Here is a 288,358-nt window from a genome sequence, read left to right as displayed (position 1 = left end):
ATTTGTTTTTTTCAAGTTTTGTTTATGACATGCTGATGGTTTTTTTTCAAGTTTTGTAGTTGAAATGTCATTTACCAATCATTTAACAAGCATGGATGAGGAGGTGCATGTAAGTATGGTTGCTACTTCGGCAAAAAATGTGAAAGTGGTGTGGTCTAAAGAGATGGAACACAAGTTGATAGATTTGCTCCTTGAACAAATTTAGTTAGGAAGAAAAGGTGAAGGGGGCTTCAAAAAAGAAGCATGGACGGCAATACAAAGGAAGTTCAATGAAGAAATGAAAATGAATCTTGGAAAGGATAACTTTAAGAATAAGTACAAAACATGGAAACAAGGTTATAGAATGATGAAAGAGTTACGAAACATAAGTGGTTTCACATGGAATGAGAGTACTCAATGTGTGGATGTAGATGATAGTGTATGGGAAGAGCTGTTGAAGGTAATGTTCTCTAAACTATATCTTTATCTAAGTATATCTTAATCAATTGAAATGAAAGTCCTCAACTTCTAAATTTTTTCATCTTGCAGAGAAAAGATTTCAAAAATGCTAGATTCTACAAGAGGCAACCCTTTACCTATTTCAATGACTTAGCGGTCATTTTTGGAAATGACATAGCTGATGGAAATAGAGCAGCAATAGGTCCAAAAGCTGAAGATAGACATCTCTTTGAAGATGCTACTGATCTTGATGATGATGCAGACTTTAATACACACATGGGAGATACTCCTCAATTTGATGATGAAATCCATCATTCAAACAATTCCAATGCATCTGTTAGACAAGATCCATCTCCGCCATCAGCAAGAAGGCCAAAGAGGAGGAAGCCAAGCATGGCTTCTTCTTTGGAGGTTATATGCAAAAGTATTCAAAATATAGACCAGGGCATGACTAAAGCTCATAATGTCAATGTGGATAACAGGGAAGTCAAGCATGATATATCAAGTGCATTTACTACCCTCAAGGCCATGCTTGAAGTTAATAGGGAGACATTGATTGTTGCATATGACTCTTTTAGTTTAGAACCTACAAAAGCCTGGATGTTTGTAGAGGTGACTGCAGAGGAGAGGGAAGAATACGTTAGATATAAGTTTGGCAGATTTTTATGAACTTATAATCCTTTTTTAGACTATGTTTGAACTTACAGTCTTTTTGAAGCAATGGACAACCCATTCATGCTTGTCACACTTGGTTGGATTTAAAACATTCTTAGCTCCATTGGTTCCATTTTTTCTTGAAATGGATAAACAATACATGTTTTTTGAAGTTCATTTTGTTCAACATAATGATTTATAGTTCTAATGGATTTTTTGGATTACTTGCAATAGCTGTTTGTAGTTCAATATATGATCACTAGCTATTTGTATTTCAATTATTTGTAGTTCAATATATGATGACTAGCTATTTGTAGTTCGATATATGAAATAGTTGTTTGTAGTTCAATATATAATCACTAGCTGTTTGTAGTTCAAATAGAAGTTAACTATTTTTTTAAGCGCTCATACCTTGGATATTTCAAAATGCCTATTTATCTTTATGCTAGGCTTAAGTAGAAACTATATAACTTAACTTTGAAGTTGTAGTTGTATTCTCTGCATAAAGAATGGCTATGATTGATCATGCTGATTGTATTTGATAACAACCTACACATTTTAAGTATGCCAAGCCATACCTGAAGTGCTTTAGAAAGGATCGATAAGCAGTCAAAATGACTTCAGCCACTGCTAGTCTCAAGGACTCTATGATGTTTAAATATAATTTTTTTTTTCCTTAACTGCATGGTTTACCTAGAATTTGATGCTGAATTCACAGACTCAGCCTCATGTTACTAAACGTGCCCTTATAAACTACCTCGATTTCAAGTTTTTACGCAGATTAATATTTTAAGAGGAGGTGTTATTGCAATTGCTAATGCAATCATTAATGCATCAACGGGCCTACATTGAGCAACTGGAAAATGCAGACTGTTGACATTAATGCATCAATTTTATGGCTTTATCATTGATGTCTTCTACTGCGTGCCTGTGACAACTGACAATCTATGATGTCTGGATGCCCATCTAGATTCCATGGTCGTTGCTTTTATTAATAAATTAATAGTGAAGGTATTCCTTCAAATCATAAGTTGTCCTTTTTGGGTAAGGATCTGCATGAATGAGTGCATTGTTCTTCTCATAAGAGGACCTCTAATGGTGCAGGTTTCAATTCTTCAAGTGCAACTTTAGATCCTCTATTATCTTCTTTTGTTTATAGTATGCCAATTTGTGAGGCATAATTTAGTAGGTCAAACATATTGCCTAATTTGAGTAAAGAATTATCATCAGGATTGCCTAAACATATAGATAGATAAGTGTTCTTAAAGAGAAATATAGAGTCACCCATACGTATAGCATGTTTTTAAGCAATAATATTTATGCTTCACACATAAAACTCAAATTATTGGATTTTGGCTAAATTGTAATAACAGCAGTGATATTTTGAGTTGCTTGTAATTTGATCTGTTATAGAGAAATTGCTTCCCTTGGTGCTTCGCAGAAAATAGGCAAGAATGTGAATTTTTCCTTTCTTGTAGAATATGTCATACTGTGATGTATTTTGTCATTTAATAGTCCAATTGCAGGAAGCAATAGTTAGGGAAAGCTTACTACCTAGAATAGAACAGGACATGAGAATAAACTTTTAAGACATGAAGACAGAGTAGGGAACGTGAAGCATTTACAAACATGCTTATAATTAGTTTTTTTTTGTTGCATGCTTTTAACATGATTTTTAGAGTTATGTTTACATTGATCAGTAGGAATATTTTGTTTATAATTAGTTCATTATTTATTTTTTCTCATTATATTTGTTCATTATTTGTATAGGGTTGATGGCTTCGAATGTTATGTCATTGTGTGACTGCGGCACTGGCACTGCAATAATGAGGATGTCATGCACAGACCGTAACCCTGGGCGTAAATTTTTTTGTTGTCCAAATAGTCGAAAGGTTGTCACTATTTTTTTGAATGTTTATTTTTTATGTTTATTGTGGAGAGGACTTATGTAGTTTTGGAATGCAAGGGGATAATGGTTGCAATTTCTTTCAGTGGGTGAATGATGAGCCATCTACGTCAACTGCGTCTAACTATATAGAAGATGATAGGAATGATTGCAAATTGTGCAACGTTCGAGACTCTGCTGCTAAGGAGATTGCTTCTATGGCAAAAGTTGAAATCATGTTTCAACAATGTATTATTTGTGTTCTAATTGCTATAATTGTAGTATTGGTTATTGGTGGTTTTAGACCAAATGCGTAAATGTGGTTCAAAGACAGATATTGGAAATGTAATTGGACATGTAAACTATATTATGACTATGTATACTTGATGGTGGACAAATTAAAGAATGATGTATCCATTTTGTTGTTTCCAACTTAATTATGATCGTGGCTACTATTTTATTTATTATTTTGTATATAAATGACCAATATATGGGTGACATTATATATTTATTAGTTCTTGGCCAAGCATGACACTAGTATTCATGTGAATGCTCATTTGTTTTGTCTTCTAACCAAAGAACTTTTGAAATATCTTTGCATCTATAATATTTTCTAGTTTTTAATTTTAAATTATTTTTTTAATAATTTTCATGTCCAAATCCAACCATCTCAACTTTTTTTGGTTTACTCTTTTTATTTAAAAATTAAAATGGTAATGTGTATTACAAACAAAATATTACAAATCATTAATAAATTCAAACATTATTGCATTCGGGGTGTCCTTTTTTTAAAAAGTTGAAATAATTGAAATTCATCATTAACTTCAACAATTCGACCGAAAATAAATATACATTATTTGAAAAAAGTAATCAAAACAATATTAAACTAAAATAAACTTCAACAATTCAACCAAAAATAAATATACATTATTTGAAAAAATTAATCAAAACAATATTAAACTAAAATAAATAAGGGAAAAAAAATATAAACTTAACCTCATTCCAATTCTGATTTTGTACAACCAAACAAGGCATTCACATATTCTCAAACAAATTCCAGGTGAACCAAACGAGACAGGAATACATATTTTCCATTCCCATTCCTCATTTCTATACCCATTCAAATTTTCTATTCTAATTCTCAATTTCTACGCTTGCAACCAAATAGGCCCTAATATATAATACTTTTTAGTATGTAATTGTAGTAAAGGTATTTTTTCATTTGTATTTGGTTTTGTCATTTCTATTGTTTGTTAATTTTTTTATAATAATCTCTATATGGTAAACAATATATCGTGTATATGCATGATTAGGGATTTATAGGGATTAATCTAGACTTTATTTTAAAAGTATTTGTGACTAGAATATAAATATTTGTTAAATATGTATAAAACATAGAAACTTTTTAATATATATACAAATATAGAAACATCTTATTAAAATCTAGATTTTTTCCTAACTCAATCTATTTTCTTAAACAAGCTACATCACGATTATTATTATTTAGACATGCGTAAAACTATTAATATTTCTATTTTCTATTTAGTAATTGTAATTTTCAAATATATAAAAACATATTTAAAAAATCTACTACAATCAAGATTTTACTTTAAAAGTCACTAAAAATGAAAAAGAAAAGTTCATAAACTTTAAATTGATTTGAATGCAACCAAAATATTGTTTAAATATGTTTAAAAAAATAAAGATCATAGTAACATATAAAAGTTAGTATTAAAGTTGGTAACAATATAATAAGTGCTTCATTAACTTCTAATATATTAGGGTTGTTTAGTAGATCTTAAGTAAATCTTAATCCTATTTTTTTTATCCTACATAAAAAAGGGTCACTTATAAATTAAATCCTAAATATAACCCTAAAATTGAGCCGAACTATAACCTTTGCATTAAAACCCTATTTCAAAACCTAATTGAAGCTTAATTTACATAAAATTAAAATAATTTGGCCTTAATCCTACATTATAATATTAAATTTTAGATACATGCATATATAAACACATGCACATACTTGAAACATGACCCTACTTTTAAATGATATGTAACCCAACTTGAAACCTAAACCTCAACTTAAACCTAAAAGTAATATAATTAATTTATTACCCTAATTGAACTCTAATTTTCTCCCTAAATATAATAAAACCCTAATAATAAATTAAATCTAACCATAAAAAAACACTTACTTTAAATTAATCTTCAACCCTAACTATAAATCAAATATTTTCCCTCTAATTTGCACCTAACCTTAAGCTAACCTTAACTCTAGCCTTAATTTTCCTTAGATCATAACATTAACTAGACTAATATATTTGTATTTTAACCCTAACTATAATTTAATATAAAGCATAACCATAGGCTTTAACCCAAACCTAACATTCATGATAACCAGACCCTAATTTGAATCCTAACAAAATTTCCATTTGAATCATAACCAAAGCACAGTTAGAATAATACCCTTAGTCCTAACCTTCATCATAATTCTTACACTAACCATAATTATAACCCTCATCCTAACTCTAACCCTATTTCAAAAACTAACATGAAACCCTTTACCTAACCATAATCCTACAATTGATAAATCTTAATCCTAACCATATTTATAAACTCAAATCCCTAATATTAATCCTAATCATAATTGCAATTATAATACTAACCATTCATTGTAAACACATATACAAACCTTAACCTTGACCATAAGCATGGATCCTAAAGATAAACTTTGATCTTAAAATTTAATTCCTAAACTCTTATTATAAATGATAAACCCTAAATCATAATCTTCAACCAAATCATAAACTTATAAGCTAAACCCTTATCCTAAATTCTAAATGATGGACCTTAATATTAAGCCTTAAATAATGCTAAATTATACTCGTATAAACCCTAACAATGTCATAACCCTAAATCTTACCCTAAATTGAGCCTAATTATAACCCTTACACTAAAACCCTATTTCAAAACCTAATTGAGGCCTAACTTACATAAAATTAAAACAAGTTGACCCTAATCTTAAATTATAATATTACATTTGAGATACATGCATACATAAACACATGTACATACATGAAGCATGACCCAAGTTTTAAATGATATGTAACCCAACTTGAAACCTAAACCTTAACATTATCCTAAGAGTAATATAAATAATTTATTACCCTAATTGAACTCTATTAATACCCCCTAAATTATAATAAAATCCTAACAATAAATCAACTCTAACCATAACCAAACTCTCAACTTTAAAGTTATCTTCAACCCTAACTATAAATCATAGATTTTCCCTCTTATTTGCACCTTATCCTAAGCTAACCTTAACTCTAACCTTAATTTTCCTTAAATCATAACATTAATTAAACCAATATATCCCTATTTCAACCCTAACTATAATTTAATCTAAACTATAACCATATCCTTTAACCCAACCCTAACATTCATGATAACCATACCCTAATTTGAATCCTAACAAAAGCTCAATTTGAATCATAACCAAAGCATAGTTAGAAACTACCCTTACTCCTAACACTCATCATAATTCTTATACTAACCATAATTATAACCTTCAACCTAATAATACCACTAACCCTAACCCTTATGATAACCCTATCCCTGTCCCTAACCATGATGTATACACTAACTCTAAACTTATTTCAAAAACTAACCCTAAAACCATTTACCTAACTATAATTCTAAAATTGATAAATTCAAATCCTAACTATATTTATAAATTTTAATCCCTAATATTAACTACAACCATAATACTAAAACATTATTATAAATGCATACACAAACCTTAACCCTAACCATAACCATGGATCCTAAAGATAAAACTTGATCTTAAAATTTATTTATAAGTCCTGATTATAAATTTTAAACCCTAAACCCTAATCTTGAGCTAAATCATAAACCTATATGATAAACCCTCATCCTAAATCCTTAACTATTGACCTAACTATTAACCCTTAAATTATACTAAATTATAATCCTTAATACAACATTGACGCTAACAATTCCATAAACTTAAAACCTTTATCCTAATTCTAACACTAATACTAAAAATAGTGTAAACCCTAACCCTAATGAAAATCCTTTAATTCTAAGCCCTAATCTTACTCTAATTGAAACCTAAATCTTAACCATAATACCAACCATGATGTAAATCCTAACCTTTAAGATAATCCTAATCCTAAGCTATAATCTCAAACCTAATCAAGATTTCAATCCTAACCATGATACAAACCATGATCTAAACAGACACTAGCCATAATCCCAAGCCTAACTCTAGGCCTAAATGTTAAACTTTAATCGTAACACCAACTCTAGATATAGTCATAACATTAACCATTCTATTAACATAATCTTTTATCCTAAACCTAGCTGCTAATATTGATCATGACATTAACTATAGCCGTAATGATAATATAAGTTCAGTCCCTGACCCTAATACTATCCCTAACTTTAATATTAACACTAAGCACATTTCCACTCATAAATACATTAACACTAAAACTTATTCCTAATTATTATAATAATAAATATATAGTACTAGTAATCCTAATACTAAACCTAACAATGATATAAATTTTAAAGTTATATTTTAAACATAATCAAATTAATTATTCGATGTGTTATGCACACCGCAACTGCTACTAGCTAATATATACTCTATATGTAAAATACGGTGAGATGCATCGAGGCATTGAATTTTTTTAATGCATATTAAAAGTGAATAATGAAAAAATTCAATGCCTCAATGCATGTCAGCGTATTTTACATATAGAGTATATATTAGCTAGTTTAAAATTGAAAAAATTTCTTTGGCTTGCCAAATCCAATTTTTAATGATATATAAATTACTAAATTGTCATCATTAAATGGAAACATTTAGCATCTCCAAGGCTTTATTTACCTTTTTTTTCCAATTTTTGGTCTAACAGGCAATTTAATAATGCAAATTTCATTGTGGCAAAATTAATTTTTAACTAAACATTTAATTGGGGCCAGATTTGTGTTCTAATTAATGTCTTTTGCTCCTAGGGTGGAAGTCAGCCAGCTAACGAGAGCAAGCAAATTAGGTATAAGAGGAAGCTCTCTCCACTTATCTCCTCATTCCTCATTCTTCCTCTTCATGGTGTTTGGCGATTTAGACTAAGGAGCAGATTTCTTCTTCCTTAGATGATTTTTGCAAGGGCGGATTGGTATTTTCCTTGGATATTTTTTTTTGCAAGAGCAGATCTGCACTCTTCTTGCTTGGCAAATTTTGTAGGAGCTGAATTTTGAGGGAGTTGAATTTTGTGGCAGCCAAAATTTGTGGAAGACAAAATTATGATTTTCAAAAGGGGCTGCAATTTTCTCCTAGAGATAGGACGATTTTGTATGTGAAGAAAACAAGTGATAAAGTCTAATTATTTGGCACATGCATGGGCAATTTCAAGTGGATGGAATTCTGATTTCTTCAGGTAGGGCATCAATATTTGCGAGGGGTTTGAAATTCTTAGGTCTGATCCAAAATTCAACAAAAGACCCAGCCATTGGTAAACATAAGATCAATTCATTTAGAGTTGAAAGGGCTCCTTAAGCGAATTTCATTCTTTTGTTCTTATCTAGATTTGTTTCCCCTGGTTCTTCTTGCATTCATCATCCACCACTTCATCATCCCATCCTAGGTTGAAGATTGAAGATTGAAGATTGATAAGCATAGAATCCATAATAGGACATTTGGAGAGGTAGAAATAAGCTAGACCACCCTAGATTGACGTTGGGAGATATAAGTGTAGTCCATCCTAAGGCAATGGCAAGGCAAAAATAAGTGTAGAATCCAGTGATAGAAAGAAGGTTGGAGATTGATAAGGGTAGTCCATATCACTTAGAATGAAGGGGAAGAAATAAGTGTTTAGGATGGTAGATGTTAGTGCAAGCAAGAACCCTAAGGGAACAAATACTAAGAAAGACAAAGAGGATATGATGCCCAAAACAACTTTCTTCTCGAAAATGAGGTGAATAATCGATAATAATGTCGGTACAGTAAATATGATACAGGTAAAGGACAAACTAAAGGAAGGACGATTTTCCATGGCAAAGATCTATAAAAGCAGAATTGGTTTCACGAGGGAAAAAAAGGAGTAACCAAATCATCAAGGCTCGCAGTGGCAAATTTCAAATCAGAATATGGCGATCTCATTGTGCTCCATAGCTAGATCATGGGCCTAGCTCCAGGTATGCAATTTGAAAACTGGATGTACTTCTTTATTCATGAAACTAAAAAAGGAAAAAGAAGATTTGATTGTGCTAGGGTCATAAGTGAAAATCTAGAATTGTAACTTAGAACTGTACAAAACCAAAAGCAATTCTACATGGAATCCTATTTATTTTACCTAATTTCTAGATTGTATAAAAGTCTGGGACTTAGGGCCTTAGGAGAATTTGGCAATGGGTCGGGGCAATATTTGGTGCATGAATGCTATCCACAACTTCATTTTGCACAACAACAAGGATTACAAGATATTTTGTGATGCCTTTGCCATGAAGATAGTAAGGGTATTACAAGGGACACCTACTAGGAGACTCTCATCAAAAGTAGAAGCAAAGATAAAGAAGTATGGGAGTTGGTTTATTCAATTTATGCAATTCACCTACATTAGAGTAGTAGAAAACATAGTTTGTCCCAAGAGGCTTCCAAGATACCCACCCGACAAGGTAGTTTTTATGGAATTGGCTAGGAAACTTGAGTATTATGACAGAACAATGAGACTCGAAGGTAAGACAAGGATTACCTTCCCATTTAGAATTGGCAATGATAGTTGCCCCAATCATGTCATCTTTGCAACTGCAGAGAAGGAATTGGAATGGTATCATCTAGGATGGTACAAAGCAAGGCAAGGATTCAATCCTAATCATCTTATCAAGGTATCTCATGAAAATACGTTTAAACATGTTCCCACTATAGAGGACTTTTGGGCCAATTCCAAGGATGACTTTCATGTGAGAAAGCTAGCTTTCTCAAGATTGTCAGTGAACATGATGAGAGATATCAAATGGAGGCCTTGATATTCTTGATCAACTGGAAGATGATAGAAATGTGTTGAGAGAAGATTATGATATAGTAGAAGGAACAGAGTTGAATCCAGTAGATTGGGATGATCATCAGGATCCTTCCTTTGGAGGCAATTACAAGAGCAGTTGATTTGCATACCAAGTCGTGGTATAATGAAAAGTTAAGGAAGGTGCAAAATCAAAGGATTCCCCTTACTTATGAGAAGATGAAACCAAAAGAAGGTCCAGCAGAATCAGTCAGATAGAAGGCTGAAGGAAGTAGCCAGCAACAGGAAATAGTTAGAAGCAAGAAAAGGGCTTTGGAGGTCAAGAAGAGCAAAGAACATCTAGAACCTCCACCCAAGAGACAGCATGTGGTACCATCAAGGAAAAGCATAATTGAGGCTAGAAGCTAAGAGGTTAATTCAAGTGATAAAGGGGCTATAGTAGAGGTGAGATCTGATTTAGAATCAAGTGGTTATAGTGAGAGCATTGAGTACTTTCCTCTCTCAAAAAACCAACAAGGAGATGATATGGCAGTAACTAGTGAAGAAGAAGATGGGCCTATTGATATTGAGGCAACAAGTCAAGCACCCAAAGTTTTTGGTGATGATTTGTTAGTCGAACCAAATCTAGATTTGGTGAGATGCACCGCACCACTGTGGTTAAGGCAAATGCTTATGCCAAGAGGTGAGGTAGTAACTGCCTGAACAGTTGAAGACATCCAAGGACTAATAGAAAAGGTTGATAGCAAGAACCAAAAGCAAATGGAAAAAATGGTGGCAAAGGTAATTAGGAATGACAGTGATGGTCACCGAAAGGTTTAGATTGCTATACCAATAGTCAACAAGGCAATGGATGAGATTGCGGCCCAGGAATACAAGATAGTGGAACACAACTTGGGAAGGAACACAGATGATATGGAATGTGAAGAAATTTAGGAAGGTATAGCTTCAATCAGAGAAAGGTTGAGGAAGGAAAATGAAAGGATCACAAAGTTGGAGGCCAAGAACAAATATTGGAGAGCTTGCCAGCCTATCTAATAGTTGCACCAGGCAACCCTTCCTCAAGACAACGGGAGCAACCTAGAAGAAATATTAGCTCAACTACATGAAGTAAGGGATTGGATCCATGATAAAATCCAAGATGGGAAAAAAATCTTGCCTTCCTTCATCTCGACATTTTGATCATTAATAACCATTAGAAACAAATTCATAATATTTGAAGAGGAGCGAAAGGATTTCCTTCCAGTCAAGGATTTAGCTATTCCCAGGCTATAGGCGTTCATTGGGCTACCAAAGGCATATTTGGAAAGGGCCAAGTCACTTGATGAAAGAGGATTGAGTATGGTTGAGTCTTGGTTTTTTGTCTTGACTACCAGATTGAGAACACTCAAGGAGATATAGAAGATAGTTGCACATCACAACCCAAGCGTCAACACTTCCATTTCAACCATGATGAGCAACTTTGGGGCGGCACTTGATTTTGAGGACATCAGAGAAGAAGAAATCGATGAGACAAGACTTGGATCAAGATTAGATGAGTTAGGAAAGCTTGTTATCAAGAAGAAACATTTGGGCACCCTTTCCTCCCTCAATGCCTTTATTGGATATTGAAAAGAGTATGAGGACCATGAGAAGACACTACAAGCAGCAAGCGGCATGATGAAATCAGCTGAGCTCAAGATAAAGCATACACCTTGCCCTCCCATGGAGGAATTCAACAAAAGGCTAGCTAGGTTCATTGCCTTAGCTAAAAGAATGAAAGAAAAAGGGAGGTTTATATTAGAGCATCATTTGATGTAAGCCCAAGTGGCCATTTCTCTTCTTTCTAGGGTAGGACAAGTGTCTAATTTTGATTGGCCACCATTTTGGTGTCTTCTCATTGGTCCATTGGTGAGGTGGCATCTTCTCATTGGCCGATGGGGTGGCAACCCTAATTAGGGTTTTTAGGATTCAATCTAGATCATTAGTTTTGCCTCTTTATCTCTACTATCAATTGTACATGTTGGCCTCTATGTAAGACCATTTGCTCTCATTTGTAATGGTCGGAGAAAATTGTTGCAAAGGTAATGCCAAATTTTGCTATTTCTTTCTCATTTTTGTGACTTGCATGGTGATTAATTATTGCATGGTTTCTACTTCCAAATAGTTAGAGTAAATTTCTTTTAAAGTTGTTAAAGTGGATTGCATTTGAACTTGTTAAGTAAAGAGTAAAGTAGATGGATAGTTGCATGGTAGCATTAGTAGATGTTTGATAGGGATCAATACTAGGCCACTATCATCCTAGTAGCTTGTTGGGAAGCCTTGTGTGGTAAACTAGTTTATTTTCCTTTGAATCATTGCATTGAATAAAGAGAGATGAAAAAAAGATGCATGGATGGATGGAGTACTCAAGACCTCCAAAAAATTACATACATCATGTATATACAAAGAATGATCCCCCAATAGGAAGGAAATAAGGAGACATGATATCCCCCCAATAATGAAGAAGCTCTAATGTAGATGAAGAGTGCCTACAAGAAAAATATAATCCAATGCCTACAAGAAACATGTCTCTCCTTAGGAAGAGATATATACATCAAAAGATGAAGAAGCCACTCCATGTAAAAAGTGAGGAAGGAGGAAGAAGTTCTCCATGTATGCATCTCTGAAGACTAAATAGGTGTCTCCAAGCTCAAAGATTTTGTGACACCATCAAGTTGACCTATCAGATGTGAAAAACCAAGAGAACATGAAGAGTCAATAAATTCAATCTTCAAAGAAGGTGAAGAAGTATCTTAAAGAGAAACCCCCTCAAATGTATTAACCAAATCTGCATTATGAGACTCATCCGAAAGAACATCCAGGAATTCATCCCACACTACAAGATTTGAAGCATAAATATCATCCTATTGAATTATAGAGCTCATGTCTAAAGAAGCAGGAGGTAGAGGAGTAGGAAGTTCAACACTTGTCTCAAGAAAAAAATAATTCAAGTGTCCCATGTTCTCCTCACATGAATTATTCACCCTTGATAAAGGGTTAGGTACATCATGAATATCATCATCATTATCAACAAAATGTGCAAAAGAATACAAGCATGATGTATGATCAACAACTCCCATAGCTATGACATCTCTAGTCTCCATGTCCCTAATATATACATTATCAGGAGTGAACTCAACAATTTTACCTTGTGCCCCATGAGTAATTTGGTAAATCAAAAGGATATTAGTGGTCAAGGATGGTATACAAAGAACATCATTAAATGTACCATGTCCCATAGGAATAGAACCTTTCCCACAAATCTTCATGTATGTATTATTACCCATCAATATAGGTGGAGAAGTACAAGGCTCAATAGAAGAAAACATATCCATAAAAGATACCATATGATGTGATGCACCTGAATCAAGAAGCCATTTACCTTGCTCAAAATCTGTGGAAGCAATAAGTGCTTGTCCTTTACCTCTAGATGATGATGTAGATGTAGAAGCTAGCTAATATTAAGAAGAAGGAGAATACATTGATGAGGGCAACTGGACATTGTTCTTTTGAAGAATGTGAGTGAGCTCATCAATCTTCTTATGGGAACATTTATGCTCATCACGTCCTAGCTTTTTGCAATAAGCACATTTACCTCTCTTTCTTCTAGATGTTTCCTCTCTTGAAGAGGACTTGGATTCAATATTATTTTGTGAAGGAGAGTCATCACCTTTTTCATGTTGCTTAGGATCCTTGTGTCATTTTTTTCCCTTTTCTTTGGGAGCCTTTGGAGAGGAGTCATTTGCAGCCAACGCTTGATACTTGGAAGCCTTTAATTGACCCATGTGTGCTAACTTTTCTTGTTCCCTTGTGAGTTGAGCTGAAAATTCATCAAGAGAAGGCATTTTGTATGCACTACCAAGAGCATCCATAGTAGCATAGAATGTGGAAACAAATATTGAATATTCAGGACCTAGCTTGGAAAGAATAGATAATATCAATTGCTCATCATCTTTAATAATGCTACAATTAGAAAGCTCCAATATAATGGAATTGAACTTAGAGTAAAATTATTGAATGTTGTCAAAATCACATGGACTTAGACCTATAAGCTCATTCTCCAATTTGAATTTTCTTATTCTATCAAGTTTACCAAAGATTCCTTCCAATGTAGTCCAAGCATCATGAGGATGTATGCAGGATGCAATATGATATAACAAATCATTGGAGATGGTATATCTAAGAGAGCCAAGTGCTTTATCCCTTCTATCAAACCATTTTCTTCTTTCTGCAACACTTGTAGGTGGTTCTAGATCCTATCCAAGAATCATTCTAAGCAATCCAATACTCATCAACTGATTAGAAATTGCTTGTTTCCATTCATGATAGTTATATGGAGTGAGTAATGGATCTTTTGAAAAATCCATAGTGAACCAAATAATGATTGAAATCAACTGATAACTGTTGAGCTGTCATTATGTACGATGCTAAATGGAAAGAATTCTTTCGAACTACTCTCTTGAAAAGTCAATCTTGTAAATCAACTCCAAGGTTCTGGGTGACCTTGTGACCTACTGGAATCCACTCAGTTGAAGATAAATATTTTTATTCATGAGGAGGCATTTTTTAGTTCAAATGATCTCAGATAAGATATAGAATCTACTCACTACTTCAAAATAAACATGCAAAAGAACTATGTTTTTTGTATTTATTTATTTTTTGTTTTTTATATGAATGCAATCTAACAATGCAGCTAGTATGAATTCCTATTTTAACAAGGGGTTAGTAAAGAAAATAATAAGAAATTTAAAGCAAATAGCATGAAAATAAAATCCTAATGGACATAAGCTACAGAAACAACACATCTGTCAGTTAAGCTTTCAAAGAAATTAGTGGGTAACCAATGAAAGTAGGAGCAGCGCTTCCTTGATTCCATTGATGCAATCGTTGATGGGAAATGTAGTAATCGTATGATATTTCACTCTTCAACAAATCACAAGGCCATGGAAAGTGCACTCACATGAGACAAAAAGTTATGCAGGCACAATTTGGTGATTTCTTCTCGACCTAGATATGTCAGTGAAAGTTGTCAAACCCTAGCAAACACCAAAATTAAAAGATCACACAACCAAAAATAATGCAATAAACTTTTGGCTCAATCATAATTCCATGAACATACATTCACAAAAATATGACACATTTAGGCAAGAAATACTATACTCGAAATATGAACACCAAAAGCATATATTATTACAAAATAATGGTAGGCTTGATTACATATTACAATCCTGTATTTATAAGAAATCATCTCCTCAATTTGTGTTGAGAGTGAGAGATATCTTCATGCAATCATATGCTTCTAATTTAATAAAATAAACTAATTATACACAAACTCACTATCTAATTGGTGCTTAGCAGGACTCCATCCATTTTTATTTTATTAATTGGATGCATGAGCCTTTACATGTCATAAAAAAAAATTTTAAAAAAAAAAAAAGAAGAAGAGAGCCTTCAGTCCATGTGGAAGTGTCTCGAAGTGTCAAAAATAGAAGCCAGTCCTTCACTAGGAGTCTATCAGAGTTAAACTACTGTCAGAATGCATTTTTGATGCATGGAAAGCTCTAATTTTGGAACTACCAGTTAACTGTTGGTGCATATCTGAAAAAGTGCACCTCGGAAGAAGCACATCAATGCACCTGTGAACCTCTGACTTCTTCAAAATTCTTCCAACACTTTGTGAGAAAAAGTGCACTAATGCACCTAGCACACCAACGCACCTCAAAGGCCTAAAATTGCAAAATTTTACTGAGTGTCAAAAAATGAAATTCTAGCTTCTGGGTTTTGTCCCCCTTCATACTAGAGCTATGTCTAGATGCTTGCCCTTGAATTTCTCAATAATCTCGGTGATTTTTGCCACATCTTTTAAATCTAAAGCATTATACTTATCCTTTACCTTCTACCTGTAGTTGTCTACCTCAATATGAGTCTTAGCAAAATCCTTGAGTTTAGTATCCAACTCTAGCAAGGCATCTTCTATCCTGAATGTCTGCCAGATATCTTCATTGCTAGAAACCTCATCAAAAATATTTATAAATTTCTACACTACTACCTCAATCAATATAAATTTCTCTCATTCATTGTCTTCAAAAATGTCCAGACATGCATCGCTATAACATTTCTCTACTTCCAAAATTTGCTCTCGAGCTTGGTCCTTGAGCTAGTGAATCTTTGCATGTAACAAGTCCATTAATTTATTGCTATTCACTATCTTTCTATCCAATCATCAATTAAATCTAATTCTTCTATAGTATATACATCCATGAGCATTCTATATCTTTGGCCTTTTATCGCTTGTAGCACCTATAAATCCTTTCCCCATGCATGTACCTCATCCATAATACTAAAATCTTGTATCAAAATTGCTATCATTTTATCCACATTTTCCTGCATAGCATGAAGTAGCTTCAAATTTCCTTGGATGATCAAAAAACCTTTTCCTCCAAACTTTCCCACCATTGCTGACAGGCATTCAAAAATGGATCTAATTGTACAGCCCCCCTATCTCTTCTTTCAAGTGTAGCATTCAATGTCTCCTCGAGGTGTTCAGGATCCAAGGGACCAACAACTTCAGCTAAATATCCCTTTAGGATTTCATTTTGCCTTTGAAGTGTTATTAATCTGCCCCTTCTTGTTCCAAACTCCTAAATACCTCCTTCATCCACATTGTGACCATTAATTTTGCAGTGTCTAATGTGTGCTTCCCAAGCATAACTTCTCTGATTTGGTAATCTTATGGATCCAAATCTTCTATTTTTGAATCAAGGGGAGGGATAGCCACTTGTGCAAATAAATCCTAGTTCCAATCACTATTAATAGACATTAATTATCTTGCCTCTTTTGATGGGGACTTAGATTTCCTTAAAACCTCAATCAATTCTATCATATCTTCGTCATCAGCATTAAATTGTTGCTTTTTACTCCTTATCATTTCTTTTTGCAACCATCTTGGAATGTGTTCTATTAAAGGCCTGACTTTTGATGATGAAGGAGTTATCTCAACTATCCCTTTTCCCTTATCACTCCTCTATGGGGTTTTCTCTCTCTATGATGGCTCTCCCTCTATAGCCTCAATTTTAATAGAGCCTGTAGTTTTGACCTCTGTGTCCTGGGAGGCTTGCTAAGGATATTTGACCATTTTTCCTTCTCCAAACACTTCATCGATGGATACTTGTTGTGGCTCTTCCTCTTGTTCCTTTTGGACTTGTTCTTCTCTAGTACCTAGTGGCAGAGGAGTAGCAGAGCCTTTATCAATTGTGACTTGTACTGGGGAAGAAGGAGTAACCTCTGAACCTTGTGACTATGGTGGCATTTGGGTCCAATCCTCTTGTTGGGGTTCATTAGTTCATGTATCGCATATCTTGTCCCCAACTAATTCAATTCCCATGAGCATGAAATCAAAATCTGACATCTTAAAGGCATTAGTTCCCTCTACATCTTGGTCATCAATCCATTTTTGCATTTCATCCTCTGATGTAGTTGTTTGCAGAGGTTCTTCTAAGATGGGTGGTGGTGCAGTAGTAGAACTTCTTCTCCTTTCCTGTTTTGTGGCTCTTGATAGCTAGGTTCTTCTATTCAAAGGTACATCGTCCTCATCATCCTCTTCTTCATCTTCCTCATGAATAGGTTCTGGGATTGATGGGACATGGAATACTTTTTGGGTCACCCTTTTCCTCTTCTTGATCGGAGTCTTGATCCTTCTTCCCTTTTTAGGCATAGAAGGGGATGCTTGTTCTGTTTGCTAAGGTGGAGAGACCTCTTCAATCCCAAATTTTGTCTTTGTTTGGATAGGTGAAGCAACTAGTGGCAATTGCTGGTCACCCTGAACTTGTGATGCCCTCGTATCCTCTAACCCTTGTACATTTACTTCTCCTTGTTGTGGAGGTGTCAGGATTTCACCCTCTTCTGGCTCGACTCTCTGGGGAGAATTCTTCTTTCTTTTGTCCTTTCCTCTTCTCCCCTAAGGGTGATAGTATCCAACTGGTCTGTCAAGTTGGTACACTATTTCAAGTCTTATTGGTGACTGAGCTATAAAGGTAGGGATGTTGACTTTCTTCCCTCTCCCTTTGGTCGAACAGGCTTGTGCATGAAAAATTATTGTTTCAGGTATTGGATCAAGCTTAAAGGGTTTCCTGATCTAATGTTGTGTTATTTAAATGATGTGCCTCACCCTATGGTTAATGTTAAAATTCTCTTCTTTGTCAACCTCAACATTCACTATGGGTCGTTCCCCAATTTTATCTGCGTTGAACAAAGGATCAAGTAGCTCCCCTGAGTCTTGTTGCAATATCTTCAATGGAATCTTTATTTTTAAGGCCTTTTCCATCAAGTACAAAGTCATTCTACAATAATCCCTTATTCGAATATCATAGTCATTTGTAGCATTCATCTAGTGATCCTCGATGGCTTCTTCATGCTGGAATGTCTTGCCTACTAGATATTGTACTCTCTCAATATTATCAAAACATGGTCGTGGAGAAATGCACTCTTTTAAGGGATATTGATCCCATTCACATTCAAAAGATGAAATATCTTATTTCTGAAGCACCCAAAAAGGTCCTATGGTCAAAGGCCACGTCCAACAATGTTTATGTTGTTTTCTAACTTTGCCATAGGTAGACACAATTTGTCGAGAAATATCCAAGAGGAAAATTCTATCACAAGGGTACCTCGAAAGCTTCTTCAGGTTGACAGTGATACTAGCTACCCTTAGATATGTAAATGTTTTGAATTAAATATAGTATGTTCCAAGTACTATTATATGTGCCACTACATCATCCGATAATCTCTTCACATAATCTCCTTCTATGAATCTAATTATGATGAATATGAAAGCATCATTAACAATTCTATACTCCTTGCTTTGCTCCAAGAGTCTCTTCTTTACCAATTGAGGGTAGATGATATATGGCCATGCATTAGGATCTTGCATGCTACCCCTCTTGTACAACCCTTAATAGTTTGTTGCCCTTGTGGTTAACAAGTACACCAAACATGATGTCATATAGAACTTCCTTTTGTTCTTTACTAGCTCCAACTATTAGCATAAATTTTCACTCAAAGTAGAGGCCCAATCAAGTGGCATCTTTGTTGTCTTGATGGTCTCAATAAAATGCACCATAAAGATGTTCAAATGTATGGCTGCTAGCATAATTGAGTATCCAATGTCTTCTTTCATAAATCCTCTGGTCATGTCAACTTTACCAATCTTCTTTCCCAAAGGAGTCTTCTCCATAAGGTAGGATGATTGAATGATCTCAGAGGTTTCCTCAATATGCTTCCGGTACCACCTTTCTACTTTTTCATAGGTAAGCTTGATAAATTGATCTACACGTGGGAGATGGAATACCTTCTCAATGTTGTCAAGTTAGAGATCAAGGAGAATTATTGCAATTATGCTCTTCACAACCCTCTCCTTAGGGAAAAAGTGTTCCACAAGTGTTATTATAAGCTCTAAAGATATAATTTCATTCCAACATTTTATGAATAGTCATATCAAAGATATTCAAGAATCAAATTCAAATATGTTTCCTACAATGTAACCACCTCGAGAGGTATGTTGTCAGTTAGTTGCTTCCTTCTACAAGCTACAAACTACGGGCTGTTGTTTGTGGCATTTAAAAAACCAATGACTAGATGATAGTTCACAAGATTAAACCAAAGTAAAAGTCTAAATAATATAAATAAATTTAAATGTTTTAATAAAATCTAACAACCTAACATTGGTGATTCAAAAAATACTTTCAAGGATTTTATAATGCAGAGGCATCTCAGGTTTACAACAATCCTACTTGGTAGATGTGCTCGCCTATCATTGTGGTTATGCTTGATAGCTATTTGAAAATTCTCTTGGTGGAGAGTTCCTATCTTTGTTTACCAAGTTGGGTTAGTTTAAAAGTGATGTGTTGTGTTCACCAAGTGACTTCAATGGTTTTTGTTGTACTTGTTCACTGATGCCTTGTTCTTGTATTACTCTATTCTCAGTGTTAACTATTTCTTGGTTTCACTGGGGATTTTATCTGTATGACTGGCTTGTGCATTTAATTCATGATCATGCATTTAACAATGGGATAAGTCATTAGGAAGTGTGTGGACCTAAAGTTGGGTCATTATATTCTCCTATGTTAGATCTAGAAGGTTCCTTGAGGCAAGTTGTTTAGTATAAATAGGAAGATATATTCTAGTTTTTGTGTGATATTATTGGTAGGAGTTAGAACATTAAAGATCAAGTATCTCACATACATGTATGAGCACTGCTCTATTGTGATATAGATTCTTTATATTCATCACAACCAGGAAGGTCTCACAACCTAGCATGTACAAATTTTTGCTAAATAAAATATAGATATGATGTTCTTTCTCCTTCTCTCTGGTGTAGCTATCTTATGTATTATTCTGCAACATGGTCTAATGATTATGTGATCCACTGGCCTTAATTATTTGACCTACTCCTTATTGTAAACCCTAGTTGGTTGATTTATTGTGGGATAGTAGATTGTGATATGACCTACAATTATAAAAGATTTTGTTGGCTATTTTTTCCTTCATTCAACCCATCATAAATAAATATTCTAAGAAATTTTTAATAGGTCTAAATATATCATAGGTGGATTAATATACCAAATGTGCGGTTAACATTTGATGTTAACCCTTCTCGCATTATTGCCACACATCATCGTTTCAGTGAAGCAATGGTAATTCAGCATTCTTTTATGCTCAAATGTCTATGTTGTTTCCATGTGTCCTAATTTTCATGTCCTACATCTTTTTGGTGGTTAAAAGAGTTGGGCCCACATGGCAGGATTTAACTTTTTATGCTCCCACATTTTTCCTGTCATGTGTCTCCATTCTGTTCATGTGACGGTGTTGCACTGTATTCCCTAGATTGTGTTAGAATATATAGTCCACTAATATAACTAAGAGGGGGGGGGTATGAATAAGTTATCCAACTATTATCACAATTATCAACTTTAAACAAACTTAACCATATGAGTAATATAATTTGAAACCACAACAAGATACTCACACACAATAACACCAGATATGTTAACTATGGAAACCCTTGATCAGAGGGAAAACCCTGGTGGGGATGGTACCCACAAGATAATGTACTAATATAAATATTCCTTGTTAGGATGGACCCTATTAGGAGTCTATGAATACATTCAATACATATGAGTCCCTATTAGGAGATTCCAACCCTATTAGGAGTTGTGCCAACCTTGTTAGGAGTTGTGGAAGATAGTTGAACCCACTACCTAAACAGCTTCAAGGGAAAGACCAATGAACCCACTATCCAAATGATCTTTGTATTATTCCTTGCCGAACAATAGAATTGTATTATATTGTTCCTTCATCTTTGATTGTCCTATCAACTGGACCTCCACTCCTTGTGATCTTGTAACCAAATCACAAATCTCACATCCAATAATCCCTTGGATTTCTAAAATGCATTCCTTAAGCACTCTGCTCCTTTTTTGTACTTTTCACTTCATACAACAATGGATACTCTTTACAATCAAGGAAAACATCTTTCCTTTATACCATATCTTCATAATAATTACTAAAGTCAGCCTTGAGGCTTTCTCAATTAATTATAATAAGATAATTAATTAATTATAATTATAATAGCATTGTCGGCTCACAGTCTATACAAAACTTCACAAGTGTGATACTAAGGCTTGTGCACTCACTAACATTTTCTGACTACGCATCTCTTCATTACATCTCGAATGTAAGATAACGAACAACCATCGAGAACTTCTTTCCGAATACCATGTCTCTAAACTGCTCTCTATAAATTAGGTACAACTTCTATACATCTTTGACTCAGACTCTACACACTCAACCATGTCATCAAGATACAATGTCAAACATGTCCATGACTGAGCATCACCAAACAATCAAACCATTGTTCATACTATCAAGATCTATGTCTCCTACTCAACCAATCTTTACAAAAAAATGTTATGTTTGTTGGAAATGATTGAAAAGATCATGAGGAAAATTGTTGGAATGATCATATGGAACTGGTAAAGAATGTTCTCAATTATTATTTTGTCATTGATGTCAAACTTGGTACTTGCAGGAATGACAATTGCTTTAGTGATCCAAATACTATCAAGTGGTTGATTGACAAGGAGGAGGCAATCAATAAGATGTAACTAGAACACCTAGAGAAAGGTTGAAGTTATGATGTTGGAATGAAGTAGAAGGATCAGCTAAGCCATTGATGAAAAAGTGTATTGATGACATACTCTGAGACATAGAGAATAGGCACACTGAAACATATCAAAGATGTAAGGTTTTAGCTAAGACATCTGTAAAGCCTAACTAAAGTTCATTAGAGAGAGGGAGTCGAGCAAGCTAGTAGGTGTCGAACAGATTCCTAGTTGAAGCCGAGCAAGTTCAACTTCAAGCGCTGAGTGAACTTCAAGTGCCAAGTGAACTTCAGATGCCGAGTGAACTTCAAGTGCCAAGTGAACTTTAAGTGCCGAGTGAACTTCAAATGTCGAGGAAAATCAAGTGCTGAGAAAATACAAGTGCCAAGTAGAAATAGATGCCAAGCATCTGAAAACCAATAGTGTTGAGTAACACAGAGATGTCGAGCATTAGTAAATCAATAATGTCGAGTTGCTGCATTATTTTGAAAATCGAAGATTCACCAGATGTAAGCCAACAAGGTTGTTATCTAGAAATTTATGAATTAAATGGAAGATAAGAATGATGAGCTGGTGGCACAGAACACCATGTAGAACATTTTTGGAGATTACAACTAGAGTCTAGACGAAGTTTCTAGATAAGAGCAAGATATAGGGTAGATACATTGTATCCTACCTAATCCATTTGAAACCCTAAAGTTGGAAAGGGAGAATCGAATGGCAAAGGCAAACCAAATTTCTATTTAAGGAGTCATAAGGTCATGATGCAAATAAAAGAAAAAGGTGGTCGAGCATAAAAGCATGAAGTGTTGAAGAAGGTGCTAAGGAGAAGAAAGCACAGAAACTCTATTTGGATAGATGACCACAAGGAGATGAAGCTTGAGAGGAAGTCAAGCTGTCAAAGCTGAAGTGATTAAAGCCAAGCAAAAGGATAGAACTGAAGTGAGATCTAAAATCTACAAAGTATGTTGTAAGTTGTATCAGATCAACAATCCATTATTGTTACTCTCTAGCAATTGTAACTATTAGTTTGAATCCTATGGACTTAGGTTGGTTTAATAGTCATGTTGTAAATCCATTAACAGGGTGACATTCCAAGTGAATGTTCTAAAGTCCTTTGATCAGGCCCATTCCTAACAGTTTGGTGAAATCCTCTAACAAGGTCACATTTAACAGTGTGTTGTAAGCCTTTAATAGGGCAGGCTTTTAACAGGGCATCACTTTAGAAGAGTGAAAATCAAGTAGCATGTTACTGGTGGTTTTTCCCAAATTGGGTTTCCACATAAATCATTGTGTCATGTGTTAATCTTGCATGTTTTATCTCTACATGTTGATTTACTGTAACTTGCTAAGATGGTTGATTTAAGTTTGGATGGATGAAAAGTGTATGGATTCATTATAAGTTGTGAAAAAGTATTATTAGGGCATTTGGACCTCGAATAACTAATTCACCCCCCCCCCCCCCCCCCCCTCAATTATTCTAAAGAGTTCTAACAATTGGTATCAGAGCCAAACTGTTGTTTCAGTTTAAAGGGACTATAAGCAGGAAAGATCAAAATGTCTAAGAGAGAAGTCCCCAAGCTCAACAAAGACAACTTTGTTGCATGGAAAATTTTGATGAAGCTACATCTTGGATCCATAGGAGATTATGCCCAAAATTCAATTGTTACTGAACATGTTGATCCAATTGGTACTCTTACTGCAGAAGATATGAAAAAAAAATAGGAACACAATTAGACAATGCTGGAGATTGCTTCTGCACTCAACTATGTTGAATTTGATGATATCAAAAGATGTGACACTGCATTCAAAATGTGGAAAGCCCTATCAGACATCTATGGAGGAGATCAAAATGTCCAAAGAGCAAAAAGAGAAAGCCTCAAAGGAAAGTTTGATGATATGAAAATGGAGGAAAATAAGAATGTTGCTCAGTATGGCGCAAGAATAAAGGAAGTGGTAAGTGCAATAAGATGTTTGAGTGGTCAATTGGATGAAGATACTGTTAATGGTAAGTTCTTAAGAACCTTGCTCCCTATCTATGCTATTAGAGTATCTGCAATACAAGAACTAAGATGTGTACCAAGAAATAATCTAAGTTTTGAAGGTATAGTGGGTAGACTCACTGCATTTGAGTTATCTAACTTTGACAACTACAGACATGAGAATATTGAATCTGCTTTCAAGGCCAAGCTATCATTGAAAGATGCTAAATAGGTAAAATCAAAAAAGGGAAGAAAGATGAAATATGTATCAAGTGACAGTAGCACTGATGAGGAAGATGTGGAACAATTGGAAGCTTTGCTAGCTAGAAGATTTCACAAGGGCAAAGGAAAATTTAAAGGTAAGATGCCTATCATTTGTTTCAATTGTAATGAAGTAGGACATATTGCTGCAAGGTGTACACAGAAAAAGGATTACAAGGAAGGCAACAAATACAAATTCAGAAGAGATGATGAAAAGAGAGATTACAAAGACAAAGGCAAGAAGTGTTATATTGTTGAAGAAAATTTTGATGATAATGATGATGAAGTTGTTTATGTAGCCATGAAGGACCAATCCGATGAAGAAGAGCCTACAGCACTAGTAACTGTATGAACAAGAATGACAGGTGGATCATAGACAATGGATGCTCACATCACATGACAGGAGACAAAAGTAAGTTCGTTAACTTTACTCAGTATGATGGAAATAGTGTTAGATTTGGTAATGATGCTCCATGTCAAATAAAAGGAAAAGGTTCCATTAAGCTTACAGAACAAATTTCATGTGATAATGCATACTATGTTGAAGGATTAAACTACAACTTGCTAAGTGTCTCACAGTTAGGCAATATAGGATGCAAAGTAGAATTTGGAAACAAAACTGCAAAAATCTATGATACTGATGGTAAACTGATAGGAAAAGGAGATCAAACAAGTAGTAATCTATTTTACCTTGATATTGATGATGTCTCTTATTTTGTTGCAAAATTTGATGATGAATGGTTATGGCACAAAATGCTATGTCATGTCAACTTTGACAATCTGGTCAATATTAGTAAAATGAATAAAGTCGGAGGTTTACCAAAATTGAAGAAGCCTGATAATACCATGTGCAAACAATGTCAGCTAGGAAAGATGACAAAGTCAAGTTTCAAAAGCAAAAACTATACATCTAAAGAAGTACTTGAGTTAGTTCATACTGACTTATGTGGTCCAATGGAAGTACAAAGCTATAGAGGAGATAAGTACATAACGTTGTTTGTTTATGATTATTCTAGGATGATGATTGTTATGTTCTTAAGACAAAAATCTGATGCCTTTCAAATGTTTAAGTGGTATGTGGCTAGAGTTGAAAAGGAAACAAGAAAGAGCTTGAAATGCCTGAGATCAGACAGAGGTGGTGAATTCACATCAAAAAATTTGAGATATTCTGTAATGAAAAAGGAATCAAAAGACAAACATCAGCTCCCAGAACTCCCCCACAGAACGAAATTGCTGAAAGAAGAAATAGATCTGTGATTGATTGTGCTAGAACATTAATGATGGAAAAGACTGTTGCTCTAAAATAATGGAGAGAAGCTATAAGTGTAGTTGTTCATACACTGAACCGAGTACAAGTCAAGAAAGGTACAAATACAACACCTTTTGAATTATGGTATGATCACTCACCCAATGTAAAACATTTCAAAGTGTTTGGTTGCAAGTGCTTTATCCTTAAAGATGCTAGAAATGGAAAATTTGATACAAAAAGTGATGAAGGCATATTCCTTGGTTACTCCACTAGAAGTAAAGCATATAAGTGTTTGAATACTAACACTAACAAAATTGTGGAAAGTGAAAATGTAAACTTTGATGAGCATACAGAAGTTCAAGATGAAGAACCAAAGAGAATGGATGAATACAGAACCTTTGTGTATTCTCATGAAGGAATGACTGTTGATGAGGATGTTGTCAATCAAATTGAAACTCAACAACAAATTTTAGTTTCAGCCGAGTCACAACTAGTGAATGTCGAGTTACATTCAAAAGCTGAGTTACAGAATGAAGGAAATGCACAATCTGATTTTGAAGTCAGTACACATGAAATAGATGAAGAACAACCTGACAACTTAGTACATAATGACCCTGAATCAAAAAGATCAAACATGGAAACAAGGACGGAACCAAGATTATCCAAATATGTAAAAAGACATCACCCTGCTGAACAGATAATTGGTGACAAAGATGCAAGACTAATGACAAGGAATAGACTGAGACATGAATTGTGTCTGATCAGCAAATCTGAACCTAAGACAGTATATGGTGCATTACAATATGATGATTGGTATAAAGCTATGGAAGAAGAGATTGATCAAGTAAAGAAGAACAAAACCTAGAGTTTAGTTCCCAGACCAGTTGACAAAAATGTGATTGGCACCAAGTGGGTATTCAGGAACAAGCTAGATGAGAATGGTGAGATTACTAGAAACAAAGCTAGACTAGTATGCAAGGGTTATGCTCAAGAAGAAGGACTAGACTATGGAGAAACATTTGCCCCTGTTGCTAGAATGGAAGGAGTAAGAACCTTACTTGCATATGCTGCATATAAAGATTTCAAAGTCTATCAGATGGATGTAAAGTCTGCCTTTTTAAATGGTATACTAGAAGAAGAAGTCTGCATTGAACAACCAAAGGGATTTGTTGATGATAACAATAGGGACATGGTTTGTAAACTACATAAAGCACTCTATGGTCTGAAACAAGCACCCAGAGCATGGTATGAGAGACTTCACAAGTATCTAGTGCAAATAGGATTTGAAAGAAAAGATGATAGCAGCAACATGTACATCAAAGCAGAAGAAGGTAAGGATATTATTGTATCTAAAATATTTATGGATAATATGATGATTGGTATAAAGCTATGGAAGAAGAGATTGATCAAGTAAAGAAGAACAAAACCTGGAGTTTAGTTCCCAGACCAGTTGACAAAAATGTGATTGGCACCAAGTGGGTATTCAGGAACAAGCTAGATGAGAATGGTGAGATTACTAGAAACAAAGCTAGACTAGTATGCAAGGGTTATGCTCAAGAAGAAGGACTAGACTATGGAGAAACATTTGCCCCTGTTGCTAGAATGGAAGGAGTAAGAACCTTACTTGCATATGCTGCATATAAAGATTTCAAAGTCTATCAGATGGATGTAAAGTCTGCCTTTTTAAATGGTATACTGGAAGAAGAAGTCTGCATTGAACAACCAAAGGGATTTGTTGATGATAACAATAGGGACATGGTTTGTAAACTACATAAAGCACTCTATGGTCTGAAACAAGCACCCAGAGCATGGTATGAGAGACTTCACAAGTATCTAGTGCAAATAGGATTTGAAAGAAAAGATGATAGCAGCAACATGTACATCAAAGCAGAAGAAGGTAAGGATATTATTGTATCTAAAATATTTATGGATGACATAGTGTTTGGAGGAAAGGAAGTGCTTTGCAAAGGCTTTGCTAACAAAATGAAACATGAGTTTGAAATGTCTATGTTTGGAGAGATCAAATTTTTTGTTGGATTGCAAGTACATCAACTAAAACATGGTATATTTGTGACACAATCAAAGTATATCAAAGAAATACTCAAAACATTTGGATTGGAGGAGTCCAAACCAATCAGCACACCAATGGCGATAGGAAATAAGCTATCCAAAAATGATGAATCAGCTGAAGTCAATCAAACAATGTGCAGATCCATGATTAGAAAATTGCAATATTTTGTACATAGCAGACCAGACATAGCATTGACAGTTGGAATAGTGGTTAGATTCTCTGCTAATCCCAAAGAAAATCATCTCATAGCAGTAAAAAGAATAATGAGATATCTTAAAGGAACTGATAACTTTGGTCTATACTACAAAAAGAATGAAAAGTTTGAACTCAATGCATATATAGATGCAGATTGGGGAGGCAACATTGATGATAGAAAAAGCACAAGTGGAGGTGCATTATTTTTAGGTAAAAGGCTAGGTACTTGGACTAGCAAGAAACAAACATGCACATCCCAGTCCACTGCAGAATCAGAGTATGTGGCAGCTGCAGTCAATTGCATAAACATTGTGTGGCTCACACATCTATTGAAAGGAATGAAAGAAGAGGTAACAAAACCTGTGATATTGTATTGCAATAATACAAGTGCTATAAACATATCCAAAAATCCAGTAATGCATGCAAAAAACAAGCATATTGCAATCAAGTATCATTATGTCAAAGAATTGGTAGAAGACAAGCAAGTGAAGGTGGAATACATTCACACAAAGGAACAAACTGCAGATATCTTCACTAAACCATTTCCCAAGGATAGTTATGAATATCTTAGAGACAAGTTGGGGGTAATACCCCTAACTCAAGCAGTTTAAAGCAACAAGGATGCTACCCTGCATCAACAGGAACAAATCATTGAAATATCAAAAGAATGATGCAAAAGATGATAGCAGGAGCAAAAACTCCAAATCAATCACAAGCATGGTGACAAAGGGAGAAGACGTCAAGAAGCCAAAGCTTATATTTTGCATGATAAAGATGCTACATCTTTGGCATTTATGTCAGAGAAGGAGAAATATGTAGAAACCTGATCAATACAAAGCAAGAGGGAGATATATATGAAAGAGTGAGATATATGAGATCAGTAGTAAGGATGCAGTAGCCAAGAAAAGTAGCAGACAACATATACAATCCTGGTGGTAACTAAGTTGATCAATTGATCAGTTTGGTTTTGCCATCAATGCCAAAGAGGGAGATTGTTGGAATGATCATATGGAACTAGTAAAGAATGTTCTCAATCATTGTTTTGTCATTGATGTCAAACTTGCTACTTGTAGGAATGACAATTGCTTTAGTGAGCCAAATACTATCAAGTGGTTGATTGACAAGGAGGAGGCAATCAATAAGATGTAACTAGAACACCTAGAGAAAGGTTGAAGTTATGATGTTGGAATGAAGTAGAAGGATCAGCTAAGCCATTGATGAAAAAGTGTATTGATGACATACTCTAAGACATAGAGAATGGGCACACTAAAACATATCAAAGATGTAAGGTTTTAGCTAAGACATTTGTAAAGCCTAACTAAAGTTCATTAGAGAGAGGGAGTCGAGCAAGCTAGTAGGCGTCGAATAGATTCCTAGTTGAAGTTGAGCAAGTTCAACTTCAAGTGCCGAGTGAACTTCAAATGCCAAGTGAACTTCAAGTGCCGAGTGAACTTTAAGTGCCGAGTGAACTTCAGATGCTGAGTAAAATCAAGTGCCGAACAGATACAAGTGCTGAGCAAAAATAGATGTCGAGCATCTGAAAACCAATAGTGCCGAGTAACACAGAGATGTTGAGCATCAGTAAATTAATAATGCCAAGTTGCTACATTATTTTGAAAATCAAAGATTCACTAGATCTAAGCCGACAAGGTTGTTATCTAGAAATCTATGAATTAAATGGAAGATAAGAATGATGAGCTGGTGGCATAGAACACCATGTAGAACATTTTTGGAGATTACAACTGGAGTCTAGATGAAGTTTCTAGATAAGAGCAAGATATAGGGTAGATATATTGTATCCTACCTAATCCATTTGAATCCCTAAAGTTGGAAAGGGAGAATTGAGCGACAAAGGAAAACCAGATTTCTATTTAAGGAGTCATAAGGTCATGATGCAATAAAAGAAAAAGGTGGTCAAGCATAAAAGCATGAAGTGTTGAAGAAGGTGCTAAGGAGAAGAAAGCATAGAAACTCTATTTGGATAGACGACCACAAGGATGATTGCATTGGCATAGTGAGTAAGAAGACTCAAGGAGACAAAGCTTGAGAGGAAGACGAGTTGTTAGAGCTGAAGTGATTAAAGCCAAGCAAAAGGATAGAACTGAAGTGAGATCTAAAATCTACAAAGATGTTGTAAGTTGTATCAGATCAACAATCCATTATTGTTACTCTCTAGCAATTGTAACAGTTAGTTTAAATCCTATGGACTTAGGTTGGTTTAATAGCCATGTTGTAAATCCTTTAACAGGGTGACATTCCAAGTGAATGTTCTAAAGTCCTTTGATCAGGCACATTCCTAACAGTTTGGTGAAATCCTCTAACAAGGTCACATTTAACAGTGTGTTGTAAGCCTTTAATAGGGCATCACTTTAGAAGAGTGAAAATCAAGTAGCATGTTACTGGTGGTTTTTCCAAATTGGGTTTCCATGTAAATCATTGTGTCATGTGTTAATCTTGCGTGTTTTATCTCTGCATGTTGATTTACTGTAACTTGCTAAGATGGTTGATTTAATTTTGGATGGATGAAAAGTGTATGGATTCATTATAAGTTGTGAAAAAGTATTATTAGGGCATTTGGACCTCGAATAACTGATTCACCCCCCCCCCCCCCCAGTTACTCTAAAGAATTCTAACAATGTTGACATCAATGACAAACATAGTCATGAATGCACCATGTCAGTACTCTCCAATGCTCAGGATAGTCACCCAATGTAGTATCATCAACATTCATACTAACAATCTCCCCCATTAGCATTGATGGCAACATATGAAAAATATCTAAGTTTCAAGAATACCAAGTAATACTCTGTTGTTGTTGCTATTATCATCTTCTCAAATCTTCTTCATCAAACAAGTATGAAATCCTATGGACTTTAGGATTAGCACCAACTTCCCACACACTAAATAAATCTCAAGACAATAGGTGCACAATAGGTACATAATCTTGCTTCCTAGACATAAATTGTCTACTTCACACTAAACAATTCTCAATACATCAAGTGCACATTCTTGCTTCTTCTCATGAATCTTTCTAAATCTCTCTAAAGAGATATCTTTCCATTGCTTAAGATTTATTCTCATGCATACTCTCCCCCATGCCTTAGGAGATGTTTTTCATGCATATTCTTCCCCATTAACATCAATGTCAAAGGTCTCAATCTCAATGTTACAACGTACCAACAAGTCTTCAATCAGCTTCAGTGTCCAAAGACATTGTTCATTACTAGATACCACAAGTCCTCAATGACTTAGTTCATCACAGGTACTCCCCCATATGGGAAACAGTCAAAAAATAGTGCTATGTACCACCAGATTGATGCATTCTCTGCATCACCTACTCAGAAGTAGGCAGGTGCATAACTCCAAACATACCTCTCAAATACTCGAAAGTATCTTAAGCAAAGGCTTTGTATAGATATTTGCAATTTGATATTTAGTGCTTACATACTTCAATTTGATCTCATTTTTTATTACTTTCTCTATCAGCACATGACACTTAATAGATATATGCTTAGCCTTAGAATGTAATACAGGATTCTTAGACATACTCATCATACTTGTTTTATCACAATAAATAATAACAGGTTCTTCAAACTCAATTCTAATATCCTTTAGCATTTGCTTTATCCACATAACTTGATTACAGTTATTTGTTGCTATAACATACTCTGCCTTAGTTGTACTCTATGAGACACAATCTTGATTCTTTCTTAACCAAGAAACTAATCTTTTGCCAAGAAAGAATGCTCCACCACCGGTGCTCTTTCTATCATCCATGTTGCCTCCCCAATTTTCATCAGTATATGCACATAGAGTGAAATCACTCGATCTATCATACTAAATTCCATAGCCAAATGTCCCTTTCAAATATCTAAATATTCTCTTCACTACTACAAAAGGATACTCCTTAGGATCAGCTTGAAATATAGTTACAATCCCAACTACATTTTCTATATCTGGTCTAGTATGAATCAGATACTACAAACCCCTAATCATAGATCTGTACTTCTTCTACTCTACTATAGGTGTCTCATCTTTACTGGATAACTTTTGACCATTTATCATAGGTATACCAACATGTTTACAACTTTCTAAACCAAACCTTTTCAACAAATCTTTCAACTACTTAGGTTGTGAAATGAATGTACCATCACTACTCTACACAATTTGCAATCCTAGGAAAAACTTAATTTCCTCCTATCATGCCCATTTCAAATTCATTCTTCAGCAAATTTATCATTTTTTTCATCATTATCTCCAAAAATGATGTCATCAACAAATATCACAATAATCAGCAAGCCATTTTCAACTTCTTTTAAATAGAAGTTACTACCTATCATGCCTTTAGCAAATCCAAGCTTTGCCAAGTAGTTGTCTAAACTTGCATACCAGGTTCTTGGTGCTTGCTTCAAACCATAAAGATCTTTCTTTAGTTCACATACCATTTCTTTGTCTTTTGAAAAAGGAAAACCTTCGGGTTGCTCAATATATACCTCTTCTTCAACTTCTCCATTCAAAAAGGTTGATTTAACATCTATCTAATAAACCTTGAACTTCTTTTTTGTTGCATAAGCCAAGAAGATCCTTACTATTTTCATTCTGGCTATTGGTGCATATGTTTCCTCATAATCTATGCTTCTTTGTTGTGAATATCTCTTGCATACAAGTCTAGCTTTATTCCTCACAACTTCATCTTGTTTCTAAATACCCATTTGGTTCTATCACATTCTTGTATTTATGTATAGGAACTAACTCTCGTGTATCATTTTTCACTATCAGATTCAATTATTCCTTCATTTCTTGAATCCAATGATTATCTTTGCATGCTTCATTTGCACTTTTAGGCTCAACTTGAGATATTAAGCATATCTCCTCATTTACTGTTTTCCTTGTCATCACTCCTTTGTTTTTACTTCCAATTATCTACTCTAGAGGGTGATTCTTTGTCAGATTCGTGTTAGGGGTAGGAGTTGATATCTCAACTCTTATCTCATTTCTAGGTTTAGAACTATGTTTTCCTCTTTTCTTAATAGTTATCACATCATTCTGCAAATCTTCATTAGTCTCAAACAAAACTTCAACATTTTATCTAACAATTCTAGAATTGTCTTCTTCTTCATCTGAATTATAATTTGCCATCTTTTCCTTAGTTCCAAACTTTTCATCGATCCTTACATTTTTGCATTCAACTATTGTCTTAGTTCTATAGTTAAAATATCTATAAGCCTAGCTTTTCAATGAATAGCCAAGAAACATAACTTCGTGACTTCTTGGATCAAACTTATCAATGTCATCATCCCTCTCAATGTAACATTTTCTCCCAAATATTATGAAATACTTGTATCATCTTAAAATGGAAGCACTTCCATCTTGGTAGGTTTAGCACCCTCTTTTAGTACATTTACCATGATATACTTACATTTAGGATGCATTATGCACTTGATTCCTTCATTCTAGGTGAAATTAGGGTTAGGATCTCAAAGATTCTCCTTAATTTCCCTCCTTTATGGCTCTATGGCTCTATTTTATGGGTAGGAATTAAGAATAGGTGATCCTAGCCTTCATCATATTCATTATAGGATTTTGTGCCTATTCTTGGCATTCATTTCTATTTTGACATCATTTCTAGGTTTCTGAGTATGCTCGAGACTTTCTATTTTTTGCTCTAGTTGGATTTTGACCCCTAGGTCGACCCTGACTTAGGGCAAGGTCAATCAAGTCAACCCTAACCTAGGGTAGGGTCGAGGTCATCCTTGACCTAGGTCAAGGTTGAGGTCATCCTTAACCCTCTTTGGGATTTGATCCCCCTTCAGATTTTGGTCTTGGAGGGTCCTGAAATCAATGTAAAGCTTTCAAATTTGAATGCAAAAGGGGTTTAATTTGAGATTCATTTAATTATTTTCCCTCCTTAGTTGTTTATTGTGATTTGACCATAACTCAAGATTAAATTTGAATTATGGGTCCTCACATTACTCTAGGGGCCTCACCTTGAAGCCTCTATATAAAGACTCTCATTTGCATCTATCTACAACTACGAGACAACTAGGAGACAACTAGAAGAGAACTAGAAGAGAACTAGAAGGACAACTAGAATCAAGAGGCCATGTTATGAAGATGCAAGATTGTAAGAGAATGATATAGAAGATCAAGCTATTGTGGATATCAAGCATTCTTATGACCATGCCATTGTGAACATCTATTTGGAGCAAGACAAATCCAATCTTCCTTGATCCGCCATTATCAATATGCAAGCATTCAAAGATACAATCATGAGTTAGCAATTATAAACTATGATTTTGGTAGTACTTTAGCCTTGGCAGGCTTTCTTATCTTATTCAAGTGTATGTATTGCTTTCTCATATATATATATATATATATATATATATATATATGTATGTATGTATGTATGTATGTATGTATGTATGTATGTATGTATGTATGTATGCTAGGGTTTCAATCTAGTAGATTATATCTTGGCATTACACATTCAATACAAACACACATTTTATTATATCCGGCTATTTGTAGAAATGGAAATCACCAAAATGGGGGTTTGACTAAGGAAAAGCCCTATATAGCCACTCCAAAATCCCCATTTTTAGATATATGCAATAGTGTTATGAAGATTGGAGTATAGATTTGGATACCTTTTTCAGCAAACTTTTGAGATCCACGAACAAAATTTTCATCAAAGTAGTATAGGTCAAGGTCAACTTTTTAGGGCATAATTGTGCCCCGGGGTAAGATTGTGTCTTGCCAACCAACTCAAGGTTGACCTACCCTCAGAAGGATTAAAAAAATTAGGTTTTCTTTGCCTCAACATTTCCAGTGCGGAATAGGTTTTATATTTTCCAAAAACTAAGCAAAAACATCAAAAAATAGGTATTTCCATATTGATGCTATTTTGAGGTATGTATCTTGTCTTGTTTAATTTCAAGCATTTCCATTACTTATTCCATATCAACTCTAAAACAATAAAATTAGTAGTGGTGAATGTTATAAGCATTGTTTAAGAGATCCATTTTTACCTTATTAAATACTTGACTGATGGTGAATGTCCAAACCATAGTTCATAAGGTGTCTTATTCATACCTTTTCTAATCTACACCCTATTCGAAGTATAGACTATTGTATTAACTACTTCTCTCCAAAATGTCTTAGAAACATCATTCTCAAATAACATTGCTCAAGTTTCTTCTACTATAGACTTATTTCTTCTCTCAACAATCCCATTCTACTCTGGTGTTCTAGGAGTAGATAGTTGCCTTTTGATTCCATTATCTTTAGAAAATATGTTAAACTCTCTAAAGGTGAATTATCCTCCTTTATTAGATCTTAAACACTTTATCTTAACACCAGATTCATTATCAACTCTATTCTTAAATACCTTAAACTTATCAAAAGCTTCAGATTTCTCTTTAAGAAATGCCACCCATATCATTCTAGTGAAATCATCATCAAAAATCATAAATTACCTTTCATTCACCATCGAATCCTCTTGTTCTAAAGGGACCACTCAGATCTGTGTGAAAAATCTCCAACTTCTTTGTGGTAGTGAACTTCTTGCCAGGGAATGATACTTGCTTCTACTTAGCCAAAATGCATTCTTTACACACAACATTAGTAGGCTTTGTAATCTTAGGCAAGTCTCTGACTGCAAAATTGCTACTACCTTTACAATATTATCAAAGTTTATGTGGTAGAATCTTCTATGCCATAACCAATTGTTATCCACTTTAGATACCAAACATGTCATTTCATTAGAATTCAACTAAAATACATTACCTATAGATTTGTACCAATTCCAATAAGCTTACCATCTTTGTCTTTGATAATGTAGGTCTTCTCAATGAACTGAAACTGATAACCTGTTAGTGAACGATTTTTCCCATGAAAGTTTATATATATAAATAGAGAAAGAATGTAAACTAACAAATAAATTCCTACTCAAAGAACTTAGGAATTCTTTGCTTAAAATTTCTTCAAATGAAACAGGTGCAGCTACCTTTATTGCATTGAAAGTTTTAACTAAATAAACTCAACAGAATAACTTTCTAAGAATGTAATCTGCTGGAGATGTTGAAACAACTTATTTTATCTCATCAATATGAAACAAACCTTAATGCAGAAGAACCGCTCGACTTTAATTATCAAAATGATCCACATAGCTAAATAATTAAATTATCAAGCAAGCAAATTTCATGAACTAATTACCCACAGAATTTCCAAATTTAGAGTTCACAGTTTCAAAATCGATAATAGGTGCAGCTAAAAGCTTAAATAGTATCTATAGAAATACGAAAAATAAGTAGACAATAGTACCCACTTACAAAGCTTTCAACCCAAAATCAAACTATAAAGTTTCAAGTATCTGTTGAAGTTCTGAAATGTTACTTCTAAACTGGAAATAAACTATAAACAAAAGTAGTTCTGTCTACCAGTCTACTGGAGAAATTCAAAACCCTTAAAACAATACTAATTATTACATTTATAGGCATGGGGCTGGACTTAAGCCAAAATTACCCTGCCAGGAGTTAATTGTCTTTTGGAATAACTGATAACTAAAAATGCAAGAAAACCAAACGGTAAAGAAACTACAGCTAAGCAGTTCTTGATCAGTTTGGACTATTGCCACCAACTGCTCCTCTTGCCAACTTCCACATTTCATAGGCAGCTGAAAAGGTGAAAATAATGGATTGATGTGGAAGACCAATGTAGGCGAGCCGTTGTTTCCAAATTTCCTTCATCTTCTTCAATTTAGCAACCTTTTCCTCGTGCATCTCCAAGTGCTTCAGGTTGATAATCAACATAGCTTCAGTGTGAGCCACATTGGGGAAATCCTGCTTGGCTGGTGTCCTCTTGTCCTACCATTCCTAAAATTTCTTTTGGAATTCTTTGATTATTCCTTCTGATTGGGCAATGAAGTCATCTTCTCTTTTCATGAACTGTTTTACAAACCACTTAAGGTCATTCTAAATAATCTAATGTATAACCTTAAGTTCTTGCAATGCTTCTTTGATTTTAGATACCCCTTGTGCCAGTGCTTCATTTTTCCATTCGATGCAATCTTTTATAACATACAGAGTTTTTTCATCAAGACCCGCTACAAGACATTCAGCTTGAAATTTCTGCAACCCGAATTCTTGCACATCTTCTAGCGATATTACCACTTTTGCCCAGTTATTCTTCTCTTTTTCATATCCATCATTACTCACCTCCACCTTTTTAGTAATATTTGATATCTCCTTTGAGGCATGATCTAAATGTCCAATGTGTTTTACAGTATTAAGCAGAACATCTTGTACCCATTCACCTGCTACTTTGGCTACTGCTTTGCACTTGTGTAGATTCTCCAGCGATTGTTGATTGGTTGCAGAGGATATGTCAACAATAGTTGACATCTCATGGATCGACTTTGCTTCAAGATGCAAGATAGCATTAATATACTGATCCATTTTCTTTATTGTCTCCTTCATTTCTTGTTTGTCTTGCCCATCTTTCCACACTCTCTTCGCGATCTTCTTATTAGATACCTCAAAGAATCTCATATCAACCTCATGGTTTCCTTTTCCCAAATCAACTTTTGTTATTTGGAAATCTTGAGGCACTACAGAATCATGAGAACTCCCATCAGGTGGTGTAGCTATCTTTGCTGCCCATCGACCTGAACTTTTGTCAAAATTGATTCTTGCTTCGATCCTTGCTTTTTTTACTTTGGGTGCTTTACCAAGGCATTTGCTAACCAGGTCGTCAATAGGCATGGATATTGGGACCATACTTCTCTTCTTCTCCATTGAATTCTCAAGCCATTTAGGAATAATTTGATCCTTTGTAGCAGCAGGGGAACATTTAACTAAGGGGAGATTACTTTCTTGATTTCCTGTATCCATTGGAGAATTTTGGGATTCAGGTATATTATCCGCCATAGGTAGGTCTTCTGCTATCTCCAAATCCACTGTTATGGTGCTTTTACTTTTGACGGCTAATGCCTTCTTCGTGCTTGAGCGGGTTACTCTCCTTCCTTTTGGAGTTTCTTCTTGAACTAGAAGTTAAAGTGTTTCTAGAACGGCTTCAAGTTCAACTTCAAGTGGACAGTTTGACAATGACACAGCTCAAAATTTGCCTTTCTTACCCAAAAACACCGAGATTTTTCTGGAGAAAATGAGATAAGTGGGAAAGGGTAATTACATGCATTTAAGGAATGACATGGATAGAGGATCGCAGGACGGATTTAGCAAGTAAAAATCATGATTGCTCATTCGTGTGACATTCATCCGAAAAGGTGCCGCGGGTGTTCTTGTTTTAAATACCCTGTCAAATCCACACGCGTCTTCCCATAACAAGTAATCATGAAATGACACCATTAATACTCCATTAAGTATTGCTCAAACTGAATACATGTTGCTTTAAATTTCTTTGCATATGACTTCAGGTGCTTTGGGAAAATATTATGCTGGGACCCACCTTGGAATGGCTCGGCAATCTTTAATCTGCATACAAAAATCGTTAGCGGACAAAATCAACATTGAAATTGAAGTTGAAGTTTTGAGTGATCGGCTTCAACATCAACTTGGACTTCAAGCTTACAAAGGTCGACTCGATAAAACTAGTGTGCTTATCACATGGCAGACCAACAAGACTTTGAACCTGAAGTTGAAGTAAATTACGACTTCAAGTTCAACTTCAGAGGGATGAGTTGGGACCAAAATTTGTTAGGTGACCACCAAGATTACAAGCTCTAACATAACCCTTGTCCACCAATTTTCCAACACTCAACAAGTTATGCTTCAATCCATCAACAAAATAAACATCATCAGTGTTAGTTTTACCATCAAGAGTAATGGATCTAATTCTTGTTATATGACAGGTTTCACTGTTACCAACTCTAACAATACCTCCATTATGATTCTGTAGCTTAACAAACTTAATCATATCACCAGTCATGTGATGTGAACAACCACTATCAATTATCCAATCAAAATTCTTTTCCACTTAGAAAAATAGAGCTCTTTCTTCTATAATCTCTCTATCAAGATCATCTTCATTGATAGCCAAAAATCCTAATTCATCATCACTTTCACTTTGACCTTTTTCATCAAATTCTTCATCTTCATTTGCATACAAATAATTTCTATCTCTATCTCTTCTAGGCTTAAACTTTCACTTATATTTTTTTCTCTCTTTTAGGATATTTAGATGCATAATGACCAAATTCATCACAAGTCCAACATTTAAATATCTTCTTACCATCATTTTCTCTTCTCACAAGAAGTGTTATACCTTCCTCAATCTCCTTGTCTTCATCAGATCTGTTGCTGCCAACAAAATCTCCACGTGTGCCTGTACTCCTTATTAGATTAGGTCAAATGTTCAGGGCATTGAAAGTTGTCTCAACTCTTGCTAGTTCTTCAGACTATCTCAGATCTACTTTTATTGATTTCAATCTTCCAAGCAATGTTTCCTTTGTGAAAACCTTAGTGCAGGAGATTATTAGCTGAATCATCTGAGCTACTTGCTTAAATCATGGTGTCAGACTTTTCAAGATCTTCCATATAAATTCATCATCTTCTTTGGTTCCACCATGAGATTGAATTCCTACAACAATTTATGATATTCTACCAATATAACTTCTAATAGATTCATCTTCCATCATTCTGGCATCTTGAAATGCATATATCCAATTTTGTAATCACATTCTCTTTGCATGATCATCATCTTCAAAAGTAGATTCTAATAGTTTCCAAATTTCATAAGAAGTTTCAAGTGACTTTACCTAATTGTATTCATTCTTTGGAAGAGTTGTTAGTAGAGCTTCTCTTGCTCTCATGTTACACATGAATAGATCTCTCTCTCTTCTTCACTGCAACCTTCTAGCTTTTCTTCTTCGATGATTGTCTTCTTACTCTTTGTCAAGATCCAATACCCTTGACCCATGCACCATAGATGAGTCTTCATCTTCTCCTTCCAACTATCATAGTTGGCCCCATCAAATCTAGGACTATGCTTTATGAAAAGATTTTTCATCGATCTCCCAAAGTTGTTAAGCTTATCCTTTAAGGACCTAATGCTCTAATACCAATTGTTAGATTATATAGTTCACTGATATAACTAAGAGGGTGGGTGAATCAGTTATCCAACTATTATCACAATTATCAACCTTAAAAAAAACTTAACCATATGAGTAATAAAAACCAAAACCACTATAAGATACTCATACACAATAATACTAGATATGTTAACTAGGGAAACCCTTGATTAGAGGGAAAACCCCAATGAGGATGGTACCCACAAGATGATGTACTAATATAAATATTCCTTGTTAAAGGATGGACCCCATTAGGAGTCTATAAATACATTCAATACATATGAGTCCCTATTAGGAGACTTTGAATTCCTATTAGGATATTCCAACCCTGTTAGGAGTTGTGCCAACCCTGTTAGGAGTTGTGGAAGGCAGCTGGATACTCTTTACAATCTAGGAAAACATCTTTCCTTTACACCATATCTTCACAATAATTACTTCGGCTGGCCTTGAGGCTTTCCCAATTAATTATAATAAGATAATTAGTTAATTACAATTATAATAGCACTATCAACTCATAGTCTATACAAAACTTCACACCTGTGATACTAAAGCTTGCACACTCGTTGATGTCATCAGCTAATTATCCTCTATCACTGCATGAGTACACATCTCTTCATTACATCTTAGATGTAAGATAGTGAACAACCATTAGGAACTACTTTCCCAATACTTTGTCTCTGAACTGCTCTTTGTAAATTAGGTACAACTTTTGTACATCTTTGACTCAGACACTGCACACTTGACCACATCATCAAGATACAATATTGAACATGTCCATGACTATGCATCACCAAACAATCAAACCATTGTTCATACTATTAAGATCTCTATCTACTACTCAGCCAGTCTTAATAGAAAAATGCTATGTTGACATCAATGACAAACATATAGTCACGAATGCAACATATTAGTACTCTGCAGTGCTCGGGATACTCCCCCTATGTAGTATTATCAACATTCATGCTTACATATTGAAGTCCCAAAATTGCCCCACATGGTGGGGGGGGGGGGGGGGGGGGGGGGGGGACTTTTCATCTTATCCCTTTTTGTGCTCTATTTTTCTACTTTTTCATGGGTAGTCCTATCGTATCAATTTTGTTGAGGCTTATTTATGCCGACAAGTGTATGCCAATGTCACATTTCTCAAGGTTTTATGGTGTGCATATTTTTAATGATCAATGGCCACTTTTCTTTCCTATTTCACAAATTGATTTTTTCTTGTGAATTCATGAAGGTCAATGGGTCAACTCTATAGGTGTGTGTGAGTGAGTTAAACTTTGTGTTATCCTATTGTGATATTTTGATAGTGACTTGATTTGATTTGTTACGGCCATGAAATGTTTTAAAGGCCAATTCTTTAATGTTGGATGACTTTTTGGGCCTTTTTTTCATGATGTCAATACATCTCCATGCCTATTTATTACTTGTAGGGATCAAATCTTCTGTCAGATTTATCCTTCCAATTGCCAGGTTCATTCGTTTTGGATTCTTTCCTGAAACTTCCAATATCAGATTGCTTCAAAGATCAAATTTTGTTCTGTTATTTTTCTCTCTACAACTTTAACTCCATCATAGTTGGGGTTTGAATTTCAAGATGTATCTAGGTTAAATCTTAACCCTATAAAGGTAAAGTTTGTAAATATTTGTTGGGTTCTTCTCTATTTCATTGTAGTAGTATTATACTCTACAACTATAACTCCCTTTTGCCTTACATAAATAAAAATTTCAGTTTTGCCTTTTCTCACATTTAGCTGTAGGTGCATATTTCTCACCCTCTAGTTGAATGCTTTCTTTTGTCTTCCTAGTTTATATGCTATGTCAAATTTTCTCGTGAATGCTACATTACGAAAGTTATTTTCGTTACATCATCTCATTAGTTCTAACTTTTATATGATTTGTAGGTTGATTAAATAGAGTTGAGATGTGTGTATTTATTTTATTTATTTATGGCATGTGTATTATATACAGAGATTGTAACTATGTTTCAATTTGGTGCATCACCCCCTCTCCCTTTCAACATTTTAATTTTATTGAATCTCTCTCTCTTTTCCCTTGAAGTTTTAGTGTTGGTGCATATTTATTGTAAGTAAGTTGGCCTTCTATGGAGACACTTGGAGGTTACTTCCATGTTACACAAGGTCTCTTGAGGGTCATACCTTAAGCAAGAGTGCAGACTTTTCTATCAACAATTTTTGGCATGTTGGGTGGGACTCGTAGTTTCAACTACATAAGTTCACTAGTAACTATTTTAATTTTTATGTATTGAGAATTTAGGTTTTATTCATAATGTCATCAGCCTTTAGAGGTCTTTCAAATACCATTGTGACTCTAAGGGAAAATCTACTAGTTTCAAATAGAAACAATGCTAGTATGTAAGATTATTCTTGATCTTTTGTGATATCCAATTTTTTCTATGATTTTACAATTTTTATGAATTTCAAACCATGAACCCATTTCATAGAAATGACTACTACTTTCCTCCATATCATGAAAATGTTATTCCTTAGCCCTATACTATCAATCCCAATCTCACCCTAAAGCTAGTTATAGCCAGCATGGTCAAGTTATTACTCTCCTCCTACCCCTACTCCACCAGCCCCAAGATCCCCATATTAAAAGATTGAAGATATGATGTTTGAGTTCCAAAGGTAGGTTGATTGGAAGTTCCAAGAAAAAATTGAGAAGTTGTTAGCCTGGGATAGCTAGATTGATAGATTGAGAAGTGACAAGAATTGAACCTCATCCTTCACTTGAAATGCCTTCACATGTTGATGATTGTGAGTCCCCAAATGATTATTGTCCCTTCTTTATTGTTGATGAAGTGGATATATCTTTTCCCACATTAGAGAAAGAAAAAGAGTAGCCACCAATTAAAGAACATGTACAACAACAAGAGGCTGAGGAGGAGTGTTGCAAGGGTACCCCTATCCTTGAAGACGAACACATTGATGTTCGTGAGGTTGCTCCTCAACCCATGTGCAATATCTAAGAAGAAGAGTGTCTTTCTTCTTTAAACCATCATTGGGGCCGTTTTGACATAGGGACATCATAGTGGATGGGGGAGATTGATTTATATGAGATTGAGGCCTCATGTTTATCTAACAAGTCATCTTCCCCATATGAAGAACATGAGTAGCTACAAGAAGAAGAAAGAGCATCACTAGCCATACCATCAGAGCCAACTTCTATTGGCCATAAGGATTTAGAGGTTGCAGAGCACAACATCATAGTCAAGGATGATTCCTTGGACCCAATACCATCAAGAGGATGCCCAATAAGGCATCTAGCTCTATGCAAAAAATCAACAAGTTGCCCCTAGCCATGATTAATGTTGAGCATGAGGGTGAGTTCCTCAAGAATGAGCAAGTTGATCTTGCTCAAAGTGACAATCTCCCAATGTTGGAGAGCTTCATTTTTTTAAGCATTGGGAAGATGATCCAAAGTGCAACAATATTCTTGTCATACTTGCTGATCCATTTGACTACCCATGTGCGTGGAAGAAAAAATTATCTTGTAAGAAAGGGTTGCTATTTTAACGAGCTAGTCAATGGATTTATTTGATTCATTTTGTTTGTAAATACTTGTACATAGTAGAATAGGTTATGTTAACATCCCCTCTGAGTCACCAAAAATGTTGCCTATTTTTGTCCCCATTCAGCCCATCACAGATAACCAATCTAAGAAATTTTCAATGGGCGTAAACATACCATAGGTGAGTTAACACGCCAAAAATTTGGTTAACATTTTGTTTTAACCCTTCTCGCATTGTTGCCAAGCAACATCATTTTGGTGAAGTGGTGGTAATTTCTCATTCCTTCATGCTCAAATGTTTGCGGTGTTGCCACATTTCCCAATTTTCATATCATGTAGCTTTTTGGTGGTTAACAAAGTTCAACCCACATGGCTGGATTTAACTTTTCATACTCCCACATTTTTCGTGCCATGTGTCTCCATTCTATTCATGCAATGGTGTTGCAATATTTTTCCTAGGTTGAAGTTCCAAAATTGTGTCAGGTGGTGGGCGGTAGAAGTTTTGTGTTATCCCTTCTTGTGCTCTATTTTTCTACTTTTTCATAGGTAAGTCATGTGACATCATCTTTTTGGGGGCTTTTGTATGCCGAAAGGTGTTGTGGGACCATGTCAATGTCACATTTCTCAAGGTTTTATGGTGTGCATCTTTTTAATGATCAATGCTCATTTTTCTTTCTCATTTCACAAATAATTTTTTTCTTGTGGAATAGTGAAGGTCAATGGGTCAACACTACAAGTGTGCGTGGGTGGGTTAAACTTTGTGTTATCCCATCTTGATATCTTGGTAGCGGCTTGATTTGATTGGTTGCAACCATGACACATTTTGAAGGCCAATTATTTTATGTTGCGCAGCTTTTGGACCTTGTTTGCATGACGCCAATGCATCTCCATGCCTATTTATTACTTGTAGGGATCAAATCTTTTTGTCAGATTTATCGTTCCAATTGTTGGGTGCATTAATTTTGGGCTCTTTTCTATCACTTCCAACATGAAATTTCTTCAGAGATTAGAATTTATTATGATATTTTTCTCTTTGCAACTTTAACTCCTTCACAACTAGGGTTTGAATTTCAAGATGTATTTGGGTTATGCCTAAACCATATAAATATAAAGCTTGTAAATGTTTTTTTCTCTGGTTCATTGCAACAAAGTTACTTTAAAACTATAACTCCCTTTTTCCTTACATTAATATCAATTTTAGTTTTACCTTTCCTCACGTTTAGTTGTAGGTGCATATTCCTTGCATTGTGTTTGAATGCTTTCTTTTATTTTCCTAGTTTATAAGCTGTGTCAAATTTGCTCGTGAATGCTACTTTGTGAAAGTTATTTTCCTTGTAGCATCTCATTAGTTCTAACCTGTATGTGAGTATTATTTTGATTAAATAGAGTTGATATCTATGTATTTGGTTTTTATGTATTTATATCATGCATATTTTAGATAGAGATTGTAACTATGTTTCAATATGGTGCATCACCCCCTCTCCCTTTCAACATTTTAATTTTGCACAATCTCTCTCTCTTTTCCCTCAAAGTTTTAGTTTAGGTGCATCTTGATTGTAAGTAAGTCATCCTTCTCTGAATATTTAACCTTAAAGCACAAGTCACACTCTTGCAAGTTGTTTCCATGTTACACGAGGTTGCTTGAGCTTCGTACCTCAAGCAAGGGTGTAAACTTTTGTGTCAATAGATTTCAAGATGGTTCCTAGAAGGAGAGATGGAGAACCATGTTTAGAAGACATGTTAAGGCAAATTATTCCTTGCTTTGAAGTTTTTGAGACAACCCAACATCATAGAAGAAATCTTGATAATGTTAGTGATGATAAAGTTGATGGAGCGTAGGCTATTGTTGCACCTAAACCTATAATAGATACAGGAGAAGAGAGATTCCTAATGGCATTGAGAAGTTTGAAGTCTACCATAGTTTAACCCTCTTGAGTATAATGGAATGTTGTACTTGGATGAGTTGATGTACTGGACAACCATGATGGAGAAGTACTTTGATTATTTGAGCATAGTAGAATAAAATATGGTAAAAATTGCAAGCACAAAGTTGAAAGGACATACATCCCTATGGAGGGAGTATTTCCAATTAGATTTTTAATAAGAGAGGTAAAACTAAAATCAAGGTATGAGATAATATGGTAAACAAGTTAAAGGGAAAGTTTCTACCTTGGGATTATCATATTAACCTAGTAAGAAAGATGCAAAGTTTGAAGCAAAAAGATAACTCAGAGAAGGATTATACCAAGGAATTTTACAGAATAGACATCATATTTGTACATCTTGAAGATGAGTTAGAAAGGATTGCAAGTTACCTGAATGGATTGAGAGCTTATATCCAATAGGAGATTAGTTTGGTTAAAATGGAGAGTATTGAGTAGGCTTATTAATTTTACCTAAAACCATAGGAGAAGCTAAATAAAAGACATGAACAAAGACAAAGAGGAAAAGGTGGTAGATTTTTGAGAGGAAGAGGTATATCTTATGGTGAAAACACTAGATCTAATTAGGACAAGAAAAATCAAGACAAAGGTAAGATCGAGTGGAAAGCTAACGGTTCATCCCTAGGAAGAGGTAGTTATCACCATGGTGGTTATGGTAGATGAGGATTATGAGGAACTTGTTATAATTATGGTGAAGAAGGACATAGATCATTTGAATTTAGAATTTTGATAAGAAGTGTTAGAATATTTAGAATAACTAAGAGGGGGGCGAATCAATTACCCAAGGTCTAGATGTACCAATTGAACAAACAAAGACTTGGTCAACTTTAGATCTTATCACTTGGTCTCTATAGTTAAGTTTTAGTAACATCAACTAGTTGTCCACTATCCTAAAATAACAAACTTTCATAATGTAAACATTAATTAGTAAAATACCATAAATAACATCCACACAAGTTTGACACTAGGATTTAACATGGAAACCTAATTTGGGGAAAACCACCAACAATATGTCACCAATTTCACTCTTCTGAAGTGAGCTTTGTTAGGAGCCCACCCTATTAAAGCTTTACAAAATACATTGTTAAATGTGACCTTGTTAAAGGATTTAATCACCCTGTTAGGAGTGGGCTTATTAGAGGATTTTAAAACAATCCCTTAGAATGTCCCCCTGTTAAAGGATTTACATATAATTGTTAGGTCAATGTGACTATTAGGTCAACCTTGATTAAAGGATTTCAAATATCATTTACAGTGGTTAGAAAGTAATAGTAGGTTTTGATCTATCAAGTACAACTCACTTTGCATGTATAGATCTCAGTTTAGTTCTTAAGTTGATTCTCTATCTGGCCTCCATTGTCATTTCTATCTCTAATTTTCTTGGCAACCCTTCAAGAAATCACTCTCCTTCTCAACTCTTCTCAGCCTTCTACATAGATTCTCTTGTCAACAAAAACAGCAACTGTTCTAACCTTTATACTTTTTAGAACATCTCTCACACACCATAAGTTCTCCCTTGCACCTCCTTAAATAGGTAACTCTAATCTTTTTTTGCTTAAACATTACTGTATATCTTAAGGTTTATAATTAGATTCACTATATATAATGAATTTGATCATCATTTCATTTATCCTCTTCTTTTCTAGAGACTTCTCTTGGAATCCATTCCTTAGGTCATTTACCTAATCCTCTCATGGTATTAAATGATCAAACTCATTGATCCTTAACTTCAACATGCTTTCCATATCCCAAGAAATCAACTTAGTTAGATGGAAATTACAATTTATCATAAACTGTTAAAATGTTGTTCCTCGACCAACACTAAGTTTTGACACTCGATCATCACTAAGTTATTTGGTCACTACTAAATTTCTTGCTTGATATATATATATATATATATATTGTCACTCAATTGATATTGATGCTTGATCAACACTAATTCTTCTTGATTCGTTCTAACACTGGGTCAACACTAGCATCATTCAGCATATACTTCAAATTCTTAATCTTTTGCTCTGTTACTCGGTCAAGCTTATAAATTTGATCTATATTTGATCACTATGTGTACAAAAAGTGTCACACTTTTATAAACCATTATTCTTGAGAGAACCCATGGAAGAGGGAGTCCCAAGAGCTACCTTATAGCTTTCTATCTATGATGTGCAAGATCTATGAGATGACATCTCTCAGGTGAACCTAGCTATGAAAACCCTTGCAAGGTACACCATAGAATGGAAGATTCAAAGAGTAGAGGCAAGAGTGCCAATATCTAAGAATCTAGAATGAATGTAATGCAAATGTAAGCCATTCTAAATGAAATGCAAGTTAACAAGTAGAACTAAGCTAAATCATAAAGGAAACTAAGGTAAAAACTATGTCATTACGTACGTAGAATGAGCTAAGCTAAAATACAAAAATGCAAGAATGCTCCAAGTCTCTAAAATTACCAAGAAAACTTGCAGCATAACAATAGCATTAGAGACTAAGATTCTAGAATGAGGAGAGAGCCCTCCTTTTTAAAGAAAACTGGATGGTAGAGATTAAGAACCAAAAGAGGCATAATCAAGGGAGAAGAATGCATCTTGAGTGATCCATGTGCACAAGCATCTCAACCAATCACAATTAATGGTTGAGTTTTGAGAGGGTTTTAAATGTGTGGAGGAGAATTAAAGTTATTTTAAAATAGAAGATTCCTCTCACACAAAAAATTGTGCATTCATGTGTAGACAAAAATGTCTTTTCTTTTATATTTAAAATAGGAACAATGCTTTATGTGTGCATACTTAGGATAAGATATGAGTGGGGAATATTGTTTAATTAAGAGGGGGACATGTTCTTTTAATTTAATACGAAATTAGGATAAAGTGGTCAAACTATAGGATAAAATCAAATAAATGGAATCTTGGAGATTGATCAAGGATAAGCATTAGATAAATTATACAAAAATGCTAGAAAGGGGATCATAGTCTAGATGACCATTTTTAAGTGATTACAATCATATCTTCATAGGTTTAGCAGTAATGCCTTTTCTTCTTGTAACATGATTTAGATAATTAATGTATCTTGTCAAATTCCAACTAATCAAGTATCCATTTATAATTTCCTCTTCATAACTCAACCGTTCTTCTAGATACTTTTGTTATAAACAACTTCTCAAATCTTCTTCATCAATAAAATAGATATGACACTTAGATCATATTGAAAAATGTCTCACCAATAGGTTTGACATCAATGGCAACATAAAAATTATTTTGATTGTAGTTTTTGTTACGTTCTCATTTTTCATGATGCTAAACGACATGAATCCTTTCAAACTACTCTTGAAAAGCTAATCAAGGATCAATTCCAAGGTTCTGGGTGATATTGTGACCTACTAGACTTTGCTCAATCGAAGATAAATGTGTATGTTCATGAGAAGGCCTTTGTTGGTTCTCAAATATTTTGGATAATTTTTTTGATCTATTGTTGTTTGAAAAAGTAACCATAAAAGAAATCTATTTTTGGTATTTTCTATTTTTATGATGAATGCAAGTTATTGATGCGACTATATGAATTCCTATTTTAACCAAGTATTAGCAAAGAAAATAAGAAAGATAAGGTAAGGTAATGAAAGATTAAAGAAAATAACTTGAAAGATAAATTCCCAATGGACATAAACCATGGTAACAATATGTCTATGAATTAAATCGTCAAAAAGATCAGGTAGAGAACCAATGAAAATAGGAACAACGCTTACTCAATTCCATTAATGTAATTGTTGATGGGAACTCAATAATAACCAAAATATGTTTCACATTTCATCAAATCATAAGGCCATGGAAAGTGCACTCATGTGAGACAAGACGTTATGCAAGAACAACAGGTGATCATTTCTACAATTCGTTACGTTAGTAGAATTTGTTAACACGAGGCAAATACCAGAACTAAAAGATCATACAATCATAACAACAAAATAAAACCATTGGTTTTATTATTATTCGTGAACATGCATTCACAAAAATAACACACTCTGGTAAGAATAACTACCCTCAAAATGAGAGCACCAATAGCATATGTTATTATGTCAAAATAATGGCTTGGAGTACATATTACATCCATGTATTTATATGAAATCATCTCCTCCCTTTGTATTAGGAGTGAGACTTCTTAAAATGTAAACACATGCTAAAAACTAATTTAAAAAATCTAATTATATACAAATTTACTCTCTAAATGGTGCTAAGTAGGTCTCCACCCCTTTTATATTCATTAATGGGTGCATGAGCCTTTACAGGACACAAAAGAATAAAATAATGAGAAGATAAGAAGAATGCATCTGCAAGATGATATAGGAGTCCCTCAAAGCTCTGAAAATGGAAGCTTGACCTTCTCTATGCATTTTTGAAAGTTAAATTGCCGTCAAAATACATCTCTAGTGCATGGAATGTTGTAAATTAGGAACTGGCAATTAATTGTTAGCACACCGCTTCTTATTCAAAACTATTGGCACACCTTTGTGAAAAGCACACCTACACACCTATGCACCTTGATGACAAGTTCCAAAAATCCAAAATTCTTCTAAGTGTCAGAACTAAATTTCTAGCATCTAGGTTTTCTTCCCCTTTATACCAACATGATCTCTAGATGTTTGGTCTTAAAGTTTTCTATTATTTTTGCCACTTGGGTAGCCTTTGGAAAATCTAAAGCTCCATATTTATCCTCTACTAATTATTAGTAATTACTACCTTCAATCTAAGTCGTCACAAAATCTTCAAGCTTTCTATCCAGCTCCAATAATACCTCTTTAGTCTTGAATTCTTATCTTATGTCTTCATCTGACAAAGCATCCTCAAATGTTACTTGGAATTATTGGACCATTGATTGTGTTGCAATAAGCTTGGTCTTAGCCTCATCTTCAAAAATCTCAAGGAAAGTGGCATTGTAGTATCTTTTTGCTTCCAAAAATTGCTCGAGTCTTATCCTTAAGCCTCTAGATATTTGTGTGTAATCCTTCCATTACTTTATTGTCAATTGATGTCTTCTTAATCCAATCATTGAGCTTGTCTAGCTCCTCAACAGTATATACTTCTATCTACATTCAAGACCTTTGACCTTTAATTGATTTTAGAGCATGTACATCATTTGCCCAAGTATGAACTTCATCCATTAGCCCAAAATCTTGGTTCAATATGGAAACCAACTTGTCGACACTAGACTAGATGTGGTGCAACAGGTTCAAATTACCCTGTATTATCTGTACACCTTTCTCCTCAAAAATTTCATGCCATTGTTGACATGCTTCCAAAAATGGATCTACTATGTTGCCCTTGTTCCTCTTTTCTCTAATATCACTACAAGAGTAATCTCTAGATTTTCCAAGCCCACAACTTCATGCAAATAGCCTCTTAATAACTCATTTTGCTTTTGCAATGCTATCAACTTGGACTCGTCCCAATCTATATGCCTGAACACCTCTTTCATACCCATAGTGATCATCACTTTGGTTGTGTCTATTGTGGGTCTTCCCAATATGACCTCCTTGATTTTCTAGTCTTTAGGAGTTAGTTGTTTGGTGTTAGCATATAGAGGAAGAATGGTTATATGTGCACGCAAGTTCTCATCTTGGGTCTTCATTATGAAGGCCACTATTTGTGCATCACCTATAGGTGGCTTAGGCTTCTTGATTTCCTTTAATAATTGCTTCCTTCCCTCCTTGGCTATTAGGTGCAACTATCTCTTTTGGTGAAACATAACCTCCCTCTTCAACCATGTTAGTGTGGTTCCCATCGGAGGCATGTACTTGGCTAAAGATGATTTTTCTATTGTAGGCTCCTTTCCCTTATTAGTCCTCTTTGGAGTCGTCTCCTATCGAGAAATATCTTTAGTTTGAGTCTCTATATTTGGTTGGGCTAAGGTCCTAGCCTATGTATCCTAAGGAGTTTGTTGAGGCTCTTCAAATATTTTTTCTTCCTCATATACTTCATCAACATGCAGTTGTTGAGGCTTCAATTGCTTGTTCTTCTTCTTGTGTAGCCTAAGGAACTTGAGACACTGAACCTTTATCCAAAACTACAAAATCTTAAGATGGTAGTTGTGGAATACCCAGAGGTCCTTGAGGTAGAGGCAACAATTGATTCCAATCCTCTCCTAAGGGTTCTCTCATGGGAGTATCTCTTATTTTCCCTCCCACCATCTCAGTGCCTACTAGCATAAAGTCTAAATTGGAGAGGTCAAAGATATCAATTTTTTTACCCTCCATATTGTCTATCCATTTTTGTTCTTCATCTTTTGATGTTGATACATGGATAGGCTCCCTTAGAGGATATGGAGGTGTCACTATCTCCTCTCTTCCTCTATTACTTTAGCCTAGCATGTTCTTTGGCCCAAGGGGAAAAGTTCAATTTTCTCCCCTTGTTCTTCATCCTATGGTTTTGGGATGGTCTTAGGCACTTGTGGTGATGGCGTGTTTTTCTTCTTTAGTCTCATTCTCTATGTTCTCACCACAATTGGTTCAACTCTTGCCCTTTTTGGAGCAAAGGGGGAGACTTCTTCCTCTCTAGTTACTACTGGTGGCACCCTCTACTCCTCTACCTATTCTTCCTCTAGTTATTTTAGTTGTTCTTACTCTTATGCTTCAGACTCGGCTTAAGGATTTGCTTGTTCTAGTTATACCTATCCTTGTGGAGGCGCATGTGCTCGATCTATTTTCTTCTTGGGTCTAGAAGATGTTCTTTTCCTCTTTGTATCCCTATTAGCTCCAAAGTACTCAACCTCCCACTCATGTTGATAAATCATTTCTGCCCTTAGTGGGGACTGAGCGGGGAAGGTTGGTATAGTGACTTTTGTACCTTTTCCTTTGATTGGCCTCATTGTGGCTTGGAGGGGGATAGCATGAGGAACTAGATCCATTCTAAATGGATTCTTGATCCATTCCTTTATCAACTCAACTATGTGCCTAGATCGATGATTTATATCTCATCCCTCCCAATCTAAGCATTCATTATAGGTCGGTCATAGATTTTATCCCTATTGTATAATGGATCCATGACAACTTCAGTATCCTTTGCCATAGCCTTAAGATGGATCTTTATCTTTAGACATCCTATAATAGTCCCTTATATAGACATTGTAGTCATCTACAATATTCATCTAATGGTCCTCCAACACATCTTCATGTACAAACTCTTTCCCTACAAGGTGTTGTACCATACCAATATTTTCAAAGTATGGGAGAGGGGAGTTGTATTCTTCCAAGGGATATTGGTCCCACTCTGAATCGAATGTGATAATATATTTCTTTTGTTTCACCTTGAAAGCACCAATTGTGATGGGCCAGACCCATGTCTTCTTATGTTGTCTTCTTACTTTGTCATATGCAAAAGTGAGTTGGTGTGCAATCTCTAGCAGGATGAGCTTATCAAATGGGTATCTTGGTAGTTTCTTTAGGCACAATAGAGTACCAACTACACTAAGATAGGTGAATTTTTTGAACTAAATGTAGTGGGTATCAATTTATGTGATCTTGGATGTTGCCTCTACTAACATTCTTTTGACATATAACCTTCGATAAGCCTGATGATTGTGAAGATGAAATCATCATTCACCACTGTATATTCCACACTTTTTAGTGGGAGCTTCTTCTTCACCAATTGTGGATATACCACATAGGGCCAAGCATTTTCATCTTACATGCTTCCCTTTCTATAGAGGCCTAGCTAGTCTGTGGTTCTTATCGCCAACAAATACACCATGTATGATGCCATACAAAAAAGCACAGGTTGACTTCGACTGCTACAAGTTGTCACTTAGGATGGTATCCCAACAATTGACATCCTTGTCATTCTGATGGTCTCATAGAAGTGGACCATGTTGGTCTCAGTTTGGTTTTGACATTTGAGTGTCAACACACTTAACCACTTTCTACATAGAAGATGAGTACACTACATATGCTAAGCTACAGTATGTAGTGAGCCAGAATTTCAACAGGTGCTGAGTGATCTTCAAGTGTCGAGCAATCTTCAAGTGCCAAGTGAAGATCAAGTGTCGAGTGAACAATAGATGTTAAGTGATATATAGGTGCCGAGTCATAGTTGATGCTGAGCAAGTTAGAACACTTCATGTGCCAAGTGAGCCAAAGTCATACATGTGTTGAGCAAGACAAAGTGCAATAGGTGCCGAGAAAACTAGGATAGTATATGTGCCAAGCACTAGTAATTCAGTATGTGCTTAGTAACACAAAATCAACATATGAGTTTGTGCCTTCAAAAAAATCAGATGTAAACCATTTTTTTGAGCCAACATAGAAGGATCTCAAAGGATAATAAGGATAAGAATGAATCTTTTATATTTCCTATACAATTAGCATGCAACGAATAAGAAAAATGGAGAAGGCATGCAACCAATAAGAAAAGTGCAAGGAATGAACGAGAATTAAAGATTCAATATGGATCATAGATCCATACCTAACCCTAATTCTTCATAATCTTTAAAAGGAGGACTAAAACCCATTGTATGTGTGGATGAGAACAGTGTATGGATAAACTATAGCAAAATTTAGTGGGAAGTGTGAAAGACTTAGAGGAACAAAGCAGCAATTGCATATCCAGTTGATCTGAACAAAGCAAGGGATACAAACAGATATCAGATCTTAGAGGATCAAGATCAGAATGAGTAGAACCAATGCTTGAAATCAGCAATTTAAGATTGTTGTTAGGAATAAGGTGTCTCAACCTTGGATAATTCCTATTCTTATTATTTGTTTTGTAAAATGTATTTCTTGCAAATAATGTTGATGTGTCGGCATCTTGAATTGTGTATAAGGAGATCATAGCTAAAACAGTTATGACAGATTCCTATGACATGTAAGAGTTATGTTAGGAAGATTCAATGACAGGTGAAGACATGCGACAACTGATAAATTTGAGTACTGTACACTCTACCCAATACGGTTACCTTTGGGAGTAACTCTAAAAGTGAAGCGCATGTTATACGCATTTTTAGGGTTGCAAAGAGGTGAATGCGAGAAAGTGTATTGTTGGTACTATGAGTTGCTACTGGAGTCTTCTATTGTTGTTGTTAAACTTGCATTGCAAGTGTATTGTAACCTTGTGTTGAAGATAATACATTGTGCAAGTTCTGGAGGGGTGGGTTTGTTTTATCGAAAGGTTTTTCCCCACCGACAAATCTTTGTGTTATGTGTTTCCTTCTCTATCTATTTTTTTATGCTTGGTTGGTTGTAATATTGTTATTTACATGATATTGAATCTATAAGTGTAAAATATTTTAATAAGATTTGCACCATACTTCTCTTAAGAGATTAGTGTAGGAAGCTATTTCGCATCTAAGTTTCCTTACAATTGTAAGCAATCAGGTTTATGAATCTAATACTCTCTAGCAATTGTATTAGAAAAGGGAAAATCCTATGTTGATAGGTTAGCTTAATAGTTAGGTTGTAGATTCTTTGAAGAGATGATAAAATCCTTTAATAGAGTGACACTTCATTTAAAGTGTTTATAAATCCTTTAACCAGGTCACTATTGACATAGTGTAAAGCGTTTAACAGGGCAAGCCTTTCACAGGGCAGACCATCAGAAGTGGTCAAACAATTATTGTTGCAGTGATTTTGTGGGTATCATCCCCACTCCATTTTTACCTTCTTATTCCTAGAGGGTTTTTGGGTTACCAAAATTTGGTGTTAGGTGTGTTGATGCATGTATTTACTTTATGTTTATTTAATATGTTTACATGCATGCAGTTTACTTTCAGTTATTTGTTTTAAAGGATTTAAAAAGGTTAAAGTGTGTTACTTCTTATTCACACCCCCCCCCCCCTTAGAAGTACTCTTCCCATTTGAATATTCCAACAATTGGTATCAGACCTGAGTTCTCACAAGGAGAAGCCTAATAGCTAAGAGAAAAGATCTAAAGATGGAAGTCTTCAAACTTGGGAAGATTATAGACAATCAGGTGATTGATGTACAACTTTTTCTACACACCTTGGAGGAAGCCAAAGAAGAATTGAGAAAATATTTGAAAAAAAGGAAGGATATAGCCATAGCTGAAAATGACATACACTATAAGGAGATTGATACCACAAAAGTGTTTGCCAATGGAGATTCCAAAGAGTTTGATGCAATAATAGTAGAATTGATGGAGAAGAACAAAACTTAAGTAGAAGAAATCAGAATACTTAAGCTTGAACAAGAATCACAAGCTATAATGCTTTGCGAAGTAACTGAATAGAAGAAGAGAGCCATTGAAGACAAGGTTATGCTAGAAGATGACAACAGAAATCTTACCAATAGACTAGAGGAAAAGACAGTTGAGTTTGAAATAATCTCAAACATGTAGCTAGACACCTTAAGTCAAATGATGAATGCACATCATGAGCTAAATATGAAGGACATTGAGATCTCTACACTAAAGATGCAAAATGATTGATTGCAAAATGACCTAAAAAGAGAGAAAGAGATTGCAAATAGCTTTAACAAACCCAATGAAGCTATCAAGTACTTTGAGCAGCTACTAAAATCACCAAGGGCTGGTAACGATACTTTAGGACTTGGTTACACTAGCACTGAACAATGAGAATCATCCAAGACTACGGAAGATAAGAGTGGTAAAAGTAAGAATTCTAAACCTGCTTGTCATTTTTGTGGTAAAAAGGGACACACTGCTAATGTATGTAGGAGTAAGAAGAATAATTAGTATGATAAGTCTAAGAATGCAAGCTAATGTCATAAGTGCAAGAAGCAAGGACATCAAACACATGAATGCAGGACCAGAACTATCAGAACACCAAGATTTGATGGTCACTACTACAATTGCAAGAAGTATGGACATAGAAAATTTGAATGCAAATCAAAGCCTATGTGGACACTAAATCAAGCAAAAAGAGAAGGTAACCATGGTCATCACTACAATTGGGACTATAACACCAGGTATAGTTGTCACTACTGTCAAGAATATGGACACATTCCTGAAAATTTCATAAGAACACATTTTAGAGGGAACTACAACAGATGGTTAAGTCAAACCACATGTTTTAGTTGCTCAAAGACTGGTCATATTAGCAGGAATTGCCCAACAAAGTCAAAGGCACCCAAGTCAGAAGTCAACAAAGGAAAAGAGAAGGTAGATGTTGAACACATCAGAGGGAAAATGAACAAGACTTGGAAAAAGAAAGATGAGTGCAACACATCAAATGAAGGGATCACTTCACTTCACCCAAGAGGTCAAGTGATCACACCTCATCCAACTAAGGTGTATGGGACTAATATACAAAGCTATATCATACATTAGTCCCAAGACAAAGAAGTACTACAAAGAAGAAATCAGCATGAGCAAAGATGCCAAGTCAAAATTTGAAGTTTTTGCAAATACTGTCAAGTTGTCCTTAAATGTCGAGTAAAGCTCTAGTGCATGCCAAGTTGCTAGTAGTGACCAAGTCGATGGTTGATGTTGAGTTTAGAAATGTCAATGGAAGTTGAGTGAAGTGGAAACCTAGTGGAAGCCAAGTAAATGAAATACAATGGAAGCCAAGTCATGTTGAAACCTTCAAGAGCCGAGTGCACAGTTGTATGCACTAAGCATTTAATGTTAGGTTTTGAAGGGTATAAGGTCAATTTTTGATCATTTTTACACCATTCAAACTTAGAGCAAAGATGAGAAGAGTGCAAAAATGATCATACAACAACCTTGAAGCCTTTTGCATCGATTTCAACAGTGATTCAACATAAATTTTGTCAATCTAAAGGTATTTATCAAGTGTCAAGCTATGCAGTGTTAAAGTTTTAATATATTGAAACCCTAAATCAGTATAATGGCTTCTAGTTCTAAGAACCCCAAGGGAAAGGAAAGTGATGAGGTCCAGCTGGTTAGTAATGAAGTAAAACAACTTGAGTTTAGACCCATTCCCAAGGTAGCCTACAAGAACGACCCTATCGGCGTGTTGTCCATAATTCCACCCAAGGTTGTTATGGTGCAAGATGTAAGGAAGTGTTACAACTACAAGGTAGGGTCTATAGGTGACCTTGAGATATTCCAAGCCTATGACAAACTATGTGATAACAAAATTTTGAAGGATGAGTTTTAGATAGTTGAGAAGAAGGGTTTAACAAATGCCCTAGTTTTTCCCACGGTATTCAAAATAGAATGGATCTACATTATACTAAGCCGAATTCATGATGGCTATCTGTGGCTAGAAACAAGATCGGTTAAGATTACCAAGAGGATAGTACATAGGGCTACGAGTTTCCAAACCCTAGACTAGCCTAAGACCTTGAGAAGTGATTCAAAAGAGGCCATTGAAATGAATACAGGGGCTAAGTGGAATAAGAGGGGTATGACAATTGATACTATAATAGATCCTCTTCTAGATTTTGTAGTGAGAATCATTTCTCACAAGGTCTATCAATCTAGCAGATTGAACAATGTACCATGTATTGTTGTTGATGTAGCCTATAAGCTTGTAAAGAAAGATCATACATATGATCTAGTAGAACTGATGCTTTAGCAGATAAATGAGAACCTAGGAGAAATAAGAAGGTCAAAAGATGCTCAATGAAAGTTTGGTTCAGTTCTTGTGTGCATATTCTTTTATGTCTTGGAAGAGTTTCCATCAATTGGAAAGGTAAACTGGAGTTCAAACAAATATGCAATCACACAAATCAATGAGTACATAGATCATATAGGTGATAATTTTGAGGCCCAAATGACAAGCTATTTTGAGGATTTTAAGAAATCTATGAAACAAAGAACGAGGATATTAGTTTCCTTGGTAGAACAACATGTCAATGATATATGTTTCTTAGTGGATATTGACTACACCTGCATACAAGCAGTTGTTCCAAGGGTGAGATGGCTAAGGCCATTAGGTTATGAGTTGGATATTGATTATTGATCATGCATCAACAACAATAACTACATTACTTGTAGAGGACATTGACAAAGCTGCCAAACCTTTTGGCACATATGATGTGGTGAAATCTAAAGTTGAAATAGAATTGAAGACAACCTCTATAATTAAGAGGAAAGATAAACCACTGAAGAAAATAAAGAAGAAATTTGGTGCAGGAATCGAGGGTGTAGGTGATGAAGAAGAAGAAGAAGAAGATGATGAGAGTGAAGAAGAAGAACAAGTGCAAGGCCTAATGGAATTGACACAAGGCTTAGGTGAAGACAAGGAGGAAGGTACCAAGGAAGAAGAAGCTGAGGAAGCACCAACACAAGTTGAGAAAAAGAAGAGAAGGGCTAAAACTTAGTCTCCAGCTCAGCCCAAACCCAAGAAGGTAACCAAGCCTGCACAAGCCAAATCAAAGACACCTACAACAAGGGCTACCACAAGGGCATCTTCACAAAAGGCCAAGGAGGAAACAAAAGAAAAGAAGAAGGCCACTGAACAGATTGGTGAAGTGCAGAAGAAAAGAAGAAGGCCATTGAACAGATTGGTGAAGTGCAGAAGGAAAGAAGAAAATTTGTAGCACAACTAGATACTAATGATGAGGAGAGAATAGAGTCAGAGGATAATAGCCAATTCAGAGTGGTAAGCCATCCTCCCAAATCTGCCATAGATAAAATTTGTGAAAATATTAAAAATGCAGATTTGATTGATTTGAAAAGCCTTGAATTTAACAAGTTAAGTAGAGAAGAACATAACAAAATAGAGGACTCTGTATATGCCATGATGGCTGAATTTAAGAACACACCTCTAGAGCTAGACAATACCATGCCTAGGGAATTATATGAGATAGTTGAAAACAAATGACATTATTGTCTCAAAATGGAGAAGGAGATCAGAGAATCAACACTGGCACAAGTGATGCCTGACCTGACAAGAGGTCAAATAACAAATGCTAATAAGAAACATGGTGGCAAATTTGCACTTAAATATAGAGCCTTTAGCATCCTACAAAATAAGATTGAGGATGTAGTAAATAAGTCCACAAAATTGTGGAAGACAATCTACAAGTTGACTAATGACAAGGATGAAGAAAAAAATATGGTAGAAGCCAGTGCCAAGGAGAAGATAGAGGAAAACAAAGTGGAAGAGAAGCAAGAAGAAGAGAAGGATGAAGAAAAAGGAGAAGAGGAGAAGAAAGAGGAAGAGGATAAGGAAAAAGGAGAGGAGGAAACACAAAAGGGAGATGTAATGGCAACAGTTGAGCAGCAACAGCAAGAAGAACAAAGTGTGCAAGACACACAAATGCCACGCCCTAGCCCTCCTCATGTAACCATCACACTTGCAGACACGATAATTGTCAAGGATGTTACTGACAAATCATGTTAGAACATCAATCCCCTAATTGCAGAGGATCTCTCCAAGATCCTTCACCAATCAACTCTACAGGCACAATTATGCATAGATCCTGTATTGGTGAGTGTAGATGAGCTATTGAAGGTAATACTTGACTCATCAAGAGACAAGGTGCATCCACAAGAACCACCTTCTATCTCTATAGCTACTAGTACTCTAATTTTAATGCTTCCACCACCATCTCCAACAATTGACACATCAGGAGCAGGTGACACCATTCAGAAGCCGAGTGTAGAAGAAGGGAAAGATACAACAACACGGCTAACAAGATAGATTGATACATCTAATCCTATAGTACAACTCCAAGGTACACCCCAAGTAATTTTCATTGATCAAGGGAAGCCTGATGAGGAAAAGGAGGATGAATCAAAAGAAGAGGAGTAGGCTGCAATACAAACACTGGTAGAGTTACCAAAAATAGGCACTCCTAGAAAAACTCTTCAGAAGTCGAGCACTGAGATGAGACCTTTGCAAATCTCCAAACCAGGCTCAAGTTCTAAAAAGGTTATTAGGGTACTTCACTATGGAGACCCTGAGTTAGATGAAGAGATAAGCATACCTGCCTATGACTCAAAGACTATCACCATTGAGCAGATTACAGATATGTAGGATGCATTAAATAGAAGGAGAAGATAAGAAATACTCAGAAAGGAGTATGAGCACAAGCAAGCACTACTTGAGATAAAGGACATCTTTATGGATGCCTTCAGCTTGCAGTCACCAGATGAGTCAAAGCCTATAATGGAACAATTATCAGATATAGTTGACCAGGTGACAAGCAAAGACCAAGACACAAACGTCAAACTTATGGAGCGATCTGAAAGGAAATTTTAGGGAAACGTAAATGAGAAAATATCAAGTGATATAGCACTTGCATAGGTAGAATTGGCCAAGACAATTGAAAAGGTCAAAACTGTACTTGAGAACATTTTCTCACTATACAAAAAGTTGTGTGATTTTTTCCAATTTCACATAAGAGATAGGCTAGAGGATATTGAGCTTGGAGAGAAATCTTAAGATTTATAGCATGCAATTACCAAGAGATCCAACTCAAAGTGAGAAGCATTTTGCTCAAACGCTTCACACTAAAAAAGAACTAGCTATGTTGACAGCTGAAGAGGTCAACATTAAGGCCAGATTGATGCAAATATAGTCTTCCATAACCCCACATGTGGGAGTACTCCATAAAGAGCAAGTCTATGCTAAAACTATTTAAAAGAAAGATCCTAATCTTTCTACATTAGATGGACTTGTACATCTTGCTGCAGAGACTTCCATCTAGCATAAGTCACTAAAAATTGCTTTGAAAAATTGGGATGTAGCTCTAAAAATGATAATAGAGGTAAACAATACACTTTTGGCTAAATATGGTATTACTCCTTAGAACCCTTTGACATAAGTATCAAAAAGGGGGAGAAATAGCAATGAGGGAGATTTTATATATATATATATATATAATGTTTTGGGGGAGAAATAATAAGAAAGATATAATTAAGGGGGAGAATACTAATCATTTTGAAGAATAAAGGGGGAAAGATTGTAGATAGCCAAAAGACAGAACAACTCAGCACACAGGTACAGATTACAAAAATAGGGCAAAGGAAAAGAGTATAAGGTACATTTAGCACAAAATTTTGGTTACAAGAATAGACAAGGTGCAATCAACTCAGGGGGAGTTATAAGGTATTTTGATTTTTTTTTGAAATTTTGTACATATGCAGAGTAGAATGATTAATGTACTCATAAGGTCAGATCAATAATGTTTAGTTAAGTGTTTTTGACACTCATGTCAATGGGGGAGATTGTTGGTCTCAGTTTGGTTTTGACATTTGAGTGTCAACACACTTAAGCACTTTCTACATAGAAGTTGAGTACACTACATATGTCAAGCTACAGTATGTGCCAAGCTAGAATTCCAACAGGTGCCGAGTGAAGATCAAGTATCGAGAGAACAATAGATACCGAGTGATATATAGGTTTTGAGTCACAATTGATGCCGAGCAAGTTAGAACACTTCATGTGGCGAGTGAGCCAGAGTCATACATGTGCCGAGCAAGACAGAGTGCAATAGGTGCCGAGCAAAGCAGGATAGTATATGTGTCAAGCACCAGTAATCCAGTATGTGCTGAGTAACACAAAATCAACATATGAGTTTGTGCCTTCAGAAGCTCAGATGTAAACCATTTTTTTGAGCCAACATAGAAGGATCTCGAAGGATAATAAGGATAAGAATGAATCTTCTATATTTCCTATGCAATTAGCATGCAACCAATAAGAAAAATGGAGAAGACATGCAACCAATAAGAAAAGTGCAAGGAATGAGTGGGAATTAAAGATTCAATATGGATTGTAGATCCATACCTAACCCTAAGTCTTCGTAACTTTAAAAGGAGGATGAAAACCCATTGTATGTGTGGATGAGAACAATGTATGGATAAACTATAGCAAAATTCAGTGGGAAGCGTGAAAGACTTAGAGAAATAGAGCAACAATTGCATATCTAGTTGATCAGAACAAAGCAAGGGATACGAACAGATATCAGATCTCAGAGGATCAAGATTAGAATGAGTAGAACCAGTGCCTAAAATCAGCAATTTGAGATTGTAAACAATCAGGTTTATGAATCTAATACTCTCTAACAATTGTATTAGAAAAGGGAAAATCTTATGTTGATAGGTTAGCTTAACAACTAGGTTATAGATCCTTTGAAGAGGTGATAAAATCCTTTAATAGGGTGACACTTTATGTAAAGTGTTTGTAAATCCTTTAACTAGGTCACTATTGACATAGTGTAAAGCATTTAACAGGGTAGGCCTTTCACAGGGCAGACCATCAGAAGTGGTCAAACAATTATTGCTACAGTGATTTTGTGAGTATCATCCCCACCCCAGTTTTACCTTCTTATTCCTGGAGGGTTTATGGGTTACCAAAATTTGGTGTTATGTGTGTTGATGCATGTGTTTACTTTATGTTTATTTAATATATTTACATGCATGCAACTTACTTTCAGTTATTTGTTTTAAAAGATTTAAAAAGGTTAAAGTGTGTTACTTCTTATTCACCCCCCCCCCTCCCCCTCTGATTGTAGAACAAGATTTAGTATGCAAAGAACATTAAAAAATAAAGTAAACATTCACAAACCAAAACTAAATTCACATATATGTTTAGACAAAGAAAAGAAAACAAAAAGTGAAAACCTCACAAGAGAAAACACTCCATGCTTTCTTGATTTTTTAGATGTGTCCTTTGATGTAGATGTATGCTCAAGATGCTTCAATGGAGGTGGGTAATGGAAAATTGGTAGCTTTGTGAGCTCTCAATTTGGCATTATAAGGGTAAGATTGATGGCTTTGGTTCTCAAAATAGCATGGTAACTTTAGCTCAAAGATTGTTGTTGAAATGGCTTGGGACGGGATTCAATTTATAGGCCAAGGGGTAGAGGGATGGAGGGCTTAGATGCAAGGATGGGGAGATGGTTAAGGAGGGCTAAGATGCACTCAAAGGGGAGCACATGGATTGTGCTTTTTTAGCACCGATGGGAAGTTGACACTTGTCACAAGGAGGATGAGTGTGAGAGGGTAGGGTAAAGGGTTGGTTAAAGGCATGATGAGTGGGGTTGAGTATGTAAGAGAAATGTAAGAGGAATGAGTGTGGAAGAGGGAAGAGTGTGGAAGATGGATGTAAGAGTCATGAGTGGGCTTGTAAGAGTCTTTTATGGTTTGTAAGAGCACTCATGACTTGGTGGTTGGGATTTTTGAGGGGAGACTTTGGTTTGGTTTAGGAAAGTCTTAAACTTGTTTAGGGAATGTGACAACATTAGGGGGTGGATTAGGCTTGGGTTTAGGATTAGATTAGGGATGTTAGAGATGTGCAAGTGGATGGCATTAATGAGAGTGGGTGAGTTAGTGGCTAAGCTTGGTTAGTATGGGTGGATGGGGTGGATTAGGCTAAATGGAGGATTAGGGATAGGTTAGGGGTTTTTGGATTTGAGGATTTTATTTATCAAATAGATTTATTTAATAAATGAGGATTTTTGGAATTAGATAGAAGAATAGGATTTAATTGATAAATAATAGGTTTATTTGATTTATCAATTAGGACTATAGATGATTAATTAAATTAATCAGCTAGGGATGGCAAAGGATTAATTAAATAAGAATTTAATTAATGATGACTTTAGAGATGGCTAAATTAGATTACCAAAGCGGTGTAATCAAATTTAGGTGTCTACATTTTGCCCCTCTTTGACATAGTGTTGAGACAACACTATTTCAAAGAAGTTCGAATGAAGATGACACGAAGAAGATGTTTTAGCAACAAGGTTGCCCCAGTCTTGAATAAGAAGAGGAGAGACTAGACTTAGATGATGCCCCCTCAAGAAGGCGGCGAAGAGATAAAAGAGGCTCAACAGCTTCTTGAAAAGTACAAGAATCCGAGATGAGCAAGGAGACTCAGATTGGCTTAAGAGAAGAGGTTTAGTTAGCTCAAACTCTCACTATGGGAGAATGATAAAGGGAAAATTAGAGGCACAAGAGTAAAGCAAGCTTAAGACTTTCCAGGATTTTGGGGGGGGGGGGATGGAGAAGCGGAGTGCTATAAAAGGAATCCATGGATAGGGGGATGAATGATGGAATGATAAAGCTGATGCAACAGGATTTCAAAGAGTTAGATTGGCAGAAGATGGGTTTTCGAAGATCCCTAGGACTAGGATTGTGGATCTCGAAAGATGAGGCTTGGTGGATTGATTTGATTGGTGGATCCCTAAGACTAGGATTGTGGATCCCTAAAGCTAAGCGTGAGGAGTGATCCAAAGAGATACTGATGCATAAGCTGGGATAGGTGCTGGACATGGATGGGGGATAATGGAGATGAAGGGAATCCATTGAAGCTTTTTTTAGCAGGGGGATACTTCAAAGAGAAGTACCACCATGTAGTTGAGCACTAGATTTGCTATAGGACTGTTGGTTAATTGCCAAGGTTACCAAGAACATCAAGTCTTTTTCACCAACCGTCCAAAGGACTGATGAACTGACTCGAAACAAACACGCAAGGTATCACGCATGAATCCCAGAGGAAGCAGCATGGAAACGACACTAGGTAACCCACAAGCAGAAAAAGAAAACAAGCAAAAGACTTGATCAAGACTTTACGCTCTAATTGCCCCATTCGCAGCATACCATGATATGGAAGATCATGGCAACCTTGAGGAGGGAACAAGGAGATTGCTTGGAAAAGATATTTTCAAGACCCAAAAGGGAAGATCCCAAATCAAAAAGAAAGAAAAAATCCAAAAGAGAACCATTTGCCAACGAGATGGGTAGGAAGAGGTACTAACAGACCAAGATCAGACATGAGGAAAGCTATATCCTGCAAGGACCTATCGGAGAGCACCTAAGCTGGTGGATTTGGATGAGGGATGCATCTGGCAAGTTGAACTAAGAAGGATAACACTTTGGTGATAGGAAATCTGGCTAAAGGATACATTGGAATAGCTAACCAAGATGTGTGATGTGTGCAAGATGCTGATCAAGGACGAACTGACACAAAAGCTGGATAGATACAATGGTACTAAGCTAAAGAGGATGTACAAGCTGACAGACCAAGATATGTTACAAATGTACAAATTTGTTCATGTTTTGTTTTTTTGTGAGATGGAAATGTTTGTGAAGGATGGGATGTCTATAATAGTTGATAGGTGGATAGGTAGATGGTTTGCGAAAAGCTTAAGTGGAAATGGAGTTTTGTGTGTGCATGTGATAGGATACAAGCTAAGATACAAGCTTATTTACAAGCTGGAATATGGTACAAGCTTTGGACAAGATTCGGATATACAAGGTATGGTACAAGATTTACAAGGTATAATACAAGCTTTGGTACAAGATTTTACAAGCTGAGGTACAAGATTTTACAAGCTGTACAGGAGGTATTTACAAGCTCCATTAGATTTTGGATATTTGGTTGGAACACCAAGGGAACAAGCAGGTGTTTTATGGCGATGGTGGGAGGATGGATGAGGGTTAGGATAGTGATAGATAATGGATTAGTCTTTAGTACACAAGGTGCCTAAATTACCAAGTTTTCACCAAAGTACCTATCCAAGGTGCTTGAATTGCCAAGTTTTCACCATTGGACGCTTATTTCTCTTTACTATTTTTTTTTTTTGTATTTTTCAAAAGCTGGGTATACCAAGAATCTTCAAGCTTAGAACTTCTTGAGATAAATGATGTTAGTAGGATTATTCAAGAGTTCTCCTTCTGGTGTAGATAGTTGATAGGCTCCAGAGCCAAAGGATGCAGTGACAACATAAGGACCAAGCCAGGTAGGTTCAAACTTGCCTTTCTTTTCTCGATCTGCTTGGACTTTCATGTTTTCTTTGAGGACCATGTCACCTGGCTGAAAGTGTCATGGGAGCACCTTCTTGTTGAAATTTTTTTTGAGACGAGTTTGGTAGACTGTGAGATGGTCATAGGCTTGTTGTCTCTTCTCGTCTAAGAGATCTAGCTGGGTGAGCCGAGCTACTCTGTATTCTTCATCTGAGATTTGCCCTCGCAAAGATATGCGTAGTGAGGGAAGTTCAACTTCTATAGGTAATACCGCTTCGGCACCATAGACTAAGGAATATGAAGTTGTGCCTGTGGATGTACAAAAGGAAGTTCGATAGGCCCATAGAGCTGAATTTATTTGTAGGTTCCAATCGTGGCCGGAATCATTGACAACTTTCTTTAGGATTTTGAGGAGGGTTTTGTTAGTTGCCTCTACCTGGTCGTTACCTTGTGGGAAATATGGGCTAGAGAAGTGGCGATGGATGCAAAGGGAAGTGCATAATTCTTCCATGTTGAGATTTTCAAAGTTACCTCTGTGGTCAATGAAGATGGTGGATGGGATGCCGAAGCGGCAAACAATGTGGTACAAGATGAACTTGGAGACCTGAACTCCTGTAGCTGAGACTAGGGGGACTGCTTCCACCCACTTAATGAAATAGTTTGTAGCTGTTATTATCCATTTATGTCCATCAGATGAGAGAGGTGTGATAGTTCCAACTAGATCAAGGCCCCAACAAGCGAAAGGCCAAGGTGGTGCAATAGGTTGTAGATCTTGTGCTGGAGCGTGCACAAGATTTGCGTGCTGCTGACATGGGAGACACTTTCTGACAAAGTCACAGGAGTCTTCTTCAATGGTAGGCCAATAGTAACCTACTCTAAGGATTTGTCGTGCTAGGACAATACCACTCATGTGGGCACCGCAAAGTCTAGAGTGTACTTCTTTTAACGCCATCGCAGCCTCATTTTTATCTAAACATTGAGAGAGAGTATCATGATAACAATGACGATATAGGGTATTGGCTATGATAACATAGTGGGATGATTTTTGAATAAGGTTTTGGCATTGGGTGCGTGTGAGGTGAGGGGATATGATACCATCTTGTAAGTAAGCGTGAATTTCATGGTACCAAGGGGATTGGGGACCAACCAAGATACAAACACGGTTTGAATCCTCATTCGCATAAGCGGGTGTGAGGAGTTGCTCGACTAAAAACTCATACTGTGTAGCTTCTTGGGGAATTTCCAAGAGCGAGTCGATAGTGGCCATGGCATCTGCTGCCTTATTTTACATTTGTGGCACTTGTGTAAATTGAAGCTTTGTAAAATGTTGGGTCAGCTGATCAACTAGCTCTTTGTAGGGTAATAGCTTTTCATTTTTGGTTTGATATTCATTTAGGACTTGCTTGATGATGAGCTGAGAATCGCCAAAGATTTCTAACTCAGTGATATTCCATTCTATAGCTATCTTTAATCCTGATACAAGAGCTTCATATTCTGCTATATTGTTAGTGCTAGGGAATTGTAGCTTGAAGGCTTTTGGAATATAATCTCCCTGAGGTGTAACTAATAATATTCTTGCCCCTGATCCATGAGATGTGTATGAGCCATCAAAATAAAGCTTCCATGGGGGTTGTTCTTCAATTAGGCAGATATGCTCGTTTGGGAATTCTGTGAGCAAAGGATATGCATCTACTAGAGGTGCATCAGCTAGGTGATCTGCTATAGCTTGCCCTTTGATTTGCTTTCTGTCCACATACTGGATGTCAAACTCACTTAGTAGCATAACCCATTTTGCTAGCCGACTTGTGAGTGCTGTTCTAGAGAGCATATACTTGAGAGGATCAATTTTGGATAGTAGTTGGATGGTATGACTTAGCATGTAGTGGCGAAGCTTTTGAGTTGAGAAAACAACTGCCAAACAAGCTTTTTCCATAGGAGTGTAATTGAGTTCATAACCAACTAGGGTTCTACTAATATATTAGATGGCTCTTTCTCTGCTGTAGTCATCAAGCTATGCTAGAAGTGCCCCTAGAGCAGTAGGTGTTGCTGATATGTATAAGATCAAGGGATGACCAAGAACTAGTGGGACCAAGATAGGGGGATTGGTGAGATACTGCTTGAGCTAATCGAAGCTGCACTGACGTAAAGGATCCCACTTGAAGTTCTCATCCTTCTTTAGTAAATGTGAAAATGGTGTACACTTATCTGCAAGCTAGGAGATGAAGCACCGAACGGATTGAAGCTTTCCCTGAAGAGAGCGAAGTTGTCATAGTGTTTGGGGAGGAGGCATGTCTAAGATAGCCTTGACCTTTTTGGGGTCAATCTCTATACCTTGTTTAGAATCTATGAAGCCTAGAAGCTTGCCAGATGTGACCCCAAAGACACACTTCTTGGGATTTAGCATGAGATGATATTGGGCTAACCTATCAAAGACTTTCTCTAGGTCAGCGAGATGATCCATGAAGGTGTGAGATTTGACTAGGATATCGTCCACATAATCTTCCAAAATGTTATGGATAAGATCATGGAAAATGGTTGTCATAGCTCTTTGATAGGTAGCCCCAGCATTCTTTAGGCCAAAAGGCATCATGGTGTAGCAAAAGGTTCCCCAGGGGGTAGTGAATGTTGTCTTATGCTGATCCTCTTCTATAATCTTGATCTGATTATACCCGAAAAATCCATCCATACGGGACAGAATTTCATGTCCAGCTGTAAGATCTACAATCATATCTATGTTGGGTAAGGGAAAATCATCTTTTGGGCAAGCTTTGTTTAGATCTCTAAAATCAGTGCAGATTCTGATGTCACCGGAAGGCTTAGTGACAGGGACCATGTTGGAGATCCACTCTGAGTAGTCGATAGGTCGGATAACCTTAGCAGCTAACATTCTTTCTAATTCAGCTTTGACCAGTAATGCCACCTTGGGGTGCATTTTTCTAAGCTTTTGTCTGATGGGCTTGATCTTTGGATCGACTGCAAGATGATGAACTACAAGCTTTGGATCCAACCATGGCATGTCCTGATATGACCATGCAAATCGGCCAATGTTCTCTCTTAAGACCTCAAAGAGGAGATTAGCTTGGTCTTGTGATAGGGATGCAGCAACGTGAACAAGTCTGGGGATCTTTGAAGAACCAATGTTGACTTCTCTAGTATCTTCTATTAGAATAGATGACACCTCTAGTCGATTATCTTGAGGAGGCAATACTAAATCCTCATGTTCTGCTTGTGGTTTTGGATGTTCTGGCTGAGGGGTTCTCTTTGCTGCCTTAGCTAGTCCTAGATTCACCTTAGTTCCAGTTTTGGGTGTATCGAAACTAGGTTGGGGATTTTCTCCAAAATACCCCTTAGGATCTAGCTTATAGATATAGGCAGAATCTGGCTTTGTCTGCTTGTGAGCTGTTTCAGCTCCCATGAATCTTAGAAGCACTTCCTCTAATACCAACTCATCAATGTGTATGACGCTTGGTTGGTCCCAATCTATGAGTTGTGGATGGGCGAGTGGTAGGTCAATGAGATGGATGGATATTTCTCGGAGAATAGAATCTCCTAGGAAGATTTGGTCTGGGATATCGTCGTAGGCTCTCTTTTCAACTTTCTCAGGAATGTCTTCAATTTCGATAAGGTCGCGGTGGATGTTCAAAAAAGCGTGATCGTTCTCGTTGGTGCCCCCAGTTGTGGGTATGCCAAAGCCAAGACCTGACTTCATTTCCCACTTATGTGCTTCAATGGGACATTGCATGCCCCTTTCTTCTGGTCCTAGTCCACCACCTTGATAGTTCCATTTTTCAGTGATGAGCCTATGTTCTTGGGGATACTTTTGGCTGAAGTGATCAAGGCGTGCTTGATTTCTTGGAGGTGCATCCTTATGTAACCAATTGTTGATATCTGGAGTGAGCTCTTCATGAAGAGGGGTTTTTGAGGACACAAAGGTGGTTGGGCCAAACTGTTTGTATCGAGGAGGTGGAATCTCCCTAGCTTTGTGATATGTCGGTCGTCCATGGGTATGTGGATCAAGTGGGATTGCTCCAACAGCAAATGCATCTGATAGACTATATTCTCCATAGCCTTTGTTGTTGATCTTTACGGTAGATAGGGTGGAGGCGAGGATGGTTTCTGCGTCATTACAAGTGTGGGATGAGCTGGCGATGGCTGTGCTGATGTCTATTCCAGGGCAATGGTTTGTATATGAAGCTTCAACTGCATTGTAGTAAGCAAAGGGTTCTGGATCGGCATGGATGGTTACCTCAGTGCCCTGATGTGGAAATTTGATGCACTGATGGTAGGTGGATGGAATGGCCTTCATAGTGTGAATCCATGGGCGACCGAGGAGGATGTTAAATGTTAGGTTTAGATCAACAACATGGCAAACTGTCTCTTGGATGACCGGCCCAACCTTGATTGGTAGCAAAATAGTTCCTTCTGTGGTTCTTTCTAAGTTGTCATAAGCTTTGATGGTGATAACTTCACTGATCATATCTGCCTCAGTATACCCAGCTTGTTTTATGAATTTTAGGGTGCAAATGTTCAAGGCTGATCCATTATCTATCATTACTCTTTTCACGGCAAAATTGGATACCGTGATGGCTATGCGAAGCAGAAGGGTGTGATCTGGCTCGATCGCGAGTATGTCGGTGGGTTTGAATGATATGGCACATGAGGAGGATAGGTGTCCAACAAGATTACGAAAATTAGTAGCATTGATATCAGAACGGACATGAGATTCTATGAGAGCACTGTCAAGGATGTCTTTGTACATAGGACTAGTGCGGAGAAGGTCTAAAATTGAGATTTGAGCTGGCACGTTCCCAAGGTGTTCCAAGATATTGTACTGCCTTTTTGATGGAGCTGATGGTGCTGATGAAACTAGTGGGCCTGCGATGTTAAATCGCGCTCTTCAAGTGGTGACTACACACTCATTGTCTGGTCCTCGGATATTGATAACATTGATAGAAGGCTCTTTCTCAGTTATACAACCTATAAGGCTACCATAGTCTATATAGGATGAAGTGTGGTCATTATTCTTCCCATGTTGTTGGTTTGGTTGGCGGTTGTTGGTATTGTTTTGGATAGGTGCTTTTCCAGGATTTTGGTTGTTGTGTGGAGGAAAAGCATTTTGATAAATCTGTAAGCCTGCATTGGGAGAGGTTTGGGCACCAACGGTGATTTCTTTCTGATCAATGAGGTCTTGCACATAATCCTTTAGTTTCATGCATCTGAGGGTGGTGTGACCATTTACCCTATGGAACTTGCAATACTCATTGTCCTTGTACCATGCAGCTTTGGATTGGCTTGGATCAATTTGCTGGGTAGGAGGAAATTTGATGAGGTTTTCCTTAGCCAATTTCTCAAAAATGACATCCAATGGCTCACCAAGGGGCGTATAGTTTCTAAGTTTAGGTTGGAATCTGGGTTTTTGCCCTGCAGCTACATTGATGGCATTAGCTTGATTGTTAGACCATTGAAAGTTGGGTCTTGTGTTGTGGTTTTGATAGCTTTGGTTATTCCGTTGTTGGTAATTGATAGCTTGTTGATTGTTTGTTTGATATGGTGGGTTAGACTAATTTTGAGAAGGACCAACAATATTCACATGTCTGGTGTCAATAAACCCATCTATTGGAACATGCTTGTTTTTGTTCCAATACCTAGACTTGTCATTGGAATGTGATTAATTTTGGTAGGCATCTTTGTAAATCTTGACCACACCATCTTTGATGAGTCCTTGCTCAAGGATCATTCCCTTCTCTTTGATATCCTTATAGGTCTGCAAACAGTTCATGGTCATGTGGTGAGCCAAGCTAGGATGGGCATTATCAATAAACATTTTCACCACATGGCGCTCTGGCAAGGTGCAGGATATGCGGGTGGTAAGGTTTTGCCATCTTTGCAGGTATTCAACAAGGCTTTCTCCACCTTTTTGCTTAGTGTGGACAAGGTCAACTATTGATAGCTCTGTTTCAACAAGATGGGCATATTGGGCTACGAATGCCTCAGATAATTCAGCAAAGTTTTTAATTGTGCCATAGGGGATTCTGTAAAACCATTCAAGAGCTGGTCTAGCCAAGCTTTTAGGAAAAATGCGCAAGAGGAAGACATCATTGTATGCCACGTCTTGGCAGTGCATGTAAAATTCTTTGATATGTGTGACAGGGTCTCCTTTTCCTCTGAATTTGTCAAATTTGGGTACCTCAAAGTGTTTGGGAAATGGTGTCATGGTAATGGCTCTGTCAAATGGGTAAGGACACACATTCTCAAACTTGAATATCTTTGGATCATTCCCTTCTTGGATGGCTTTCAGAGCTGTCTTCATTTGCTCCCATTTTGAATTGATAGGTGATGGTTGGGGTGCCCCCAATGTAGGAGTGCCTTGAGGTAGGTATGCACTAGATGGGGCCACTGAATATGGATGGCTGTGAGGGATTTGCTAATAGGGATTGTATATTGTTTGGGCAGCTACATGGTGGATGACGGGTTGTTGAGGGGGAGGTGGCGCATATTGCTACATGTGCTGTGAGGCTTGCTGTTGATATGGGATTTGAGGTTGGGATTGAGGAACATAAGCTGGCTGTGGGATAAATGAATTGCTTTGTGGAGGTAAGGTATAAGATGGTTGTGAAGCTTGGGGAAAGGGTTGAGGGGCTTGTGGGGTTTGACCAATATATGTGGGTTGTGCCCCCATTTGGGATGGTACCTGCAAATAATTGGTGGTTGGCTGGATTGGTGGATTACCTCCTAGAAGTGGCATTGAAAAGTAGTTGGTAATAGGAGGTAATGGATTAGTTGGTGGTGGAGGTGGTGGGAATTGAAAGCTTGGGAATGGAACTGATGGGGTTTGATAGCTTTGTGGCTAGATTTGGAAGCTTGGTAGAGTGGTGGCAGGAGCTTGGGTCACTTGGGAGCTTGGCAAAAAATTGGTAGTAGCTTGTGGGATTTGATAGCTTTGTGGAGTGAAGGTAGTAGCTTGTGGATTTGTGGCTAATGGTATTGAGCTCCCAAGACCTAATGGAAATGATGGGATTGTGCTTTGGGTTGTGGTGAACAAGCTGAGGGTGATGAAAGGTTTATTACTTGGCCCCATGGGTGGAATCCCTGTTGTATATTGCTGAGGTTGGCCAAAGATGCTAGCACTGATTTGGGAGATGGGTGGATTTGGAAGGCTGGGTTGGGGAGCAGTAGCAACAATAGTGAAGGGAGTGAATGGCAAGGTGTTTTGGGCAAAGGTAGTTTGGAGTGGAGAGGTATGAACCAAGGATGGAGTGGTGGTGACTGGGTTGGCTTGCGGCATGGAGATTTCAACTTGGGTGGATGATGGTATGTTTGGGTATGTTGGATCATATGGATTGGCTGGAGGCTCCTCTTTTGGCATATATTGAGGATAATTTGGATCATAAGAGCCTATGGGTGGTGGCAGCTGCCCAAACAATGGGTGAGATAGATCTGATAATGGAGGGGGTCTTCCAAAGTCAAAGGTTCCTACATTGTCCCTTCGAAAATTAGCCATGTTTGTCTCTTTGTTCTTGTCTATAATGGCGTTTACCAATACTGCATTTCCTGGTTGGTTCATGAAAGCTTCAATGTTAGTAGGTGATGGCATAGCTTTCTCTGGGCTAAAGGATGGTTGAGTGCTCAAGGGGAGTGAGGTTGTTCGATCCAAATGATAGGGCTCCATTGTTTCTTTCTTCTTGGCTAAGCGAGTGACGGGTGGCATGAAAAATGCTCCTAGGGATGAGATGCAACAAATGCTAGTGGATGCAAAAGGGGGGAGGCTTTTCTATGCAAATGATTTCCTAGGTTGAGGCAAAGCTATATGAAAAAACCTAAGGAGGATTGGGTTGGGGATTCTAACTTCAAAGATATGTTGCCAAAGCGCAAAAGATCTGCTTTCTTATGTGCAAGCTTGGTGGTGATTGTGTCAACTTAAGGATAGACTGATGATCCTTTAGGAAGAACACGAGATTGACCACTTGTGGATCCCAACCTTTAGCTCAAGGTGATGAGGGATAACAAGTGACAAAGCTAGATTACCCTAGACAAAGCTCTGTCAAAGGGATAACTTTGGTGAGATTGGTGGATTTGAAAGATTTTAGGAATGGCAAACTTTTGGCAAGGTGACAACAAATTTTGAAGGCTTGGATGTGAAGATTTTGGATTGTTGGCTAAATGAGATGGATGAGCTAATAATGCTTAAGGGGATAACCTAAGATGGATGGCTTTTCTACAAAGATGACTCTAAAGTGAAGCTTATCCAAGAAGATGTGGAGAAACAAGGGTGTTTAATCATAGAAATCATGCCTAGTTGGTAAGGCATAGGCAGGATTAACTCCTGGATGTTGGCTGAATTTGATGGTGCGCTCTAACCAGGCCTCTTGAAGTGCTTCATCGGTAGCTTTGTCCTCTACTTTGTGGAGTTTGGCAATTCGCAGGTTTGGTGTTATTTCTTTTCTCTTGGCTGAAAGTTCTTGGTATGCCAGAGATGGCTTGATTTTGACTTTGTGAAACTTCTGTTTGGGTTTGGGTTGTTTCGACATAAATTCCTGAATTTTCTTGGCTTTGAGAGATCTCAGTTGTTTTGCTTCAACTTGTTCAACTTCTAAAATAAGTAGTGACTATGCTAAGTGTGCCCTAAGCTAGGATTGACCAAGTTTGGCAAACATTCATTCAACAAGTAAAATAAAATCAAGCAATAGATAGGAACACCAAGATAGAAGTTTGCGGTTCTTAGAATGTGATGCTTGCGCCGAAGAGTGTGTATGTTCTACAAATGTTTTGATCAGTCACTTCAAACACATTAACACCCTAAATAGTTTTCTGCAACGCTGACAGTTGGTTTCACTAGGGAGTCCTCGATATACACAAGGTACGTGAGGCCCAAATTCGTAGATGAGACCAAAAAGATGTCACACAGCCGAGAGGAGCGGTAACCCACTTCTCCTCTTTCACTTGTCAAGGATATAAAGTTCCTTGAGGCTTAGCCCGAGTGACAAAATCTTGATCCCAAGAGAGGTGTCTTTCGATTCACCTCCCGATTCTTATACTCCGTCGGAACGCTGGAGTTGAGGTCATCCAAGGGATGATGAAATCCCTAAGCAAGCCTCCTAAAAAGAAACAAGGTTTTGGATCCTAATCTTATGCACCCAAGATGGCCTCGAAAGACGACAAGGGGAGAGAAGACTTGGATGACCTTGGGCTAAAAAATACACTTGTTCTTTTACCGACTAACTCTTATGTGTGCTAATCTAGACTTTGCAAGCACTCATGTTTAAGAGACAATGTTCAATTCCAACTTGAAGCGCCAACAAAAGTAAATCGATCGAAGAATGCAAACAATAAGAAGAGTTAGGGTCAACAAAAGCAAACTCGCTCACCCAGAGGCCCTCCACGTCAAGTATCGATTAATTTTCTTTAAGGCATTCAAGATTGAGTGTGAGTTTGTTTTAAGCCCAAAACAAAAGTGTGTGAGATTCGATTTCAAGCATGCGCTCGGAGGCTCTCCATGTCAGTTGTTGTTCAATTTTAGTGCCCAAACTTGAAGTGTGATCGATTTAATCTAGAGTTTTGGTCATTTAAAATTTTTGATAAAGTTAAAGCAAACGTTCAAAGACCAAGTGAGTTAGTTAGATTGCGGAACATTTAACACATTTTTAAAGTAGACCCATCCCCATAAATGGTGTTGAGATTGCAACCAATGGTTGAATTGATGGGTGATTAGAAAAGAGGTGAGTCCAAGGAACTACTCAAATTGATTTTTGCAAATTTGTATTTAACTTAACAAAGTTTCTTAATTGTCCAAAAATCAAACTTTACCTAAGTTGCATGTGAAAAAGAGATTTGTTTTGTTCAATTTTAGAAGATCCAAATGAAGTGTTTGATATTGCAATGGTTAATTGATCCTTGGCATTCAAGATTGGATTTGTTGTTTTAAGCATGCATTCCAAGGAAAATTGATTTTAATCCATGGCATTCAAGAGTGTGTTTTGAGCAACATTCATTCAATGGAAAATGTGTTTAACCATTCAAGTTCATTTTAGCAACATGCATTCAAAAACAAATGGTTAAACATTCAAGTTCATTTTTTAGCAACATGAGAACCTGCAAGAAACATGGTTAGTGGTTCCATATGTGCTCCAACCTACAATGAGACAAAAAAAAGCAATTTAGTTAGTTATCCAAAATCTTCAAAAATGAGAGCTTAATTATGGAAAAAAAAAATTTAACTTTTTTTGCTGTTTTTCCTACGCGTAAAAATGCTTAAAATGGTCTAAATCCTACGGAACCACTAAAAGTCAAATTTTGATTTATACTCTTTCTTTTTAAAAAAAAAAAATTTATAACTACAAAGTGCAGAAATAAAGATTTTAAAACAGAAGTGCAACAGAGACAGGCGAAGACGACAGTTCATTAGGTGTAGACGCCAAACTGCAGAGATGCTGATCTGCAGAGATGATAATCTGCAGAGATGACAAAGGGAGAGGCAGAGATGATAGATTAAGTTGGTGGCGGCGGAGACGACAGTCTAGGTTGCGGAGACGACAGTTTGATGGCTGGCGGCAGCAGAGACGACAGTTTGACTGATGGCGGCAGCGGAGACGACAGTTCAGGTTGCGGAGACGACAGAGTAGCCGACGGAGACGACAGTTTGCAGGCGCAGACGCCAAACTACAGAGACGACACTGCACGAAAAAAAGCTAAAAAACGCAAATTTTTTTCAAAAAATTTTTTATTTTTTTTATTTTCAATTTTTTGAGGGTATGTCTTCTTCCCAAGCGTGTTCTTTAACCTGCAAAAACAAGCAAAACACCCTCACAACACACTCAAACAACAACAAACATTAGATGGTTAGTTTAAAACAACATATAGATAGAAATTGATGATTAAATGACCCATAGTGGGGTCCCACCGGGCGTGCCAAAATGTAGAACAAGATTTAGTATGCAAAGAACATTAACAAATAAAGTAAACATTCACAAACCAAAACTAAATTCACATATATGTTTAGACAAAGAAAAACAAACAAAAAGTGCAAACCTCACAAGAGAAAACACTCCATGCTTTCTTGATTTTGTAGATGTGTCCTTTGATGTAGATGTATGCTCAAGATGCTCAAAGCTGCTTCAATGGAGGTGGGTAATGGAAAATTGGTAGCTTTGTGAGCTCTCAATTTTGCATTATAAGGGTAAGATTGATGGCTTTGGTTCTCAAAATAGCATGGTAACTTTAGCTCAAAAATTGTTGTTGAAATGGCTTGGGATGGGATTCAATTTATAGGCCAAGGGGTAGAGGGATGGAGGGCTTAGATGCAAGGATGGGGAGATGGTTAAGGAGGGCTAAGATGAACTCAAAGAGGAGCACATGGATTGTGCTTGTTTAGCACCAATGGGAAGGTGACACTTGTCATAAGGAGGATGAGTGTGAGAGGGTAGGGTAAAGGGTTGGTTAAAGACATGATGAGTGGGGTTGAGTATGTAAGAGAGATGTAAGAGGAATGAGTGTGGAAGAGGGAAGAGTGTGGAAGATGGATGTAAGAGTCATGAGTGGGCTTGTAAGAGTCTTTTATGGTTTGTAAGAGCACTCATGACTTGGTGGTTGGGATTTTTGAGGGGAGACTTTGGTTTGGTTTAGGAAAGTCTTAAACTTGTTTAGGGAATGTGACAACATTAGTGGGTGGATTAGGCTTGGGTTTAGGATTAGATTAGGGATGTTAGAGATGCGCAAGTGGATGGCATTAATGAGAGTGGGTGAGTTAGTGGCTAAGCTTGGTTAGTATGGGTGGATGGGGTGGATTAGGCTAAATGGAGGATTAGGGATAGGTTAGGGGTTTTTGGATTTGAGGATTTTATTTATCAAATAGATTTATTTAATAAATGAGGATTTTTGGAATTAGATAGAAGAATAGGATTTAATTGATAAATAATAGGTTTATTTGATTTATCAATTAGGACTATAGATGATTAATTAAATTAATTAGCTAGGGATGGCAAAGGATTAATTAAATAAGAATTTAATTAATGATGCCTTTAGAGATGGCTAAATTAGATTACCAAAGTAGTGTAATCAAATTGTGTTGTCTACACTGATAAGTACTCTTCCCATTTGAATATTCCAATGACCATCTAGGTCTGAAGGTGACCTACCACTGGGAGTTCCATAACTCTACTCAATAGCAGAATTGCATACTTGATATCATCCTTCATATAGCCCCTTGTCATGTCAACTTTGCCTTCTTGATGACCCACTAGTGTTCTATCAATGTGGAAGGAGGATTGCACTATTTCCTGTGCTTCTTTCAGATTATCCTTGTACCATCGTTCAGCTCTATCATATGTTATTTGTAGATATAGGTCTGCTCTGGGAAGATGAAATACCTTCTCAATGTTCTTAGGTCGTAGATACAAGACTATCTTCGCCATGATGCTCTTAATGACCTTCTCTTCAGTCACATAGTGTTCTGCAAGGGTCATTATCAGTTCAAGAGATTAAATTAATGTTGGATGTGATGTCTTATTGACAAGACCTAACCAGATGAGTGCTAACACCATTGCAGACCTCTCTTTAGGTTTGTTCCAGATTACAAGGAACACATTCTAGTTTATATGTCTGAGTTATATATCTTTGATCTTGGCATGCCCATCTTGAAACCTTGATTTTATTGGTGCCCCTCATTACTTAAATGCAATAAGTTTTGGAGCCATCTTTTCCACCATTGAAGAGGATGATGATGCCATCTTATTTACACAAGAGAAGAAAACATTAGTCAGAAGGTTAAATCTTGAACTAAATTAGTTTCTACTTGACTCTAAAACTAATCAAAACAAGACAAAAAGTAGTCAAATCCCCCCAAAATACCCTTCTATGCACTTCAACGTACCTTGCACACCCTTACAAGTGTGCAGGTGTGCTATTTTAAGCCTTGAATGGCCTTTTATGTGTAGATGTGCACATGCGTATATGCACACCTTGGGGAGGTGTATACCTATGCAATTACACATGGCAATTTGAGGGGGACTTAAGTTATGTCTTTCTATGAGCACAAAAGTGTGCACTCAGTGGAGGTGCACATGTGCACATTTCCATTGTGCCATAGAAGGTTTTTTTTTGCATTATTCTGATGTTTATGTTAGGAAGGTGCACACATGCACACCTTGCGGAGGTGCATCTTCGTAGTGTCTTAGGTTTTAGTTCTTTATGATGTTTTAGTCTTATGGAGGTGTACACATATGCACCTTCAATGAAGGTTTCCAAACCCTGATGTCCTTGTTGATGCAGGAGGAAGCAAGTGGAACTAGGAGAGCACAATTAATGTGGTGATTTGGAAGAGTAAAAGAAAGTGGGGAGGGGAGAAGGCTCAAGGTCTTATATAGACCTCAATGAAGGTGCACCCGAGAGGGTGCATAAACTCTAGGTGCATGCACCCGTGCACTTATGGGATGTGCACAAGTGCGCACCTCCAAGAGTGCACAGTTGCGCATTTTTGGAGTTGAGTATTTGCACACTTCATGTGCGCACCTACTCTAGAGCACTAAAATATCCTCCAAAAGGATTCTTCCATGTTTTTTATTCTTTTGGGTCTCTCCAGCCAGATACTGGGGCTTGACCTAGACTCCTAGGGGAGTCCAAAAGTGTATTGGGCTCCAAGCTAAGAGCCTAGTTGGAAAAAATTTACTAGGGGGTCCCCATTTCTAAGAGAAATGGGGTGTGTGTTGTGAGACCACAACAATTTCCAAAAAGAAGGTTGGTAGCAGTATAAATGCTTTGATACAAAAAGATTCACTGAATGAACCTAAGAAGGAAGGAAACTTGATGGTTAGAAGAGCATTACAGAGTGATAGGCATAAGGAGAACTTAATAAGAAAGATTTTTTCCAGGACCAAATGTACAGTTTCAAACAAAGTTTCGAAGGTGATCATTGATAGTGGAAGTTCAAAGAATTTGTCATCTAAGGCAATGTTTACCAAGTTGTAGCTATAAAGGTTGAAGCACCCAAAACCATACCAAATTTCATAAATCAAGAATGAACATACAGTGCTAGTAAGTGAACAATGTTTTGTGAATCTAAAAAATTGAAATGTATTATGATAAGGTGTTGTGTGATATTATGCCTATGGATTGTTGTCATTTCTTGCTGGCTAGACCTTAGCGGTATGATAGACATGCTCTATATGATGAGAGATTACACAAATATACCATTTGGGCTAAAAGGAGGAGACAAACCTTGTTACCTTTGCTTGAAGAATCTATAGGTGAGATATGTACTATTGGAAGTCTTAAGTGGGAAACTGAGATACTGAAAGGTGGGGGGTGAATCATGATCTACAACACTTATATATTTTCACACAACTTTAGTGCATTCACTACATTTACCATCTCATATATAATGCATGGATAACATAACTTGTAAAATTGTTGTAACATGTAATTCTAATCTATTAATCACATGCATAAAATGTAAGCACATAACACACATATTTGGTTACCTAGAAACCCTTCAAGGTGAAGGTAAAACTAAGGTGGGGATGAAACCCAAAAATATTCACTACTATAGTAATAAAGTTAACCTGTTAAGGTTACAATGTTGATCACTTGTGATGATCTACCCTGTAAGGGGTTTTCCCTGTTAAAGGCTGTTAAGATTGTTAGGTCTTACCTTGTGAGAGAATTTTATACTTAGAATAAAGTAAGGACTTATTTAAGAGGTTTACAATGATCTATTAAGACCACTCAGTTAAGAGATTATCCCTAATTGAATCTGTTAAAATTGATTCAATACCCAATCCTCAATCTACTCTAAAGAGCCAGTTTTGGATCTCCTCTCTTCAATCTGATCTGATCTTTGATCTTGTATAGCTTTACTATCCTTCACTACTTAATAAGGTCACTTCCTCTATTCTATAATAACTAAACTATTTTTCCTCCTCTGCAATGTTAACTATCACACTTGATCTACTCTGTGATCTCACGAATAACTTGCTCACTTCTTTTCACCATATCATATATCAGATAGGGTTTGGTTTTCTCTATTTAAATATTTATTAAAGAGTTTTCTAGATGCTTCCCTTTTCTTCCTCTCCATCTAATTGGTTGAACATTTCTCATAGGGATCTATGATCCACGTCATAAAACTTGTAATAGCCTCTATAACAACCTCTACAAATACTTAATATCTTATCCATATCAGCCTGAAATATTCTACCTCAAATTTTGTGCCATTCCTAACTTGAATGTCAATTCTACATTGCTCAATACTTATTATCTCTAATACTCGACATTCAGTATTCTCTCTGTTGTTGCTCAGTCTTTATTGTGCTCAACACCTTCTGTGTAACTCAACTTCAATGTATTCAAATTGCTCGACAATCATTAGACTTGACTTATACTAAAAATACTCAGTGACCAAATACTTGCTTGGCTCCTATAGAGCTTGGAAATACATGTTTATTTATAAGTTTGTCACATGACTTGGCCCGTATAGAGTAGTTCAATAGTAGTGATGACCGTCTGATTCTACCTAGTATTTGACTAAGTGCTTGACACTAATAGACAACAACAGTTAGGGATATCAACATATCCCTCTTTGACATTAGTGGAAAAAACACTTTGTTATGATTACATCATTATAATGATAATATGAGTACTCCCCCTAAGCCTATGACTTAGTCCATATAGAACTACAAAACTTTTGTCGAATGAATAAACAATGAATAGTGAATCAATACGACAATACATATATGTACATGACTCTAAGTAGTCTGACTATTTCAATGTCATACCCTGTTTGTCTTCTAAACTCTTATCTCTGAATTCAAATTTGGACTCTTATGATCTTACATTTCCTTTCGTAGTCATTTTCCATTCAAAATATGTAATCACCATCAACCATTTACCCCTTGTTTTTGTCACTCATGGTTGTTGTTGGGGTTTAATGGGTGAAATCAAACTATATTTTTCAATGAATGGTTTCTGAACCTGTTGAATCATAGCAAGTGCATGATCCCAAGTGGTTATGGTTTATTCCAAAAATCCAATCTAGTTGCCAAACCAATCAAACTATTAGCAACTAAAATATTATGATCTTCTTGAATAAGATCTTGTGATGACTTCAATTCTTATTGCATAACCTCCAAATGAGGTATCAAGATATATTGGATGGAGATCAATTTTGACCTCATGCTACTATCAATTGTGTGAAGCTCGGCCAATTTTCCTTGAGGAAATAATAACTTATTGTAATTTCTCAAGTTGGATTCAGATGACTATGAAATGTTGTTTCTTGTTCGTTGCATGTCAACTTGAATCCTCTGGATATTTTCCTGAAGATCACTTGTGAATCTTGGAACATCACACAAAATGTTGTCCAAATGATCTACTTTTTGTATAAGTTCCTTTGTATTTTGTATTCATCCCTGTAATTCAACTTTTTTTTTAAGTAATGATTGTTGAGACTTTCTCCACAACCTTATCCTCAAAGTTTTCGGCTGACCAAGCCGTCAAATTTTCATTTATTTTTATGTCTCCAACATTTATTTGTTCAAATATAGGTACAAGATGGGAAATGATTGGGGCTTGCCCATAAAAATTTTGTATATAAAATGTGTCAACAAAAATGTCCTTTATATCATGCAATACCTGCCTTACCTGATGCTTCCTTCTCATCTATTCCAATTTCTTCTTTTTTGCCAAAAGTTCCTCCAACAAAATTGTTTGTGGCATCTCAATAACTTCATCCAAACTAACTTAAATATCTAGAGAGCTATCCTTTGTTACTCTCCCTTTACTTGGTGAGGGAGTGTTGTTGCTCAACACTTCTTTTGGAGTCAGTGAGGGGGTGTCACCACTTGGTCTAGCTTGAATATCAGTACTTGAGATAACAATAGTAGCACTTGGTACAACTTTATTTTCCTCCTTCTTTTCCTTAATTTGAGGTTTTGACACATTCAGTCCTTCTTGACCTTTGGTAGAAATGTTTACACTTGTGTCTCTATTTAATTCCTCTGCCTCTTGCATCTCTTTTTTGCATCTAAGGGCTTCTATTTCTTGGAAACTAGAGTGTCAGGGGTGGCGACATGAATAGGTAAAATTCTTCCTTGTGGGCTCAGCACACCTGAACTCACTTCATCACTTTGGTCATCTTGAATGCTCACTGTCTCAATTTATTTCTCTAATTCCACTCCTTTAGTGGATAGACAAAAATGTTCTTCCATAGTAACTCATTTTGTTGAACTACAACTTCAACCTTATTTTGTAAAAATTAAATTAAATTAAATTTAGGAACAAATCAGTTCCTATACTTCTCCAAAAATGTTGCCTGCTCCTTTAATAAATCAAGCATAACCTTGGCTTATGTGCCTTCTCTAATGTCTTTCTGTACTATCGATGCCTATTTCCATCTTTTATCTAATTAATTGTACAAATCAATAGGAATCTTCTTCTCTACTTCATTAGGAGCCAATTTATTATTTTTCATGATATTTATCATGGTCTCCTCAACTTTTATTCTATCAACAGTATCCAATGTATCATATTTTACAAATCTAAAACTAGATGAGCCTACAAAGCTTCATATGTCAACACATACCTCATCAATGTTCATTTCTCTTCTAGGTACTATGGCCAGTTCAACTGATTCTATTCTCTTTCCATCATTTTTTTCACTCACTTTCTTCTTTACCAACCTTCTCCTCTTTGGTTGGCTCACAGGGGCTTGTGATTTCTTCTCCTTTGCACTGAAGCTGCTTGGTTTAGTAATCTTTACTACTCATTTCTTTAAAATGGCTCAGCACATGGTACTATTGCCCTGGTCCTTGGTTTGGTTTGTGGTGGAGGATAGAGGGGCACCACTGTTGTTTTCTTTACAACTTCCTTTGCTTTAAGCTTATCAAATTTAAACTTCTTGGTGGATGGTGTAACAACAATTAGGGATTTACCCTAATCTCCTTCTACTTCCTCCTCTTCCTCATCACCACTTTCTTTCTCTACACCTTCTCCAAGGCCTTGTGTGAGCTATAAAGGTTCTTTGCCTTTGTCTTGTGTGCTTATTTTTTCCTCTAGGTCTTCAATCATGTTCTTTCTTTTCTTCTCCTTAGAATCTATTTTGATATCAATAGTAATTCTTGCCTTAGCTTCTTCATATTTTCCAAAAGGTTTCACTTTAGTATCAATCTCCTCTTTGAGTAGTGCAACAATATTTGCACTCACAATTTCACTATCAATTTCATAATCAAATGCTTTTAGCCATGCCTTCCTTGGCTCCATTGCCTACACAAATATGTTATTTGTTTCCACTAAAAAGTATGCATCACTATAGTATTTCTTTACCAATTCTTCTGATCTTCTCATTCTCATCCTCATCTTCATTCTCAGTTTGAAGTCTTCAAAATATATGTCCATGACATTTTCAAAGTTTTATCCTAATTGAGTTATGTATTTAGTGATTTGCCTTGGTCCCAAATAATATTGCCAATACTAGGAAAATATTTCTGAACATAAAAGAAAATTCACATAATAAGTGATCCCAACTTACACATTGAATTCTTTGCCTTTCTGATGGATATCAAGTTTTCTCGTAATTGAGATTTATGCAACTCGATGAGATTATACTCATGATCTTTCACAACAATTTTTAATGCCTGATCGACTGCCATACATGGCACACTATTTAGCCTACTTGATTGATAGAATTTGTGAGAAATTATTCGCATTGTAAATTCAATCAATAGATTAGTGATGTTAGAGTTGGACAACCCTCATCATCTCTCATTTACTTCACGACTTAGACATCACATAATCTTGTTCTTGTCTAAGGTTAGATACCCTATGACCTTGTGAATTATCTTCTTTGTAATCTCTATAGGTCCATTGTCTAGTCATAATTTCATGTCATGAATCATCCTTAGCATTTCCTTGATTTGTTCTATCCTGAAGTTCCTTGGAAAATGTAGGGCACGAGTTAACCCTTTCCTCTCAAAAAATTTGAATTCGTCCTTCAAAACTCTTTTCTCACACAATTTTTCATATGCCTTTTGAATCTCATAGTCACCAACTTCTCCAATCTTACACAAGTAACAACTTCATACATCATGGATCATGATTACTCTAGGTGGTATCAAGGATAACACAACCATTGAGTTACCCTTCATTATGATCTTAGGAATAACACAAAATTTAGGTGGAGGACAAGTGTCATTCTTCACTAGTTGAATCTTGCTTATGTTTATTCCTTGGCTCTTTCCTATTGATGATAAAGCTTCCATATTTCTTTTCCAGGGTTTAAAAAGTTCTTTCTTCTAAACAAATTGGCATTACTCAAATCTACGCTCGATTAAACTTTTGTTTCAAATTCGCTCTAGATCTCCTTGAAATCTCTTAATTGCTCAAATTGCTTAGTGCTCTCAAATTTTGTATGCAAGGTACAGTAGATGTTTTCAATTTTCTACTATATACTCTCTTTTGTTCAAATTAGGGTCTCCATTAATACTATGTACTCTGGTTGGTGGAAGCCAGTTGTCTTGGTCAATATTAACCCTTTTCAACTCAATTTACACTATATGTCTCAATCTATTCCTTCTAACTTGGTTTGTACACTAGTTGGGCATCTAAGGTACTTGGTCCATATTACAATGCTTGGTCAATATAGATAATTTTAATGATCTTTGACACTTGTCATATAGAGCTTCTTATGTACCTACACTATTCAAAGATTTTTTCTATTACATCTTTTCTTATGTAGATATGAACTTTAGCATATTTTATGTTAGGAACTAATGTAAGATATATCATTTAAATATGTAGTTCCTTGCATACATTTCTTGATCAGTTTGAGATGGTGTGATCATCTTCTCCATTGGATTGGGTGATCTCAATTCCATTCATTCCGTTGTATCCATCTTCTACCTTCTTGTTCTAGGTTTGATTCATCTCCTTCTTTGTTTCTTCAATGTCTACTTTTCCTTTACCCTTTGTGTGATTATGATTTGATGCTAGTACTTAGGTCCTGCAGTTTTTGCTTGAATGTCAAAACTTGTGACATTTGGAATATACATTGTTAGGTGCATAATTCTACCTTTTATTGGTCCAATAGGGCCTTGTCTAAGATCTACATTCATATGCTCCATGTCCAAACTTTTGACAATTGTAACAATAGCCTTCAAATCTAGGTGTAGTAGATGCATTCTTCATTCTTGATCTACACTCATGTATTTGATGTCCTTGCTTCTTGCAGTAAAAATAATAACCTATAAACTTAGGTTTAGGGTTTTGCATACCAATTTTGCTTCTATAGAAGTTTGTAGTAAATGTTTCTTTGTATGACTTGATTTAGAAATGTTGCCAGATGATCTCATTAGTTCTTCAAAGTATTTCATTGCTACATTAGGCTTGCTAAATTTTTCCACAAGTTCTTTCTCAGTTTTTAGTTCATTCCTTAATAAGTCATTCTGTGATCTTAGATGTTCTATTTCCATGTCCTTTTTGTTCAACTCTTGATTTTCAAGCATCAATTGATTCATCATGTCTATTTGAGTATTTGTAAGATTTTGCACATCATATGTCCTTTCTTCAAGTTGAATTTTCATTTACCTTTTTTCTTCCTTAGTGACAACCTTGTCTTCTTCAACTTTATTCTTTTGTTTAGTCATTTCACATAGCCTTACTGACTGGATATCATGTTCCCTTTTTAGTCCTTTGAATTCTTCATTCAAGATGTTTTTCTTTTCTAGTAGATCTACAAATTTTGCATCACTCTCACTTGAATTTCTAGTTTCAAATAGTCCTTGAGTATCACATTCTTCATAATTCAACTCATTTAGCTAAATGACCATCTCCTTTCTCATTTTTAGGGATTTCCTGAGTTCCTATCTTGCTACCTTAAGTTGTTGCAATATGAGCTAGATGTCAATCACTTGATTGTCAATAACTTCTCCCAATTTACAAGCCTACATCTCCAAGATATGAACTCCCAAGCTGCTAGACTTTTTCAAGAAAACTATGCTCTGATACCAATTGTTGGAAGTCTTTATTCAAAAACTAAGATAGTGAGAGGGGGTGAATCAAGATCTATAACACTTATATATTTTCACACAACTTTAGTGCATTCACTACATTTACCATCTCATATCTAATGCATGCATAACATAACTTGTAAAATTGTTGTAACATGTAGATCTAATCTATCAATCACATGCATAAAATGTAAGCACATAACACAAATATTTGGTTACACAAAAACCCTTCAAGGTAAAGGTAAAAATGGGGTGGGGATGACACCCATAAATCTTCACTACTATAATAATAAAGTTAACCTGTTAGGGTTACAATGTTGATCACTTTTGATGATCTACCCTATGAGGGGTCTACCTTGTTAAAGGTTATTAAGATTGTTAGGTCTTACTTTGTGATAGGATTTTAAACTTACAATAAAGTAAGGACTTGGTTAAGAGATTTACAAAGATCTATTAAGACCACTATGTTACAAGATTGTCCCTAACTCAATCTGTTAAAACTAATCTAGTACCTGACCCTTGGTCTACTCTAAAAATTTGGTTTTGTATCTCCTCTCTTCAATTTGATCTAATCTCTAATTTGATATAGCTTTATTGTCCTATATAGTTTGATAAGGATGCTTCCTCTATTCTATAATAACTAAACTCTTTTGCCTTCTTTGCAATGTTCACACTATCACACTTTATCTACTTTGTGATCGTATGAATAGCTTGCTAACTTCTTTTCACCACATCATATATCAAATAGGGTTTGGTCTGCTCTATTTAAATATTTCCTAGAGTTTTCTAGATGCTTCCCTTTTTCACCTCTTCATCTACTTGGTTGAACATTGCTCATAGGGATTTGTGATTCACATCATAAAATGTGCAATAGCCTCTATAACAACCTCTAAAAATATTAAATGTCTTGTCCATGTCAACCTAAAATGTTTTACCTCAAAGTTTGTGTCATTCCTGAATTGAATGTCAATTCTACGTTGCTCAACACTTACTATCTTTGATACTTAGCATTCACTATTCTCTTTGTTGTTTCACAGTCTCTACTATGCTCAACACCTTCTATGTAACTCAACTTCAATGTGTTTAAACTACTCGACAATCATTAGACTCATCTTATACTGAAAATACCCGATGACCAAAGACTTGCTTAGATCCTATAGAGCTTCGCATATACATGTTTATTTACAAGTTTATCACATGACTCGACCTATATAGAGTATCTTGGTCGTAGTGATGACCATCTAAATCTGCCTAATATATGATTAAGTGTTTGACACTAATAAACAACAATGGTTTGGGATACCAACAATGTACGTATGTGAAAGTTTGTTTGATGGAAGGTAGGAAATTTTTTAAGGATCTAAAGTTTGTTTTGCTACAACTCCTAACAAATCAAGAAAGAAAACATAGAAATGAGTTCCTAAGGAAGTTGAGAAGTTTCTCACTAAGTGTAAAGAGATCATTTTAGATAATGTACTTGATGGTTTACCACTGATGAGAAGTATTAGTCATTGTATGGATTTGATTCTTGGAGCTCATATGCCAAATAAAGCACCTTACCAAATGACACTTACCAAGAATGAGGATCTTAATTGACAAGTACATGAGTTGGTATGGAAAGGTTTGATCAGAGAAAGTTTGAGTCTATGTGCAATACCTATTGTATTAGCACCAAAGAAGAATGAGGAATGTTGAATGCATATTGATTCAAGAGCTATCAACAAGATAAAAGTGAAGTATAGGTTTTTGATGCCGAGGATGGATGATATAATGAATTGTTTGAGTGGAGCAAGATATTTTACCAAGATTGATTTAAAGAGTGGATATCACCATATTAGAATTGGAGAAGATGATAAATGGAATATTGTTTTGAAGACAAAATAAGGTTTATATGAGCGATTGGTTATGCCTTTTGGTTTAACTAATGTGTTCATGAATGAGGTTTTGAAGAGATTCTTGGGAAAAATTGTATTATTGTACTTGGATAATATTTTTATAGTCACTAAGCCCAAATAAGAACATTTATTGTACATTAGATATCTATTACAAAGATCAAAAGAGGAAAACACTGATCAATTTGAAAAAGTGTTCCTTCGTGAAAGAGGAGATTGTATATATTTGGGATTTATGTTTTTAGCTGATGGTTTGAAGATCGATCTTGAGAAGGTTAAATCAATTCTTGAATAACATACACCTGAGAATGTTGGCAGGGTAAGATAATTCCATGGTTTAGCAAGTTGTTCCCAAAACATCATCATGAATTCCAGTTCAATTTGTAATTCTATGATTGAGGCAATAAGATGAGATAGAAGAGAATTCAAGCGGTCACATGGAGCTAATAAGAGTTTTGAGACTTTGAAGTAGAAGGTTGTTTAATTTCCTGTATTAGCCTTACTTGATTTCAATAAGGTATTCCAAGTTGAATGTGATGCAAGTGGTAATACAATAGGAGTTGTGTTGACTCAAGAAGGTAAACATGTTGCTTTCTTTAGTGAGAAGTTGAATGATGCTAAACTGAAATATTATATGTATGATCAAGAATTTTATAATATATTACAAGTCTTGAAGAATTGGAGACATTATTTGATGCCAACTGAATTTGTGTTGTATGCTAATCATAAGGCTTTACAATATTTGGGTAGTCAGAGACATATGAAATGGGTTGAGTATTTGGAGAATTTCAAATTTTTGATAAAACATCAAAGTGGAGTATCTAATAGATTTGTTGATGCATTGAGTAGAAGATCTTTGATGACTCAAATAAGAATTGAGGTTCTTAGTTTTGATGATATGAAGAATTTGTATGAGATTGATCCTGATTTTTTGAGTTGTGGAGAATGTGCAAAGCACTTGTTCTAGATCAACTGAGTAAGTAGGAAGACTATTTCATTCAAGAAGGTGTGTTGTTCAAGGTAATTCAATTATGTGTACCAAGAGGATCAATGAGAACTAATCTGGTAAAGGAAAAACATAATCGTGGGTTGGTTGGACATTTTGGCATTGATAAGATATTGAGTTTTTTTTTCCTTAGTTGTATAAGGATGTTCAAGAATTTCTGAAGAGTTGTGGAGTTTGTCAAGTTTGAAAAGGAGTAAGAATGTTGGACTGTATACATTGATTTATGTTCTTGAGAAACCTTGGTGTTATATCATCATGGATTTTGATCTTGGGTTAGCCATGACAACAAGAGGTAATTATTCCATATTTGTGGTTGTGGATAGATTTTTTAGGATGACACATTTCATACCAAGTAGGAAAACATAAGATGTAGTGCATGTAGTAGATCTTTTCTTTAAGAAGATTGTTATATTGCATGGATTACTGAGGAGTATTATCTCTAACCAAGATAATAAGTTTGTTGGTTATTTCTGGAAGATTGTGTGGAAGAAGTTGAATACCAATTTGAAGTATAGTTCTACATTTCACCCAAATATTGATGGAAACTAGAGGTTGTAAATAAGAGTGTGGGTAATTTGTTAAGATGCCTAGTTGGTGATGAACCAAGTAATTGGGATTCTATGTTAGCACAAATAGAGTTTGCATACAATAATTCAGTGAATAGGAGTATTGGCAAGATACCTTTTTATATTGTTACTAACATGCAACTGAGAGGTATATTAGATTTGAAAGACATTTCTAGAGAAGAGAAGAGGAGTACTAAAGGGGAAGCATTTTTTGAATATATGAAGTCATTGCATGAGAAAGTAAAACAAAAGTTTGAATAGAGTAATACAAAAATACAAGGATATTGCAGATAAGTCAAGAAGGCATAAGGTTTTTGAGGTTGGTGATGAAGTGATAGTTCATGTGAAGAAAGGTATATTTCGCATTGGTACATATAATAAATTGAAGATGAAGAAATTTTGGCCCTTGTGAGATACTGAAGAAACTTGACAGTGGAAATGCTTATGAAGTGGAGTTACTTGATAACATGGACATATCACCCATATTCAACATTGAAGACTTGTACGGGTATCATGAACCTGATAAATAAGTGACAGTACCAAGTGATTATCCTAAGAAGTGGACAGAAGAAACTTTGAACATATTCTAGAACAAAGAATTGGGAAAAACATAAGGGGAAGACACTACGTGGAGTATTTGGTGAAGTGGAAGAACAAACTAGTTGAAGAATCTACATGTATTTCTCAATTTGAGTTGGATTCATCTTGGGTTATGACATACTCATGATTCAGAGTGACATTTCTTTCAATCCTAAGTGTCTGATGCATGAGAATCTTGAATTTACAACAATCTTGCTTGGTAGATTTGCTCACTTATCATTGTGGTTTTGCTTGGTAGTTGTTTGGTAGTTGGCTTAGTGGAGAGTTCCTGTGCTCATTCATTGTTCATTGAGTTGACATGGTTTATATGTGATGTTTTGTGTTCACCGAGTGACTTCAGTGATTGTTGATGTATTTATTCAGTAATGTCCTATTCTTGTGTCACCGAGTTGTTCTCTTTCTTAGTCTTAACTATTTATTGGTTTCACCAAGGAGTTTATTTGTATGATTGACCTATGCATTTAATTCATGGTTTCACATTAAATAATATGATCGATCATTGCCTGAAGTATGTGGAACCAAAATTGGGTCATTATGTTATCCTATATTGGATCTAGAAGGTTCTTAGAGTTGTTTTGTTTAGTATAAATAAGCACATCTATTCTAGGTTTTATGGGAGATCATTGGTAGGAGTTAGAAGATTGGAGATCAAGTATCTTGCATGAATGTATGAGGATTGCTCTAATCTCATGTAGATTCTTTGTATTGGCTGCAATTGGGAAGGCCTCACAACCTAGCATGTACAAAGTTTTGATGAATAAAATATAGAACTATTGTTCTTTCTCCTTCTTTCTAGTGTAGTTTTCTTGCGTATTATTTTGCAAGGTAGTATAAGGATTGGGTGAGTCATTGGTCATGATTCTTTGACCTACTCATTGCATCATTTTAACTAGGGTGGAAGGTTTTGAAATTTTGCATTAGAGGTAAGAACATTTTAGGGGTAAAAACAATTTCTAAAGGGGGAGAAGGATTGAAAGTATAAAGATAACTCCATATCTCTTGGCAAATAATAGTGTCTGATCAATTGGGTGTAGAGTCAAACGTACGAGCACAAGTAGCTTCTTGTAGCTTGTAGAGGGTAGAGGGGAATAGGGCATTCTGAAACTAAAATTGAAAGCCACAACTACACCTAAAACATACATAAATTTTTATTCACAAATATGTACAAGGGTGGTACTCCATACCTTAGGAAAACTCTAGGCCAATCACACAAATGAATTAACCTAGTGTGAAAAATATGAGCCTCTTTTCAACAATGTATTGTAATTGTATGATGTAATTGCAAACCATTGCCATCCAACAACTGCCTCATTGTTGAATTTCAAATTGATAAAAAGTAGAAATATATAGAACAAGCATTCATGCCCAAAAATCCACTTTTCTTCATAAATTCATGAATTGGTTTCATTCATAGCCTCTATAAAATGACATGTCTCACCATCAATTACCACTCTATTAAATTTATCTAGGTACAAAAAAGAGAGTCAAAGACCAAGCCTTCTTCCTTAGAAAAGCACGTTGAATCTTGTTTTGCACAAACAATTACAAGTTGTGATTCCAGAATATGACTTTCAACAATCGTGGGATCAAACCTAGTTTCTAGAAAATCCTCTCATTTTATTTAAATGAAATCATCACTAGGAATACTAGCCAGTATAGAAGACATTTCATTTACACCCCCTTTAAGCTCACCCACCAAATATCACATTCTCCAATTTTACTTTTATCATCAACATAAGAAGAAATAAAATGAGTTGGAGCTTCTTGAGTTTGCATGACACCCTTTTTATGAAAAACATTTTCATATTGGGAAAGATATGTTACCTTCTTTTCTCCATTTGCTTGATTCAGAAAATTATAAAATGACTACTTAGATTTCACTGCATGAGAATCTAATTGATTGATTCTTCAATATAATCAATTTTTCAACTCTCATCTTTCCTTCATTATTAAAAACAAAGGATTTTGATTTAAAAATTCTCTTGCAACCCTATGCAAGATATTATCTTTTCCTTGATCTTTTTCATCGATATCAAAAATAAAAGTTTCTACTTCATAAATAAAAGATGATTTCGGTACAACACAATTACTCCCTTTATACGTTTCACCAAATTTATAAACAAATACACCCATCCCAACTTGAGTGATATTACCACTTGCATCTACAACTCCACGCCAAAACTCAACACCTGAATTCTTCAAGAAATAGTTAGGAACATGGACCCTCTTATATTCATCTTGGTAATACTCTATATTCAAGAGAGGCAATTGAGTGTTCACTCTTTTCCACTTGCATGTACACCAAATAAGATTCAAACCTTTTGCTTTCAACTTGCTAAAAAGTCACGACACAATATCTCCTTCATTCATAGGGTAAAGATTACAAGACCGACGAGAGTATTGATGAGATTCTTGCTTGAGATTTTGAAGAAAATAATATATTTGATACTTGTCCTTCAACAAAAATGTAGATTTATGGTCCTCAGAAGGATGTATCTCTTTTTTTCTAGCCCACAAACGCTTTTCTTAAAAGTTCTTTTAAAAATACATGGAACATTTTATCATTTTTAGCTAATATTTCTTTGAAATATGAAGGAGACTTTCTCCTTTCAAATTTATTTCTTTTCTTGGCTTGGTCTTGAACCATGAAATTTCTAAACACAAAAAAATTGCCAACCTTATTTATGAGAAGACACTATTATAAACAAGAAAACATCAACCTTTTTGCCAATCACCAGTAGAGTTTCCAAAAATCTATTGACGAATATATTTGACCATAAAAAATAAATACAAACCCATCCCAAAATTCCCAAAAATAAAAACAAATGACAACAATTGTCAGAGAAATTTGCATAGGACTGATAACTTTCCTTTTAATTGAGAGGCACAACTCCCTCTTAAAAGGTATATAATGAATAAAAACATAGGGTGTGCTTTTCACTAGAAACCATAGAAGGAAAATTAACATCTACCCATAACCTTGAAAGTAGATGAAAAAAAGAAGAATTGAAATGATTGCAAAGAATGGAATAGAAAGATAAAGTACCAAAACCAAAGTAATCCATGCCTTGCATTAATGTGAATAAGAAAAAAAAGAATATATCTACCCAAATATAATTTGAAAAAAGGGAGAGTATAAAATGAATAATTTCTATAACCTATGGTTTTGATTCTGGGGATGAGCTTGTAGTGAAATCAGAGAAAATTGACACCTCGAGCAAAGCTATCCCTATTACCCGTGATCCCCACATCCCTAGCAGGAAGAGCCCTAGATGTCTTCCCCCTATTCCCCCCTCTCCTCATCCTAAGGAGGTGAAAGAGGCTAGTAATGATGATGTGGAGTCTGATATGGAGTCTAAGGAGGAGGACTTGGAGATGGGGAAGGAAAGTGAGATGGAAGAAGATAAGGGGAGAGAAAATGACAAGGAGGTGGTGACCCCTATGGACCCCAAGGTTAACCCCAAGAAAAGAAAAGTGAACTAGGCCCTGCCCCAAGATCATCCCAGCGACCCTGTTGATGTGCTCCCTAGCCCCACCCTGCCCAATTCGCCTCAGGAGGTTCCCATTTTTCCCCCGGAGGAGATGATTGAGATCATGGTTGAAAAAGGGGGGGAGGTAATAACAAAGAACAAGAGGAGGGCCTGGAGGAACTTCTATGGGGACAAGGTCAGTTTGGGTATTGTTAGAGAACCTGCTAAAATCCAGGTGTTGGAGGACCTTGACAAAAGTACCCACTACGTTGAGCTCATTGACCCGACTCTTTTGGTTATGTCTGACAATGTGCGTAAAACTGGCTTCAGCTTCTTGAACAATGCAAAGAACAACCTGATTGACAACTTTCGTTCCATCAAGTGGCTTTTTTAAGAAATTGAGGCTTTGAAGGATAGGAGCAACCAACCCAACAACCGGGATTCTGACAAGGACCAAGAAGCCAGAGGAAGCAAGGACCAGGTAGGTAGCCAGGAGAAAGACAGAGGCCAGGTCTCCAGAGACCATCAGGATGACAGACTCACCCAGCTTGAGCAGAAGGTCCAAAGGCTGGATTTTGTCCACCAGATAATCACCAAATAGATAGTGGACACTCTTTACACCTTGAATGAGAATATTGTCAATCTGTGGGACTATCTGACTACAACTAGCCTTGAAAGGGATGCGAAGCAGAACACAGATCAAGGATTCAACCGAGATGAATTTCAGAAAGAGGCCAGTGACCAGGTGAATCAGGGGAACCAGATGAACACTCCTACCAGGATTCAGGAGGGCGCGGCCAGTCAGAAGGACAATGATGTTGTAGAAACCCTACAGGCCATGGACACGGATGGCCACTAGCCTGTTCGCCTGACTTTTCTTTTCTGTCTCTGGCCTTTGTACTTTGGCTTCGGGCCTTCTTTTGTCTCCGACCTTTTGCGGCAGTTTTTTGTTTGTTTAGTCTGTTTCATCTCGCTCTTTTTGCTGTAAAACTTTGGGTTTCAGGATCCTTGTAAAACCTGTTTTACCTAATCAAAAACATACATTAAGACATAACTACAGAGCTTAAAGTCCATATGTAAATTGAGAACAAACTTAAACACACATATGATATGAACTATCCTTATTTTATTAATGTCTACATATAAGTTTAAAGATTGTACATTCATATTATGTGATTTTCATGGGCCTCTTTCTCCATGTAGAACTCCGTCCCTTTACAAACCCAAAATTTCCTTATATAATCAACTCCTACACACAATAATTGTTCATCTTTTTATAACAAAAATTACAAGAATAAAATAGACTTTTGAAATGACAACCAAAGTTAACCCAAAAAGACACTTACATAATTAAGATTAATTTTTAAAATACACGATCATTACCTATATGCATCATATTGAGAAATGCCCCATGTCTTCAAGGAATAAGGTATTCTTTATGATCCTTGTGTATCTCACAAAGTTCTTCTATGTCTCTTTCTCCTTGGAGTTCAAAAATGTCACTCTCAAAACACAAAAAACTAGTTTTTAATTTCCACACAGTTACAAAAAGGCTAGAGATGATATCAAATTATTCAAACTCTTGCTTTGTCAAGTTCAGTTGCCATAATGGTTGAGGGTCTTCATTCCAAAAGTTGACATTTCCAAGTAATCTCATTCTGAAAGCCAAAATAAACACTAAGGGTGACACATACAAAGTGTTTTGGACAAGGAGGTGACACAGAGTTAATCTAAACTATCAATTAACATAACTCCTTATGAGCATAAGTGTGACAATCTAGAAATGGAACTTCAATGACTTCACATTTAAATGCACACGCGCCACCTTTTTATTGGGATAATACAGTTTCATTCGAACATTCAACCAGTAGCCACATCAAAGATCTCTAGGAATCAAATTCAAATTAACTCTTACATAATTTGATTTCCTATAACTAAACCACCTTGATAAATCCAATGCCAATTAATCACTTCCTTTCACAAGCTACGAACTTAGGGTCATGGGTTGTGGCATTTTAGAAACTAATGACTAAATGATAGGTCATGGGATTGGACTAAAGTGAAAGCCCAAAGTAGACAAATAGCTTCAAAGGTTTAATAAAGGCTAACAATATGACATTGTTAACTCAAAAAATACTTTCAAGGATTCCAATGAGGATGTGAGGTTTCAAAGTTCACATTAGGGGTCAAATTTTTTTAGGGGTAACGACTTGACATGGATCTCTACTTTCCCTATTGTTTGTATTCATTTATTGACAATACCCTCCACGAAGTGTTAATGTATGACATAACACCCCCTAATGCATGATTATTAATCCACTCTAATAATATGCATGTCATATAACCTTGCTTTGATCAAGCAATATGGTGTGGTTTACTATCAGATATCTTAAAGAGTTGATAATTTACAGATCACCTAACACATTGTGAGTTTCTAGATAGTGACGTCCATATTGATACAATATTTTAAATCTAATAACAACCATTTGAAATCCATGAATCTATTTGTTGTCTTTATCAACAACTTCTTGACAGCTACAACAATATAAAAAGTTGACCAGTTTCAAATTGTACATACAAAGATTTTATTTAATAACCTAATTAAAATTAATGTTGAAAAACAAAAAAAACATCAAACTAGAAATTTCAATTGAACCCTTCTAAAACCTTTAGTAAAATAAAATTTATACACTAGCAGTCGCATGCTTTTGTACATGCAACGAGTGCGTTGATAGGAGATGAGATTTAAGAGAAAAATGTAGAATGAACATTAAGTAATGTAAATATAAGTTTTTTAAAAATGAAAATACAAAAATAAAAAAGTTAAAGATTAAAACATAGATATAAAATTTATAATATTTAAGAAATTTGAATATTGCTTAAGAAACATGTTCAATAATTTCATTATTTTACAATTAAATTGAATTTATCAAATATGAAAAAAAAATCATTTAAAAAAAAAACCCATCAAAAAATTTATTATGAAAAATTACTAAGAGAAATACAAAAAAAGAAAAATAGGGACATCTCTAACAAATATTCTATTGACTAAATAAATTATCTAAACTGAAAAAACAATATTTAAAGAAAAAACTAAACTAATATAAAAATAATAATTTAAAGTAATTTAAAAACTAAAACCTAAATCAATTTAAAAAATCAAAAGTTTAATAAATAGAGATCACTCACAAGTAATTATTTTTTAAATAAATAAGAAAAAAAACAATAGTTAAAAGTGGATATTTAAATTATAATCTAATGTGAACAAATTAGATTATCAATAATTTTTAATTTAAATAACATAATATTTACTAAAATCTTTTAAATAAATTAATAAATATTATTTATTTAAATTAAATTTATCACATATGAAAAAAAAATCATTTAAAAATACTCATAAAAAAATTAATAAGAGAAATACAAAAAAATAATATGTCTAATAAAAATTCTATTGACTAAATAAATTATACAAACTAAAAAACAATATTTAAAGAAAAAATTAAACTAATATAAAAAAAAATTAAAATAATTTGAAAACTTAAAAATCTAAATCAATATTGAGGTAATGTGAAGATCACAACTAATAAATAGACAAACAAAAACAATAGTTAAAAGTGGAGATAAAAAGTAATAAATATCAAAACAAGAGTTAAAAGTGGAGGGAGATAAAAACTGACCGGTAAATAATTAACAGGAAGGTTTTCCAAAATTTTAGCCAAATTCTTACAAATTTTCCGTCGAAAATTTAATTTGCGGAAACTATCGACTAAAATATAATAATATTAAACTTTTTAATAATATTTTTCCCACACCTTTTCATTCACACAAACCTTTCTACGAACCTCCATATATAGTTGAGATTCTAGATAAACACTAGTTAAATCCACAAAAAGCTTAGATCTCAACTCCACATTATCCCCATATAAGGTGAGCATAGCTCCGAGTCCCACGAATAAAAATTCTTTTTAAAGCCAAACATCTACAGAAAGCTGAAGCCTCCCTCCCGATTCCTTGCCTTAAAGCCACATTATAAGCTTCTATAAATATAAGCCTTTTCCTCGGGTCCCTTCAACCTAAATACCGTTTCTACAATAAAGTCAAAGGGAAGAAAATAGACAAAGTATTAATATCATTTAGCCCAAAACCCACAAGAAAATTTCAATCCACGGAGGATGTAATGGCTATGGTGGATCTCCCGCACTCCTAAAAAGAATGAATTCAATAGTGAAGGACGTTAATGGCAATGGATCTCATCGCCACTAGAGTTTACTGAAGAGTTCGTCGGAGTCTGTGAAACGGAAATAGTTATCAAGGGTTTCTTCAGTAGACTCAAGTTTTCTCAAGTGAGCAGTAATAGGTCTTCTCCTCCTCTCGCTGAATGCCCCATTGCACGTCACGAGTGACGCACTCGGAACATACAGAAGATGTTGCCCCGCTTAAACCCTGCAAGAATCTAGTTTAATTTCTGTTACCGCGAAGATCGCAAACGACTTGAAGATCATCAGGTCTTCCAATCCCCTTCAGCTCAAATTTTCTATTGCATAGTATGCTTTTATTTTGCTTCTCTCAATTTTTATAATTGGATTACGCGTTCTACTCTAATTTTGTTTATGCATGCTACTGAAAGCCTTAAGGCTGATGCTTGTTTTGGATTCGTAACTGGTTTAAAATAGTTTAAAGTGGAACCCTAAGCAGAATTTGTGGTTAGGAACATTGCTTAGTAGGGCGTATTCAAGTATGAAAGAAGATCGGTGGGTCGTGTGAGGATTAAATTATAATGCCTAAGCATTATAAAAAATTATTATTTAACCTCACTGGATTCAACAACAGGTCAAAGATTCAACCATTTCAAATGTTTTGATCAATTGAGGTAAAATCTAGCTGTAGTCTGAGCTTTTGGCACAAAACGAGTTGCGACACGTTCAAAGGGACAGGAAAATATAAGGAAATTGGTTTTATAGATTCAGGGTGTAGGGGTTTGCCAAATTAATTTGATTGCAACTAAGAAACTTTAATGCAGGACTAGGAAACACACACTAAGAAACTAAACCCTCTGAAAACCTAAACAAATTAATCAGAAAAATCCTCAGTTGTTTCCAAGGGTGAGATTCTAGCTATACTTTGTTGCATAGAAAGGGACATTATTGTGGTCCCAGGCTTCTTCATTCTGATTGGGCATCGTTAGTCGTCTACTGATTTGGCAAACCAATTTTTGTTGGGCATTTCTTTGATAATTCGGATATAGTCTGCTACCAGTGAACATTGACTATACTTTTATAACCATCCCGTTGATATGGAAGAAAAATAACTTGCTTTTTAAAATCACAGTTTAACTTTTTAAATCTTCTCGTGCTGCTTATGTCACTTTTGGGAGTTTGTTGATGGAACTGAAGTCCTCTGAGATTATGGGACCGTGATATTTTAGCTGTTAGATGGCCAATTTCATGAGATTTAGTATTTTGACATGATTTTGCAATTACAGTAGAGCAAGCTTTCAATATTTGTATCAGAATTAATCAGCACAGACTGCTACAGTACTCCAAATTTTATAGAGATGCACGATTAGAAGGTTTCTTGAAATTGAATTCTCCTTACCATCATGGCAAAATCTAAAGCATACAGCTATTGTATAGTTGGATGATAAACAATCATGGAGCACAAAAGCTTGTCTTATGTTGTGCATCAGTAACCCGATGTGTTTTCACATAAATTTATGTTATTTGTTAACATTCCAGTAACTTCTAGGCCTTTTGGACCAAGATAGAATTCAGTCTTTGTTTGGGGAAGTTCAATTCTACAGAGAAATCAGAAACAATAAAATTTACTTCCAGGTGAAATGTCTAGAATCATTTAGATGTCTGTTGGCAGTTGGAAAGATTGTGTGTATTTATCTTGCATGTTATTATTGACATAAATTAAGGAAGTTGACCAACTAAGATCTACAAATATTGCATGGTACCTATTAACTTGTCTGGAACATCCAGGGTTTATAATATATCTAAATGATTGTTCAACCTGACCTTTTTCTGGATATCCAAAGCTTTGAGTTACATTCTTGAGAAGTGTTAGTTCATAAAACAAATAAGAGAAAAGTGATAATATGGCGATGGATTCATATTTTAAGCAATGAGGCCATGGGTATACATTTAATTTGACCATCACCGAATGCATAGTAGCCTTCACAATTTGTAGCGGCAACATATTCTAGTGAATACCTAGACGATACGACCTTTAACTTTTTGGAGAACTAAATGAATAAGTTGAATTGAGAGTCAATATTAAGGGTGAGTGGCACTTATGTAGCTTATGCAGAGTGACACTTATGCAGCTTTCTTATTATCATTTCTCAGATTTCCATGAGTGGGAAAGATGGCATTTATCAAGGACTTGCTTGGCACTATTGCTTTAGAACAAGAATATTCTTTATTTAAAGGTGGAGATTTTGTGAAATTTGAATTGAAAGTGGAAAAAAAAGATATGAAATCGTCATGGCTGCTTAGCAGTCCTGTGTAACATATCCCCAACATTGAACTGAGATAAAATTGCAGGCTTTTCAGAAAACAGAAGTAGCCCATAAAGGGACATTACTTGTCAGTATGAAGCATGAGCTGCAAAAGAGATTGTAAAGAATATTATCGACTAAAGTTTGAAGAGTCCCCCAACTGTAACTATACAAAGGAATAGACAACAAAAAACAGATTTTCCAAGTTTTTATATTGGAGAAACATTGAATTCCAGGGGGTATTGTGTTGGTCTCAGCAACTGGCCATCATTAACATAAAACAGAAACAGGAAGACCTGCAATATTCTATCTGGACTCTGGAGGGCGCACTGTGAATGTTTCTACCTTGTTGCTTCATATTAGTCTTGAGATTTTTTATCAGCTCCTATCACAAACCAAGGAATTTTGTACCACACTTAGCTTCTATAAAAGGGTTGCTGACCAATGTGGTGTGCAGATTGTACATTCCTGAGCAAGAGGGCTTTTGCTTCTAACATCATACAAAATCTTGAATAGTTGCTCAATAGTTATAGCCACATATTGTTTAGTATCTTCATTGTCTAGAATCTCTTTTAGAGAAGTAGGTCTTGAGAAACAGTATCAGTTGTTTCGTTTTCAGGCTGACCATTATCGCTCAGCATGGCCTGTTGATTCACTATCAATTGTTTCATATCCAATTCCTACCTTTTAAGAATAATAAACAGTGGGCCAGGGCTTGGGCATTCGGTATTTAATTGTGAGGAAAGTCAATAGAAGGGGATCCAACTCGAGAAGATTAATGTTTGAACATAGGAGAGGTGAGGTGGTTTTTAATGGTGATTAAGCCATCAACCCAATGTATGATTTCATTCCTAATGAACTCCTGAACATCAAATCAATTTCCATTGAGAGAGATGGTGATACATTCTTGATTAAATAATGTGATAGCCATGCTTTTTCTAACCATAATGCGTGTAACAAGTATCTTGAGGATTATAAGGAAAGAGATTTGGAGCCGATGGGCATTCAAAATTGTATAGCTTTCAAAACCATTTTCTATGCTAAAAGTATTGAGATTTTTCAAAACTGCACTCACGGTGAGAAAAATCAAGTGATGGCATTTTGCTTACCATTAAATGAGTAGACGGCCGGGCTCACTATGAGTCATCTTGGGAGGTTTAAGGTTCTCAAAAACTAACTGTCAAGGGGTTTGTTGGGGGCTAAGATCCACCTTTCTCTTGGAGGCTTTAGGATAGAGGCTAGGATTTGTACCAGCCATTAATAACTGCAGGAAGAACAAGACAAAATGATTGACACAAGCCAACAAAACAGAAACTATCAAGGATCCCTGAGGATGCGAAATATCTACCATGGATCTGCAAGAACCAACTTGATGCAAAAGGCTAGGGGCAAGGTAGGCCTTAATTTGTGGTCTGTAAAGAAAATAAGTGGCAGTAGTTAATGTTTAACCATTGACGAGTGTAAGAGTGCAGCCAGGCCACTTAAGAAACTGAAAACATTGGGGTGGATGGAATCTCAAAGCTTATTCATACGTGAGTCAAAGGCAGACGGAGGAATTGAGCTTGCAGACAAACTAAAGGCAAACTAAAACCAAGGAAAAGAGTGTGTAATGAAGGTAAAGGAAGTGCCACTTCCACTCATAATTTCCAACATGCAGATATACCTCACACTCAAGATACTATACCGGATTATAAATGATATGGCATAGGTAATTTCAATTCCCACGGCCATAAAAAGAGGTACCAATAAACTCATTTACATCTTACTATTTTATTGTTGTTGTTTGCTTATTTTTGTACAACCCTGAACTATATTAAAGGTTTATTTTAATCTCTGTTAGCAATAAAACTGGTCATTTGTGTTCCTTTGCGGTTGCCAAAATATGGCATATTGTTGTTGGAAAAGTTGAAATATTTGCCACCCAAGATTATGTTATTATGCATGTGGATTTGTGGGGGAAAGGGGCCACCCTTAAGATGCTTTATTTCTTTAGGCTTTGAACTCCCTTTCATTATCAGTAATTGATGAAAGATCTGCACTACGCTCAACATGAGGAAGGTCAATGGGTTTTGCTATCCAATCTTGATATAGCTCAAGAAAGGAAGCCTATTATCACTTCCTTTGCTGTAGCTTTTAGGAGTAGGGAAGATGTGCTAATCTTCAACTTCACTAAATAGCTCAAGAAAGAAAACCTATTCGGTAAGATTGTCATTTGCATTGTTGGCACTTTTATGAGTAGAGCACTTGTGCTAATCTTCAACTAGAATAAGGAGATTGCAGATGTCCACACATGCCCGCTTTGATTTTGAACTCTACAGAGTCACACTTGATAAGGACCAAGACAAGGATTTGGGAGTTAGTTATAGCTATCACCTTGGATGTTTTATAGGAGATGGTAAATATCAATTCATACAATATAGAAAGATTTTGTAAGATTGTTTGTGGTGATACCAAGGCCACAACAAGAGCTGAAGGTTGGCATGTTTTTTTTTTTCATAACAAATTCTTCTTGTTTATCTTGGATAAACTTCGGAAGTGCCATTGTTACTAAGTTTCGCCCAAGAAATGCTCATTGGTTGCCATATTTCTGGGAACAAATTAATCTTAGCAGTTTGTAACTGGGGAGGAGCTAGGTTATATTTGAAGCTTTTGTCTTGTTTAAGTTCTCCATTTAGTGGTGAGGTACAAGAGATGTGTATTATTAAGAAATTGAGTTGGATGTGAAAATGTACAATTCTTCTGTGGTACCAAAAGAGTTAGGCATGCTTAACATGTAGCCTTTTTGTTTCCAATATCTGAGTTAAATACAAAGAGCCAACAGTCAGAATTGGCTTGAAATCAGCAAGGCCTACTTGACGTGTGAATTGGGTCGAAATCAGGTATGAATTGGCTAGGAATCGACAAAGTGAAAAAACCCTCGAAGTTTACAGATTTTAACAATTTAAAACATATTTAATGCAGCCTTTATTGAATTTAACTAAAACACACTATAAGATCATCAAATAGGAGCTAACATACATAAACAAGGATCATAAATGATAAATCTACCACATACGTAAAATGTAAATTGTGGTTGAAGGAAATACAAAACATAATCATATGACATAGATATATAGAAATATAAATGTTGTCAAATCATAAATGTATGTAAAACCCATGAAACAATGACATAAAAATGTTCCATGGAACACGTATCTGTAACAGTAAAGTGTAAAGTGTAAATAGTAACACTGTAACTTTGAATACAAATACCTTGATATCTTTACTTTTAATCGTTGGAAAGTTTTAATTCTTTGGATTTTGCTAGTGCATTGAATTATCTTTCCATTGGTTTTGATCTAATGTTAAGTGGCTTTGTATTTGAGGAGAATGGTGGTGATCCCTAGAGCAATTCATTGAAAATTAAGGAATGTAATTTTTATTGCTTTGATAATGTGATATATGATATATCTGATCCAATGAAAGGTTTTAAATGTTGCATATGATTGAAAGAGGTTACGGAGGATCCAATTAAATTTCTAAGAATGTTGTCGTTCATGGTATGTTCGGCCAAGGAAGGTATTCTCAAAGTTATTTGTAACTATATATCTGATGTGTTTCCAAAACATCAATATCTGCTGATCGAACAATAAAAAATTTAAATAATCATAACTCATAATTGAGATGCAACCAAAAAATAGAAACCAACAAAAATAAAATGTTTTTTTTTTTGCCAGTCATGAGGCATAGAACTCGAGGATTTAGGCAAAAATCAACCAAAATTGCCTAAACCGGTGATTCCAACGATTTATACCTCAAAAATCACGGAGGTGAAACGAGTTAGGAAAAATCGGGAAGGTCAAGTTGAATCATTGAATCGTGGCGATTCTCATTACTCTAGTTAAATATGAATGGAGGACTTGATTAAGACTCAAAATATTGACAGGAATAATTTTTTATATATCAAATTATTGTTTCAGCTTTTGATTCCTTGGTTGTTTCTATATATTAGTTCTTTTTTGGATAATAAAATTAACCATATACTGGTGTAACATGGGCATTGGGGGATGTCAGGATGAGTTTCCGGGATGGGGAGAAAAGGGCTTCAATTTGGGGATGGCCAGAGGGTGTTGGCGGGGGTGGGGCGGGGGTGCTGTAATATACTATACATACAGTACTTGAAATGTTAGTCATGAAATGATGTATAATAGTATAAGAATTAATAAATTATAATGTCAAATACTTGGACATAGCAAAGTTACAACATGAATATCAAAAATATCATGAAAATGATTACAATGAGTAGCATGACATTAAAACAAGTACAAGATCATGTACATGCATTCATAAATATGCATATGTAGTGTCTGTGTGTAACAGTTACCTTTACAGTAGCCAGTAAACCCCCTTTATATCACAAGTGCTGTAGCTGCAACTTTTGCTTGCAGAAACCCCTGATGGTGAGATGTTGATACAAAGGTGGTGGTGTGGGGATTTGCAAATGCCATGTCTCCGTGCGTGGGAGTTTGGGGGAGGGACGAGTCCCCTTGTTACACTGCCATTTGGTTTTTTTTTACACTTACCAATTTGATTTGTACTTGGCATTGTTTGGTGTGTCTGAAGGGCTTTAGCATGCTGCTCTTACTCCTATAACGCTTTAAATCATCTATCGGAATATAAAAGTCCAGAAAACATATTTTTTATTTTCTACAAAACATAGTTCAAAGACATCAAACGTGCATAGAATAATATAATAAATAGGCAGTTCAAAGACATCAAACGTGCATAGAATAATATAATAAATAGGCAAATGATAACATCTATTCCTAACATGTCAGTAAAATAGTAGCTATCAAACACAATTATTTACACATTGAAGCTTCTTGAAAATTTGATTACAGTTTAATAAACATTATTTGAATGTCACATGTATATGACACAAATTACCACTGAGCCCAAAGATAGTGCTTCTAGTGCAAGGAATGCTTCAATATTAAATCAGGATGTGACATACATTTTTTTTTCAAGCTAATGCAGGACATACATATAAAGGAAACAGCACAATGTCTTCTAGGAATCTTTATTTATTAATAAAAATTCTACAAACTCAACTATTTAGGAGGCGTTTGAGATCTAGTGGCAAAAGGCAGTAAGTTATGACACGTGTCATTTTGATTGAATATGTCTTTTGAGAAGGTTTGTTGTGTCTTTGTTCCAATCTCTGATGTCAAGATTGGACCCTATTTTGGTTACCTCATTGATAGAGACATGTCCCATCTTCTTTGTATTTATGTATTTTGTCAGGGAATGTATGTTTGAATTATTGGAGGCAGGGTGTGTATATGGCATAATATAATTTTGTAGGTGCTGGACACAACAACTTTACCCTTCAATTTCATAAACACTCTTCTTATGATAGTAACTTGTGATATAAAGTGATCTGGTATGTTCAGATGCTGTTTTGGCTTATGTACGGTATGTGAGTCACATACTTGTTTAATTAATTGTAGGTTCATCTTTGATCAACAACACACTTTCCTCCCCTCTCCCCAGCCTATTAATTTGAACAAATTAGTCAAAATTTTGTATTTGTGGATACTGTTTCTTCATTTGTGATTTTGTTCTTCGTTATCCTCTTTTGTTTCATCTTTTCATTTTCAGCTCAATGATTATGTGAACACGTGAAATGAATCAGTGCATGAAATGCAATTCATTCATTACTTATCAAAGTTAGGTTCATACTTGATATATTCCATTGCAAACTAGTAGTTTGGTTCATCTGTTAGCGATCCAGGATCGCCTCAAAGACCCATCATTTGCATTTAGAACTGCTGTTAGTTGTTTGAACTGTCTCATTTTAGACTTCCATTATGTTTATTTGTTCCATGACACATGTAGTATGTGCAATATGAAGAAGATGCTACTGCTACCAATCTTGTTGGAGGAATAGGCAAACGGGGTCTGTTGCTGTAAAAATGTTGAAAGAACTATCTATGCTTAGAGGCAGTGAATATTGCTGCAGCAAAGGAACATTTACGGGAAGCCATTTCTCTCAAAATTTGCCACATCATTTACCACCTGTTGCAATAAGTGTCTGTATATTAGGGCTACTTGACTGGTAAGGAGAGGCAATACCTCTATCTATAAATGTATTAGACTCTAACCTCTGGTCCCAAGTTATATATAATAGGGGCCATTGACCCAATATGAGAAGCTTGATGTTGTGGCAGTAGATGAAGTGGAAGAAAATAATAAAGATAATTACACGTTCTCCAACATCTTCCAATTCAGTAGCATGACTTGTTCTGAGAAAGAAAGCATTTTTTTTTGATAAAGCTTTGAAGAATCAACTCAAAAGAATCTTGGAAGAAGGCTTTAGAGTTGAAATGATCCTGACAACTAATTGATTGAATCTCGAAAGAAATTCTCTCACAACTTCTTTTTGGTGCTTGAGGTTAAGCAGGCAAAATATAAGTATCTTCAGTTGGCTTGGAATGCACATGAAACTTGTCAGTGCCTCACACATGGCATCCTGGTTGGTGATACAACCAACTTAAGATAATGGAATCGATTTGCAGGTATGCTCCTCAAAGTCTCAACAAACAGTAGAACTGCAATATCCTTAGGAGCAACACCCAAATCCCAAATGCTTTTTTAAACATTGAAATATGTTTTGTTTGGATGCTTGCTACCATTGCCAAAGAATTCAGGAAAACCCTTTGTTGATCAAAGAGGAATCTCGTGATGTTTTGTAAGAGCCAATGGGCCAACTTGATTTCCCTTTGGTAGTAATGGATGTGGGATATTGTTGCTGTTATCACCAGTGTTTATTGATTACCCATTGTAGATTGAGTTGATTTCTTCCTTAGCGCTGGAAATACTTGTATGAGCTCCTTGACTAAAAGAAAACAAGATGTACACTTGTCTTTTGGAGGTGAGTAATTGAGATACTTCGAATGCTGGATCTTGAACAACGTCATATGTTTTTCTTTGAAATCTTGTATAAGCCCTTTGTGTCAAACTTGAATGATGTGCTGAATAAGACTTGTAATTTTATGTTGCTTATCAATAGACTCCCATTATACTATTAGTGTTTCAATGCACACCTTTTCGTGTGGCATAAAACACTACAAATATGCATAAAAACAACTCTTCAAATATGATTGGAAAGCTTACTGAAGTCCTAAAACTAACCTAAAATTCGGATATGATTTTACTTTCCATTCATGTTTTTTTATGCTTGGTGAACCAAACTAAAGATATGTCTTTTTTTCTTAGGCTAGGGCAAAAGTTTGACATGCATTTCTACTGAAAGTGAGGCTTTTATGCATTCTGATTGAAGGTAAACCCAAAACAACTATCATTCTTATGTTGCGAGGGAGAGACTGAGCAATGCAACTCCACATAGTTAGGACTGGTTTAAACAACACAAAAGACTTGATAAATTATAAGAGTGTAATGCTATGAAAGCTATAAAGCCCACTTGACTTTGACCACCACTTGCAGTTAATAGTAGAAACTTGTCAATACATTTCATCTACACACATTAGACTTTATGAGCTAAAACACAATGACTGCATTCAAAGCTACACCAACCAACCTAACACTTACATTAAAAAGCTTCCAATGACTGTTAAATGATTTTTGTCTTACAAAAACACAACAATGCATACAAAAACATAATATTTCAACAACAATTTGAGTTGTTCTAGAAAGGCATGCTAAAATCTAAGCACTAGAAGCACTTATTTTTAATGCTTACAAGGTGTTACATGAAAAATGATAGAAAAACAAGCATTTCTATGTAAAATAGTTTACTTCATATAGAGCAAGCTTATCGGGCAATTCTATCTACATACTCCAAACTTTAATTTTGTAAATCTTAAATGCACTAACAATAAAGATATTCATCAACTAAGAAATGATCCTCTAGCAGATCATCTATAATTTACTGCACATGAATTGATTAATGTGATGTTTTACTAGGAATCAGCTATATAGTTTTGAGTCAATCTCATTGATCCATATGTTATGAGTGGTGGTTTACAAAAATCTGTCTTTCATGAGCACGGATCATCCACTTAGCATTTATCATATTTAGGTGTTTGCTCACTCAGATAAGGCAGCAAAAGGCTTCTCCGGAAGTCAGTCATGCCATTACTATTTTGATTCGAGGATGCTTAGCTTTTAGACTGACATAAAAATAATGTAGTTGAATCTTGATAAAACATCACATAATTTGATATACTGTGAAAAATACCACATACTTTTTAAAAGTAAAACTCTGGAAATGTGACACTTCGAAAATAGTGATGACTAGAAATAGCACGAGCTATAAATAAGGTGGGTTAAAAATAGACAATTTTGACAATTAGTTAGTGAAGAAGCATACCAATTAGCTTTAAAGGCAGAATAAAAATGTAATAGACATAATTTCAGAGAAACACGAGGATTCGGCCCCCCCCTCAACCAAAAAAAAGAAACGCTTTGAAATACCCATTCTCGAGACAACCCTGCATGGGGTACTTGGAGTACCCAAGTATCCCCACCTATACCATGTCGCAGCTGAGATGGTTACATGAATTTATATTTGACTTTTGATTTTTGAAAATACTATTGGGTATGTGATTTGTTAAATGGTCAGTGGTTTTTATCTTTCATGAGCATGGATCATCCACTTAGCATTTATCATATATAGGTTTTTGCTCACTCGGATAACGCAGCAAAAGGCTTCTCGGGAGGTCAGTCATGCCATTACTATTTTGATTCGAGGATGCTTAGCTTTTAAATTGACATAAAAATAATATAATTGAATCTTGATAAAACATCACATAATGTGACATATTGTGAAAAATACCACGTACTTTTTAAAAGTAAACTCTGGAAATGTGACACTTTGAAAATAGTGATGACTAGAAATAGCACGAGCTATAAATAAGGTGGGCTAAAAATAGACAATTTTGACAATTGGCTGGTGAAGAAGCAGACCAGTTAGCTTTAAAGGCAGAATAAAACCATAATAGACATAATTTCAGAGAAACATGAGGATTCGCACCCTTGCCCCCCCCGGAAAAAAATAAAAATGCTTTAAAGTACTTGTCCTCGAGACAACCCTGGGTGGGGTACTTGGAGTACCCAAGTATCCTCACCTATACCATTCCACAGCCATGTCACAGCTGAGATGGTTACATTAATTTCTATTTGACTTTTGATTTTTGAAAATACTATTGGGTATGTGCTTTGTTAAATGGTCAGTGATTTTGGTTGGTGTTGCAATTTAGCTATATTTAAGTATTTCAATTTGGTATGTCATACTGAAACATCATTTTGTAACAAGCATTTTGAGTTCTACATATAGTATACAACACCTTCCGCTCCTTGCCGTTTTCCCCCCATCGTCCCCTCCCTGATCCGAAATTGAGGCCCTCGGTCCCCCCGTCTTAGAAACTCGTCCCGATGTCCCCAAGTATCAGTGTTACACTGCATTAATTCCAGTGGAATAGGGGTTAAAAAAGAGGTACACAATCAATATTGCAATGTGATTAAAATTATGGTAGGGGGATTCTTAGCATGGTGTATAGAAATTAGATGATACTCAAAATAGTTTTAAAATTAACAAAGAGGAAGAGGGTTTCAAAGATGTAGAGATTATGGTGGTGGTAGAGGATGAGAAAACCAATGAAATTTCATTTGTTTTAGTTGTGGTGAAGGAGGTCGCAGAGTATTTGAATGCCTAAACTATCAAATGTGAGAAGGGAGGCAAGGAGAACAACATAGATTGAACTTGGTTCAAGTTGATGCTTAGGTAGAAAGGGTAGATCTTGAGGTTCCACTAGTTGTGGGAGAGAACTCAAGAGGGGAAGGACAATGATGACTCTAATAGAGGAAGTGCAGAACAAGGGATGTGATGCATTTTGACATCAAATAAATAACTTCCAAACCAAAAGCACCCTAGGAGGGAAGGAGCGTCAAATTATTATTGATGGTGACAATTGTTATTTTTTATAGAGAAATATTAGTTAAATTTTAAATTAAAAAGCATTATGACCCTCATCATATTGCATTTTCTAAGAGGGAAATGAAGTCACTATTGAAAAGAGATGCCTAATAGAATTCTCACAGAAAATGTTTATGAGGATGAAGTATGTGTTATGTCATTCCAATTGATTCATGCCATGTTTTGCTTGGGAAGACCATGGTAATGTGACATGAAGGTAATGCATGATGGAGAGAAGAATACGTCCACTGTGTTATCCATAAGAGAACCTATTAAAGAGATGAAAAGAAATAGGTTTTTGTATGTAATAGTGATGCAATGCAAAGGAAGTGAAGAAATATGAGTACTATCACAGACAGTTGATCCTTTGGAGTATTACATAGTTTTGGAAAGGTAGTGTACAATTAACAAGGTCAATACAACTCATATCAAGTGCAATGGTAAGGATTAGCAATGATGGACATTACATAGCTTATCGAGTGGGACTTGACGAAGTTGTATCGACAGAAATGACAATTTGAGAGTAGCAACTTGGAGGAGCTCCACCATTCTTTTCAAACAATGGAGAATGATATTGGAAATTTTAGTGATTTTTTAAGATTTTAGTAATTTCTCAAGATTTTCTCAATTTGCATGTAATTAGATTGGAAAATCAATAGCTAGAAAATAAGAAGTCCATGTTAAGGAATATTTTGGTTGTAGAAAGTTGCTAATTATAAAATAGTAAGTTTGTATTAAGAAGTTGATAATTAGAAATAGTAGGTTTGTAGTGAGGAAGATCCTAGAGATAGAAAGTTGATAATAAAAAAATAGAAAGTTTATTCTAGAAGAAATATCTTGGAGATGCAGTTTCTCTTTTCAGTTGTAAGGAAGTTGGAGAGTAGAACAATGAAAAAAGTCATTTATCTCATTTCTCTAGTTTTTTATTGTATTGTTCTATTTAATTTTCTAAATGGTAATAGTGAACTGGATGTTGTGAATTGTTTCGTGTCAAATAAACTTGGTGCTTGTTGGTAAACATATTTGTCACTGCGAATGCTTTCTTTAGAATGACCCTGTTTGCCTTGTGAGCAGTGACAATTGTGCCAATAGTTGGAAAGATTGAATCTGATCACGATCAAACTGCAACCTTCCTCTGCAATTGAGTGGTGCAATTCCCTTGTATGATGGGGGTATTTGTATTTCTTTGTACTTTTCACCTGAAAGTATAAGGCGGGGACAAAATAGAACTAAAGAGAATAGATAACTTAAACCTCAATTGTAGACATACAAATACTTGTTGAGATTCACAAATGATAACTTTTACAAAGGGGTTTAACCACAAATGCCATGATGACAATTCTGGACATACGAAAGGATAAGCTGTTCTAATACATTCACATCAAGATACCAAGAAATGAATGTTTTTTGCCAAATCAATTACATAGATTAGGAACATTGTTGGATTGCACCATTACATAAGAGATCATAAACTTAACATATGAGAAGTAAGTAACAATAACCAGTGAACACATTCAAGACATATGACTAAACGCTTTCTTCATTATTTTCTTGAAATGTACAAGTTTAGGAACACTTATATACATAGTGTAGACCCAAAAGTTCCTTTAGAAATTTCTCTATAGTTCAAGTTCCTTTAGAAATTTCTTCATAAAGTCTCCTCGTTTACATTAAATAAGCCTTGTATTTATAGGCTTTTTTTGATAACCAACTTGTAACCACCTTAAATAACTACCTAACCAAATCATGCAACTCCTTGATATAACTTCCTAACTACCTCGCGTAACTACATACTTGAGATAACACAATAATTACCTCACATAACTACATAGGATAATGACCCAGTAGTTACTTGAGATGACCACTTAGAATAACTACCCTTTTCAACAAGTTAGGATTTATCTAACATTTAATGGCATGATCGTTATTCATGAATATACAAGGTACATATAGCAATTTACATGATTGTGTTTTAACAAGAGCAATTAATTTAACTGAAGCTTGGAAGTGAAGCTTAAAGAACTGCATCTTCTAATTGAAGAAGCCTTAATAAATAATAATTATACTGACCATTAATATAACAACTAAAAATAATGTACTAAATATAATTAAATATTAGTAAACTTTGCCTAAATTAAGTTGATGAAAATCACATAGCAGGGATGCCAAGTATGCATTAAGTGATCCAATGCATAGCAAAAGATGGTACCTCCTTGTTGGTCAAAGGAAAGAAAGCACAAGTTTTTAAGTGAGTAGAGTTAACCCAACACTTAGTTACCAAATATTTTATCACTAGAACTTAAAACTTTTCGTTCTTTGCTCGTCACAAAAGTAAAATCTATTTTTTGTTGTTGGTGTGTTAGCAGTTTCCAATGTCATTTGTAAAGGAAACATGGAAAACAGTAGTAGTCAAGGGGGCTTATTCATCATTCTTAACAATTCAAACGCTAGATTACTGCATAAGGGAAAATTCTTCTACAATGAAGCTACATGAGCATGTAATTGAAACTAAAATGATGTAGTCAAATGATTCGAACAATGTGTAGGACACTCTACTCGGCCATGAGAACATCTTAGACTTGGAGATTGATGAAAGAATCAAATTAAGGATCTCATGTGGCTACCAAATTGATCGAAAGTGGCTTATGAACGATGTTCCTTTCTAGTTTGTTTTTTTGGAGTCTTCATTCCCTTTTTCTTTGTTAGTTATATCTATCTTCAAGTTTTATGCTCAATGTTGTTTTTCTGGGGTCAAGACCAAATGATATGCTTCCTACATTGCCTTGCCACTCTCTCTTACTCCATCATGATGTCTTAATTGGATTGTCAACTCCTACTATTCCGCAGTATAGTGTTTCACAGTTATATTCACAAACCCATGCATTGAGAAACTGTTGTCCCATAAACATGGAATCAATTTCAATCTTCTAACTATTATATCATGTGTGTCTTAATATATCCTCCCATGACTTGTAAATTGAAACTCCAGATGATTTGTAATTTTTAGTAAGATGTTTCATAGTTGTGTAAGACACATAATATGATTAGTTTTAGTTCTAAAATAGGTGCAAAATGTGTTGAATAATTTGTTATGAATCAACTACAAAATAAGCCAGTTTCTTCAAAACATGCATAATATCAAGTGAATGACATGACAAATGTGAACTCATCTAAAAGTCATCCTACAAGGCACAAACAAACTTAAAGTGCCATTTTACTTTATTTGGCATATTCAAAGTGTGTGCCATTTCCTGCCAAGAGTTGATTGTTGGTAGTTATAGCATGTTGTGCTTTATTCTGCATGAAATATAGTATTAATAATATCTTCAAGAAATTGATTTAGAGGGTATGTTTCTTGCACACTTTCACATATCAATGTGAATGTTTTGGCATCTCCTGAAATTCTCACAATTGCTATTGGAAGCTGATATGAAGATAGCTTCTGTATGTTTTACAGCACATCTTTTTACTGCCAACATTGTGAAAATAATCCTCAAAAAATTACAATCTTGTAGGTGTATCTGCAATGCACCGGGTGGGAAGTACTGGGAATACCTCAAATTCTACCCGTCCTCGGAAAGAAAGGCGGTTGACTTATGTTTTAAATGATGCAAATGATGCTAGAGTGAGCTTTCTGTCCAGTGGTGATTTATTTTTGTTTCACCATTTTTTCTAATTGGGCGTAGAATTATGTTAATGAATTGTCAGGGCACTTGTCCATCTTAACTTTTAACGATGTAACTAGACCAAAACTTGACTTTGCATTACTTACAGTGTTTTTACATTCAGTACTGAACTTTGAGTTGTTTCCCTAAACAGCATTGTTCTGGAATAAATTGCTTGGCTATATCACAGTCATCACTGCCTGGTGGCAATGACTTATTGTTCAGTGGTAGTCGAGATGGGACACTCAAACGATGGGAGTTGGATGAAGGTTCTGCTGTCTGTCATGCAACATTTGAATCCCACGTTGACTGGGTAGTGTTTTTTTTCTCTTGATGGTTCTTAAGACATATTTTGACTTGTTGATTTCGTGGTTTTGCTAGTACACTCACATATTTACAAGGTTTTCCTTTGAGTGATGTAAGATACAACACATAGGAAAACTCAAAATTTTCCTTTATCATCCAGTTAATGCAATTTTAACTGGTTAACTGACATGTGTTATGGAGTTTTAAATTCTGTACATACCATTTTAAGTTCACACCTAAAGTATCTGTTTTCCATGATTGTTGCATTAACTAAGTTCAGCCTTTTAAATTGAATATGGTATCTGTGGTCAAGTTTATTACACTAATTTGCCAGGCAATTTAAGAAATCTATAAAACTAGAATCTTCACCTGGCGAATTGAATTTATCTTTTCACAATTGCAAATAAATTTCTTTGTAGATCAGCATTATTAATTGTAAGACTTTGATTTGAATTTGCTGCTTGCATCATTCCATTAAGTAAATACAAAAATTTAAGGTAGATAGGTCTATTTAAATTTGCATGATGTGTAGTTCAGTACAAACAGTTGCATTTGACTGACACACTCTTTGAGAGTTATCCTTTACAAACTTTATTCATTAGTATTGAGAAAGCTTTACCCATCAGTATAAAGGCCAGTGCCATACATAGACAATACACCTGGCTTTTTAAGTATAATGAAGAATTTCTATTTTGTATTTCCTTATGCAATCTAAACCTTTAGATAAATATTTTCTGCTTCCATGCATGTTAGATCAATCTATATCTTTCAAATGAGTTTATACATGTTTTGAGTTAGCTTTCATCAAGTTCACCCAACTATTATTTTTGGTGTTGAGCTAAAGTCTTATGTGTGAAAACATATAGTGTTCAATTATATGTGCATGCAGTCCACCATTTAGAAATTGCATGTCGTGCGAACAGTATTATGCATTTAAGTAGAGAAAAGGTAAATGAAAGGAAAAAGAAAAAGGTTAATCAGATATTTTCAGGATAGCGGTAAAGTGCTGCAGGTTCTGTTTGGCATTCAATAAATCTTAATTGAGCCATTCATATAATAACATGCAAATAGAGACATACAATCCATAGAATCATAATCAACCCTTAAAATGTAGCTGCAACTAAACATAATAAACATACACATGTTAGAACCAATGACCCAGAGTGTCTTTGTGTTCTTATAACTCCAAAATAATTGTGAGCACAAAGTTTTCACAACGACTTTCTGTATAATACATGTGAAAAATGTTACTCGAAGGAAGAAAAGGTTGGAAAGGAATGAAAAGGAAAAATAGAAAGACTAGAAGCTGGAAAAAGAGAATGATCTTCTTTTTACACTCAGACTGCCTTATATAAGATTACAAATGTAACTGCTGCTTTATTGTGATTGTTTCATTAAAAGAGAAACTAAATACAAATTTTTTCAGTTGGAACTCTGACTTGTGCATCTAAAACCTTAGGTCTACAATCTTTGAAATTTGCTTTTGGCACTGCCTTATATAAGATTACAAATGTAACTACTGCTTGAGTGTGGTTGTTTCATTAAAAGAGAAATTAAATACAAACTTCATTCGTTCAGTTGGAACTTTGGCTTGTGAATCTGCAACCTTAGGTATATAATCTTTGAAATTGTCTTTTGGCAGTAGTAGGGATTTACCATTAAGGATAATTTTATTGCTTAATCTTTTCGTCTATGCCAACAATTCATAACTAATCTTTTCAAGTTTCTTATGATTTTTTTTTTCAGAAAGAGATTAGAGTTGAAGACCTATTTCCTAATTTCTCCTTTGTGTATCAATCAATATGATCCTTCTTGGATAACTTCTCTGTGATATATTCCTGAAATTTTGCTCAACAGTAGGAATATTTGAAAGGTTGGTTTCATCATCTTATGAAATGTCAGTCTGAAATGCCAAACAATTGAGTCTAAGATCAAATAGGATGGATTCACAATTTTTGGTTTGGTTTTAAATTCTTTTGAAGATTGTCCAAGAATCACATTTCCATTTAATGCTTATAAACCAGACACATAATTCTTATTAGATTTGAAAAATACGTGCTCTACTTAGGATAATTAGATTATTTTAAAATATTTAGTAATTCTTGTATTTCCGTGATTTTCCGAGCGATGACACCATCATCCTTATTTGCAAGTGGATCTTGACATCAATTTCTTTCTTCTTGTCTTGATTCTACCTATGAAACTTTGTAGCTTTCTCAATGTGTATATGATCATCGAGGATTATTTGAGCTTTAGCTGCTCTCTAATAAGCTTGATATGTACCAATTTTCCCAAAGATCTCCGATCTTATGCCATTTGGAGGTGGGTTGGAGGAAAAACGTTAAAGGGCTGATTAGAAATATCAGTGATAGATTTGATGTAAGCAATTAAGCCTTTTACCTGCTTGTCCAACTATTATATTGCCTCTTCTTTCACCACTTTTTCCATCAATCCAACCACTGATTTTTGGATTGTGAATATCACCTTATTGTTTAGACAGACCCACATCTACTCTGGTGATATTTAAGTTCGTCCCTGTAAACCCATCTTCATTTAATCCATGCATGCTCAGTAATGTTCATAAGCTGAGTGTTTGAAGAATCAATCATCAACCTGGAAATTGTTTGAACCTTCTTGGTTGACGATGAGCCCTTAACAACCTAGATATTGCATCAAAACTTGGATCAACACACTTCTTTAAGCCAAGGAGGAGGAGCATACAACACTATTTGATTTTGATTCACATAACAAAACAATGTTGGATTAACAGGCAGTGGAATGGATGAGGAGTGGGTCTAATGGGTGGAAAGGAATGATGTGGATGATTTGTCTCTCAAGCACACATGTCTATAAAGGCTTTCTATTTTTCCCAATGACCCCCCAAAGACTCGTTCTTTTGGAGGCATGTACTTGGACCTCTCACATGCATGTATGAATGCCACTCTTCTATACTTAGGTATGCTCTTGATGTTGGATGTTGGATGTACACTTCAATAGAATTGATTTCTTTGTTCAAAATATAATCTATTTTACATGTGTGCTTTATGTTAGTGTGAACATGGGTATTTCTTAGCCGATTTTCCCTTTATAGTGTGACGAGGAAACTTTATCTAACTAGTCATTAGTTAGATCTTGTCCACAGGCTCACATACCAACTTAAGGATTTAGGATTCTTTCTAGAAGGCTTGAGTAGATGTGAAATATCTTATGTTATATATGGTTCTCTCATGATGTAGGATTGAGACATTTGTTATTATCTTAGTATGCTCCATATCTGAACCTTTGCCTATATAAGAAAGACCTCTTAATTCATTTTGCATCATAATCAAACAATATTTTCCTTTGTTGCTTTCTTGTAGAAGACAATCTTTGGTCTTGAAGGTGATCTTGGCAGCTTAAATACGTTAGTGACTTAAATTGTATCAAATTTAGGAAATAACTAGGCAGGAGCTCTTGCTAGGTGCTCTTTGGGGTAAAATGATCCTCACAATTGAGTCTATAAGGTCCAAAAACCCCTATTTTCATATATGGGTCTATGTCTTGTCTATGGAATTTTTTTGGTTGAATGGGGGTACTATTCATTTGAGGAGGATTAGTTGCTTTTAGACATCCTCTTAGAGGCTTGATAGAAGTAGAGACATGAGAATTTCCAGTAGTTTTTTGATGTGGTCACTGTTCGTGAGCTGTAAAAGGCCTTCTTCTTCCTTCCTAACTGTTTATGATGGTTCATCTCTGTGGTTGCTCCCCATAAAGCAGTTCACATTGGGTTTTCTGCATGTTTTGATTATGTGGGGGTTGTGGTTTCTCCCCAGTTGAGTAGGGATTTTTATGTTCTACAGATGATGCTACTAAAGATCCACATGACGCTGTTGGTGGGGAGGTTGCTTCTTCCACCTCTCTTTTGGCTGCAACATGCTAGGGTTTACTGATCTCCTCTTGGCTTTGCATTTTCCAGAGCTTGATGTTCTACATTAATAATGAGGATGTGAAGTGTGTTGGTGTGGGTGTTCACTACAAGGTTTTTGTGTTGATGAAAATGTCTATTGGTGAGGATGGTTTTGATGATATTAACTCTATCTAGGCTGTGGTCAAGGGGCAGATTTAAATTTCTATTTCTGAGTCCCTTACTGCTAAGTCAATTGCATGGCTTAAGAAATCACTTGTTGGGAGATTCTATGGTATCACCCAACAATTCTTCTAGAAGATAATTTCTTCGGAAATGAAAGTTAAAGTGGTCAAGCTCTTCGGAAATGGAAGTTAAGTGGTCCAGTTTGGGTATTGTTGATGCATGTTTTTAATTTTATGACCCACCATATGGTAGAACAAAATATGGAGGTATCTTATCCTCTATCAAACAAAGTCTTGTGTTTGCTAAGATTGCAAGAAGATCATATGATGACTATTAGGTTCCTTCAATGTCATGCCTTGATTGTGGATAAGCTTGGTGGTTGATGATTTTGCTGATGATCACAAGGGGCCTTACGTGTATTTTCTTAGATTCATTTCAAATCATATTGGATGCAGGAGCTATCGAAAGGTTTTGCAATGAGGTACCATTTGGGATTTTCACAAAATGTGTGGAAATGAAGGGGAATTAGGGGTGAAAGGTTCTATTCTATTCCTAAGGGCAGCGATGACAATAGATGATAATTTGGTGGACAAATTCCTTAATAACCAAGCTCTGCTTTGCTAAGTTATACTACAACTACATGTGAACTAGTGTAATCTTCAAGGGGTTTTGCAAAAGATTTTCATACCACCACATACATCATCATAGAGAAAATTGCATGTGAATGATAGAAGTTAAGCATATGCATGAAATAGGTTCAGGCTAACATTGCACAACGATTTAGAATCACAAAAATGTCAAAAGTATGAACCAAAAGAATTCATCAAAACATCAACATCTTTTCCATTACAATCACAACACTTTAATTAAACTAAACTTATCTAAATGAGGGAATTTAAGAGAACAAACAAGCACTAAGATACATCAAGTATTCACGAAGCTTCAATGAAAACTCTATCATCTTAGTAGCTCATAGCAACAATCTTAGAAAAATCCCCCTTACCAATGGGAAATGAGGACTTTATATAGGTCCTCGATTACAATGGGTGGTCCGGATGAAAACAATAACTGATGGCCCAGATTGTGCCACATCAACCCGAACTAGGGTTAGGACAAAGAAAAGGAATCTACATTCATGCAATCAAGAATCCACTACTATAGTGGGTAATAAATGCCCATTATGCATGCCGGGCTAGGAAGAGAGTGGGGTGCAATAAATGGCCACTTAGCATACATCCACCATGCATTAAATGCACCTATGCTTGATTTTATTGCCTGAAGGTATGGAATCTATCCAACACCATCTCCAATTCTTCTGTGCTGATTCTTGGTGCCGATTCTTGCTTGAACTCTAGAATTGCGATTGGGCTTTTCACCTTTCCTAAACTTCCCTCCCAATCTAGTAATAAGTCATGAGTGGTGTTAATGGTATTCGAGAAGACAGAGAATTTCTCAAAATCATCTCTCTCGAAAACATTTTGTGAAAGAACTCCTCCAACTTGCCTTTCAAGTTGTCCATTGTTATTTCATTCTCTTCCACTGGCGGTGACAACAAGGGTGCAACTATATTGGACACCACTTGCTTGTTGTTGTCAACTATTCTTTTCTATTGAGAAAATTCCTTGGTGAAGCTTTCAAATGTTTCCTTGGTTGTGATTACTGCACTATACCATCAAAGGAAGTCATCGACATCTCTTTTGCGAACAATTCCATCATCAATGTTTGCTTTGGAATCTCCACCATATTTTGAATATCAGAGATCACTTCATCTTGGTATATATGGTCACCTTCCCATGATTCCTCTATGTACTAGATCTTGGAGAGTACGACTAACGTCCTATTTTGAACTTGCACAAATTCTTCTACATGCTTCAAGGCTTCTTGAATTTTTCAACCTGAACCATCGCACCTTGAGCAATCTACTTGATCTTGTCAATATCATCTACTGCTACAGCTGAAACTCCTTTTAGAGGGACAAAGGATGAACCTTCCTCTCTCATTGGATGAGGTAAGTTGTTTATGAACTGACAGAAGGCCTTGATTTCTCTTTTTTGTTTTTGGTATCCCTTCTTCAACTTGTTCCTTTCTTTTCAGTGGAATCATCAAATTCCTCTATGATTTGCTCATGTGAGGCAAGACCAAGATTGATTTTTGTGCCAAGATACTTGTTGATGCATGTTTTATGACCCACCAAATAGTAGAACAAAATACTGAAATATCTTATCCTCTCTTGAATAAAGTCTCGTGTATGCTAAGATTGCTAGAAGATCATACGATGACTCCAAGGTTCCTTCAATATCAGGTCTTGATTGTAGATAAGCTTGGTGGTTAATGTGATTTGTTGATGATAACGAGGGGCCTTACATGTATTTACTCAGATTCATTTCAAGCAATAAAGTACTTTTGGGTTTTCACGAAATATGCGGAAATGAAGTGGGATAGGGTTTAGAGATTCTATTTTATTCCTAAGGGAAGTAATGACAATAGATAGTACTTTGGTGGACAAATTCCTCAATTTGTTGAGCTCCGCTTCACCAAGTTATACTAGAACTAAACATGAACTGGTGCAATCTTCAAGGGTTATGCCAAAGATTTTCACACCACTACATACACCATCATGAAGAACAATGTATATGAGTGATAAAAGTTAAACATATGCATGAAAGGGGTTCAGGCTAACTTTGCACAACGATATAGAATCACTAAAAGGTCAAAAGTATGAACCAAAGGAATTCATCAATACAAAATTATCTTCTCCATTGCAATCACAACACTTAAACTAAACTAAACTTAATTTAAGTGAGGGAATTTAAGAGAACAAGAAAGCACCAAGACACATCAAGTATTCACCAAGCGTCAATGAAAATTCTATTATCTTAGTAGCTTATAGCAATAATCTTAGAAAATCCTCCGTTACAAATGAGAAGTGAAGCCTTTATATAGGTCCTTGATTTCAATGGGCAGCTCAAATGATCACAATAACCAATGGCCAAGATCGCGCCACATCAGCCCTAATTAGGGTTAGTGCAAATAAAAGTAATCGATATTAATGCAATAAGGAATCCACTACTATAGTGGGTAATAAATACGCACTATGCATGCTCGTTTAGGAAGGGAGTGGGGTGCAATAAATGACCACTAAGAACACCCACTATGCATTAAATGCATCTAACCTTGATTTCTCCACTTGAAGGCATGGAGTTGATCCAACACTGTCTCCAAGTCTTTTGTACTAAAGCTTGGTGCCAATTTTTGCTTGAATTCTAGAAGTGCAATTTCTTGTTTTGCTTTTCCCAAGCTTTCCTCCCAATCTGGTAGCAAGTCCTGAGTAGTGTGCATTGTATTCGAGAAGATAGAAAAGTTCTCAATATCATCTCTTTCATAGACATTCAGTCGAAAGAATTCCACTAACTTGACTTTCAAATTATCAGTTGTCATTTCATCTTCCACCAATCTTTGTGACAACAAGAATGCAATTGTATTGGATACCCCCTTATTTGATGTTGTCAACTACCTTTTTCTATGGAGTGGACTCCTTGGTGAAGCTCTCAAACATTTTCTTAGCTGTGATCACTGCACTGTACCATTGAAGAGAATCATAGATATCCCCCTCACTGATAACTCAACCATCGATCAATGCTTGCTTTGGGGTCTCCATTAGATTCTGAATATCAGAAATTGTTTCATCTTGGTAAATATGTTCATCCTCCCATGATTCCTCCATTCATTGGATTCTGGTGAGTATAGCTAACACCCTAGTATATATTTGCACCAATTTATCTGCATGCTTGAATACTTCCTCTTGAATTCCTTCAACCCAAACCTTCACACCTTGAGCAGTCCGCTTGATCCTATCAAATACCATCGACTGCTTCAGTTGAAACACTTATTGGAGGGATGAATGATGGACCTTCCTCTCTTAATAGACGAGGCAAGGTGTTGATGTACTGATACAAGACTTTGATTTCTCCTTTCTGTTTTTGGTATCCGTCTTCTAACTTCTTTAGTCCATCCTTTAAAGCCTGCGTAGAGTCATCAGATTTTTCTACGATATGCTCCTGTAAGGCACGACCAAGATTGATTTCCGTGACATGGTACTCATATGGAGCAATCTGATTATTACCCTTGTTAACTGTAGGAGTTGCAATTTGCAAAATTTTGGACCTCAATTCTCCTTTAACAACCTTAGTGAATCTTTTTGCTTTCCCTTGCTCTTTTGATTGGTTTGCTTGGTCCAAAATTTCCTGTAATTCAATTGTCGGAACCTCCTTTTCTTGACTCTTCTAAATTCGTTGCTTCAACCATTCTGGAATAGGTATACTTTGGTCCCCTGGGATCACCAATTGTTCTTTCCTTTGGACTGCTTGAGTGTCAATATCCTCATCACCTCTGGATTATCCATCGTTACTTCAGGAACTGCGCCTTCAACATTTGGAATATGTATTGCTACTGCAGGAGCCTCTTCCTCTAGTGGACCAACTTCGACCTCCATCATTTGGTACTCATTTTAGCGAGACTTTCCTCTGTAGCTATATCTTGATCTCTCCCTCTCCCTTGCACGGATTCTTCATAGGCATTTATACTTAGTCTACTGTGCACTAGCCTATCCAAATTTTCTTCTTGCTCAAATCTCCTCATGCTTGTCTCTACTTACTACCTTTCAAATGTTTCTATCTCTTAAATACTGGGAGTGTGACTCGAAGAAGAGGGAGCATTTCCATGTTTTTGCTTCTACTATTAAGGCTTTTGGATGACTTTCTCACTCCTAGGATGCTTCTCGCGAGATACCTCTTTCCCCTTCTTGGTTCTTACATCCTCTGATGGAGTTCCTCTCTTTTCAACAATCCCTTCAGATATTTGTCCTTGTCTTTCATCCATGAGTTGTTGGTGACCAATCAATCCATACGTGAATCTATTTGCTGGTGCAGCTAGTTTTTCAAGCGTATGTTCAATCCATCACTTTGTAAAATCCAAGTTTGGCTTTGAAAGAACATCCAGATCTATGACTTATTTACTTTTCCAATCATATGGCCGAACTATCATTTCTAGAGTGAATCCTTTTCGCATCACATTTGGATCTTCTTCCATCTCATCAGGAACCTGAAATAAAATGCATGCTCTGATAATGTTCAATGGTAATCTAGAATACATCTTCTTTCTAATCTCGTTCTCATGTGCAGATTCATGAACTTTCAATTGTTGGATTCCATTTACAATTTGATCCTTTGCATTGTAGTCCATCATAATTCATCCTCCATGCTAGCATGTAAATGCTGTAAGATTTCATGTAAAATTTCCTTGTGTGGTCTAGATTCATTAGCTGTTTATTCATGTTGTCACTTATGAGCCCAACCCAATTTATCCTGTCACCTGCACAACGAAGTACCACATCCAAGATTCAAATCTTTAAGAATGAGGAATGCCAAATATGCGACTCAGCATCATGATCATGTCGCTATACTCCTTCTGTAAGTCGAGCCATACTATTTCCTTAGGAATGTTGGAATGATGCAATCTATTCTTTTTCAACCATCTTTTGTTGATTATTTCTTCACAAAAATGGACTTTAGAGGTGTATATTTTATTTTCTTGCTCCTGTGTTTTCGTGACCATCCTTAGATGAGAAGGAATCCCAAATGCTTAAAAAATGGATGTCAGAGAAAACTCTGCGAGAATATTTTGTTCTGAATCCTTGATTGTTCGGTCCCTAGGACTATAGTGTTTGGTACATTCCATGATTAACTTGGGATTTTGAAAGGAAGGAGGGAAACCAGCTGCAAAAACAATTCCACTTCTCACAATTTTGGTAGCTAGGTGCGTTGGATGATGGTCGTTGTATCCAAACAAGGCCGTCGAGGCTTGGATCTCCAATTTCCGCCCACTTCGACATGATTTTGGATTCGGGATAGAATCCTCTCCTTTCATTCTTTATCAACTGTCCGCGTGTCTCTCCTGCTCCTTGGGGTTCTGCTATTCTTCCTTCCTACAAACAGAAAATGTCCATATGTAAGAATATGCAAAAAGCATAAAAAAGTAGAGACAATTTCTCCAAAAGATAGATTTTCGAACTTTGTCAAAATTTCTATATTCTTCTTGTGATTCATGAAAATTTATCCAACTTATTGAATAAGTTCCTTTCTGATGAAATTTAAAATCCTTTGTCACAAAATCCAAGAAAATTCCTTCTCTCTCCTCAACAATCTCGAAAATTTCTTCAAAAATCTTTCTTCCAAACCCTCGTGATTTTGCTCTTTCTCTCAATCTTGTTGGAAATATAAGAGGAGTAATTGAGAGGGGAGGGGTGAATCAATTACCACTAAAATAAATCCCATATCCTTTAGATGTCAACACAGAACATAAACTTCACTGAAAATACTGATGCTTAACAAACACACAGGCACTCGGTTAACATTGGCAAATGTTGTAACTCGGTAAGCATTGAAATAACAGCTATAACTCGGCAAATGCTTAACATGCAAATCTTAAGATATTATCTGTGATTAACCTTACTTAATGTAGTTGCATACAAATAAAAGAAATTGCATGAATACAAGTGACACCAAGATTTAACGTGGAAACCCAATTTGGGAAAAATCACCAATTGCAACTAGTTACTGATTTTCACTCTTTTGAAGTGAGCCATTTTAGGAACCAACCTTGTTAAAGGTTACAAAACACACTATTAGGTGTGACCCTATTAGGAGTGGTCTTGTTAGAGGTCTTTAGACACTTCATTTTAGAAATGTCACAATTTTAGAAGATTTACAAATGGCTATCAAGCCAACTCTGTTAAGAGATTTAGAACACTGCTACAATGGTTAGAGAGTAACAATGAGATGACCTGATTTTTGATGCAATTGAATTGCTGATTACAGATCTCAATTTTGGCTTATATGCTTGATCCGTTCTGATCGAATGTATCTTTGCAGCTCCTCAAGGATATTCTGTTTATTCTTTTAATTCGCTTCCTCTAAGCATCTTCAAATCTTTTGTTCACTTTTACTTGTTCAATCCTCAACTTGAGCTTATATTTATATCTTACTCATTGTCAAGTCGGCTTGAATACAACTTAGAATAATTAATATTCCTCTCCTTAGTCGGCTAGAACCAAGAAACAAATCTATTAAACTTAATATGCCAAAACAAGAAAATCCTTCGTTAGACACTAACTTAGAAATGATTTTCCTGTGTTAACCAAGTGAACTCGGTTGACACTGTATCTTTAGAAAGTTCCTTCAGTAGCTCGGTTAACATTGGTTCCATCCAATTTTTCCTTCATTATCACTCGGTTAGCACTCAACCTTCTACAAACTTCTCTTTGTCGCTTGAGTGAACTCGGTAGACACTGTCTTCTGAACTTCGGCAAACTCTGGAATGTTCGGCAGACACAGGAAACTATCTTTATCACCAGAGTGAACTCGGTAGACACTGTCTTCTGAACTTCGGCAAACTCTGGAATGTTCGACAGACATAGGAAACTATCTTTATCACCAGAGTGAGCTTTGTATACACTGACTGACAATGATATGACATTTTGTGTAACATCAAAGACAATACACAATTAACCAATTGTTTTCAACAATCTCCCTCTTTGGCATTAATGGCAACAAAACATGTTATAATACAATGAAATTTTAGAGCAAGAATAAAGTAAGAAACATATCCTTAGTTTCATTATGATTCTTATCCATGAGAACTCCCTCTATTAGTGTGAACTCCCTTTGCCTTCAGTTTCTCCCTCTGTCAGCAGAACTCTTTCTTCAACATCTTCTTTTGATAGCAAACTTTGCCTCTTTGATATTAGACCAAGTTCATTCTCTTCTTTATAAAATTTCTGTGAAATGTATATTCTCCCTCTTTAGAATTTTTTTATCTGTGATATGACAACAAACCCTCCCTCTTTGACATCTCATGCCAAAGATAATATTCAGTAAATATTAGTGTACCTCATGTATTGATTCATATGCAATCTGCCCTTTTCAATACTGCATCAATTGACTGCTCTTCAACATGCTTTGGTTGATGCATCACTAAACTTCATTTAGTGAGCTTCAGATAGGGGAATGACCCCGAACTTACCTCTTAGATACAAAAATGCATCCTTAGGTAATGGCTTAGTGAATTTGTTTGCAATTTGTTCTTTAGTATTCACATATTCCAATCTTACCTCTTTATCTTGCACCAATTCTCTCAGAGAATGATATTTTATAGCGATGTGTTTGGTTTTGGTATGCATCATAGGATTCTTTAGTGTTATTACAAAAAATAACCACTGGATCCTTGATTTCTATCTTCATACTTGCCAACAGTTGCTTGAACCAAACAACATTGGAACAATTAACTGCTGCTGCCACATACTTTGCTTCTGCTGTAGACTGAGAAATATAATTCTGCTTCTTGCTTGTCCAAGACACTAGTCTTTTACCAAGAAAGAACGCTCCACTATTGGTGCTCTTCCTGTCATCAACACTTCTTGCCCAATCAACATCTGTGAAGACTTTCAAATCCATATTGCCTCCTTTTTTGTACCATAATCCATAGTCTTCAATACCCTTTAGATATTTCATGATTCTTTTGATTGCCATCATGTGATTTTCTTTAAGATTTGCCGAGAATCTTGCCACCATACCAATTGCTAATGCAATATTAGGCCTTCTATGCATTACATATTGCAGTTTTTCAATCATTGATCTGTATGTGTTCCGATTTACCTTTTTGGAATCATCATTCTTGGAAAGCTTATGTCCAGTAGACATAGGTGTTCCAATTGGTCTTGAATCTTCCATTCAAAATTTCTTTAGTATCTCCTTGATATATTTGGATTGACTAATGTAGATACCATCTTTCTTCTGTTGAATCTGCAATCCAACAAAGAATTTTATCTCTCCAAACATGCACATCTCAAATTCTTTACTCATCTCTTCTGAAAATGCTTTGCATAAATCATCATTTTCTGTGAACAATGTGTCATCTACAAAGATTTTTACTAATACAATTTTCTTGTTTGGTCTTTTGATATATAAGCTACTGTTATCATTTGCTCTTTGAAAACCAATCTTTATTAAGTAGTTATGAAGTCTTTCATACCAAATTGTGGGCGCTTGGCTTGAACCCATATAATGCCTTGTGCAGTTTACAAACCATATCCTTTTTACTACGATGTACAAAACCTTCTAGTTGTTCTATGTAAACTTCCTCTTCAAGAATTCTATTCAAGAATGTAGATTTCACATCCATTTGATAAACTTTAAATCCTTTATGTGCAACATAAGCAAGTAAAGTTCTAACACCTTCTAATCTTGCAACAGGAGCAAAAGTTTCACCATAATCAATACCTTCTTTTTGAGAATAACTTTTACATACTAACCATGCTTTGTTTCTGTAAACCTCTCCATCTTCACTTATTTTTGAAAATCCACTTTGTGCCATTTACATTTTTATCCTTGGGTCTAGGAACAAGAGTCCAAGTCTTATTCCTCTCTATTTGTTCTATTTCTTCATTTATTGCTTCAATCCAACTTTCATCATCCAAAGCATCTTAAACTGATCTAGCTTCAAATTCTACAAGCAAACATGTACTGTTCAATTTATTTCTTGTCATTGTTCCATTTGACTTGTCTCCAATAATTTGATCAGGTGGATGGTGCCTTTTGACATATCTTGCTAACACAGGTACTTTGGATTTAGAACTTGTTCCACTAGCTTCATCATGATCTTCTGTATCAAGCTCGGGTCCCACTGTCTGTGACTCGGGTCCTTCAGACTCGGTTTTCTTTGGCAATAGCTCGGTAGCTTCTGATTGCGACTCGGGTTCTTTAGACTGTGACTCGGATTGCACTGGTTGCAATTCGGTAGCCTTTGGAGATTTTGGGGACTCAGGAGGTGAAGTCTGCTGACTTTCAATTGGATTTGGCAATGTATTAGGTTCATAGTAGACAAACTTTCTGTAATCTTCAGGATCCTTACTACTTTCTTCTTCACTCTTTTTTGCAAACTCATTAATTCTCACATGTGCACTTTCTGTGATCTTATCAGTTGATAAATTCAAATATTTATATGCTTTACTTTTGCAGGAATATCCTAGGAATATGCCTTCATCACCTTTGACATCAAATTTACCTTTCCTAGATTCGTTTAAAATATAACGCTACCAAATACTTTCAAGTCACTAACATTAGGTTTGTAGCCATACCATAGTTCATAAGGAGTTTGATTTGAGTCTTTCTTCAACTGTACTCTATTCAAGGTATGCACTGCAGTACTGATTGCTTCCTTCTACTATTTGATTGCAACATTCTTTTCTATCATCAAGGTTCTTGCACAATCCATGATGGATCTGTTCCTTCTTTCAGCTATACTATTCTGCTGTGGTGTACCAGGGGATGATACTTGTCTTTTAATTCTGCTTTTAGTGCAGAATTCATTGAAAATGTATTCACCACCTCTGTCGGATCTCAAACACTTCAAATTCTTTCCAGTTTCTTTCTCTCTTGCCAGATACCACTTAAACTTTTGAAATGCTTCAAACTTATCTTTCAGATACATTATAGTCATCATTCTAGAGTAATCATCAACAAAAAGAATAAAATACTTATCTCCACTGTAACTCTCAATTCCAATAGGTTCACATAAGTCTGTATGCACTAGCTCCAAGACTTGTTCAGAATGATAGTTTTTGCTTTTGAATTTTGTCTTGCCCATCTTACCAATTTGACAGTTTTTGTATAGGCCCATATCAGGATTCCTCAGACTACGAATACCTCTCACTGTTTTGCTTGTGCTTATCTTGATCAGATTATCAAAGTTCACATGACATAACCTTTTATGCCACAACCAACTTTCTTCTACTTGAGCAATGAAACATGAACTTTCACTAAGATCTAGGTAGAATAGGTTACCTTTAGTTTGATTACCAGACCCAACCAGATTTCCTTTTCCATCTAGTAGCTTGGCCTTCCCATTCATGAATTCTACCTTGAATCCAATGTTATTCAACTGTGCCACACTCAGTAGATTATGCTTTAGTCCTTCAACTCAGTAAGCATTATCACATCTAAGTTCATTAGTGAGTGATATACAACCTTTTCTTTTTATGCAACATGGTTCATTGTTTCCAAATCTCACACTTCCACCATCATAATGTTACATATGTTCAAACTTTGTTTTGTTACCAGTGATATGATGTGAGCAACCACTATCAATAATCCATGTATTATTTTTGCTAACATGAGAGATAAGTGCCATTTTATCTCCTTCATCATTAGATTCATCTTTTACAACAATATATACGATTTCATCATCTTCACTACTATCTGAATTTTGAGCCATAAAACAAGATTTCTTACCTTTGTCCTTGTAGTCTTTGTAGTTATTGAAATCATTCTTGCCTTTGTACTTGTTGTGCTTCTTTTCATCTTTTTCTTCTTTGTTTGGACATTTTGTAGCAATGTGTCCAATTTCTTCACAAGAGAAACATATTGAAGGAATTTTAGCTTTGTACTTTCCTTTGCCTTTAGGATACCTTCTTGCAAGTAATGCCTCAATAGTTTCAAGATCATTGTCAGAACTATCTTTCTCTTCACTTTCAGATTGTTTGGCTTTTGACCTTTTGACTTTATTCTTGAGTGATAACTTGGCTTCAAATGCTGACTCAAGATTGCTAGAACTAGGAACATAATTATCATACTTATGTAGCTCAAATGCTGTCAATCTTTCAACTACTGCATCCAATGTTATATCATTATTTGGATTGCATCTCATTTCTTGAATTGCTAATACTTTGATTGCATATATAGGAAGAAGTGTTTTGAGAAACAAACTTACCAGTGTTTCATCTTCAATAATGTTATATCATTCTTTGTATTGCATCTCATTTCTTGAATTGCTAATACTCTGCATATATAGGAAGAAGTGTTTTGAGAAACTTACTTACCATTGTTTCATCTTTGATCTTTCCTCCTGAAGTTTTGATAGCACAAACACTAGCATTGATTCTGTCACTGTGCTTTGCAATGTTCTCATCTTCTCTCATCTTTATTTGATCAAATTGTCCTCTGAGACTTTCAACTTTAGTGCTTCTTACATTATCATCTTCTCCATATATGGCTTTCAGCTTGATCCACATTTCATGAGCAATTCCACAATCTTTGACTTCGTCAAATTCGGCATAGTTGAGAGATGAAGCAATATCAATCATCATAATGTTATGACTCTTCTTTTCTGCAATTTCTTCAACAGTCATGGTTCCAACAGGTGTCACGTATTGGGCTTCTAGATACTTTAGTCCTAAATCTCCAATGGATGCCAAGTGCAGTCTCATGAGTTCTTGCCATGCCTTGAAGTTATCTCTATTCAGCTTGGGGATCTCCCTTATGTAAGACATCCTGATCTTTAGCTTAGGTACTTGAAACCTTCTTTGCAAACACCAAGAAGCTCTGATACCAATTGTTGGAAATATAAGAGGAGTAACTGAGAGGGGAGGGGTGAATCAGTTACCACTAAAATAAATCTCATATCCCTTAGATGTGAACACAGAACATAAACTTCATTGAAAATATTGATGTTCAGCAAACACACAGGCACTCGGTTAACACTGGCAAATGTTGTAACTCAGTAAGCATTGAAATAGCAATTGTAACTCGACAAATGCTTAGCTTGCAAATCTCAAGATATTATCTGTGATTAACCTTACTTAACGTAGTTGCATACACATAAAAGAAATAACATGAACACAAGTGACACTAAGATTTAACGTGGAAACCCAATTTGGGAAAAACCACCAGTTGCAACTAGTTACTGATTTTCACTCTTCTGAATTGAGCCCTGTTAGGAGCCAACCCTGTTAAAGGTTACAAAACACACTATTAGGTGTGACCTTGTTAGAGGATTTAATCACCCTGTTAGGAGTGACCTTGTTAGAGGTCTTTAGATACTTCAATCTAGAAATGCCATCTTGTTAGAGGATTTACAAATGACTGTCAAGCCAACTCTGTTAAGAGATTTAGAACACTGCTACAATGGTTAGAGAGTAACAATGAGATGACTTGATTTCTGATGCAATTGAATTGTTGATTACAGATCTCAATTTTGGCTTGTATTCTTGATTCATTTTGATCGAATGTATCTTTGTAGCTCCTCAAGGATATTCTGTTTATCCTTCTAATTTGCTTCCTCTAAGCATCTTCAAATCTTCTGTTCACTTTTACTTGTTCAATCCTCAACTTGACCTTATATTTATATCTTACTCATTGTCAAGTCTGCTTGAATACAACTTAGAATAATTAATATTCCTCTCCTTAGTCAGCTAGAACCAACAAAAAAATCTTTTAAACTCAATATGCCAAAACAAGAAAATCTTTCGTTAGACACTAACTCAGAAACAATTTTCTTGTGTTAACTAAGTGAACTCGGCTAACATTGTATCTTCGCAAAGTTCCTTTGGTAACCGATTGAGCTTGGTTAACACTGGTTCCATCCAACATTTCCTTCATTAACCGAGTGAGCTCAGTTAACACTCAATCTTCTACGAACTTCTCTTTGTCTATCGAGTGAATTCGGTAGACACTATTTTCTAAACTTTGGCAAACTCTGGAATGTTCGGCAGACGCAGGAAACTGTCTTCAGCACTTGAGTGAGCTCGACATACACTGACTGGCAATGATATGACATTTTGTGTAACATTAAAGACAATACACAATTAACCAATTGTTTTCAACGAATCCCCTCTTCAAATTTTTGTGTGAGAAGGAATGAATGAATGGGTTTCTTATACAAGTCATCTTTCAGAAAAGGTGTCTTTAAAGCTGAAGGATAAATATTAGATAGTTGTTTTACTTAGCCACCAAGATTCCCATTTCTTTGTGCCACTTGTCGCTTTTCTCCTTGCTTTTTCTAAAAGGTTTCAAATTTAATGCTTTTAGCTTTAGTATGAAGTGAAGTTCTCATTTATGTAGTGTTTTGATTTTTTTGAGAATTAATCAATTAAATATTACTTAAAATTAATATTTATTATTTAATCAACTTTCATGATTTAATGCAAAAAATATAATTTCCTTTCGATTCTTCCAATACTTTATTTTTGGGATTATTTTTTTCAAAAATAATTAAATTAAATATTAATAAATTAATATTTAATTTTTTATGTAATTTCAAAATCATTTACACTAAAATCCCTTTTGGAAAAATAGCATTTTCAAATTCCAATTTTTCTATCCATCAAGAATTTATATTTTCATCCTTTTTGCTTTTTCGATTTATTCTTTTACGCAATCACAAACTCGATTTTCCATGGGATTTTATTTTTCCAAAATTTCCAAATTTGAGATTTTCAAAAATTTTGACTTTTCACGATTTGGACATGGCGATTTCTTATGTTTTTTAAAATTTTCAATTTTCAATTTTCCCAAATTTCTTGGATTTCCCATTTTTTCAAATTTCCAAGCTTTCCAAAAAAAATCTCATTTGGATTCCGTGATTTTCTAACTATTCTTGACACACACCAAAATGTACTCCAAGGATATGGGAGAGTGGGCTTTGGCCATGGTCATGGATACTACTCACTTTGACTTTTTCCTCCGTTGAATTACGCTCTACAAATTCCGAGACTCCCAATGAATAGGTAATGTCATTCATGGTTTAAGATCAGGGTGGACAAACATACACAATTTTTCATTAAGTTCACTAAGAAAAGATTCATCTTCGTTCCATGGAAAATCTGGCACGATACGATCTGTTTTCAAAATAAAAAACCCTCTGCACACCCCTATAAGGCCTCTACATCTCATAAATCACTTAAAAATGGTGGCTTGGTTTGGAGCATAGGTTTCCATTCACCGTGCAAAGACATGTTGCTTGTAGTTATGCCATCACAACATTCGGCGTACAATGTAACACGATCTGAATAGCACACTTTCAGCTAGATCGAAGGCTGTAGCTGGTTTTCACATTTGCATATTACACAATATTTCACTCTCCTCCAAATGTGTCGTTTGGGAAACTAAGAGGATTGAAACTAGAGCCATGAGATAACACAAAAAGAAAACACAAGAGTAGCAAAACAATTAGGTCCCATGAATGGGCGATGGAGTGAGACAATGTCAAAACAATACTCATTTGGAGTGATATGATCCTTAGTCTTATTGACTAAAGGAGTTGCGATTTGCAAAATCCTAGACCCTGATTCTCCCTTGACAACCTTAGTGAACCTTTTTTCTTGCCCCTTTTCCTTAGATTGGTTGGCTCAGTGCAAAATTTCTATTAATTCTACTACTGGGACCTAAGTCACAGGATTCGCCGAATTTCATCCTTTTGATTCGAATTTCAGCGAATTTCAACTCTTTCCGAATGTCATCCGAATTTTATGAATTTTAACATAATACTGTAATTTAATATAATATTATTTAATTTTAAACTGATATTGAGTTATTTAGTTAAACTATTTAACAATGTTCAACTATTTTAACAACTCTGTGGATATATTAGTAATATTTAAAAATATATAAATATATATAACTAAATTTTAATGTCGAATTTTTTTCCGAACTTTTACCCTTGCCGGATTTCATTTGAATTTTATGATCGACGAACTCGAATTCGAATTCGAACCTTGTGACTTAGACTGGGACAACGTCCCTTTCTTGACTTTTTTGAATCCTCCGCTTTAACCATTTTGGAATAGGTATACTGTAACCTCCTTGGATCACCAATTGCTCTTTCCCTTGGACTGCCTGAATGTTGATGTCCTCTTCAACTCTTGGAGTATCCACTGTCACTATTGGAGCTACAACTTCTACAGTTGAATCTCTGTTGCTATTAAAGAAATTTCTTCCTCTTTTGGATCATCTTCAACTTCTATCATTTATCGCTTCGATCTATCGAAGCAAGACTTTCCTCCTTAGCCATTTCACGATCCTTTTCCTTGTACAAACTTCTCATATGCATTTATGCTCAATCTATCTTTTTAGGCCTCGCCAAGTTTTGTTCTCACTCAAATCGACTTATGCTTGTTGCCACCTCTGCTTCTCAATCTCTTGTACAGTAGGAGTGCGACTTGGTGAAGATTGAACATTTCCAAACTTTTGCCTCTGCTAAGGCTCTTGGATGTCTGACCTACTCTTGGGCTGCATTTCTTGAGCTACTTCTTTCCCTTTCCTATGTTCTACACTTTTTGATGGAGTTTCTGAACCCTGGTAGCTCATACCTAAGTGGTCGATGACCAACCAATCGATACATGAATCCATTTTATGGCGCAACTAGCTTGCTGTGTTTATGCTCAATCCACCACTTTGTAAAATCCAAGACTGGCTTTGAAAGAATGTTTAGATCTGTGACCTCCTTTTTACATTCGCATGGATGAACTGCCTTTTCTAGATTGAATCACTTTTGTACCATGTTTGGATCTTCCTTCATCTGATCAAGCACTTGGAATATGCTGCATGTTGTAATCATATTTAGAGGCAATCTCAAATGCATTCTCCTCCTAGTTTTGTTCTGATCTGTATCCCGTTACCGATTTGATCTTGTTGCAGGGATCGAAAGCAGACCTTTTCAAATAAAGTGGCACATTAAAGGAACCTTGGTGTTATTGTATGATATTTTTGCAATCTTAGCATGCACGAGACTTTGTTCAAGAGAGGATAAGATACATCGGTATTTTGCTCTACTGTTTGGAGGGTCATAAAACACGCATCAACATGTATTCCTTTGTCGAATAACTTTTTCTTCTTTTCCTTGTCCAACCTTGATGATTGCTCTTGGGCTTTCCAAGAAGGTTGTCGGCTTATATGGCAAAATGACCTATGTCTAAATAAATGCTTGTTGGGAATTAATTCTTTGAAAGAAGATCCCTTCAAATTTCTTGTTTGAATCAGACTGCCAAATTTGCCTCTGTAGTATTGGGATGAAGAGGATTATGCTCATAACCAAAATTCTTTTAGACCATACTTAGCTTCTAGTCCGATCACTAAATTCAGAAAGCATTTGGTGTTTGCTAGAATTTGTGTGCTTATGGAGAAAAACAAGAGTTGCCATAATTTGCCCTAATTGCTGCAAAGTTAGCCACAGGACTGCAAATTTTCCATATAACATAGAATACCAGTTTGTGTGGAGGAAAAAAGGTAAAAATGCATGTTGGTGTTGAAGATGTTTGCTCTTTTGAACCTTGGAATGTTGTTAATGGAGGGGATGCGGTCTAGAGTAGGGATATCTCTCTTGTGGGATTTTGGATGATGAATTCACTTGTTCTTTGTGTATTGTCTGACAGAAAGAAATTAGGGTGGTCAAACTATATTCGTCAGAACAATTTGGCTTTAAACTAACCTAAAGTGGGTTTATTGTGCATTTGCAATTGTAGTATTTCTTTTTTTTGTCGCCCTACCTCTTGTCCCCTCGTGGTTGCTTTTTGTAGGTTTGCTATTCATAATGCTCATCCTTCTGATTGTACTAGGTTTTGGGCCCTTCAAAATCTCTGTTACCCTTAATCAGAGACATTGTCGGTTTGAATTGTTAAAAAGATATTTATATTGTTTATAAACTATTAATGGAGACTAAATGAACGAAAGTAATTGCACTTTTACCCTAACTAATGCTGGTTCCATGATTTGCAATTTTTATTATGTCAATCCTATCCACAAATTATAATTTGACAACATGTGATTGGTAGTTGAATTGACAATTAAAACCATCACTTATATGATATGTCCTTTAAAGGCTCTTGTCTCTTGCTTGATGGCATAGTTAATTTGAAACAGTCGACTCCAGGCAATAAACAGTGAAGGCAAAAATGATTAGAGATATATAAATAGTGTTCTTTTGCCAAAATCAACAAACTTAAAATATGCTTCTGCTAAAAAATTGTTGCCAGCTAAAACCAATGTGGACATGGTTAATCTTCTTTAACATCTTGAAATTTGAACATCTTTTTCTCTGATGAAGTTTAATCTTTTTTTTGAAACTTTTGAAACTTGGATATTCTGAAAAATGAATTCCATAAATCCTTAGTCATCTGAGCTTTCCACATCAGGCACTTAACTGAAAATTACTACTTAGAATCCTATTCTTTTAATAATTTGTTGATCTTGATCTTACTTATGGTTGATCATTGTGATTTTTGATAACTAACCTGCTTATGATTAAATAGCTGATTATGTATTTTTAAAAGGCATGCCTATTAGAAATATGTCAAGTAGCTTTGAAGAAGCATGTCCCTCCTTTATGATGCATACTTATGTTTTAGAGATGATCCATGAAAACATTTCTTATCTACAAATAAGAAAAACCTTCAAAAATCTGTCTTGATTGTAATGATGTTGTCTGATCTGCCAAAACATTGCTTCATGCAATTTTCATCTCTCTCTTGTTCGCTCTCACTTTTAATGAAGTATTTGACACATCCATGAAGTGCACATTTGAATATGGATGCTTTGCACAGGTTTGCTTCCACATTGCTGTTCGCATTCTTGTGCAAAGTTTTTGACTCTTCTGACCTGCACAGCTTCCCTGAAGTGCACACATTAAACTGGTTTACAAATTATTGATAAAAAATCCTTTTAATTAGGATTTGCAATTTGATAAATCACAAAGTGCCTTTGTGTTGGATTGGCTTCCTCTTTGCATTGGTGATTTTTTCTTGGATTGGCTCCCTCTTTGCATCTGTGGAACCTGCTAGAAAATAATGTTCTTTCTTACTTTACCCGCATCTTTGAGGTAAAGCATGATTATTACAGAATCAGTCAAATGTGAAGCTTTGGGGGGTTGGAAGAACTTGCAGCCAAACCTATCCAAATCTGCCTTTCTGATTCCTGGAGAAGACACTTCAATAAAATGCTCCTTGGAGAACAGAACCAATAATCCACAATTATAATTATTTTTTGCTGATAAAACGTTTTGTTGTGTATCCTGAATCTTGTTTGGCAAATTTTTTTATTTTCTCTTGCAATGGGAACTTGGGCAAAAACTTCTTGCCAACTCATAATCATTTTACCTTCTGTAATGATGAATGAAAGGAATTGATATCTTTGGAAATGATTGAACACAGATTGGTCGGTCCGCCTTTTCAATAATTGAACTTCATTTGCTGCCTTTACAAATGTGTTTGAAAATTTCTTTGCTAATCTGCAAAGATACTAACCTGAAGTAACAAAGACGACTCATACAAAACAAGGCTAATTTCGAAAAATCACTGATGCTTGAATAGTTGAAAGTGATAGGGTTTAACTTTGTAACTTGGTTTAATATAATGTTTTTCGATTGGTTACAAAAATACAACATCCTAACTACAACAGATGATGTGTTTCATATTCTTCTTGCTACTACACTATGCATTCAAACTGTCTGGGTGTGGTTGTAGGTAGCTTGAAGTTGAAAACTAATTCTTGGATAAAGGAATTCTCAGTTCATAAGGACACTTGAATAAGCTGGCATTGATAAACTTTCATACTTGATATCTCTACCTTGATTTGACTTCCAGTGGTGCTTTACTTTCATCTGTTTAATTGGACAAACTACAAATTACCTCCAGGCAAAGATAAACCGGTTTACTTATTTCTATAACATCTCAATGCCAAGGAAATGCCTTTCCAGTAGAAACAGTTGACCCAATACTAATCCAACATATTGGCAGATCTCTTTTGGAAGACAAAGCAGCCATGAAGTCTGAAGATGAAACAAGGACTTAAATCACTTGCACTTCTCTAACCAAGGTCTCAAACATGTATAAGCACTTGCAAATGAGATCCAATGAGAAGACATTCCTCATTCGTTCAAAAGTCTTTAAAAAACTAGAGGCCCTGGAATGAAGAAATGTGAAGTGTTACTGATGATTTCTATCAGAGAAAAACAGTACAGTGATGCCATGGAAGTGTGTGAAGTGTTACAGATAATTTCTAACATTTCCTACTGCCTGCTTGCCCTTTATGTTTTTTATTTTTTATAACGCATCGTCTCATGTTTGTTGAAACTGACTTATCAGGAAGCCTCATCATTACTATTTTGAATGTTCTATCTTTTATCTGTCCACTCGTAACATATCTGTGACAGTTAATGTCCAATAAATGCTACTACTGAGATTACATTCCAATTTGAATTCAGCTAGTATGAGGCGGAACAGCTTTAAGATCTTATTTGGCACTTGTTTTGGATCTGAGGCAGCTTATAAAAACTATAAAGTGTTAAGTATTTAACCTGATAACATACAGGTTTGAAAGTGCAGACTGCACTAGACCTTCTTACCTTAAATATCACAAGTGTTTCTTTGAATAATATAACCTTCTAGAGAGCCGGCGACTTCTTAGAAATTGTTTGGTAATAGTTAACTAATCTAACACACTTTGTTAGTTAGCAAATGTTATAACTTTCTTTACTAATCGCCGATTTCTAGAGGGGTTATATTTGTTAACTTAGAAGGGACATGACCCTTTGAGGGACGTATCCTTTAGTATCAATATTTAAGGAGGTTACTGGTGTAGTTTGAGAGCACACAGTTACAATTCAGTCTGCTCCTCTAAGCATCAATATCCAGTGATTACATTGCAGAGATACTTCCATTTAATCAAAGGCTAATTAGAAGGGACATGACCCTTTGAGGGACATATCCTTTAGTATCAATATTTAAGGAGGTTACTGGTGTAGTTTGAGAGCACACAGTTACAATTCAGTCTGCTCCTCTAAGCATCAATATCCAGTGATTACATTGCAGAGATACTTCCATTTAATCAAAGGTTAATTATTCCTTCCTGCATCTGCATAGAGAAGTTTAGTGTTCAACACACATTACACAATTAGGTCGGTTTCTTCAAGCAATATCATCCTACTGATCTATTGCAGAAGTATATGATTTTCTGATCAGAAATGTAGGTGTCAACTTCCTCAATATTCAGATTATTAGAAGACCATTCTCAGCATTCAAGGACTGAAATAAAAGTCTGATTCAAAGTATACAGAATTTGCAGAATCTTTACATGGAATCAAAGCTCTGGTAGTTGAACGTAGGCTCTGCGAAATTCAGTTATCAGACTGCATATATATCTAGCAACTATCTCCTATCTTCAATGACATACACAATCAGACCCGAGGGCAGGTTTGATGGGAAAGAACACTTTGAAATTCAGAATCATGATGATTCTTGAAGAGAATGATGTAAGACAATTCATTGACAAAGTATCCAAACAACCATCAGTTTAACCTCATAAATCTATCTGGAGTAGAGGAAATAGAAAAACCATTTAATATTAAGAGAATATCTTATACTTTCTATAATAGTCAACTACTTGTCTGTAGTCCGTCTTTCGGTCTAGATAGGAATGTTTTCTATCCTGTCTTTTTTGTCTTCAGTCTAGATAGGAATGTTTCCTATCCTGTCTCTAGTTTTGTTTCTAATTCCGTCTTCAGTCTACATTGTTTCTTTGTCCTTGTAATTCTTTATAAGGAACACATTTGTTGCTTTGTTAATCAATCAATCATCCGGAAATCTCGTTAATCTGCCAATTCTTGAATCTTGTAACATGGTATCAGAGCCATGATAAGGAATTTTTCGAAAAATTTATAATTTCTTTTGAAATTATTTGCTAAATTTTTTAAAATTATTTCTAGGGATTTCTCTATAGCCTGTCCAAGATTTCTACTTTTTTTAGAAATTTATCTGTGCCCATCTAAGTTTCAGCTAGGGTTTATGAATTTGAAAATCGTGTCCATGTATTTTCAAGCCCATTTGACAGCAAAATTGCGATTGTAGGGTCAAGGATTAGTTCATTTTGTCTGCATTCTTCATCATTTGCGCTCTCCCTGGAAAAAAATCCTCCATTTTTATCAAGAAATCTGAAGTTTTTTCAAGCTTTTTTCAGCCAGGGCCGTTTTTTTTTCGAAACCCTAATTTTTGGGGTCGGAAATTTTTTTTGTTTATAGATTCTTGGTGGGTTTTTCGAGACCTCATCTGGGTCTTCGTTAGATTTTTTGGGTACCTTGTTTTTTGTGCCTCAATTTTTGAGCCGGCGGATTTACATTGCGATTGCAGATTTCTTCTAGGTTTTCTGTCTACTCTTTTGGGCACTGTCTTTTTTGGGTCAGCCTCAGCATTGCCTCGAACTTCGTGCAAATGGCATCTTCGACTAATCTGATGTTGGAGGGTAGTCTACGATTCAATGGCCACAATTATAATCACTGGAAGTAGCGCATGTTGACAATCTTTGAATATCGTCGTTTGGATGAGCTTGTTCTGGGCACAAAGACTCGTCCGATCTCCGACCAAGCAGAACAGGACAAGTTTGATGATCGCAATCGAGAGGCTGTTATGCTTCTTAAGCTCTCTGTTATCGATGATCAGCTACCGCAAATTCCTTCTGGCAAGTCAGCTGCAGAAATTTGGAAATATCTGAAGGAGTTGCATGAAACATCTGACAAAAGTCGGGCATTCTTTCTAAAGAATCAGTTGTTCTCCCTTATGATGGATGAACGTATGCCCTTACAAGAGCATTTGACAAAGATTAAGGACATCCGTGATTAGCTTGAAGCTATTGGTCGGAAAATGGAGGAAGAGGATATGGTAGTCATCATTCTGAAAAGTCTACCATCGTCCTATGAGCACTTCATAGAAACACTCAAATTAATTTAATTCTAATTATTAACTATTAAATTAATTATCCTATCACATTCAGTTTTATTAAATATTAAATATTTATGGGTCTTTAATTTTCTCACCTTGAAGTTTGTGCCATTTGAGATATTCACACGTTATGAACATCTGTATTAGCAGCATTAGAAGTCAGAGTCAATTCAACAGCAAGCCAATGCTGCCCAACACTCAAAGCAGAAAGAATCTATCTATCATGCCTTTATGGCCAGCATACCTGCAAATCATATATAAACAATTAATTTCAGAAGAAAATAAATTAATTTAATAAATTATAAACTATTAAATTAATTATCTTGTCTCTAGTTTTGTTTTTAATTCCGTTTTCAGTCTATGTTGTTTCTAAAAAGAAACAACGTCCTTGTAATTCTTTATAAGGAACACATTTGTTCCTTTGTTAATCAATCAATCATCCAGAAATCCGTTAATCTGCCAATTCTTGAATCTTGTAACATTTAAATCATTTTAGATGGAGTAAAAATGAGATCGTACCTATGCTTACAAAACATCAAACTGCCTTTGATATGATGAATGCATTACGAAATGCATATGAAGTAAACAATGCAACTAGGGTTCTTGCACGGAAAAGGCAACTAAATCACGTTCAGATAAAGAAAGGAGAATCGATAAATTCTTACTTCCTAAGGGTTGCCGACATTAGGAATGAATTATCAAGTATAGGAACCACTATTAGTGACACAAAATTAACACTAATGGCTATAGATGGATTGCCAGATTCATGAAAAACATTTGCACAAGGAATAAGTGCTAGAGATAATCTTCCGGATTTCAACAGACTTAAGAACGATTGTCTTCAAGAGGTATCCAGAAAACTGAAGAAAGGAGGGAAACCGAAAACAGAAGATGAAGAACTTCATGTTCTTAATACAAAAGGGAAATCAAAAGAATGGAAAACCCAAGAAAGGTCTATCTAAAATAAAGTGTTTCAAATGTGAAAAATTTGGACACTATAGATGTAATTGTCCTGAAAATTCCAAACAACAAGCAAATGGTACAAATGTAATTAGGGAAGAAGATATTTATGATCCTGAGAACCGTGTTTTGTATTTCTCACTATCAAATGAAATTTCAAATAAAGCATGGGTAATTGATAATGGGTCTTCTAGACATATAACGAGATACAAAGAAACACTAGACTCTTTATTAGAGAAGGTTAACGGTGAAGTTACCATTGGTGATAATTCAGCACACTCCGTTGAAGGAATTGGAAACTGCACTTTGAAATTAAAATTAGGAAATACTCTTCTTCTCAAAGGTGTACTTTACGTACCAGGAATTAAAAGAAATCTAATCTCAATTACAACACTTGAAGATGATGGGCAGGATGTTGCATTCGTGGATGGCAAAGTATTAACTTGGGTAAAGAATTCCTCCATCAAGAAATCAAAGTTAATTGGTCAGAGAAAAGGATATTTGTATGAATTGAATATAGAATCTAGTTGATCTATTCAAGTCTTACTTTATGAAGTTACAAATATAAATGAAATATGGCACAGAAGATTAGGGCATCTAAATTTCAAAACTTTATCAACTATGGAGAAGATGGTTACTGGATTACCTAAACTAAATAAATATCACTCAAGTATTTGCAAAAGTCGTACTCTAGGTAGGAACACCAGAAGTCCTTTTCATGATAGTACTAGAAAAATAAAATAATGTACTAGAATTAATTAATTCAGATTTATGTGGACCTATGTTTGTTCTTTCTCTTGGAGGATTTTGGTATTATATCTTGTTCATAGATGACTTCTTTAGGAAAACATGGAGGAATTGGAAACTGCACTTTGAAACTAAAATTAGGAAATACTCTTCTTCTCAAAGGTGTACTCTACGTACCAGGAATTAAAAGAAATCTAATCTCAATTACAACACTTGAAGATGATGGGCAAGATGTTGCATTCGTGGATGACAAAGTATTAACTTGGGTAAAGAATTCCTCCATCAAGAAATCAAAGTTAATTGGTCAGAGAAAAGGATATTTGTATGAATTGAATATAGAATCTAGTTGATCTATTCAAGCCTTACTTCATGAAGTTGCAAATATAAATGAAATATGGCATAGAAGATTAGGGCATCTAAATTTCAAAACTTTATCAACTATGGAGAAGATGGTTACTGGATTACCTAAACTAAATAAATATCACTCAAGTATTTGCAAAAGGTGTACTCTAGGTAGGAACACCAGAAGTCCATTTCATGATAGTACTAGAAAAAAAAAAATGTACTAAAATTAATTAATTCAGATTTATGTTGACCTATGTCTGTTCCTTCTCTTGGAGGATTTTGGTATTATATCTTGTTCATAGATGACTTCTTTAGGAAAACATGGATCTACTTTTTAAAATGCAAAGAATCATAAGAAATCCTATAGAGATTTAAAGAATTCAAAACATTGACTGAAAACTTTTTAGGGCATAAAATTAAAATCCTTAGAATTGATAACGAAGGAGAATATACCTTAGACTTGTATAAAAGGTTTTGTAAAGAATTAGGGATTAAGAGGGAGTACACTGTTCTTTATAATCCAGAACAAAACGGGGTAGCAAAAAGAAAGAATAGGACAATTATAGAAGCTGCTAGAGCCATGATTTTTGATCAAAATTTGGAATATTATCTTTGGGCAGAAGCCTCTTGTACTGTTGTATATATTCAAAACAGAAGCCCTCACTCTTACCTTAGAGATAAAACTCATAAAGAAGTATTTACTAAGGTTAAACCCAATATAAGTCATCTTAGGATTTTTGGATGCCCTGTATATATCCATGTTCTAAAAGAAAAGAGAACCAAGTTAGAACTCTCTAGGAGGTAAGGTATTTTTGTAGGGTATAGTGAAACATCTAAGGCACATAGGATTTTCGTACCTGGACAGAAAAGTATTGAACTTAGTAGGGATGTAATCTTTGAAGAAGATCTTGCATTCAAAAGAGCCATAAGTTCTAAAGAACCTTCTCCTTTATCTAGTTCTAAAAGAAATAGTGAATCTGGGTCCCAGAGGGAGAACTTAGAAGAAATTGAAGATGAAATTCAAAATATGAATCTTGAAGAAAATAGAAATTAAAAAAAAATACCACTTTGGGCCATTAAAACAGTTGAGGCAGCTCTAGAAGTTGCTACACCTTTTGGAACATTCAGAGAAAGTAAAAGACCTAAAAGATTCTCTAATTATACAACAAACATGAGTGATTTATCCAAATCAGAACCAACCAATCCTTTTGATGCTATCAATCATACAACTTGGAAAGAAGCTATAACAGAAGAATACCAATCTATTATGAAAAATGATATTTGAGAAATTGTTCCAAGACCTAAAGGAAAATTTGTTATTTCTTCCAAGTGGATATTTAAAATAAAGCATGCTGTTGATGGTAGCATTAAAAAGTATAAAGCCAGATTTGTAGCCAGAGGATTTTCTCAAAAGGAAAGGATTGATAATGAAGAAACCTTTGCTCTTGTTGCCAGATATACCTTCGTAAGAGCAGTCTTAGCGATTGCAAGAATAAAGGGATGGAAAGTACATCAGATGGATGTAAAAACAACATTACTAAATGGAAAGATTACAAAAGAAGTATATCCGGAGCAACCTGAAGGATTTGAAACTCATGATCCTAATGCTTTTGTTTGCAGGCTCAAGAAAGCTCTCTATGGGCTTAAACAGGCTCCCAGGGCCTGGTATGAAAGAATTGATAAGTATTTGACCGGCTTAGGATTCTCCAATAATGAAGCCGATTTAAATTTATATTATAAAAGAGATAAAGATGATATGGTAATTCTGATACTATATGTTGATGATTTACTAATAATAGGTGATGATCATCTCATAGATCAGTGCAAAAAAGATCTAACTAGAGAATTCAAGGTGAAAGATTTGGGACTCTTTCATTACTTCCTAGGATTGGAAGTACAACAGGGTTCTGACAGTGTCATACTTAATCAAAGGAAGTATAGATCAAATATTTTGAAGAGATTTGGAATGTGGAATTGCAAGCCTATGTCTTCTTCAATCGAGACTAATCTACATAAACTTAAGGAAGTAGCAGCAGAATCACCTTCCATAGATTCTACTCTCTATAGACAGATGATTGGGTCCCTTATGTACTTAGTAAATACAAGACCGGATATTTGCTATGTTGTTAATGCCTTAGTCAGTTTATGTGTGAACCAAAGGAGATTCACCTAGTTGCGATTAAGCACATTATGAGATACTCACAAGGCACTCTTAATTGTGGACTCAAATACGAGAAAGTTGGCTTAGACTTATATTGATTCATTGATTCAGATTGGAGTGGAAGTGTTAAAGACAAAAAAAGTACTTCAGGATGCTATTTCAGTTTAGGATCAGCGATAATATCTTGGATATGCAAAAAGCAGTCTTTAGTAGCTCAGAGCTCCACAGAAGCTGAATACACTGCAGCAGCAATGGCCTCTCGAGAACCAGTCTGTATTTGGGCAAGCCATGAATCCTACGATTATTCATTGAGATAATCAAAGTTCCATCAAGCTTTCAGTGAATCCAGTTTTTCATGATAGGTCCAAGCATATTGAAATTCCTTACCATTATGTAAAATTAGAATACATTTGCATTGCAGATCAGACAACAAACATACTCATCAAACCTCTATCTAGAGTGAAGATAGAACACTTCAGGAGGAGACTTGGTATGGTTGAGTTGTAATCCATATGTACTCTTTTATTATTAATAAAATAATTTTATTTTATTTTGTCAGACTATTGACTGTTATGGGCTCCACCATTTGCATTCATTATTTAAGAGGTGACGATCTCTGAGATAATGAGCAATTGTATAAAAGACATTATGAGCGATGACGATCTCTTAAATAATGTGCTAAACAGTAGAGTTCTACTATAAGATCTAGTTGAGTTTTAGATCTTATTGTGATGTGGACATTGCTATGTCTATGAGTCACAATTTGGATAAAAGAAGAATTTTAGTATTCTCTGGATTTCTCCTGTATTCTGGTAGATCTTAAACTCAGGATCTTGTTGTGATATAGAAATACTAGTTTCTATGAGTCACAACTTGGATAAATAATTAAATTGCTCTTCAGATTTATCCTGTATCTTATCACTAGAAAGCAGTGATTTATCATATCACAAGTTTAATAATATGACATTGTATCATGTGTTCTATGATACCAAATACTAAGAAGATTCAGACATATATAGAGTATTAATCCTTGCTTATTCATCTCTATTGATGTTGCTAGATATAATATCTCTCTGTATGATTATCAGGTTTAGAGGGAGTGTTAAGTATTTAACCCGATAACATACAATTCTGAAAGTGCAGAACGCACTAGACCTTCTTACCTTAAATATCACAAGTGTTTCTTTGAATAATATAACCTTCTAGAGAGCCGGCGACTTCTTAGAAATTGTTTGGTAATAGTTAACTAATCTAATACACTTTCTTAGTAAGCAAATGTTATAACTTTCTTTACTAATCGCCGATTTCTAGAGGGGTTATATTTGTTAACTTAGAAGGGACATGACTCTTTGAGGGACATATCCTTTGGTATCAATATTTAAGGAGGTTATTGGTGTAGTTTGAGAGCACACAGTTACAATTCAGTCTGCTCCTCTAAGCATCAATATCTAGTGATTACATTGCAGAGATACTCCCATTTAATCAAAGGTTAATTATTCCTTCCTGCATCTGCATAGAGAAGTTCAGTGTTCAACACACATTACACAATTAGGTTGGTTTCTTCAAGCAATATCATCCCACTGATCTATTGCAGAAGTATGTAATTTTCTGATCAGAAATATAGGTGTCAACTTCCTCAATATTCAGATTATTAGAAGACCATTCTCAGCATTCAAGGACTGAAATAAAAGTTTGATTCAAAGTATACAGAATTTGCAGAATCTTTACATAAAGAAACAGTGGATACTATCTACCATTTGATGCAAAATAAATGATAGAATGACAGAATGTTAATTGAGTTCTGTTGGATTCAGGGAAGTTGGGAACCTTAAATTTGATGTGATTCTGATCCAATGCAACCTTAATTTGATGTGATTCTGATCCAAGCCCTAACATGCATATCTGGGGCTCTGGAGCATTCTTGATTTGTAAACTTAACTAATGACTTGAACTTTGACAGAAGCCTTAAAAAGGAGGTATTGTCGAAGTCAATAAAGTATATGAAGGATAAGTGCCACTCAATTCTTGCATTGGTATTTGAAAGTAGATATTCAGAACATAGTCTTCACACCGCTCTTTGGATCTCTCAATTTCATCTAGTCAGAAGTAAGATTATACAATACTAACCCACCTTAAAAGACCCTGTTTGTTTTTATTTAAGAATCCAGATTGTGCTGATTCCAGACTTACAGTCAAATCTTCAGCGAAAACTCAGAAATGCAATTTGTTAATTATATCCAGGATAGGAGTGAAATGGTATTTCACCGGCTGGTGCAACTGTGAAGAGATTTTAAAGAAAACATGCTGAATACATTTCATAATTTCTTGGAGAATCATATGGTGATCCTCTATTGTCTTCTGCATTAGAAACAGTTTCCTGTGTTGAGGACAGGCATGTACATATGTGCAGATGTGCAGAGTTTTAAATTGACTTGTCTGGGCCCTAGTTAGTTGGAGAATCATATGGTGATCCTTGGTTGTCTTCTGCATTAGAAACAGTTTCCTATGTTGAGGACATATATGTACATATCTCCAGATGTGCAGAGTTTGAAAGTGATTTGTCTGGGCCCTTGAACATTAAGAAGTTTCCTATGGCAGATTTTCATATTACACAACTTATGTTTATTTTTCCTTCACATGCTAATATTTGGTTAACTGGAGCCAAAAGAGCTAAATAATTACTCCGACTGTAAGTTTTTAATTTTTCCATGGAAAATTATTTATTTATTTATTGAGCATTTTTTTTTTGTAACAAAGCCCAAGGAAATACTAGTAAGAATGGAAACAATAAAAAAGCCTAAAATGCTTGCTCTCATGAAAGTTATATTTGATTGAAAATATGTGAAACCCTTACCTTCATGGAATGAGGGTAAGGGGAGGTTACGGGGATGACGACATTCCTGTTTGGGCTTATGTCTATATCTTCAAGTAAAACTTAACTGTTTGTTATGATACACTTAGCAAACACTTAGTCTTATTTTCACATATATTTCGAAATTTCTTTTATTTTGAAAAATGGTTCAGTTGTCCCTGACTTCACTAACAGTATGAGGCTGTCTCCTGGTAATTATAATTTTGTAGAGGGAGTGCAGACTATTAAAATAGAGAATAACATATATGGGAATGATTCCTTGGAGCAAATCATATACAAAAAGAATTGAAAAGATGTCTGTCACAGTGGATATTAATTTGCAATACCGTTTATGGTAAAGCCTATTTTATAGTGATTGCTTTAATTTTATTGTTCAGGTAAACGATGCTGTCCTCACAGGCGAGACACTTGTTTCTTGTTCTTCAGATACAACTCTCAAGGTTTTTGCCTAATTTTTTAATTGCATTTTTTTTCATTTTGGTTCGGGTGTGCAGTTTTCTAATTCTTTAATATTCTCACAGACGTGGAATCCTTTCTCAGATGGGGTTTGTACCAGAACATTTCGTCAACACTCAGACTATGTTACATGCCTTGCAGCAGCATCAAAGAATGTGATTTTCTGTCTATTTATCCTGGATGCATTTCTAAATATGTTGTAAAAATGATGTCAAGTTGCTTCAAATTTTTTGAGGGGGGTGATTTTTTTCCCGTCCTCTTCTGATCCTTCCTTAATTTCATGCATTTTAGAGCAATATCGTTGCTTCAGGAGGTCTTGGTTGTGAGGTGTTCATATGGGATGTTGAAGCAGCTTTGACTCCAATCTCACGAGCCTTTGAATCAATGGATGATGATACTTCCAATGGTGTTCTCAGTTCTGGAAATTCTGTTTTGAGCAGTACTACTGGTCGAGTTACAAATGTCAACAACAATGCCACTTCATTGCATATGTCACAGATGCAGGGGTACAGTCCAATTGCAGCTAAAGGACACAAGGAATCAGTTTATGCATTGGCTATGAATGATGTGGGTAGCTTGCTTGTGTCTGGAGGGACTGAGAAGGTAATGTCATTTTAACATATTATCAAAACTGAGTTTGTGTTAGCTTCATCAATTCCTTTAATGTGCAATTAAATGTTTTTTGTTTTTCATGTAGAACTTGTTTTCATGGCAGGTAGTGCGGGTTTGGGATCCAAGAACTGGGGCAAAACAAATGAAACTTAGGGGGCACAGTGACAACGTGCGAGCTCTGATATTGGATTCCACTGGCAGGTAGTTGTAATTATAGTATGTGTTCTTCAGGAATATCTTTAAGATGTTTTAAGGAATCTGTATTCCATAGCAAGTTTCATAGGATTCTGTTTAGATTGTATCATAAAGAAACCAAGTGATATGATATTTCACAGCACATTTTGCAATGTGCTTTGTTATGACTATTGATGCACTTTATTCTAAGGCAAGTAACAGTTTCCAATGGCTGAGACATATTAATGATTTATTTGATTTGGTAGACACGCACACACATTCACCCACCCACCCACACCCACACAAACATCATAGGGACCATTAGATTGGCCTACAGAAGTCAACTATGATTGCCAGAATTGGAGTAAGTCATGTTGAGATAGTGAAATTTTATAAGTGCCTTTGCCTTAAGTTTTATGTTCTAGACTCATTAGGTTATAGCCTAATCGTTTATGATTCTTTGGTTTTCTATTCAATTTTTTTATCTATGTGCTGTAATTAGAGTTTTTTTGGTTATTAGACTGTTTTACTGTGTGCTGTCATTAGTCTCTTGTACAAATCACAGAAACATGCCTCAGTATTTTATCACGCATTCATGTACAAAACTCCATGTTATATTTTAGTTAGCAGACTAATGAAAAGTCTGACATGACTTTTATTTGAATTTTTGACTTTGCAGGTTCTGCTTATCTGGATCATCAGATTCTATGATACGGTGAGCTGTGCTTGTTATGAACATGCTAAATTTGATGCAAAATATTATTCTACTGTAGATCATTGAATATTCAGGCTGCTTTCGCCAATGACATATACTCTTTGTTTCCAATTTTAGCATTTGGTTAAAAGTGGCAGAGCTATGAAACTATGTAATTGACTAAGGTATATTCATACAAATTCAAATTTTCAAAGATGTCAGGAGATGTGCTTTAAAGTGAGTTGTATAAAGATGAGAAAACGGCTGAAGTAAAATGCAGAAATTAAGTTATTTCATTTTATTGTGAAAGGTATTTTTCATTGGTTGACAAAACGAAACAAAATAAAATTATATCATAGGAACATTCTGTGGAGCAAAACCTTCATCTCATTTACCAACGACAAGTGCAAAACATAAACTTTTTTGTATTTTATCATAACATACTGTTTGTAAGGGTACAATTAGATATCTTTTCTTGTTTTAGTTCTAAAGAAAGTACAGAAATGCATTTCCATTAAGAGTGTTATTGATGTGTGTTTTATGACCCACCAGACAGTAGAACAAAATACTGAAATATCTTATCCTCTCTCGAATAAAGTCTCGTATATGCTTAGATTGTTAGAAGACCATACAATGGCTTCAAGGTTCCTTTAACGTTAGGTCTTGACTGTGGATAAGCTCGGTGGTTGATGTGATTTGCTGATGATCACAAGGGGCCTTACGTGTTTACTCAGATTCATTTCAAGCGATACTGGATGTGGGAGCTATCTCAAGTTTTTACAATGAAGTACTTTTTTGGTTTTTCACAAAATATGTAGAAACCAAATAGGATAGGGTTTAGAGATTCTATTTTACTCCTAAGGGAAGTAATGACAATAGATAGTACTTTCATAGACAAATTCCTCAATTTACTGAGCTTCGCTTTGCCAAGTTATACTACAACTACATGTGAACTTGTGCAATCTTCAAGGGTTATGCCAAAGATTTTCACACCACAATATACACCATCATGAAGAACAATGTATATGAGTGATAGAAGTTAAACATATGCATGAAAGGGGTTCAGGCTAACTTTGCACAACGATTTAGAATCAATAAAAGGTCAAAAGTATGAACCAAAGGAACTCATCAATACACCATCATCTTCTCCATTGCAATCACACCACTTCAACTAAACTAAACTTAATCTAAGTGAGGGAATTTAAGAGAACAAGCAAGCACCAAGACACATCAATTATTCACTAAGCATCAATGAAAACGCTATTATCTTAGTAGCTCATAGCAACAATCTTAGAAAATCCTCCTTTACAAATGAGAAGTGAGGCCTTTATATAAGCCCTCGATTACAATGGGCGGCCTGGATGATCACAATAATCGATGGCCAAGATTGTGCCACATCAGCCCTAATAAGTTTAGGGCAGAGAAAAGGAATCTATATAAATGCAATAAGGAATCTACTACTATAGTGGGTAATAAATGGCCACTATGCAATGCTCATTTAGGAAGGGAGTGGGGTGCAATAAATGACCACTAAGAACACCCACTATGCATTAGATGCATCCATCCTAGTATGTATTTGTACCAAATCATTGGCATGCTTAAATGCTTTCTCCTGAATTCCTTCAACCCAAACCTTCGCATGTTGAGCAATCCTGTTAGAAATAATAAGATTGAAATGAACTAAAAATAAATAATCATAAATTAATCCAAGAGAGTTTGTAATGAACATAATTACCATACTTTGCAAGAGCTTTCCAAAAGATCAACACAATAATGGAGGCACAGATTTTTGAAAGGGGAAAGCAAAGAAAACTCCTTGTGAATTATATGAATGAGGCAAATGCCTAAGAATGAAGAGAGAGAGAGAGAGGAGATAATGAGGAGCCATAGGGCTCATTACATGAACTACATCGTAATTGTGTATTAAGAATGAGAGAGAAGCATCTCTTATAAAGAGATGAGAGGAGGAGTTATTTGTAACTCCTAAGTGAACGATTGTCACATTCATAAGTGTGTGCATAACAAGTGTCATAATCCTCTTAAGGAGGAATAAACTATTTTCCTTAATAAAGGAATTACAAAAAAGGACTGGTCCTCACATGTGGACAAACAACTTAAGGGATACCTTGGTTTATCACATTTAATAAATACAACCAAGGAAAGATTATAAATTCTAACACCCCCCTTTAATCTTTACTTGGGGAAATTACATCAAAGGGTATTAAAGCCAAATTTTTACAATGAAATTCTAAATAGCAGCAACTTGATCTTTGAGAATGTCTTCAATTATGCAAAAGGTCTCTTGTGAGTGTAGGTAGATCTTCGTAGATCCAAGAGAGAAGTGGATAGGTAATCTGAATATATAGCAAATAATATTGTCTTGTATGGATTACCTGAAAAACATAGACACAAGAAACAAGACAACTATCCACAAGGAGCATTACATTTTATATTCAAATTAGAAATCCTTTTAAATAAGGATAAGAAAATTTTCATAGAGAAATAGAGAGGAAAATACTACATGTTACCACAAAGCAATGAAGTTAACCTGATATTATATGCTCAAAATATTATCAACAAGGACAAAAAAGCTTGATCAGTGTTCTCAAGAAAAGTATATTATACTAATGTACTAATGACTATAGACAAGGCCAACTAATGATATGTGCATCAACATTGCATCAATCACGTGGATATAGACAGTCCACTTAATGAATCATCCCATTGCAAATTAATGGGTGATCAATTCATAACATGCATGATTCATGATCTAAGCAATGAAGTATGCAAATCATTATCACATTAATATATGAAAATAAAGTATAAGGAGAGACATGCTGATCAAATTAGTATTATCATGAATTTTGTTAGGATACTAAAAGGAATGGATTATGAGGATTTAACAACATATAGCCTTCAAATTGGATTAAATCATCTGAATTTGGAGGGAAGAACTCCAATAATAACATCCTCTCCATTGATGAACAAAATGGAACAATATGGAGGGAAACTCCATAAATATCAACCTTTCAAAGTAGAGCATATAGAATCAAATGGAGGGAAACTCCATATAAATATCAATCTTTCAAAGTGGAACCAATAGAACCAAATGGAGGGAAACTCCATAAAGATATTATCCTATCAAAGTGGAACAGATAGGATCAAATGGATGGAAACTCCATATAAAATGAGTGCACACCAATATAAGATGGAGGGATACTCCATGGGCCAGATAAGGAAACTATGTATTAGTTATATTGAGGGGACCTACATAGTTAACCTTGAAAAATTGGCTCCCTATGCAACTCAAAAAAAAAAAAATCATATAAATCATGTAGATCAATGGTATAAAACCATAAAGTGCCAACATGGGCATAGAATGATGCTATAAAAGCATAAAAGTGCAACTAAGTGCATATCAAAAGATCACAATGAAGGCAAATGTGTAAGATAACTCATAATCCATTTAAGGTCAATGCAGGTATCCAAGGAAGATCAATGGAAAAATAAACAAAGAATGGATATCAGGTATAAACTCCTTCGAGGGTAAACATGAGTACGTAATTCATTTTGTGAAGTTATATATCAATTTCTGAATCATAATAGTCATAAATAAAATTATATATTTATCTGGGTATATATGTGTGCACCCATATATACTCAAATAAATATATGTAAATGATAAGTCACAATATTGAGAGAAAAAAGATATATATCAAGTTGAATGAAGACAAAATCTCTTAAATAGTAATGTTTGATAAATTGAAATAACGGAATCTAATCACAATCAAAGAAATATATTATCATTAGAAAATAGAGTACTCTTTTTGTTTAAAAAAATAACATAACGGAATTTTCAGAATGATGAAAGTCGAAAAAGCATATTACATGAACAACTAAAAAATATTCATGTCATGTCAAACAAGTAATTATGCATCAAAACAAATGGAAAAGGTTGTATAGGGTACCTATGATAAATGGACTATTTTAAAACACCCAAAATGGCTTAATAACCTCAAGAGGCGAAAAATCACAAGGGTGATCCAAATTAAACCATAGCTAAAGAAATATTATATCACGAATCGTTTAATGGGTTATATGAATCAAATTGAATATGTGAACAAAAAAAAACATAATGAATATATGAAGTAAGGATTATAAAGAGTACAAATTATTGTTACTTCTAAAAAGGATTAAATATTGAAACAAATTTTCTACGAAAATTTAAATATTGAAACAATAAAATAAAATATTCAAAGTTAAATATTCACATATTAAATATTCAAATATTGAAATAATAACCTTTGATATATATTTTACAAATTTATAAACTTACATATCTAAAAATTTATTTATTTTATTTAAAAAATATAAATAAACATTGAAAACAAAATAGGAACTTGAACAATGTAGTAATTTAAAGATTTAATTTAAATCATATTTATGAACTACGTCTTATTAGAAAAAAAAAAAACTAAAAATAAATTCACTAATATTTAAGTTAGAGGGTAAATATTATAAAAGTATAAATTTAATAAGAAGACCTTACTTCCCTTCTAAATTTTAGGAAAAAATAAACAAATAAAATTGAATATCTTATTAAAGCACATTTCCTACGTCTCTTTTTAAGGAGCTCTTTCAAAAAGGTAAACACCTCTAAAATTTTGATGTAAGCGTAAAGGGAAGCTATCAAATAATATTTCATTGGTTAAAACGATTTTAAAACAACAATAATGTAATAATGCTAGTTTATAGAGATAAAGTGACTCCTAACGATGATGGACTTTTAAATATTAATGCTTAGTGCTAAGTTTTATAAAAGTGGTATAAAAGGAGAATGCTAAATAAGACACTTTTGTAAGCCTAAAGATGAAAGGCTGTGTGACTTTAAATTTTAGATTTAATAAAATTAACTTTTTTATTGTCGATAAGGAAAGAAGAACCCCATATTAACTTTTTTATGAATAATGAATACTTGTTGGAAACTTGTATGATGCTATTGACGTTATGATTATACAATCTTGCATAAAGGGCATTAGCAAGTAGTTGTAGAAAAGAATATAATGAAAACAAAATGACTCAGATTGGCAAAGGCTAAATCCGGAAGATGCATAGCAATGAATGTACATATAATGAATGTCGTGATAGAAGAGCAGATGCATTAGGTACCAAAAAATGGGAATATAGAATTCATAATAATTTTAAAATGCCTTTGAACGAATATCTCAGTTGCAGAGGGGTCGGTGGAATGATGACTTGTCAAAAGAAATTGAAATAAATTGTGCGCTCTATGCATGTTGAAAAGAATATTGTAATAAATAGCATAGACTTATATTTGAAAAAAATGAAACACTCCAACTAAAAGGTCAAAAAGGTTGTGCCAAGGGATGAACAACAGTCTACATAAAGGACCAATAATATTGCAGAACCTAGAACTAAAAAGATTTTTGTGGGTGGTTTAGCTCCAATTGTTATTGAGGATGACTTTAGAAAGTATTTTGAGCAGTTTGGTAATATAATAGATGTAGTTGTAATGTATGACCACACTACTCAAAGGCATCGAGGCTTTGGCTTCATTACTTATTACTTAGAGGATGCAGTGGATAAGGTTCTTCAACAGACCTTCCATGAACTCAAGGAAAAGACTGTGGAGGTGAAGCGGGCCATCCCCAAGGAGATGTCTCCAGGAAATACAAGAGGTCCTGCTGGACGTGGAACCAGTTATGGTGGGCCATATATGCAAGGATATGGTCCAAGTACAGTTGGGGCTTATGGAGTGCGCCCACCTATGTTACCATGTTAGAAATAATAAGATCGAAATGAACTAAAAATAAAGAATCATAAATTAATCCAAGAGAGTTTGTAATGAACATAATTACCATACTTTGCAAGAGCTTTCCAAGATCAACACAATAATGGAGGCACAGATTTTTGAAAGGGGAAAGCAAAAAAAAACCCCTTGTGAATTATATGAATGAGGCAAATGCCTAAGAATGAAGAGAGAGAGAGGAGATAATGAGGAGCCATAGGGCTCATTATATGAACTACATCGTAATTGTGTATTAAGAATGAGAGAGAAGCATCTCTTATAAAGAGATGAGAGGAGGAGTTATTTGTAACTCCCAAGTGAATGATTGCCACATTCATAAGTGTGTGCATAACAAGTGTCATAATCCTCTTAAGGAGGAATAAACTATTTTCCTTAATAAAGGAATTACAAAAAAGGACTTGTCCTCACATGTGGACAAACAACTTAAGGGATACCTTGGTTTATCCCATTTAATAAATACAACCAAGGAAAGATTATAAATTCTAACAAATCTGCTTGATTCTATCAATATTATCAACTACTTCAGCTGAAACACTTGTCAGAGCGATAAATGATGGACCTTCCTCTGTAATTGGATGAGGTAGGTTGTTGATGCACTGACACAAGACTTTGATTTCTCCTTTCTGCTTTTTGTATCCATCTTCTAACTTCTTTAGTCTATCCTTCAAAGCTTGCGTAGAGTCATCAAATTTTTCTAAGATTTGCTCTCGGATACATGACCAAGATTGATTTCCATGACATGGTACTCATTTGGAGCAATTTGATTTTTACACTTGTCAACTCTAGGAGTTGCAATCTGCAAAATTCTGGACCCCGATTCTCCTATGACAACCTTAGTGAATCTTTTTGCTTCCCCTTGCTCTTCTGATCGATTCGCTTGGTCCAAAATTTCCTGTAATTCAATTATTGGATCAAGCTCCTTTTGCTGACTCTTCTGAATTTGTTGCTTCAACCATTCGGGAATGGGTATACTTTGGTCCCGTTAGATCACCAATTGTTCTCTCCTTTGGATTGCTTGATTGTCAATCTCCTCTTCACCTTCTGGACTACCCATTGTCACTTCCGGAATTGCAACTTCAACATTTAGAAACCGTATCACTACTGCAGGAGCTTCTCTGTCTTTTGGATCAGCCTCATCCTCCATTATTTCTCGCTTTAAGATGGTAGCGAGACTTTCCTTTATAGCTACATCTTGATTTCTTCCTCTCCCTTGCACGGATTTGTCATAGGCATTTATACTCAGTCAATCATGTATTGGCCTATCCAAATTTTCTTCTTGCTCAAATCTTCTTATGCTTGTCTCTACTTCCTGCCTTTCAAATGTTTCTATCTCTTGAACACTGGGAGTGCGACTCGAATAAGAGGGAGCATTTCCATGTTTCTGCTTCTTCCATTGAGGCTCTTGGATGATTTTCTCACTCGAAGGATATTGCTCTCGAGCTACCTCTTTCTCCTCCTCGATTCCTTCATCTTCTGATGGTGTTGCTCTTTCTTTAGTAGTCCCGTCGGATATTTGTCCTAGTCTTTCATCCCTGAGTGGTTGGCGACCAATCAATCTATATGTGAATTCGTTTAATGGCGCAACTATTTTTTCAAGCTTACGCTCAATCCACCACATTGTAAAATCCAAGATTGGCTTTGAAAGAATATCTAGATCTATGACTTCTTTCCTTTTCCAATCATATGGCTAAACTATCATTTCTAGATTGAATCCTTTTCGCATCACATTTGGATCTTCCTCCATTTGATCGGGAGCCCGAAATATGTTACATGCTCTGATAATGTTCAATGGTAATTTAGAATGCATCCTCTTTCTAATATTGGTCTCATTTGCAGTAGTTGCCCAAAAATCCTTGAGGTGAACTTTATGTATGTACTTTGATCCCACTACTGATGTGATCTTGTTGTAGGGATCAAAATCAGATCTTTTCGGATAAATCAAAAGACGAAAGAAGTGAAGCGCATCTGATGATCTCTCTGCAACCTTTAGACATGGGCATACTTCAGGTTTTTCCTTCTCCTATGGAAATTGGGAATTGCAATCCCAACTTCTTCCCTTTTTGGATCTTGTCATATGTTGTAAGTTGCCGAGTAAGCTCTAACAAGACCAACTTATCCATTGGGTACCTAGGAAGTTTGTATGATTCCAAGGAAAATCCTTGAATTCAGATGTATGAAAAGGTAGGAAATTGGATGAACTAAGCACCGTAATCTTCGATCAAGTTCATCGCACCAACTGACAATCTCATATATAGTCTCTTTTCCAGTGTTCTCACTATGTGCATGGCAAAGGCATCATTAACTCATGTGTAATCATCCTTGGAATATAAATGCAACTGTGGGTAACATTCATGAACTTTCAAGTGTTGGGTTCCGCTTCCAGTCGGTCCTTTGCATTGTAGTCCATCATAATTCATCCTCCGTGCTAGCATGTAGATGACGTAATAGCTCATGTAAAATTTCCTTGTGTGCTCTAGATTCATCAACTGTTCATTTAGGTTATCACTTATGAGCCAAGCCCAATCTATCTTGTCACCTTCTTCTGTCACTTGCTCAATGAAGAACCACATCCAAGGTTCAAATCTATAAGAATGAGGCATGCCAAATATGCGACTCAGCATCATGATCATGTTGCTATACTCTCTCTGCAAGTCGAGCCATACTATTTCTTTAGAAATCTTGGAATGATGCGATCTATTCTTTTTCAACCATCTTTTGTTGATTATTTCTTCACAAAAATGGACTCTAGAGCTATAGATTCTAAGTGCTTGCTACAGTGTTTTCGTGACCATCCTCGGGTGAGAAGGAGTCCCAAATGCTTGAGAAATGGATGGCCAAGAAAAATCTGCGAGAATATTTTGTTTTGAATCCTTGATGCTTATGTCCCTAGGACTATAGTGTTTGGTGCATTCCACGATCAACTCCAGATGCTGAAAGGAAGGAGGGAAACCAGCTGCAACAACAATTCCTTTTCTGACAATTCTAGTAGCTAGGTGTGTAGGATGATGGTCATTGTATTCGAACACTATCCGATTAAATTCTTTTAACTCAAGGCCGCTAAGGCTTGTATCTCCAATTTTTGCTCTCTTTGACATCATTTTGGATTCTGGGTAGAATCCTCTTCTTTCATTCTTTATCAATTGTCCGCATGCCTCTTTTGATTCTCGAGTTTCTGCCATTCTTCCTACCTGCAAAACAAAAAAATTCAATTGTAAGAATATGGAAAAGCATAAAAAGACAGACAATTTCTCGAAAAGACGAAGTGTTGGAACTTTGTCAGAATTCCCAGATTATTCTCGGGATTCACGAAGATTTCTCCAACTCATTGAAATATTTACTTTTGATGAAATTCAGAATCTTGCTTCACTAATTCCAGGAAAACTCCTTTGGTCTCTCCTCAGCGATCTCAAAAATTTCTTCAAAAAAAATCTAACTCCCAACGCTCTAAATTTTGGTCTCTCTCTCTCTCTCTCTCTCTCACACACACACACACACACACACACACACACACACACACACACACTCAATTTGTTCTTCAATTTTGTGGGTGTGAGAAAGAATGAAATGACTTGATTACATAAGTCGTCCCCCTGTAAAAGGTACCATTAAAGCTGTAGGCTAAAATTAGGTAGTTGCTTTACTTAGCCACCAAGATAACCATTTGTTGTGCCATTTGTCATTTTTCTCCTTTCTTTTCAAAAAGATTCCATTTTGATGCTTTTAAGTTTAGGATGAAGCTAAGTCCTCATTCATCCACTTCTGACTTATTGGAAATTAATTAATTAAATATCAATTAAACATCAATATATAATTAATTTTCATGTTTTAATTTCCTTTCAATTTCTCCCAATACTTCATTTTTTGGTTTTTTTTTCAAAATTAATTAAATAAAATATTAATGAAAATTAATATTTAATTCTTCATGTAAATCCAAAATCATTTGCACAAAGTTCCTTCCGAGAAAAAAACGGTTTTAAATTCCAAATTTTTCATTCCTAGGGCTTTTCCAACTTTTGACATTTTTTGATTTCGATGGATTTCTTTTCAAATTTGTGATTTTTTCAATCTTTCGAATTTTTTTGACTTTTTCATGACTTTCACACCTTTTTGGATTTTGCAATTTTTCTTAGTCATGGATTCTCCAAAATATCAGGTTTTCTCAATTTTTTGAATTTTTAAACTTTTCCAAAACTTTCCTCATTTGGATTCCAAAATTGTTGCCCTTCGGAATTTTCACGATGATTTGGATTTTTCCACAGCCTTTTCAATTATCCATGATTTTTGCAAAATTTTCAACTTCGGAAATTTTCCAAAATTTTTGGATTTTTCTGAGTTTTAGATTTCAATTTTTTTTCCAAATCTCTTGGATTTTTGAACTTAAAAAATAAATTCTTGTTTGCATAGCAGAATTTTCTCACTATTGTGGACTCCAAAATTTTCAAATTTCCTCTTATTTATCCAACTTTTTCCCCTTTTTGGATTTCTCCGAATTCTCATCCTTTTTTCATGATGCTTTGGATTTTCCAAATTTTAAATTTTCTCATATTTTGGATTTTCTTGAAATCTTATCTTTTCGCGCCCAAGCAGTTTTGGAAGAGTTGGGAATTTTGTCCACGAGAAACTTTCCACAACAAGGTAAAAATATTGCACTCAATAAAGGAGACTTGGTGGGGATTCAAAATAGAAGTCCATGATACATTTTAGCATGCATTCTACGAGGGAAAAAAACAAAATTTAGGTATGTGAAGGATTCATGCAAAACAAAATCCATAATGGGCTAAAAAGCATATCCCAGGAAATGTGGAAAGTGCAAATTTAATGCAATGAAGGACTTTCATTACTCGGGCAAAATTCTTAATGCACTTTGCGCTCTGAGAATGGTGGAGAGTGCATTTTTGAGGGTGTTGTGGATTTTCTGTCCATAGAAGACATTCCATGATGGCATGGAAAGACCTGCTCCAAGTATAGTGGAGAGCACATTTTAAAGGAGACTGTGGATTTTTAACATGTTGGACAAAATCCTCCGCAGGGTGATTTCCACAGTTTGAGTTTCACAAAGAGCACATTTTTGAGGGCATGGGGGATCCTTGATTGTTTGGCCTTCCTTGAGTTGCATTGAAATTAACTCCACCTTGATCGGGAATCCATGTTTCCAAGTGTATCATTTTTTGCAAATGGAATGCACAAATTGCTGAAGGTAGGTGGGGAAGGCTCCACGGTAGACCGTTGTGCATACATGCCTTGTTTAGCTGCGCACAGAGTGAGAGAGGGGTCCCAAGTATGGGCGATGTTGAGACAAAATATCACAAGAAGTGCCACACAAGCTATGGCTGCTATCAAAGTTAAAGTTTTGAATTTATTGATGTCAAGACATTAGAAAAGAGAAGGTAATATTCTCTATTATCTGGTAATGGGGGATGGATGAAGTGTAGAATGATATAGATTTGAGCCCCACATAAAGAATGTACCTGCAAGAGAAAAACAAAATGGAGTCAGTCACTGATGACTGAGCAATGGAAAATCTTATATCCTCTTTCCTAATGAGGTAACTTCCATATATTCAAAACATCACCATGAAAGCATCAAAAGGGAAGAAGTCATAATGCAGATTCAGTTGTATCATCATACATGGAATAGTTATTATCAGCAAAAGTATTGAAACAAAGATGATATTGATCATATCAGAGCTAACTGACTATTGATAAGAAAAAAAGGGAAGCCTCAAAAGGGTCATGACCTTATAAGTATCGGCAAATCACTATAGGTTGGTGATAGCTTGTATTAAACAGCTTAGAATGCTATTGGATGACAAGAATACAAGAGAATCAGGCAATAATAACTATCTTTCAACAGTGAACCACATTATACTTTGTTATTATTTCAAGACCAAATTCAGATAATATATCAGTTGAATCAGCAAATGATCAGTTCGGAAGAGTGTGAATTTGGTTACCATTACCAGCATAATCAGAATATGTTATTCCATAGAGACTTGTAAAGTTCTGCAAATTCTGATTTATCAGATCTGAGATAATACCTTTAGGTTTGCTGTTACGATCTTCCTTCTTTGTTATTTTGAAATGCTGATGACAATATTAATTGTCCTTCTGAAATATATATTTATCACAGCAAGTATTTGTGGCAGAGTTGTTTAAAGGAGCAGACTTGGTGTTCTATTGTGTGTCCTTTAACTACAACTATACCCTCCTCATATACTATAACTAAAGGGCATGTCCCTTAACGGGACATGACCCTACCTAGGTTGGCCCACAATGGCTTCTTATAATTGGTGCCTAGAATGAGAATTAGTTTAACAATAAACATAACTAAATTAAGTTGATGTTAATGCTAAGACAAGGTCATCACCAAAGATCGCCGATCATGCCTATTCAAGGGGCAATGTATTAATAGCCTTTAAAATGGTTTTATATGAAATAAGAGGGATGTGCGATCTGCATAGTCAGACTAGTATGAGGATCGAAGTGATAGTTTTAACACTCCCTCTTAACTTGATAATCATACTGAGAGATAACATATCTAGCATCATCAATTACGATGAATAAGCATAGAATGATACTTTATATCTATCTAAATCTTCTTCTTAGCATGTGGTATTATTGAACACATGATCCTATGCCATATTACTATATCTGTGATATGACATATCACTTATACTAGTGATAACAATATTGCAATGAATACAGTATATAGGATAACATCCAGAGAATAATTAAATTCTTCATTTACCCAAGTTGTGACTCATAGGTACTGACATTCCTATATCACAACATGATCTTGAGTTAAGATCACCCAGAACATAGGATAAACTCCGGAGAATAATAAAATTCTTTCTTTATCCAAATTGTGACTTATAGGCATAACAATGTCTATATCACAATGTTATCTTGAACTCCTCTAGATCTAATAGTAGATCTCTACTGTTTAGCACATTATTTAAAAGATCGTCATAATGTCGTTCATACAAGTGTTCATTATCTCAAAGATCGTCACCTCTAAAATAATGAATACAAATGATGGAGCCCATAACAGTCAATAGCCTGACAATAAAATTATTTTATTAAAAATTTAAAGAATACAAATGAATTACAATTCAACCATACCTAGTCTTTTCGTGAAGTGATCTATCTTCGCTTAAGAGAGGTTTGGTGAGAATATCTGCTGTCTAATTTCCAGTGCAAATGTATTCTAATTTTACAGTATTCCTGTCTACCATATCTCTTACATAATGGTAAGGAATTTTGATATGTTTAGACTTGTTATGAAAAACTGGATTCATAGAAAGCTTGATTGAACTCAGATTATAACAATGAATAATCGCAGGATTCATGGCTTGACCAAATAATCCCACAAGTAACTTTCTAAGCCAAATTGCTTCCCGAGAGGCCATCGCTGCTGCAATGTATTCAGCTTCTGTGGAACTTTGTGCTATTGAAGACTGCTTTTTGCATATCCATGATATCATTGCTAAGCCTAAACTGAAACAACATCTTGAAGTGCTTTTCCTGTCAGTAACACTACTAGCCCAATCTGAGTTTGTGTATCCATTTAGGTATAATTCAACTTTCTCATACTTGAGCCCAAGGTTAAGAGTGCCTTGTATCCATGATGTGCTTGACTGCAACTAGGTGAATCTCCTTTGGCTCACACATAAACTAACTTAATGCATTAACAACATAGCAAATGTTAGGTCTTGTATTTACCAAGTACATAAGAGACACAGTCATATGTCTGTAAAAAGTGGAATCTATGGAAGGTGATCCTGTCGCTGCTTCCTTAAGTTAATGTAAATTAGTCTCCATGGGAGAAGACATAGGCTTGCAGTTCCACATTCCAAATCTCTTCAAGATGTCTAATGTATACTTTCCTTGATTGAGTATGATTCTGTCAGAATTCCGCCATACTTCCAGTCTTAGGAAGTAATGGAGTCCTAAATCTTTAATCTCAAATTCTCTGATTAGATCTTTATTGCATTGATCTATGAGACGATCATCACATGTTATTAGTAAATCATCAACATACAGTATCAAAATTACCATATCATCTTTATCCTTTTTATAATATAGATTAGAATCAACTTCATTCTTGGAGAAACGTAAGCGGGTGAGATACTTATCAATTCTTTCATACCATGCCCTTGGTACCTGTTTAAGCCTATACATAGCTTTCTTGAGCCTGCAAACAAATTTTTTAGGGTGATGAGTTTCAAATCCTTTAGGTTGCTCCAAATATACCTCTTATGTAATTTTTCCATTCAGAAATGTTGTTTTTACATCCATCTGATGTACTTTCCATCCCTTTGATGCTGCAATAGCTAGGATTGCTCTTACAGAGGTGTATTTGGCAACAGGAGCAAATGTTTCTTCATAATCAATTCCTTCTTTCTCAGAGAATCCCCTGGCTACGAATCTGGCTTTATATTCTTCAGTGCTACTGTTAACAACATGCTTGATTTTAAATATCCACTTGGAAGAAACAATAGATTTTCCTTCAGGTCTTGGAACAATTTCCCAAACATCATTCTTTATAATCGATTGGTATTCTTTTGCCATGGCATCCTTCCAAGCTGTATGTTTAATAGCATTTGAAACATTGATTGGTTCTGATTTAGACAAATCCTTCATGTTTGTTGCATAACTAGAGAATCTTTTGGGTCTTTTGTTTTCTTTGAATGTTCCAGATGGTGCAGCGAAGTATTGTGCTTCCTCTAATGTCTTAATGGCCCAAAGTGGCATTTTCTTAGGATTTTGGGTTTCTTCAAGATTGAGGTTTTGAATTTCATCTTCAATTTCTTCAATGTTCTTCCTTTGAGATTCATATTTAGTATTTCCTTCAGATTTAGGTAAGGGAGAGGGTTCTTCAGAACTGAGGGCCCTTTTGAATGCTAAATCTTCTTCAAAAATTACATCCCTACTAAGTTCAATATTTTTCTGACCAGGTATGAAAATCCTATATGCTTTAGATGTTTCACTATACCCTACAGAAATACCTTTCCTCCCGGAGGGTTCTAACTTAGTTATTTTTTCTTTTGGAACATGTATATATACTGCGCATTCAAAAATCCCTAGATGGCTTATATTAGGTTTAACCTTACTAAAGACTTCTTCGGGAGTTTTATCTTTAAGGTAGGAGTGAGGACTTCTGTTTTGAATATAGACAACAGTACAAGAGGCTTTTGCCCAAAGATAATATTCTAAATTTTGATCAAATATCATAGCTCTTGTAGCTTCTCTAATTCTCCTGTTCTTCCTTTCTGCTACTCTATTTTGTTGTGGATTATAAGGAACGATATACTCCCTCTTAATTCCTATTTTTTTACAAAACTCTTTAAACAAATTTGAGGTATATTCCCTTCCATTATCAATCTTAACAGTTTTAATTTTATGTCCTGATAAGTTTTCAATTAAGGTTTTAAATTCTTTAAATCTCTCAAGGATTTCTTCTGATTCTTTACATTTTAAGAAGTAAATCCAAGTTTTCCTAGAGAAGTCATCTATAAAAAGTATATTGTACCAGAATCCTCCAAGAGAAGGAATAGACATAGGTCCACATAAATCTGAGCAGATTAATTCCAAAACATTGTTAGTTTTTCTAGTACTATTATGAAATGGACTTTTGGTGTTCTTACCCAGAGTGTATCCTTTGCATATGCTTGAGTGATCTTTATTCAGTTTAGGTAAACCAGTAACCATCTTCTCCATAGTTGATAAGGTTTTGAAATTTAGATGTTCTAATCTTTTGTGCCATATTTCATTTATATCAGCAACTTCATGAATTAAGGCTTGAATAGGTTGACTAGTTTTTGAATTTAATTCATACAGGTACCCCTTTCTTTGACCAATCAATTTTGCTTTCTTAAATGAGGATTTCTTAGCCTAGGTCATTACTTTACTGTCCATGAATGCAACATTATGTCTATCATCTTCAAGTGTTGTAAGTGAGATTAGGTTCCTTTTTATTCTTAGTACATATAGTACTCCTTTGAGAAGAAGAGAACTACTCGACTTTAGTTTCAAGGTGCAATTTCCAATTCTTTTGACGAAATGTGCTGAATTATCACCGATGGTGACTTCGCTATTAATTTTTTTTGATACAGAGTCTAGCGCTTTTCTGTATCCTGTAATATGTCGAGATGATCCACTATCAATCACCCATGCCTTACTTGAGACTTCATTTGATAGTGCCGAATATAATACACAATTCTCAGGATCATACTTATCTTCTTCCCTAGTAACGTTCATACAATTCATTTCCTATTCAGAATTCTCAAGGCAATTAGATCTATAGTGCCCAAATTTTTTGCATTTGAAGCATTTTATTTTGGATAGATCTTTCTTAGGTTTGTCATTCTTTTGATTACCTTTCTTCTTCTTGAAGTGCTTCTTCTTACTTTTATAGGAATTTGTGTTGAGAACATGAAGTTCTTCTTCTTTAGTTTTCAACTTTCTCCCTTTCTTAAGTCTGCTAGATTCTTCCTGAAGACAATCCCCTTTAAGTCTATTGAAGTGAGGAAGATTGTCTCTAGCACTTATTCCCTGTGCGAATGTTTCCCATGAATCTGGTAATCCATCTATAGCCATTAGTGTTGTTGATGTGTGTTTTATGACTCACCAAACAGTAGAACAAAATACCGAAATATCTTATCCTCTCTTGAATAAAGTCTTGTGTATGCTAAGATTGCTAGAAGATCATACAATGACTTCAAGGTTCCTTTAATGCCAGGTCTTGACTGTGGATAAGATCGGTGGTTGATGTGATTTGCTGATGATCACAAGGGGCCTTACGTGTTTATTCATATTCAGTTCAAGCCATACTGGATGTGGGAGCTATCTTAAGGTTTTGCAATGAAGCGCTTCTTTTTTTTGGATTTTTCACAGAATATGCAAAAATTAAATAGGATGGGGTTTAGGAATTCTATTATAATCCTAAGGGTAGTGATAACAACAAATAGTATTCTAGTGGACAAATTCCTCAATTTACTGAATTCCGCTTCGCCAAGTTATACTACAACTAAGCATGAACCAGTGCAATCTTCAAGGGTTATGCCAAAGATTTTCATATCACTGTACACCATCATAAAGTACAATGTATACAAATGATAGAAGTTGAGCATATACATGAAAGGGGTTCAGGCTAACTTTACACAACGAATTAGAATCACTAAAACGTCAAAAGTATGAACCAAAGGAATTCATCACTACACCATCATATTCTCCATTGTAATCACCACACATTGACTATGCTAAACTTAATCTACTTGAAGAGATTTAGGAGAACAAGCAAGCACTAAGACACATCAAGTATTCACCAAACTCCAATGAAAACTTTATTATCTCAGTAGCTCATAGGAACAATCTCATAAAAATCTCCCTTACAAATGAGAAATGAGGCCTTTATATAGGTCCTCGATTACAACGGGTGGCCCGGATGATCACAATAACCGATGGCCAAGATCATGCCACATCAGCCCTAATTAGGGTTAGGGCAATGGAAAGGAATCTACTTTAATGCCACAAGGAATCCACTACCATAGTGGGTAATAAATGCCCACTATGCATGCTCGTTTAAGGAGTGGGGTGTAATAAATGATCCCTACCCACTATGCATTTAATGCATCTATCTTCGATTTCTTCGCTTGAAAGATCAAAATCGATCTAACACTGTTTCCAACTCCTCTGTACTGATGCTTGGTGCAGATTCTTGTTTGAATTCTAGAACTGCAATTGCTCTTTCTGCTTTTCCCAAGCTTTCATCCCAATCTGGTAGTAAGTCCTTAGTAGTGTGCATTGTATTTGAGAAGATGGAGAAGTTCTCAAAATCATCTCTTCCATATACATTTAGCTGAAAGAATTCCTCTAACTTGACTTTCAGATTATCAGTTGTCATTTCTTCTTCCCCCAATCTTTGTGATAACAAGGATGCAACTGCATTTGATAGTCCTTGCTTGATGTTATCAACAATCTTTTTCCATCGACTGGATTCCCTGGTAAAGCTCTCAAACATTTCCTTAGCCATGATCACTGCACTGTACCATCGAATAAAATCATAGACATCCCCCTCGCTGATAACTCGACCATCAATCAATTCTTTCTTTGGGGTATCCATCAGACTCTGAATGTCGGCAATCACCTCTTCTTGGTAAATATGCTCATCCACCCATGATTCCTCCATGCACTGGATCCTAGAGATTGCAGCCAATGCCCTATTGTGCACTTGCACTAATTCTTCTGTATGTTTGAAGGCTACCTCCTGAATTCCTTCGATCCAAATCTTTGCACCCTGAGCAATCCGCTTGATTCTGTCAATATCACCTACCACTTCACTGGAAATACCTGTTGGAGGGACAAATGATGGACCCTCCTCTCTTACTGGATGAGGCAAGTTATTGATGTACTGACATAAGGCCCGAATTTCTCTTTTTTGCTTTTCATACCCTTCTTCTACTTTCTTCAGTCTATCCTTCAAAGCCTATGTGGAGTCATCAAATTTTTCCAATATTTGCTCTCGGGAGGCCCGACCAAGATTTACTTCTGTAACATGATATTCATTTGGAGCAATCTGATTTTTCCCTTTGTCAACTGTGGGAGTCGCAATCTGCAAGATTCTGGATCCTGATTCTCCTCTGATGAATTTAGTATATCTTTTTGCTTTCCCTTGTTCTTCTGATCGGTTTGGTCGGTCCAAAATTTTCTGTAATTCAATTGCTGGATCAACCTCCTTTTGTTGATGCAATTGAATTTGTTGCCTCAACCATTCCGGAATGGGTATACTGTGGTCCCCCGGAATTACCAATTGTTTTTTCCTTTGGACCGCTCGAATGTCAATCTCTTCTTCACCTCCTGGACTATCCATTGTAACTTCGGGAACTATAGCTTCGGCGCTTGGAAGATGTATTGCTACCCCTGGAGTTTCTTCCTCTAGTGGACCATCTCCATCATTAATCATTTCTCGCTCTAAGATCGTAGCAAGACTTTCTTCTGTAGCAATATCTTGATCTCTCCCTCTTTCTTGCATGGATTTTTCACAAGCATTTATACTCAACCTATCATGAATTGGCCTATCCAAATTCTCTTCTTGCTCAAATCTCCTTATACTTGTCCCTACATCCTGCCTTTCAAAAGTTTCTATCTCTTGGACACTTGGAGTTTGACTTGGAGAAGAGGGAGATTCTCCGTGTTTCTGCTTCTTATTTTGAGATTCCTGGATGACTTCCTCAATCCTAGGACGCTTTTCTCGAGGTACCTCCTTCCCTTTCTTGGTTCCTACATCTTCGGATGGAGTTCCCCTTTCTTCAACAGTCCCTTCAGATATTTGTCTTGATCTTTCATCCCTGATTGGTCTGTGGCCAAGCAACCTATATGTGAATCCATTAGCTGGTGCAACTAATTTTTCAAGCTTACGCTCGATCCACCACTTTGTAAAATCTAAGACTGGTTTTGAAAGGGTTTCGAGATCTGTAATTTCTTTCTTCTTCCAATCAAATGGTTGAGCTGTCATTTCTGGATTGAATCCTTTTCGCATCACATTTGGGTCCTCCTCCATTTGATTAGGAACCTTGAATATGTTGCATACTCTAATAATGTTCAATGGTAGTCTTGAATGCAATCTTTTTCTAATCTCGTTCTCGTCTACTGCATTTGCCCATAAGTCTTTAAGGTGAACCTTGTGTTGGTACTTTGACCCTCCTGCTGATGAGATCTTGTTGAAAGGATCAAAATCATTCCTCTTTGGATAAAGCGGAAGGCGAAAGAAGTGGAGCTCATCTTATGATTTCTCTGCAGCTTTTAGACATGGGCATACCTCAGTTTTCCCTTCTCCTATGGAAATTGGAAACTGCAATCCCAACTTCTTCTTCCCTTTCTGAATCTTGTCATAGGCAGTAAGTTGTCAAGTAAGCTCTAACAAGACCATCTTATCCGTTGGATACCTGGGAAGTTTGTATGGCTCCGTGGAGAATCCTTGAACTCGGATGTATGAAAAGGTAGGAAACTGAATGAACCAGGCACCATATTCTTCAACCAACTTTATTGCACCCATTGACATTCTTATATGTGGCCTCTTTTGTAGTGTTCTTACTATGCGCATGGCAAATATATCATTAATCCTCATGTAATCATCCTTTGAATACAAATGCAACTGCGGGTAACATTCGTGGACTTAGAGGTGTTGGTTTCCACTTCCAATTGGTCCTTTGCATCGTAGTCCATCATAATTTGTCTTCCATGCTAGCATGTAGATGACATAGGAGCTCATGTAAAATCTCCTTGTATGCTCTAGATTCATCAACTGCTCGTTTAGGTTATCACTTATGAGCCCAGCCCAATCTATTCTGTCACCTTCCTCCATTACTTGCTCAACAAAATACCACATCCAAGATTCAAACCTATAAGAATAAGGCATGCCAAATATGCGACTCAACATCATGACCATATCACTATATTCCCTCTGCAAGTCGAGCCATACTATTTCTTTAGGAATCTTGGAATGATGTGGTCTATTCTTTTTCAACCATCTTTTGTTGATTATTTCTTCACAAAAATTGATTCCAGATGTATAGATTCTCAGTACTTGCTCGTGTTTTTGTGACCATCCTTGGATTTGAAGGAATTTCAAATGCTTCAAAAATGGATGTCGGAGAAAAATCTGCCAGAATATTTCGTTCAGAATCCCAGATGGTTTTGTCTCTAGGACTGTAATGCTTGGTACATTCCATGATTAACTCTGGATGCTTAAGAGAAGGAGGGAAACCAGCTGCACCAAAAATTCCACTTCTCACAATTTTTGTAGCCAGGTGTGTTGGGCGATAGTCGTTATATCCGAGCATTCTCCGGTTAAAATATTTCAAATCAAGGCCGCCAAGACTTGTATCTCCAATTTCTGTCCACTTTGACACGATTTTGGATTCAGGATAGAATCCTCTCCTTTCATTCTTTATCAATTGTCTTCGCGTTTCTCCTGTTCCCCTGGGCTTTGCCATTTTCCTTTCCTGCAAAATAGAAAACGTACATACATAAGACTATGCAAGGAAAGCATTGAAAACAACAGATATGACTTGTCCATAAGACAAAGATTTTGGATTTTCGCCAAAATTTCCATACTCCTTTCAAGATTCACTTTTCAACACTTCCGCGAAAAATATGAAATTCCACAACTCACTGCGAAGAAAATTCCTTACTGATAGGATTCAAAATCTTCTGTCGTGAATTCCTAGAAAACTCCTCAACAATTTCAGAAAATTTCTCAAAAAAAAAAAAATCTACTTCCTTGAATTCCTCAAATCTTACTCCTATTCTCATCTGCTCTTCAAATTTCTGTGTGAGCCTGAATGAATGAGAGGGTATCTTATATAAATCATTCTTCAAAAAGATGCCTTTAAAGCTGCAGACTAGAATTAGGCAGCTGCTTTACTTAACCATTAAGGTTTCCATTTTTTGTGCCAGTTGTCGCCTTTTTGCTACTTGATTCAAAAAGTTGCTATCTTTGATGCTCTTAACTTCATGATGAAGCTAAGTATTTTTATTTTGATTTTTTTTCTAGTTTTATTAATTAAATATCAATTTAAAAAAAATCAATATTTAATTAACTTCCATTTTTAAATGAAAAATCAAATTCATTTGCAACTTTTTCTCCATTTTTATTTTTTGGATTATTATTAAAAAAAAATCAAATTAAATATTAGTAAACTAATATTTAATTTTTTAATGTAAATCCAAAAAAATCTTTTGAAGGAAAATCATTTTTTCGCTTTTCCTCTCTAAATCCAACTTTCACTTCATAAGAAAATTCATCCTTCCTCTAAATTTTCTGATTTTTTTTGCAAAATTTTCAATTTTCCGCTTTTCACGATTTTTTAACCAATTTACAAGAGCGGGCTTTTTCAAAATTGAGGATTTTTCCTTTGCATAATATTTCCTTCACTCCTGACTTGCGCTTGTTGTTTTATGAAAGCGGGATTTTCAAGGAATGAAGGATAGAATCCTTTATCAAAACATTCCTCCATTTCTTGAAAATTGCGCTCCGGAATTTTAGGGAGCGGGCTTTTCAAGGAATGAAGGATAAAATCCTTCATTTCTTTCCTTCATTTCCTGAAAATTGCGCTCCAGAATTTTAGGGAGCGAGCTTTTTAAGGAATGAAGGATAAAATCCTTCATTTCTTTCCTTCATTTCCTTACTTCATTTCCTGAAAATTGCGCTCTGGAATTTTAGGGAGCGAGCTTTTTAAGGAATGAAGGATAAAATCCTTCATTTCTTTCCTTCATTTCCTTCCTTCATTTCTTGAAAATTGCGCTCTGGAATTTTAGGGGGCGAGCTTTTTAAGGAATGAAGGATAAAATCCTTCATTTCTTTAAAATTGCGCTCCGAAATTTTAGGGAACAGCTGGCATATTTCCTAAATGGGATTAAATCCTTGTCTCCTTTAGTCTTGCGCTCCGCAAAAGCTGGCAAAAGTTTTTAAAAAAAATAGAAAGGGGGCCCCCGGCTGGGGCGATGGTGACTGGCGGTCACAACAAGTGTTAGTTCCTTGTCATCAATTATGGTTCCTATACTTGCAAGTTCATCTCTTAGACTGACAACCCTTAGAAAGTAAGAATTCATCAATTCTCCCTTCTTTATTTGTATATGATTTAGTTGCCATTTTAGTGTGAGGACTCTAGTTGCATTGTTGACCTCATATGCATTTAATAATGCATTCATCATATGAAATGATGTTTGATGTTTCATTAGCATGGGTACTATTTGATTTTTCACCCCATCTAATATGATTTGCATGGCTTTCTTGTTTCCTTTACTCCAAATAGTTTTATTAGGTTCAACAGTAGGTTGTTTGGATGTTGAATCAACAAATTGTGTTACATCATTTTCTTCAAGAATCATCATGATTCTGAATTTCCAAGCATCAAAGTGTTCTTTCCCATCAAACCTATCCTCGGCTCTGATTGTGTATGCTGTTGAAGATGGATGAATGATGCTAGATGTATATCAAGTTTCATTATTTAATTTGCAGAGCCTAGGTTCAACTACCCGAGTTCTGATACCATGTAAAGTTCTGCAAATTCTGATTTATCAGATCTGAGATAATACCTTTAGGCTTGCTGTTCTGATCTTCCTTCTTTGTTATCTTGAAATGCTGATGACAATATTAATTGTCCTTCTGAAATATATATTTATCACAGCAAGTATTTGTGGCAGAGTTGCTTAAAGGAGCAGACTTGGTGTTCTATTGTGTGTCCTTTAACTACAACTATACCCTCCTCATATACCATAACCAAAGGACATGTCCCTTAAAGGGACATGACCCTACTTAGGTCGGCCCACAATCCCTTCTCATAATCGGCGCCTAGAATGAGAGTTAGTTTAACAATAAACATAACTAAATTAAGTTGATGTTAATGCTAACACAAGGTCATCACCAAAGATCGCCAATCATGCCTATCCAAGGGGCAATGTATTAATAGCCTTCAAAATGGTTTTATATGAAATAAGAGGAATGTGCGATCTGCACAGTGAGACCAGTATGAGGATCAAAGTTATAGTTTTAACAAGACTAACAGTGGCAGCAGATGGAACTGTAAAGAAAAGAGGTAAATCTTTTTTGTTGTTGTAGACAAGGATAAACATCTGGAGTTCTACTGAAAAATAAAGTCACGGGTTGAAATCCTCATTTTTATCTGAAGGTGTCTAGTGTAAAACAGAGGAAAACATAGCACACCTGGTAGTTCACTTGTCAAAAGAATAAACATGAACATTTCGATGACACCAAACTCAAGTTTTATGGTTAAATCAGAACCTAAAGACACAGGCATAACAAACTTGTCCTATGATAATGCCACTAAGAAGCATTCATCCATAGAAAGTTAGTCTAATGCAAATATTTTAAAGGGTAAAGCAACAGGCTTGACTTGTGAGAGTGAAGTAAATGAAACTGCAGAAAATTTGAGAGATTTCCACATTATCCTTCCATATGGATTGAATATTTCCTTATTAATCTCTATTTGAGAGGTTGTTCCAAATCAGAGAATGATGCCAGTATTTGTCTGATCCCACTCAGAGTTGGGGTTTTCCACAACTACATATTTCCGTATCTGGAAAAACCTCAAAGACTTAATGGATGATTCTCACTCTGCAAATGCATCCAACTTTTGTGAGAATTTCACATTGTCAAAGCCTTTTGCACCAAACCTTGTTCACAAAGATTGTCCAACAAGGAAGAGACAGAGATTCTTGGACATGCGTGAGAATAAAGGTTTATACAAACAAAGAGCTAATAGATGTTGAGCTGAGAAAATAGAGAAAACATATTTATAGAGGTATTATTGTTGGGATTTTCTAGTTGACTTCAATCGCAGGATCAAAAGGACCGAAAAGCTCAAGCCAGCAACCAGTATGTATAGAGAAATCTCGTTGAGATTTTTGTGTGATAAACTAGTTATAAACATTGGAAATCCATATCGGTCCAAGGAACATATAATAATGCAGAAGCACAAAGGTAAATGCCAACAGACTCATCAAATCTTGCCACCCAGTTATAGAGGCGACATATTAACAGAGTATTTAAAAAATGAAGCCTTTTTCTATGATTATTTACAGAGCCACAGCTAAAAGAGCAACAGTGTCTTACAAAATGAGATAATAGAGCAAGAATTATTTACAAAACATCCTTTTTGTAAAGCAGATAATGACTGTGAAAGAGTAATAGAAATTCACGATTGCAAACCACTGCAAATGGCGGCCCAAGCACTTCAAAACCCTTGTTTTTTCTCTATGCGGCCAGACAGAGCAAAGAAGTCTCCAGAAGTGAAATGGAATGATAAGCTCAAAATTAGGGTAAAACCCTAATGCTTTTCTACCAGAAAAGTTCTTTTTGTTTAAGTATGTGATCATTTTTAAGCCCACGACTTACGTGACTGATATTCTTAATTTATATTTAATTGTTCGTTTATTAAATAGTCTCCCAAACACTATTTAATAAACATAAATTAAGTACAAATTCAGAATATCATCATTATTTATTATTATTATTTTTGATATATATTATATATATTAAGTGATGAGATTTATCATTTTAATAAGTATTGATAATATTAAAATGCAATATTTAGTTAATAATATATATTGAGTTCAGAAGATTTTTTCTTTATTGTAGATTTTGCATGAACATTATTGTAATTAATATTAATTAGATGGCAATCTTATAAGCCATTCTATTAATTTTAAATTTTGAATGCAAAAATCAGACTTGAGTGTAAGTTCAGAGAGAGGATAGATTTATGCATGTGTTCATGAGACATTCGTAGAGGAGTTTTATTTTCTGTGCATGGATTGGTAGTGTATTTTTGCACGAGCTCGGAGGATATTTTTGTTTTCTCATGCATGTGCATAGATACTCCAGGAGGGGTTTTTATTTTCCTTAAGATTCATTGGTCATGCAGAGGGGGGTTATCCAGTTTTTTAGCAGTTCAGAGAAGTTTGATGCCTATTTTTGAGTTACAGATCAGTTGGCAGGGCTTTTTATCAATTATCTTCTAGTTAGTGACAATTTTGTACTTGATTTGGTCGGGTTTCTTCTTGCATACGAGTTCATCAGTTTTGCATGATTTTTTGAGTCTTTGAAGGCAGTTATGAGCAGTTTTACATCAGTTGAAGGTGCTACTTCAGTTCTGCTTGGGTTTAGGGAAGTTCTAGGGCAGTCAACTGCATGTTATTGGCAGCTTGACCCCTTTTCTCTCTAGTTTTCATTGTAGATCCGATCCTTGGAGTTTGTATGCCTATATATTGTATTTTGACCTCATTGTTGAGGGTTCTGTCTTTTTGTCATGATTTTGCAACTAGCAAATCGTGATAGTTTGGGCATACAGATTGTAGCAGATTTTCTGATTATTCATGAGCATAGATTCATTCCTTCTCCATTGTTCTTCTACGTTCAAGCATTTGTTTGTGAGTTGTTAGATTAAATATTGTGTTTCTAAACTTTGTCTAGTCAATTCCTTTCAAGAATTGAATGCAGATTTGATATCACAGGGTGTAGATTTATTATTGTGTTTCACATTTTGATTCTGAATCTGACAAAACAGAAGTATTTACCTCTTTAGATTTAAGGATACCAACGCTTTTCACAAAGTCATTTTTGCGGGGTTCTCCGATTGAGTCGTGAATTTGCCGTATTTCTTTCATGAATAGTTTTGTCAAGTTGTGATTACAAGTCTGAAATTTCATTGGTGTATCGCCCCTTAGTTTAGATTTAGTTTTATACCTAAGTTGCCGGTTTGGATTCTGTACGGATGCGAGTTCAAGATTCGGGTTTGAGATTCATCCAAATTTTTTGGGTTTGGGTTCAGATTTGTTTTTTGTTCATCCATACAAAAGCCATATGTTTTTCTAAAATATGTATTTGTGTATATATATGCAACAACAAATCAGTCCATATATCACTATGCTAATAGTAAAGCAACATAGCAAAATATACCGCCATATCTATGTCTCAGTTCAATAGGATATTAGTTGCAGCATTTAGCCATACATACAACATCATACACTTGCCTACTCACATGCATGGAACATATTTCCATATCAAGGCGGCAGTTTGAGAATGAAAGGAATTTTCAAAAAGTGCAGTTATTTTTTTTTGTATTAGTTAGAGGATTTCTAACCAGGCTAGATCAAAAGTTGAGATTCAAATTTTTAAGTCCTGGATTCAAAGATATATCGTTTTTTAAGCAATTCCTCTATATTTGTCGATTTGGATATCACCTATTGTCAATTTGGTTTTCCTCTATAAGAAAGTTTTCATTCACAAATCCATAAATAACATATAAACTATCTTTTTTGGTCTTTTTAGTGGTCACTTTATGGTTGGAAAGATCGAGTAGACCAAACTAGGCAAAAAAAAAACACTTAAAAAAAAAACTAAAAAAAAATGTATTGAGACCATATTCACAGCCCAGTTCAGCCATTGGGCAGCAAATTCTTCAAAATTTGCTGCAAAATCTGCCCAGGTTCCTCTGACAGAATTTGCAGCAAATTCACTAAGTTACCGATTCTGGTTCTGATGCTGATGCTGATGCAAGTGCGGGGTGCTGATGCGTGGATGCATGATTTTTTTATTTTTGGGATTTTGGATGCGTCCGTACAAATATATATATATATATATATATATATATATATATATATATATGTATGTATATATGTATATGTATATATATATAGATATATGTAAAGTTGTCAACTATAATTTATGACAATGTATGGAAAGAAATATTAAATATACAAAAATAAACCATTCATTGAATCATTATCATAATCAAATTGAAATAATAGTAATGTTTAATTAGTAAATCACTCAAGTTCAAGATTCCAATGTAATTCAAATTACAAAATCAAAACATAGTTCATGGTTCAATGTTGATCAATCAAGAGTCAAGGCTCAAGATTCACAAATCACATTCAGTCATTCAAAATCATAAGGATTCTCAAAAAAGTCCACGTTCTCATCATCTCCTCCTGCTGCAACACTTGTAAGTTCAGTTGAAACATGCATGGTTCCAGTTATGCTAGAGGCACGTGCTATGATGTTATCAACATCATCATCCGTCATCACAGTAAGATCTTGAAGTATTGCATCCAAGTCTGTAGATTCAGGGGCTACATCCCAAAGCTTGGTTGACTCTTCCTTGTATCCATCCTCACGTGACAAAAGATGCAAGTTGGTATGTATATAAACCAAGTCCTTAGCTTTCTTTGAGCCCAACCAGTTGCGCTTCACTGAATGGATATAGGGGTATGTACTCCAATTCCATTCAGCAGAAGAACTTACATCCTGAATAGTGTTCATAAAAATTTAAAAATTTAAAGTTAAACATACAAATGAAAAGCAAATTAGAGAATGTTAAACACTAAAGTGTAGAATAAAATTGCTAAATAAATAAATAAATGAAAACTTACTTGTGAGAGGATCTTGATTGCAAGAGGTTGTAGAGACTTGAATGGTTGACCATACATGTACCACCATCTGATAGTTCCCATGTCATCTTGGTCCTTTATTGCATATGGAGTAAGTTTTGATCTTGAAGCAAATAGGCCAAATTCTTGCCTCACCTTTTTGTGTATTTCATCATTTGAGAAGAGTCTTGCAAATATAGTGTAGCACCCAATAGCAACATCTTCATCTGCATATGGTGCAACTGTATCTGGCATAGGAAGTATTTCCTGGCTATAGTATCTTGGAGATAAGGCATATGCAAGGAGGTGCAATGGGGTAGTCATCCTCTCCCAACGATGATGAATGATATCCTCTACCTTTTTGCACAAGGCTTCACATTCTGTGGGGTTAGTCTCATGTGCTTGGATGGAAAGCTTTACCTTTTCTACAATCGTGTCCATGCCATTGTACACATCCCCCAAGCAAGGTGCATCTGTATCGACAAAGCGTAGCATAGTCATGATAGGCTCGGTGGAATCCAATACAAATTGCACATGAGCCTATCAATGCTCATCCAAGATCATACCCCTGACCTTCAAGGCTCTCTTTGAATTTGAAGCCTTCCATATAGCCCATTGGTTACAAATAACCATTTGGCCCAATGCTGATTTAACCTTGAGGAGTCGTTTCAGAACAACAATATGAGATGCAAATCTAGTCTCAGCAACCTATAAACAAGTTGACAATATGCCATTAAATATAATAGTACGAAGTTAATAAACAAGAAATTTGATATTGAACATGAATATAAAACTTATTCAAAATAAATAAATAAATGAAACTAAATATTTACAATTTTAAATCTACCTTCGACAACTCTTACTTGGAGAATGATCTGAATATAGATTGTGACATGTGGTGGTTTGTCACAAACATTTGTATCTCCTCTCCTTCTTGGTATGTTTGCTTCACGCAATCTATTTGGGTGCCAACTTGTTGCATGACCAAGTTGAGAGAGTGTACGGTGCATGGTGTCCAAAAAATATGGTCATATTGAGACTCATCCAAAGCACCTGCACCCCTACAATTTGTGGCATTATCTGTGACCACCTAGACCACATTCTCATTACCCACCATCTCCATTGCCTCAATGAGAATTCTAGAAATGAATTGTGAATCCTTAACTTATCCTTCACAATCAATGGCCCTCAAAAACATTGCCCCTTTGGGGGACATTGCAATCACATTTATCAATGGTCGGTTTCTTGTTTCTTTCCATCCATCAGATACAATAGTTATGCCAGAAGTTTTCCAAGATGTCCTAATTGGTTGAAGAACTTTGTCTATAGAAATCTTTTCTTTTTGCAAAAGAGTAGTACACACCTTTTTATACCCGGGGATAATGTAATCAGCTGGTGCTCTAAGGATGGCTGCAACCATTTCCCTCCAATATGGCGATCTTACCAAATTGAAAGGAAGAACATTGGCATAAAGGCAACCAACAGTTGCTTCATCAGCAATCTCTCTTGCCTTCATTTTGAATGCTTGATCCAACGGACCTCTTTTGCAGGTAATAACTTATACTTCATCATCCTCCTCTCCCACTTCCAAGAATGGATGTTTGGAGGATGCAACATGATCAACGGGCACATTCACTTTGCTCTTTGTAGATTAAGGTTTGTTCAAACTTGTTTTTGATTTGCTCACTAAACGATCAACAACCTCTTGTTCTTTTGTGAATCTGGCTAACTATGCATTGCTCAACCTTTTTCCATCTTTACTTCCCTTGCACAATGCTATTCCTTTACCAGTAGGGCCCATAAAATGAGCTTTGCCCTGAGAATATGAGCTGTTGAATGATTTACTAGGACAAATATTGCATCTCCAAATGTATGACCCACCTTTGGAAACCTGTGATGATCTTGTGCTGTGTCTCCATAATGGAAATGCTACATCAATATTGAAGTTATCACTTAGTTCTTGCCCTGCTGCTGAACTTTGACTATTAGTAGTGGCCATTCTTGCACAATAGAAACTATGAATCTAATAAGAAAATAGAAAAAATCAACTTATAAATGTTTAAAAAAACTTACTCCTTCATTTCTTTATAAAAAACAAAATCAAAATATCTGAAAAAATTTCTTCTAAAACTTGAAAAATTCATGAAGAACTAAAAAAAAACACTAAAAAGGCTCATGAAATGGATCAAATGCTTACCTTAGATGCTTATTCGTCCTTTTTGGAAGCTCAATAGACACCCTACGAATGATCCTCTTCAAAACTAATGACCTTGCTTTTAGAATTCCACAATGGAGACCAAATGAGAAGAGAGCCCAACTGCAAACAAAATGGGAAGAATGGGCAATGAATGGCCTCTTTTAGGGCCGTTTTAGGGTTGTGAGGCAAATAGAAGGAAAAAAAACAATTAAAAAAACATTTAGATCACATGTTTTTTAAGTCATTTAAGTGACTGGATGGTGGAAACAAGTGGATGCTCATGGGATGCGCTTGGATGCTCTTTGGATGCTCTTCGGAGCACCCCACGCCCATCCGCAGGAGATGATGCTGCTTCCTGGCAGCACCCACCATGCCTCCTCCTGCATCCACGCAGCAGTCCGCATTCGCATCCGCACCCCCCTCCAGGGCCAACGCATCAGTAACTTAGCAAATTCGTAGCTCTGTAGGCAAATTTGGAGAGAACTTGATAAGGACCAGACTTTGTACAGAATTGGACCAGACTTTGAGGGTTGTTGGAGAGAATTTGGTAACTTACTTTTATACGTATACCCTTCTATCTCTTTTCCCGTCCAGATTTAGTGTTAGGTTATTCATTCAGGGAAGCCAGTCCTTAATCCGAAGATTCATTCTCGTCATATGTTCAACCACATCTTGAGAGTGTTTCCATGTTCCAACAAGATAGCTTAACACCACATCACACTTTTGGTGCAATCCTGATTGACAACACTCTTATTGTGTCGTCTTTCTTCAAGTGCTCCTGACTTTATATAACCACTTAAGAGCTGTACAAGAAGCACAAGCTAAGCCATATAAGCTGCTTGCGTCAAAAAAAACAAATTACATAGGTATGATGGTTTGTACAGAAAACCATATCAACAGGGGAAGTGCGATTTTACTGCCTTTTTTCTGTTTAATTGTTTTAGTTGGCTTCAGTTAAATTTAGGTGAAGTTTTTATATCATGCTCAATGATTGGTGGATGATTGTTTGTCTGAGTTGACGCCAGGGCCACATGTCCTGAAATGAACAGGTTTCTTATTAGCTTGGGGTAAAGCTCAGTATCACAACTGGGCTTTCACTGCCACCTTACAGCGAATTCAGTGGTTATGATGTTATGAGCCCAATTATAACTTGCTATGACTGCTGTAAATCCTAAAGTAGAATCCCTCTCTGCAAGCAACATCTGAAATTCTGAAAGCTCCTAAATAATCATTTCTATTCTTCTAAATTCTAGAAAAGAAACTGGATATTTGTGAACGATCTTGTAAATTTATATGGTTGTTAGCCTTTAGGAATGATTATCCAATTTTTATCGATCATTGTTATTATAACGTTATCATATATATCATATATACTAGAAACGAAAATCCTTTTTATTTATCTTGTGTCAAGATTTTCTAAAAGCAATTTTAATGGTCCAGAGCTGAGCTTTTAACATAATATGAAATGGGCGAGAAAATTGTTTCATGTATTTCTTTTTATGATTTCTTAAACATGTCCACGATGGTGTGAAGGCAGGAAAAATCATAGTTTTCATGAAAAGACAGTTTTAAACAAAAGGGCAGGGGCTGGTGGACTTGGATTTCATGAGTGCACACTATACTTGAACACATCTTGCATCCAAACAATATTGGGGATGAAGGGAGTTGCCATGACATCTTGTGACATGTCTATGCAGAGACCCATGGATCCATTTACAAATTACAAGAAACAATAACAATAACAATAGAGTGAAAATTCATACAAAAACCCTTACAACCCACGAAGCTTTAAGTTGCAGGTAGCTTTATTTCTTGTTTGATGGAAATATATTTATGTTGCGAAAAAAATGCGGGTTCCACTTTTATTTTTGATACTGGTGAAGAGAACAATTTTATGCAAGAGTAGTCTGCAGTTGGAGGTAGGAAGTTCTTTCATTTCTTAAATTTGTCTCAAATATTTAGAATGCCAATGTCATGTTCCTAACCTGAAAATTAGGTATAATCGTGAGAGAAATCTTAGAGATAAAGGTTAAAATCTTTAACATTATCCTCAAATGGTTTTTGAAGGCAAACAGGAGATTAAAAATTAGGTTGTGCCAACTAAATTGATGGCGTAATTGCGGACAATCCCAATTTGATGTAAGTTGAATTCAAAATGGATAATTGGAACATCCTCAAGGATGTCTGTTAGATTAGGACAGATATAGAAGGGTTAGACTTCTGGTTAAGTACGATTGAGAAACAATGGGGATTTGGAGGCCTTTTTGAATAAGATCATCTTTTTCAGCAGAAGCGCCATTAAAACTGTGCAGATAGCATATCATTGCATCAGTGTACCATTTTAAAAAGGAAAGAAGTTGAATACCCAAAAGTACCCAAGTCAAAGACAAGGAACCATATGAGGCAGGAGGGTGCATTGCTATTGACTTGACTAGTGAGGCAATGGAGGATCAATTGGAATTTCTGGAGGAATGGAATGCTGGAAGCTTCTTGAAGGAGTTCTTTCACCTTGTTTTCCTCCCACTTCACCAAAAACGGGATCAGTTTGTGTCCCGTATGGCTAGATGCACCTATAGGGGTATGGAGATCCCTATCCATAGTTATTGGGATGGTGGGATAGCTTTATCACCCTGCTAGCTGTAAGCTTGGTGTTGTTATTGTGCAATCCGTTTGTTGCTGTCAATTTTTCCCTTCTCAGGGATGGTTGTTTTTGTTTGATGAACATGATTCTTCAATGATCACCTTTTGTTCTTGTTTAAAGGGTTTGGGCCTTTTCCAAAATCTACTTTTGTTTCTTCAGAACCAAATGAACACCTTCAAAACCAGAGACCAGGGTGTTGCCCTCGAATCTCCATCAAACTATACATCCAAGCGACAGGTTGATGATGAATCATGATCATAAAATCTAAAAAATACATATCCTTTGTTGCAAAACTCTGCACCTTCACAGTCCAAGCCACAATCAAGGATTTTCTTGCTTATACTGGATGACTTGTTTAGTATACAAGGACTGCCATAGACAGTTGGCATGATACTGTCCTTTTATTGTTGAATTCAAGTCATAGTTGGCAAGAAATGCCATTTTCATAATGAAAACAATGTGTTAATAACGCCCTGCATAGGCAACTCATTGAATAGTCCAATATATTACTATCCTAGCCAAGGTCAAACTAGAACATAACGATAAATATTCTTACATAATGGTTCCTCTTTGTTAATGAGCTTGACAAAACATGCAGTCTTGAAGGCATCGAGAATTTTTTTAATAAAAATTTCCACATTTAAATATTTACACCAGTCACTGTGACAAACAAATCCTGGCTAGACCATCGTCCATGACCTATCTCTGATGTCGATTCATGACTTGCCATGATTTTGGGATGACTAATGCAGTTCCTTTGAGCCTTAGATTTATATTTTTTGTTTTGATATTTGTTTTGATGCCGGAGATTTCATATTCCATGAGTTTGTCACATTTGACATTTTATTATTATTTAAATGTGTTATTTCCTCAAGCTAAAATTTGTGTTTATATTTATGGCATTAATGTACACTTGTGTATGTGATGAAGTAGCTTCTATTTGATGAGGTTAGTGCATCTTTAAGTTTAATTTACTAGACGGTGCATGAAACATGTTTTAAATCCTTCAAAATATTTGAACTTCTTGAGTTTTACAACTTGTTGAGTCTTTGCCTAGTCTGTGCCCTGAGTTTGAGTACGGGTAAAAAATCAGCTTACTCAGCCTGAGTTAAGTCCGGTTTTTGTAATACTGACTCAAAACACTTGGTAACATATGAATGTTGTCAGAGGTTTCAATGTTGTGGACTTGCTTCCAAATTTTGGACAAAGTGAAGGGAAAACTACCAGCTTTTGATTAGAGGCACACCTTCTATGTGGAGACCTACTTTTCTCCCCAAACTGTAATAGTGAGGCTCACATGAGCAGTGCTTGTTGAACAGAAAAGGTGTTATGGATCAATTGGTGGCCATCAACTAGAAGGGAGAAGAAACTGATATGATTTTGATCTAAAATGACTCATTCTTATTAGAAATAATAATTTCAGAACATAAAATAAAAAAAATTAATAAGATAAAAAAGGTGTCACCTTCCTTCATAATTTCTTCTATGTCCCCTTCAAAATTAAAAAAATAAATTATTTTAGAATATAAATTTAAAAATTAATAAGATTAAAAAGGGGCCATCTTCCTTAATAATTTCTAATATAATTTTTTATAATTATGAAATTTATCCCCTTCATTATTTGGCTTCTAAAATGTATAGATCGTAACTCAGTGCCCCCCAAGATCAATTTTTGAGAGTGGAAATGCTTATGGTAACAATATCAATTATTAGTTATCCTTTCACTATGAGTTTAACTAGGGTAGTGGCCCAGCTATTGGGTTTTAGGTGGTTGTGGAGGTGCTGTTACTCCATGAGTTTTGAGTTCATAAATATAGAAAAAGATCAAATTTTCTGGAATCTAGATCAACAGAATAATAGAGGATCCAGGAGGAAATGCCCAGGTTCAGTACCCCTTATATATATTCATCTTCAAACATTACCTAGGCTAGATAATGTGTATCATTATAGACTGGAACCTTGAACATCTAAGGAAACTGTTGGAAAAACAACATGCAGACAATGCAGTTGTTTGGTAAGGTTTATTCAAATACTATTACATTCAATATAGCTAGAAAAACCACGTTTTAAAAATGCAAGTTATAAAGCTGCGAAACTTGGCCGATGGTCCATACATCTCACTTCAGAGTCTTTTAGAATACAACTCATTTAAATAGGTGAATTCAAGGGTGTCTTGAGGAAGTAGCAGCGTTAAAGCCTCTTAGAGTGTAGTATGCTGCATGGTTCTAAGTCATGGATGTCCAGATATTTGTAATGTTTTGTAAGATACGGCTTCTGATAATGTTGCCTTTGTTAAATTGATATTTTTTAATGACAACATTATTTCGGGGGATGAGATTGTCACCACCTCTGTTTAGTTTGAATTTGAAGAAAAAGAATTACTCAATGCACATGCGCGCGCACACACACACAATGCATTATATCATATGTGCACCCCTTTTCAGGAAATTTGCTCATATGTGCACGCTTGTCAGGAAAGTTGCATACTTCATAAATTATTTAATTTAAAAAAAAAAAAAAATACCTTTTATATTTGATTATTGTTTTAATGATCATCATCTGATGCAGGCTCTGGGATCTTGGTCAGCAGCGTTGTGTACATTCATATGCTGTGCATACTGACTCTGTTTGGGCACTTGCAAGTACACCAAATTTCAGTCATGTGTACAGTGGTGGGAGAGACCTATCGGTAAGTTTTGTTCATATTCTAGCGGAGAAGAATCTCAATGACTTCAAAACTCTTCTTGCTCTAGAGTTGCTTAAAGGAATTAAGTGAGCATCTTCATTTTTAGACTCAATCTAATTTTCATTTGATTGTTCAACTTCAGTTATACCTCACAGATTTGACAACTAGAGAGAGTTTGCTGCTTTGTACGGAGAAGCATCCTCTTCTACGATTGATGCTACAGGATGACTGGATATGGGTCGCAACAACAGATTCTTCTATACACAAATGGCCAGCTGAGGTGCGGAATCCACATAAGATTTTTCAAAGGGGCGGAGCTTTTCTGGCAGGAAATTTATCCTTTACAAGGGCAAGAGCATGTTTGGAAGGATCATCACTTGTAAGTAACTTAGTGAATTGTCATTTAGCAAAGCTTTGTGGTCTTCAGCTTCTTTTTTTGATTATATATTTGCTTTTCTTGTTTTCTGTAGCATTTCTTCTTTTCTTCCTGTATTGATGTGACTCTTAATTAAATCAGTGTCTAATGTAACATGCAAGAAATTTTCTGTTGGCCTCATTCATCAAGTTGCCAATTTTGTTCATACTGTTTTTCTGCTTCTTGTTTATTTTGTGTACTTTTTCTTGCAAAAACTGTATATGGCCTTTATTATATAGTTCTGGAGTTCAAACAGGAATCAGCACCAAGCATCAGGACAAAAGAGTTGGAGACAGTGTTGGATTGAGTCCATGCCTTCAAGTGGCGGAGTCAAGGATGGATGCATTTAATGCATAGTGGATGTGTGCTTAGTGGTCATTTATTGGACCCCACTCTCTTCCCGAGCAAGAATGTGTAGTGGGTATTATTACCCATTACAGTAGTGGATTCCATCATGCATTAATGTAGATTCCTTTTTCTTTTCCCTAAACCTAATTTGGGTGGTTGTAGCACGATCTAGGCCATCGGTTATTGTTTTCATATGGGGCACCCGTTGTAATAGAGGACCTACGTAAAGGCCTCACTTCTCCTTTGTAAGAGGAGGATTTCTGAGATTGTTGCTATGAGCTACTGAGACAAAAGAGTTTTCATTGAAGTTTGGTGAATGCTTGACGTGTTTTAGTGCTTGCTTGTTCTCATAATTCACCCATTTAGATTGAGCTTATTGAATAAACTTAAAGTGTTGTGGTTGCAATGCAGAAAATGATGCTGTTTTGATTAATTCCTGTGGTTCATACAGTTGATGTTTTAGCGATTCTAAATCATTTTGTAAAGTTAGCCTGAATCCCTTTCATGCATATGCTTAACTTCTATCATTTACATACATTGTTCGCTATGATGGTGTATATGATGGTATGTAAATCTTTTGCATGACCTTTGAAGATTCTATCAGTGAATGTGTAGTATAATAACTTGGCAGAGCAGAGCTGGGTAAATAAGTAATTGTCCTCATAACGTTTTGAGGTAAGCTTCTTCAATTTTTGTTTCATGAATTTGTAACATATTGTATTCTGGTTTGAAGACCTCATAATCTTCCATCTTTCAGTGGAATAGCCCTGATGGAGCCTAAATTTTTAAAATTAGAGCCTCCATTTTCTACTACCCATCTCTAATATAATAATGTTAGAAGATCATATATCATGACTCGAGGATTAGGATTTACCATATTTTACTGATTCATACCAATTCAAAATCCTATTTTTTACAAAAAATATGCTAGGTTGGATGTTATTAATCTTATAGATAATTTCAGAGCTTCCATTCGGCAATCAGAAAGTGTAATGGCAACAATGAGGGCTAGGCTCAAAAGGAGGAAAACAGTTGGATACATCAGTAATGAATCCCGTTGGGGATTTACAAAGACAACAGCAACATTTCTGATAGTAATTTTTAAGCCTGGGCCTAGTCATCAATGGAAGAAGTTTTTCTGAAAGCATCAATGATAAAAATGATTATGAGCCCAAGTAAGTTGCATGGAATTGGAGGAAACAACAGAAGAATACCGATCGGAAAATATTTTTTCTGGAAAGTGTAGTCCACCTTTACAGTAATGAACATCATTGACTTCTGACTCCCGGTCAGTGGCTTCAGGACAATTATATTCAGGGATTTATATACTACAACCAGCAGGCATCAAAGGATCATCTTCCATGTATAGTCAAATATGGAATCATAGAACAGTTGCTCAGGAAGTTATTAATACATGAATGTTGAAGATAGATGGAGATGAAACTTCAATTCAATATAACAGCACCAATTCCAACTCCCACACAAAGTACTAGCAGTAAATGAATCATTTGTGAGAGCCATGTTCAGAATTCCTAGGATATTTTCAACGCTAGTATCAAAATCAGAATATGTAATCAGACTATGTACCTTCAAGAGACTCCATGAATTTCTTTCGTGTGGAGTGGTGGAAATCTCTATCGCCATCTTCCTTAATGGCTTATGAGCAATGATTTCACTCCTTGATTATTATGTAAATATATCCAACAATTTTTGTGTTCAACCAGGTACTCACATGGAACAAGGAGAGTTTACAATAGTATGAATTGACGATCATGATTGCAGTTTGACGGACTGGAGAGTAAAAGCCTGTTCAAAAATCCCTGCGAAAAGAATAGAATTGCACGCAAATCAGGTTTTGGTAAATAATGTCGTGGCTTTATTCTGGAGAAATCGGGGAAGGTGTTTTAAAGAACAACTTTGGAAGGCGTCGATAATATATGACAAATTATTCACGGCAATTTTGAGAGAGTTCCATCCATTTTGTTAAATAAATTATTCGCTTGTGTAGTTCTGCAGAGTTGTTATACATTTCAAAACGATTGCAAAATTGAATAACTAAAGCAGTTATAGTTATTAAAGTTGAAATTAGGTATGTAGAAGAAGTGCGATGGTTGAGAACATACCTCTCCGTCCACTATAAAATATATGATGTAAAATCAAACATAGAGAGAGTTCATATTCATATACAATTCCCAAATATGCACGCGCATTTGCTGTATTATATTCGTTCATTGGCAAATGAATAAATTTTTGAACTAAGCTCGTGAATTCTACATTATTGAATAAATATAGTTATATGCGATTTGTGAGTCAAACTGCATTGGATGGACCATCCATAAGGAGTCTCTCCAGTACAATTTTATTTCTGGTATGATTGGTAAGAAATATTTATTTTATTTTATTTGCATGAAGCTTTAGAGTTAAAATATTATATAGTTTCCTCCTTTATAATTATTAGTTTAATTTTATAAATAATTTATATGATAGATAAGTGGACAGGATCACTTACAGCATTTTAAAATTGAATATCATAGATATTGATAAATATTTAATTGTTTTCGAATCTATTTTCTGGTACTATATTCTGTTTATAGATGACTTTTCTAGGAGAACTTGGATTTACTTCCTAAAATGCAAAGAATCGGAAGAAATCCTAAAGAGATTTAAGGAATTTAAAACCTTAACTGAAAAATTATCAGGACATAAAATCAAAACTCTAAGAATTGATAATGGAGGGGAATACACCTCGGATTTATTTAAAAGGTTTTGTAAAGAAATAGGAATTAAGAGGGAGTATACCATTCCTTATAACCCACAACAAAACGGGGTAGTAGAAAGGAAGAATAGAACAATTATGGAAATTGCTAGAGCTGTGATATTTGATTAAAATCTAGAATATTATCTTTGGGCAGAAGCCTCTTGTATTGCTGTCTATATTCAAAACAAAAGCCCTCACTCTTACCTTAGAGATAAAACTCCTGAAGCAGTCTTTACTAAAGTTAAACCCAATATAAGTCATCTTAGGATTTTTGGGTACCCTGTATATATCCATGTTCCAAAGGAAAAGAGAACTAAATTAGAACCCTCCAAGAGGAAAGGTATTTTGGTAGGGTATAGTGAAACATCTAAAGCATATAGGATTTTCATACTTGGATAGAAAAATGTTGAACTTAGTAGGGATGTAATTTTTGAAGAAGATTTAGCATTCAAAAGTGCCCTAAGTTTTGAAGAACCCTTTTCTTTACCTAGTTTTGAAAGAAACACTGAGTTTGAGTCTCAAAGGGAGAACATGGAAGAAATTGAAGATGAAATTCAAAACCTTAATCTTGAAGAAACTCAAAATTCAAAGAAGAGGCCACTTTGGGCCATTCAAACAGTAGAGGAAGCACAAGACTTTGCTGCACCTTCTGGAACAGTCAGAGAAAGCAAAAGACTCAAAAGATTTTCTAGTTATACGACAAACATGAATGATTTGTCTAAATCAGAACCAACCAATACTTCAGATGCTATTAAACATACAGTTTGGAAAGAAGCTATGACAGAAGAATACTAATCTATTATAAAAAATGATGTTTGGGAAATTGTTCCAAGACCTAAAGGAAACTTTGTCGTCTCTTCCAAATGGATATTTAAAATAAAGCATGCTATAAATGGTAGCATTGAAAAATATAAAGCTAGATTTGTAGCTAGAGGATTCTCTCAGAAAGAAGGGATTGATTATGAAGAAATCTTTGCTCCTGTTGCCAGATATACCTTTGTAAGAGCAGTTCTAGCTATTGCAGCATTGAAAGGATGGAAAGTACATCAAATGGATGTAAAAAAAACATTCTTGAATAGAAAGATTATAGAAGAGGTATATTTGGAGCTACTTGAAGGATTTGAAACTCATGATCCTAACGTTTTTGTTTGCAGGCTCAAGAAAGCTCTCTATGGGCTTAAATAGGCTCCAAGGGCTTGGTATGAAAGAATTGATAAGTATCTCACCAACTTAGGATTCTCCAAAAATGAAGTTGATCCAAATCTATATTATAAAAGGGATAAAGATGATATGGTAATTTTGATACTGTATGTTGATGATTTACTAATAATAGGTGATGATCATCTCATAGATCAATGCAAGAAAGATCTAATCAGAGAATTTGAGATGAAAGATTTAGGACTCCTTCATTACTTCCTAGGACTGGAAGTTAGGCAAAATTCTAACAACATTATACTTAATCAAGGGAAGTATACATTAGATATCTTGAAGAGATTTGGAATTTGGAACTGCAAGTCTATGTCTTCTCCAATGGATACTAATTTACATAAACTTAAAGAAGCAGCAACAACATCACCTTCCATAGATTTTACTCTCTATAGACAGATGATTGGGTCTCTTATGTATTTGGTAAATACAAGACCTGATATTTACTGTGCTGTTAACGCCTTAAGTCAGTTTATGTGTGAGTCAAAGGAGATTCACCTAGTTGTAGTCAAGCACATTATGAGATACTTACAAGGCAATCTTAACCTTGGGCTCAAATATGAGAAAGTTGACTTGGATTAACATGGATTCATAGACTCAAATTGGGGTGGAAGTGTTAAGGATAGAAAAAGTACTTCAAGAGGTTGTTTCAGTTTAGGATCAGCAATGATATTTTGGATATGCAGAAAATAGTCTTCAGTAGCACAATGTTCCACAGAAGTCGAATACATTGTAGTAGTGATGGCCTCTCTGGAAGCAGTTTGGCTTAGAAAGTTACTTGTGGGATTACTTGGCGAAGCCATGAATCCTACGATTATTCATTGTGATAATCAGAGTTCCATCAAGCTTTCGGTGAATCTAGTTTTCCATGACAGGTCCAAGCATATCAAAATTCCTTACCATTATGAAAGAGATATGGTAGATAGGTATATTGTAAAATTAGAATACATTTGCATTGTAGATCAGACAACAAATATTCTCACCAAACCTCTCTCTCGAGTGAAGATGATCACTTTAAGAAAAGACTTGGTATGGTTGAATTGTAATTCATTTGTATTCTTTAAAATTATTAATAAAATAATTTTATTGTCAGGCTATTGACTGCTATGGGCTTCACTATTTGTATTCATTATTGTAGAGGTGACGATCTCTGAGATAATGAACACTTGTATGAACAACATTATGAGAGATGATGATCTCTTAGATAATGTGCTAAACAGTAGAGTTCTACTGTAAGATCTAGATGAGTTCAAGATCGCATTGTGATGTAGACATTGCTATGTCTATGAGTCGCAATTTGGATAAAGGAAGAATTTTATTCTTTGGAGTTTATCCTGTATTTTGGTAGATCTTAAGTCAGGATCGTGTTGTAATATAGGAATACCAGTACCTATGAGTTATAACTTGGATAAATGAAGAATTCAATTATTCTCTGGATTTATCCCATATATTGTATTCTTTGCAATATTGTTATCACTAGTAGCAACGATTTGTCATATCACAGGTTTAGTAATATGACATTGTATCATGTGTTCAATGATACCGCATGCTAAGAAGATTCAGATATATATAGAGTATCAATCCTCGCTTGTTCATCTTTATTGATGTTGCTAGATGTGATATCTCTCAGTATGATTATCAAGTTAAGAGAGAGTGTTAATTTCGTAACTTTTAATCATGCTATTCTGATAACAGATCAGTCTGATCTGATCTTGCTATATATATATTGATCTAAAGTCTTTGTATTATCCTCTTAAGGATATCGGCGCCTATCTTTGAGTATTAGTTTAGTTCTAATACTAATCACCTTTTGTTAGTTTAGTATTAAACTTGCTTTGCATAGAAAGTCGCCGACTTTAAGGGATTAGACATAGTAGACTTTGGAAATGACATGTCCTTTTGTAAGGATATGCCCCTTGATCTCCATATTTAATAAGGGCATGATTGAAGTCTAAGGACACACAAGAAACATAAGTTTTCTCCTTAAATCAATACTGCCTTAATACAACTTGAAGAAGTGGAAAACATTTTCAGAACTATATCTCTCAATTCATTCAAGAGTGAACATTGAAGGTTATTTACAACAAGCATAAAGAAATTATTAACTAAGTTTGATTAAATACCAAGATTTGCAGAAACTTTTCAATTATTTCATATGTTTCCGTTGAAGAGAATATATTCATTTGTTGCATTAATTTATACTTATTTTAAAAACATTCATACAATCATTTACTTTGATTCTTAATTGACAATTTGCAAATTTGAAATTTTCTATAATTCTTGTCATTTGGAAATAAATATTTGTATTCGTGTTCTAACGAATTTGCTTTAAGCATCTTGGATTTAAGAAGGCTGTCCAGTATCAAGTACACTTGCCTTGGTTTTGCAAAAGCCAAAAGCACCGGGGATTTGGATCGCATTGATTAATCCCATCAAGTTGGCCATAACCGGTTGGATATCCTAGCATCGAGTTGGCAAGACTCGTAGGATTCCAATCTGTGGTTTTGAGAACCAACAGATTGTCGACTCTACTTGGGAGAGTTGCAAAACAAACCCTAAGGGCCTGTTTGGTTGCAAGAATTGCCGAATGTTGCATTCATCTATGCTGGAATAAGTTTTTCTCTGGTGTTCGCGCATTCTTAAAACAAGTTCTGGAATATCATTTGGATCTGTTTGGTTTACCTGGAAGAGGAGTCGAAATGTGCATATTCTATGTTTGGTTGCAACAATCAAAATAGGAATTGGAATAAGTTTTGTTTTAAAAATTTAATAATTAAATTTATTTTTTTAGTTTGGTAATATTTTAAATAAATAAGATTTTTTATTTATAAAACTCGTTTTCTATTAATTTTAAAAAAAGCCAAATTATTTTAATTAGCCTTTATTTTATTTTTTAAATTAGCTTTATAAGTGAAAGATATACCACAACCTTTGAAATTCATCGAAATTCAAAGGACATATTATATTGTATATTATAAATTTAATTCTAAATTAAATCAAATTATTTTAATGAGTATAAGATCAAAACTAAAATCATTTTATTTTTAAATGTATTAAAGAAAACAATAAATACAAATAAGTAGAGATTATTAATATGATATTTAAATGCTCTTTCACCATAGTTTTAATTATCAGACTAAACACAAGATTTATTTGTAAAGATAATTTTATGAAAGTTTAAAAAAAGATATCAAATTTGATATTAGTCTTTTTTGTTATTTAAAAAACACACATATTAAATGTTAAATAATGCTGACCTAGTTTATATCTTATGATGAACAAAGAAAATAGTCCAAAAATGCATTTGAGTGACAAAATACAATCAAACGGCAAAGTCACGGACTTGACAACCCATTAAATTGGATTTATTAAAAATTGGAATAAGAATAAGCTATTCTTATTCGATCTTTTTTTAAGAATTCCACTACACTAATTTTGGGGTCAAATTAGGATAGGTGAATTCTAATTCCAATTTTGTATTTTGCAAACAAACGTCAAATTGGCGAATTCGGGTATTTAGATTTTCCTATTCCTGCCCAATTCTTGCAACCAAACAGGACCTAAGAGTTTTTGATTTTAGACTAGTAAGTTAGATTCTATTTAATTTGCTAGAACATTTTGATATATTTAAAATTTAAAATTGATAAGTTTTTTACAATTCATTTAATTTCCTAGAAGATTTCAAACTCAGAATTATTTTATAAATCTTAAATTGCTTTATGAAGATTTGATCTTGTAGAAGCATTGTATGTTTTTCTTTAAGCTTTTTCTACAGATTCAATCTTTGGTGAGGAATACTTTGTTGGAAGGAAGAACTCAGATTCTTGAAGATTATTCATTTCCTCCATTTGGAGGTGGTGACTCTATTGTATTTTGATTGGTACTTTAACAAAAGGAGTGCCCAGATCATTAGTGACTCTTTTGAGGGAAGTGACTCAAAGAGATGTACTTTTCTTATTCTGGAAAGAGCGGACATTGTTATTGCAAAATGTTCCAACCAATGAAAATGAAACAATATCTTCCAAGTGAAGATAGACCACTGGACCTGGGAAGATTCAAATATGATCCTAATGAGTTATATTTCAAACTCTCACTTATCACTCCCAAATTCTATGGAGATGGCAGTGAATGTGTTCTCAATCATTTGAATGCTTTCTACGGATTCTTACATGCATACAAGGTGGATTTGGAAAGTCACGCAATGAGGCTTTTTCTCAGAACCTTGAAAGATTTTGCAAAAGAAGCTTTTGACTTATTGCCAACACAGAGTATTTTATCATTGAGGGAATTGAAGGTGTGGTTCCTTGCTGTATTTCATGATGGGAGCCATGAAGATAAACCACTGGACCTGGGAAGATTCAAATATGATCCTAATGATTTATATTTAAAACTCTCACTTATCACTCCCAAATTCTATGGAGATGGCAGTGAATGTGCTCTCAATCATTTGAATGCTTTCTACGGATTCTTACATGCATACAAGGTGGATTTGGAAAGTCATGCAATGAGGCTTTTTCTTAGAACCTTGAAAGATTTTGCAAAGGAAGCTTTTGACTTATTGCCAACACAGAGTATTTTATTATGGAGGGAATTGAAGGTGTGGTTCCTTGCTGTATTTCATGATGTGAGCCATGAAGAAGAGATGTGTTATGAACAAAATGAAGATCAGAATCGCAATATTGAAGAGGATCGTGACATGTCTCCATTTGATACCTTTTTCAATTTGGAAAGGTATGAGGGTGAGACTTCAACACATTTGTTTTTGAGGACGATGAACACTTATCATGAGATTCCGTTGAACCTCAAACCTGCTTACATGGAATTTCTAAACAAGATTGTTAAGTTGAGAATCTCGCCAAAGGACCCTAATGTAAAGCTTCTTCTTCAAATATGGGATGAAGCTATTAAAGATGAAGAAAAGGATGCTAAAGTAAAACAAGAACATAATGATGTTTCGGATTCGAATGTAGAAGATATTTTGGATCCAATCGAAGAAGAATCCAATCATGATGAGACCGGTAAGGAATTGGATTGTGAAGAATTTGGAAATGATGAAGCGGATTCTCTGAGTGTGGATGAGATTTCAACCTTGTTAGACATGGAATATCAAAAGTATATTGAAAAATGTGGTCAAAATTTTCTTCTAATACACAAAGAAAAACATATCAGTGAGACAACAAAAATGTCCTTTGAAACATTCAATGAAGAAGAAAATCCATTCATCTTGTCAAATCCTTATTACTTTCGTGAGAAGGAAGCCAATGAACCAGAAGGAGCTTACAGTTCTTAGGATGACATATTTGTTGAAGATGTGCATTGTGGTCTAAGTACGGAGAGAGATCTATTTGGATACAATTTCAAAGAATTTTCAGATCCAATATATGATGAGCACAAGGGAAAGATGAATTTAGCTCTTAGACAATTTTGGACCTTGAGGAAAATGTGAGCATTCGGGAAGAGGAGGAAAGTGCATTCGAGAATGATTTCAAAATCATTTCAAACCTCTTATGTGGTGAAGTGATAGTGAACCCTAACAAAATATTTTGTGAAGTTGAAATAGAGCAAAGTACAACATATGAATATGAAGAGGTTTCAGATGAAAGTTCTCGTAAAGATATTGTTGAGGTCTCTATGTTCTTAAATTCATTTCTTGAAAAGAATTTTCTTTGCAATCATTTCCATCAGCATCATGATGAAGATAGCACGCCTGATGATAGTTTTGAAGTGGATAAAACTCATGATGTGCAACTAGAAGATGAAATATGTATTATTTCATCTTATGATCAGCAAGTACAATCATACGAGAGTGATTCTGAAAATTCTCCAACTGTGATATCTGATCAGATTTTCGATAAAAGAGGAGTAATAGTTTTTGAATGTGAGTAGTCTTCAAAGCCTCTTTGTTGTTCAAAGGATTTTATATATAATGAGCAACAAAACGCACATGTGGATTTCTCAAAAGCTAAACAAAAATCAAATGCGAAAGATTGCATTGATGAAACAGAGTTAGTAAGTATTGCTCATAAGGATAATGTATTTGATACAGGTATAAAGTATGAGCAACATGCCGAGGTAAGTATCCCTAAAGACTCTATGATTACATTTGTTAATAATATGCTTAAGGAGGACATTGTGAATGATTGGTTGAAAGAACAGTAATTTGGAGGCTTGATTATAGGAGTAAGCAATCTGCCTTAATGAGGACATAAATTTTATTATTGATTCTATTTGTTTATGTTATGGAGAAGGTGTAGGTACTTGGTTGAGTCTTAGAGGTGTTTGGAAGGCTGACATTGAACAAGCCCTAGTTTTATGAGGGTTTTTAGGAGCATTTTAGGGCTTTCATAGTTGGAGAGTCCATAGGACGAAATTGATTGCATTTTCCTTTGGTTGGAGACAATTTGCCCTTGTTTTATGAGGGTTTTTAGGTGCATTTTGGGGTTTTCATAGTTGGAGAGTCCATAGGACGAAATTGATTGCATTTTCCTTTGATTGGAGACAATTTATTACTGTATTGAGAGTCAAGATTTGGAGTCGGAAATTTGATATATTTGTTTTGTAAAATTGGGGTAATTTAGGCCTAAATATAGTGACATTTAGCCATATTGATAAATTGGTCTAAAATAACTTGTATTGAGTATTTGATATGTTAAAGTACTCTCAAATGGGTATCGAAATCCACAATTTGTTTTGAAGGTCTCTTGGAAAATTTCTAAGTAGGGCCAAAAAAGAATCTTTAGAGACCTAATAGAGAATAAGGCCGAGTGGGACAACAGATTGAGTTTGCGTATAAGATGAGCACTTGAAACTTTGAAAGTTGATTAGTTTGGTTGGATTGGATAATCAAAGATTTTTAGAACCTTGGAGGGTCATTGGGAAGGTTGGATTCACATTCCTGGTCATTTGAACTGTTAGGCGCCTAAGGAAACATTGTGGAATAACACAAAATTTTGAAACATTAGACAAACATTTGGCCTAGAAGCCTTAAAACCCTGATTGCTCAATGCAGCTCTGGGATGTATTGGTATATTATTATCATTAGTCCCTCACCGGTTGTTGCGGTAACCTCCCGACAAGGCTTACATTTTTGTATTTCTTGGTTGGATGGCTTGTTCACCTTGGTTAAAAAATACCTGGCCGCTTCTTTCCTTAAAGTTATAATGGCACTCCTTAATGGAGAGTCCTAGTACTTGGCATATGTTGCATAACACCTTTTTTGGACGTTTGGCTTTTGTGTGATCCTTGCACTGGCAGTCAGTACACCAGAGTTCCTTGCCTTCTTTTGTTCCTTCTTTTGTAGCGGCCATCTCCTTCATCCTTCACATTACATCTCTTCTAAAGGCTTGTATTGTTTTTGATTCTTCTCCATTGTCTCCTTCTGTACTATCACTATCACTCCCATGCTTCCTTCCTTTTGAGGTCTTGCTTTTACCTTCAATGTCCATGACACGTGTGTAGGCATCTATGTACGAGGATGGTGGTACCACTTCATCTTCCTTCGTAGGGATGGGGTTAGTCCTCTTATTAGTTCCTTTAGTCTCAATCTTTAGGCTCATGCAGACCCATTCTTATCTGGTATAATAATTTTCAGTGACTATTTCATCATCAATTAGTATTCTAAACTCTTTTTGAAAGGTCGTTCCAAGATCTTACCATGATGTCTTCTTGGTAGTGTCCAACTCTGTATACTAGTTGATGGCTATCTCCCTCGGGGTGGCTGGAAATGCTCTTAACTAGTCATCTTCGTCATTCCTTCCATTTGCTTGCCATATGGTTATACAAGTCTTATAGTGACGTGTCGGATCATCTAACCCATCACTTGTGAATTTGGTAAGTTTTTGTTTCTCTTCTATTCTTGCCATTCTAGTTATTTCATTGTGAGTTTACTGCAGGAAAGGTTATTTCTCCTCCTTTTTCTTGAACCTTTTCTTCAGTCTAAATGGATCTTTCCTGGTTTCTTGATCAGTGCTATCTTTATGCTCTATTGTTTCAGTGTTCTCGCCAGTAACTGAGGTATTTGTCCAAAGAGATCATACATAGCTGACGAGACTGAAAGTTCATCGCTACTGTGCTGTTTAGAACTGTTCTCTCTTGGGTTTCCTTTTGCACGTACGGATCAACCGAAACTTCCCATGCCTACACTAGATCTTGTGTCAGTTGACCCTCCCTTATTACTTCGTTCGTCCTCCTCAATGTCACTGTCTGTGACTAGTGCTTGCTGTTGGAATGGGCAACCCATCACTCCCTCACCTCCATTGCCATGAAGTTATGGTCTCAAGAGCTCCAAGTTTGAAGACATGCAATGATGCCAAAATTGTAGATTGGTCCTACAGTTTAACCAATACTTCTATCTACCATAACAAATAGTCAGAACCACATGCAATATACAATTGATAAAATACCATAGTACCATGCAAGGTGAAGGAAGTGATATCTATTATTGATTCTAAAATACTCCATACAAAATCTGTCTTTTCTTCACTTGGATCAGTTATATATTATTCCGGTTGCTTAAATAAACCAACAAACACACCCCTTCACTACAACTACCCAACCCCCCATTAACAACTTTTAACATCAAGTACACTAATTATTTATTACTGACGTGCACTCCTTTTTCAGATACACTGACCAATGGCATGTTGTGCTTTATGTACAGGAGGCCTTGAGACTTTGGGACCATCCTATCTATTGTTAGCTCCCCGAAGGACCACACCTCGATTGACTCATCACTTCTTTTTTCATGGTGGTTTCTACGACACAGTGTTCCAAGCACTAACAAGATCCCCCCCTTCAAGTCACACTAGGCTGGTGAGGCAGCACAAAAACTTCATTCAATAGAGGCATCCCTCGTCTTCTTTGTGTGGGGGTGTTCTGAGATTGCGTGGAGCCCCTCCCCTCTCAAGTTCCCATCCTTTGGTCTTGGATTTTTCTCTGCTTTCCAGGACAGCTAGCGTGTGGTTTGCTCTTTGGCTGTTGTTGTTCTTTGTTTGGTTCTTTTCCTTGGGTGCCATTTGGAGTCCTGCTTTGGGCTGCCCCTTTGCTTTGTTCCGACTGTCCCTTGGACCCTCTTTGTAGTCATTTGTTGGACTAATAAATTTATCTTATATATCTTATCTTCTTTTTATATCTCATGTTTGAGGGAGACAGGTTTTCATTTGAAGATTTTGACCAGTAATTGAACTTAACTAAATTTTAATTATTTTTTTTATACAATTTTATTCCTTATATTTTAAGTTCTTAGTTTATTTTCATTTTAATTTTAATTTTATTATCATCTTTTATTATTAAATTCTATTTCAGATAGGGGGCTTTAGAGAAACATGTAGGTTCAGGTTAATTGACAAAGACTGGTTCTGTTAGGTTTCATTTTCTCTAATGCAGTTGTCCATCCCTTTATTTATTTTTGAATCCCCAGGTTTTCACTGGCAAACTTTGATAGTGAGTATGGTTATATTTTTCTGTGTGTCTGTCTGTGGGTGGGGGCATACTTACATAGTACCCAGGGCAGCAGGGCACTTCCCTGGTCAAATTTAGACCAGACGTGTGCTCACACCATAGCTATCGCATTGGGTATGGTGATGGCTCCCAAACAGTAGAATATGTTTACATAGAAAATGCTTTGAGAGATATTTGTCTAAGATACTTGTTTTTGACATTTAGTTTTATATACAGACTTATAGCAGTTGATAGAAGAAAGTGTTTAGATTAAGTGGAGATGAAACTGTAGTTAATCTCAGACGTACATGTCTAACTTTTAGAGTACGCATATGCAAGTAAAATTGTTTCTTGCTATTTTGATTTTAAAATGACTGATAAGACAACATGCTTTTTGTGCTTTTCAGGTCCCTGTGTACACACAACCTTCATATGTCATTCCAGGCTCGGCTGGAATTGTACAGCATGAAATATTGAACAACAGGCGGCAGGTCTTGACTAAGGTAGTTTGTTTCTATATCTTTGAATAAAAAGGAATATGGAGATGGCATGCATGGCTGACATTGAGTACTCCAGATGAATTTATTCTGACACTTAGTTATTTATGGACATTACTTATCTATTCTTTTAATACAATAAACTGAATTTTTATATGCTCTGGCTATCTATATAATATAAATAAAGTTCTGTATTGATCTTTTTATAGGATGCAGAAGGGACTGTTAAACTGTGGGAGATTACAAGAGGGGCAGTAATTCAGGACTACGGAAAGGTTTTCCTGCACTTACTACTCCGGTCATATGTTTAGGTTCAATTTATGAAAATTAGTGTGATTCTTTCTAAAGATAGTCCTAGTCTCTAAGACACTGAGATATAATACTTGCAGGTTTCATTTGAGGAGAAAAAGGAGGAGTTATTTGAAATGGTACAACATTTTGCCATTTACTATGTTGCATTTGCAATGGAAAAATGTAATGTTAACTGTAACTTATCTTCTTCTGGAATTGGCTACTATTATTAAAGGATTCTCAACCTAAAGGTATGTTCTGCTTTGAGTTTAGTCAGAGACTGACCACCACAATATTAATCATGGCAGGTCAGCATTCCTGCGTGGTTCACAATGGATACCAGACTTGGTAGTATGTCTATCCATTTGGACACTCCCCAGTGTTTTTCCGCTGAAATGTATGCTGTTGACTTAAATGTGCCAGGAGCATCAGAGGAGCAGAAGGTGTGCGAAATGCTTCATAAATAGATATTTTACTTATCTCATTTAAATTCTTAAAGAGCTTCTGTACAGTTTTCCTAGGCATTTTTTGGCAGTATTATCTCATTCTGTTTGACTATATCCATAATTGGGTGCCTGAGAAAACTTATGTATCGACTGAATTGTATCATTTTTCAAGAAGGAATAATGTAGTAGGTTAAAGTCAGGCCTCTACCCGATATGTGTGATTTACTGTACCTTCACATATATTCACTCAAATTCATGTTTAACGTTTTTTTTCAAGACTTTTTACAAACAATTTTAGATAAGATGTATAATAGGAATAAACTTTAAAGCCGCTAGTGTTGCTGTCACACCAAAAGATCGAACTGTTAATGCCGATACAACCATTAGTCTACTAGAACAGAGGAGGCGGCTAACCCATGGCTTGAATCCTGCAAGCGATGCTAACCCACTGCCAACTATCCTCCACTCAGCGTCACTCGCATGTGTGGATTCAAACCCATGACCGGCTCTGATACCACTTGTAAAGCCGCTAGTGTTGCAGTTGCACCAAATGCTCGAATTGTTAATGCCAAATACAACCACTAGTCTTATAGAACACAGGAGGCGGTTAAGCCATGTTGCGAATCCTATGAGAGATGCTGGCCCACTGTCAACATAAATTTGGTGAATGACTTATTGATATCTATGTAACTTTCTCATGTTGCTTGGGTTTGCTTTACTTTAGGACGATTCAAATCAATATCATACAATTACAACATTTGAAATTTAAAGCAATTTATTTTTTGGAATAATTGCCTTCAGTTTTCATTAAAAAATAAATTTTATAAATCAAGGTCATTTTTTGGCTTAACACCATTGAACCATAAGCAAATGGAGTGGCACTCCCTCTAGTTGCATCATGCATAAGAGTCTGGTCATCATCATCTCTATTAACTCTGGCAAGCTTTGCAGTATATGCATCCAATTGGTACAATCAAGGGTCATGTCCCAATGCCTTATTGGCTCTTGTAGTCATCTTGCTTAGGTGATGGAAGATTCAAGTTGGAACAGACATAAACCAAATCTTCTGTTTTTTTATTTATGCCTCCTTGAGTGGATATAGGAGTATGCACTCCAATTCCGTTGGCTGAAGAAGAACCTGCAATTTTTTGAAATTGGAAAAAAAACCAACACAACTTAAAATAAAAAATACAAAAGAAATTAAAAGAATGGTCTACCTGTGATAGAATCTTGATAGAAAAAGGTCTCTGGAAGAAATTTTCTTGCCCACAGAGGTACCGCCAGCGCCATCTACTAAAAATGTTTCTTTTGGGCCATTATCTTTTTGTACTATTATGACCTTTATTTTTTTCGATCTTGGAGTCAATACATATTATATGTCCCCTAAACATGGCCGATCTGTATCAGCAAACCTAATCATACTAATGATAGGCTGGGTTACAATTCAAGACATAGTCCACACGAGCCCATTAATCATCATTTGGATCAATAACTTATCTTCCAAGCCCCTTTGAATTTGATTGCTTCAAAATACTCCATTGGATTCCCATTTTTATTGCACTGGCTACACAAACAATTGTGCTCCTTAGTTCATTAAAGAGGTCAGAAGGCATGCAAGTAGGGGAGGAAGAGGGGTTCAAAGGATCCCTTAAAGGCCTGCTCAAAAGAATATTGATTTGGTAGGTCATCATTGCTCTGATGGAGGATTATGTGTGTTTCTTCCTAAACAATTGAAACACAAATCCAGCATTTTCCTCTCCATGTTTACAGACGAGAAGAAAAGTACAGTGTTTTTAATGTAAAATGGTCCATTATTATTATATCCCACTTTAAACATCAATGTATTTAAATTTAACTCTGCTCAACCCTTGTGTGACATACTTTGTTTCTATACCCATAGAACAGACTTATAATTGAAGAGAAAAGGCGGTTGAATATGTTGTGGTTAAGTCAGAGGTACATTGGGCAGCAAAATGGAAATGAAAACTGACAAAGAAGAATGAAAGGAGAAATAAGATGAAGCTGCCTGAACAAACTACGAAGCACTCAAAAGCAAGGTCAAGGAAATGACCCTTTATTCGCTTAAATCCAGATATCATGAGAGTTGGAAGATTAACTGAAACAATTTTTCTCATTTTGAATGGTTTGAGAAACATTTTTAATAATCCATATAAAGCACATTCAAAGTACAACTATTTCAGATAAGCTGCTTGCACTTTTTCAGAGATTGACAATTGAGAAAAGTGAAATGCATGGCTTTAATAACATACAAGTAAAACTAATCAGGGACAAACGAAGCTGCAGTAATACAATACAATGAATTCATGCTTCTTCTATTTCGTTCAATACATTTTCATATATAGGATTTACATATCCCATCTTATAGGTAACTCTTCAAGCAACTTTCCTATAAATATCTATTATAATACCCTGTTTTATATATATATGTATATTGTAAATGAAATTTGCTAAAATTCATGTGAGTCATGTGAAACTAAGCACAAAGCATGTCATTTAAACATTATAGAACATTAACATACCCCATTTGAATGCCATCTAGGAAATAATAATCGATTCAATACTCAATTGCCAATATGAATATCAATATGTGAATATAAATATAAGTTTAGCAATGAACAATATCATAGAAATATGGAAATCTAAATATGCCCAAAGATTAGAGGGCTGCCATAAAGTTTCATCATCATGTTCAAGTTCGACATAAAAAACAAAATATAGAAACTAAGAAAAATGTAGGAGACTGCTGCTCCTATTCTGTTTCTGCTACCATGGCAATCAAAATTAGAGTCCTCATCCTCACTAGCATGTCCCACAAGAAGCGTAGTCTCATCCAATGGAACCCTAAGCAATTCTGGTGCTGTCTCATCCTCATCTATATGGGTCGAATCTTCATGCTCAACATCCCACTGCAAACCTAGAGTCTGCCTATACTCTAGAGTTTGACGATCCACAAATCAAAGAGCATAATGCACAACCACTAGCTTCTCTGCTCGTTTATAGGTAAGTCTTTGCTCTTAATAGAGTAGATAAATGAATATGTGGACCAATTCCTCCTTGTACTTGAGGAACTAGCAACCTGTGCAAGGAGGCGAGTGGCAAGTACTTTGAACTCTAGTGTATCTCTCACATGGTAGGTCCACCATCCAATAGGATCTCTCTAATATCAAAACCTCTCTATCCAACCATGCTTGTGGGTTGCTCAAGTTTTTAGGCCATGAAGGTTGAAGTCAAGGAACTGTGCACGAAGAGTAGAGACTTGTTGAGCTGAAAACATCTAATGAATGGCTCATGTGAAGCCATCCAATACCTCAGCGTCATCACATGGGAGGCCGCTTCCACCTAACTTTGCATACCATCTAGGATTTAGAGCAAAGGCTTCCATATGAAGCGGGGTATTCATTATGTTCCACCTCCGCATCACAATAGGCCTAATATGCTCATAAAACCCCAATGTAGGATCGTTGTCTGCAATGATTTTCTTCATCTTCCCCAACATGCTATTAAAAGTTTCATATATCTCTCCAAGACTAGGAGCATCAGTGTTAGCATATCTAATGACATCTACCATTTTTCTTTATTTAAAAAATAGTATTTGACTCACCTCCATGGTCTAATTAATTTTAAGGCATCAGACTCAACTGGTAATGCACCTCAACAAAAAAAATTATGCAAACAATAAATTTTATAAAACAGAACTGTTAAATCAAAAACTAAGAATGCCTATTATTTATCTACCCTTGACAAAGTCATGGTAACTTGGTGTAAAATATTACTAGAAGATCAAAATATGTGGATAGTGCAATAAGGAATCTTTGGCATATGACATTTGAGGGAATACTGTTCGCTCATGACCTGAACGATGACATCCTTTCCAAACATTATCAATGCTGCAGAGGTTGAATTTGTAGATCCTCTGCTGTGCTACTCTGATTTGTCTTTGGCATGCATATTGCCACAATAGCAACACCTCATGGAGTTGGCACCATCAGTACGGTGTTTTTCTCAAAGATAAGTATATCTCGCACGAGTATATAATATTTTAAAAATTAGATGCCTTCTGTAATTTTTTCACCAGACATGCCACTTCAACCTAGTTTCTTCTCCCACCAAACATTTCCTCTCAGTGCTTTATTATTAAGGGCAGACCTCATGAAGCACCATCCTCACTGCAGTCAATTTTTCATTTATTGTAAATGCACTGGTAAGTTCTTGGACATGAGAGAACTTTCTTGTACCAATTGCTCATCTGTTTGCTATTTTAAAATTCAAGTTGTTTCCCTATATCTCATCCTCACTTTGATTGGTATACTTTGCGATTTTTCAAAAATCCGTGTGACTAATGCGGAATCCATGTGACTAATGCGGACTTTGCCAGCACCTTTGTTGAATTGCTTTCTTGCGCTCCATCAACGCCAAAGGTTATATTGGCAACACCAATATAAGATTAGAAAACAAAAGCACATGCACAATCCTATCATGCTCAAATCTTAATTTAGATTTTGAGAATCGTGAAATGCCACTGATACCATATGAGAAAAGCTCATCAGGAACAAATGATCTGCAAACAATACAATACAAAAATAATACGTGCTTCTTCTATTTCATTCGATACACTTGCATATATAGGATATGCGACTCCCCAAATCACTATTATAATGACCCATTTTGATAGACTATAACAAATTATTTTATGCATCTTATGTTGCAATATTTCCTAACAACAATGCAGTTACTTGATTGTTTCCTCTTCAAAGCAAGAAATGATACTTGAAGCATTTGTTTTGAGCCATGATTGTAATATTGCATAGTTGTTTCTCAGCTTGGTTTCTTTTTAGAGCATGCTTTTGTAATTTGTATTTATATTTAAAGGCTACACTATTACTATAAGCCTGCGTTTCATATTGACATTTCGCATGCTAGAGTGTTCATAATGTGCAATGTTTTATGATATCTTGGAATCATCTTTTAATTCTGGGAGATGATTCACCTGATTTATTTTCAATCATCCATATTGCAGATAAATCTTGCTCAGGAGACTCTACATGGGCTCTTGGCACATTGGCTATTGAGGAGACGACAGAAGATGTCAATACAAACTTCTAATGGGGATATTGCGCCTGGGCAAGAAAGTGCTCTTAGAAATCATATTTCTCATAGAATAGACCATGATGATGCCGAAACCCATAATTCTGGAGTCCTTCCAGCTTTTGAGTTTTCTACTATTTCACCCCCATCTATAATCACTGAAGGTTCTCAAGGAGGTCCATGGCGCAAGAAGATTACTGAGTTAGATGGGACAGATGATGAGAAGGATCTTCCCTTGTGGTGCATAGATTGTGTGCTGAATGGTCGACTTCCTCCTAGAGACAGTGCTAAGTAATGCTCGCCTTTGTTCCCTTTATTTGCTTTGATAAAATCATAATTTGTTTGATCCGACTTGAGATTGCTGCCATGTCATGAGACACAAGTTTGATTAGTGTTGAATATAGATAAATGGCGCTTTGTTCTATATTTCCTGTAGTTTATGTTTATCTCCTTTGCTTAGATTGATCAGAGCACTCATACCACACATTGAGAATGTATATAACAGTGATGGTCTACAATATACTCCAGGTGCTTAATATAAAATCCATATATTCAGAAGGAAAAAATAGTGAAGCAAATTTAAAATCTTTCATACCATTTTGACTATAATTATTCAGTAAATCCTTTTAGATTCACAATTATTGACCGTATGATCAAACAGAAGGGTGAATACTGCAATATTGTATTTAGTAAATCAATTTATATTTATAATTTTAAAACATTTGATGCCATCTTATATTTGATGTGCTGAGATATTGAGAGAAAATGTATATTTCTCTCGCTAAATAGAGATCTGTGTACCAAATTGCCCATTTTGTGCTGCAGCTATTAATGAGTGACCTCCTTGATAATTCTAGTTGTTTGTATCTTTGATATTTATTGTAAACCAGTGTGCTTTCTATACAAATGATACAAATTGAAAAGGAACTCACGAAAAATTTCCAATTTTAAGTTTGTGATCTTTAGTATATACTGTTTTAATCTACAACAATTTGCAGAAGCTTTATCATTGGCAAGTCTTGAATAGCTGCAGCTCTCCATAATTTCTGCATGATCGGGTTTGCTTAATTGCTTTAGCAAACCTCAAAACTAAATTGCAGAAGTACATCGTTGCAAAATTTATCCCACATTCTGCAATTCATTTTCCTTGAGACATTTTTGATTACACAGCAACCGGGAACTTTAATGACTGAGTTCACCCTATTTAAATAATAGTGGATAATGCTGAGGATAATAAACTGGTGGCATAATATACATTGTAGGGATTTGGGTTTTGTATGTAGGTACTCTAGGTTGTTTTCACAGGCAGCACTGTCAGCATATATATCTCCCTGCCTAGAAAACCCATCATTGTAGCCAGTGTCTGTAGGGAAACCAACTGAAGCTTGCTATGAGCTTAAATGAAATTCTCAATATGCTTAAATTTCAGATAGTTTCTCTATATAAACTAGAGCAACTTGCTGCTTACGAAAGAAGACATGATGAATTGCTATGGTTCTCTGCAGCAGTTGTCTGTATTTTGAGCATATCGGTGGGATTACACATGATCTTCTTTCACAAACAAAACCAGCAAGTGGCCAACGGGTACCATGTTGCTCTAGACAGTGTATAAAGTCATACATCTTTGGAGTCTTGAAAGTTGCTCGTTTTGTTTTCGTTTCAGTATGATGCTTCTTAGGATTGTTTCATGATCGACAATATGTGGAGTTGGATTTAGGTGGTTTGATCTATAGCTAATCTTAACTTGCATTTACTTACAAGCAGATCAAGAAATCATTCTTAATATGTTAATTTCACATGACATGGAAGGGGACTTGTTAAGTGGCAAAAAGATGACACATTGCCTATGCCATCTATGAGGTAAATATCTGAACCTGAATGAGGATCATCAATGTCACAGGCACAATCTTCTATATCTAGAGGAACTTAGTCAATGATGTAGCTTGGTTATTAACTTTTGGTACAAACTAATGAGCAATTGTTGGGAAGTAGTGAATGCTTCAACATCAAGAACTACAACACGTGGAAACAATGCATGCTCATGATCTTTGAGTATGGTATCAAAAAGGTTATAAAGAAGAAATTGACAAGACTATCAAAGAACTTTAAGGTGAACTTCATTATATCTAGATCCAGCTCATTCGAATATTTTTTAGTTATTGTTAAGAAGAGGGATGAGACTTGGATATGCCTAATTTACATGGAACAAGAAGACCATTGTATTATCCCCAAATGAAACGTATTTGTACTTTTTTTTATAATGTAGGGGTAATCAGTAAAATCTGATCCACAATAATATTTTAACCAAACCCTCAACTCGCTTTGATGATTTTCTTGGTCACCCAGAAATGCATAACAAATTTCCCGGGTAACCCTGAATAATAGTCTAATGTCAAGCAAATCACCAACTTATTAGCATTTCCTTAACTGTCAATTGATCCTGATTTGTTATTTTGGGATTGTTGACTTGTTATTTTTACAGAATTTTGAAAAAGGGACATGATGTACTTGCTTCCCAAGGTTTCTTATTGTGAAGCAGTTGCTCCATGTTCTTGTTCCCCGAAATATGCAGTCAGTCCAAAATCATAACAAATTGTGATCATGTATCTTTAAGAAGTTCATCTTCCTTCCAAGCATCCTGAAAATTTCTAGAAAAGTATCCCCACGCTCTTTAAAATCATAAAGATGATGTTGACTGCCAAACCACTATAAGATGATAGTACCAAATGTTCTGCAACATTCTTTCCATATATTACTCTCACTAGCCTCCTCTTGACAACTCCTTCCTAGAAGTGAGTAGGTGTGCTGTCACTGAGAATTCTAAGTCGAGAACTCATATAGTCTTGCACAAAGATATAAATCTGATTAGTGTAGACTATAGGAAGGTTTAAACAGAAATTAAGCATTCATTAGAGTTTATATCAAACTCATAAACTATCACCTTTTTAACCTTGGAGTTGTGCAGACAGTTCCAGCAAGCCACCTCGCCAACTACTTCAATTTGTGCCTCTGTTTGATAGATGCTTAATACAAATTTAGGATTGATTTGAATAAGCCACAACACTTATGAAGAGCAGAAAATGGACAACATAACAAACTCCACTTAAATTTGAAAAACAAAGGGCCTTCTGATGGAAGATTATGAACTTTCTGAATCCTTCCACAAGCATAATCTACAGATCTGAATTTTGCTTCTATAGGGATTGGTATAACCATAGTTGGATTTGGACTCGGAAAAATCTCTGGAAAGGACTTGACAAGGACCTGGCAAAAGAGACAAACCATAATTTTACTAAAAAAAAATTCAAGACTCTTAGAGAACATAAGAGTCACGAGCGGAACATTACACCCTATATGCCTGTTTTGAGCAATAACAAATGACAAATAACAATTAACAAATGAGAAGGGAAGTTAATATAACTCAAATTTCAAAGTTGACTGGCCATATTTAGTCTGCAGTGAGAGTCCATGTGCAGGAATTGGGAGAAATGATGTTAGACTCAGACAAGTTCTGAGAAAAAACTCGGGAGTCAGAGCTGAGCATTCACGTAGACTCGGCTCCTGAGTCCATGGCAAGTCGATTCAGCTCACTTGTGGACTCGCCAGTCCTTCCAATTCCAAGGTGAGTTGTCCTATTCTTCCATCTATGGTTATAAAAGCCTTTGCATCCTCTACAACAAAAAACACATCTTTTGGAGAATGATCTGTCATTCATCTCTACACGGGTGAGATAAATATTATTTAAAAAAAAATGCATAACCAAAGATCCAAACATTTCCTCAACCTGTGATAAGTCAGTCGCAGATTTGTAAGTTGGCATTGTGGATCTATTATGCAGTATATGAGTGATAGTATAGCAGTAACATTCATTTCGTGTCTTTCTGAGCAACCAAAAGGTAAACAACTTATTCCGTAGGAAGATTATGATCTCCTTGGAGTGATCCTATACATAATCAAAGATGACCAGAGGAACTAGAGATGACCATGATACGCTACCGATTGATGGATAGATGATGTGGCAAAGATGGGCACTGATATTATGCATGTCATAGGAAAGCTTTGTGGCATTTGACATCCATATGGCCCAACAAAGATGCATCCATTTAGTAGACCCCACGGGGCCCTTTTTTGTCTACCTGGACCTGAGCAAGGTCTTTCTCTAGAAGAGTAGGGGCCGGAACTTTCTCCCTTAGAATAGTTGGGGCTACCCACCCCATAGAATAGTATGGCCCCGCCCTGGGCCCGGCGATAGCTGTACTATTCTAAAGGGTGAGGGATAGCAGCGAACTAACATCCTTTCATTCGGGCAGTCATATAACGATTGGCCAATCCAATAGGGGATCTTGAATGAATGCTAGCTATACACCATGCGTAACACATGCAAGAACGTTGCTTTTGTGCTTTGTCCTGGGTAGCGATGGAAATAAATGCTTGCAATAGTGGGCCATCTTGGTGCCATATGCTGGAGGAAGGTGGGGATGCTAGGGAATGCCTGCCTTAGGGGAGAAACTTTTGTTGGCTATGGGCAGCTATCATACTTGCTATGTCTTTATGTGGAAGCAAGACCAAATGATCCATACTGGAGCACTAGTCGCCATACAAAGGCCTAGATGTCCTACCATTTCCGTAGGCAAAAGACCTTTAGCTCACCCTACTATTCTAAGGCGATTGGACATGTAGGTTCTATATTTGTAGCATTCCGGGTCCGCCACCAAGATCAATCAAGAGGAAGAGCTTTGCCAAGCATCTCTAGGAGCAACCTTGAGTAGGATTTGAATCTGTGACTTAATATACGCATTTTTTGTTCTCTCATATAGAATATCTAAGGCACACCGCGATCATAACTATGTAGGGCTTGTGAGAACCACTCCACTTCATAATGCCTACTATTCTGTTGGGGTTTGTTTCCATTTGGAGCTGGATTGGTTTCTAACAAACAAACAAGATGACTTCTTAACTTTGCTATGCTACATACGCACTTTGTTTTTTTTTATGGAACTTCGGTTGGAATGAATCAAGGACAGTTTTTTTTTTCTCGTCCACCTTTTTCCGTATAGATGCCCCACTAGCTATAGGCAATAATACGAGGAGATCACAATAGAGCAGCCAGAGCATGGTAGTGTTTTGGTCAACGTCATCATGTTGGCCAACCGGATGAGATTCTATAGGCACTCGACCTCCCTACTATTCTATGGGCTATAGTTTCCCACCCACTGCCATGTTGAAGCTTGCTAGAGGTTGCCTGGGCCATTTGCTTGCGAATACTAATGAATACTATCCGATTGCGAAAATCTTCCCACTAGATGATAGGGATAGGGTCCAATCTTATTACTATATGATAGGGATGCAAAAGGTCGACGGTTGGGCAACAAGAAGACTTGCTTGTCCTATCCACTGACAGGCGGCCATTTGATTGTCATAGCAATTAGAATAGTCGGTTTATAGGATAGAAAAAAAGAGGCCTGAGTACTTCTTGTTCCAGCCTTAAGGTGGTTAATAGCACTCGACCTATCTTCATCTCTATCGAACTCAATCTCGATCAAAAGGCACAAGCCCCCTTTACCGTCCTACTCCCCAGTAAATAGTTGTTGTAGGGGCCATAGAATAGTAGGGGGGAGGGGCACCTTAAAAACTCTAGGCTTGCCTACCTTACCAGTCGGGTGTGCATGCAGGGGGTATATGCAATTATCAATAATCTTTTTAGGGGGGCCTACAATAATAAAGGACTAGGCGGGAATAATATAATAGTGGGGCAATAGTAGGGGTTATGTAGGGGCCAAACAAAAAGAAAGGAAGGAAGGATGATTTGGGGGAGGCAATGAACGAAACTCCGAGAAGGAAAAGCATGTGGGGTAGGCCGATAGAATTTTAGGCGCTTTGCTCCAACTGTGCTGGTTGCTCGGTAGGTGCGGAAGTCCCGCTATCACTCGATGGACAATTGTAGTGGGGGGCCCGAAAGCAATCTTCAACTCAGAGGCTATCCAATGCCTTGAGCACTAGGATCCTTGAACCCAAAGCCACAACTAGAAGCAATAATCAACGAAAGCAATCAAGAAAGATAGGAAGAATCAATTGCATCCAAATCAAGAAGTCTTAAAGCTGGATAGGGATTCAATATGTATTAACATCATCAAACTTGTCGATGAACTGCCTGAGAGTAGCAATATGTTATGGAAAACGAGTGGTGTCAGTGAAATCCCTTCCTGCCATAATCCCAAGCCATCCTTGGCATGTTGAGAATGAAACAATCTCACTTGACCCCCACATCAAGAATGAATAAAGAGTGAGGTTCGATTCAGCCTGCAAAACCAACGCCTTTTTCTTTTGAAAGAAAATAATTAGCAAGCGGAGGAGACGAGGGCAAGTTGTCTGTTAGATATGTAAAATGTTCCGTCATAAATCAATCAAACTACCTCCCCTTTCAATAACTCTCCTCTGCTACCGGTGGGTGAAGCATGGTAGGTAAAACCAAATCCTATGACCAAATCCTATGACTCTACATGCATAAGGGCATAGAGGGACTTTTATGAGAGAACCAATTCTTTTTCAATTATATAGAGGGGGTACAGAGATCTAGAGCTTGCTAAAGGTTCTAGGATTGGCTCCAATGAATAATCAAGTAGCGGGTGGGAATTTTAGTTGTGGGTGGGAGGCCCAACCAGTGTAGCGGCCTTTGCATGTGCATTCACATGCATACCCCCTACTATTCAAGGGCCCAGGGCGCGATCCCCTTCCCTACCCTACTATTGAAAAGGGAAAGGGCCAGTGGTTCAGAATTACTATAGTTTAGTTGTTCCCGGGGGTAGGGGCTGCCATCAATGGCCCAAACCCAACGCCCTTCTTCCCTATCATCACTTTTTGCTTCAGCAAGCACCCCACGCTTGCGATCCCCTTACGTTACCCTTCAAATATGGGGGTATGCAAGGGATCCCGCCAAAACTAACAACTAGTCTAAAAGATCGATCTCTATGCGTAAAGCCTGCCCTAAAATTATCAGGGTGAAGCACTTGTAATTATATAGAAAAAGGGGGTTTCAATAGTAAGGTAGGGGCCCTAGGGCCATTATTGAAGCCTTGTCCCCAACAGTTCCTTTAATCGAGTTGTTGTGCACTCTGGTCGATCCCAACACCCTGCACTAGATGTGCATCAGTGCTATGAGCGCATTCAGATCATTCATAGGGACCATGTTGAAGCAGGAGCCATCCTCCCTCGCTCGGAACCAAATCATTCATCTGGATATTCTTTCTTTTCTTACTCCCAATGCAAGGGTAGGAGGAAGAAGGGCCTAGGCCCAGGTCATTCATTGGCATTGGCGGTACGAATAATTCTTATTAGGCAGTAAATGGTCCAACTACACCAATTCTATGAGTAAGTGGAGGAAGCAGCTCTTCGGCCCTTAGAATAGTAGGGGCCCACCCAACCATAGGTAGCATCTGAAGTAGATCATGATGAGATCGAGATGCAGTAGCCGGTGTTACAATATATTGATCAATCCCCATGCATGCAAAAGCATAGCCACCTAGAGGAACCGACATCATCAATGGCATATCCACCAGTGGCGTAGGTGGCATTATGGACAACATATTCATGATCCATCAGTGGCAGGGCCAAATGCATAACTAGTAACTTCGACAGCATACCTTTGCACCAAATTGAGGGACCTACTGAGATTGATTGTAGCAGATCCAGAGTTGGCAAAGCCACTGGCCCCGTCTACCTTGCACCCTGTGGGTCGAAGCAAGCAAAGACATAGCTATAATTCCCCCCACCCGGCCCCTACTCTTATAAGGTTGATGAAGGGTGCTCCCCTTAAAACCATAAACTCGTAACAAAAAAAATAAACAACAACAAATGCGAGAACAAAATATGGACTTTTTATTTGCGCTGCAAATGCGGAATTACAAAATTCACAAGTACAATATGCTAACCCACATGGGTGCCTTCATTACAATAATCTGCAAGACTAAGGTGCGAACTACCACCCAAAGTTGTGTTGGACAATGTTTGGGCCTTTCTTAAATAGGCAATTTTATGCCGCTCGGGAAGGTTCTAGATGCTCAAACTTAATATCTAGGGCCGACAGACCCTAAAAATACATATAGAGTCGGCTAAATACATCTTTGACAAATTATTTTAGATATTTTGGGTAGCCCAACTTCAGAAGGCCATAACTATCGAACCGTTGCTCCGATTGGCTATTATAACCACTTTTCGGAAACACCAGCTCCTAATCTATAGGCCCAAAATGGTGCAAGTGCCCATCCCTCGAGTTTTTGGACCTCATCCGGGTATTCTAAGGCCTCCAAGGGTGAGGCTAAAGATTTTTCTGTAAATTTTCCACCGAAAATCCACAATAACTTCTCTGATACTTAAGCTGGACAATGAGATTTTTTATGGTAGGCTTATAATTCCAAATGAACCTTCATGTATAAAATGAGAACATTTCGAGCTCGCATGAGAAACTTACTAAAAAGAGCAAGTTCCCATAAATAGTAACCACCCTATCTACTAGTTCTTATTAAAATATAAGACTAAAAAGAAAATATTTTTGGGTGATGCAAGATTGCTCTTACACCTAGGATGCTCTTGCATCAAAGGTGCTGAGTGGTTTCGATCCGGTTGCGTATAGAGGCCAACAACCCCTACTATTCTATTCTATTCTAAAGGGCAGGGGAAGCAATGGCAGAACTAGTCTATGGAGTAGGTGGTTCAGCCGATCCTGGTGCTCATATAGATCCAGATTGAGAACCGGTTACAGATCCATAGGCTTGCAAAGGTAGCATCTCATCCTGTTCTGGCTGCACATGCTCCACCACTCCAGGAACAAATTCACCCGGTCTGTGCAAACCCAGGTGTAGATACATTTTGAGATCGAAATGGAAACCCATGGCCACTCGTTGGAGATCGAGTGGACCCAGTGACTCCCATTGACCAACCCTTACATGTCTGCAGTAGGGATCCCGAATTAGTGCATGGATGATTGCACCAATAGATCCAGATCAGGGGTGGTCCTATCCCTACCCCTACCCCCCTATATATTTAAGGGCATACCCCAAACAAATTATTGTTGGGGTCGGACTGGATGGATTTTGTTTTCTTCTTTCATCGTAGACATGCCATAGAATAGCAAGGCATCGACCCTTCTTTTGGATTATTCATCAAAGACATTGGTTCCATTCATAAGTAGTAGTTGACTTTGTAGTTTTAGTCTGTTCATACTCTTCGAGAACTATTGATCAACACGAGAGCAGTATAGGGGCGATCAACCCTTCTTTTAGATTATTCATTAGAGACATAGGTTCCATTCATAAGTAGTAGTTGACTTTGTAGTTTCGGTCTGTTCATACTCTTTGAGAACTATCAATCAACACAAGAGGGGCAAAAGCCATGCTTCACCAGGAATGGATGGGAGGTGCACTTGAAGCCGCTTGGATATGGGTAGTAACCCCACATGCCACTGCAGAGGAAGGACGCATGCCTTCTGCTTGCACGTACGGGGCCCTTAGGGCCATAGAATAGTAGAGGCCCAATCCCCCCACCCCTCGGCCCTGCCCCCAACAGAACACCCTTGTGGCGAGTGGGAAGGTGCGCCCTACTATTCTAAAGGTGCAATAGGGGTCGGGCACTTTTGCGGAAGATGTTGATTGTGGGAGGAGCCTCGAGGGTTGCCCGGAGGGCTATCATTTTTGTTGGAAAGGCTATTATTGAAGGTTATCCATTATTTGACATCCGTACCGGGAATGGGGTGGAATCAGGTGATCAATCAGACACCCGACTCTCAGGGTGGGGGAGAAGAGAACTCGACTCAATCAAATACTCTTCCGGAGCAAGGGGAAGACACATGAGGGAGGCGATGGTGTAGAGCAACTATAGTATAGAGAAGAGCATCTGTCGAGACTGGACTCAGAATTGACTGAAACCGCGACTTGACGGGAATGAGTGAGTGAACGGCTCCAATCTAGCTACCCTCCTTGGATTACAATTCCATCATATATGGACCACTCAATGGGTTGGGAATGAATGAATGGGCGAACTCCCAAGTCTGCATGCAGATGAAAACAATTAGAGGCAATAGAGAGAAATGCATGTTTTGGGTCCGACAGGCACCCACAACATCCTCTGCATGCATATCGATTCATCGTCCAGGTTAGGCCGGGGTGGGTGGTAGTAGGTTAAGTGGGTTGCCTAGTCAAGGCTTCTATTGTTGACGGCTTGGTTCAATGGTGTGTGCATGCTAAGGGCCCGCGAGGGGCGGGGGGTGTTAACCAACCTATGTCAACCAGGGATACCCATAGAATTTTAGGGGAGGTAAGGAATATGCATCTCGATCAAACACTACATCGCAATAATATTTGGGGGGTGTTGGTCATCACATGTAGACTTCTGGAATAAAGTATATAGGTATATACTTGGTTGGGTATAGAGGCATATATCTAGGTATAGAGCCATATACCTCGGAGGACGCTGGATCAAAGGAGTTGATGATCGGTCATGTATAACTGTTCAAGTTACTTAACCCGTTTCTGGCCCATGCGGCCCTCTGCATGCATGATCATGACATTTTGCGTTCGACATAGCTGTTAGACTTGCTTAACCCGTCTCTGGCCCATCCGACCAATCCTTGATGAATGCCTATCTCTCCTATCTCATTCGACATAGCTGCAAGACCTGACCTATAGGTAGATTATTGTATGGGTAAGGAGCAGAGGCAATAATAGAATAAAAGGCTTCCCACTGGGTTGGGGGGGGGAGCTATAGTTGAGGCAGGGTGGGAAGCAATAGTTGAGGTGGTTTTCAGAAGACTCCGCAGATTAACTTCTAGATGCTATAGATGCAGATCCACCCTACTATTCTATGGGCCAGTTCTAGTTCCAAAACTAGTTGTTTGCCTTGATACACTAGCACCACCAATGCCACCAACATCAGTAACGTAGGATAAAAAGGAAGAGCCGGATCCTTAGGATGGACTTCATGATCGAGACACAGATTCAAATCGAAATCCAGAAGCAGGAGCCTTTATTGTTGATCCAACAGTTTACTTAGTTGATTTGGTTCTAGGGCCATAGCCCATTCCACAGCTTGTTACCATTAATTTAAATCGAGACCCACCACCCCCTTAACCCCCCCCCCCCCCCCACCCCAAATATTTTGTAGGGCCCGTAGGGGACGTTGTGGGAGCAATAGTAGTAGTTCTAAAGAGAGCCCTATGGGGGAATCCATCATTTATGGAAGCCCAGGTACCATTAGGACCTTAGACACCTTCACATGATCAAACCTTGAACCCTATCATCTCAGGCGTGGATCCAACCATCCAGATCCTTCATCAGCAACGAAGAGAGTAAAGGCAACTAGAATAGTTTAGTTGCGGCATATGATCCATTGTTGTTGAGCCAGATGCAAAACCTACAGAACCTGCAGATGAAAGCACAGGTAGCAATTTTTTCTTACCTAGAGCCTGCCCTTTTTAATAGTAGGCCCTAGCGAATATAGTTGGTGGTGTATGCAAATGCCCAGCCCACCACCACCACTAATTTATAAGGGTAGATATCCTCGACAAGTGTTAGTCAAATGGTAGAAACCCCTGTCTTTGTCCGAGGATCAAGGCCCTCTTTCTTTGCCGTCCTAAAGCACCCGCCCTATCGCCGTTGGGAGAAGATCTTCTCTTCCAATCTCAACAAACTAGCTTGTCAGAGTTATTATTCTTGAGTGAGCTATAGTCAATCATTCCTCTTCTTTCAAATAAGCGAAGGAAAGTTTTCAGTATATGCCATTGATTGTGAACAAATCAATATTGCTTACATTATTTCAAGTTAGTATCAGGCTACTTGTGGATGCAAATTTGCAAGGACACACGAACTTCAACTTTTTTCCTCATAGCTTGACTTGCCAATTAAAAGTGAATCTGGTAATACATTTTTTGTTGGGATTTTTTTGAAAACATCCTTTGTTTTGAGACTTTGTTTGATATTTTCAAACATTTGGAAATTGTTACAATAGTAAATCAACATTTGCTAAAGTAATCATCTTATATAATGTGCTAAATGTGGGAACCCAATGTCAGTTATGCTTTGAAAGAATTCATATTTTGTATGGTTCATGTTAGTTATGTTTGGCAAGTTGGTTGTATTAAATAGAGAATCTTTGGGGTCTGGTACTATTGGAGTGGCAAGTCTTGGAGATGGGCATTACAAGTGAAGGTAGTAAATGACTTTTTTAGTATGTTTTCTTCATCGTATCTTCTTATCTTCCATAGAGGACATTTTTCTCCCATCGTGGTAGGTTTTGTTGATGATGCTCTTACCTATAACATTTCAAATGGAAATGTGAATGCCATGATTGGTCATACTTTCAAGTGACATCATTCGCCTGCAGTGGCATCATCATAAAAGTTACCTTCTTTGTGGCATAAATCGCGGAGGGGCACTCATTTGTTACCAACTCATTTGTGCCCTAAGGGGCTCGTGGCATTTGTATTCGTAGGGGGGGTTTAACCTCATTCGTGCGTCTAAGATTCGTGCATATACCATTCTTGATATGTATGCTGTAGCCATTCTATGTATGTTGGAGCCAGGAACCATTCCATGTATGTTGTAGCTAGTGTTGGGATAGTTCAAAAGGTATCATCAATTTCCTCTCCCTATCGATCATGAATGCTCGACATAACTACGATGTAAGGTCAATGGGTACATCATTCATCTCCGGCTCACCCTGGCTCAAAGCTATTATCCATTCATCCCTTGGGCCCCGTTGTGCGGCTTTAATGATAAGGCTAGCTACATTCATCACAAGTCTTTCGGGTTAATCCCCCCACTCAATCGAGAGAGGGGTGGGGTAACCTTTCAATATCAGGAGTAAGATTTGGAATGAGAAGAGCCATTGTTCATTCATCGCCTTGTTTGTCGCAAAGATTTCTTTGAGCTGCTAATAATTCTATAAGAAAGGAGAATCACTTCCAAATTCATATCCATATAGCGATGAAGAGAATGACACCAACCCGATTCACTTTATAAACCGATCTCTGAACCGAGGCATGGGAGGATATATACAAGCGTTGGGTAAAGGTGGGAAATCTAGGAATGACATTTTCCTTAATGAACCGATCTCCAAACATGACTTTGTGCTTGCATATTACTCTTCCCTCCCCCCCAACTCGGCCCCACCCCCCCAACCCCAAGTGTCATTAACTGATTTTCCTAGGCAATCCCCAATCCCATCTTGTTGCATTTTGGCATTTCGATCTATTCTCTTCAACATCCTATGCTTCTGTTGTGCTACCCGGGAGAAAAGAAAAATCTAAGTGAAGTGACCACAACTCAGTTTTATGATGCGATTTACTGGCAATCACAGGACATACACTGTTCCATTGTGGAGGAAATATCAACTTCCTACAATGGATGGCATAGATTGATCCAAGATCAAAGGCCCAGATTTGTCATTGTTTTCAGGCCTTATTTTCATTGCTCAAATCAATATCTTCATCAATTTGTAAAAATTTGCACGATGTTGGTTGGAGGTTGGACATGTATCATGGCAATCAAGTTGGGGATGAAGGACAACGCTTGATTTCACCATACTTATAAGCACTTTTATTGATGTGCAGATTGGGTCCCACCCTTGACTTAACTTTGAGAGTCCCAAGTCTTGGGTGGAAACTAGGGCGTCTTTGGGCTCTGAGTCCCAAGGGTGGTAAGAGGCTGGAAATCTGACCTCTTTCAGTCTTCAACATTAAGATTGGTGTCGAAATTTGGTTGAGTGTTGGATATTTAACATGTGACAGTCAGACTTCATCTTTTGCTTTCTTTGGTTTACAGTTTAAGATTGGCCACCTCCTACCAATCTAACATATTTGAAAGGATTATTGGGATTGTATTGTCATTACAGGAGATTTGTGAAAGTATTTGATCAGTTGGCTGTTCCTTTGACTGATTTGTTAAAAAATGGGGTTTCTTTTACTTATTTGCTACTAAATGGGGCTTTTAAGCTCAAAACACTTTTGACAAATTTGTGATGATAATGAGCTTGTGCCTTGTACTTGCTTTTCTTGTTTTTTTCATTGCCTTTTGTTGTTGACCATGATGCGTCTGGAGAATGGATTGGGGCTGTCCTAATCCAAAAAGCACCCCCAATTGCATTTGATTGCTTAAAGTTAAGTATGTTGAAAAGAGTTTTTCTCACTTATGATAAGGAAATGTTGGCAATCATGCATGCATTAGAAAAGTTTAGATGATACTTGGTTTATGGAAGAATTTCTGTGGAGACTGTTTATTATAGTCTTACTTTTCTTTGAACCAAAAATATTTGAGTAAGCACCAACAAAAGTGGTTAAGTTGGAAGTTTATCGCTTCAATATAGAAAACATGAAAGTTATGAAAAATGTGGTGACGCTCTATGTTCACTTTCCACTATTTTAGTCGATTGGAAAGTCTCCACTCTTGCTGACTATGCTATGAACATCTTTATTGTTGAATTAGTTGATGAGGCTGTCAAAGATGACATGTATATTCTAGTAGAGGGGTTGATCCTCTACAAAATCAGTTTCTTTTTAGTTACTGAGATAAAATCAAGGAAAATACTTTAAAAGCCTCTCATGATTCCACAGGGAGGACATCAAGGTTATTACAAGACATATCGGTAGATTCATGAGAAGTTTGCATGGAAGGGATTGAAGGAGGATGCCCTAACCATATTAGAGAGTGCATGACTTTTCAATAGAACAAAGGAGAAAAAATCTTTCTAGCAGGTCTATTTTAACCTCCACTGAAACTCAAGCGTAATTGGGAGAGCTTATTCATGGACTTTGTTGTAAGACTTCCCAAGGAACAAGGTGGAGATTGTAATTATGTGATATCAACAAGATACATGTTATCGCTATTGTTTTAGATTTCAAGGCACCACATATGGAAAATATATTCTCAGGGATGTATTTTGATTACAAGGCCTGCCCAAGAACATTGTTAGTGATAGGGATATCGGATGACTTAGTTATCTTTGGCAAGAATTGTTTCATTTGACATGTACAAAGCTCACATCAAATACCAGCCAACATTCACAAATTGATGGTTAAATAGAGAGAGAGAATAAGTAGACAATTCACTAAATTGCATGTATCTCATGGTAGCATTGGGGTGATTATTGCTACAATATTTCACATCATATGTCCATTAGTATGCCACCTTTTAGAGATTTCTATGGTTATGATGTAATTATTTTATAGATTTATTGCATTTACATAAAGAGTACTTGTGGCTGTTGATTTGATATATCAAAATCAAGAAATATTGAGGGCACTAAAAGATGATTTGCATCAAGCACAAAATCAGCAATAGACTTATACAGATTGAAAAAGGATAGATGGCTTTTTCGAGATGGGTAACTTAGTTTTCTTGAGATTGCATCTATATAGGCATACTTCTATTAAGTCGTGTGGGGTTGAAAAGCTTGAACCCCAATACAATAGACCATTGGTTCAAAATATCTCAGATGTATCTGCGATAAGTGTACTTATCACAATATTTTTTTGGCTCACAAGAAGTAACGTCAACTTATCTCAGATAAGTCATCGCAGGGAAGTTTCAAAATATTGCAGAGAACTTGGTAAAATATTTACAAATTTCTCTATTTTATCATGATAAATAGAAAACTTATTGTGTGATGTCCCAGAAAAGGGAAAAACACATTTTTTGATTGGAAAAACAGATTTGGAGAGGAGAGAAAGGGCAAAGAGGAGAAAGAAGGTCCCATCAGGATTGAAAAAAACAGATTTTGAGTTCTTAATATTTTCCCAAGAAGTTTCAGACTTATCTCCAATATTTTCCGATGCTCTCGGCAATAAGTTGCTGATAACGATATTTTGAACTATGCTATAGACCTTTAAGATTGTGAAGAGGGTAGGTGAAAAGTGGCCTATGATTTGGAGCTTCCAAATAATGATAGAATTCGTTATGTTTTCCATGCGTTTTGCTTGAAAGAAGTTCTTGGTCAGCATAGTGTATTCTTAGGATTTCCCACCCTTAGATAGTATGAGAAAGCTGATTTGATTTCAAAGAAGGTGATGAATACTAGGGTAAAATATTAGAGAAACAAGAGCATTACAAAGTATTTAACATTTAATTAAATTAAAAAAACTTAAGTTGAGGATTTTACTTGTGAAGGACTTGAGACACCTGAGCATCCCAATTTGCGTTGCTTGAGGACAAACAATCTTGGGGACGGACGACTTCTCTACTTCCCTTTCCAAAAAAGTAAATTTTGATTTATTATTAACCCCTTTTCCCCCCATGGGTTAATGGTATATAAAGGGAAATTATTTATTTAATATTTCGTTTAAATCCCAATATTTCATATTTTATGGGATTATCAAGTATTAATCTTATTCACAAGTGGGGCTGTTGGCAATTTCCTGAGTATTGGCTGTGTATGTTAAGTGGAGCATCTTTCATGGTAGTTGTCATTCACTAGTTCTCCTTGATGGTTAAGGAGCGGTCTTGACTCTTTAAGATATTATTTTCAATTAATTTCCCCTCTAAAATGATGTGTGGGATTTTCGGTGCCCAAGTTTGGCTTGTAGCATATAAAAATTGAAAAGTACTTCATTTGGGATCATTATCTTATGCCAATCTATTGTTAGGAGCACTTTGCGTTCAAGTTTCCTCCACAAATAAAAATCAATATGAGATTCTGATCACCAGACAAAAGCCCATTGGTTATTGGAATCAGAGGACGAAAACCTTCGGTTCTTTAGAGCTTTCGCATTTGGGGATTATATTGGAGCTCAATAGATTTGCAATGCATTTCACTAATTCAGTGTCTGTGTTTGTTGCAGGTTGCAGCTGATATTGAAGTCTGGAGTGTAGTGTTTGTTCAGTTTGCATTTGTATTGTGCATTGCTATAGGATTTCTTGCTGTCTTGACTTTTGTAGGAGTTGGGAATATCAAACATTGTTGTGGAGAAGATCAAATTGTTTTTTAGTAGTTTTATTGGTAGCATTGCTGATGTTGCTATTGTAATTATTGTCACATCAACCTATTATGCTGAAATAATTGGATTATCAAGATAAAAGGTGCATGAGTTTTTGGCTTAATTTGTGCAAGTTTGGCTGTTGAATAGCTAATTTTATTGATGAAGTTTTGGTTTAGTTTGGTGAAGTTATTGTTTATGATCAAATTATGAAGTTGGGAGCTGGAGAAAGTATGTTTATGAATTTTTAACATTTTAAATTGAAATCAATTTTTTGAGTATGTTTATGAATTTTTTAACATTTTAAATTGAAATCAATTTTTTGAGTATGTTTATGAATTTTTTAACATTTTAAATTGAAATCAATTTTTTGATTTGTTTTAAACTTTTGAGTTTGCTATAAATCTTTCAATTATCCTTAATTTTTTAAACACTACATTAACCAAGGTTGCACAAGGACGGGTATTTGGTTACATAGGGTAAGGGTATGGATATGTTTCAAAATGAGGGATAGGGGTACTTGGGCACGTTAATTTTTTTAATATAATTTATATTTTATAGAAAATCTGAATATACGAGTTTATGACTGAGTTTTCAAAACCAGAACAATGGTTAAGTTTGCAGATTGCAATATGTTTGTACTTCGTAATAATAATATATGCATCAATATTTAGATGCATAACAGGGAAGGCAAACAATTTACATGAAGTGCAGGCCCAAAAGTTCTAAGGCATTGGTCTTGATTACTGGGCTCGTGTGGATTATCTTTGAGTTTCATTCAGTCCAGTATGATTATGATCAGGCTTCCCAATCTAGATTGGCCATTGTTTCTGCAAAATATATTATCTCATGAGTTTTGATAGAAAAAATAAAGGTCATAATAGAGCTAAGGAGAATGATTCTACATGGGCATTTTTCAAATAGGTGCAAAGAGTTTTTGTTGATCACTAGAACAAGAAGACCACATCCTTGTATCTCATAGCATTTGCTTTGCTGCCCAAACATAATAGCACATAAATAGTTTCCTTGTGTAGTTGCGTAGCACCAGACATGGATGTTGAAGTTAGTGAATAGTACAAGGTTACAATCACTCATCCCAAATCCAGCTATAGAAAACTCGTCATGGCTGAGTTTGACAATTTCACAACTTCAAGGAAACACATTCTTATCATCCTTTCAGCCTAGTACAAATAGGTTGCTCAAAACACTGCACCTCCATGGCCAATTCATTGTGTACTCACATCCTCTTGCAATCAAAGTTCTATCAGGAGTTCACTCATCCCAAATCCAGCTGTAGAAAACACGTCATGGCTGAGTTTGACAATTTCATAACTTTAAGGAAACAAATTCTCATCACCCTTTCAGCCTAGTACAAGTAAGTAGCTCAAAATGCTACACTTCCATGGCCAATTCATTGTGTACTCACATCCTCTTGCAATCAAAGTTCTATCAGGAGTACAGACATTAATTAAAACCAACTTACTTTTCTTTGGCAGCTATATATTATATATTTTGATTTTATAGTCGCAAACGTTATATTGACTTTCTCTTCAATCTCAACAAGCTGAATTTTTTTTTACAGTTGAGTGAAATTAAAGCACATATGCTTCTATTCGCTCAATCAAGCTGGAAAAAAAGTCGGAAGAGTTGGTCTATGTGCATTCTGACTTGTGTTGGCTATCATATAATCAAGTCAAAAACATGGGGCAGGCAATAAGAAATCAGAATGTTGCACTTGATTGTGCCAATTCTTTGCTTTTGTTGCATGAATTGCCAGAGTTTCTTTTGAGGATGGGGACATTCTTATAGATAATACAACTAGTGGGAGTGGTATTGGGGTTACTTGCACTTCACATTAAATGATGACATTAATGTCTTTTATGAAGAGCAAGATGAAGATTGATGATTGTAGTTTGTATTGATTTGACATTCAATGTTGAATTATCAACTATTTTTATTATGATCATCTATCCCCAATTATGTAACTTTTTTCATTTTGCAAATGGATATTTTTATACATTTTATTTTTTTAATATTATATTTATATGGTTGGCACTCAGCCATATCAAAATTGGGAAAAAAGAAATTCACTTTATCGGTGAAGTAAAGCATGAACCATGAATCTGGATTCTGAGCATGAACCCTAAGCCATACCTGAACTGACATAGGTGCAAGATTATGAGTGGTATGAACTACTTGATGTTTGCAACTCAAGGACGAGCAAATATTCAGAGGGAGATGCAAAGTAGTTGCATATAGCTAAGTCACAAGGTTCGAGTTCGAGTTTGAATTCGACAACTATGAAATTCGGATGAAGTTTGACAACTCAAAAAAATCCAAAAAAATTCGACATTAAATTTGCCTCATAAAAGTATATACTATTTATTATTATATGTTTACAAGATCATGCTATTTATTTATTTTTTTTAATTTTTAAAAAATGATTAACTTTAAAAATAAAATAATATCACTAAATTATATGTTTTGAAACATAATAAATAAAATCATTAAACAATAGGTTTTAAAACATTGAATAAAAATATAAATAAAACTTACATTTTTTCTTTACTAATAAACAAAATAAAAATAAAAATATAATAGATTAAGATTTTCCATTTTTGTTTACTAAGAAATATATAAATTAATAAATAGTAGCAAAAATAAAATATAATAAATAAATTGATAATATTAAATAGACCTATAAAATATTACCATTTTGCAATTTACAAGCTAAAATAAATAATAAATACATAATAAAAATCCATAATAATATTTATTGTTCACAAAAATAACTATAGCATTTTAATATAATATTTAAAGTTTTAAAGTTATAAATATTTTAATATATAATAATGTATAAAAGTTAACAATTTTGAAATTTACAAAATAAAAAATTTAAATTTTTTTTATTATAACAAAATTTATTATAATATTTTAATATTGACAAAGAATGAAGTTATTAATATTTTAGTTGTAAATTTAATTTAATAACAGTAACATAAATTAATAAATAAAAATATAGCATAACCTATCAATTGAATAGGAATTTTTTTTAATTGTATTAAATTTTAATATTGTAAATATCATAACAAATTATAATAACATAAATTAAAATAAACTCTAATCAACTTAAAACATAAAAAGAACTCAAACTCAAAAACATAAAGTAAAAATTGTATATTATTGAAATTATAGAGCCTATGATGGAAGATGATAGGGAGTTGCAGGGAAATGATAGATTGGAGTTTCACAGACACCATGAAAATGGTAGACGACAGAGTTGTTGATGAAAACGATTCTCGATAGCTTGACATCATAGACAAAACGTTGCCCTAGCTGCTGTCGTTGAACATAAATGATTGGTGCATTTTTAGTATGGAGGCGTTTTTATTTATTAAAAAACAAGTTGAAACCCCTAAAATGCAAAGGCATAAAATATCATTTTTGCAAAACCACAACTTTAAAGTTACCGTACGAATTTTAGGTGTATATCAATGATTTTTATTTTATTTTTTGAGGTTCGCCGAATTTCGAATTTGAAGCCTAAAATTCGGTGAACCTTGTGACTTAGGTGTATAGTATCAAGAATCTAAGTTACCATATTCGATCGGTTACCATGGAAATCGAAAGTCGGTTCGCCTCAAATTTGAATTCAATTCAAAGTCGGTTTCAAATCTTTATTTCCTTGTGTAATTCGCTGGAAGTTTGGATTCGTTGGAAGTTTGGTTAAAGGGACCCTGGACGACTTTTTGATCATCTGTAGCAAATTTTGATTGGTCAAAGTGCGCCCAGATTGAATTTCGTGCAATTTGGGCAAATTTCAAATGCATTTCAGGGGCAAACAAAAGCGATAGGAATAGAGTTATAACTAATCGTGCATACATGTCAAACGCAAAAGAATGGTTATCGCACATGTAAGAGTATTACATGAGTCCCTGCCCACGAGCCTTTGAATCGATGGTCAATGAACATTTGTGTTCCACTAAAGTCAAACTTACTTCTTGTAGAATGGATATATCACAAACACTGATGTATGCATTGGATCCCGTTAGAACTTTGCAGTTAAGCGCGCTTGGGTCGGAGTAGTACTAGGATGGGTGACCTCCCGGGAAGTCCCAGTGTTGCACCCTTCCCAATGGAACACCACCTCTGGACATAACACCTCGTGATGAAACACTTTCCAATGGAACGCCACCTTCGGATGGAACACTTATGGATTGAATACTTCCCGATGGAACACTCCCTCCCGGTTGGAAGTTCGTTCTCGATGAGGAACTATTGAAAGTATCCCCCTCTTCTTGACTTTGCTCCTGCGGAAGTCTCTGCCTGCTGGTGGCTTTGGGTTTTTGTATCCCAACTTCTTTGTTGGTGTCTTAGAGATGACTAGATTTGCTATACCTTCAATTGTATTCTCGATCAATCCTTCCTAGATTCTCGTAGAATGCTCTTGTCCTCCTTTCCAGTTACGACGTCTCTCTTGCTGCTGCTGGAGACATAGTATCCTTAAGGTGACTTCTTCCTTAGTTTCTTCTCCCTGTCCTACCTGGGATATATATTAGGAATCAGGGGCATGAATCGTTTTAATGTTTGTTTCCCTTTTTGGAATTTTCACATTCTTCGTGCTCCCTTGTCCTCCTTTCCACAAATTGTTGTAGTACTTGTTGTCTCCTCCTTTCCCTTTGTGTCTCCGCTCTTTCCTCTTCCACTTGTGACAAATTTTGTGCTAAGAGGCGAGGGATCTCTCCTAGGAGATCGTACACTGCTGGTGGCACCACAAGTTCGTTGTTTACCATTAGAGTTATGTGGAGTTGACATGATCCTTGCCTTTAATTTTACATAAAGATTATTATCGCTATTTCTTATAAGAGTCGTTGTCCATAGATACTCTCTCAAAAGTTTATCGGTACATATTGTTAAGCAAACTTGATAGCTTTCTGGAGACGGCATGTTATAAAGTTTTTACAATCTAATATTTTTCTTTATTTCAGATGTTTGACATGTTCACACCTATACTCCAATGCAATCATTCAAATCATATTTTTCTTTAGTTAATTGTGAACTTCAAAATACTTTATGAGTTTTCTCATTAGTCCCTCATAAGATCATAAGGTACGTCTTCTTAACATGTCTTTTGTTCATACTTGTATAATTCTGCCTGATCTCTGCACAAAATTGTTAGCTATTTTTGTAGGAATTAGAATATAGGAATAGAGTTATAACTTATCGTGCATACATGTCAAATGCAAAAGAATGGTTATCACACGTGTAAGAGTATTACATGAGTCCCTGCCCATGAGCCTTTGAACCGATGCTCAATGAACATTTGTGTTCCACCATAGTAACACGGGGACGCGTCCCCCCCCTTTTTGCCCGACGTCTCGGAGACTTCAACGCACCGGAGACTTGGGGACTCCGTCTCCCCGTCCCCAGCGGTGCCACTAGATTCCACCACCTCCACCGAGGATGGGGGACATCCTACTATTCACTATTTGCAAATTCAACTATTTATGTTTAATGTTCGATGTTCCAGTTCAATGCAATGTTTCAAGTATTCGCTCTTTTACATTTTTACATCCTATATTGCAATACATATTTTCATAACTAACATTTTTAAATACCATATGCATAGATATATACACCCCTCTTGTCCCCTACCACCGTCCCCCCACCGTCCCCCCGCCGTCCCCAAATTAAGGCCCCTCTGTCCCCCCGTCCCGGAAACTTGTCCCCCCGTTTCGCCGTCCCCCCGTCCCCCAGGGTGGTGTAACTATGTGTTCCACTGAAGTTAAACAAACTTCTTGATGCTGTTGACATGAACCCTGCCTTTAATTTTACATAAAGATTATTATTGCTATTTCTTATAAGAGTCGATGTCCATAGATAATCTCTCAAAAGTTTATCGGTACATATTGTTAAGCAAACTTGATAGCTTTCTGGAGACAGCATGTTAAAAAGTTTATACAGTCTAATATTTTTCTTTAGTTCAAATGTTCGACATGTTCACACCTATACTCCAATGCAATCATTCAAATTGTATTTTTCTTTAGTTAATTATGAACTTCAAAATACCTCATGAGTTTTCTCATTAGTCCCTCATAAGATCATAAGGTACGTCTTCTTGACATGTCTTTTGTTCATACTCCTATAATTCTGCCTTATCTCTGCACATAATTGTTAGCCATTTTTGTAGGAATTAGAATATAGTTAGACTATTTTTGATTTTGCAATAAGTATCTGTATAACTGTATATAGTATATATAAAATCTTGTACAGACAAGTCCAAAAGGAAACCGAACCCAACTCCAAAAAAAGTTGGACGAATGTTGAACGCGCATATGAACCAGAATCTGAACTGGCAACTTAGTCAAGAATCGATGGTGAAATCTCTTTTGCTCTTTGCTTCTCCCAAGGTTTCATCTGTTTGGTTTGAAACTTAAAAGTGCTTTTGATCCTTGGCAAGGTTGAATATTGATAATATCTCTACTTTTAGCAACTGTCCAAATGCTATTTTGCCTACTACTTGTGAACTATTTTCTCTTATATCCATGTAGTCACCCATCAAATATAATTGCAGTAATAGCTCTAAAGCTATCATCATAAAATGTAGGCTACGTTACCGGGTTCGGACCTTGGAGCTCGAGTCCGGATCCAGATTCGAGCTCAGGTTTGCTGCGGGTCCGGTTAGGGTCCCTGTTTGGGACCATGGGTCCGCATGGGTTTCCACCCAAACAGGGACCCTTCCCAGACCCACCGCGGGCCCAGGTGAATCCAAGAGGACCCATGGCTTGTGGGGCCATAAAGTGGTCAAAAAACAAAAAAAGAAGAGTTTTTTATAATTTTTTTTTCTTCTAACCCTAAAAGAAGGCATATTAGATACTTTTCATTCATCTAATCTCCCATTTGACCCTTGAAGGGCATTTGCATCTTTGATACTATGAGTCTGTGGTCATCGATAATCTATTAAACATTTGTCATTGACTCATTTATCACCATGTTTCAAACTTTATTAAATTAAATTATTATCTATCAATTTGATGAAGTAGTGTATGTTTTGAAATTCCATTTTGCATTTTTGTAATTCAATGTATGATTTTATTTACAACATTAACATAGATTAATGCGTGAGTATTTCATGTTTATCTTCGACATTTGGCATCAATAATCAAGTAACATTGATATATTCATACTATGAAATGACTTAGTTTTACAACTATGCGAGTTTTTTTTTTTTTTTTTTGCACACACACACACACACACACATATATATATATACACTCTCAAACCCACCCACAAACCCAAATGGGGAAAACAAATTTGCCCGAACCCATGAACTTGAACCCCGAACCCGAACCCCAAACCTGGATCGGCAACTTAGAATGCAGGCATTCCCTGTTCTACTTGAAGCAAGGTAAAACTTCCTTCATTGTTTTGAAGTACTTTGGCCTTATAGTTTTGCAATAAATTGCATCTTCACTATGATCCATAAAACTCAATTGGAAAATAATCCTTCCCACTCTCCAGAAAATTTTGGCCCATACACTGGATCTTATACCCATATAGGGATCACAAACCCTTAATTTTTTGCTCCTCTCTGAAATTTTGATTAACTTCAGAATGCCATTGAAATTAAACATCCAATGATTGACCTAGCAGATTGCAGAAAACAGTTTCACTTGCTTTGCGCCGGAAAGATGTTTTGTACAATTTCTTGATAAACAAAGCGAACAAGTCCAGTGCATTGATCGGCGGGAATTCCATTTGCATTGTTGAGATAATAGTTAAAAAATATGTCAGAAAGAGGGTTGTGGAAGCAGGATTCAGGATTCAGAGCAATTTAGTTGAAGAATTTGACAATTCACCCTACAGGAAATGGCAGATGACATCCTTATCTGTTTCAAGTCCAATGTATTGTTGGCCACAATACAGAATCCTGCCATTCAATTGACTAAATAACATGATCCGTTTTCTGCATATTCTTTCCTAGCATCTTATGCTACTGCGCCACCAGGCCTCTAGTTCCAAAAATGACCATGGGCAGTTATGGTGTCCAATCTCATGAGGCAGTCTTTGCTCCATAAGGTTCAATTATTTGGAAGCAAGCTTTCCTTATTGCTTAGCTGTGCCTGTCCACACTCAGTCGATCCCGTTAGCTTGTGCTGAGGAGTTTTCTAATGCTTCTTGGTTACATTTTGGTGATTCACAACATTGCTATGTTATATCTCCATTTTGGTCAGGCTATACGATTCTACTGTTTGCAGGACCCTTATTATTTGAGTTGACAAGTAACTAGCCCATTAAGCTAAGGTTAGCGGGCAGCTAATTTAAAGTTAATATAATTATTTTATATTCTGCATTTTTAACTTAAAAATATGGTTGAATTGTTTTGGAATCGACAAGATGTAGATGGCTGGAATCTAGTTTGATCACGAAGTTGACAACATTGTTTATAATATTAGATTTTCTCTGGGAATGCTACCTTCCATTGAGAACTGCTGCTGGGTATAATGGGCCACATTTTTTGTCAATTATTAAATTATTACGAGTATCCAAATTCATTTGTGAAAATTTATTTATTGCTAGTATTTCTTTGGTGAGTATTCACCTATGTTTGCCTACTGGAAAAATAATTAAGATCTATTATTACTGCTCAAAGATAATCTGATAAAAGTTTTGCTTTTGGGTTATGAAGATTAATTCTAATTTTATTTAGCGGCCTTTGTTTGTATTGAAAATTTATTATGGACGTTGTGGCATCATTGCGTTGCACGTCCATAGAACGCACATGTCCATAGAAGTGTTTACTCTCAAGTTTTCTGGCGATGTTATATTTTGGTTCTAGTTGCCGAGTTCACATGAATGCCCATGTCATGATGTCTCATGGTTATCTAGATGATGTTGATTGGTTTGATTTTCTGAATGACAAATCTGAAATTATGCTGGGATTTCAGGTGTAGCTTTTATTTACATCCATATGAGGGAACAACAGTGCAAGTGAGTAGCAATGGAAAACTCAGTGCACCACGGATATTGCGTATACAAAAAGTGAGTTCTGTGTTATATATATTTTCAAATTTTTACAAATGAGAATAATTTTGAGTTCGGACTCCACTTGATGAAAAATTGCCTTCCTTCCAATGTTCATCAGCTTACAAAAATTAGAAACTCTACATAGAATGACAGTTCTGTGTTACATTTTTCCAGTTTTTGTCTTATGACTAGATCGTAGATGCAGTTCTTAAGTAAAAGCTAGTATTTAATGATCTGTTTTTAGGGCTAAGATGATGGTTGCTCTGTTGTATCGCCTTTCCATAATGCTCCAGAGAAGCTAAGGATTTCGCAATTTTAATTGGAACATCTATAATATATTTTGCAGGTCATAAATTATGTGATAGAAAAAATGGTACTTGATAGACCTCTGGATAATAGCAATTCGGAGACATTCACTCCAGTTTTGAGCGGTAGTCAGTCACATGCAGCAGCAATTGGTGATGGTTCTATCAGATCTGGCATGAGAATTTGGCAGCCAAAAGCAAAGCCAATGGTGGAAATCCTTTGCAACAATCAGGTGTCCTATCTTCATTCTTTGTGAACACCTTGTTGTGATGAAGGGGAAAATACATAAAACCAATTATTTTCTTAATTAATCATTCTCAAGACATTCAATTGTATTGTGCACAGGTGCTTTCACCAGATATGAGTTTGGCTACAGTGCGAGCATATATCTGGAAGAAACCAGATGATTTGTTCCTTCATTACAGACTTGCACAGAAATAGATGATCAATCTCTGGTGAAGTTTCCTTTTTGGTTCCGGTTGTAGCTTCCTAATAAAGTATTCTGATGCATTACCTTCATTTCTGAACTTCTTTTCAGCTCACAATCTTGAAAGGTTATTTTCATCATGATGTGCATTTTGTGCTGAACAAAATTTCTAGAAATTGAGTTGAAAGTTCTTCTACTCTGTAGTCTTTACCAGTATTGGTACTCTTTAAGTGGCATGAAGGAATGCCTCTTCTTTGCTGTTTAGGCTAACCTGTAAAGACCAGAGGTGTTGATATGTAAAGGCTGCTTCTAACAAGGTGTGGAATAAAGATCAAGGGGAATTCATGCTCAGCCCTTAGAGCATGATATTTCATTATTTCTTGCAGATGTCATATCAATGATTGGTATGCTCCAAGGGTACAGTGCTTCTGAATAGAGTCGGCCAAGGTTCACTGCATGTAAAATCCCCCCCGAGATTCTTATTTATATGTAAAATGTTACACTTTATTGTAGGAAACTGATTCATATCATTTTTGAAGCAAGCATCACAGCATTACATTTCACCTTGGTATCATATATGATACAACCTATTCTTGTACCTGCGTACTGACTATTTTTGTTGGGGTAAATCTTTATGGATACCTACAAGTTGATTTGTTTGTTTGCAACCTGGTAACACCAAAATTTGCATTGCTGAGCCATGCAGTGAGTCATGCATACAAACATATTTAGTACATATTCAGGCATTTTCAAGATATACCGTGATGGTTATGTAGATGCATAGAAATAACTATCAATATTATAAATGTAATATTTCGTATCATATGATACAAGGGTACTGACAGGGCCTTGAAAATTCTGTTCAGAAGGGTCCCCCGTGCTCACATGCTGATGGCAAAAATGCTGCACAAAGACAATTTGTGTAGGAGATCGATAATTTGGGCATTTCATAGCGTGATCTTGTTCGGCAGATTTTTCTGGACAAATATATATATATGCCTAGTCTACCATATGTTTATAAATCACAATGTTAATAAATCCTGAATTCAACAGTGAGTGATGCCCCATATTGGGAATGCAGTTTATTGCCTAAAAGCTGAAGCTGGGATCTCATCTCATCCATGAATTCCAGTGTGTTCATTGGCTTTCATGTACGCCATGATGGGAAGCTTTGGGTTTAAAGTTGCTTATTGAGAGGAAATGAATGCAACTAAGGAAAGTTGCAATTTTTTATATATAATACGAACTAACACAACAGTGTTAAGTCATTGAGAAAGAATAACAAGATATATAATTGGATTAGCCTTTATGAAAAAATTGGACACCACTATTATGAATGTGATAATGATTGCAGCATAGATAGTATACTAGAGTTGTTTTAATGTCTTGTTTCTGCAATCTTGTAATCAATCCACAAACATGCTCTTGCTTTGGAAATTTGTTAGACAACCATGTCCAAAAACAAAGTTAAATACTAGATTGATAGATCAGTTACATAGGAAACCATCGAGTGGTTTTGGAGGTCAATAACCATGAACCCAATAGTCTTCTATGTAAAATAAATACTCATCTCACATTAACCCACAAATGCATTTAATTGCCAAAAAATATTCCCTTACCCCTACAAACGAGTATAACTAGTATAACATAGTTCCCCATTTGAAGCCTTTGACAGTTCCCCATTTGAAGCCTTTGATTCTCTCATACCAAGGTGTTATTACATATGGCCATCATAAGCTTGGTAGAGATGCTACTTCAACATCTCTTGTAAGCTTTTAGCAAAGATGCTTCTTCAATATCCCTTTGCAGCCCTTGATGTGACTTTAGTTTCTTGTGTAATTCTTATATTGTACATGGCATTGCAAGTGGCATGATCAATATTATAAAGGGAATTTCAAGATTGCTCTCCAATGTGGTAGCGCTTTTCATTAGAGCCAAATACTACAATGATATGATATTATACCACAAGACGTGCACCATCTTAATAATATTCTTTTGGAACATGGAAATTGTGTTATTTCCAAAATGTAACTCGCTATGGATGACACAAGTGGCACAATCTATATAAAAAGGAAAGTCTTAAACTTGCCATCCAAAGTGGTGCCTCATTTGAAGATGTTTTAGGGTTATAACAATATTAAAGATGATATTGTTTTTGATGATAAAAGCAACAAAAAAGGGCATGGTCCCATTTAACAGCTTGGGACATAGAATTATAGACCAAGAAGATGATAATTATCAACAAGGTCCAGTAGACGATTAACATCACAAGTACCACAAGTGGAACCAACAATAAGAGTTGGAAGATAACTTGTAATGTCCCCTTCTCTGTGTTAGGCTTTATGGCACCTTGTTGGTCTATCTTTCCATCTGGATAGGCTAATGACATTTATTTTGAGGATGCCAACCAATCATAGGATTCTATTTGGTTTCATTGGGGAGATATTTAAATGAGAACTTCCTATAATTAAGTCATTTTATTTTATAAAGTTGATTTATAAAGTTACTTCATGACAAAAGTAACTTAAGCGACTAAAAGGCGAAATTGGCTTTTATCCCACATTGTCTACTGGTTTGTATTTCCCCTTACATCGAGGTTATAAAAGCAAGGAGCTACATTGGGATTCACACCATGAAATGTGATACTATTCAAACACAAGAAGGTTGCTTAAATGTGATTGGACACTCTCGAGGACGAAACCCCTTGAGAGAGTGGAGTTGTATGTAGCCCCAACAACTCGTTGGAAACTTTATTCAGAATCGAATGTGGAGTTTGTAGGAGGCTCCATCTTAGCCAAGAATCTACACTCAGAAGTAAGTAGCCTATGAACATACCCAAGGAGAAGATCTCTATGTTTTTCTAGAGGTCGTAGATTAAAGATATTAGATAATATAGAGGACGGTGGATAGAGAGGCCATACAATCCACGTGAGCTTTAGATTCATCAGTCGTGAGTCAGTGAGGAGGTGGTGAATGGTGCCAATAGTCTTTAATTGGCCATAAGGGGTTCAAGTGTTGAGTTTGTAGTGTGGGGGAAGCTCAAGTATATAACATACACACGTCTAGTATTGGGGGAGCGATTGGTGACAGTAGTAACCAGCAACGTTGGCAACAGATTGGACGATGTCTCGAGTATGGACTGGTGAGTAGTCACACCACCCACGACGAAAGGAAACTGACATGAGCGGGAGCAACTAATGATACAGTCTCACATGTTGTGGATATGTGACAGTCAATTGTCCATGGTTGTATTAGGTGCTAGTGTTGTTTATTCTGCATTTTGATTTATATATATACTTCCAGCTTCTTGTTCATGCTAAGAATCAGTGTGAGACTGATGAAAGAGGTGTAAAACCCAAAGGATATCCTACTATCCCTTTGTAGGATCTACTCAAGACTAGGGTAGAGGGGATTGGCCTTCTCCACACACACCAACTTCTCGCTCTCAATCCTTTCCCTATCTTCCAAGTAGCCTAAAGCCCTCAACAAGGCAAACAACACTCACACACCTCACTCCTTTACACCCTCTAGGATCTCAAGCTTCCACACATACCAATATATCCTTCTCCACTATTCCACCATGTTTCATGGCCATGTGATAGGTTTTGGGCTTCTCCCTATACCGAATCTACAAACTACACTAGGAGGCCTAGTAGGGGCTCAATCCTAATAGCCCTATTTCACCTAAATTAACACTAAACTTCACAAACTTACAAACAACCTCCCAAATAAAATGCAGAATCTATTATGTCATAAAAAACCATATCTAAATCCTCAAGACGAGTGTTGGGTCTCAACTTCTAACCCCTTAATCCTCGAGCCATAGTTTCTAGGCTTTAAGGCTTGAAAACACTATTTAGTCTTTTAGGCTTCTAACCTCGAAACCCATGATGGATTTTCTCCTTTCATCAACATTGGCATCATTCCCCCTTACTATCCATTGAAGCTTCAACTTACAAGCCTCCTTATTTGCTCCTTGTGATGCAATCTCAGTCAAACAACATGTCCAACAATATGATTGTTGAGACTCAAATGTTAAGGAAACAACATAGATAGGTGGAAGTAGTTAAAACACAACGCACTAGTGTCTTCTCCATCCTTATACCTTTCAACTCACCAAGCATTAGAAGTTTCTACCATGGGAATTATGAGATATACATTATTTTCATTCAAACCCTTATTGTAAGCTAGGGTAAACAATAGGCCAACAAAAATCCAAATCAAACAAATACTTCCTCTTATTCGAACAAACTGATTGTTTCCTTTACTATCAAACACAATCTCAAGTTTCTAAAAAGTATAACAAATGACTTGCTGTCATCCTACAATAGAAATTAGAAAGATGTTTGTTGACTGTGTACAATTTTCCCTCCAAAGGATGTATAATTTCATGCCAAATCCGTACAATGACATTCCACACCAAACTAGGTTAAAAATAAACAATTTAGAAGTCATTACCCTCGACCTTACAACTTCACCTACTCATGTTCAATCCAAACAAATTTTTGATTGTTGGACTTCTAGTTTTCAAGAAAAGTTGCAAAAAAGTTGCATGGCAACTTTTATTGCAATTTTTACAACTTTTACACAATCTTTACATAAAAACTTCAAAATGTCTACCAAACCACACCAAAACATGTAAAAGGATTATGAAACCTAAAAATGATGATATTTGTTCAATTCCCAATGTTTGATCAATCATTGACCACCCTTTGACTTTTCTTATAACCCTATTACACAAGAAGACAACTTGCCTAAATGCATGATAAGAATGCCTAAACTATCTCGTGTCATCTTGGACAATTATTGACCTCTAATATTCTCCTCCTTGCTGTTTGACCACCTTATTTAGGACCTAGGGCCCCTGCACTAGAGACATTCCTAAGTTATTTGGTATCATAAACTTTGTTTCAGCTTTGAAAACTTAAAGAAATCCAACATTTGGTTAAATGCACGTTAGAGTATTCTATAATAGCTGAGTTCTTCTTGAAGTATTTTTATGTGTTATCCTTGTGATCTCTGCCATACTACAAAAGTTAAAGTTGGGATAAAACCAAGTCATCACATTCCCTATACACATTTAGTTTGATTAGTTTAGGCTATTGTTGTACGAGTTTGGTTTCTTACAATAGTATCAGAGCCACAAGACTTGTCGACTTGTGGGTAAGTTATCAAGTTGCAGGCTGGGTTAAACAGGAAAAATGATAGTTAGGCATGAAGAGGAAACCTTATAAATTTAGTCACTTCTGACATGAATGGGCAGAACCTTCAGATCATATTGACATTGAGAATAGTTATTCAATTGACGATGAGTTAGCTTTTGGGACAAGCATACAGGTTGAATAGGGTGAACAAGTTGAATAGGTACAAACCATTCAAATGACACGATGGGATTGAACATGAACGAGAAGTGAGGAAAACCTTGTGAGATATTAGAGATGGACATAATAATATCGCTACCAAACTTCAACAACTTACAGGTGCTATGCAACAACTAGCTTCAACTCACAAGAGAGCATCGAGTCAACACAATGGAGGTGGTAGTGTGGTAGGATCACCTCGTGCCGTTAGGGCCCCCACATGGAATAATGACATACCATCGATGCCTTTTTTAATGCCAAAGAAGAGATAGCCCAACTAGTGGCACTTGACTTACTTCCGGATAATGTTACGGCTATGCACGATGAATGAGATTTGTTCCTTGATCAGATTAAATAGAATTTGGCCTTTTCTCAATACATGAATAAAAAAAGGGAGACTAAGAGACCATGACAGAACAAGACGTCTAGGGCACCAAATAGGGACTTAAATCACGCCATTAACAAATTATCTCTCCCCATTTCTGATGGCAATAGTAAGACATTCACTAGAGCTTGGATTCACAAGCTAGACACCTACCTAACACTTAAGCCCATGTCAGAGACAAAAATCCATTAGATTTGCCACAATGCATTAAGGGCCCGTTTGGTTGTTGGAATAGGAATAGAAAAGTTGGAATACGTTTTCTATTTTCTGTTTGGTTCGTCACTTGGAATAGGGAATAGGAATACGTATTCCCATTTTGCCTCTAAAATGAGCTTATACCCATTCCAAAAAATAGCTATTATTGGAATAGCCATTCCTATTCCCAATATTACATGCCTATTCTCCATTCCTATGCCTGCGACCAAATGGGCCCTTAGAGGGAGCAACATATGATTGGTGGCATCATGGGCTGGTCACTTAAGATCATGGTCTCATTACATCTTATGAGACTTTCAGCTCTAAGCTGATCACTCGTTTTGACAAGGACATTGAGGTCTACTACAGGGATTTGGTGCAGTTGCGACATGATGGATCTCTAGATGACTTCATTGATGAGTCTCAATGGATCTTGATGATGGTCCCGAATATAACAGAACAATTAAGGTAATGCTATTCATTGAGGGTTTGCATGATATATTTAGAGATTTGGTCAAGGTCCTTAAATCAAACACTTTGGATGATGCTATTAAGATTGTACATGATCTAGACTCACCTTCGATACTGTAGCCTCCTAAGAAACTGTATAGGGTGTCTACTTCATTCCAGAAGAACAAAAATCAAAATAAGACTTCCCCTCCCAAATTGGACTTTGAGACACAGAACGAGTTCAGGAGGAAGAAGTTATGTTCCACTTGTAGGGAGCCATGGACACTGAATGAAAGATGCCTTGGCAAAGGTAAAATACATTATGTGAAGGTTTTTTTGGAAGAGGAGGATGAGCAATAGGGGGGCAACAATGTTGATGGCAATGACGAGGAAGAGAGTGAGGAGCAACCTCCTAAAGAGAGGAAGAAGGGATCCACTCCAAGACAATCTCCTATTATAGCTTCCCTTTCTTGCGAACTCATAGGTTATCCCTTTCACTTGAAGGGTGTAGTTAGAGGACAACATATTGTGTGTCTTTTAGGTACAGGGGCATTACATAACTTCATAAGTACGTGTTGAGTTTCAAGGAAAAAGTTATAGGTTGATGACATACCCGAGTTCAAAGTTAGAGTGGTAAGAGGTGATCGATTGAGGTACATAGGGAAACTGCCAGGGCTTTCAATTCACTTTGAGATTTGGATGGATTAGACGCCATGTTAGGAAGACATTGGTTTCCGACTATTGGCAGGTACATAGTTGATTATGATAAGATGTAGCTCAAGTTCTTACAGTATGGATGGCAAGTGTTTCTCAAGGCCATACTAGAGAGTGAACGTAGGTTGATTTCAATCCACAGGATGGAGGCTATTATGAGGCATGATGTCATAAAGTGGGCAACACACTGTTTCATTTCCTCTAAGGCTACTTTAGACTTAGGACAACAAATTCATGTTGACATTTAGCCAGTGCTTGATAAGCACAAGAGGGTTTTTGAGGACATACCCCTGGGCATTCCCTCGGATAGAGGGTTTGAGCATATTATTGAGTTAGAAGAGGGCACCAAACCTGTCATCACCACACCTTATGATCATCCCAGGCACTATAAAGAGGAAATATAAAGGATGTTTAAGGAACTCTTGGACATGAGACACATCAGACCTAGCTCTAGTCACTTTACTTTTTTAGTCATTTTGGTGAAGAAGAAGGATGACACTCTTTGCATGTGTATTGATTGTCGTGCTCTCAACAAGAGGACCATTAAGAACATGTACTCTATTCCTCACATTGATGAGCTACTAGATGAATTACATCGGGTAGTTTACTTCTCAAAGATAGATCTTAGAGTTGGATACCATCATATACGGGTTCGCGAGGAGGATGTGCATAAGACAACTTTCCGATGTCACTATGGATACCATGAGTTCTTGGTTATGCAAATTGGGCTCACCAATGTGTTGGCCACATTTCAATCATTTATGAAACATATTTTTAGAAAATAGTTGCACAAGAGTGTGTTGATATTTTTTTGATGATATCCTGGTTTTCAACAGAACTTGAGAGGAGCAATTGCAACACCTAGATGAAGTACTTAGCATTATGGAGGAGCAGTCATTGTTTGTGAAGGAGTCGAAGTCTGAGTTTGGATTGACTGAGATTCTTTACCTTGGTCACTTGATTGGTGCAAATGGGGTGAAAGTACACTAGGCAAAGATACATGTGATCCTAGATTGGCCACCTTCGAAGAACATATCAGATTTGAGAGGCTTCCGTAGTCTTTGCTCTTATTACAAGAGGTTCGCTAGAGGCTTCTCTCATATAACAACTATCCTCACTGATCTCACATGGAAAGAGGCATTCAAGTGGACAGACGATGTTGAGGTGACCTTTGATAAGATCAAAAAGGTGATGAGTACATGTTTGGCTTTGACACTTCCCGATTGCTCTCGCCCTTTTGTCCTATAGTGTGATGCTTCAGGGAGTGGAATTGGTGCAGTTCTGATGCAGGATAAGCACTTGATAGCTAATGTGAGTCGGAAGCTCAAGGAAAGTGAGAGATTGTACTCCACCTATGACAAAGAAATGTTAGTCATTATGCACGCTTTAGCCAAGTTTACCTAGTACTTGGTGGGTGGAAAATTTATGGTTAAGATAGACCACAACAATTTGCGATACTTCTTAGAATAGAAGGATCTTAATGAAAGACAACAAAAATGGCTTAGCAAGATTCAGGCCTATGATTTTGACATCGAGTATGTCAAGGATAAGAACAATATAGTCGCTGATGCGCTATCCAGGAGACCTTCAGCAGTAGAGTGTTGTGCCATTTATGAGATATTGACAGATTGGAAATCTTAGTTGTTGGTTAAGTATTCTAAGAATACTCAAGCATGTCAGCTCATGGATGAACAACTCTAGGATAACAGGTACAAGGTAATTGATGATGTAATTTGTAATTTTTTATAAGGATAGGATCTACCTCGTACTAGAGTCTAAGCTCAAGGGACAGATTATGGAGACTCTTTATGATGCACCCTCAACTGCACAGTTAGGTTTCTTCAAAACCTATAGGCAGGTCATGGAAAGGTTTTCATGGAAGGGTCTCAAGGATGATGTCCTTCAACACGTCAGAGAATGCCGAACTTGTCAGCAGAACAAGTCAGAGAACGAGTTCCCAGTCGGATTATTACAACATCTTCTTATTCTAGCACAAAAATGGGAGAGTATCTCCATGAACTTCATTACAAGATTATCGAGAGTGTAGGGTAGCGATTCTATTTTCATGGTTGTAGACACATTGATGAAGTTTGCTCACTTTTTTACTATAGCGACATATTGGTCAATCTCTCAGGTAGCAAAGTTATTTTTTTGAGAGGTTTGTTGTCTACATGGTCTCTCTCGAACCATTGTAAGTGAGAAAGATAGCAATTTTCTCAACACTTTTTGGTAGGAACTATTCATATTGGCAGGTACGAAATTGACACCTAGCATGAGTTACCACCCATAGATGGATGGGTAGATTGCGATAGTCGACAAATGGGTGGAGGGCTATCTTTGGAACTCTGTAGTGAGGCAATAAAGAGCTTGGGTTAAATGGTTATATCTAGGGGAGTACTGCTACAACTCCTACCACATGTCCATCCATATGACTTCGTTTCAAGCTCTCTATGGAAGCGAACCTCTGTCGTTCGTAGTTCTGGCCTTATAGGACAACAAAGCACCGCTAGACATAATTGGATATAGGATCAATAAGACATTCTCAGATCTCTTCGAGAGAGCATTCTACATGCTCAGAATCAACATAAGATGTATGTTGATCACCGTAGAACAGAGCAACGCTTTGAGTTGGGTGACATGGTTTACCTTTGTCTCCAACCTTACAGGCAGAGCTCCTTGAAGAAGAGTGGGTCCGAAAAGCTTCACCCTAGATTTTATGGTCTTTATCACATTACTCGAAGGCTTGGAGAGGTTTCTTATGAGTTGGATTTGTTAGAAGACAACATAATTCATAACATTTTCCATGTTTCTTGCCTCAAGAAGGTGATTGGTCAGCATGTAATGCCCTCCATTGGATTTCCCCCACTTGATGGGGAAGGGAAGCTAGTTTTCGTTCCAGTAGAGGTGATTGAGATCACATAAAGGAAGCTGCGTAACAGGTCCATCAGGGAGTATCTAATTTTTTGGAAGGATTTTCCATATGAAGATGCCACTTGGGAGGGCGAATCAATCATGCAACATCCAACACTGAGATTGCTTGAGGGAAAGCAATCCCAGGAAGGGAGGACTGTAATGTCCCCTTCTCAGTGCTAGGCCTTATGGCGCCTTGTTGGTCTATGTTTCCATACAGATAGGTTAACGACATTTATTTAGAGGATGCCAGCCAATCACATGATTTTTTACCTTATATATATTATAGACATATGATAATTGATACAGTTCAACGAGTTCATTTTACATAGTTGTAACTTATAAACCTTAGCAATAGAAAATGACCTTGAATTCCCTTTTGTAGTAAGAAGGGAGAAACAACAACTTTAGGTCAATTTTCCTAATGGGAAGAGTAGCATCAAATTTGGTATCAAAGTCTCTTTTCCCGTTGAGAGGCCTATTCAACATGTTACCATTTGCATTCTACTACATTTATCCTATTCAAGAAAAAAATACAAACTTGAAATTCTTATCTAACCAATACAAATAGAAATAAAGTATAATGTAAATCACTACAAAAATAATCAATTATTAAAAGTACTTTCACAAACTATGATTGATCAACTATGAGATGATTTTGTCATCTTTTTAAGGATGTCCAATTCTTCTTTTGCTGGAATTTGGATGCTTGTTATGTTCTGGTAAATGACCTGCAATTTTGTCACAATTTCATATTTTGAAGAAATATTTGAATGCAAGAAACAATCCAATAGTGCCCTCAAATTTGAGAATTGTTTGATGCTATCTTCAATGCCTTGAAGAGTTGTGTCCCTTGGAAACTTGACTACTTCATACCTCATTGTATCCTCCAAGTCTTTTAGGTAAGTTTCCCTTCCAAATGAATTATGTTGAATTTGTAGTTGTAGATTGATTTGGAAGACCAAGACCCTTCATTTCTTTTATTTTATTAGTCATTTTGGTGAGATTTCTCCAAAATGATGTAAAATATTCATCTACTTCCCTCAAATTCTAACAACTTTCAATGATATAGCTCTCCTACCACGATCATGAATTCCCTTGCTTGTCAAATACTTGTCACTGTTTGTGTTGGTTTGTTCTAAAATCTTTCTTGTAGTGCTCTCCTTTTGAAAAAGATTTGGTGGCTTCCAAATTAACAACTTTTAAATAACCTAGTGATAAGAACGAATACACCTAGGGGCAACTAACTTTTATGTTCAATGCACCTATTCAGACACCGGGGCCAACTATAAGGCTATACTCTCCTTCTTTAGGCTCTACAAGACTTAGGCAGTTGGACCTTAGATTCTTTTTATGGTACTAGTGTAAAGGCATATAACTGAATCAAGATAATAGATAAAAGCCTTGGATCTTTTATGTTTATGCAAACATTTATGGACATGAAATAATTAATAAGAGGGCACATGCATTTGATAAACTAAGTGAGGAAAACTCCTTTTCAACTCTTAAACTGAAAGGGAAAGATATTCGATTAATGATTGAAATTAACATAACCTAGGTATGCAACAACAAGAACATGTAACCTTTAAGTTGATCAGTCCCTTATCCATTGGGCATCTAATTAGTCAAAACACACACATGGATACCTAAAATATATTCATATATCTAGACATTTGATCTATCTATTCACCTTGCAAATAGACATCAATATGTTAGAAACAATAGTCCACCAAGATAACTAGGGGGGGGGTGTGGTGAATCAATTATCCAACAATTAAAACATTTATCTTCTTTAAACATACTTAACTATTCAACCAAAGTAAACAACAACCATGATAAAATGCACATAAACAATTACACCAGATATGTTGACTAGGGAAACCCTTGATCAGAGGGAAAACCCCAGTGGGAATGATACCCACAAGATGGTGTACTAATATAACTATAATATAAATATTCCTTGTTAGAAGATGGACCGTGTTAAGAGTCTATTACAACATTTAGTACAATGAGTCCCTGTTAAGAGACTTTGAATCCCTGCAACGAGATTCCAACCCTATTAGGAGTTGTAGTACAATGTATGCAAGAAGAACCCACTACCCAAACATGTAATTTCAACTACAAGAAGAGCTCATTGCTCAAACAAGTAATTTACTACTATGTCATTTCCTTTGTTCTGTCAACTGAACCAATCACTACCAGACTTTGTAAAATAGGTCATGAATCTTAGATCCAAATATCAAACCTCAGATCACTCAACAAAACCTTGCCAATGAAGTTTCCTTCACTTTCACACTACTTTATTCAACTTCGCATTCCACACTCTCTGCTGCTTATAATCAATCATAAAAACATATCATTCCATATTTCCTTCCTTTATATCAAGTTATCAAAACAATTCCCTAAGTCGATTGTTAGACCTTCTCGATTAATTATTATAGTACCACATTAAGAACACGTTACACTTAGCGATAACATTAATCTTCCACCTTGCAACTTGAATAACTTTCCGTACACACAATATTATGATGAGAAAACTTAGCCATGTCATCACTAAAATGTCTTCTTCATGTTCTCAACCTCGATTCATAGAATAAAAACTTTGTTAAGAGATATAACAAGTTTATCAAAACATGCCTCCGTAAACTCTATCTCAGAACAAACATCATCAAAACTCTCACAACTTCTTCTAGACATATCCTTTCTTCTTCTAATGTTAATTGCTGATGAGTCAATTATCTAAGGTCTAGATGTATAAATAAAACTTTTCACAGCTTAGTGAACACATAAAACATTTATATTCATGCATGCATCCATGAGATTATGCAATCATTTAAAAACTTATAGGTTACTGTTAAATCAACTTATAGAAATGTAAACATGAAACATAATAGATTCATCAACACATTTGACACAATGATTTACATGGAAACCCAATTTGAGAAAAACCACCAATAACATGCTACTCTTTTTCACTCTTCTGAAGTGATGCCCTATGAAAGATCAACCCTATTAAATGTTACATACAAATTGTTAAATGTGACCCTATTAAAAGATTTCAATCACCTTGTTATGAGTGAACCTTGTTAGAGGACTTTAGACCATTCACTTGGAATGTCATTCGGTTAAAAGATTTACAAATGACTATTAGGTCAACCTTAATCCAAAAGATTTAACCCTAGACTGATACAATTATTAGAGAGTAACAATAAGACTTGATTTGATAACAACTTACAACTCCATTTGTAGATTACAAATCTCTTTTTCAGTCCTCCATTCTGCTTGGCCTTCACACATTTCAGCTTTGATAGCTTGTTCACCCTTCAAGCTTTCATACCCTTAAGCCTTCTTGCTTAACATGCCAATGCAAACTCTTCTCTTAGGTCACTAGATGAAGCAAAACCCTTGACTTCTTTTCTTCCTTAGGTTCTCGCACATGACAACCCTTGCTTCTGACCAACCATTCCTATAAATAGGAAATTAAGATCTTTTGCCACTCATTCCCCATCGTCTAATTTAGGGTTAGGACAAATTAGGTAGGATACAATGAATCTACTCCATATCTCATATCTCTTCTAGAAACTTCTTCTTTAATCCTCTTTGTATTCTCCTAAAAATGGTTTACCTTAAATTCTGTGCCACTAGCTCATTAATCTTATCTTCTACCTGATTCACACAATCCAAGAAAGAAACTAGTCAGTTCAGATCCATCGAATTCATGATCTTTCAAATAATGGAGCCACTTAGCATTATCTGGCTTTTGATGCTTGACACATACTGCGTTGCTCGACATCCTCTGTAAAATCACTCGGCACAAACTAAAGTTTACTGGTGCTTGACATCAACTAAACTTTACTCAACATCCACTGTTTTTCTCAGCATACACTGGAGTAGACTTTTATTTGGCTCCAATTGATTTTTTGCTTGGCTTGCACCAACTTTGCTCGGCACCTACTATCTACTCGATCAAGTTTGGCAAACTTTGTTTAAATTATTTTTCTAAACTTTCTTACTGTAACCAACCTTTGTAACCTTAAGTAGATTATCAATACATCATGTTATCACTATCTTAACTGATTCTTGTACTTCTTTACATAATCATAACTCAACCTTTCCTCTAGGTGCTATTGTTACATCTTTTGATCAAATCCTCTTCGTCAATCAAATAAGTGATAATACTTAAATTAAATAAGCAGTTGTCTTAGCATCAAATAACATGTTTGATATTAGTGACAAAACAAAAATTGAAGCATATTAATCATACTTGTATCAATATGTTCTCAACAATCTCCCTCTTTAATAATCTTCTTCAATCTATTCTCAACAATCTCCCTCTTTGACATTGATGGCAAGCCAAACTAATCAACCAAACTGACTAGGTTAAAACAGTAAGACCAATCAAAATACCAAAAAGAATTCCTTGTATTGACATCTCTCTCTCTCTCTCTCTCTCTCTCTCTATCAACAACTTCCATCTTCTGAATAGCTTACAAATTTTTTCCTTATAACTCCCTTTGAATTACTTCTTGTATTTCCCTCTTACTAGGTAGATGTTAGGTTTTTCTCTTTCTTTGTCTTCTTGATCAATAATTATCTCCCTCTTTCTTATATTTCCCTTGATCATTAACTATCTCCCTCTTTGACAACAATGCCAAAGACTTGTCATCTTGATATGCAGATATGAACTTCTTTAGTTTCTCCCTTTATCACCTTACTTGCGACTGATTTTGAAGCTCCTAAAGTAAGATGTTCTGCATCAATGTGTAACATATGAAATCAGCGTGTTTGATGCAAGACACTTCTTTTGTTACTTAGATAGCCTTTGATAGGGGCATCACCCCTAGTTTACCTATTAGATACTCATGAGCAACCTGAGGTAATGTTTTTGTGAAGATATTAGCAATTTTCTTTTTTGTGTTAACGTATTCCATCTTCACCTCTTTATCTTGAACTAATTCTCTCAAGTAGTGATACTTGATTGCAATGTGCTTAGTCTTTGTGTGCATCACATGATTTTTTGATATATTTATAGCACTTGTATTTTTATCACAATAAAGTATTACTAGTTTTGTGATCTCTTCCTTCATACCTTTGAGTAACTGTTTGATCCATACAATGTTTGTACAATTTACAACAACAACATATTTAGCTTCAACAGTAGATTGTGAGATGCAATTTTGTTTCTTGCTAGTCCATGTAAACAGTCTCTTGTCTAAGAAAAATGCTCTTCCACTGGTGCTCTTTCTGTCAACAATGTTTCTAGCCCAATCAACATCAATATAGGCTCTTAATTCAAATTTCTCAGTTTTTTATAGTATATACCAAACTCCTCTATTCCTTTTATATATCTCATTATTCTTTTTACAGCCATCAAATGATTCTCCCTGGGATTAGCAGAGAATCTTGCAACTATACCTACAGATAATGCAATGTTAGGTCTGCTATGTATTACATATTGTAATTTGCCAATCATATACCTATATAGTGTTTGATTAACCTCAGCTGAATCATCAATCTTTGACAACTTGTGTCCTATCACTATAGGTGTACTTACTAGTTTGGAATCCTCCAATCCAAAAGTTTTTAGTATTTTTTTGACATATTTTGATTGAGTGATGTATCTACCATATTTCATCTGATATACTTGCAAACCCACAAAGAATTTGATCTCTCCAAACATAGATATTTCAATTCTTGCTTTATTTCATTTGCAAAGGCCTTACATGAAGAATCTTGATCTCCAAATATGATATCATTAACTAAAATTTTAGATAACAAAATACCTTTTCCTTTCTCTGTCTTCATGTACAGATTACTATTATCGTTGGTCCTTTCAAATCCAATCTTTACAAGATAGTTATGAAGTCTCTCATACCACGCTCTTGGTGCTTGTTTCAAGCCATATAGAGCTTTGTATAATCTACATACCATATTCTTATTGTTATCATCAACAAAACCTTCTAGTTTCTCTATGTAAACTTTTTTCTCTAATATGCCATTCAGAAATGCAGATTTAACATCCATTTGATAAACTTTGAAACCTTTGTATGCAAAATAAGAAAGTGAAGTTCTTACTCCTTCCAATCTAACAATAGGGAAAAATGTCTCTCCATATTCAATTCTTTCTTCTTGTGCATATCCTTTGCAAAATAATCTTTCCTTGTTCCTTGTGACTTCACCATTTTCATCTAGCTTGTTTCTGAATACCCACTTGGTGCCAATCACATTTTTGTCTTCTGGTCTAGGAACTAGAGTCAATGTTTTGTTTTTCTCAATCTGTTCAATCTCTTCTTCCATGGCTTTACTTTTGTCCACATCTTCTAAAGCATCTCTCACTAATTTGGGTTCTTTCATGCTTAGTAAACACGTATTATTTCTCAATCTGTTTCTTGTCATTGGTCTAACATCTTTATCTCCAATAATTTGTGCAACAGGATGATGTCTCTTGACATATTTGGACAATCTTGGTTCAACTCTAATTTCCTCATTTTGTCTTTCAACTTCAGAGTCATTTTGCACATCTCTGTCATGTAGCTCAACATCTCTTTCATGTACACTAATCTCAGAATTAGAATGTGCTTCAACTTGATTCTGTAAGTCGACATATGAATGTAGCTCAGTTCTTGAATGCAAATCAACATTCATCGTATGTGACTTGGCAGTCACTGAAACTTGATGTTGGTTTATAGCTTGATTTGCAACATCTTCTTCAACAGACATACCTTCATAAGAGTATATGAATGATTTGTATTTTTTTGACTCTTTCATAGGTTCAATCTCATATACTTCTGTATATTCATCAAAATTTACATCTGCACTTTCCACAATTTTGTTAGTGTTAGTATTTAAACACTTATAAGCCTTACTTCTTGTGGAGTATTTTAGGAATATACCTTCTTTACTTTTTGCATCTAGTTTACCATTCCCGAAGTCTTTAAGAATGTAACATTTGCTTCCAAATACCTGAAAGTATTTTACATTGGGTGAGTATTCATACCATAGTTCAAAAGGTGTTGAATGAGTACCTTTCTTGACTTGTCCATGGTTCAAAGTATAGATAGATGTACTTACAACTTCTCTCCAGTATTTCAAAGCAACATTTTTCTCCATCATGAGTGTTCTAGCACAATTCATTATAGATCTATTCCTCCTTTCAACTATTCCATTTTGTGGAAGGGTTTTAGGGAAAAATGTTTGTCTTTTGATTCTTCCGTCATTACAAAACATCTCAAACTCATTTTGTCTAAATTCTCCTCCTTTGTCAGATCTCAAACACTTCAGACTTTTACCTGTTTCCTTCTCAACTTTTTCTAAGTACCACTCAAACATTTGGAAAGCATTAGATTTATGTTTTAAAAACATAACTGGCATCATTCTAGAATAGTCATCAACAAACAACATAATGCACTTTTCTCCTTTGTAGCTTTGCACTTTAATTGGTCCACACAAGTCAGTATGAATAATCTCTAGTATACCTTAAGAGGTATGAGTTTTACTCTTAAAACTTGACTTTGCCATTTTGCCTAATTGACATTCTTTGTACATTGTATTATCAAGCTTCTTCAAGTTAGGAAAACTTCTAACTTTTCTCATGTTACTAATACTAACTAGGTTATCAAAATTAACATAACCTTTTGTGCCATAAGCACGCATTGTCAAATTTTACAACTAGAGAAGTAACATCCTCTATATCAAGATAAAATAGATTATTCCTAGTCTGATCACCTTTTTCAATCAGTTTTCCATTTGTGTCATATATCTTAGCAATCTTGTTTTCAAACTCAACCTTACATCCCAAATTATTTAGTTGTTACACACTCAAGAGATTATAGTTAAATCCTTCAACATAGTAAGAATTGTCTAATAAAATCTTATCTATGAGTTTGATAGAACCTTTTCTTTTTATCAAACATGGTGCATCATTACCAAATCTTACACTATTTCCATCATAACAATTCAACATAATGAATTTAATTTTATCTCTAGTCATGTGATGTGAACAACCATTATCAATGATCCATTTGTCATTCTTTTTCACACAAGTGTAGTTGCTTCATCTTTATTAGATTCATCCTTCACTGCAACATACACCACTTCATCATCCTGTTCATTAGATTCATCTTTTGTTTCCTTTTCAACAATATAGCAAGACTTTTTGCCTTTGTCTTTGTAGTCCTTGCTATCATCTTTCTTACTTTTGTACTTGTCACCACCTCTGTAGTTCTTCTTCTTTGGACATCTAACATCAATATGACCAACCTCATTGCAATTGAAATAAATAATAGTTAATTTACCTTTGAACTTGCCTTTACCTTTGTAGAATCTTCTTTCTAGTAGTGCTTCAAGCTATTCTACATCCTCCTCATCTGTGTCACTGTCACTGGATACATACTTTATCTTTTTCTTCTTCTTCTTCTTCTCATCAGGTTCCTTCAATGACATCTTAGCTTTGAAAGTAGATTAAACATTTTTAGGTTTGTAATTATCAAAGTTAGATAGTTCAAAAGCAATGAGTCTACCTACCAGACCTTCAAGTGATATATTATTCCCTGGTATACATCTTAGTTCTTGAATTGCAGAAACTCTAATAGCAGAGATCAACAATAGTGTTGTTAAAACTTTTCTTAGTACAATATCATCATCTATTTTACCATTAGCTCCTCTTATTGCATTAAAAACTTCTTTTATCTTTACAACATATTGAGCAAAATTTTCACCTTCTTCCATTCTCATAGATGGTGGTTAAGGCATCCCACATTTTCTTTGCATTGTCAAGACCTTTGATATCATCAAAATCAACATAACTTAGGGCAGAGGCAATCTCCAACATTTCCTGGTTATGTTCTTTCTTCTTTTTCATATCCTTAGTAGTTAGGGCATCGACATGATCAACATGCTCAATAGTAATGGTAGATTGTGCATGATCTCCAAGTCCTGCAAGGTGTAGCTTCATCAAAGTTTTCCATACAAGAAAGTTATCTCTATTAAGCTTGGGTACTTCTCTTTTTAACATCCTGATCTTTGTGGTTTTAGTACCTTCAAACTAGTCCTCTTAAGTAGATGGCTCTGATACCAATTGATGAAATACTTTAAAATAACTGAGAGGGTGGGGAGTGACTCAGTTACCCGAGGTCTAGATATATAAATAAAACTTTTCACAACTTAGTGAACCCATACAACATTTATCTTCATGAATGCATCCATGAGATTATGCAATCACTTAAAAAATTGTAGGTTACTATTAAATCAACTTGTAGAAATGTAAACATGAAACATAATAGATTCATCAACACATTTGACACAATGATTTACATAGAAACTCAATTTAGAAAAAATTACTAGTAACATGTTACTCTTTTTCACTCTTCTGAAGTGATGCCCTGTGAAAGACTAACCTTTTTAAAGGTTACAATACACACTATTAAATGTGACCATATTATAGGATTTCAATCACCCTGTTAGGAGTGAGCCTTGTTAGAGGACTTTAGACCATTCACTTGGAATGTCACCCGGTTAAAAGATTTACAAATGACTATTTGGTCAACCTTAATCCAAAAGATTTTACCCTAGACTAATACAATTATTAGAGAGTAACAATAAAGTTTGATTTAATAACAAGTTACAACTCCATTTGCAGATTATAGATCTATTTCAATCCTCCATTCTGCTTGGCCTTCACACATTTCATCTCCGATAGCTTGTTCACCCTTCAAGTTTTCATACCTTTAAGCCTTCTTGCTTAACATGCCAATATAGACTCTTCTCTTAGGTCACTTGATGAAGCAAAAACTTTGACTCCTTGTCTTCCTTAGGTTCTCACACATGACGACCCTTGCTTCTGAACAAACATTCTTATAAATAGGAAATTAAGATATTTTGCCGCTCATTTTTCATCATCCAATTTAGGGTTAGGACATATTAGTTAGGATACAATGAATCTACCCCATATCTAATATCTCTTCTAAAATCTTCTCCTTGAATCCTCTTTGTATTTGCCTAAAACCAATTTACCTTGAATTTTGTGCCACCAACTCATCAATCTTATCTTCCACCTAGTTTATGCAATCCAAGAAAACAAACTTGTCAGCTTAGATCCATCGAATTCATGATGTTTCACATAATGCAACCACTTGACATTATCTGGCTTCTGATGCTTGACACATACTGCATTGTTTGACATCCTCTATAAAATCACTCGGTATAAATTAAATTTTACTGGTGCTTGGCATCAACTAAACTTTACTTAGCATCCACTATTTTTCTTGGCATACACTAGAATAGGCTTTTACTCAACTTCAACTGATTTTCTACTTGGCTTGCACTAAGTTTGCTTGACATGTATTATTCACTCGGTCAAGCTTGGTAGACAAACTCTGTTTATCTTCTTCTTCTAAACTTTCTTAGTGTAACTAGCCTTTGTAACCTTAAGTAGATTATCAATACATCATGTTATCACTGTCTGAATTGATTGTTGTATTTCTTTACATAATCACAAGTCAACCTTTCCTCTAGGTGTTGTTGCTACATCTTTTGATCAAATCCTCTTCATCAATTAAATAAGTGATAGTACTTAAATCAAATAAACAGTTGTCTTACCAACAAACAGTAGGTTTGACATCAAAAACAAAACAATGATTGAAGCATATTGATCATTCTTGTATCATTTTGTTCTAAAAAATCCCCCTCTTTAATAATCTTCTTCAATCTATTCTCAACAACTGCATATACTAGATACTCAGAAGTATCTCCCATAACTTCGGATAGTGTAAAGACTCAACTAGCCATCCGTACCAACTTGATCTTTCTACTGTTCTTTTGTTTGATACCATAAAAAATTGCTATGTTGACATCAATGACAAACTCAACCATGAATATAACATATCATCATAGTAACATATCTACAATACCCCGCCATAGGAATATCATCAGCATTCATGCTTGTGACCAATCTTTTAACACAATCTTCAAATTAAATTTGTAATTATCTAATCCTCCTATGATCCTTATAGTTATGTTAATGCAATATTAAGAAAATTACTTAGGCCACTGACCCAAAAGTAAGATATACAATAACATACAACTTCAAAACAAGCTGCAACTAGATGATATGCCCTTTGTACATAGTCAACAAAAAACTACAAACCCACAGAAAAGGAGGTAAAGTTCAAAATGAAATTTCCAATAAAGCTCTGTATTCATTTAAAAAAAAATAATACATCATCTATATGCCAATACTTAGAGAATAACACAAGGAATTACTGTATAATCTGAATGCTCCAAGAATCTATATTGCTGCTATTCAATTTGGAAGAAAAATTGAGAAAATATGGAATCATAGTCATGGAGAAGGAATTTCAATCAAATTGGAACCATAGAGTAGTCATACATTAGTGAAAACAAGTCCACGACTGGAATCTTATGGTCTCATAGTGAAAACTAGAACCCCTACAAAGAGAAAAAAGAATGAATACATAGAAAAGAAGATGCTCCTAGATTTGAATCTGATCTTGCCAAGTGTCCTGTTGAAAACTCCTCTTTCCATTGCTATTGATGTAGTGCCTCTTGTGTTTGTAGTCTATATCTTGTTTATTTTGATTCAAGATATACTTGATACTCTTATTATTTGTACTTTATAATTATATAAGGGTCAAATGTTATACTTTGATTTCAATACCATAGATGCTTTATTGCTATGTTGATCAGTTTATCATATTTGCATGTTGATGCCATTTTGAGATGACAGTAGGTCTATAATGATATTTGATTATTTGGTATTTGGACATATCACCGATTCTGTCATGTGATAGATTTTATGCTATGGTTATTTACTTCATTCTTGTCTCTTTATGCTTTATGCAAACATGAGTGATGTAAATGGATTATTTAGGTATAATTGAATAAATGGTTAAATAAGTTATTTAATGCATTTATTGCTTTGGCTATGATATTATATACAATTTCTCTTAATCATTTTTCTTAGTGTGCAAGATTTATAGCCCTAGTAGTGGCATAAGGAGTTAGTGATTCAACTATTCATATCTCACCCATGTCGTCCCTGTATGGTTGACGTATCCTTATTTAATTGTTTAAGTTAAACTTGTTAGTGATTATTAAATCCAAACTCATCTACATTATGTGATTAGACTATTGAGTATGTCTGTGCATTTAGAGGTTCACATTGTCATGCAATTTGTTAAGGAGATTTATGTGATTTTGGATTTTTGGGCTTGAATTTTATTGAATTTAATTTTTGGGAGTTTTGCCTTGAGTGAATTTCTATTATGAGGGATACCCTATTTTAGTTAGGGTTGATTTGAAGTTTAGCTAGTCTAACTGACTATTTTTTCTAATTGATTATTCACTCAAAAAGTGAATACGTATTGAAAAAGGGATTTGTTTTCTCACTTCTCACTTTTGCAAATACAAATTTGAGAGCTTTTTTGAGAATCCTCTTTTGGAGGATCATGTTTCTATTCGTTGTGAGAGTTGTGAACATGTGATCTTTGCGAGGTCAGTCTTGTTGGATCCGGCTCAGGTATACCTTTCTTTACCATGATTTTTGGCAATTTCAGCAGGTGATTTATTTTATTGTGTTGTTTTCAGTTTCAGCCCCTTTGACTGTCAGGTAGGGCTCTTCCATTTTCTTGTTTTAGCTCGATTTTAGTACCTGTTTTTGGTTTTTGTTGGTTTGGAGGTTGAGAACTAGTGTTTCCCTCCATTTTTGTTTTCTGGTTCTACCTGATTGGTCGGATATGAACATTTTCCTTATTTTCAGGATGGAGGTTTGGGGTTTCATGCATTATGCTGACAGTTTTTGCATATGGTGTCCGAACCCAAATTTAATTGGATTTTTGTTGCTTTTGTTCCCAAAGACCAAATAGGTTTTAATTTCAAATTTTTCTAGTTTTGGGGTTTTTTTACCTCATTTTGTGTGCTGCCCTATTTTTTGAAGTTTTCTTGACGTGAGTTTGGTCATGGACCTAGATCATCCGTTTGGATGTCAGTCAGACCATTGTTGAACTTTTATGTTGCATTGGGATGCATGTCACATCTATCCTCCCAAGATTATTTTTGGTTGAGTGTTAGTTTGTGATGTATTCTCATCTAGTCCTTGTGTTATGATCTTCATGATGGTCATGCACCACACACGAGTATGTGTGTGTACATTTGTGAGGTGACTTACGAGGCCCAATCTTCTGTGATAATTTTGGGAGTTATGATCATTGGGGTTAGGTTGGGAATATGCATGGCTATGGGTACTCATTATTGGATGAGCATGGGTAGGGTAGGGTAGCATATGGAGGGGGCTTCTATCTCGTAGCCTAGCGATCATAGCACCATAGGTTGGTCGAGGAGGCTTTAATCAAGCGACAACTAAATAATACACTAGTTGGTAATGAAACTTAAGACAATAAAAAGATTTGGTATTCTACAGCCTTCCCTCAAGGAGTTGAACATGCACAGTTTGAGCTTGAGATTTTGGATGCCAAGTGACTTTCCATGATGTCAACCCCTATTTAGTAGCCCATTAAGTGTCTGACCAAGACCTGTAGTTTATGCATTGTCTCTGTTCTTGGTTTTAGTCCTTATACTATCTGGCATGAGTGTTAGCCATGTGTGTTTTCTTTATGTGTGTTTGTGGTTGGATCATTATCTCCATTGGCACGGTAGGAGTGGATGCGTAGCTACCTTCACCACTACTGATGATCGATGTACAGAGACAATCTTTTACCCTTGTGTGACCATTGTTGGATGTTTTCATTTGGTACTTCGGGTTCCCGAGTATGCTTTCTTGTGAATTATGCTTTCATTGAAATGCTTGTATATTATGTTTAAATGATGTTAGGATTGACACATTTCCTTATTTTGATGGTTAGCATATGTTAGATGATGAGTTTGATTTGTAGGATTATCTTTTTCTTTACTTCTAGCATGTTAGATTTCCTTATTCTTATGTTGCAACACATTTTAGTAGTAACGTCCTCATATGATAGCTCCGAAAATCTAATCGATAGTTTGGGATGTTATGTGTGGGCGATGGCTAGGACCCACGATGGTCTTATGATGCTATTATGGTTGGAAGGTGATGGTCTGTTTTTCCACAATGCAAAATTTTCTTAAAATAGGTATGCAAAATTAGAGATATATATATATATATATATATATATATATATATATATATATATATATATATATATATATATATATATATATATATATATAATAATAATAATAATTTTTTTTCCTAAGTAGACCTGTTAGGTCGTGTGCTTCTACTTTGAAATTTTTAGTTGGCAAATATTTTTTGAAAATGGTATATTCTTTCGGGAAAATGTTTAAGTTCTTTTTTGGTTTTGATATTTTTGAATTTGTTTCTACTATCAGATTTCCCTTTAGATCTACGACTGTCGTCATGTCACTATCACAAATTACAAGGTTTTTATCCTATGTGACATGGTGACCATTGTAAAACAAAAAGACGGTGAGGTGAGGTTTCAAAAGATGGGTACCAGGTTTTTAATTTCTTTTGAGAATTTCAATGGTGTGACTAGATATCGAATATCAGAAAAGGGTACTAGTTGGAGTATACTCCATTTTTCATCACCAGTTTTTGTGAAGTCATGGTGGTCGCTATGTCGCAACTGAAAAATGCATGAATCCCACCGATAGTGACATGGTGACCTCCTGCAAATTGCAAAGCAGGGCGGATGAAGGGTGGTTATGATGCCAAATTTTTTGCTTATGGTAATTAAGTCTTGCTAGCATGGTGATTGTTAGATGTGTTAGGCGAAATAAAGGAGGAACTAGAATAAGAACATGATGTTTTCATTTTCATGATGACGGCTTTTCAAAAGACCATGGTCGTCACTATGTCGCAATCAAAAAACTCATAGTTTACATTGGTAGTGACATAGCGCCTTCTTGAAAAAGTGAAAACGGTGAAATCATGAAAAAGACAAGTGCCATAAAATGTTCTGTCATTAATAAGAGACATGCGATTATTATGCATTATCAGGAGCATTGAATACAGTGATAAAGGTAGGAACATGTATATTTTATGTGCCAAATTCTTTTAAAGAATGCGGTGGTCACTATGTCATGACTGGAAAACCCATGTTTATACCGGTAGCAACATAACACCTTCCTAGAAAAAATATGACATGGTGTAACCTAATTTTAAGGAGTGTCACAAAAAGGGGATACATATTATACATGGTTTGCTAGTGTGTCAAAACAATGTTGTGTCACATGTTATGTGGAATCACATTCAGAATGAAGACACATGTAAATGAAAACTGTCAGATCAAAACACATCAATGGTAGGCGCTAAGTCGCTATAAGAAGTTGTTTGATCTCTAGTGGTAGCGACATGGCGACCAAAGTAAAACAAGAGGGCCCACCATAGTCACATTTAAACACTTGTGAAATAAACATTGTCAAATTAGGAATGAATCAATGATGGTCACTATATCGCATAAGGAAGTTGCTCGTAGATTATGCATAGCGACATAGCGAGAAGGTGACGTGTTTGCGAGCACCAATGGGTCCAGATCATGTTGCCAACAACAGAAAGAAAGGCTTACGCAGAGGGTTTTTATTGGATTGACTGCCAATCTAGCAAGTGGAAGCTGAGTCATTCATAATTTTTTTCCTGGATCGTCAGATTTTTCAGAATCGATGGCATGTTTTAAAAATATAAGGTGATGCCACCCTATTCTCCTTACAGTTCATTTTTGAAAATTGAAAGCTCTCGTACGAACTAGAAATAGAGTATATTGCAAAGATTTCACCATTTCTTTCATACGTGAACAAATTTTTAGACTTCTAAAGAGCTTAGAGCTATTGAGAAATTGTGCTTTGTGTGATCAGAAAGTGAAAGAATTTCTTCTAATTTTAGTGTGTTAAGGGATTGCAGTAATAAATTAGTGAAGAGCCAAGTAAGTTTCTCAGTTCACTATATATCAAAGTACTCTAGTATTATGTGATTTTTATCCATCATGCCTCCAAAGAAAATATTCTCAGGTCAGGTAGATTATGCTAGCAAAAACATACATGACGACCTTCTTGAATTATTACCTGAGTCTACAAATGAGTCAAACTAGATGAAAAAGTTGATTTATGTAAACCTTAGGCTCAATATTGCAAATGATTTATATGATAAAGGAAATTGGCTTAGGGATGCTACTACTACAAAATCAAGACTTTTTCTTTACAAAAAGTGGTTTTCAGAAAGAAATTTGTTTGCCCCCCATGCAAAAATTTGGAATTTTGATTTAGGGAAACTAGTGGTTGCTAGTGTATTTGTGGATGTTGATTTACTCATGGCCATTGCCCAAAATTATGACCTTGCGGCCAAAATAGTAAGAAGATTGGATGGGGAATGCTTGTTGAGTATTAATGCTAAGGAAATTCAAGAAGTCTTTGGTCTAGAACCATTTTCAGATTATCATATACCCACTGATTTGCCAGGACTGGAAAATGAATACTTACCTAAGAAGGATAAGATCACGCAGGGTGCACTGAGGGCACACATAGCTTCAATTGGGAACTTGTCAATAGTCACAACATCTACTAGGGAACCTTTCAAAAAGGAAATTTTCACTTCCAGGGCTGTAGGGATATATATGACTTTATGTAGGGTTTTTGGCGAGGATGAGCATAATTTTATGCCAATAAATTTTATGTATATGATGGCTCAAATTTCTTCTTTTGGTGTGGATATTATTTTTTATTTTGTATCCTTTATAGCAGAAGAGATCCATATAGGCTTGGTTGGAATTGCCAAGATGAAGGTAGAAAAGACTTTTATTCACTAATCATTGTTAATGCATATGTTTTTGTTTAAGGGTGCAACATATTTTGGGAAGGAGATGGTTTTGAATAGAGAACATGAAGGAGAGGCTCTACTAGTTCAGTTATGGAGTGTAGATATGACTGGGGATGCAAAAACTGCTAGTTTTGTTAGGTTTGATTGATATTTTGCCTCTAAATATAGAAGCCTCTTATTAAGGGACAATCCTAGAATCCCTAAGGCATTATTGAATTTTTTTAGACCAATGGATAATCCGTCTTATTTAAAAGTGTCACATAATTGGGCTGATATCATACCATACCCTATTTCAATAGTTTTTTGGGTGTATGGTTTCCAAGGGACTCCCCATGTATTGCCCTACCAGGTGCCTTTGAAAGTAGGAATAGCTGAAATATTATGGGAGTTAGGAGGATTGGAGGAAGCATATTTGGTAAGAAGAGGCAAAGGCTCAATTTCCCCTACTTGTACTGTAGCACACCATTTCATAATCACAAAAGGTGGATGGTTGTTTTTGTATAAATTCTTGGATTAGTACAAAATGGTTGTGTCTCATCCCCATTTTTGTGATTTTGAGGGATTTTTTAATAGTCTTTTTAGATTAAGGGCTAAAGTTGGTTCCCACAAACATGAACCTTATTTCCTTGAGGATATAATAAGGAATGAGTTTTCTTTACAAAAGTAGGAGATTAAGAAAGAAAAATGGAGAGTTTTCTCTAGAGTTCTAGAATTTAGTCATTGTTTTGATAAATATTACAAGCCTCTGGATGATGAAAAAATAGAGGCAGATAGAATAAGTAAACTCATGATTACTTTTCCTAAAATCATGGAGGAAATGAATGAGAAGAAGCATTTTTTTATCAATTTCTTTTCGAGATAGAGCCAGAGAGGTCATGAGGAGATTGGCATTCACTCTTACAGTTGGAATAGGGCAATTGATTGTCTAGAAAAGACCCAGCTACAATGTGATTCAGAATAAGATGACCACTGCGGAGAAAGGAAAATAAATAGTAGGGTCAACTAGTGCTGTCTTAGAAGAGAGACCCGATGAACCCTTTCCCAAGAGGCAAAGAATAATAAAAGAACAAACTCCTCACATTGAGGAATATTCTCCTACTCAGTCCCCATTACAAATTGGAGATGAGTAGCTCACCAGGGAGTAGGTGGAGCAGTTAGGGTCCCAAGGGTGAATATTCATCACCGAAGTAGAACTAGATGAGGGAAATCCTCAAGAGCCTCCAATGCCAAGCCTTGAATTGACTATGGCAAATTACAGAGGAAGGGAATTGGACCCTGTAATGGAGCAAGCTTGCCATGAATTCATGTTAGATGATGATTTTGTTAAATCAAGAGCCTTCCATCAATTTTCTTGGAGAGCAAGCATGGGAATGCTTGAGGAAAGATGTAGTAAGTTGAGAGTAGAGCATCTAGAGATGGAAGAGACAGATGCACAGAATTAGATCAAAGAGGAAATGACACAAGAGTTCATGAACTTTATGCCTAAAGAGGGGAGACAAATGGTAAGAACATCTAGTGTTTTGTTGCTATCCAATTGGGATATTACAAATGCTTTGCTTTTAATTCTATTTTAGGTAGATTAAATCTAAAAAATTAGGGAAATAGAGAAATAAAAGGTGATAGATTTAATGAAGACCAGGCCACATTGGTCATTTGGTCAATAAGGAAAGGGTCTAGAGCTGGTTCCTCATAGCTTTATAACACCAGATTGATAGGTAGCCTGATTGTAAAGAGAGTAGAAGAAACTACTAATGTAGAAGCTTTACATCTGGGTGTTGGCGTATTTGGCTTGAATTTAGCCATTTCTTAGAGAGATGAAAAGGCAAGTTTGGAACTACAAGATAAATATGAAAAGGTTTTGGAGGCATATAATAAAGAAGTTCAAAAAAGAATTCAACTTGAAAATAAAGTGATGGGACAGTCCACTAGGCCAAGGATCATATACCCTTGCCCACTAGTGGAGCCTTTTAAATCCACTCCCCTTGTTGAGATTCTTGATACACCACAGAGGCCACAATATTATACAACTAGGGATTTTGAAGAGGAAAAGAGAAAACTGTGGGCACTACATGTAGAGTTAAATGTGCAATATGAGGATAAATTGAGAAAAGCTCTCATGTATTTGGTTGATGAAATTGAATGGCCCTTATTTAATGAACAACTAGCAAAAATAGTGAACATATGGGAGGAAATAAAGGCAAGTGATGAAGCCTTGGAGCCAATTATTAACAAGTGGAGTAAGAGGAGAAAACATGCCACCTTTTTATGTTATTTTGTCATCAAATTATCACATGACTATATAGAAAGAACTTATGATGTTGCTAATGACCTCTTAGAGTTTGATGATAAAAGAGTTGAGTTACAGAGGAGAATTGTTAGCTACTTGGACAAATACAAGAGTGTTGAATTTTATTTATTCCCACATGCTTTGGATAAGAAGAATAAATTGAAAAGTAAGGAAGAATGGGCCAAAGAGTTGGATGACTTATTTTGTCTAAGGATGAATAGAGTTATAAATGAAAGGAGAAATGCATGCTGGGCAGCTACTACTGAGGAAATTGTAAAATCCCAATTATTCTTTGATTCTTTAAAGCAAGATTTTATTAAAATTGACAAAATAGCTAAATATGTAAATAAGAAGCAACATGATATTTTGTAGTTCAATTGGCCAGATGACACACTTTTTGACAAGTGGATGGTAGATATTGCTCTTGGTGAGTAGTTAGAAGATGTTGAAACTAATGATGATGAAGAGATGGAACAAGATGAGATACAAATAATTGATACATCATCAAAAGATCAAAAGGAAGAAGAGAATAAAGGTGAGCAACCAATTGCAGTTGTAGGCACAGAAGCCCAAACTAATGACATGGCAATAGAGGAAGTAAAAATAAATGTTGTTTTATCAGTTCATGATGATATCGATGGGAATCCTCAAGTTGAAGTGAGCTTTCTCAAATGAAAGCCAAAAACTTCACTGTTAGTTCCATCAACCACATCCTCTGAGGGCCCACAACAACAGTAAAGCCAATCATCAGCTCTTTTCAGGCAAAGAAAGCATGTCAATAGGTGGAACATAAAAGTTTTCCCACAAGGGAATGTTATGATGTATAATCTTTTCTGTTACATGAAAACTTTGTCTTGTATGACCGTAGCAATATGTAAATATCTTTAGTCTTGGGGAAGCTTGTTGCATCTCACCATATAAGTGAGATCCCAGGGTCAGAGAAAGAGTCTGTGAATTTTGTAAGTTATCCTTGTCAAAGGTAGAGTCAGTCCAATCTTATGTGCAGTCTTCTGAGTTTATGTTCTAGTTTTGTAATTCTCTAATGTTTTGATATCAGTGATAGAACTAGTAATATATTTTGAGTTTCTTTGATTTCCTACCAATTATTGTATTTGGTTTTTCCCTAGGATAATACAAAAGGCATTTACCCTGCGTCTGTGTTGTCAATCTATATCTCCATTTTTATGAATTTTCTTACTCTGAGATTAGTTAAATAAGGTTTAATTGATTGAATGCAATCTGGATATGTTGTATACTGATTCTATTATTACTTTTGATTCAAGGAATTAAGGAAGTGCTCTAATGAATCAGTAGGGTCTGTGAGTTTGTGAGAAGGATATTTCATGAGAATGGGAATTGGTGATCATAGTTGATATAATTCATTTACAAGTTATCTAATTTAGATCCCATGCTGATAGTGGACTCTGCGCAACAATGGATAAGGCACTAGTCATATAAGTTAGAAACAACTTGGAATAAACTCTGCTGCATGTATCCAGTTTATATTCAAATTTTAACCAATCAAATATGGTATCAATTGCATAAAGGTGGTCATCATCTAATCTGTGGAAATTTATGAGTTATTGTTAGCTGCTATAGCTCATCTTTGTTCTAGATTTATATTAGAGAAATTGGACCATATCTGCTATTTTTAGGGATTAAGGGTAAGAGTCAAGTACATTTTGAGTCCCTAAGGTATTCCCACCTTGGTCTTGCAGAGCCAGAAGTGTAGGAAGCATTTGTGCTTTGTGAAGTTGGCCCAAAGATACAGTTTATTATGCTAAATATGAGCATTAGCTACCTCTAGGTCTAATAAATTTTGTAGCCTATTGGTACTAATAATCACTATTAAAGTAGGAACCAACAGAAGGAACCACATACTTAGTTCGTTGTTTTAGTTCTTTGCAATGTTACTTCTATACACTGTGATGTTGCTTTCAGTTATTTCCCTTCACTGCTATGTTGGATGGTTAGATGCAGATTTCTATCTAGTAGTTTTGATTGAGTGCCTTTCCTCGCCTCGATATGTGGATTTGGTACTCCTTGGTGTGGAGGAACTTATGTCCTTAGCTTTTTATCTATTTGGTTTTTATCGTGCTGGCTTGGATTCTCATGCAAAATTGTACTTTCTTGTGCGAGAATGCAAGATCTCGCGTGGTGTGTTGGATTTTTTTGTGTGGCCTTTGGCACTTTCTTGCACAAAAGCCCACACTAGTTTTGGAGTGCCTTGGTTGATGGGCCAAGCACTTCCTCCTATCGTTTGGTGCACTTCCTCATGTGGACGGCAGTTTCTTGTGTGGCTTGTTGCACATCCTCGCGTGAGAATTTGTTAGTTTGTTGTCCTCGAACAAAAAATAGGGGGTATCTAGGCTTGGTTAGGGAAATTTCAGAAGTTGGTTTTGGACACCCTATTTTATTTTACACCTTCCTAGTTCAAAAAAAAAATTGCTATGGGGTTTAAAATGTATTGTCTAAGTATAAGTTGACGTATATTTAATTCCTTATACTCAAGATATATTTTAATATATGCGATGAGTCTTTTGAGATAGGTTCTAGCTAGACCTCTGCAAGCTAAGATAAAGATTCTAGGAAATTCTAGGGCTTTAGGATTACAAACTTAGCCAATTTTCAAGAGTTAGCATGTCTTTTAGCATGGTGTTCAGTAGTTGAGTTGTGCTTCCTTTACGCCCTTGACATGTGTGAGACCATGATTGGTCTTTGTTATTTTCTTGTTTATGTTTTTGATTAGTGGTGACACTTTGAGATCTTTGGTGTTTGGTTGTTTGGTAAGTCTTTCGTGGAAATCTTCATGATCTGCATATGATGGTTGTCTTGTGCTTTCATACTTGTAAAAAAAAAGTTGTTTTGCTTTTATCTATCCTTGTTCCAAGGATCTACGAGCAGGGCATTACAGTTGAACTGATCTCTTCATTCATTTATCGACAATCAATAACACATTCATGTTGTTGTAGAAATATTTGATATATCCCCTTAAAGTAATGAGGAAAAACATCCTCTGAATGAAAATATGATATCTGATAAGATGTGCAGAGGTTTTACAATCTAATCATGCTTTGTCTTCATCTACCTTCTAACTGTGAAAACCCAACAACCTTTTGCCGACAAAACATATCCTCTACACATGCCTTTAAAGCACTTCAATTCACACTTTAGAGTTGCTCAGTGCATCCAATTCCATCAAAATCTCCATTTGCACTGAGTATGCCCCCGGAAATACAAAACTAGTCATAGCTTCTATTGATGGATACCTCTATAAAATATGACTTCAGAAATAAAAAATTTAGACTCTCCTAGTTCTGTCGATAAATTATAGTGCATATTTCTGATGAAAATGGTGCCTCTAAGGTGCATTTGGAAAACCAGGCTCTGAGCCATGACGGAGGATGAAAATTTGAATAAGTGAGAACTATATAGTATAAACTATATAATATATCAAATTTAAATCAAATCTTTCAACTTTAAATCTAGATGTGCATTCAAATTAGGGATATCTAAATTTGAATAATTTGTTTTCTTTCAACTTTAAATCTAGATGTGCATTCAAATTATCAAATTAGGGATATCTAAATTTGAATAATTTGTTTTCATTTTTTTATCCTCTCATCCAATCACTGGTCTTGCATCCATCTATGCAACATTTGAAATCCATTTGAATTTTCCCCTTTACGATCTTACACCATTATGATCAATTGTATTATCTCAATTTGTTTTCTTTCAACTTTAAATCTAGATGTGCATTCAAATTATCAAATTAGGGATATCTAAATTTGAATAATTTGTTTTCATTTTTTTATTTTATCCTCTCATCCAATCACTGGTCTTGCATCCATCTATGCAACATTTGAAATCCATTTGAATTTTCCCCTTTACGATCTTACACCATTATGATCAATCGTATTATCTCAAAGCTTTAATCTTCAATTCCCCGATAACTTCATAATATCTTAGCCTTCAATTAAATCTTCCTTCCGACCTTATGGTAATCATAACATCTCAAGGGTCCAATTTCCTTATTACAATCCTATGACAACTGCACTAATCGTAGCATTAATTCCCTTATCTCCTAATCTCATGGTCAAGGCCTCGGTCATAATATCTTAAGTCCTTTCCACTTGCCTCACGATCCTACTACAAATCATAGTATTGTAACATATCCATTTGAAATCCCTGGCCATACAATGGGATTTCTAGATATACCACGTGGCACATTTTTTCAGCGTGTGAATGGTCAAAGTTTAATTGCCTTCATACCTCCAGCTAACGCCACACGACGAGCCTCTCCACAAACAAGCATCTCTTTCCTTAAAAGGCATGTCCCTTAAAGACACATTAATATAGAAGGATGAGATATAAAAAAGGGTTAAAAATTACTCATTCGCTACATGTGGGATATCTATTCCAAAAGCCCTTTCACTGTGGATTTTCCCTGCTCATGTCTTTGATTTTTGTGGAGCTCCTCCCTTCTGTCATGCCTACAGATTTGCTTTGTCGTAGAGCCCTGCTTCTATTCCGTGAGTGTTCTTGCTCAATGCCATAGAGGGTCTGGCTTCTTCCAACGGTTTCTTCTCATGCTGTTTTCATCAATATGCTAGTGGATGTTGCATGCATATCTCCCTCATCGTGGATGTTTGTTCCTCCTACTGTGGATGCTTCCCTGTTTCTGTTTAACAATGTCGTCAAGCCAATATAGTGGTGCTCTAAGTTTAGTGTCAACAAGGAAATCACCCTTGCTCATGCGTACATTGTTGGTATTGCAGGTGAAGGAGTGGTTTGTGCATTTGCATCTGCATTAGAGTCTGAAAGAAGCCATAATCTTCAAATGCCGATTCTTTCCAATCTCAATAGTTCTTCCATTTTATATGTAAATGCTGCTGAAGACCCTTTCTTTTTCCCATGCCTACTCATTCTAAACTTACCCTTGACTGCATAAAACAAATTGACAATCGGGATTATAGTTGCCAAAACTATATACCTGAGTTTTACTTGAATGAAGACATCCCTATGGCTCGACTTTGGCTTCACAATTTCTACATTACATTAAGAGATGGAAATTTTTTTTGAGGGTACAAATGCAACAAGGATGATGCCACTGAAAGAGCTTCAATCATGGCTATCCTCTGATCAAGTTGTCAATTATTAAAGTGAGAAGAAACTCCTATCTAAAACAACCGACACTTTGATCTCATCAAAGCAATGCAATTGCATACGTAGATGTTACCAACTGTCAAAGACCCACTGTCACAAGACTAATACTCATCTTTGATATGATCAATTCATATGTTTCATATTTGGAAAGTTTGAATGACTTAGGGGATCTCAAGGAAGTGAATATCATCCCTTTCACTAGAATCTTCAAAGTTAAGCATAAACATGCACCACATTTCCCTATACTAAAAAATTTGAACCGTACTTTAATATACCCGTGAGACATGGTACCTTAGTCTTCATCATGGCTCAATTATTGTATCATTTTCATATTTTGTTGTTCATTGTGTGTAACCCCAAAATATTTATCTTCAAAATGACATATGCAACTTATTGCCCTTCTAAAATTCATCATCTATATAACCTCTTTTTAAAACATCCTCTATTCTCCTGATTCATATCTTAGCAATCAAATGATGTTAGTTAAGCCCCAAAGTGCACCTAACTAAAAAAATTAAAACTGAAACACCTAACACTTGAAACCCACTAAATTTACCTTTTGAAACCAACTAAAAACAATTCAGACCATTGCTTGATCATATTTAACTCAAATTTTAACCATTTATAAACTGTTAATTTCATGCCACGAGGTCCTTTGACTGGCTTTAAAAATTGACTGAAACTGACAACCAGGCCCTAAGATTTGACATTTTGATTCTCTGTTCCACATTCTCTTACCCTATCAAATCTCATCTCATAACGACCTTGGGGTCAAAAGATATTGACCATCAAATTTTCCCTCTTAGAATTACCTGCAAGCAAACATGTCAGAAAACCATAAATTACTTTCGGTTTTGGCTTTGAAAATAGGTCAAACTAACACTTGGGAGAACAAAAATTGAGGCATTTGTTCACTATCACGAGGGGAGTATATATATATATATATATATATATATGATTAGGGCTCATGAAAAATAATTGGACACATTTGGCGAGCGATCAAAGTGGGCTGCTTGGATTTGTAGGACTGAAAAATTGGTAAAAAAGTGATTTTTGCAAATGTTATGGACTTGGCAAAGTTTGTAGACAGATTCATCAAGACTTGCAAAATGACACACTTAAAAGAATTTTTAGAGTATAATACAGTGGTATAATCCATTTGATCTCACCTATCATGGATTCCAAGTTATGACATCTCGAATAGGGGTACCAATCGATTTGCATTTCTTGACACCAGTAGAACTTTAGAAATTGCATTTAGAATTGTGTTTGAAAATTGATCAAACAGATTCATAAATGGCTCAAACTCGAAAGATAGAAAGTGTTTGACCTCTAGAATGCAATGAAAAAGGAATTTTCTCATTTTAGTCAACTGGGTCAAAGTTTCAACTAGTCAAACAAGGCCTCCTAGAATTCTGAACAATTAGCATCAACATGACAACAAACAACCGACTTTGAGGGATTCAAAACTTAGTCAAAACATGTTGAAACGACTTGAAATATAAAAATAGGTTCTATAATATTCTTATTAAACACTCCCAAAGTGGTGAATCATGAAATGTTACTGGGTGCAAGATATTCAAATGCAAAATAGGCTTCCTATTGTTGTTTGACACTCAGGCAAAAATGTAGAATTGAACATTGCTCAAAATGGAACTTCAAAAAATGACTCAAAATGTCAATTTATCTTCATGTGATGCATGGATATACTGAATGCAAAGTGTTAGAAACACTAAACACTTCATAGGCCTCAACAAGACAACTAGGTACATAAGCAATAAAATGTGCTTATAGGGCTTAATTTTCATAATGGTACTCAAAATTAGGGCTTCAATTTTGAGTCCCAACAAGATCAATGCTCTTCTTAACATGCTTTCTGATCTTCCAATAAAAACCATCAATACTATCATATAATTCAAACCAATCACACAACTTATCACCATTTTCTCTAATGATAATCAAATGGTTTATTTTTATTTCCTTCACTGTATTTTTCATTTTGTCCATTGATTGATTCAAGCTATTTTTTCATAGTTTCTGATTGTTTTATTTTCCTCATTTAACTCTCCCTATAATTTTCACAAATAATCTTCACCTTATTTCCTTATTTCATGTTCTTTGTCTTCCCATTATTTTGCTTTTGCCCTCACAGTCTCCAAATCCTCACTTAATTTATTGTTTAGTTGTGCCACAAACTCCACCTATTTGAACAAATTTTTCATGAAATCTTTTTCTTTCTCAAGTTTTTTGTTTTTTTCTTCCAAATTTTCCCTCACCTTTTTTAGTTCTTCTACTATCTGCATGTTTACATCACCAATTTTTTTCATTTTCCTTGCTTTCTTCCAATTGTTTTTTTTAGAATTTCTAGTTCTTCCATTTTTTTTTCTATTTAATATATTCTTTGTGTAGATGCTAAAAAATGGTTTGCATCTATGATTTCATCACATTTTCATACTAACTCATCCCATTTTCTCATTCTACTAACTTTGATCTTTTGGCCAACTTGATCATATCTCAATAGTGTTTGTCATCATTTGTATCCTCTTTTACATCAATTTCATATCATTTCAAAACCATTTCAAATCAACTTGTAATCATATTAGATCAACTCAGGATCACCCCAAATCTACCTGGAATCACTTGGAATCAGTCTTAATCGACTCGAAATGTGTCAAACATCCCAAATCTATAATCATTTGTCCTATCCTAGACATTGTTATGGCTTTTAGTGCCTTGGAAACCTATCAATCTATCAAATCTTATCAATCTAACCTTGGTACTATCCTGGCTCTCAGTGCTAGATCAAACTATCATTCACGTCACCCAATCTTTGACATTGTTGAGTCTCTGAGTGTTGGATCATGGCATTATCAACCATTCAATAACATTGACAGTGTCCATTGATGATATTATGGTCAACCCTATCAACCAATCTTGATCTTGTAGCATTTGACAATGTCAGTTAAATGTTATGTATCCTTAGTTCATGTCATGTGTCCTTGGCATGTTATCAATTTCAATCAATCAATCAATTTAAGCATAGCATTGGTCTACTCGTCATCATTCCAGTCAATCTGCATTATCGTCACATTTCATCAAAGGATATTGTCGCACTTATTTAATCAGTTTAGCCAATCATCTACTAACTCTCTCTATAGGATTAAATAACCCTAATTTAATCCTATGTCAATTCCAATCATCTTTCATCTCATTATTCTTCTTAACTAACTTCCTCAATTAATTGATATTTTATTAATTAATCGGTTCATCATTCACAAACCATGGAAATTCTGAATTTCCTAAGTCATATTTTCCTCCATTAATTCCATTTTTACTAATTTCTATTTGTGTGGAATAATGGATTTTTAATTCAAATATTCCACATAATATTGACATCACCTTGACACATGGGCATGATACATCATGGATTCTCCATTTACACTTGGATAAGATATGTTATAATCCATATATTCTTACTCCTAATGTACATCTATATTTGGCTTCCATTGTCATAGGTTCTTGGCTTTAAGTGGGTTTGAGGTGTCATATGACGCATCATAGATCCTCTTCCATTTATGTCCACATTTGACTTCCAAAGCATCATACAATCTTACATTTGGCATCTTATGTGTCATGGATTCTTAAAGGAATCTCTTGCCAAGTCGCATATCCAAGTTTATATGTCTAATGCTCTCATCTTTCGTGTTGATTATAAAATGAGCATTCTTCCTCTCATTTCTGGTCCCTAAATCTTAAGTCCTTGAATCCCTAACTTCTTATTCTTTTGCTCTATTTCTCAAGCTTAAATCACATCTAGCATTCTCATAGCATTATCATTACCATAGGCTTTGCTTCCAAATTGTGTGCACTATAGGCAATTGAAGCTACATCACAAGGAGAAGAAAGAAGGACATGGGAGCTACAAATGAAAGAGGGAGTTTTTAACATTGTGTTTCTTTATTTATTTATTTGGCTTTCATGGTAGACTAGAGGGTGTCAATGTATACTTATTGAGTTTGTGATTTTCTCATAGTATGTTGGACATTAGCCTATTTCCTAGTCCTACACTTTGAAGGAATCATCTTTTATCAGTTTCTCTAATTCTCTGCACTTGTTAGCCACTTCTTTCTCATGTTGCTTTTGGTTTCCAAGGTCTTCTTTGAACTTTTTGATATTCTTCTCCGACTTCTTTCTCTCTCTCTCTTGAACTTGAACAATGAAGTGTAGACCACATTATTCGTCTTTTTGGCCACACTGACTTTGTCTACTTTTTTGAACTTTTGAGAAATCTATTGATAGGGTGCTAACCTATAATTGTGATGGATCTATTTGGCTCTCCAATATTATTATCTTTCTATGGGGATACACCAACCATGAACTCCATCGATTCTTTATTTTTGTCAATATCCTAGTCGATGTAGGTTCTTCATCATGAGCTGCGACAATTGCTTCCTTCTTCAATGCCTTTCAATTTTGGCTATTGTTGATTTTGGTCTATTGTAAATTTGTAGAAAAACAATTGAAACTAAAATCTGGGCTTGCAGACATAAAATGATGTTTGAAAGGAGAAATATCACTTGCATTGATGTAGTTGTCTCCAATTCCACCTATGCCTAACATTCTAATCATGTCCCACTATCACTAGTTAGTGGAGATTTTAGATTGCTCTGAGGGTCTTGTCCTGAAGAAATTGTTTTAGTGGACATTTTCAAGCTCATCATTGGATTGGCAATGACAATCGTTGGCATAACCTTTTGCTTCTTCCCATTTCCTAGTTGAACTTTAACCACATCCACTTGTAATGTATTTTCTACACCATTAGAAATAAGGGAAGTGGTAAGTAGATTTTTGATTGAAGGTGAGATAAAACTAGGAAAAGCAAGAACAACACTACCACTTATGGAGGAACCTGATAGAGATGATTCACCCTCAAGGACTAGAGAAACACCACATTTTGGTGGAGTCGATGTTTGAGATGGAAACCAAATTCCTTCATCACTTGGTCCCAACCCACCAACACCTGAATAACCCATCTTTTGTCAAGTCATCCCCTCTGTCATAAGTTTCCATTCTCTCTATATTGAGTACAAAAAAAGAAAAAAAAAGTGAGACTATACTTGTACTTGGATTAGCTTGGGGATCCATAGAAGACTCATTCTAGTCATCTTTAGACCTATCCCTAGGTAGTGGTTTTAGTGCTTTTGGATGTTCATCATCCCACGATTGGCTAAATATTTTATCCTTGTCCAAAGAATAAAACTCTATAGAGGTCTTTGGCTCACTGAGATTCTTCTTTCTTGTTCAAATCTCTCTAATTTTTATTTTAGTCCAACCCTAAAAGTCCCAATCAGTCTTTCTTTCTCTTGGAATAGGCATTTTACTTGGGTTATCCACTTTCTAGTAGAAATTGTAGGATGTGATGGGCTTCTGTTTTCTTTTCTAATTGTGCAATTCTCTAATTTGTGCTAATAGTTCCTAAATTGAAATATTTCTTTCAGTGGCACATTTCTCCATCACTATTTAACGGCTTTCGAAGAGTCCATGTTTCTAAATCTTTCAATCAATGGGATACTCTCACATACATACTTGGTTTGTACCCATACTATAGAAGTTTTGAGCCAATTATGTTTACCGGATCATACTTCTAGTAAGAATCAACATCAAAATTAAACATTGCTAAAAATTTTTGTGCCACTTGGAATGATGAATTGTCAAATGTGAACCATCCACATGAGAAAGGAAAGGGGAAAAAATGACTTTTATTTTGCTAACCATAAAATAGTACATATGTGCTCTCTATATATTGTACATATTCCAATGCAAAAAACCTATGTGTCACATGTATTCGAAGTTTGGAGGGTTTTACCATTGAACCGTAAAACCTTAACACAATGTATTCCTCCAAGGAGTACCAATCAACCAATTGTATTTGACTTCCTAGTTGAATGCAAGTTCTCCAAGACTCGAGAAATCTATGCATTGAAGTGTCTAAAATTAGATGACATGTGGGTGCTAAGAATAAGTCAACAAAAGCCTTATAGTTCCTTCTGCTATCACTCATCCTTATAATAGGTGACCATTGGTATACTTGATCTTGAACATTAAGCTTAAGCTAGTTAATTTGAAATATTTGATGATGCTTTGATAAAAAAAGATAGAACAAGTATGTTGTGAATATAAATGTCTTCTGGGAAATTTTTTTAATCGTTAACAATTATTCTTGCATGCTATAAATTATGCTCCTAATAAAATTATATCGTGCTGGTACTTATTGACAATGAATATTGCAAATCATTTCTAGAATGTTGGCACTCACTTCCTCGTTACTTTCCAAACCTAAAAAAAATGATAGCAAGGATATAATATCTTGAACTTGTTGCGAATAGTTATTGAATTTATAAGGAGGCTTATGATCACTTTGAACATTGGATGGGGATAACATTAGTTGTTTGACATAGGAATCTTTTTTATTTATTGGTAATCTCTTGTATGAATCTGCCATCTTTTCCAGGTCAATGTGCACATTTGAGTTTTGTGCTACCCATGTTACTCCCAATAGACTAGAAAAGTCAATCTTTGTTATGAAAAAAAATACCTCCTAAGTATTTTCGTTAAAAATTGCCTTTCTATTTTCATCATAGTTTTTAGCATAGAGCATGACAACTTTTGGACAAGGGAATCCTAGATGAAATGCCAAATGGGCTATTCTAGCAGACCACGTTGCCAGTTTATAAGTTATGGTCCCTACACTGGCATTATACTTATAATACTGTTCATCCTTTTTTGGATCTGTCCACTTATTTTCAAGTGAAAATCTAATTTCCAAGATATTTTTCCCATATATAATAGGATCATGAATATCATGAAATTCATTAGTGAAACCTTGTGTTTTAAGCAGTTCAAAGAAGTTTTTTGAATATTTTTGTTTATGTGTTGCACTCTTCATGTTTCTTTTCATCATTTTGAACTAGTTGCAAAATTAAATAACTATTCACAGTCACAAAATACAATTTACAGGAGTAGTTAAAATGAAACCCTAACTCTTTTTGGCCTTTATAAATTGAAAGTAAATTAAGCAATTCTATAATTTACTTTCCAAATTAGCTAAAATCCTAGAATTTAACCAATCACTACTCACTATTAACGATTTAGGCTTACAAAGTTACATGCATGATTCAAAATTAAATCCTAAATTCTACAATCTATAGTTATAATACAATAATTTGTAGACCATTTAGTCCTTAGGATCTTACCCACAAACTGAATTTGAGAAGAAAACTAAAAGACTAAAATGTTGGAATAAGTATATGGGAAACAAGATAATGAGAGGGAGGGGGTGAATTAGGATCTTAAAATTTTAGCTTCAAAACCAATAATATAAATTCACACACCTAATTCATCACATAGATCTATGATTAAAACCAAAATATTGTAACATAAATGAAATGCATCACATCCATAAATAGTTCAACACATAACACAATGATTTGATAACCTAGAAACACTTCAAGATGAAGGTAAAACTGGGGTGGGGATGAAACCTATAAATCTTCACTGTTGCAATAGTAAAGTTAACCTATTAGGGTTACAATGTTTGATCATAAAATATGATCTACCTTGTGAGGGGTCAGCCCTACCAAAATTTTAAGAGACTATTAGGTCTCACCTTGCTAAAAGATTTTACACTCACAATGAAGTAAGGACTCTATTAGGAGATTTAACTAGGCCTATTAGGACCACTCTGTCAAGAGATATACCCTATCTCAATTAACAACAAATGATTTAGTACTCGACCCTTGGTGTTCTCTACAAGCTAATATTGGGTCTCCTCCTTGCTGTATCACTGATTTGATTCTCCCAATCTGATAACTTTGTTTAGTCCTTCATTGCTCTAATTGCCTTCTTCATGCACTTGCAATCTCTCTCTCACTCTCTCTTTCCCTCTCATATGATTCTAGGGTTAGAATCCTCTTTAAATAGAAGTTCTGTGAAGGTTCTAGATCTTGATCAATAGTTTACACTTCACCATCTTTTTCCATTTACATCCCTTTTTGTGATTTGTTGAATTTCTCACCTAGGGATCATTACCTTCTGTAATGACATGTAATCAAAATTTTAACTAGCTCTTCAAATATTAAATATCATAGAAAAGTTGATCAAAATGGTACACATATGAGTTTGTGTCATTATAAACTATCATATCAAAACTGAACTACTCGACACTTGAATACTCCAACGCTCGGTCATGCATGAACCTTCATACATTTACGTGACTTCTATATAACTATTTTCTTGGCTCTTCATCACTTATTAGTATCCTTGGTCTTCATGTATTGTTCGGCTCATACTATATTGCTCAGTCTTTATTGAATGCTTGACAATCATTGTTTTGCTCGGTATAAGTTTTGTATGCTTGACCTTTACTAGATAACTCGGTCACAGTGATGACCTTGTAATCTTGCCTAGTAAATGAATAAGTGTTTGGACACTAATCGGAAACATAGGCTTAGAGATCAACACTCTCCCCCTTTGACATTAGTGGAAAAAACATTTTTTCATAAAGTCATTTCATTCAAAAATGTATACTCCCCCTAAGACCATAATGTGATTCTGCAAAAATATGATATCTGATCTTTGATCTACAAATCTGTTCATTACCTTATTCTTCTTCTTTATTTCCTATCTCCCTCTATCTCATTATTTAATTCCCCTTTCTTATCCTTATCCCCCCTTTTCTTTCACTGATGGAACTTGGGGTTGTTGGGGTTAGCTGATACTTATCAAAGAATTGTTGATGACTTGCCACAATATTGGCATAACCTCTATCCATATCTCCTGTACCTATTCTAAAATTTGAAATTTAATTTCTAGCTCGAAATCTTGATTAATGAATGCTATAATATTGGAAAAATATGTATCTTTCTTCAAAATATCTCTAGCAATGGATGTTATCTTCTAAATTATCTCTATATGCAACAATAAGTGAAGTTGAATCAATGCCAACTTATGCCTTATCTCTATATCTTTAGTTGTGAGCTTGGGTAACCTCTTTTGATTGAATTTTAGTACACAATAAGAGGATGAGCTTGAACTACACAATAAGAGGATGAGCTTGAACATGCATCCTTTCCCAATGTAATAACATTAGCTCTTAAATCTACATGTAATAGCTCTAATGAGCTTGTAATATCTGCTATAAATAAATCTATATCACATAATTTTAAATATAAAGAATTGATGGTCTTCAAAATTATTTCCAATTGTGTAATAGATGTAGAAATCTTGACTTGTCTGTGTACAAGTTCTTGTGAAACTTTATGTAATTTTTTATGCTCCATTCTTCTCTCAGACCATTGTAATAACTTCTCATTTGTCTCTATATCATCTATCTAAATTCTATCAACTACACATACTAGCTGGTCCAAAATTAAATGTTGATTATTCACATATGCGATTTCAAATGCATCTATGAAGATATCCCTGATAGTTTGTAATATCTATCTTCTCTTCTTCTCTCTTCTCAGTTGTTCTTTTTTGCCTTATAGATCAACAAGATTTGCAATTCTTGCATTTGCTCTAGTGTAATATCATTCAAATCAAAAGTAGGTAATATAATGACCCCATTAAGTTTCATTGACTCATCATCTTCCTCATCTGCATGAGTCACATTTTGAGATTTGAAGGGTGTATCATTGTGAAATGATAGTTGCAATTTCTTCCCCTTTCACTTGATCTCATCTTTTATTGTTGCACTGGTGTAGATATCACTTGTTGTATAGCTATCACATTTTTTGGTTTTGCAACCTTTGCACTCAATAGTTGAATAAGAGCTTGAGTAGCCTCTTTCTCTTTCTATTTTATTTCACCTTCTATAGATTGAGTGCAGAAATATTTATCAAAATTTGCAAGCTTTTGCAAAATTGGCATATAAGTTGGTGGCCTATATGTAATTAATGCCATACCAAGTTGCTTGACACTTATATCCTCTATAACTGGTGTGACTATAACATCATCAATCTTCTTTACTTCAAGCTTTGGATATTCAACAACTATCAACAAATTGGGTTTGTACAGAGTTTTCTTGAGTCTTCATCAAACCTTGAATTTCCTCTTTAGTCAGTATATTTGGATTAGGTGGAGGAGTGTCAGTGTCACCTTCAATTGTTACTATGTCTTTCTATTCATATCCACTAAAAAGTTGCTAAATTTCTTGTCATCTTGGTCATTTCCTTCTTGTATTCATCTTCAAATTCAATAGCATCTCAACCTTCTCTCACCTGTATTGGTTGAGTAAACACTCCAAATGCTTCTTTCCATACTCTTATACTATCTTGCTCAACTTCATGAGATTTATTCTTCAAAAATTTATATGCCCTATCCCTCAGCATAAACTTCTTGAAAAAATATTTAAGGGATACAGACATGTGTGTCTTCCCTAAAGGTGGCATAACTTGTACCAATGTTGTCTCTCTTATTTGTTTCTCAATGGACAATGCCCATTTCCAATTGGCATCCACTCTTTTGTACAATCCCACTAGAAATCCAATTCCCAATTCCAAGGGTGTGCATTTGAACTTGATCATCATATCAATCATTGTGCATTCAAGCTTAACTTGATCATCGGTCTTCAAAGAATCATATTGAATGTCTTTGAATCCCATTATGCTTTCTTATTCTACTAGTTTTGCACATACCTGATATAGTCATTGGAGGGAGTTTGTTCACTACTTGAAGTTTGGTAGTCTCATCAGACTTAGTATTTTCTTCATCTTCCTCCTCCTCTTGTTTAACGATCAACTTTCTCCTTGGCTTAGCTTGGAATTCAACCAGTTTTCTCCTCTTTGATGGATTTCATGTTAGTAGATCAGTAGGAGGTTATACTAACCTATTTCTAGTGATGATCACCTTTCTCTTTGGCCTTTGAGGTGTCATCATTTCTTGTATATCCTTCTTTAGGTCTTCCTGTGCCTTGGGTTCAATTATAACAAGCTTCTTTTGTTTGGTGGCCCTTGGCTTGACATCTCCAAGATCTTTTCCTTTTCCTTCCTCAACTTGTAAGGTTTTTCTAGATCGATCTCCTTGTTCCTCTTACTGGCCTCATAAAATTTTCTTTTCCTTTGTTTTGCTGCCTTAGGTGTGCTAGATTCAACAGTTAGCTTAGAAATAATAGTCTCTTATGTGCCAAACTTCTCAGCACTCACATCAATTTCTTCTACTAAGAGTGTAGTAACTAATGTCGTTACATCATCCACATTTACCTCATAGGGCATTGGCCTTGGCCATGCTACCCTTGGTAATACTGATTGTGCATATGCAAAATTTGTGTCTATAATGAAACATATTTCATCATAATATTTGTCTACAACAGACTTTGGAATTCTTATTCTATTCTTCATTTTAACTTTGAACTCTTCAAAGTAGTTATCCAATATTTCTACTAAAATTTCTCCCAATATATTTATTAGGTCATTTAGTTGCTCCATAGCATTCCTATTTCTATCCCATCCAATTGTTCCAATTGTAGGAAATTAATGTTGTACATAGAAAAATATGCAAACTACTAGGGAACCAAACTTACAAGAGGTGTTCTTCACTTTTCTCATTGCTTCTAGGTTCTCTAATATCATATGAATGATCTTTCTTCACAATTTTGTATCCCAAATCACCTACAATGCATGACACGTTGTTTAATATGATTGATTGATAGAACTTGTCTGCAAGCACACGAATAGAAAATTTAATTAATGGATCCTCGATGCCATCAATTGACATACCATGACCATTCCACTTCGCCTTGGTCAATTTTTCAAACTCATTCTTTGTTCCACCCTTTATGCTCTTCGATCGATCTAATGTAGGGTACCCATTCACCTTGCGAATGATTTCTTTGCTAATTTTGATCAGCCCACCCTCCAACCAAAATTTTATGTCATGAACTTGGTTGGGCATGATCTTGATCCATTTGACATTGAATTTTTTGGAAATCCTAGGACACGGGCAAGCCCTTTCTCTGCAATGATCTTTAATTAATCTTTCAAAACTCCATCAACACATAACTTGTCATATGCTGCTCTTATTTCAAAATCTCCAATTTCTCCAACTTTGTATTGATAGCACTAATTTAGGTCTTGCACATTCAAAACTCTAGGTTGGATCAAAGATAATACTTCCATATCATAAACAATGTTATTGATGTTCATTGAATTTATGAAGTTTCGTGGGGGACTTTGATCATTCCTAATGATTTGAGCACTGCTATCCTTCACCATTTCACTTCTAGATGCCATTTTCAACTAGGGTTTCAAATAGAACTTTCACAAATATCTTTATTGAATATTTTAACTGGGCATTGATAATGATACTTAGTTTACTTCACAATTTTTTTGATAATTAGTTGAGATTCTTTTCTCTCTTTGCTACAATTTCTTAGATTTCCTTAAAATCTTCTCTTCAGCTCTTTGATTGCTTGGTGGGTGAAAATGAATCACCAAATTTGATAAATACCTTTGATCTTTCAATTTTAAGTCTACAATTAATGTCTTTTTACCTGGTTGGTGTATGACAACTAGCTCGATTTGCACTTCAGATTGATCAAGGTTAACCACTCGGTCATAACCAATTCACTAGGTCAATATGTAATCCTTCTTGATCTTTCGGTCTATACTATAAGGGTCAGTCAATATAGATTATACCACTAGTGCTTGGTACTTTATGACTTTCAATTTATAAGAATTCTCAATACATCTTCATTTATGCAGATGTGACTTTGCATCACTTCTATGCTAGGAACTAATCTAAAATATAACACTAAGTATAAAGTTCATACATACCTCCTTTTATTTAGTGAGATGTGTGGTGTGATCACTAGATCCATCATATTAGATGATCATAATTTCTTCTACTTTACTACTTCTAGCTCTTACTATATCTATCCATGTTTTCTTTCCTTCAAGTTTGAATTTCCATTGCTTGGTGGTGGTGGTGGTATTCTAGTTTTGTAGTTCCTGCCGATGTGTCCAACTTTGAGACAACTAAAATATACTATCTCTCCATTTAACCATTTCCTATAATTTCCTCTGAAATATGTTTTGATGCAATTTTTTAAAATGTGTCCATATTCTCCACAATAGTGAAAGCTATACCATGTATTGTAATCCCAATTATAGAAATTGTCTTTCCTTGATGTATGAGTTTGTTTTTCAGGAGACCAATTTGACTTTTTCTTAAGTCTACATTCATGAGCTCTATGCCCATACTTTTAACAATTGTAGCAATGACCTTGGAATTTAGATGTTTTCCTAGTTGAGTAATTGTTCTTTGATCTATATTCATGCTCTTGATGCCATGCTTTCTTCAATTAAAAAAATTACCACTTGGTTTAGGTTTAGGGATTTTCTTACCATTTTTGCTTCTATAAATGTTGACTGTATGACCAATCTTTCCATAGTATTAACATGTAGGTTTGCATTTTGATTTTGCATTCTTTTGTTCTCCATTATTGGATGATTCTCCTCCTTTAGTAGATGAAGATTGCTTATTGTATCCAAGTCTAAAGGCATCTTTTGTTCTAGGTTACTTCATCATATCTTCTAAGTGTTTGATTTCTTCATTTGGTTTGTTCATTATTTCTATAAGTTCCTTTTAATGCCTTAACACATGTTTTAATTACTCATTCTATAGCTTGAAATTTTTGATCTCCACATCTTTTCTGTTTGCTTCCTGATTTGTAATTACTAATTGATTTATCATGTCTAGCTAGTTGTTTGTAAGCTTTTTTACTTCAAATGATCTTTCTTCAAGTCTACTATTCATCTACCTTTTGTCTTCTTTAACCATGAGCTTGTCTTCCATTTCTTTCTTCTTTTGTTCAATTGCTTCACAGAGTGTAAATAATTGAATTTCTTGTTCTTCCTTGAGATATTTTACTTCTTTCACTAGGGCACTATTCTTCTATAGAAATTATGTCATTGCTTCATTATTATTACTAGTCTTTCCACTATCTAGTAATCCTTCAGTGTCAACTTCTCTATATTGAGTGTCATTCAGCTAAATAGTTCTCTCTCTTCTTTTTTTTAGTGTTGTCATTGACTCTTCTTTTGGTGTCTCTAATTGTTGCAACACAATCTGGATTTAAATCATCTAATTCTCAATGATCTTCCCATCTTGTATTCTTCCATTTCCATGATGTTATCCTCTCAAGATTCAAAACCAATAATATAAATTCACACCTAATTCATCTCATAGATCTAGCATTAAAACTAAAATTTTTAAACATAAATAAAATGCATCACATCTATAAATAGTTCAACACATAACACAATGATTTGGCAACCCATAAAGACTTCAAGATGAAGGTAAAATTGGGGTGGGGATGAAACCCACAAATCTTCACTGTTGCAACTATAAAGTTAACTTGTTAGGGTTACAAGGTTTGATCATAAAATATGATCTACCCTGTAAGGGTTCTTCCATTTTAAAATCTTAAGAGACTATTAGGTCTCACCTTGTTAAAGGATTTTACACTCACAATGAAGTGAGGAATCTATTAGGAGATTTGCATCAGCTTGTCAGGATCACTTTGTTAAGAGATTTACCCTATCTCAATTAACAATAACTAATTCATTACCTACCCCTCAATATACTCTACAAGCTAATATTGGGTCTCCTTCTTTCTGTATCACTGATTTGATTCTCCTAATATGATAACTCTATTCAATCCTTCACAACTTTGATTGCTCTCTGTTTGCACTACTCTCAGAATTTTCCTTCTTCATGCACTCATAATCTCTCTCTCATTATCCCTTTCCCTCTCATATGATTCTAGGGTTAGAATCATCCTTAAATAGATGTTTTAGATCTTGATCGACAATTTACACTTCACCATCTTTTTCTATTTACATCCATTTTTCTGATTGGTTGAATTTCTCGTCTATGGATCATTTCCTTCTACAATGATGCATAATCAACATCTTAGCTATCTCTTCAAATGTTAAATACCATATAAATTCTACCAAAATGGTATACATATGAGTTTGTGCCATTACAAACTCTAATATCAAAACTAAAATACTCAATACTTGAATGCTCTGATGCTTGGTCATTCATGAACCTTTGTGCTGTTATGTTGCTTCTATATAAGTGTTTTCTTGGCTTTTGATAACTTATCAATATGCTTGGTCTTCATTGTATTTCTTGGCTCATACATATTTCTCGGTCTCTACTGAATGCTCAAAAATTATTTTTTTGCTCGGTATAAGTGTTGTATACTTGACCTTTACTAGGTAACTCGATTGCAATGATGACCTTGTAATCTTGCCTAGTAAATGACTAAGTGTTTGGGCACTAATTGGAAACATAGGATTAGAGATCAACATAAAAGTGGTGAAAGAGTTGATAGATTATGTTGCATTCCTCAAGCAAGAAGTCGTTCTACGATTCAGATTCTGAAATACTATTGCTACATACAAGTTTAGAACTACAAAACTATTATCGATCAATGAAAACACAAGTGGAAACAACTTTACACAAAGATATACTTTTAAAAATTTAATATTTGGTATGTGACACATATTGGATATTTATTTATGTTATTACATACATTCTTGATCATACATATTATAGCTAAGAGTTGAAGCTCATACTAGTAGTTGTTGATTGAAACAAAATACGTAGTGATATGATAGAGTGGACATGTGTTAGCATTATGGGGAAGTTGTTATAAAATATAGTGTTTGTTTCCCTTTTAGCCCAAAATACACCTCATGAATTTGATCTTTTGTGATCTAAAAATTGATGTAAAGCTGCGATGATGTTAATTACTATTGCCTTGAGGTGAGATGTCTAACTGTCCATGCATCATCATTGTGGGAACCTTTGGTAAAGTTTTGGCCTGATTTCCCCTTCCTTCGTAAAAAATTCTTGATATGAAATGTGGGCCACAATAGAATCAAGTTATATTATATATATTTTAATACTTGTTAGTATTTTGAGGTTAATTACCCTTTTGGCCTAAAATCCACTGAACACTAATGATTGTTGGTGATCTAACGGTCAATGGTCAATGCTCATAGAATGTCCATAAGAGGCAAAATATTTACAAAAAATACCCATAGAATGTGTCAAATACCCATTATATTGATACCAAAATATTTACATACAACCTCGTTCAAAGTGTAAGCACCAGGGAAAAAAGAATGAGGTGAAGAAAACCCCAAGTATAGCCTGAGACTGAAGTCTTGTATAAATACATTTTTCCTTAATGGGACTTGAAGAGGGCATTCCCTCTCTTACAAGAAATAATAGGGGGCATACCCCCTATTATAGTGAATTTCATGAGAATGAGAATGGTTCATTAAAGGTTATTTACAAATGATATTTACTTTTAAAAATGACCCAATGCAATGTTGAAGTGACACCTTGATGGAAACCCTCTATCTATCTTCAATCCACCTACCACAACAAAGAGAAACTACTATGAAAAAATAACATTGAATAGGGTAAGAGTATAATAACCTTGAACACTAGCTTTAATTTTCACAGGAATAAATACCACACTACAACATTTGGAGTCAAATTGTGACAACAATTAGCAACAACGATGTAATTTGTGATGATTTTCATTTTTTTTTTGAAATTTTCTCTGATGTCATCAGAATACTGATGTCAATGTCATAGTTGTGACACTCACATGAGTATACGAAAAAAAACCACAACATAAATTATTCCCCATTTGTTCTAATTGTGGTGGAGAGCTGTGCACAAAAAAGGGTGAAGAGTTGTGCATGAAAGAGGGTGGAGAGCTCCAAACAAGGGTGGAGAGCTCTGAACATTGTCGTGTGCTTCTCATTGGTGCATTTCATTGTTGTGATCTCTACATTTTATTGTTGTGCCCTTGCTGTATGATTTCATTGCTTTGTATCTTTTCATTTTGTTGTTGTTCCCTTGCTCTGTGATTTGGTTACCGTGCCCTTGTGATCTCTACATTTCATTGTTGTGCCCTTGCTCTGTGATTTCATTGTCATGCCCTAGTTGTTAGTGTAGTTTTTTATTTTTTCTATTTTGCTAGGTTTTTCTTACACTTTTAATAATCTCACTTAGGTTAATAAAACATGTCTTATTAGGTGAATGGTTGTGAGGTGTCACCTTCCTACATGTGAGCATCCATTAGCTATCTTGGGAAGATACTTTGCTATCTTTAGTTCGATAGATGGTTGCTCCTCATTGGTTGTTGTTGCCACCTCCTCCCTCTTCCTAGCCTATATAAGCATGCTACCTGGCTTGTATTTGCATCTCTTATTTTTGCATCCTCTTAATGCTATTTTTCTTCCAGCATTTGCATTACTCTCTTGGAGACTAACTCTATGATGCTATTTTGATTTTGTATCATTTGCATTTATAGTTTAGATATTTATTCTTTGCACTAGTTTTCTGGGTTATTAATCTTATCAGATTCTAACATGGTATCAGAGCTTTTCTATGTGCAAAAGTAGATTTTAGTTTCTTTATTTGAGAGATTCGGGGGGGGGGGGGGGGTGGGGGCGCTAATAAACTTTATTGTAGTTTTTTGAAAAATGAAGTATGCTCTTCTCTTGCATCTTTAGATGATCCTGAGAATCAGAAAAGTTTTGACAAAAATAGTTTTTCTCTAGGGTTTCAATCTCAAATCTGACAACCAATTTGCATATTTGAAGTTTTCAATCAGTATTGCAGGTTCCAACATGCCATTGATGGATTTAGGAAGCTGATCCAACATTTGCATGTCATATTTTGGTTGCTGGGGTCATTTTTTGATTTTTGGAGCCATTTTTTACTGTTAAAGGTGTCTAATTTACACTACAGCAACATCTTCTGTACATCAACAAGAAAAATACTTTTTGAGTTTTGTTTGCAGCCCCAAAAAACCATCTGGGTATCTTTTAGATTTTGCATGCAAGCTGTATATTTTGCAGAATCGAGCATGAAAGGCTACAACCATACCCCTCTCCGTTGGCAGTCGTAGATTTGAATGCAATTTTTAAATGTCTCGTTCTTGCTCATACAAACTCTGATTTTGATGATTCTTGTTATGAACTTGGCTATTTTTTTGTGCTCTATCCACTAGTGGAGTTGATTTTTGATTTTCATGCATGAATTCTTCAAAAATTGCAGTTTCTCAGCCGTGACTATGCACAGTTCTCATTTTGGAAACTTCAGAGGATCATAACTTTCTCATATGACCTCGTATCGAGGTGATTATTTTTTTGAAAGTGCATGATTTTTCAAGTAGATCGTAGTGGTGCTATTTGTTTCTTTGATTATTGTGCCCAAGTTTCACTTTTAGCATATGCTCTTCATAAGGGTTTGTAATGCATTGAAATGAAGACCACTAAGTATTTCTTTCTAGTGGTATTTGTAACTGCACTAAAATAAAGTGCCAAATCATATTTCTTTGTGGGGGGTTCTTTGATTGAGTAAAAAAGGGGGACATTGTCGTGGCTGGGTTTTCTTCTTTTTAACATTTCTTCTCTGCATTTCTTCATCATGGATCAAACAAATATGCCCATCCTAACTCCATAAAATTACTTTGAGTGGAAATCACACATGAAAATTCACTTAAGGAAAGCTAGATTAAATAGGATAACTATGGGACTTGAAACTGAACCTGCTAAAGATGAAGATAAGCCTAAGTGGTTTAACAAATGCAATGAGGCATATGGAACATTGTGTTTGTCTGTTTCTCTTGACTTGCCATTTCACATTGAGTCTTTGGATACACCAAATGAAGTATTGACAAAGCTAGAAATAATATTTGGCACACAAGATTCAATGAGGGGTCATATGTTGGAAAATGAATTAATTAGTTTGAGTCCAGGCAATTTCAACACAATCCAAGATTTCTTCACCAAATTGAAATCACTAAGGCTACAGTTAAAACAATGTGGAATTGAAAAGAAAGATGAACAATTGATTCTTAGTATTCTCTCTAAGCTAAGTTCAGAATATTCTGTGTTTATCTCTACCTTCTATGCTACTAAGGGTGCACTTGGTACTCAATTCACCATGCCATCTTTAGATGATTTTGCTGTCAATCTCACTCGAGAACAAGACAAGCTAATCCAGATGGGCACTCTTAAGTCTTCTAAGTCACATGCCTTGGCTGCCAACCAAGGCACAAAAGAACAACAAGGACAAAATAGTAACAACAATAGTAAGGACAAGAAACAAAAGAATAGCGAGGAGAAGAAGGATCAGATACTAGTTTCTTCAAAAGAAACTATTGATACACCATCTTCCAAGGGCAATAAGCCTAAGAAAGAAAAGGTCAAATGTGCCTATTGTAAAAGACCTGGTCATGATGAACATAAATGTTTGCAGAAACAACTTGATCACTTGACATACATTCTTGAGAAGAATAATATTAGTGTTCTTGAGTCTATCAAAGAAAGTTCTAATGAAGGGTCTAACAAAGAAAAAGAAAATAGCAAGGGGAAAGGAAAGGGCAAGGCTCTTTTTGCAGTTGCTTCCTCACCATCCACTTGGGTTCTTGATTCGGGTACTTCACACCACATGGCTTCATCTAAGGAAGAAATTGCATCCTTAGAGCCATGTACTATGCCTTCTATGTTGATGGGTGATAACACTCCTATTGAGGTGTGTGGGAGAGGGTCTGTTGATGTGAGAAATGGGACATTCCATGATGTACAAATCTCCTATTGATATACCAGATCACTCACACAAGTTTAGGCAAGTAGGTTGAGTTCGCTCCTAGTTTAGTGGAGATATGTGAGTTGCACAATGATTCTACAATTGCAGTTGGGAGAGCAGATCATCAGTCATGACTCTATATGTTTTCTCACTTTGTTCCTAATCCTCCTTTGACTATTTTTCTCACTCACTCTAATGATGTGAGCAGATTATGGCATGAGCAGTTCGGCCATCTTAACTTCCACTACTTGCATCAGCTTAACCAACATATCATGGTCACAGGGTTGCTTTCTACTTTGACATTGGAGTCACTTGGAATACATGATAGATCTAATGGGTTAGATTCACTTGAGCAGTCTTCTACTTCCACTTCTGATGTAAAGAGTGATTCAAAGGACTCACCTCCTTCCTCTTCTAGTCATCATTCATAGGTTGATGATTCTCCTCTAGATTCTCCATCTTCTGGTCCACTTTGGGCTAGATAGACCTTGCAGTTTGCAGGTGATTGGGTTGGGGATCCATCAGACACCAAGCAGACTTGTTCACAATTCCAGGATGCTCTGCATATCTTCATTGCTACTGCCTCATATCTACAGTCCTTTAATGAGGCTTCTGATATTTCTGAGTGAGATACAACTATGCATGAAGTTTATAGTTCCTTGATGAGGAACCACACTTGGGATCTTGTCCCTTTTCCCAAGGGAAGAAAACTTGTTCGATGTAAGTGGATCTACCAGACAAAATTTGCAAGCTTTGCTGGGGGTGCGGGATGCTTCATATTTTAGGGGGGCCTCTTCCTCTCACTTGGAGTCCTAATTTTCTTTGAGGAGTCTCTTTTCTCTCTCTTTTGGAGGAATTTTATGTACATGGGTACCTCATCAAGCTTGACTTGCCGGGACCCATTTCTACATCCACCTAAGCTTCGCTTATGGGGGGTGTTAGTGTAGTTTTTTATTTTTTCTATTTTGCTAGGTTTTTCCTACACTTTTAATAATCTCACTTAAGTTAATAAAGCATGTCTTATTAGGTGAATGGTTGTGAGGTGTCACCTTCCTAC

General features: G+C 35.6%; 1 protein-coding gene across 1 annotated transcript; it reads left to right on the top strand.

Moving 5' to 3' along the window:
* Window positions 1-98,612: 98,612 nt before the first annotated feature.
* LRS1 (Transducin/WD40 repeat-like superfamily protein) lies at window positions 98,613-233,991 on the top strand. Its single transcript, XM_089811427.1, has 18 exons — window positions 98,613-99,166; window positions 114,655-114,764; window positions 114,959-115,117; window positions 149,236-149,298; window positions 149,380-149,469; window positions 149,606-149,917; window positions 150,030-150,127; window positions 150,780-150,815; window positions 185,984-186,104; window positions 186,244-186,480; window positions 200,674-200,769; window positions 200,973-201,038; window positions 201,153-201,191; window positions 201,363-201,497; window positions 206,539-206,897; window positions 232,512-232,605; window positions 232,937-233,128; window positions 233,242-233,991. The coding sequence occupies exons 2-18, from the start codon at window positions 114,666-114,668 to the stop codon at window positions 233,335-233,337; spliced, it is 2,292 nt and encodes a 763-aa protein (XP_089667553.1). The 5' UTR covers window positions 98,613-99,166; window positions 114,655-114,665; the 3' UTR covers window positions 233,338-233,991.
* Window positions 233,992-288,358: the final 54,367 nt, after the last annotated feature.

Source organism: Cupressus sempervirens, chromosome 11, assembly GCF_028749045.1.
Source record: "Cupressus sempervirens isolate cs-2001-9-10 chromosome 11, ASM2874904v1, whole genome shotgun sequence".
NCBI classification, from domain to species: domain Eukaryota; kingdom Viridiplantae; phylum Streptophyta; class Pinopsida; order Cupressales; family Cupressaceae; genus Cupressus; species Cupressus sempervirens.
Note: the sequence above shows the minus strand (reverse complement) of the source record. Positions and strands in the feature narration are given on the sequence as shown.

Bases quoted from the DNA above. Each gene is read 5' to 3' on its own strand.
- LRS1 (XM_089811427.1), top strand. From the start codon at position 114,666: ATGCACCGGGTGGGAAGTACTGGGAATACCTCAAATTCTACCCGTCCT. The intron at 149,470-149,605 runs GTGATTTTCTGT...CATGCATTTTAG, and splicing joins TTGCAGCAGCATCAAAGAAT to AGCAATATCGTTGCTTCAGG. The intron at 200,770-200,972 runs GTAGTTTGTTTC...ATCTTTTTATAG, and splicing joins GGCGGCAGGTCTTGACTAAG to GATGCAGAAGGGACTGTTAA.